The sequence below is a fragment of the Triplophysa rosa genome, linkage group LG12 (genome assembly GCF_024868665.1).
Source record: "Triplophysa rosa linkage group LG12, Trosa_1v2, whole genome shotgun sequence".
NCBI classification, from domain to species: Eukaryota; Metazoa; Chordata; class Actinopteri; order Cypriniformes; family Nemacheilidae; genus Triplophysa; species Triplophysa rosa.
The window spans coordinates 15,851,697-16,132,343 of record NC_079901.1 but is presented as its reverse complement, the minus strand read 5'-3'; the positions used below and the strand labels follow the sequence as shown (position 1 = coordinate 16,132,343).

Sequence of the window (280,647 nt, the reverse complement as noted above, 5' to 3'; positions counted from 1 at the left end):
CTCTCTCTCTCTCTCTCTCTCTCTCTCTCTCTCTCGCTTTCTCTCTCTCTCGCTCTCGCTCGCTCTCTCTCTCTCTTTCTCTCTCTCTCGCTCTCTCTCTGTCTCTCGCTTTCTCGCTCTCTCGCTCTATCTCTCTATATAAAAGTAATTCTGTGGTGCTAATTATTGTAGTGATATTCATTTTCATGTAGCATCAATGTTTTAGTGTAAATCATTAATAACGATACATCGGTACACTGCAAAAAGTGATGTGTTAAAAATGATTAACACGATTGATTAATGATTAAGGTGGCTACATCTGGAACTTGGTTCGTGAGGACAGTATTGGTCATGAAAAACAAAAACGATCAAATGTAGACTTTGGATGACTCATTTTAAGTAACTGTTGTGTTAAACTATTGTTTTTAGCTCAGTGTTATGCCATTACCTTGTCATTTCTGCATACGAGTAATAAAACCGAAATGTATGTGTAAAAATATTTATTATGATTTTCGTATTCGGCATGTTAAACTTCACAAAGAAACAGTAAATACTCAAGCGAAACTGGCGCAGTCAGTTTTTTCCAACTAGTTTTACAGCATATGAATAGATTTTTATATAAGGATATTTAAATGAGCAACTTTCCGTTTGCTTTTAAAGAGGAATGCTCCTTCAAAAAGGTTGACCCCTGGGAGTAGATGGAATTAGGCAATATTGTTTTATAGCACAGGAGGAAACAACAAAAACACAGGCATTGTTATATCTGCAACAAAAAATATCTGGATAAAATAGCTAGTGAAGTAAAAGCAAAAGCTAGTGAAGTAAAAAATATAGAAAATGAAAGTGAGGACCTGATAAGTGAGGATTTTGAATTTGTGAAGCAAAAACAATGAATTTTCTCTCTGTACCCCTCAGGTTTTGAGAGCAATATGGTTACTTTAATTCTCTCCTTTGGTCGCAGTCAATCTATTCGACATCTGTCAATCGGACGCAACTTTGCCATGAAGTCAAGGTGAAACATTAATTCTGTACAATGTTTAGCTTTCATTTATATTCCTGTGGCGTGTTTTAAACTCATCCTCTTTCTCTCAGAGCTCTTACCGATGTATTACACCGCCTCGTACAGCTAATTCAGGAGGAGGATTGTGTGAGTACATCATTTGTAATAAACAGACACACTACACACACCCCCCCCCAACACACACACACTTCGCATTAATCCATTAGATCTCCCAAATGGTGTCCGTATTATTGCAAAACAGCATCTTCCCCTGTCCACCAATGATCTCAATATCAACCTACAGAGCACAGATCTCATTTAAAACTATGACTAGGAAGAGCTGCTGTTTAAGTCCTACAGTATAACACTTATAGGTTGTGAGTTTAGTGTGTGTGCTTCTGAGTGTTTGCCTGAGTGTGTGTCTGTAATACTAGAACCAATAAAGAGAGGAAGTCCACAGAGACGGCCCCCCCCGTTCAGTCCCTCCAGCAAGTCTGGAGTTTTAATTACCCAGAATCCCTCTCCATCAAGACACACCCGGGCTCAGTAATTACACAAGCAGCTCACAGACAGCACTCATTACAATCCACTCTCAACTTTATGTAACTTCATCCACATGACAGTGAGTATTTACGCTCGCCGATGCATCGGTGTCAGCCTCCTGCGACCCAACCTGATATTCAGTACAAACTTTTTCTAATGAGAATCCGAGTTTGATAGTGAGTGATTTCACACAACTGCATGAAATGAAAGTGACTCTAAACGAAAAATCAATGCAAACTGAACACACATAATTTGGTGTAAAATGTTGTAAAATTTTATGAATATTGTCTCATATCCGGTGTGGTCGGTGCATATGTAACAGCAATTCTCCCTTTCTCTCTCTAGCCATTGGAGTCTCTTTCTGTATGTGACTCCAAGTTAAAAACTGGCACCACCATCCTCATAAATAGCCTGGCGAGCAACCTCAACCTGTCCAAGATTGACATCAGTGGAAACAGTATAGGTGACATGGGCGCAAAGATGCTGTCAAAGGCCCTTATGATCAACACCAATCTAAAGTAATTGTTATAAACATGATGACCGCTGTTTGGATATTTGCCTGACATTTGTGACCCCGTCTGTAAAATCCAGACAAAAGTCTTACCATTTTTATTTTGAGATTAGAAGCATCAAAGTTTGATTTCAGTTGAATGATTTCAGTTTTTGACATGGCCTTACTCGGTCAATATTAAATATATCGAAGCTATTTCACAGAATGTTCTTTACATTATGCAGAATGATTTTATGTAGAAAACAGTGAATCACACAAAAAAAGACTTTAGTTAGGCTTTCACAAGCAGGGTCACATATTGCCTTCCGATATTCCAGAAAGTGATGTGTATCACAAATTCCCAACATCAACAGTGTTGTTTGTTTCTTACCGTCTGTTGACATTTTGCTTTACTGTCTGACACAGAACACTGGTTTGGGACAGAAACAATGTGACTGCAGGAGGGTTTATGGATGTGGCCAACGCCATAGAAAAGTATGACCGCCTTTTGAGCATCTCTTACTTTCTAGGAACAAAGAAATGTGTATGGCCTGTTTATGTGTGTTCGTATGTTGCAACAGGAACACAACACTACAGAACATGTCGATCCCAACGAGTGACGTTTTACAAGCCTATCGAAACAACCCTGAGAAAACAGAAGAGGCTCTGCAGAAGGTTAGTGCAAAATGTAAATAGCACTGGTCCAGAAGCACTTTCTGCTTCCATTTTTTTTTATTTCATATACATAATTAAATCTTAATACTGTTCATTTGTGTTCATTTCTAAATTGTGTTTTTGTTCTAGCATTTGTGTAGTGTTAAGAAGTGTTATAGATAACATAAACAACAGGAGATGATATGTAACAGACTTTGTCTTTGTGTGTGTAGATTCAGGCTTGTTTAAGCAGGAACAATCAGAGACGTTGCAACACGGGTGAGGAAATGTGTCATCTGCAACATGAACTCAAGACCACACGTTCTGAACAGGTTTGACTTTGGAATAAACTGGCAATATACACCACTATGATATTACTGTGTATAGAACAATATGAAAGATACAATTCTAGGCTGTATGCTAAGGGTTTAGAGTTCCTTATATAGCTTTTTCAAGTCATGCAAGTACAGCTTCTGTCTACTTATAGTTAATTGAAAAACGCTCCAAACTCCTGTCAGAATTATATTTAAAATAACACTTAAGGAGTATAGTCTGACATTAGTGGTAAAGAAATTTTGCTGCTTTAGGTGAAATGAAGCAAATAATTGGTATTTTTCAGACTGGTCTACCTGAGGCACATGTGTGTCATGAACTAACCAAACAGGCTTTTTATCCGCCATGTTAAAAATCACAATATCCATATCAGATATTTAGTTTCAGATCATAATAAGAATGTGTCTTTCTCTATGTGTTTAGTTGGTGCAGGATCTCTGTAAAAAACTACAGGACAGTGTACATCCTCTAACCTGCTACAATATACAAGAGGTGCAGTCAGACATACTGTTTGCAGAGGAAACGCTCCAGCATGCAAAGACAGCCGTTAGTGTACGAGCTTACACATCTACTTGATCAACACGATCTCCAGATTCTCAATGTGATCATTTTATATATATGTATTTTTTTTTTTGCCACGTTTTTATTGCAATATGAGGATTATCTAACAGCGTGGGTGTTCAGGGGATTTTGACATTGTACTTGTCCCTCAGTCTTTTGCAGGGCTTTATGAACTAGGAAGGGAGCCCTCTAGTGGTGACATGCTGAAACATATTCTCATTGACACCGCTAAAGCCCTCAGGAGTGAGATCACGGAGGAAGTCCAGGTAAAGTTTAATCATGTCCAACCCCAAAAATAAAAATTCTGTCATCATTTGTTCACCCTCATGTAGTTTAAAACCTGACTCTTGCTTCTGTGGAACACAAAAGAAGATATTTTGAGAAATGTCTCAGAGGTTTTGTGTCCATACGGTGGCAGTCAATGGGGGCCAGTGTTGTTTGGTTACGAGCGTTCTTGAAAATATCTTCTTTTGTGTTCTGCAAAGAAAGTCATACTTAGGTTGATTAAATTATGAAATATTTCTTTTTTTAAATGAATTGAAGTTCATTGGCATTAGGAATCACATTTTCTTGTGGTTGTGCAGGAATTGGCAACAGGAGTGCTGCAGTCTGCGCAGTCGACCTGCCCCAGAGTCGTCCAGAGGTCAAGTGTCAGCGAGCAGCTGGCAGATTGTGTGGGCAAGAAGATACGCCAGGCAGCAAACTTTATTCAACACACAATGCAGGAGGCAGAGAACAGCATCAGAAACAAACTCAGGTGGAACATTCGTTCCTATAAACATACATGTTTTTTGTGTTTGTCCATTCAAGGTGCACTTTTTTTCACAATTACTCAATTTTTTTCCTATTTCTTCCTAATTCTGCTATATGTTTAAAATCATGTAGACTTGCATAAGAAAAAGAATGAAGTTGCCTCAAACGTTGCATCTATGGTGGGGTTCCTGGAGGCAGCCATGTTGAGATCACATGACCAACCAAATACTACTTCCTTCTTCTCTTGAACATGCCTCTTTTTAGACACTTCCACTTACCAAATAATAAATTCTAGTTAACAAATATACCAGGAAATACGTAAAGGGACAGTTCCCCCCAAAATAAAATTCTGTTATCATTTACTCTCCCTCGACAATAATGAAAATGACAATGGTTGTCAAAAGTGCCCCAGAACTGTTTGCTTTCCTACATTCTTCAAACTATCTTCTTTTGTGTGCAACAGAACAAAGAAATGTATAAAAGCAAAATTTTCTACCATGGTAGTCAATGGTGGCCAAGAACTTTTTGATTACAAGCATTCTTCCAAATATCTTTCCATGTTTTCATCAGAATAAAGAAATTTATACAGATTTGTATATACAGAACTTGAGGGTGAGTAAAGGAAGACAGAATTTTAATTTCTATTACAAAAGTGTTTGCTTTTGTATAATGTGATGTACATTGTACAGTATATGTCAGTATAGGTCAAGTTCATTGTCTTATCAACCAAATCATCTTTAACATACATCTTTAAAAAGCTATGAATTTACATTTACATTTATGCATTTGGCAGACGCTTTTATCCAAAGCGACTTACATTGCATTATACTATACATTTGTTTCTGAGTATGTTCAATCCCTGAGATCGAACCCATGACCTTGCTGTCTAACAACTGAGCTACAGGAATGCTACAGGAAATCTGAAATAATGATTCCTTAAATCCTGAGTAATAGTTTTTCTCTTTGCATCTCTCGCTCAGTGAACTGAAACTGTCTGTCAGCATCTCTCTGGTGGAAAGTATAATTGATGAAGTTCTTCAGGATTTGTCAGTGGCTCAGGAAAAGCTAGTGAGTGTTTTCATTTATGAATGTATATATTGAGCAAACGAGAACTGTGTGATGTGTAACATATATCTCGCTTGCTTTCAGGACAAGCACATGAGGGAGTTTTCTCAGTCCACCAATATGAAGACCAATGTTCCTCAGCTCAGAGTGATGGAGCATGAATTCCCTACTGATGATGTGAGGCCAAAGCCCCACTGCTTAGTTTAACACATACGCCGAGTTTTTTTCATTAACTCACAGTTTACACGTAACAATCCGTAAATTATATATATAAATTATATATTAAAGCAATAAGCCATGAACGGCATTTGTTGCAGTGAATTTTAAAAATCAATTTAACACATGGCCTTGTGCGCCTCATTTCTTTTTTACATTTACATTATTCGTTGTAACTATTAGTTACACTGTTTTTCAACTTACAAATGAAAGAGAATTTTACATTTTGGCCAGCAATAAGCCTTTTTTAAAAGGCAACAACAGCACATATGATCCCAATATTTATTTCTTAATAATGATAAAAATCAGAATAGAATTCTGCAAGATAAATACTCTATATTATTTTGCAGATAAGAAATGTATTTGATTTATTTGTGGTTGCCATGCTAACTTTCAAAAGCACTTAGTAAAAATGCTTTTATTCCACTTTTTTCTGAAATGTTTCTCGAAACATTTTCGTTTTGGTCACAGATTTTAACATTTTAATACAGAATTATTCCATATGTGTAATTTTGCACATTTAAAACCCAGTTGTATGGTCATGAAAAGAAAAATACATTTAATTGACATGTATTTTTTCCTGTTAATATAATGTAGGCTATAGCTTCTTTTCATGTTTCAGCAAATCTGTCCTGTTTTAGTGGTTAATGACCGTTTGATTTCAGTCATATGTACAGCTGTGCGTTAAGATGATTTTTTCTCTCCACGTCCCCAGTACGTCCCAGTCATCTGCAGGACCAGCTTCCACTCCCGCAGCATCCGTCCATCACCTTCCATCAAAAGTAAGTCCCCTGTTGACGGTAAGAAGAGCTTCTCGCCTTTTTCCGTCTGTCAACTGCTGCATCTCTGCGTTTGCCCTCCTATATCCAATCTGATTGGATGTAACTTACACGGTTGATGTGGCCGCTTGTTTTTGGAAAGACGATTGGTTGTAACAAACCCCTGGAGCAGACACAACAGCTGTTGAGGTCAGAGGTCATGTTCAGGTGTGATTAATTATGCAGTCATCTATGATGTCAGAACTGCTGGGTTAGAGGTTTGGCAACGCTCTTATCTGAGCAACAACCGCAATGTTTAAACATTAATCCAAGTGTAAATCATTGTCGGTGTGTCTGATTTGATGTCATATTTACATTCATTCATTTCCACCTACATTTGACCTACATTCTTTCCCCATCGACTTTCCATTTCACTCAACTTCCTAACGGAAGTAAAATGGGTTGCGAACATTGTTTTGTGCTGACTTAAACATCTAAAAAATGAATGTCACATCTTGCGAGATTGTGTGATGAAGTATACAGTATACATCAGTGCTAGTGTGTACTTCAGAACGTGCCTTGTTGTCTGAGCTCGGGATCCCCTCTCTTGGGATTTCCCCTCCCTGTCTAATTGCTAGTGTCTCTGTGCAGTGTCTAAGGGGGTGGGGGGGATTTTGGGAGGTTTAACTCTTTCTGTAGACTGAATATAATCAGCTGTATGTCACCCTGCTGGCAGCAGCTAACTGGAGCATAGCCACGTTACTCTCACACCAATGAGTCCTTCGGACACAGGGAGGGGTCCCACCCGCTTACAACCATGACAGAGCCCCATCCCCTGCCCTCCTCTTCCTCTGCTCTTTTGTGTATACCAGTCCTCCTATCGCTGATCTCTTTTCATTCCTTCATCTTTATTGTTAGTTTGTAAATTTGTAAATGAAGTGTGCTGGATGAATCTCATAAAACAGGTCTGAGTCATATTTAAATCCACAATCTAGTAAGATAAGTAAATCTAAAAAGTAACTGGTTGACACTCCAACATACTAGGTGGCAGTTTTGCACCCATTTAACATTTGGTCTTAATATTTGGAAGAATGCTTACAGACCTGGCCACCATTGACTACCATAGTAGGAAAAAAAAAGTAAATTCCTTTGTTTAGTTGAACACACAAGATATTATTTTGAATATGTATCTCATATTTGAAAAATATTTTGAAGAACGTAGGTGAGCAAACGGTTCTGGGTCACTTTTGACTACCATTGTCATTTTTCATACTAAATTCAATACATTACAGAAATGCATGTTGTCCTTAATGGCTAGTTCACCCAAAAATGCCGTCATTTATTCACCCTCATGTCATTTTAAACCTGTATGACTCATTTTTCTGCAGGACACAAAAGAAGATATTCTGAAGGATGTTGGTAACTAAGCAACATTGGCCCTCATTGACTTCAATTGTATGAACACAAAACCAATTCTTCAAAATGTGTTCCTTAGTTTTCGACAAAAGAAAAGTTTTGAACAACAAGAGGGTGAATGAATGATGACCGTTTTCGTTTTTTGGGGGGTTTTGAACTATCCCTTTAATGTTCATCAAAATAATATGATAACAAAAGATACAATGCCCCTAAAATGGTGAAATATGACCCGGACATGTTTTCGTGAGAGTCACCCCAAGACCACGTCATGTGCATATATTGAACCTGCAGTGATCATCATTCCAGGATTTATCCTCCTCTTTCCTCTTTCCCGTTTCCTAATTCTCTTTTTTGCCTCCAACCATTCATTTCTTCATCTCTCTTATCATCTGCTGCATATAAGCACATCCATCCCTCTATCTCTCTGACCGCCTCTGTATATTTCCTCCTCTCTCTATTCCAATTGTACATATATGTATAAATATACAGGATTCATCCCACCCTCTCTCACCATCTCCCTCGTTTGTCCCTTATTTCCTCTCTCTCCCTCTGCAGGTCTGTTAGATTTGGAAGGGGAACAGCAGGCGCGTGCGGCCGCGCATCCCCAGCAGGAGGTAGAGGAGAGAGCGGGAGGGGGAGGGCTTCAGGTCTCCGTGGTAGGAGCGGAGGAGAGGAGGCGGGCCCTGTCTTTGTCGTTGGCGACGGGGCCGTCGATCACAGCAGCAGGCCATCTGAAGCCAGTAAGCCCCGCCTACTCGGGGAGAGAGGCGGATGCTGTTGCCGCTGCTGCTGCTGCCGCTCTTAGCAACAGAAAGCTCCGGCGCTCGGAGCCTGCACTTCCTCAGCCCCCTATGGACCTGCCCATCGAAGGCCACACATTGAGGCACTACACGCGCTCCAGGCCCCGACCCAACCGCCAGAACAAACAGCCTCCCAGCAAGCCGCAGGTAAGACGGGCGACAGGAATCCAAATCTGAGAACCAGGAATAAAGGAGTGGGCAAGAAGGGATGCGGCTGAGAGCGGGCTGAGAAGGGGAGAAAGAGAAACGGGGATGGGGCTGCTGATGGGGAAATCTGGGGAGGGAGGGATGGATGGATGGAGGTTGCCGTCTGATGGCGGAGCTCAGGTTGGTTCATCCGCAGCAACTCGAGCTGTGTCAGTAGCTCTCAGCACCTCCAGGGTCTCTCCTCATTTTTCTCAGCCTCTGCATCCTTATGTTTTGATGCTTTATCTTGCTTTCGATGATCTGCTATGTAGTGAGAGATGTTCAGAATGATGGTGCTGTTGGGGTGGGTTGAGAATTTTTTGGGTGTGTATCCTTCATTGCCTTTTTCGAAGGCTGTGTGTGTTTGTGGTGCTCAGCTGGGCGGTGTGTGTGTGTGTGTGTGTGTGTACTGTCAAAACGGGGCACAGTTTCTGTCCACTGGTTATGGATGGTTTTACTTGGTGTGACTGCTGTAGCATTTTAATTATTAATGCTTTTAGATCAAGAAGGGTCTCTCTCTTTTTCTCTCCTTGTCTCCCCTGCGCTCCCTCTCTTTCTTTCATCAGGAACGGAGGATCCCTCTATTGGTAGCATTCCAGTGTGTAGTGCGAGTGTGTGGGATCGAAATCTATTTATTCACCAGCTGTAAATGTGTGTGTGCGCGTATGTACACCTTCATTCTTGTCAACGACCTGCCATCTCTGTATATTCCTTAAAAAACAGACTGACCGTGTGTGTTGCCTTTGGAACATAAAAACAAGCCATCTCTATGTTACATCCGAGTCGTTTTAACACTGTGTGAATGAGATGTTCAGGTTGGTGTGTGACAGTCTGTGTTTTTCTGCTGCTGATGCTGCAATGGCTGCTTGCGGTTGCGCTGGCACAGGCACATCTCCTGCGTTTCCTGACGTGCCTGTGGAGTCGCTGTCTGTGTTCCTGCTATGAAATATTGCATCCTCGCTGCGATTTCTTCATTACGTGTGTTGGACAGTAGGAATTATCTCATATCTGTGTGTAGCGGTAACACTTGCACATGCCGTGAATGGTCACTTGGTAAATGGTTGCCATAGTGACGGGTTCAAAATTGTAGCTGCTCACACGAATGCCTTTACACTATCGTGTGTCTAGTGGTGTGGTTATTGATGACTCTATTGTGAGGTTGTGTGTTTGTCTATATGCCTGTGTTTGATAGGGATGCCATTGTGGCTTCTCAATTGGAATTCATTGCGTTTCATTGTGATTTTGGTCATTTTACGTGGTTGTCTGGTGTTGTTTTTTCATTGGTATGTTGATAAATAGCTTGACAAGTCATTTTACCATATGATTGATGTTATGCAATAGTAATGCCATGGTACTTTGATAATATATGACCTGTATGATGTCATTTACAAGAGCTTTACAAGCATTATCATCATGATATTGTCTGGAAAAACGCTCATAATGCCATCATTCTTGTGTTATACATCTGCTTTGGTTTACTTGCATAAACATAAATCTTGTGTATGATTACTTTAGCCATTAGTCATTTGTGGTTTGTAAATAATAGGATTTCCTGCGTGTTTGAGGTCATTTAGTAGACGTCTATGTGACTGTCCTGTTATGTGAAGACTGTTTCCGTGTTGTCATGACAACTAGCGTGCACAAGTGTAGTGCTGAATGTTGTCATGACTACCTGTTGGCAGGTACCAGTCACTGTTGACAGCTATTAAAGTTTCTATCCTCACACAATCAATGACACAGGTTATCATATACTGATACATTCACTGATAACATCTTCACATACAGCGTAACCATGGTAACAGGTGTGTATGTGTGTGTTGTGTGTGAATGTCTATCTTGAGGGACCGTGGAGGGGTTTGTCATTATAGCGTTGTTAAACGGATAGTTCACCCGAAAAAAAAAATTCTGTCATCATTTACCTGTGTGACTTTCTTTCTTCTGCAGAAACACAAAAGAAGACATTTTGAAAAACGTTAACTTCCATTGTATGGACACAAAGCCACTGTGGAATACAAAAGATATTTTGAGAAATGTCTCAGAGGAAAGAGTCATATACAGGTTTCGACTGATTTTCTTAACAAAAGTAAATTACAAAAGAATTTATAGCAAAATGTACATGCTACTATTTGCAATAAAAGTGAATTTTGACTACAACTGCCAAGATTTTTAGTAAATAAGAACTTTATTAGTACATTCTTTATTTGAATAAGAACATTCTGTTTACACATTAAACAATGTTTCTTAAACATTTAAAGAAATATGAAACGCATAAATGTCAAAATGCCTCTTTTTGTATTCCTAGAAACAATATCATATTTTTTTAGAATGGCTTGAGTGTGTGTAGCTGTAGGCTGGTGTTGTACTTGTTATCGTGTGTATTCGTGTATGTGCTTCTGAGGTTATTGTGCAGTCAGGCAGGGCAGCTTCTTCAGAACAGACTCTCTGGAGAGTTTGGCGCCACTGTTATCACAGAGATGGGATGAAAATACTATTGTCATTTCCTCAGATCACCTGAATGTATGCGTGTACTTTGTGTTGTATGTTCATTCATTGTATGTTCATGATTTGTTGGCAATGGTGTGTGTCCATATTGTGAGATGGTGATACTCCTTGGCTGGTGAAAATCCAATGACAGGTGGTGCGCCTCTAGGAGAAACTCGTGCGACTGGAAATGAGACGATGACATGAGTGTGTGTGTGTGTGTGTGTGTGTGTGTGTGTATATTTCTATGTACCTTTTTCTATATGTAAGGTCCTCTATGGTATAGCCCAGTGTTTTACAATCTTTTTAGTTTAATGTACCCACACAGACCCATCAGTAAACCTCCAGTGTGCCTTTATTAAGACTGAATGTTTTTAAACTTTATTTTTGATGTAGGTTAATTGGCTATTATTGTGATGATTCACTTTTAAACTAAAACAGTTTTGTGAGTAAAGACATATGAGCTAATTTAACTTTTACAGGTATTAACATTTCTGGGGAGAATCACAGAAAATTTCCACTGAGAAAGACCTAATATCAATTATGCTTATGAATTAAATCTAGATTTGATGGTTAAAAGATTAAACCCCAAACTGTATTTTTTTCATCATTTACACACCCTCATGTCATTTGAAACCTGTTTCATTTTCTTTCATCCGCAGAACACAAAAGAAGATACTTTTAAGAATGTTGGTAACCAAAAAAACACTAAGTGACTTTCATTGTATGGACACAAAACCACTGAGACATTTCTCAAATATCTTCTTTTGTGTTTCACCGAAGAAAAAGTCTCATTCAACATTATGGTGAATAAATGTTGAATAAATCCCTTTAACCTGGCGGTAGCTCTAAAACATTTCCTAGTATATGTATTTCCAGAAGTACTGTATTACAAACACATCCAGTTAAGAAGCACTTTTTGGCCCATGGAAAAAGGGCCCATCCACTGGGTTCTGCGATTTTGTGATGACCCTTATTCCCTGATCTCCTTCTTTATTTATCGTCTCCCACAATTCAGTAACAGGAAAGCAATTGCCTGCTCCTTACTTTCCAGTGTGAAAAGGATAATCCAGAATTGGACTTCATGTTATATGACCACACACCCATCAAGTCCCTTAGTTTATCTTCTGAATTAGAATCGCTGTACATTTGTGGAAAATTTTGAGACTGTTTTCAATCCATAGCTCAGTGCTTATTCCAGCTACAATAAAATTCTTCTGTCGGTGTTTCAGGAGAAGAAAACTTCATTATATCAGATTGAGTCACTCTTAGATGCAGTACTGACCACCTTTGAGCTTGTAGTTTCTCAGTTAAAAGAGAAGAAGCTTGGTCCATGTTTACAGGTCTACTAGTATAAACAAGCTCATCTCCCTTACAATCTGACAAGCACCCAAATCTATAAATCACACTTAACCCTCTAAATCAGCAAACCATCTCAGCTAATACCAATAAACTAGCTTAGTCTTTTTTTAAGATGTGTTTTACAGGGTTTACAGCCAGGCCAATATATAGACAGAGGCCTGCATGTGAAACTCTTGGATTGCTGCCTCAAAATGACACCTTAAGACAGGCGTGTTCCAGCTCATATCATAACACTGGTCTCAGTTCAGAGTTTAACCCATACGTAAGCCGTCCTGACACTGGAGCTGGTGTGAGAAAGAACACTGTGTTCACTCTCTAGCTCTGTATCTCTCCTTTATCCACTGAATTTAAAGGGGAACCGTCAATGAAAATCCACCACAGTGTACCCAAAGCCACGAGTCATGACATGTGAGTCGGACATCTTTTTATCGGTGTGTCAGCTTCCTTCTCTAGCACTTGATCCCTGAACAGCCTCCTAGTCTCATATCAGCATAACACAATTTATTGGCCTATGCCTGTTTATGGCTTCATGTGGAGCAGTATACACCCTGGACATTTTTGTAGATTAAACAAACCCAGCAGGCCGAGTGAACACAAAAGCTTTCTTTTTTTCTCATTGGTATGTAATTATGTGGGTGAATATGATTGTGTGTTGTTGAGATGTGCGGGAAACACCGCACGACGTGGCGCCTTCCCTGCTTCTCTTTTTGAAGATGGAGTGATGAGTGCTTTGCCTTCTCATTGGCCGAGAGGTGCTAAATCATTTATAATCCGTTCCTCATGCGGTGTGCAGCGGCTCATTTGCATATGGTTGCTATAGCTCTGCAGTGGTCTCTCTCTCTTTCTCTCCTTTTCATCTTGCAGTACCCAAACTGCCCGAAGGCCGCACAGTCTGTGTAGCAGCAGGAAACAGGCAAAACACACAGACCGGGCACCCTGTGTTTGTGTGTGTGTACAGTGTGCGTTGATAACCGTGAGATACTAATCTGGCACTGTCGTACAGATGACGTCAAATCAAAGTGTAGTCTTACTTTCTTATAACTTGTTTATGGGCTTGTTGTGGAATTAATGGATTTGAATTAGATTGTATTCATTTGCTTCACCTCTGAAATGACTTGCTTGTGACCAAACAGTTCTTGGCCACTTTTATCACAATGTGATGTAATTTCATTAAAACTCAAATGATTTTGCAAATGATTTCGGCGAAGGACTGGCAAAATCTGGCAATAGATGACCTCCACATCTGCTGTTGTGGAGCTATTACTGTAGCTACATGACAGATACACAACTGATGAGCAATCATACTCTCATTCTGTGTGTGTGCGCATGCGCGCGATGACATCGTATCGAAGGGGCATAATTGTATTAGGTGATGGGGGAACAGACAGAGAAATTGAGTTTTTGGCTCTCTAGTGGCACAGCATAGGCAGATGTGCTTGAAGACAAATCCATGGCAAACAGGTCTGCCTTGACAACCTTGAGTCCCTGAAATGTGTATTTTCTAGGGATCAGCCTTATGTTGTACTTATGCAAATTGCATTAAACAACAGTACAGCTCAACTATTTATTCCTTTAGGACACAATAAAGCTTAAGAGTCACATGAAGGTTTAATTGAGCGAATGACCTTGTGTTTGTTTGTATGTGTGTGCAGGAGCAGCCGGCTGAGAGCAAGAATGAGGCCAATGAGAACATGGGGAGGGTTGACGAAGGTGTAGAAGAGTTCTTCACCAAAAAGATCATCCCTGATGACCCCCTGTGAGTACACAACAACACAAACAAATATACAGTGAATGCCTGAAAATATTTTTTTGTTATCACTATATTAATGTGTTTTCTTCTTTTTCTTTAGCAGTTTCTGTTTTTTATATTGCTTTCAGCTTTAAAAAAAATTGTTTTGAAACGCATGTAATAAGTCAAAACTAATACAATTGCTGATTTTAATTTAATTGGTGAAATATAAAAAATATACGTTCAGAGCTGTATGGTGATTTTTAATAAATGTTTAACATCAGCTTGTTAAGGTCTCAAATGCTAATAATATACTGTGTATCAAAAACTAAAACAATAACATTTTTGTATTATGAGGTCATGAAACATGTATTTTAGTTTAGTTTTTTTACATACATTAGCTTTTTAGTTAATGGAAATGTTTTCATTTACCTAGAACTCAATTCTTGTAACCACAGAAAATATCATTTTCTTAACTCGTGATGTTGCTAACAATGAAATGTCCTTGCTGGTTGTCAAAAGACATTTCCCATCATGCCTCTCCTCTCCCCGTGTTCAGAAAGCACCAGAGGGAGGAGCCCCTCATTAAAGCACAACCTGCAGAGCCCACGTGTGTCACCACAACCGCCCCTCCCACCACCTCCACTACAACCCCCATCCCCACCACAGCCCCCTCCAAAAACATTAAGAAGAAATTCGGTGACTTTTTCGCCTTTAAGAAAGTCCGTGCTGGCCGAGGGGCCAAGGGCGAGGGCGGCCCCGAGGGCAAGGTCAAAAAGACTTCCATAGCTGATCTCATCCGACCTCTGCGGGAGGCGGCGCGTGCGGAGAAAGAGCGGGAAAAGGAGAGGGAAAGAGAAAAAGAGAGGGAACGGGAGAGAGAGAAAGAGAAAGAGAAGGAGAGAGAGAAAGAGAAATTGGAAGAGGAGTACGTTGTCAAGGCAGTCACCGCCACCCCTGCCGTTCTCACCATCACGGTTTCTACACCAGCTGCACCGGTTAATGAGGACAAAATGTCACCCAGGGCTCCTTCACCTGTTCCCACACCTGCTCTGACCCCACCTGCATCCACTCCGACACCTCCCGCCTCCTCCCCAGGCCAAACCGAAGAGGTCCCAGCACTGCCTCCTGCTGCACCCTCCATCCCCACCAAAACCCCCAGCCCAGTCCCAGTTGTGTCACCCTCAGAACGAGAGAAAAGCAGGAGCCTGGAGAAGAGCCGCACCCCAGATGGAGAGAGGAGGCCCAAACCCATCCGGCGATCGCTTAGAGAAGGAAAATCACAGTCTCTCATTCTGCTCTCAGATGTCTTGCCAGAGCAGGACGGCACAGCCACGCACGCCAAGGTAAGTAAGCACCGGTGCTGGGTTAAGATTGATTTACATGATGTTAAGTAAATGAACATCACATTTAGACCGATAGATGTGGATTGAAGAGTCATTTTGATATTGATCGGCATTATGTTGGCCGTGTGCCATGATCTCAAGATGGTGATATTAGCAATGGCTATATAGTGTTTGAGATTGGTATAAAGATGTTTTAGTTATAATAGATACGAGAAAATACTGCGGCAGTGCCATGGAATAGTCATGGTACTACTGTGGTACATTGCTATATACAGCCACAGAAAAAAACATTAAGAGACCATTCCAAATTTTCATTTAATCAATATTTCTAGATGTATTGTGGCCATTTCAGTCCAGTGTCTGTTGAAGTTCAACAAAATCAAACCTCAGGAGTGACAAAAATTCATCCAACAATAATGTGAAAGCCTGAGAGAATGCAAAGACTCATAAAGTTGTGAAAAAAATTAGGCTTATTCCATCATATATTTATTTTTGAACTGATCATAAAATACATGTAAAAACATTAGTATTGTATTGTTGTTTAAACATGAATTTGATGAACTTGATTTCTTTGTGGTATTCAAGATATGAAATGATTACATCGTTTTTGTTATTTTAACGTTATTTTTAATAAAAGCAAAATAAAAACATTATTTTTGTAATAATAACATTATATAGTTGTAATTTGGGAGAAATGTTGTCACTCCCTCCCAGAATGAAACAAAAGCAATCATTTTACCTACATAAGTTTATTTAAATATGATTAGTAAATATGAAAAAATATATATATTTGAAATATTAAAATAATTTTGAAGTGGTCTTTTAATTTTTTCTGCAGCTGTATATATCACGGTTAGGGCTGTCAAACGATTAATCGAGATGTCTGTGTACTGTGCATATTCATTTTATATTTATTAAAACATAAAAATGAATAAACATTTATATATGATTTAAATTATTGATAAATGTAAATAAATACATGTAAATATTTCCTAAATATGTATACATGTGTGTGTGCATTTATAAATACAAAATTAATATGCACACTACACAGACATATTATGTGAACATAAACTTTTATTCTCGATGCGATTAATTGGGATTAATCGTTTGACAGCACTAATCTTGGTACTAAATGTATAGCATATTCAAAGAATACTATGGAAATAATTGTGCTTTTGGTTACTGCTTTAGCATGTGTCAAATCTCTTGTGATTTCCATTTCTTTTACAGCATTGTTTTTCTTGCAACTGAGGTGTTTTTGCTCTGTAGATTCTGTAAGGAAGGTGTCAGGAACATCGAAGTGCAATTATGGGCAACATGAATTTCAGCGCTTGCTGAAAATAATATTTGTGATTTACTAGAAGCACATGCAGTATAAAACTCTTGGAACAATATGCTGGTATTGTTCTTTTTGCGGCATGTTTCGTAGTGTGATTTCTAAAGCCTAATGCTAAAGATGCAGAGGCAGTATTAGAGTAAATTGTTTGCTATTATATTTCATATTTCAAAAACCCTTCTCTTGGCCCAAAAGTTCTCTAAGAGGGTTATTTTTATAGGTTTATATTGACTGTTTCCTGTTTGTCTGAGATGACTTCCTAAAAAGTGTTCTACATGTTCCAAGAATAAAGACTGATTTGGAAGGGTTTTCTTGTGCTATAAAACTGTCCTGAGAGGCTCTTGTTGCTCTGATGACTCTTTAGAAACACACATCAGAGAGCTCGTCCAGCTTTGAACAGCGACTCCATGTCATGCTTCACCGCATGGGAGTCACCAAAACATCTCCTACTGACTCCAAACAGAACCAGGTCAGTGCGTGGCTATTTTCTTGTGTAAAAGATACTGATTTTGACACTTGGCTTTGTTTTAACTGTTCTCCAGTTTTTTATTGTGAATAATCTTTGAACAAAAGCTATCACAGAGCCTATAGCCTTAAAGACCTTTTAAACTTAATTAATGGCTGTAAATAATTCACCATCATCGGATTTGATGCTCCGTAAGTAGCTCATATGAAGCGAAAGCACCTTTCCATTGTAATATTTGTCCACATATTTTGTTTAAAACCTAAAGCTTAAATTTGCAACATCAGAATTATCGCTGATGCTTTACATGAGAAAGGTGCATGTGTATTAGGGATCATAAACTTTCTTGAGAAGGCATCTGAATTAAAGCTGTGTTATCCTCTTACAGAGTAAGGATGAGGAGCTGAGGAAAGCCAACTCTGAGGGTAAGACACATTTCTCAGCTGTCTCTGTGCTGGGATCTGCATTAGTAATATTGTGTCAGCAGATGGTTGTGTTGACAGTGGTGATCTCATGGGTTTTTGCTATAGAGTTTCAGGTGTGATGGACTGTGAGCGGTACTTTTGTTGGGCATACGTTTTTGGTTTTGGGATTCAAAGCCAAGTTTGGTTTGCAAAGACTGCAGAACTTTATTCATTACATTTACATTTTACACATTTGGTAGACGCTTTAACCAAATTGACTTTCATCAGTATTGCATAAACCCCAAAACCTGTGCTCTTTACCAATTTAGCTACTTGAACATTAAAATGGTAAAATAACATGTATGTATGTATGTATTAGGTATTCAAGTTATTTTGGGGCTGCTTCATATTATATGGGGTTTGAATTATGGCTGAATTGTTTTGCAATACCCTTTGTCAAAACTCAGTACTAATGGAGACGCGGTTGCTATAGTTACGCTATAGAACATAACTTCCATTGACTTCAATAGACCACAAATTTAACATTAAAGCTACTAAAATGAGTATTTCAGTATCTGAAAATGTGCGTCATTACTTCCTCCTCTTTATTTAACACACGTTTGAGACTTCATAGAGCTTGGTCTTCTTAATATTTTAAAAGTAAAATATTCACTAAAGACTTTATGGCAACACATAACAGAACAGTTTAGCAATTAGGGGTAAATACTTATTGACAAACTGTTTTTTTCTTGTAACCCGTGTTTTATTAAAGGACCCTGTAACTAAACTTCATGGTTTTCATGCATCCCAGCACAGACCTCTGATTCTAATAATGACAGTACTGTGTGCACCTTTCATTCGTATGTCGGTTTGAATAAAACCATCAGCTGAATAAATAAATGTAAGTTACAGTCGCATGCTAGTGCATTAGAGCTCAAATCTACAATTCATTCTGTATGTGTTTATGGTAATGAAAGTTATGGGAAAATGTTATTTCTTTTTTAAATCAGTCTCCACTTCCTGCCAAGATTAAAACAAACCAACAGCAAGAATACCTCTGAGCACTTTGTTAATAATTTAAATGCAATTTCATTGCCTTCTGCAGGTTCTGCCATAAGAGCCATTTCCTTAAGCTAGTTACAATGTATTTGTTCGTATGCATAAGCAAAGCTCAGCATGTATTTAATGTTGATGTGCAGTATTTTTTGCGTGAGTCTATTGATTTATTTCCTTGACTGTGCAGTAAACTTTGCTTACTTTTTAGGGGCGATACTTGACAAACCCGTGCCACCGGCCACATTTATGAAACCCCGCACAATGTCCACCTCATCAGGTAATAAAGGAATCACCCAAACTCAGCAATTCTCATTGTACTAAATTCTTAAATTCTTTCAGAATGAATTCCCAATGCGTTTCAACATTTTCTCCAGACACCAGGCGACCAACCCGTGTAAGCCAGAGTGCTCAGGAGTTTCACCGTCCAGAAAGACCAGTCCCCCCAGAGCGTCCTATAGGCCCGCTGCCTCCTAAACCGCTCCTAAAGCCCCCCCTACTTCCTGCCAGTGAGACAGCCCGGACAGCCACACCCACTTCCAAGCTGCCCAGCCCCTCTCAGGATGAGGAACTAGAGACCATTTCACTCTCCCATCCCCAGGAAAATGAAGCCCCGAGCCCATCTCCCCGCAAAGAGATGCCACCGGCACCCTCGCCACGGAGGATTCGCAGCACGGACATCCGAGAGCGTGCAGAGAGAGCACAATCTGTCTCTGAAGGTTTGATTTACTGTTAGACATTCTGGCCTCGGATAGCCAGTTTTTACTTAATACATGATTTAATTGAATGGCAGCTTAACTCTTGGGCTTGTTTCTTTCTCTCTCTGTTTTATTTTCCAGCTCTTTGTCTCGAGCACACAGACACGCTCAGCCTTCATGATACGCATCACTGTCTAAACTAATTTGTAATACTACAGTAGGGCCACATAATGACTCAACCAGTGTATGTGTTCATTCAGCACTTCCCTCGATGGCCAGTTTTCATGCTCCCAGAATCAGTGTCCTCTTATAGGGCTCTGCCAATGGCAATTCGATTACCGACGTCCCATCAGTGATGTAATTCAATGCTTGCGAGTCCGATGCAGCAAAGGGGCTCTGATGAAACAGTATTCATTTGTTGAGTGTTTGCCCAAATACTCTTTGCATCTCTGCCACTTTGTATCTCCAAATGTAATCTTAGTGCAATAACCACAACACTGAGAATGAGAATATTGCGATAATGTGATAAGCTGAACATTCCTTGGGGGTGTCAAGTGTTGCTTATGCGCATCAGTGTTTTCTGTGGAGAGGTCCAGCTTTATTTGCTTGGTACCTACATTCCTATTTTCTGTGTCTATATTCACTGTCCTATCTAGGGAAAGGAATAAAACAGCTCATAATGTAAAATTTAAAGGGACAGTTCACCCAAAAATAAAAATTCTGTCATTTTTTACTCGCCCTCGAGTTGTTCCAAATCTGTATAAATTTCTTTGTTCTGATGAACACAGAGAAAGATATTTGGAAGAATGATTGTAACCAAACAGTTCTTGGCCACCATTGACTACCATAGTAGGAAAAATGACAATGGTAGTCAAAAGTGCCCCAGAACAGTTTGCTCTCCTACATTCTTTAAAATGTCGTCTTTTGTGTTCAACAGAACAAAGAAATTTAAAAAATAATTTTCCTACTTTCCAAAATTTTCATTTTGAACTTTTCCTTTAAAATGCCACTGTGATGTATTCTGGTTCATTGTTTTGCGTGTTGCTATCTTTCTTAAAAATGAACACAACCTTTTCTCATCTCACAGAGACCCTCCCTATGCCACGGCCTCGGATGAAGCCCTCTCCTCAGCGCCGCGCCGTGTCTGTTCATGAAGATTCTCTCCTCCAGCACGCGGCCATGCTTGACCCTGAGGGTGAGCCTCACGCACCTCTGACATCACCAAGCTTTTCATCTGAATATCGCTGCTGTTCTTCTGAAACCTTGTATCTCCATATTTCATGATTTTATTTTTTTGCCATAAATCGTCATTATTAGTCACCTTTTATGTTTGTCACTGGGTTCCGCAAATATCTAACCAATAAAAATTATTACAAAGTGCTTGTCAATTTTATCATTTAAAAAGTACATTGTTTTTTCCATTTGAAAAACAGCAAATTAGGAAGGACAGCGACGATATGGAAAGCTTTCCACTCAAAATTGTTATGCCAGTTATTTTACACGAGTAAATTTTTAAGCCCTGATGTAATTTAGTTTTCAATAATGGATGTTTGTATCGTGGCTTCTCTCAGAGCTAAAGGCAGCATTGCCAAGACGACAGAGGTCACCAGGGCAGAAACTTTTGAACCTGGGGGAACTGACGCCTTGCTCAGAGGATTTACCAGAGGGTGAGGAAGGTGAGTGGAGGAAAAGATTAGTGCAATGAGCAATAAGAATAAGTCTGGAAATGTGTGTGTGTGTGCCTGTGTAAAGAGACCGACTGACAGAAAGATCTGTTATTAAAAAGTCGAAAGTTAATTAAAGTCTTGCATAACATAAAACACTTACAATATCTGTTGTAAGAGTAAAATTACTTATTCATATTCAAAACACTTACAATATCTGTTGTAAGAGTAAAACTACTTATTCATATTCATATTCAAATCAAATAAGACCTTTTGTAGATTGCATTAGCTGTTCCTGAGAATAACATTTCTATCAATAATACTTTTTACTGCATTATAGTCTTATAAAGGCATTATCCTAACCCTCCGTGACTCCTAACCAACACTGAATATACAATCACCCTATATAACATTCAAAGTCAACAAATGTCCCATGTAACATTACACATTTCTGACTCCAAATGATTGTAATTTCCACTCTTTCATAAGACATCTTGCTTATGTGCCCATCATGCATTTCTGTCACAGTCAAATCAGAGGACAGAGAAGAGAGCACTGGACAGACAGATGAGACGGACAGCACAACTGTCACAGACAGCCAATCAGAGCAAAGCCCATCCGGGCCCAGGGAGCAAGTGACCAACCAGGAGAGGGGGGAGACGGTCTCCGAGCAGCACACAACGCAGGGAGAAACATCAGACCAAAGAACTGAATCCCCCTCACCTGTGACACACGCGGACTGACCCTGCGCAAATCTATTTTCTATCATGTGTACCTTTGCCTTGCACGCCAGATTATGTACAAAAGAATGGATTATGAAGAAATGCGTTTTAAAAGAAGAGTAAATCGATACATATACTTGTTAATAATTATTAAAAAGTGAATTCTGTTGTGTCAATATGAGTCCTGCCTGTTTTCTGTTGTCTCACACAACTTTGGCAATGAGAATCTGACAGTTGAGATATCTACATTAAAACCGTAAAAGAAAATTCTGAGGGAATGAATACTGGGCTTCTAGCTACTCCCAAATTTTTTATAAAATCTTATAATTTTTAATAAGTGGCTTAAATGCACAAATATTTTGGAGACCCCTGTATTTTGTCAAACAGGCACAATAGCACCCCTACCTGGCTAAACTATTATTTACCCAGCACCCATTAGATTTCTGCATGTTTTGACTGCACATTTATCTACATTTCTCATTACACAACACACTGTATATAAGCACTATAACTATTTAACATCTTTGAATTATGTTTGCACAGCAATAATATTAAACCCAGTTTTAGTTAACGCTAATACTGTATATGTTTAAAATGCATTGGGTTCAGTCCTATTCCAATGTTATTCATTTTAATACCAATGCCGGGTCTCTGCTTGCATAAAAGCCCACATGATTTGAGTCATAACTCTGCGTGTGTGTTTCTACGCCCTGCTAACACATCATTATTCCTTACACTACACAGCAAGTGGCGGTTGTGCAGATTTGGCTGGTGAATGTTAATAGAACGCAGGAGAGCCATCTGTGGGTGTATATGTGCTGGAGAAGCAGAACTAAACCAGCCCTGAATGTGTCACGAGTAAAACACTCGATATGTGTAAACCCGAACAGCTTTCACTTTAATGCTCAGCTTCCCAGTCACTGTATTCCATCAAAACTGCTATGAAAACGTCCTTAAGCCAAAACAAACATTCATGCTAGAGAAAGTATAACAAGGGGGTGTTATAATCTAAACCAATTTATTTCATGAAAATACTAGTTAGCAATTGGCACTTTTTGCACAGTAAGAAAATTAAACCTGCCCTGCAAAAATGTATTGTAAAGAATTGTTTGTAGAAGACCATACAATCAAAGACAAACCACAAAAACAATGAGCAGTCACTTTACCCCAAATGACTGAACTTTAGAAAAATAAATCCATCTGTGCAATTGAGAGACCATAGGCTCTGGGGAATAAAGCATGGCATTTACTGGGTCCCAACAGCATCGCCAATAAAGTAGCTCCAGAAGACTTCATTCATAAAAGTTTCTGATCCTCATTAACCCACACCATACAAGCTTTGACCAAAACGTCCACAATTCAAGAACTTCCTGAGGCCTTATGAGGGAGAACACGTCTACATATGCCTAAACTGAAGAAATTCAACTATAATTTGTGAAAAGCCTGATAATTAACCTCTTATAATTATAAAGACTTCACTGTGCTTTAGGTTCAAAATATGAATATTCATGTCAGCTGTATCTATTAAGCCTTGAATCTAGCATTTTTAAACAAGAACCATTCACATAAGTGAGAATGATTTCTTACTAAGAATCTTATTTGATATATTTCTGCACATAAACTTTGTTTCTGACTCCGATATTCATTATAATATTGTTCAGTCTGCCCTTTAATGATTTCATAGTTTAATTTATGTCCCTATTCAATTTCTCTAAAGGACTTTTGAAAATTAGTAAATTACTGCAGTCAAACTTAAAAAAGCTTTGTTTACATTTCTTTGGTGAAGGTGTGATTTTGTTACTGTTTAGCTGAAATCTCATTTACATTCATATATCAGGCAAGAGGTGAGACTGCCATACCTTTAGGAACATTAACCATGGTTTTATTATAGGATAGTAAAAGTGTGGTAACCATGTTTTTGGCAGATTGATTATAATTTATATTACCATTTACAACAAATATCACGGTGGTTGGTTATCACAGAAACTATGGTTCCTATAGTAAGAAAATAGTACATTTGTGGTTACTATGGTTTTACTTACATATCAATATGATACTATAGTTATTGAAGTAAAGCCATGGTTAATTTTCATAAGGGCATTTAGAAAGTTAAGTGTCAAAGCAATATTACATCACTCTAATATATATACAGAAAAAAACTATATGAAGGCCAAAGCCCATTTAAAAACAACTTGGATCACAAAAACGCAACACAAGCCACTTAACTTTAGCAAGGAATTCTTATGCTGTGAAGAAATTACATTATCAAACTCCACATACATGTACCCCCATGTGCTTTTTACTGTAATCTAAAACGTGTGTGAAAAAACAATGTGACAAAAAAAACAAATGTTAAGCCTTTGGCCTAAAAGATTAATATAATCAGTGCAAAGAGAATGCAGGTTTTGTTTTGTTTCCCCTCTAGTGGAATTTAAGGGAAAGTTGGAATGGACTTATGTACAGAGTAAAACTATTAAAATCACACCGAAATCTGCCAGTCAACACTGAATCATCCAAACATGTATAAAGACATACAATTTAGTGTTATGAAAGATTTAAAGAGTCTGGACAATTGTCGGTTAAATAAATAAAAAATGTGCAAGGTGACAAGGCTAACTCTGAAAGTAACTCTTTTTTTTTTTTCAAATAAAAAGTCAAATTTTACTCATCACAGCACACTCATAAATCCATTTGAAACAAATAACTTTGTTCTGTATAAAAGGAAACAAGCAGTTGGGAGTGTAGGGACAGTAAGGCCTCCATGTTTTGCATATAATACCCAGGTTATTCCTAAAGATGGCAGCCTGGTGTGCCAGTGTCTTAGTGCTACAGTGTAGCCAGAATTCTGAGGAAAGAAATTATAAAAATACACAAAGACTGTCCCACTCCATACACCAAGGCCTCCAAAGAGAACATGCTTTTTCCAGCCGCCTTATAGACTCCTGCTATGGCTGCACCTGTAAGAAAACATATGGAGCGTTTGGAGTTTGTTCTCACCGCTGACTGTCTGCACTGCCATTCTGCATTGACATTAAGTATAAAGTTGATAAACTCGTAAAATAAAAACAAACATACTTGTAAGAACCCCTTCAAACAGTGGACCTATGATGCCCATGAGCAGGATGGCGATGGGGAAAAATCGTGCCATCTTATGTCTCCGGAGTGTTGCAAGAGCCAAGAGGGCAGCGGGCAGGTGGAACACCAATGAGGACACAACAGCCCACAGGAACACACCATACCACATCTCTGCCTAAAAAAAGAGAGTTAAGATTAGCTGTCCATCAAACTTTCCCACCTGTCACATTTCGTATAACAAAACGTATCTAATGAGTGGATGAAATAAGATCGATTTGCTTTTGGGGTAACGTAGACTAACTTATAAGTAAAACATGAAAGGGTGTGTGTTATTTACTTTAACAGACCCATCCTTCGTAAATGAAGCTCAAATGGTCACACTCCACCTTTATCTCTACCTCTACTGTACCTGATCACAATATAATTTTGGCAAACACACGCATTCAAACACTGGTAAACATAGCTAACGTTAGGCATGCTAACACATTAGCGTTAGTTGCTAACACATCAACAGCCCAAAAGCTTGTCGTCCATTCGTTGCACGGCAAAACATACAGTACGACAATGTTGCATTATAACAATAGATTAGTTTGTGATGGTATGTGATCTTTGTCGTTGCATGTAACGTAATCTCTCACCGGAGAAATCGCACAGAGACGTGTCGTTCTTCCCGCAGTTGGTGGCATTTTTCCTAGGCACCAAATTTAAACTAAGAATCTGTTTTACGAATCCGATCTCCACGTTATAGGCGTCCTGCATTTCTCATCGGATCAATACTGCGATCGAGCGTGGAAACAAAGTGTCACTCACATCTGATAAACGGCATAAGAAACGACACGCGAGGGTTTCTTTTTAGCACTGATGCTCATCTAATTTTTCCGCACGAGCGTCCACTTTAACCGCGATGAATGCGCCTGTTAATTCTTATTGAACTAAAACCTATAACCTGTGTTATATATCACAGTTAAATAAAACCAACGAAACCATAATAATTTAAACGACAAGAACTGTGCAATTTCAGATTAACATTGTGTCGCTTGCGATTTGCGACAGGCTTGTGGGCGTGGCATGTGACGTTTGTCCCTTTGCGATTTCCGTATGGTTGATTTGTAGCACACATGGATAGAAATTATGCGTTGTGAAGGCCGAGCAGGTCGTTTATATATCATATAAAACCATGTTGGAAAGCTCCTAAAGCATTTGCACGCTAGCTATCCGGAGAACCGCCGTTTCTGCTTGTTTTCGGCGTCAGATTTAACTGCTGTTTCAACACAACACTCATATAAATATGAATTATTCAGATTACGACTCGGAGGATTATGCCTCAAATGAGGATGACGATTATGTGCCATCCGGTGAGAGCTTTTAGCAATACAATTTAGCATTGGCTGTGCATCATAATATACAATGTGCAAAGATGCTAAGAGGTTGCTAATTATGGCTACACTATAGTCAAAGTAATTTGTTTATTTATTTATACATCGCAATGTGTAAACACCCAAACTAACGGTGTATTTTTCTTTTGGTTCACATTTCAGAATGATTTGGAAATTATTTTTACAGTGCCAAAAACGTACATGTATAGAACAAAGGCTGTAAAATCAATGTTTTGCTATTAGTTCATAACGAGTAACGTTATTAATAACCTGCTGCTTCGTTAAACAAATATTTAAATATAAGACTGGGAGTGACAACAAGGATGCAACAATAGTGATGTAACTAACCACCAGACACCTACTTATGACCCGGTCCTGCTCTTTTGATATTAGAAGGACAACAGGTTTAATTAAGAATTCGATTTCGGGGCCCTTCTTGTGCTAACATTATCTCATTGTTATAAAAAAGTAAATTTTTTATTTCATGTCAGATGATAATCTGAGTGAGGATGACATAAATGAATGTGAGAAAGAAGATGGTCTGGAGCTTGAAGAACATGATGGGCAGCAGTCAGAACATGTGAAGAAGAAAAAGAAGAATAGCAAAGGTGGAATTCCTATGAGGTAAGATATTTATGGCGTTTAACTAAACAGCTTAATTCAAATGCAAAATTCTAATAAAAATGAGAATTCTCACTTGCTGTTTTTTAAACAAAGAAAAAGAAAGAAAGGAGGTCTCAAAATTGAAGACAGTGAGGGAAGTGCAGTAGACCAGCAGGGAAATGAAGATGAGACAAAAGAAGAATCTGCAGTCAGATCAACACAGAAGAATGAAGAACAGCAGAAGAAGAAATCAGATGATCTTTGGGCAAGCTTTCTGAGTGATGTTGGACCTCGACCTAAAACAGCAGTGTCTCCAAGCACAGACTCTCAACAGGTAAAGAAAATGCTCAAAATATGTTTACATTTGATCAAGTTTTCATATCTGACCAATTCAGTGCTAATAATTTGAATTCTGTAGCTGCATTTTTATTTATCGTATCGACAAACTGTTCAGTTCAGTGTTCATTTTGAACTAGGGCTGTCAAAGTTATTTAGGGCTGTCTAAAGATTTTTACTACTTTGATTATTGTGGACAAAAGACTTCACAATAACAATAGTATTGCAATATCTTGATGGTAAAAATGGTAAAAGTCGTCAAATTCATCTTTATTTAAGGCCTTTTTGTGTCTTCTCTCTTTTATTTTTTTAGTTATTTAAAAATATTATCATTTGTGTAGAATTAACACGATGTTGATTTTAGTATCACTGTTATGGTCGGTACCGTTATGTTGTGACACCACCCCTGTTTTGAACAATGTCAAAATGTTTCAATTTTACAATTCTGTTCACCACTCATACACACTTAAAAATTCAGATCAGAGAGTTTTGTGTTCGTGTTATGTGGTTTATACCTGAAAGTCTTTCTTTGGGCTAATGTTATCATGGTGTTTGGTTTGTGGTTCAGTGTTTATACATTTCCAAGCCTCTCAATCTTTCCTTTCTTCGTTAAACTACCAGCCTTTTTGATTGTCAGTTAGATTAATGTGCACACACTGCTTGTATTTCTCATAGTCCACATCCACAGCCAAAACAGATCAGCCCAGTGAACCCTCCACAGGGTCTGAGCAGCAGGGGGATAAACCCAAAGAATCCACAAAGATCACCATTACCAAGGTGTTTGATTTTGCTGGGGAAGAAGTGCGGTGAGTTAAACTGGCTTTTGTCATTTTTTTCACATGGCCACCAGATGTCAGCAAACATTTACTTTTACACCGTGGATCGGGATTTTCTAAGAAAGCAGCAGTGATTCTTCTAAATACACAATTAAAAAAAATCTGTAAAGCTATACATTGTATTGCATTATAATATTTATATTGTCATGTTCATAATAAAATCAAATTTTGCCTTTTACGATGTAGTCAGTCATTTAACAAATCTATGAAAGATTATCTGACTCAAGCAATCAGTCATGCAATTGATTTCAAGTATGCAGAATGTGATCTATATAAAGATCCGTTTTGTATTTCAGTACATGTTATATGTTTATATATACCATCTCAATGTACCACAGAGTCTCTAAAGAAGTGGATATAAATTCACGGGAGGCCAAGAGCTTTTTGAAGACAGAGGAGACATCACAGGAGAACAGTGAAAAGCAGGGGATATCCTCTGAACCAATGGCCTCTTTTGGATCCAGGTACCACCCCACACCCTCTATCCTGCGTTTCTCTGTTCAGTCTTTTGCAGTGTATGTGAAGGATCATTTACAGCCATTGCGCCAGTTAATTAATGAAACAAAGTGTTTTCTAATGGTTTGGTTTAATGTTTCACTGATACAGATGTGTGTAAGTTATCAAAGCCCGACTGTAATTAATTCTTTGTTATTGATGTTGTTATATTACAGTAATTAGGTGTCATCTCCATAGTTGTCATTGGTGCTGGTAAATAGATAAAGACGTCTGTGTCGCTGTGTTCAGAGCTAGAGGTGATGTGAGACATGTCATTGATCTTTGACAGCTATGATAGCGATAGCGAGCCTTTGATAATTGAATTCCATCTGTGCCTTTAGGGAAAACTAGCGATCGCACAAATATCCTTCAACCTCAGTGCGCACAGATGTGTGTATGTGTGTGTCATTTCCCCCCCAGAGTGCTGAAGAAATAAAAAATTGCATGTATGGGTCTCTTAGGGTCTCTTTAGAGTTCATGTTTGTGTCTGTAACGGAGAGGTTATCATTGTTTTGATCTGCCTTTGGCTTCTTCCTCATATCCATGGCTTTAATTTCAGACCGTCTTCTCTGTCCACTGAGATTGTGAATGTTTGCTGAACAGGAAGTCATAATTTTCCCGTACAGGATACACAGTAAGGGTGTTGGCTTGAACGGCAGGAAAGAAGTTTGAACCCCACCCCTCTCATCCCTTTATTATCCAAACGACACTTTTTTTATATCATACCTTAAAATATGCTACTCACACTTTGCTGCTGCTAACCTATGCCTGTCTGGTTTTGATTCCAGTGGCTTTGACAGCGCACGTGTTTGTCGCTTTAAAGTCTCTGTGACTTTAAACCAGGCCTCTTTATATTCCAGTGGGTGTTACACTTGAGCACAGCAGGGCTCTCGCTTAAACTTTGCACGAGAAAAAATGAGAGCATAAAACATACCTGTCTTCATATTCTCTCCTTACTTTTCCCCTTTAGGCCATTTTTGTGTGATTTGAGGTTGGAGGGCTTGAGTCAGCACTCTGGGTCATATGAAGCCCTCTTTCTCTCTCACACACTTATAGTTTCTCTCTGTTTCTTCACTTAACAGTGTCATACTGTGCCTCAATGCAGAACTGCTGACGATAGTTAAACACGCTCTTTTACCTTCTACGGTTTTGTTCCGTTTCCATACACATGTACATCTGACTGTGTTACTTCTTTGGAAGAAAGATCGGCATCATTACAAACATACTGTGATGATACAGAGTTTTAAATAATCTGTTAGTGTGTATAAGATTTGTTTTACAAACGTGTTTGTGTTCAGCTTGTGTAATGAATAATGTGTACAATAAACTCTCAAATGCATTAGTGTAATAGCACATACATACTCGACTATTAAAGTGATAGTTCGACCAAAAATGATGTCATCATTTACTCATGTCAGACCTGTTTGACTTCTGCAAAACACAAGAGAATATATTTTGAAGAACTTTGGGAATCGAATAACGGCGGCCGGTACCCATTCACTTCTATTGTGTAGACACAAAAACAATGCAAGTCCATGGGTATCGCCTTTGTTCGGTTACCAACAGTTTTGAAATATCTTCTTTTGTGTCCTGCAGAAAAATGAAAGTCATACATGTTAAAAGGGGAGTAAATGATTTTTGGGTGAACTATCCCTTTAACATTTTAGTTGTCAACTGCATTTATTATCACATTTGATTGGTTTTATTGCTGGTTGCAGTCAGCAAAAAGCTCTTTTGTTTCTCTGCCATCCTGAGCACACACACACTTCACCTGGCGTGTCCATCTGTTGATTTTACCCAACAGCCCATTTATGCATGAGCAGGGTCCAGAATTAACACTCGCCATGTGCCAAATATGAGTCGAAATTGGCATGGGCAACTAAATAAAATGTAGTTACTTGCCAGTTGGAGAGTATCTTCATTAGGAATGGGAAAATTACATGGTTTAAATCAAATTGTAAAAATGATACAGGGTTGAATTAAATAATATAGTTGGCATATCGATAATAATATATCATTTAATAAAAACAATGCAAAATATTTAATGCCTATAAGAAATATTTATAGTCGCAGGCAGAAAGTAAATTTTTTTAACCTGTGTGTGAGTTTGCATGCATGTGTAAAGGATAACCGATGACATCATTTGTGCGGACATCACAGACAGATGCAACCTGCACAGAGTAGAGCAGTGTTGTGTAATTTTGTGTCGTCTAAGTGGTATCGATCTATGAAGCGGCTAGATTGACTGTTGCTTGATCTTAGCTGCACCGATGGCCTGATTGATCGTCTGGTGTCTCTGTGGTCTTATCACACAACTTGACTGACACTGAGCTCCATCTTAAGATACACACGCATCTGTTCACACACCTCACGCGTGGTAGTGGCCTCATCAGAGCCTCTTTCTCTTAAAGAAGAGAAGTCTGTCCTCTGTTTTCTTGTTTCTGTTCCGCTTGGCTTTGGTTCAGCTTGCTGTAAGCGAGTAAGTAGCAGTGGTTCTGGGAAACCTGTGTGTATGTGTGTTTAAACTAATGATTTCCACATGTACCAGTCACAGCTCTGCTTTTCTAATTATAGAGCCTCGTCTCCAGGGCCCTAAAAATAGGGCCTCGCTCCCTCCGTTAAAACAGAGCAGTCACACACACCTCACGCTGTGTCTGAGGCTCAGGTCAGGCCGTTTTGTGTGTGTGTGTGTGTGTATGTGCATTCTGTAGTTCAGAAAGGGCAAAAGAGATGCTATTTGTTTGAGAGTTCACTTACACTATAGATTTTTGCTGTTCTTTTATTGTTCGTAAATGAAGTCATTTTTGTTTTAGTTGAAAAAACATGGATTTTAATGGGTAGAGTTGGCATGTAGGAATTATTATTAGCTTCATATAAAAGAAAGTGACAAAGTTAAAGGTGCAATGTGGAGATTTTAGTGGTGATGTTGCGAATTGCAACCAACTGCTCACTCCCCCTCCCCTTCGAAGCACTACGGCAGCTGACAGAGGACAAACATGTCGTCACGTCCTTCTTTGCCGAAGGAGGTAACGTATTTATGAAACGCCCTCTGTAGAGCAGTTTGTCCGTTTAGGGCTAATGTAGAAACAACATGGCTATATATAGATAGAAATAGTTCATTCAAAGGTAATAAAAACATAACGCTTTATTATCTGAAGACATAGTTATGTGTATTATATTGCATTTCCGTCAATAGATAGTCCTAAATATTACATAGAGCACCTTTAAGACAAAAAAAAGAATGTTATTCATGACGTGACTTGGTCACATGAATGTTTCAAAACACAGTACCTAAAGGGAAGCGTTTGAGTTCAAAAGCGAGAACTTTTAACCTCGTCCAGCTGTTTATTCTTTCCTGCAATCTGGGTCTTGATGTTACCCACAGGTCTGCATTGTGTAGTTTGAGTATTAGAGAGTAATAGACCGCAACAGTCTGCCTGGAAGCAAACATCCCATTTGTTTCTTCCATAGGGAATTGTTTTTTAAGAAATAACATTGAACTTTTAAAGACGGCTTTGAGGTTGTTAATTGATGGAATTTGCCTCTGTTGAAGTCTGAGCTATAATGCAACTGTGCTTTACAAATGTGTTAACAGCACAGTTACTGTTTGAGAACTACATTATTCATAGTGCTGCAAAAGAATGGCCCAACCAATCAAAACACACCAAAGACCTCTGAAGAGACTGCCCACTTTTTTTAAGCATTGCGAATAGATTGATTGGTTTGGTTCTCGTCTCAGACCTCTTGAGTCATACATTTTTTAAATCCCTATAAAACAATGAATGTGAAAATACTTCTAAACCAATGCATGTTAAAATACATCAATCTTTTGTGTGTTTTGAGTTTTTTCTTTCCAGCTCTTTAACCTCTGTAATGACGTCACTATGAGCATAGTGAACTTCTGCTGGTTGTGAATGATGTTCACCTCAGGATATTTCTTTAGCACACCTGAAATATCATGTTGCTTGTCTCCTCACAGCTGGATACAGTGTTAGTCAGTCTTCAGTCTAATGAATTCATGTTAACTGAAGTGATGGTTCAATATAAAGACTCCTACTACTGGACACTGCACAGATTTGTGCGCTCTATCTCCCAGTTTATGTTTCTGACAAAACCAGGCCACTCCTCGCTCCCTTCTGGCATATAAAATTGTGCCGTGGCCTGAAAGAGAGCAGGGCGCACGGTTTCCTCTGTATGCCAGTCTAAGTGTGTGCTTCTGCCAAAACAAATGCAAATTGTCCCACGAGGCTTTTATGTTGAATGTGTGATAGCAGACAGACATCTTATGAGGACTTTATCAACACACTGACTGCCTGCACAGACATCCAGTTGGTGTACATTTAAAACTTTTTAGTTGAAGAATTCACCCAAATTTGAACATTTTGTCATCGCTTATGTTCTTCCAGTTTTGGTTCTCACAAAAAGCTATCGTATGGTTTCAGAAAACTTGGTAATGGAGTCATATATTACTTTCATAGTTATTTGTTTTTCAATCCAGATGTGTTCCGTGAAAAAGTGAAATATTGACAGACTTTTTATGTTTGAGTGAACAATTTCTTCAAAATCTCCTTGAAGTTTTTGAGCAGCAGACGTGACCTACAATCAAACTTCAGCTGTGAATGCAGAATGACGCATGAAATATTAAAAGTGTTTACATCAATATTCGAAGCAGTGCTGAAAGATCTCGTTTTTGGGAATTCACCACAGACACTTTTAAAACGTCAAATCAGCCCTGGCTGTTTAGACACTTCACCACCCCTGTATCTCCAAGTCTCCTCAGAGCTCCATCAGCCTCTATTCAGCCTGTCAAAGAGACACAACTAGACCACTTCAGTCCTCGTCTTCAAACACCAGGGTTTGCGAAGACTCCTCTGCTTGTAACAGGAAGCGCATTACCGTCCTCACGGACGTGCAGCTGTGGAGGCGGTGAATAGTCTGCATGTTGAAGAGGAAAGTGGGGTGATGTTCTTCGGTCGGATATTGTAAGAACAGATGGGAAAAGTCAAGCCTCTTATGTTTGGGGCCACTCCAGACCTTTCCAAAGAGTCTCTCTGTACCATGCCCTGCCAGTTTCTCTTGATATACAAAGAGAAAACCCTTTCAGGAAGGAAATTAGCCCTGTTAGACTCGAAATGGCTGGAAGTGATTATGGTAACTCGCTCTTATCGGTTATGCAGATATAATGCGACCGTAGTTAGCTAAGGGAAGCTTTACGGATTTGTGTATCAACTTCCATACCGGCCCTTCTCACAAAGTATGCCGATATAAAGTTGTTAAATGAATTGAATGAGGACTGAAGCAATATGGGCTGAGGAAAGATGAAAAAGGAGAGCAGGGAGCATGTAATGGCTCTCAGGATGGGAAATTTGCTGACAGTTGGGAACTGGGACGCTTGAAAGGTGAACAAAGTGTGACAGGCCAGTGCTCTTCAAGCGGAGACAGACGAGTGACATCTACGCACACACATATTACTGACTTAATCAGAAATCGTTGTTGTGTCATAACTGTATTTGTAGATTTGATTAGTGGTGCTTGGTTAGAAACACAGTATTAGCCTAGAACAGCACACCCATAGACCTCCAAGTTTCCATCTGATGACCGTCGTATAGCACACAACTGAAAGGTCCTTAAAGGTCCAGTGTATGAAATTTAGCAGCATCTAGTGGTGAGGTTGCGAATTGCAACCAACGGCTTACTCCACCCCTCCCTTTCGGAGCACTACTGTGGGTGACACAGGGCTTTGATGTCGTCACGTTTTGCTTCTTTGCCGAAGGAGATAACGTATTTACGAAACGCACTAGAGCAGTTTGTCCGTTTAGTGCTACTGTAGGAACAACATTGTGAAGTCCATGCATGGGGACCCGCAGTGCATGTAGATAAAAATAGTTCATTCTAAGGTAATTAAAATATAACGTTTCATTATGTAAGTTCCTTATACACCTCTGAACACATAGTTCTGTATATCCAAAAAATGACACACAGCACCTTTAATTGAAGTTTTACTCTTTGCACTGTTTTCTATTGCTTTTGTCCATTTTTATCGGTTTGCTTTTTTCTTTCTGAAAACATGTAAGCACTTTTGTTACGTTCTAGGTTTTATTAGAAAACATCATTACTGTAGGAGCATGCAGACTGATAATTTTGCCTAAGAAGTGTGTGAGGCTGCTGCTTAAGTAAATGGCTGTCGTCTTCAGAATCCTCAGATCAGTGTGTTTTGTTTAAACCGTGGCCCTGCATTTCCTGCTTTCCAGTTTTATGGTGTCTGTTCCACGTCTTGTCTGAGACACGAGTACATATACTGTATACACATGACAAGACACACAGAGTAGAAAGACCTATTTCCCAAAGGCCTGAGGCACAATAGTGGTCATGTGTGCATAAACTCTCTGAAACCTACAAATTTCCACACATGTTTTTCAGACAGTTACCTCAGCAATTTAAAAACATGCAAATACAAAACTTTTGTGTGTGTTGGGGATATAAGGTTTTATCTCCTCACATGTCATCTTTTCCCTGTAGAGCTCTGTTGAATTGTTTGGGTTTAAACACTTTGTCCATCTGTGCTGAAAATATCTGAATTCTTGTGTTAGAGGACGAGTGGAGGACAGGAGTGGGTTCGTAATGAGGACATACTGTACAGTACGTAGTATTTGTTACCACAGAGAATTGTAATCCTAGTTTGCATGTTTTACACCATTAATACTTGGCATTATTGGTCAATTATCGAGCGTTCTGTAAACTGTTTGTAAACTCTGGCGAAACATTTCTTAGTAGCGTAATTGTATAGTTAATAGCATTGATTGGGTAAACACATGGACCTGTTTAATATCTTCATGTGTGTTTGTGTCAGTGACAGACACAAATCACAGATTAGGGACTTTTTTAATGTGTCCAGGTGGCTGATCACAGGGTCCAGGAGCCCCGAGTGTTAAAGGTCTTTGAACTCTAGGTTTTAACGCTGAAGGTGTGTTTATGTATGTTCGTTAGTCATCCATGAGCAGATGGCTACGTATTGTTCTCAGGATGTAAATCTGTCATTTATCCTATTAGGGGTGGTGACGCTCAAAGCTTCATATTCCAAATTGAACAGGTCTTTTGAAGATCAAACAAAAGGAAAGTATAGGATTTGAAATGAAGGGGGGTGGATAGGTCAGGTAGGATATCATATTTAAGATGAAAACACAGTTAACCAGAAGGTGGGAACCTGAGGTGACCGGCAACAATTTATTTGTGTGTGACCTTGCAAATGATAGTGTGCAGTTTACATTAAAGTTGCATGTGTTGCATGTTGGTTCTTTTTACAAATTAGTAAATGTATTGGCTTAAATCGTGCATAGAATCATTTCTAATATTTCTTGCACTGGAGCATAACATTTATGAGTTATATTATTTGTCTTTGTGTTATTTATTGAGCAGGAATTGCCAAATAAATGAAACTCAGTGCTTGTTGGATGTTAAGCTTCTAAAAAGATTAGCTGACAAATACATGCTTAAGTAACTATACTTTTAGTCTTCAAACAAATACAATAATGGGAAAACTGCTGACAGCAGGCCATTTGAAGTCTGGAAGTAACTGTCTGGAAATGTATTGTTAAATGCTTTGAATTTGTTACAAATGTGCTGCTTTGATCACTGTTGTAGCGCTGCTTTTAACTGAATCAATCAAGACGCGAAACGCCTCTGAAAGGAATTTTGCGATCTTACAGTCACAAACAGTTATAGCCACACATTAAAACACTTTAAATAAATCTTTAAAGCACCACTGGTAAAATAAATAAAGCTTTAAATAGCTCTGAAAAAGTAAATCATTTGTGGTCAAGATTGTCTAGTTGTCTTTTGGAATTGAGCTGTTTTTCTATTTTTACATCAAATTTGCTTTCTTTGCAAATTTGCAAGAAACTTGTTATTGATCTAACGTCAAGCGTTTTTGTTTGATTTACATCAGTTAGATAGTGTGTTAGTTAATAAATAAATTCAAAAAGTTCATGTTATTAAATCGGTGGGATATCTTTCCGATCCCAACGTCTGGTCATTTGGTTTTACTTTCTCCTAAAATTATTTTTAAATTCTCATTTGGCACTTGGCGAGTGGTGTTATTTAACCCCTTGTGTCATAGTTAGTAGTATTTTGTTTTTGTGTAAACTGTATATGCTTAAAACATTAGTACACTGCAAAAATGTGTTGTTGTCTTACATTTTTAGGTATAATCAAATCAGCTTTACAAGCCTTTTTAACATTGTTTCACACCTTGATTAGTGATGAATTGTTGTCACTCATAAAAAGTATAAATGCATAATAAATGCATATTAAAATGGTTTTAAGTTCAAGTAATGTTAAACCAATGATGCCATGACTAATTAAACACATTTTTTACGCTGTATGCAACTTCCCTTGTCTGTCTAAATGTGTGTACACCGCCACAGCTCCATCAGCATTTTAGGGGTGTTATGTAAGCCGGCCACCCATCCTCTGGATGTTTCTCCAGCTTCGGCTTGTCGTTCAGAATGTGGGTCATGAGCCTGTTCTGTCCTGAGATTGGGGTCTCATAGTGGATGTGCTGCTGGTTTATAGCTCCACTGCACAGGTCTTCCTCTGCACTCACTCGTAAATAACTGCAAATAACTAGGCCAGCGTCCGCCTCTCAGGCAAGAACAGACCATCAAATGAGTCTGAGCAGCCAGGCTACTGAGATAATATAGATCAAACATCCAGGGTCAGCTGGTGTCCATCTCCCATGATGCCCTGTTATGTCCTCTCTTATGATGTCACAAAGGCTGTAATTACAAAGAGTGGATATAAGGCGACTTGTCAGCTAAATATGAGACGATTCTGAGTTTACGAGCCTCTTGGTGAACTTAGATGACATAAACAGATATAATAAGGTGCAGGAATTCACTTCCTGCCTTGGATAGAGCGAGAATAAGATGTTTCAGGGGTTTTCCTCCCCCTTCACAGAACGCCTGGACATAGTGGCCCTGTGTGTGCCTTTAGCTGAGACACTAACAAGATTTTGGTCATGGGACAAGTCTGACTGCTGATAAACACAACTGAGGTTGCGGATATTATGGCTTATTATTCTGCTCTCTGGATTGTGTCATGCAACCCCACATTACGGTTACCTACAGTGTGAATTATTATTATGAACACAAATTAGGGCACTAGCAAAGGCTCCACTAAATATTAGGACACGTAATTTGCTATATGATTATAGGTTTGTGCATTAAAAAAACATAATAATTTACAGTGTTGCTGTGTAATACACTATATTGCAAGTAACTATCTTATAGCTTTTAAAAAGTTCATAGTTTGTTCATAATCATACTGCTATTCAGACAATGGAAAAATGTAATAAAGCACAACATTTGTATTCAGTAAAGAAGGGCACAAAATGCTTACAGTATAAATGGTAATGCTTTACATTTGCAGAACAAAAAATCAGATATTGCGGGAGTCTTTTAACATCTTTCTTCCTCTGTAGCTACTCTAATACTTAGTTTGTAGGATTTTTATCTGTTGGGCACAGCAGGGATTAAAGATAATTGCAAACAAAATCTCTTTTACAGATAGGCAAAATAATAGATTTACACGACACTTATCTTCTGATGACATTGCTTTCAAGTAAATATAGTAAGCAGGTGATGCTCGCTAGTCTTTATAGTGCATGTGAGTAATGTTTAGGGAGTTAAGATTTTTTAGTGTACTCTATCGATTTTGACAGTGAGACTGCTCTAAAAATGGCTTGCTTACTGAACCGTGTACTTTTTACTGATCTAAGAAGCTGATTCTGTTTAATGTTTGTTTAAGTGGTTCAGCACAAAACAGGTGTCTATATTGCAATGTACCTCATTTAATTTGCTTGTGAAGTGCGTATCTGTTACATCATTAGCATCCTCTCTCTTTGAAAACTGTGGGTGAGGCCGATACCTCTGGCTGGATACAGTCACCTTGGCTCTGTGTTGAACATTCTGCCCCATCTTTTGGCACAGGAGTTGGCTCCAGGCCTAGTGTTCCCAGAGGTGGGTAGTAACGCGCTACATTTACTTCGTTACATTTACTTGAGTAACATTTTGGAAAATATGTACTTTTTAAGTAAAATTCAAAGTGTGTACTTTTACTCTTACTTGAGTATATTTCTAATAGAAAATCTGTACTTTTACTTAGTTACATTGCGTGACGTTCCTTCGTTCCTTCATTTTAAATGTTGCGTTGTTTATTTCAAGGTTGTCGTCTCTTTTTACGGGCATTCCCGAGTGATCGATTCTTTTGAGTCGATTCTTTTGAAAGCATTAATTGAACAATGGGCAAAACCATTTGAATAGGCTAATGAATCAGTTCAAATGATTTGTTCAGTTCGCAGCACGATCTGAATCATCTGAAGCAGGATTACTCACTCCTCGTAGCGCGAAATTTAAGAACACGCAGAACACAAAGAGCGTTGGATGAAGTGGATATTAATCTATATCTATACAATCAAAACTGCAAATGTGTCATATTGTTTGCCAGCAATGATAAATGCCCGCCATATGCGCGCACCCGCGCGACCTGTTCGTCAGACACAGCAACATGCGCGTTACCTGTCAGACACAGAGACGTGGGCTTGCAGAAATATACATTTGAAGAACAGAAGGAAGAAAACTTGTTGATGGGCGTGTGGTTCACTGTTTACTGTTTGTTTACAAGTAAGAGCGTTTCACAACACACACGTGACACAACACGAGAAAACATGAGCTTTGTTCAAAAATGTGTATTTCATTTAAGAGAGCACTGCAGATGTTCTAGATCATCTTAGGAAATGCTCTGAGTTTAGTTCATGCTTTAGTTTGACATGGTCTATTATTCTAAATAAGTTGTGTAAACTACATTGACATCAGGACTAGATGAAATTTACAGAAATGCTTGTCTCTTCTGTGTTTGTCTATTCTTTAGTCTCTCTAGTATATTGCAAAGATATCTGCTTATGATAATTAAAAATATTGATTAAAATGTAATATTAAAATATTGGCGTTAATATTAATTTTATGTAGTAGGCCTATATAATCAGATACAAAGTAACTAAGTAACTAGCTACTTGAGTAGTTTTTTCATTGCATACTTTTTTACTTTTACTCAAGTAATTTTTAAACTAGTGACTTTTACTTGAGTAACAATTTCTCTAGTTACTTGTACTTTTACTTGAGTAAAGATTTTGGCTACTCTACCCACCTCTGAGTGTTCCTCAGTCATATCGATACTGTCGCATGGCACACGGGATTGACTATAAGTTAAACCCTGATTGTATATTGATTCCCTGTCAGGATAGGTTTAAACCGTCTTCCTGTTTATATGTGTGTATATACTGTATACTGCTTCTGTTGACTAAGCTGTAGGTAACACGTTCCTGTGTCCTTTGTTGATTTTTTAATCGGTCCACAGACCACATTGAGTCAGTGTAATGCAGGCACTGCCTGAGGATTCTGTAGTGTGGCAACTTTTATTAAAGCAAAGGCGTTTTGGATGTTATAAGTCAAAATATGGACAGATCTTAAAGTCGTACTGGTGTGAGCCATCAATACGGTAATCATATTCGCTCAGATATGATGGTATATTTTTGCTAGCTTGCGTAGTATGTACTATCAAATATGTTTGTGAATGCAGTTATAACAGTGAGAATAGGATTAAAATATTGGCCTTTGCTATTATAGATTTTTATGTTATGCTGTATTTTGTACCTCAGTATTATTGGTGTTTGTGTGGGGAGGAGTTGTCTGGCCAGATAGTGGTCTGCTCCCGTGAAACAGCTGGCACAAAGCTGTTTGTAATCATGGGCTACATGTGACATGTTGCCCTGTACAGATGTGTCTGTGTACATACACATCTGTGTAAAACTGACTGCTTTCAAAGTCCTTCCTACTTTTTAAATACACACATAGTATTTTCTGGTGGCATTTGTATTCCCACGAGTTTAAGGGATAGTTCACTCAAAAATGTATATTCTTTTGCTCGTTATTCAGCCTTACATCTTTGACTTTTTTTCTGCAGAACACAAAAGAAGATATTTTAAGGAATGTTGGTGTCACAACAATGTGGGTCCCTATTGACTTCCATTCTATGAACACAAGACCACAAAGACCATTCTCAAAATATTGTCTTTTGTTTCAAACAGAGAACCTGCATATTTAAAATCCATCTTCCATTCTGCTTTTCTTTTTTTCTCCTCTCCATCAATCATTCTTTCCCATCTCCTTTTTCAATGATGTTGACAGCATTAGCACAGATGGCAGATGCATTTTCAAAGACCTTTGGACATTAGCCTTGTGTGTCTGTTTGTAGGTTGCCTCTTTTTATTTGTATGTACGCTTGTATAAGTCATGCTAAATCGACTTTATTACTGTGAGGTAATTGTAACTTGCAGTTCATTAAGAAATTAATGAAGTCTTTTTACCCTGCAGTGAAGTAATACAGTTTCACAGCGTTCATTTTACTTTCAGTTGAAGCGAGACGAGGCATTAAAATCAAAATTTATTTGAAGAATTTTTAATGACGTGATGCTCGGTTTGGGTTGTTTTCTGTATTTAAATTTTGTATGACAATGACATCCGCTTCTGCTCTCTGCCATTTTCCATTCCTCAAACATTAATTTCTTTGTCCTGAAAACGATTGTTCTTTTCACCTGTACACAACAATTTTCCTTCTCGTTCCTCATGGCAGACTTTCTCCTAAAACTCGCCTGAGCATGAAACCATCTGTCCTTGGGCATCCCATAATGCACTACTGTCCTACTGCCGCCCCGTCTATTCCCCCTGCAGACCCTCACTCCACTCGGCACCCATGTATGAGGGAGAACCCCTGGTCTGGAGTCTTGCCTCCTCCATTCCACAGATCGTTTAACATTTCATTACAGCAGCCAAGCGCAACCTCTGTGTTAAGATGACTTTGGTATCGGTCAAACTGTGCATCTTTTTTTTTACAGCAGCACATTGCAGGAGATGCAGATGTACCAGTTGCAATACTGTCAGCATCAGCCTCCACTTACATTCTTCGTTCCACATTTCTCAGTTATTATTTGTAGCTAACTAATATGTCATACAATTTATTTTTAAACTGTATAAAGCTTGTGGTTATGGCAGATTTAGAATTTTTTTAAACACTTTTTTAAATGGCAGAAATGTTATAATGTTGTCAGTGTGTCCTGTTGTTTTATATTTCGTTATTTGTAAGCTTTCGTGAATTGTTTTTATGCAGACAAACAAATACACAAAGCATAACATTGTAATCATAAACTAAAACATTTATAGTTAACAAATAGAAAAACAAATAGTTAACAAATTGTGGTGAATAAAATGTTTTACGGTTACTCAGCTGCTACTAAAATTCAGTGGAAACAAATTTGTTTGCTGGATTATTTCTCTTTTGGTTCTTCATCCTGCGTTTTTCTTTCCAAATATTCTCATCCATATTATCGGTTTCCAAAAAGACTAAATTCCACCTAAAATGTTACTGGAGCCTTTTGTCTCTTAAAAAACAAACGTGAATCCCCTCTTGGTTAAATCATTTATTTATAATATGTGACAGTCCTGACCCAAGATGAGTTTTATGATGTTGATGTTTTTCCCTCTAGTGTGAAGAGGCCAGCAGGCATGGGCAGCATCCTAAATCGCATTGGGTCCAAAAAGCAGAAGATGAGCACTTTGGAGAAGTCTAAGATGGACTGGGATGCCTTTAAATCAGAAGAGGGCATTGCAGACGAGCTGGCCATCCATAATCGAGGCAAAGAAGGGTATGTTTCAGCCTCATTAGTGACCCAGAAAAACCCATCATATCATATTATCTCCCATTAGTGTCTCGCACTAGCTTTAGAGGTTTTCATCTGAGCTGAATAAACATCATTAAGTGTACCAAGTGCCTAAAGCAGCAGCCTGCTGAAAAATTGTATTTTAGCACAATTTTGATTATACGTTAGAAATGGATCATTAAGTTCACCGAACAGTGAAATGAATGTGTATGTAGTAAAATCATATGCTTTACGAACATTTGATAAACGTAAGGCTTATGGTTTGACCAGAAATTTGTAGATTTTCATCAGAAAGCTACAAATTTCCATAGATTTAAAACGTGTAAGTCAACTTATTTTACACGTCCCTTATGTGTTTCTTTGTCTAGAGCAGTCTATGCTGTACTGTACAGGCTGTATATAGGCAGATTTTTTTCCGGTCAATTTTGATCAGAAATTTTGAGACTCTCCCTTACTAGACCTATTTAGAATGTCTGAAAGACTCGCTGATTGTATCCCTCTTTACAAAGGGCAGACATTTAAATGAAGAGGTCTCTAAGACCTGACCGAGAAGAACCCCTCCAGACTGATTTGGGTTCAGTCTGTTGCTCACTGTGCAGATAAATGCAGTGGGAGCTAAGCCAATGGCCACTTCATTTAAAGCGCTTATCTTGGCCTTGATGGCTATCTTGCAGCAGGAGGTCAGGAAGAGAAAAACAACTTCAGCTTCACTCAGAAGGTGATACTGCAAACCTGAACTGAACAGAAACCATGGTCATTAACAGTTTCATCTGGTGTTTACAGGAAAAAGTATTCTTTATGAAACAATGGACATTCAGTATGCAATGTTGACTTCCCACTTTTATTGAAACAAATTGATCTTGGTTCAAGCTTACCACTATTTTTTTAATCCGATTATAAATGCTAAATAATATGTGGTGTAGGATAAGTTAAAAATAACACGTTTAGTGAAGGGCTTACCAATGGAGCTGTGGGGTTTGGAAGAACCGTTTTCGAGAACCGAACATTACCATGCTGCCTATAGATGTTTTTGTGATAACATCTAGTATGTTTAAGAGGCTTTTGAACTACTGTTGTAAGCACACTAAACCTGCTGTTCTAAGCACTTCACAGATTCGCTTTTATATGTATCTTCATAGTTTGTGTGCCCCTCATCGACCAATCAGAAGCGTGTGGGCAGACACCTGCAGTGTAAGGCCATATACTCAACACCCACATCTCTCCTACACACTCGCACGCATGCAGAACTTCAACACGCCATTGCGAACAAAACATCGAATAAAGCCCCAAGTACCTGTTCGACAGAAAAACAGCCCTTTACCTAGCCACCTGCCTCATCTCTTCTCCATTTTGAGTTCCTTCATAATATTAATAGGAAAGAAACTCATTTTATAAATGCAAATTAGAGATGGCATTCTAATCCTCGCTTCCCTAGGATTAAGTAATGTGGCTTTCGAGAGAAGTTTTGCGTTTAATTATAAACTGATTTAAGGAAGATCCCCCTGTATTGATCTCCGCTCTCAAATGAATGTTTAATACCTTACTCTGACAACCTAAAAGATTTGCTTCTAGAGTTTAAGTACTTCTTGAGATGAATGGGAGTGCATTGTGAGGGACTATACACTTTATAGAGGCTTTCTGTACATAGGGAGCTAATTTCTCGCTCGGTAGGATGCACAAAACCAGCATGTCCTTAGGGTTGCCGCCACAACCCGAAATAGAGGGTTTTATCTGGCAAATTACAACATTATGTTACAAATTATTATGTTTAAGGGATTGAAAATAAAGTCTATAGATTAAGTATACTTACCCTGTCAGGACTGACCTTAGTACCAGTAATCTACAGATCAGTTTTTAGACTTCAAGAGCAAAAGAATTAAACAAGACCATAATTAAGAGCTGCGCACACATAGTTTACATGTCTGCTCTAAATACACAATTACATTTTGTTCATAGTAGTGAGTTTTGGTGGAAGTTAAATATTTTGGCAGGGAATCGGTCGTTTCTCTTCTGGCTTTTTGTGAACGTGTGCTGATTGGTTGGTTTCTAAAGGTGAATAAAAGGGGGTCACTTGGGTTGCGTGCCACAGCTGCTGTGACTGTGGTTTATCTGGGTAGTACATGGGGTTTGTTGTTTACTTGCTCTCCTTTGGCTTCCAAATCCCCTGTCGCCTTAGTTACCCAGACTACATAGGGGCTCCGAGCTGACATTCCTCTGGGGAAAAGCAATGCCACAATTTTGCGACGTTACCCCAGTCCCAAGATGCATTTGAGACGGGAGATGAGGGAGGAGCACAAACCTTGCGTGTTGTCCCGAGTGGATGGTAATGTAGAATGACATCATCTCTGCATCTTATGTCCATCCTGTTTAACTCCCTCTCTAGACATTGCTGAGACAAATCCAACTGCATGTTCAGCACAGAGCAAAGCTTCATCGCCATGTGGATGAAGAGAGCCGTGTTTGTTCTCCAGCAGACGGTTGTAGAGAGTGGAAATGTTACTAAATTAAAATCCTGACCTGGGGGTTTAAAAAAAGCTCCTGCGACAGACAAAATTATGGTTTGCCAATGTTTCCATATTTCGGTATCGTTGAGAGGCATGTGGTTTAGGAGAAGAGCTGCTGAAGGGTGTGGAGGACGTGTAGACCAGACATGCTAGCTGGAGTAGTAGACTGGTGTGCCATATACTATAGGCTCACAGGACTCTCAGGGCTGTTTTCAGTGTGATGATGATACTTGAGTTTTTTTTTTTTTGTGGAATGATGTAAATGCAGACAGATCTGTCAGAGCTCTCCTCCAGTCCCAGGAGGTAAACGGTTGATTGGATATCGAAGCTTCCAGTGCATCCTGGGATTGAGAAACTGGGGAAAGTGCCTCCCTGCTGGGATTTAGGGTGAGCCGTGAGACAGATTGTGCTCTTCAAACACTTGGTTAGTAGAGTAGGAAGCATGAAGTTTCTGTCAGTGTCTATTGAATTAAATTAGTGAACCCAAAGACTGAACAATGGGCCGCAATGTGAGAATCTTTTTTAAATGTGCGAAAAATGTATGCAACTCTGGACAGGACATAAATGTTGTGATATTGCAGAATCTTATCGAAACGATGCCACAGCCAATGCGTGCCGTAATCAAAAATGAGAGTGTGTAACTTTTTTTTGGATGGGCAGTGCATCTTCTTTTTTGTTCTGCAAAAGAAAGAAAGTCATACAGGTTTGAAATGACAAGAGGGTGAGTAAATGATGACCGAATTTTCATTTTTGGGTGAACTGCTCTTTTAAAGTCACCGTACGATGATGCCATAGACTATCCATTTGTGGTTTGCCAAAGGAACCATTTATTCAAAGGTTATTAAAGGAATCATTTCTTTCTTACCTTTTTATAATCTAAATAACCTTTTTTTGTGAATCAGGTTTTTATGGAACCATACAGCCAAAATATTGTTTAGCACCTTAAGACTGCACAGCTACAAATAAAAACACAAGACAGGGAGGATAAACAATGTTCAACATAAATTAAATTATTGTTTTTGGTTAGGGCTGCTCAATTATGAACAAAAATCATAATCACAATTATTTTGGCCAATATTGAGATCACAAATATTTAACATTGTTTACTCACTGACCTGAAACAACATAAAAAATAAATTAAAAACTTGCCTTTTTAATTGAATTTTATTGAATAACAAATCGAAATATGTACGTATATCTCTGCAAAATGGAATGCAGCACAATAATCGTTTCACCTTGATCATCGTTTAAATTTGATGATTACGATTAATTACGATTAACTGCACAGCCCTACTTTTGGTGTAATTCTTAAAATGACCTAAAAATGACCCATTTATACTCACTGTGTTTGCATCAGATTGTGTTTGTATGTGTGTGCTTGTTTGAAGTCCTAATGGGATCTCTCTGTGAGGAAACAAGACACAGGCAATCAGTTTTTGCTCTCTGTCTGTCTTTTCATCATTGACCGGCGTAATTTGATATCTAATAAAATCTTCAGTCTCTGTTCTGTAGCCTCGGATGGCAGCTGCTTTTCTGGTTTTGTTCGTGTGCACATTGCTCTCCACAACAATTCATTTAGACTTCAGGCTTTCTGTACGAGATGCCCTTCTGCTGGTCATCAGCCAGCTTCCCTTACCTGAACCCAGATTGTAGCTATTACGATAAAAACCACAGACATCAGATGATGTCAACCTGAAAGGGTTATTACATTTCCACCTTTAGCTTGTGTACCAGCAAGTCTTTATAATGACAATAAACAGCAAGACTGAATACATGGACCTCTGAAGCTCATGCTAAATCGTACGGATCTTCTTTACGCAGGTTCGGAATCGCAGTGGAAAATAAATGCAGAATGTCTGAAGAGACAAGAATGTGTGTGAAGTCACTTGAGAACCTTGAAAGTGGTGACATTAGCTAACACCCCGCTGTCCTGCTTGCTGTTGTCATGCTGTTTTCAAGACACAGAGGAAAAATTGCATTAGTAGCACTGGAGAAAGCTTTGGAATAGGGAAACGGGAGACGTGGCGTGCTGTAACACCGACTGCATGCATAGAATATCATTCTTATGCTATTGAACTCACTCTGACACTACAAAAATGAGTAAGACTCAGTGTTTGTGTCAATGCCATTCTTTCCCTGGGATTGTTTGTTTGTGCTCATACAATGGTGCTTTCTTGAAGACGCCACGGAATGTTTTGTGTTCCTTTATAAGTGCACATTACCCAGCATCCTCTCTGTCCCTGCTGTGTGCCGTGGTTGTTCTAGTTTTGAAAACGTCACTAGTTTTCGTTTTGTTTTTCCCTTTTGCAGTGTAGTTCTTATTTGTCAGATTCATCACATGACTCCCACTTATATTCTTGTTTACAAAATGAGGTCACTTGCTAGTTTTCCTTATTATAACACAAGCTTGCTCTACGATGTGTTTCTGCAGATACGTGGAGAGAAAGAACTTCCTGGAGCGAGTTGACCACAGGCAGTTTGAGCGGGAGAAGAATGTGCGTCTGAGCAACATGAAGCAATGACAACAGGAGAGAGAAGATACACAGATCCATTTCAACACGGACTGTCTCACCTTAACACACGTTCTGCATACATGCTCGGTTTCTTTATTCATATAAACTGAATTCCTCCTGGCATAATGAGACAAAATGCTGCTCTGCCATAACAATCTCTTGGACATTTTGATCAAACAACATTTGTATCTTCTCTTTTTTACTTTCTGTGGACCTGAGAAACCCTCATCATCTGTCATTGATAATGACGTGAGTTCACCTGTGTAAATTTGGCTTTCTTCCTTTGTCCTCATCTATGTGGTTTTCATTAGGTCTTTTTCGATATAAAAATATGTTTATGTTTTCCTTTCTTCTGTCCCACCTGGACATCGACAGAGAATAACATTAATGTGCATGGGTGTGTTGAAAGCATCATGGAGGCTTAAAAGAGAGAGTTCACCCAAAAATGAAAATTCTGCCATTGTTTTCTCACCCTCTTGTCATTTCAAACCTGTATGACTTTCTTTCTTCTGCAGAACACGAAAGACGATATTTAAACAAGAATGTTTGCAACCGAACAGTGGTGGTACCCATTTACTTTTTTTGTATGGGCAAAAAAACAATGCAAGTCAATGGGTATTGCAGGTTACCAACATTCTTCAAAATATCTTCTTTTGTGTGTCATACAGGTTTGAAATGAGAAGAGGGTGAATAAACAATAACAAAATTTTCCTTTTTGGGTGAACCATCCCTTTAAAACTAAATTCATAAATCACATTATTATTCTGACATTTTGCGGCTCCAGCGCTCACTTGATTCAAAAAACGTCAGGGATTTGTCGTTTGCTGTCTAAACGGAAGCATTCTTGGATATTGTTCATTTGATTGTAACATTGAAGGGTGACTTTGTTTTATTTTATCGTGTATACGTACTACTGTACGTCTGGGACAGTTTATTTTGGCAAGACTTGTTGTATGATAATTACCCCTCTGTTATTTTAAACAATGTGTTTCAATGTTTGACAGAAATAAATCAACTAATTTGGTTTGAATACTTTCTTTTTAAATGAGCTGTGTCTGGCTGTTAATTACTTTGACGGGCTAATTAATGGCTCCACCTCGTCCCTAATGGTTGACTCCCGTACCCTCATCCCTTTATTCCAGCTTGTGCCCCTTAATGCCTTTCCCACCACTAAGCTTTTACCACACACCACTGCTTGACTTCGAATACCATGTGAAGCAGGGTTTTAAAGCTCTTCCTGACGATTTGTTCAGAAGTGGTTTGAAAACCGCTGAGTTTTAACACTTTCAAAATATTAATGTACAAGATGTTTTACAATGTTTAATATTAATTCATATTTAAAAAGTTGTTTATATGTTAAGTATGTTTATACAGCCGCAGAAAAAATTAAGAGTCCGTTTCAAAATTGTTTTCAGTTTTTCTGAAATTGCTATTTATAGATATGCGTTTAGGTGAAATTGTCATTTGTTTAATTCTGTAAACGACTAACAATATTTTCCCCAAATTTTAAATTAAGATATTGTTTGTATTCGCATTTATTTGCAGAAAATGAAAACTGGAGAAACAGGTCAAAGGATGCTCGTTTTTTCCAGACTTCAAATACTGCAAAGAAAACAAGTTCATATTCATTTTTAAGCAATGCAACAGTAATATTGTACATGTGTTTAGAAAAAGTTCAAAAAGTATTTTTTTATGTGATGACCTCGATTTTTTTTTATCACAGTTTTCATGTGTGTTGTCATGCTGTCAGTCTTTCACATTGCTGTTGGATGACTTTGTCACTCCTGAGGTTTGATTTTGTTGAAATTCAACAGACACTGAACTGGAATGGCCACAATACATCTAGAAATCCTGATTAAAGGAAATTTGGAATGGTCTCTTAATTTTTTACATGGCTGTGCGTTTAATATTGAAATGCTTGATTTAAATATTATTTGTACACTTCTAATTAGCTTGCACATTTATCATTTATGGCCGTATCAAAAACTGCAAGTTATACGCCGAAGTTTGTTACATTTCTAGTCCTAGTATGAGCAACGATACTTGCAAATATATTGACACGGAACACTAATGCTGTCAACAACGTTTGCTGTATAATTTGATGTATATCTGAAATTAATTTGCAGCGCTGGGTTGTGTAAATCTGTGCTTTGTGTTTTGATAGCAGGGGCGATTGTGGGAACATGTTCATTCTTTCACTTGAAGATAATAGTCGTGTTTACAGTATTCAATCTTCCCTCTATCTGTGTATGAGCCTCTACAGACACGAACTTAGTTTACTGTCATTTCCTGTTGCCCACCAACAATTTAGAAGGAAGTTTTGTGCATTCCTCACATCTCTGCACATTTTTTTAATGACTGGCCTTCACAGAAGTCCCCTGCCGCTTTGCAGCAAACCTGCATGCTTCAAATGGAGATGGGTAGGTGTGCTGTGCTCCAGTGTTTGCCTGCATCGGTGCTTTGTGGGCATCAGGCTCTGCAGGTGGGAATTTGAATAGCACTGGAATAATTCCCTCACTTAATCGATGTTCTCAATTCTGTGTTTTGTGGTTTCCTGACCGCTGAGCAGAACGGGTCTCGCACCATTGCACCAAGCTGCCTTTCTAGAAACAAACAAATAGATGCGCCAGCACATGAGTGTATACTGTACATAGCAACAGTTACTGTATATCACAGTGTAGATATTACTATATAGACTGAACATTTATATCTAGATATGTAACCTTTTAAGTACATTAAGTTTAAGTATTGTTACTGTATGCACAATGTAAAGCATCTTGCATTTCACCCTTTTAGAGTGGAGGTGGACACAAGGATTATACAGATCTGCTCTTCTTCATTCATGTCCTCTCCCTTCCACTCAAAGTCAATGGTATGTGTGTGATATTGAGTCGAGAGAAGCCTGTCGTCCTCATCTTTATTCAAATGCACCTGTCCTCTCCTGATTTTGCTTTCTCTCTTGGGTCTGAGCACTGCTGTTATCTCCCTAAATAATGTCCTCATCCCTCTCCCCCCCTTTCATCTTGCATTACACTTATACATGTTGATGACACGACTGTGATTTTCTATCCACTCTCTTTTCTGCAACTGTCTCCTTGCTATTATCATTAACTTTGACTTCTACTTCAAAGACATTTTCGTTTTGTTCTTGCATTTTGCCATCTTTCCTTTTCTGTCAATGATTGGATCTGTTTCTTGGATGGTTTCGGTGTGATATCAAAAATTTGATTAGAGGTTTTATTATTTAGACATGCGGCACTTCATATGAGGAATGCAGTGTGTATAATGCAGTGGTTCTCATCAGGGGGGCCATAGTGGGCTCCAGCTGACTTCCAAGGGGGCCTCAAGATGACTTATATTTTAAAATGAAATAACTTTTTTTTTAAACTGAAAAAACAAGATATATCTTACTATTTGGCCATTTATTTTAAATGAATAAACATTTGTCAAGCACTAAAATATTTCAGTGTTTAGAAATGTTTTTGTGAGTCGCAAGCGGGCCTTTGAATGTTGTTGAATACAATGAGGGGGTCCTTGGAGTCAAAAAGGTTGAGAACCCCTGGTATAAAATACTGTCATTGCATTCAAAAAGCAAAAAAAAATACTGCTGTCAGAACCCACTTATCCAAACCTGTGATAGAGATGTAGACGTTTAGCCTTGCGCGATGTAAAAAGATCTTTATAGAGCGACAGGCCTTAGGTGTCCGCTCAGAATTCCTGTAGTATATATAGCGCAAACTTCACCTCCAGGCATGTGTATCTGTCTGTCACTAAGTGCGTGACTTCAAACAGGGGCAGAAACATTAAAAATAGATGGTGCTGTCGAGAGGACAATTATAAACAATCACTTTGATGAGAACCTAAAATAACAGATGGCTAAAATGTTCTAGATGCCTCTACCTCCATGTCGCCATAGTTAAGAGACACTTTAGAACTCTGATGGGCATTTACAACCCCCTGCGTTAGCTGCTTTAAAATGCCTTCCTTCTACATTTGCAATGGAAAGCGCACTGTATATGGCCTACAAGGTTGGCAAGACATGCTGTTGATGTATTAAAACACTATTTTATGGCAAATTTAAAATAGCCCTTGTATGCTTATTTTTAAGTCAGCGTTTATGGCTTTATTTCAATCGAGCAAATTCAGATCTTTAATGGCAGACTAGTTTAGCCAGGCCTTCTATCCTAATTTTATCCTACTCAGCATTGATGTTGGCAGATGAAGGGAAATAGTGCCATGGCACCAATTTCACACGTATCTGAAGATAAGAAAAAGACCTTTGACTTTCCTTACGCAGCTGCCCCGTATAATTAATAGCCGTTCACAGTTCTCATGCCAGAGCTGACTGCAGGAGCATTGGGAATGATGCCGCTTGTAAACTAACTGTTCTGGTCATCACACATTTCTGGCTGCCAAATACTGCACGGTTCTTTTTGTAGATAAGAATCTGAGGTAGTGAGAAATGCTATTGTTTTTGTTGTTAAATGCAATTTATCACTACACAATCAATGATCGGTCTGTTTGTGAAGGCATATGCTAAATCTTCATTAAGAATTCACTCCTACAGTATAACAACATCCCGTGTCGGATTTAAAAGGCCAAAGATTTTTGTTTCAGCATCTTTTGGTAGAAACACCATTGGTAATGCAGATTGGCCAAAGTCGACTGATACAGTGTTTGCAACCAGTGTAAGCAGTTTCATCATGCTAATTGGGAATTGCTACATTTTATGTGTGATGTGGTCAGTAAAAGATATTTCCATTTCTTCAAGCTTTTTACAATCTTAAGTATAGCAAGTGCTACAGGATGCCAAAAACTAGATATCAGTATCTTGTAGAACAATAGTTTTAGGTAAAAACTTTGAATAACCTTTATAATCTAAGGCAGTAATTTCCAGTCAGAGGGTATTTGGAAAGATTTACTAAAATCAATAAAAAAAACGAAACAATAGGGTAGCATATTCAGATTTAACCCATGACAGTAGTGTGGGTTTTAAAAATAGATTTAATACATTTGTGTGAGCAGTTTGGCAGCTTCCAGAGTAGTTATGCTATATGTTTAAAGTAAAGGAACTTTAAACGGTTATGGATTTTTTAAACTTAATTTATGTATTCTGTTTATTTAGTTACCACCATTGGCAGGGACTATACTTAAGTGGTCATGTACGTTTGCTAATTTCTGTATATTGTTCCCTTACGAAAATTAACCATGTTTTTTTTGTGGTACAAGTATAGTACAAAAAAAATGTTTTTTTGGTGGATTGATTACTTTGGGCAAAACCATGGTTTTACTACAGTAACCATCATTTACTATGGTTTTTACAAAAACATGGTTTTCAAAACCATGGTTATTTTGTGATAACCATTGTTTTACTACAATGACCATGTTTTTTTGGGGGTTTTTTAACTGTAGTAAAACCATGGTTTTTCAGTATAACCATGGTCAATTTTCGTAAGGGTTTATTGTCGTTTAAGAGAAATGAAAAATAGTTATACAGTTGCAGGATTGGAAACAACACTTGAAGAAATAGAACAATGGGGAAGTAGCACGCAACAGGCAATAAAGGCTACTGTTAATAGCTTATGAGTGCATGGTGAATAATACTAGACGTGCCCTGTTTTTCCACACACAGCTAACAGGAGACTATCCCTTTAAATGGAACTGACGATTCCATCAGAGAGAGAGTGAGAGAGAGAGAGAGAGAGAGAGAGAGAGAGAGAGAGAGACGCGAGCGCGAGCGAGCGTTGTTTCGCTGTGCTATGAAGTGTCAGTGTTCACCACCGCAATACAGACATACAGAAGACAGGTCGTTCTCCTCCACGGGAAAAAGCGCGTGAAGAAGTGCTTTAAAACGAGCCCAGCAGTTTAATGAAGGCTAACGTCAGATCCCCAGCAAAGGCGGACTGAAACTGGGCTCTTTAAACCCATTGCGCAGCGTTTCTTGACCGTACGCATCAGAAACATTTGCATCAAACTTCTCACCAGACCGAGACCTCACTATATAGACATCATGGAATAGAGGGACGTCGAGAGAAGACAGACAACAGAAATTGATGTTTTCTGCTGAAAAACGATAGAGCGAAAGAAACGGGTCCGCATAAAATCAGCATCAAGCTCTGTAGTGGATTTGAAAGCAGGAGCTGAACATGTCTGTACCGGTAAGTTAGCACTACTGATTTGATAAACCGCGATGTAAAAAAGTTAACTGTTTGGCATAAATGCAATGTATTTGGTGAACAAATGTTAGACATTAACTAATCTTAGTCGTGTGTGTTATTTGCGATTACAAATATCTTAGTCGTGTGTGTTATTTGCGTTTACAAATAACATTTTAAGCATAACGTTACCCGTGGTGGTTTTATAGTAAACGTGTATCATGTTTTGGCGGATTGATTAGTATTTGTAATGCTAGTTTTACTACAAATGTCGTGGTTAAACTGCATGGTGTTGCTAAAATGAGATTGTGGTAAATTTGTGGTTACCATGGTTTTACTAATTACCCTGTAGTTTCTCAAACGGAATTACGCAACTTCATATTGGTGTAGAGACGCAAGCGATGTCATTTGTTATAAAGTAACCTTAAAGCTACTCAAGACTTTAGTGAAACTGAATTTTGTATACTTTAATGCCAACTCGGACATCACATTAGCTGTGTCTCAAAACCTGTAATTACCTGTCAGCAGCATTTGGGCATCGTATGGGGCGTTCCCGTGGTGCCCGAAATTCTGCACGCGACACCAGTGCCCAAAATGCTGTCTGCGTGTAAGTCTCACTTGTTTTTTGAAACGGTCCTGAACTCCAGTCCATGAACTCAAGTTGAAGGTTGTGTGCTGTTTAGCGTCAGAAATAAAGGCACAAATAGGCTTCAGAAGTAAATGCAGAATTTGATCATTTATCCAGCTAAAGAGGTGCAGTTTAAAGTAAGGGTGAAAGAATAATGTGCTAACACTCTTAAATAAGTTAGAGGATGGTGTTGTGTTATTTGGATTCTTATGCTTTTTGGATTCTTATCTTAATGGCATCACGAGGCAAGATTTTTTTTTACAATGTACCTGTTTCTTCCAAAAGCAGCCCAACTCAGAGCTGAGTCTCAATCTGTGAGACCTGCTGCGTCTGGTCTCATTTCAACACTCTGTAACCAGATTTAACGTTTTGTTCTTGCTGGCTGAAATTAGGTGGAAAAAATCTGTGGATTTCAAAACAGAGCTGTGGAGGTAGATGACGCTCACAGACAACATAGCAGATCCTTGTGGGAGGAATGAGGTTAATTTGCATGTCTTGGCAGTTTGCCCATAGAATTCCCTAGTGCAGTTTTAGAGGTGCCATCTTAATGAAGTAGTAGTAGAAATTATATTTGCATTTGGTCTTTAATTTTTAGTAAGAAAAAGTATTTTGGAAGTCGATTTCTGTGATGTCCATTTTGAACTCTTTGGCTACGGTAACACTCAGGCAATGACAAAGAATTGCATTAGTTCAGACTCCACGTCACATCAGCATTTACGTCTCACACCATTTTCAACAAACAGAAACCAGATTGCTGTGTTCTTGCCTGGGGCGATCAAGCTTGTTCACAACAGCTGTTTTGCCACGCAGATGAGAATCTGGTTCGCTCCTCTCGTTCATCTCCATGCAACTGGTATGATTCAGTTTACCTGAGACCAACAGATGTCACCTAGAAAGCAAAAGCTAACAAGTCCAATAGTAAACTAGTCTATTGTCCCATCTGCAGCCTGTTTCCATCATGCACACTTAGTAGGTAAACTGCATGGACACCAGAATTGGGTCCCACTTTGCTTTATTTATCTTTCCATTCTATTATTGACTTAAAGTGGATATGAAATCAAAACTGACCCCATTAATTTTCTTAATGTATGTCTCGTTCTTATTGAACAACGTTTACCAGTGCCAGTTATTAATGCTTTTCTTCAGAATCTTTAATGTAATAAATTAAATAATCTGTAAAAATTGTCAAGCTTTATAATTTTTTCTCCCTCATTGATGACATTTTAAGATTTCCGGTATGTCTCCATTCATCCTGATATCAAAGCCAATGTTTTTTTTTATTTTAGACAAAGTCCCTCTGTTTGTTTTTCTCTATTAATTATCCTACATTTTTCTCCAAAAATAGTGTTTTGTGATGTGTTTTTTTTTTGCAAACAAACCATTGCCAGGAACAGAATACTGTCATATCAAAGCATCATTGATACCCACTTTGGAAGCGTTCACCACCTGCCAGTCACCTGAAATGCATTTAAACAGCTTTTAAACAAATCTTTGTAGATTTCAGCCACTGATCCTTTTTCTGTGTGGATGTGCCGGGATGGATCTCCATTTATATGCACATGAATTCTGTTTGCCGGTATGGATGCATGCATACATCCTTCAATACATAAATTCATAAGTTCTACACATGCTCAGCTTCATACATATTGATGACTTGTAATGTTTAGCTGTTAACGTCATTTGTCCCGGCTTTAGATCTTTATCGCGTCCCCTGGATGGCTCCCAGAGAGCGTGCAATGCTTTGGCAGCGAGCATGCACTTATTCCCCACCGCTGTCCTTCTGTCTCTGCACCGTTCCACCGCAAGAGGTTAAACCAGACCCCGGTGGGGAACGAGTTCGCTGGTCGTTGCTAGATAACTCTCAGACGCCTGACATTTGGTGCTTGTCATAGATGATACTTTACATACATATTTATACTGTTGGCTGAGGTGAGCCTGTGCATTTCAATCATCCGATACAGACTTTTTGCTATTTGTGTGGGTTGCCCTGGCAACTAGAGGCCACCAGACTGCCACGTATCCCACTTGACGAGTTTCATTGGCAGAGGAACTCGTAGGAAACAGACAGAGATCGCTGATGATATCGTGTAATGCTTCACATACCTTGCATCGGCAAACACGGGCTCGAAAAACGAATTGCTGTTCTCACTGAACATTTGCTGGCGTAGTTAATTAACACTTATTACTATACGCAGCTACACCTTAATGTTCTTGACTTGGTCATTTCTAGCATTTTTAGTTATTAGGGATGACTGTTACTTGCTTACGAACACTCACTGGAGGCATCTTAATCCAGCAACCAGCTGACATGCTCATTTGTTTATCGCTGAGAGTTTACATATTTATGCATAAACAGCTGCAGGTGTGTGTATCATGAATGGCAATGTAAATAATAATGTCACTATCCCCTCAGGAGTTTTTTGACAAGTAACTTTTCATTTTTACATTTTTATATAAATACTGTAAACGTTGCAATGCAATGTATGTATAAAGTAATATAAGTAATAAGTAATATAAATATTCTGCGCTCATCTTAAAGGGAGAGTTCACCCAAAATAAAAATTCTGTCATCATTTATAAACAGCCTGTATAGGACTCTGTTCTGTGGAACACTAATGCATTTATTTTGAGAAATGTCTTTTGTATCCATACAGTGGAAGTCAATGGGAGCCATTGTTGTGTGCTTACCAGTGTTCTTCAAAATATCTTTTGTGTTCTGCAAAAGAAAGTCATACAGGTTTGGAATGACATGAGGTTGTGTAAATGACACATTTGCACACATTTTTGCTGTCACTTTATTTGTCATTTCCATAGGGCATTGAGAGGTTTGTGACAAGGATCAGATCCTTGAAACATGAGAGAGTGCAGACTAACACGTGGGTTCTCTGGGGACCTTGGTGTTGCTCATGTAGTGTTTTACTAGTTGAGCTGCAGAACCTGAAGGAATCCAAGTGTAAATTAGGAGAAATATTTACACTGGTGAAAAATGAAACGCAGTGTGAGTTTGGACACAGCTCACATTCTTGTACTGATCTATATCAATCACCAGATGCCACTGTGTTTGTAAGTGTGTATGTGCACGTATAGTCGTGTGAAGGCCTGAGAGAGGCAGGGGGAGTGAAGGAAAATCTCTTGCTGATGTAGTGTGGGAAAAGTATGCACCGTGTGGAATTTGCGGTTTTGTGCGCTGTGAATATGTGCAAGTCTGTGGGCAAGCAAACAAGCAGATCTCTTAGATAAAATGCTCATTTTCTCTGAATATAGCTTGAAACACTGCCAGCTTCTTTGTTCTTCCGAGTTTCATCTCTTGATCGGTTGCACACGGTTCTTCAGTGCTTGTTACTGTGAAGGTTCACGTGCTTCCTTAAGTTTTCTCTTTATTTCCACTGCAGTGCAAGTCATGTGCAGTCAGACGGACGTTTTTGGCCCGTTTTCGATCTGTCTTGCATCCTGCCAAAGCGTTGCGTTTTTATGCCAGCATTCCATCTATTGGGTTCTGTCTAACTGCAACAGGGTTGCCAGATCTGCGTAACAAAGTCAGCCCAAAGACCAATCAAAATGAGGCCAACGACCCCAGCCTAAATACCAAAACTCAAACTATGCCATCCTAATTTATATTTTCACTGTAACCCATTTTACATCATTTCATAATCACTGTATAGTAGTATTCATAAACACATTCTGTTTTCATAAATACAATTATTTTACTTTAAAAATGACCGTTGATGAACAAAATCCTTCCACCTTTAACCTGAGCTATAAGAAACAACACTCAGCAACAGTTTAAAATTAGAGGACTTGGCAACCCTGATCTGCAATAATGCGTATGCAAACACAAGAAAAAAAGGCTCTGGTCAGGTCAGGGTCAAGATAACCCTTTTAAAATGAGTTATTTAGTGCATTTCTTCTTATGCGTATCTTTTGTAGCGAAGCGCTTTAGTGTTATTCTTGCAGCAGTAGGGGACATACTCCTAGTGAAATTTAAGTAGGCCCCATCTGATTTTAAAAACTAGTGTCGTTTTACTCACCCTGTCGTTGTCTGCATTGAGGACGACTGCTCTCATCCCCCCATCCCCACCTCATCCTCATGGGACCTGTGAGAGTCAGGTAAACACATCCCCTGTAAACAAGTTACAACACCCCCCAATTGACCCCAGTGTGTTACGCATTTAATCTGTAACATTTTGTGACAGATGAGTATAGCAGGTCTGTCCCGTGTGCCCCTAACTAGTGTTCCCTAATGTTGCTGTTTAACTCACGGATCTATGTGGTTCGCGTACACTGTTGTTAATGAAACGAAGGCTTTTTCACCATATGATGATGTGAACTCTGCATAACCTGCTCTTTTGTTTCATAGCTCTGTAAATCTCCGCCATCAGCATTGGAAGGGGGAGGGAGGAATACGTGCACATGTCTGCGGATGGAGATTATGTGGATGTGTAAAACGTTGCATATCTTATTTTCATATTTTGCAAGTGATTGTGTTTGGAGACGGAGAGAAATGGTTTTTTGTGCATATGCGATGGCCGCTGAAATCGGATGTGGATCCACATTATAATGCAGCTGTGAGAGTGAAAGTTAGATAAAGAGAGAGAGTGAGTTAGTTCAATGTGTGCAATGCATCTGTGGTTTTGCCATTGCTGGTGCCAAATCGTCCCATCACCATCGTTGTAAATCAGTTGTCTGATGTGTGACGTGGATGTATTAATGGCGCTTCATCAATGACACATGGTCGTCTCATGATTGGGCAGGGTGGGGTGAAGGGAAGGCAACTGTACTTATCAGTGAGTGAACCTGACAGAGACAGTTAACCATCAACCTAAACCCAGTCTTATCTAAGGCCATACAGTCCAGATCAGCCAAACCCTGCCCAGCCCTAGTGTAGTCTCGGTCAACTCGGATAAAACCCAACTAATTTAGTTAGTCCAGTCCCGTCCAGTCTCGCTCAGTTAAGTTAATCCCATGCAGTCTGCATGCAGTGAATTGATCGCCATCTGAAATGCAGAGCTTGGCAGTGATGAGTGATGAAATGAAAGGGTCAGACGAACAGGAGGAGCCTGGAGAGAGGGGGATGGTGGAGAAAAAGAGACATCGGACTAGATTTACAAGATTCAAGCATGAAGAGCTCTATAGAAGCACAAAATCATATAAAAGAGGAGAGCGGTGAAAGCGGTAAGGAGAAAGGCAGAATGTCAATGAGGAGGGAGGGAGTTAAGGACACAGAAATGGAGAAGAAACCACAAGTGGTCCAAGAAAAGATAACAGCAAGCACAGGGGGAGAGAAATGGAAATTTGTGGTAGAGGAAAAAGAAAGTGATATAAACAATCGGGAAGGAAGATAGAGATGGGGCCAGTGGTCAACAGACAAAGAGAAGATTACAGAAGATGCTGCAGGGTGCATTCAGGCTGAGAAGAGCCTTCTTCTGTATTTGTTCAAAGCAACTTATGACATTCACTTTATACATTTATCAAACCGAACCAACAGTTACCTGAGCTGTATCTTCTCAGACAGTCTCTTTCATTGAGACACATTGACCAAACCTCCTCCAGCCGTGTGTGTGTGTGTTGCGATGAATTAGTTGTTTGTCCTGTCCTCTAGATCCTCTTCGCAGCGCATGAGCATGACATCATCACCGTTCGCCCGCGTTTTAATGAACCTCCTCGTCTGGATGCTCATTAAGGACGTGTTAAAGTGAAGCACCTTAATCAGCCAGCCACAGCCGTGTGTGTGTCAGTGTGCGAGTGTGCACATGAAATATGATATGATATTTTGCACATGGGAACTCTCAATGCTAATGAGCATGCCTGAGTGAGTGTGTGGCATTGACGTGTGTGTGTGTGTCTTATTTGATGTGCATAAGCCGCAGTGCAGCAATATGAAGAGGCTGTAATCTTTGGTGGAAGCCCTGCTAATCCATGTGAAGGTTACCGCTGCTCTCTGCGTTACATTTGCTAAATTAAAGTGGCGGTTTTTATAATGTACGCTTTGGAATTGCAGAACTCCATTTCATAAGTGATGGATCAGACAGATTAATCAACTTTTTACTGTAATAACTAAATTGCAGGTTTCCGGGCACAATCCCGGGTCATCGGTGGCATGCAAATGGGTGTGCGGTGTTTGCTACCACACGGGGCTTGATGGTATTATAATCAGCTTCCCTCTGATAAACAGCAATGCATAATTAATGTAATTTATTTTACTCAGGGTTGAAATAGATTGGGGGTGGGGGTTACCGTGCCCTTTTTGATTTTGCCTGACCTCCATCATCACCTCCGCACCCATGTGCTCACATCGTAGCCTGGTCTTCGTCAAGGAAGTATCTCATTGAAAGTCATTGCAGATGTGTTGCTGCTCCTCCTGTTGACCTTTCCAATGATGGGAAGTTGTGAGGTGTGATTGGGGATTTAGGGAGAGAGAGAGTGAGTGATGGGAAATGAGGGATAGCGAGTCATAAAGAGAGATGTTTTGAAGTGGGCGACCGCATTTCACACAGCTGCTATGATGTGACCTTTCAACAGACCATTGTCCCTCTCCTTTATCAATTCAGCGGGCTGGAGTGAAGCCGCATCAGCGACAGTGTGACTCTAACCCAGTGTTGCATCTCCCATTTTCCGCTAGAGCTGCGACCTTTACGCAGCTAGTTTGCTTTTTAATGCCAGTTCCAGAAACGAACGGCGCTCGCTAAAAATAATGAAAGTTTGCTGCAACTCTAAAAAGTGCTAAAAAGTCATTTATGGATAACAAAGAAGCTTGATGTGAAAGAAAATTGATTTTGAAGATTGGCTTTCGATCTCACCAGATTTTGTAGCTAAAAAAAGTTAAAAAAAGTCGCCAGCAGTTCATTCACAAAGACACACATAAAAAACATCATGGTCTTATTTTAGATCATTCGCTTCCTCCCCAATCTGTTATCCTTTTCATTTGGGGTGTCTGGTATTGACAATAATCTTGAAATCACTGCTGTGCTTCTGAAACATTGAATCTCAATTTTTCTTGATTTTAGTTTTTTGCCATAAGTCATTATTATTAGTCACCCTTTATGTTTGTCACTGTGTTTTGCAAATATCTAACCAATAAAAAGTATTAAAAAGTGCTTGTCACGATATTTAATCATTTTAAAAGTACAGTGTTTTTTCCATTTCCTGAAAAACAGCGAGTTTGGACTTCCCAAGGTTTGGGAAGTACAGCGGCATTATTAAAAAACACAATTATTGATATCAGGGTATTGCTACAAATATTGTAATAATTATACATACATACATTTATATAAATTATTTATTATTTAAAATATTGCCTTTAGAGCAACAATGGTAACAAACTCCCTCTGCTTTCCTACACTTGAATTTTGTTTGTGACACATTGTCCAAAAAAGAGAAAACAAAATAAATAAAATGAATGTTTTTTTGTAAATTGTTTGGGCCTCAATAACCGTGTAGTCTTGATTATTTTTATACACATACATTTTTATACACATACGTATATGCTGATCTTGTTCTTTAAAAGGATCCCTGGGTATAGAGCGATGTATGGCTTAATATATGAACAATGGCATTTACTTTATAATTGTGAAATAAAAAAACAGTGTAACTGTCACAGTATTCATAAACTTTGAAAAAATATTTTTACATGGAGGCTGCCATTTTTTTGCGTCAGAATCCGTGATGTCAAATGGTTGTGACCTAAGCCTGTTCTCTTTCGCAACAGCGAAGCACACACGTTTTCCATATATAACAGTAAAATATGACACGTAAAACATAAGATCAGATATACAAACACTCAGGGACAGTAGGTGGCGGTATGTCCTCTTGACACAAGCCAGCCGGCCAGCCATAAAAGAAGAACGCGTTCAGTATTAGACGTCTGTTCAAGGTGAGCCTGTATTAAATGATAGCTTTAAACTACCGCCTTTGAGACATTTAAGACTATTTAAGACATCAGCATCCACCATAATCGTATACTTTATACATTATGAGAATATACTGATATACTGACACAATAATAATGCTTGCGGTTTGGTTATTATTGGTTATTTCTGTATTAGAGCACACGTGAAGATTAGCCCCCGTCAGCTAATGACCGAGGGAGACAATAACGTTAGGCTACTGATGTTGATAAATCAACATCAAAAAGTCAAAATCTGGATAAAATGCATTGTATAATGGCTAAAACATCGTGTATATGATCAATTCGAAATGATTTTGGTTATTAATATGCATGCTTGTGTTGTTTCTGACAAACAATATTAAAATGTAGGAAAATACACCAAATAGCGTCTTTCTTTCTTCTTTTAGCATGATATAAAAGGAGGAGCGACAACAGTAAAGGACGAGAGAGAACCAGGCCTGGACTTTACCTTATGTTTTATTATGTGTGACTGCAGTCGACCGTGAGGGAGCTGCCGGCATTTTACTTTCGTTTTGTTGTTTGTTTATTTTATTAAAGTTTTGTTGTTCAACGTTCGCCGGTTCCCTCCTCCTTCTTCCTTGCTGTGAACATTGTTACACACACATATATATATATATATATATATATATTATCCTACAGAACCTTATATTTACTGAAGAACTGATTAGTGTGTCGGTGTTTAGTTTGGCTGCCTAGCTGTGCGTGCAACCAGTTTACGTCATCGAAAAAGAACATGGCGGCCTCCTTAGGTTAAAATGAGTATTACATTTAGGGTTTTTTTAAGAACTGAAAATATTTTATGTGTTTCTAACGACAAATGTTAGTAGTGTAAGGCTATTACAACGCATTAAGCCATACATCTCTCTATACACCGGGTTCCCTTTAACATGGTCTTGTGTGTCTGTCTGTGTGTGTGTAAAAGCCATTGCACATTGAGTCTGAAATTTGCGTCCGAAATTTCCACAAGTTAAAAAATAAATATGACCTCACGTTGTGTCAATCACATTTACACACTGCCTCCGATATTTTCGTCCGTCATAAACAGAATCGGACTGGGTTCGATTTTCTGCGTTTTTCGCATCCGTAGCAAGCATTTTGAGAGGCGTTTTAATGCAATCCAGAGACTCCGTACAAACGAGCGCCAAATATGAAACGCATACGAAAATTTCGGACTGTATGTGCAAAGATCTTAAGTCTCAGTAGGGAGTAGCTATTAGCCTGTTTATGTGCTATAAGAATATGTACCTCCTGTAGTCCACTCAGAATGCTGTATAACAATCTCAGCATGATCTCCGGAATGCTTCCAGACAGCCACGGCAAACTCATCAGTAAACATTACAGTGCCACAGCTGGCTTTCTATGTAGCTGTAGATGCTGGACATTCATATTAATATTTACATATTATTTCCTGATCGAAAACCTTGCTGGGCTTTCGTTTGCATGTTATTAACAGCTTTTTCTTCTAACAGGTATGTGTTTGGTGCAAACTTTAAAATCCTGGTATTTTATGCTTCAATATGTAAGATTAGTCTCTTTGAGTTGGTTACTTAGGTGATGGGTAGTGTGGTCATGCTCTGTTGATCAAAGCGAGCTTCGGCACAGGTGGACGGTGGGTCTTGCTATGCACTGAAGCAGGGAAATGATGGGTTTCAGGTGGAGGCAGCATTTATCAAGGTCTTTAATTTACGTAGCAGGTGGAGGACCCGTGTTCATCCATGTGGTTCGTGGGTCAGTGCTGGTTTTGGCAACAAATGAAAGTAACCAACCTTGCGGCCTTGTTCTGTACTGACAAAAATTTGCCATCTGGGCTTCCTACCTGTGTTCTTCCTGGTGTTGGAATTTATCGATGGATGGTGACTCCTAGGGTTTCAGAGGCTGGAGATCTGATGTGGCTAAAACCGGAATATCTGGATTAACAATGTCTTTTTACCTTTTAAAAGATCAGTTTTTGCTGTATTCCTTCTCATTCACTGTAAAATGGGGCAAAAAGCAGATTACTTCAGGAGCTAACCATTAATAAATTCTTCTGATGTCGTCTTTTGTTACCATATCACAATTTTAAGATTACCTGACAAAACATTTTTATAATGTACAATTGAAAGCTCTTTACTTTTTTGTGTGTATAAACAACTTTTGCCTGCTCGATAGGTCTAATGCATAGTGTTTATTTCCTTAGAATTGTTTCTGCAATGTTAGTTTAATGTTGTGTTTTGGTTTTGACCTTGAAAGTGTTGTAAAATTAAGGATTCCTAGCAGGACTTTAGGATTTCCTTCTTTTCCTGGACCAGGAAATCATATTTATTTTTATTTTTTTATAAAAATAATATAAAAATGCTACCAGGTTTTTAACCTGGTAGCATTATTAAAGCATAAGAACCTTATTTGAAACTGTCGGTCATGGACTCGGTCTAGTCAGGTGGTTTGAAACTGTTGTGCACAATGTGCATTAGAGAGAGAATATGCAAGAGAGAATATGAATGTGCGTATGTTGGACTGTTGATGGACAGGCGGATGGTGTTCATTGAGTCCGGGAGAAAGCTCCCGATCGTGCCCTGCGCCCCGTGCCCTGTTGACTGGGCAGGTAATCTGCTCAACTGCCATGTGAATTAGGTTTGAACTGAGAGGGCAAGCAATTTACTGCTCATTCACAGACCGTTCCTCAGTTTATGAGAAAAAAGAGGGGGAAGGGTCTGAGGGCGATAAAGAGGAAAAGAATGGATTACATAGAAATAGAGTAAAAGAGAGAGAATGAGATGAGAATGGAGTTAAGAGAGAGAATGGGTTTGAGAAAGAAAGGATTTATGGAAGGGATATTACCAAGCAGTATACTCTATGTGACAGAAAGCTTTGGGATCTGTATGTGTGAGATAGGGATTGTCAAAATGTGAATGATACACTAAATAAATGCCTTAAAACGACCTAAGATGGTTACTGGTCTTTGCTGGTTTAAACTGGTCTAGTTGGCATTCGGGTGGTTAGTTATGGTCTCTCAATGAACAACACCAGTGTGACCAGGCTGGAAAACCTGCAAACCAGATTAGGCCTGTTTAAGCTGTTTTTCCCCAACAGGAACAACGCTTTGTTGATTAGATGGTTGTACCACCTATTAGGGTTTCAAGATTCCCAATGTTATTCCATTTCATACAGTAAACTGCTCTTTGCCCCTTTGAGTGGAAAAACAACCTTTTAGTCATCAGCTGTTTATTATTTTGTATAATTTCCTTGACATTTCCTCACAAACATACTCGCTGTGTATTGAACATCGTTTTTGCAAAGTAAGGATAAATAATATAGTGAGACGGGTAGAGCTGTTTTGCAGACTTTTGCACCGCCATGCTGGAATGTGGGCTTCCTTTCTTCTCTTTCAGTTTCTCTCTCTCCCTCCATTCCTTTTCAGATCAGGTCCAGGAGCTCTGGGCCTCATCCGTGCCTGGAAACTCCCAGCAGCCAAAATAAGTCTGAGCTGGACTGGTGTCATGTCAACATCTACTGTGCTGCTAATATACACAGGCACCCCCACACTCCATCTTTTCATTATTTCAAGAGCCCGTAATGCCACACTCTTCAGAGCTCAGGAGAGCTATTGTGTCATGGAACAGTTTCTCTTTTACATGTCAGCTTTCCAGCTTGGTTCCACTGATTTTTTGTTACTTTTTTGAGGAAAAGCTCTGTGAGATTTGAGCTGCACAGAACATATTATTATGATTTTATCTTTCCAGATATTACATAAATTGTACGACTGTCATGGTTGGAAATGATAATGTGAATGTCGCAGTGGCTACCATTACTGGCAACACATTTAAAGAGGATAATCTGGAAAATAGAGAAGGAATACCTGGAGGAATATGTTTACATTATTTGGGCTGAGGGCATTTTTGAAAAAGTCTTATCAGGGAGTAAAAACAAGATCAGTTAGCAAGGCTTGTCTCGACTATAACCTTGATAGATGTCCAGATACGTACACAGTTTTTATGGAGCATACACACAGATTGTGTTCTTGTGTTTAAAACACGTTCCATATAAATATCACCTTTGCCTCTCAGAGACATTACTGAAATAAATACCCCTTTTGTCCTTGAGGAATGGTAGAAGAGATATTTTTACTCTGTGCATGTGGCAGAGTTACCTGAGCCTGGCATGTGTACACTTTCATAGTTAAACACGGTCATGTGCCAGCCTGCGTTTGTTTTTTTGTTATCGTTTACCATAGATGGCCACATGTCTCTGCCAACCGTTCCAGAGTTTGGCTCGTGCCGCGGTGCTGTCATAAAGCTTTATAATTCACTGCATAATAAACTGCATCTCTGTATCTGTAATGTGCTGGATATGGATGCTGTGTACTCGGATATTTGTTTCAATATAATCACACCGCAGAAAATATTGCTGTCAGATTGATTAGATACAGCGTCCTGCACGCTTACTGTATATCTGAGAGAGTTGTTCTAGTGTTTGAAATAATCTTCCTCAAGGAGGAAAGAGGAATTGAAAGCTTCAAACCAAATGTAATTACACAACAGATTAAGCATTCATTACCTTCACCTGATTTAATGGCAGGACTGGAAGATTTTCACGCTCTTGTCTCGACTAAATTTGATGTTTAATCATCTTTTTAGGTATCACCCGGAGATACATTTTTAAAGGAATAGTTCACCTTCAAAATGAAAATTCTGTCATTGTTTACACGCCCTCTTGTCATTTCAAACCTGAATGACTTTCTTTCTTCTGCAGAACACAAAAGAAGATATTTTGAAAAATGTTGATAACCGAACAATGACGGTACCCATTGATTTGCATTGGTTTTGTCTCCATTCAATAGATGACAACGGGGACCAACGGTTTTTGGTTACCAACATTTTTCAAAATATCTTCGCACAGGTTTAAAAATGACAACAGGGTGAGTAAATGACAGATTTTTCTTTTGAAGGTGAACTATTCCTTAACACTATTAAAAAAAGTTCCAATCTATTACGAGCTCTTATTATCTGCCTTTTCTTCATTATTCAGTCCAAGTCATCCATTTCAAAAACATTTTTATTAAATAACATTTTAGCTTTCTAATAAAAGAAACTAATATGTACAACTAATATGTAATAAAATACTGCATGGTTGAACAGAAGGGATGTTTGCCAGAAGTATTGAGAACTAAACCTGAATTTTTCACTAGCTTAGAGGTCAGTACTGTGAAGTGGCACTCTTATCTTTTTCATCCTTGTGGGAAGTCTCAGTTAGGGATGCACCGAATGTTCGGCCACCGAAAATGTTGTGAAATGTGTGAAAATGTGTGAAATGGCCGAATAAATTTTACCGAACATGACTCGTGATACGATCAAGCAGCAACCAGCGCAGAGAGAGAGAGAGAGAGAGAGAGAGAGAGAGAGAGAGAGAGAGACGCGTGCGCTTTATTGGCAGTGCGTGTGTGTGTGTGTGTGTGTGTGTGTGTGTGTGTGTGTGTGGAGCATTTTAAAGTGTCAGAGAAAGACACAGCACGGAACTTGCCGCACGGAAGTAAATTTCCGAATGAAAGCGTCTTTACCAGTCGGTAACTTTACTTCAGACGGAAGCGGGCTGTCTGACAGTATCCCCGCCGCTCGCGACATCCTTTGACATCATACAGTGGTCGCGTGCACACAGTTCCCTGTACTAAACAACTTGTCAAAGTATGCTCTGTGCATCCCGGCCACGAGGACACCTTCTGAGAGAACAGTCAGCTTTTGTGGGCGGAGTTTGGAGGAGAGACGTGAACTGAAATGGTTGTCAGTCAGCATCAGTCAGAATTGCTTGCATTGGATGTTTTTATTTCTCAAATCATTTTGCAATGTAGCCTATAATAATCCAACAGTTTTCGTTTATTCATATTTTTTTGCTTATAGGTTTAATGTGGAATGACAGTTTTTAATGAAGTGTTTTGTTGTAGGGGTACAGAGTAACTTACATTACATTCTTTTAGCAGGCACTTATAGGCCTAATTAATATAGGCTATTCATGAAGGGAGAGGGCTCAATTTTTTGTTTGAATTTACTTTGTTTTGCTCAATTTTATATTAAGTTGTATTGTATTTTATTGAAAAGCAAGACAAATTATAAAAAGCACATTTTGACTATTCAGTTTGTGCAATAGTGAAAAAAATAGCTTAATAAATAGAATAATTGGAAAAAACCATGTTCGGTGTTCGGTATTATTCGGCCTTCGGCCAAGTGTTTCACATCATGTTCGGCTTCGGCCAAGAATTTTCGTTTCGGTGCATCCCTAGTCACTAGTACTATTGGCCAGTTTTTCTCCTGTATTTGGCAAGCGGCCCATCCCACCAGTTGAACATGGCCTTTGAACTGTGTTTGCCGACTGATTGGTGTGTGTTCTAATGTCTGTTTGATGGCAGATTGATGTTGTGCTTTACGCGTGACTGATGTGTTTGTCAGTAAAGGTGCTAGGGCTTACGCACACACACTCTTGCCGTTGACACACTGATGGATCTGAGGGTGGCATCAGCTGGGAAGAGGAGGTATTGTTCTGGTGTGTCCTGCGTGTTTCCTTTTCCATGTCGCTGAGCTGGCCATTTTACACCCTGTCGTTTGTGTGTGTGTGTGATAAAATAAATGGATTGTAAATATTTATTGGGGATGGATGCAGCAGAAGGCTCAGGATCGCTGTATGTGTTGCAAACCTGTCATCACTCTTGATAGTCTCTCAATGCTACAGAGACCCTCAAAGAAGCTTTGAAAATCACTAATGTTAGTGAGGAATTAGCTGTTTTGGTATAGTATATCTATATATATCTGTAAGTATTTTACATATTTGTTTATTTTTGAGTGAACTATATCTGTAAGTGTTACGTAATGTAATGTTGTTTTATGTGATGGCTGTCGTTTGGTCATTATCTTTTGTTTTGCGCCCATCAAATTTGGTCTAAAAAGATGAAATAATCAAATAATATTTAAATTTAGTTGACTGGATGTATAACGTGTACTTAACACTTTAATTGAATTGCTAGCAAAAGTAATTCTATTGTGATGTACCGTAGGTCATACTGCCTTCTCATGACATCATTACTGATCATGATTATTGTCTTTCATCCAACCTCAATCGTAAGATGAACCTCGCATCTGAGCTTTTCTGCTGGCTTGCAGAACATCTGCCCATCTACTGACTCCCTGTCCTGATGAAGGATTTTATCTCATTCTCAAGAAAGGAATCAGACAGACCTGAGACAGTTGCGCAGAACTTCGATTTTCTGGGACAAGGCCCGCAGGGAAATCTTCCTCTGCTGGATTACTGCACAGAGGTCGTCCATCGCTCATCTGTTGACAAAGCAGAAAACAGCAGTGCAGAACAAACACAAACACTGGCATGATGACCTACCCTGAGATACCCTGAGAAGTGATGCATTCTCTTTGTAGTTTGGGGAAATGGCACTTCATCTTAGCTGGATTGGATTAGCCATCTAAAACCAAATTTCAAAAAAAATATGTGGCAGAAATTTCACCAGATTCCTTCTGGGTCAGCTTGTAGTTCTATGGTGGTTAGAGTGCTCCCTTAGAAGGTAGGTGCCTATGTAGGGATAGGTGACACAGCTGACACGTAAGAAAGATCACAAGTGAAAGTGTCACGGTCCCACCGTCTTGTTTACAAAATTCTAGTCGTGTGGTGGGATCGGGGCAGAGTCCTTGGGTTTTATGTGGGAAGGCCATGAGATGTTTATGTTTTTACCTCTCATGTGTTTTTCCAGTGTCTCGTCTCTGTTCCCGCCATCTCGTTTCCTCGTTATCCTTCCCTAAGTGTTTGATTACCCACACCTGCCCCATGTCGTTATCCCTCGTTTGTCTTCCCTTTAAATACCCTCTTGTTTCTTTGTCTTGTGCTTGTGGATTGTACTGTGTTCCGTGTATGTGCGTGTACTGCATTGTGTTTGTGTTGATGCTCGTGCCCGTGTTGTCACCCGTGTTCCTGTTCCTTGGCCTGTTCGTGGTTTGTGAGTTTTTGCCTTGTATTATTTAAGACGTTTGGTCGTGTCTTTGAGTTAGTTTATTTGTCTTGTTTTCATTTTTGCCCCCTCGTGGGAAGTCTCTTGTTTTATATATATATATATATATATATATATCTCAGTTTCGTTTTCCCCATTGTGGGTGTTTTTGTTTGTGTTTTGTAAAATAAAAGTATCTGTTAACCCCTTCACTGCCTGCCTGCGCTTGGGTTCTCTTCCACCACGCCGTTTCGTGACAGAAAGGTGTAAACTGATTGCTAAATCTTTTTGTTGCAAAACAATGGCTTTCAACCTTGACGGGTCGTAGTACGAGAGATGTACTTGATACAAAGGAAGGTTGGTTCAGGTTTCTCCTATAGCAAAGATTTTTACTTGATGATGGGAGTTCCCTTGTCATCATCTCGGCATCTCTCAGAAGTCCTGCTAGGATTCAGCAGCAGGGCACTGGGCATGCTCACTCAACTCTGTGCTTTAGATCAGGAAATGCATCATTATTTTGTATAGGCTTGCTGCTCTTTTTTTACAATGAATGGCTAGCGGACAAATAAGGCCTTGTCAATAAGGCTTTAAAGTTGGATTTTACCCAGAATATTCCTTTTACACTAACACACCCAACAACAGTGCATTGAATATTTAGCTCTAAAGTTTCTGATTTAGATCTCTAAGTTATGCCTGTTTAAATAATCAGACTTATGTCAATATTTTTGGTTTGAAAGTATGCACATTCACTTAGCAATAGCATTAAAGGATTCAGTGCTCTGCACTCATAAATTACAAGAACTGTTTTGTATTTTTAAAGTTGTGATGAACGGTAGTTTCTGAGCGTTGGCTCTCTACACCGCTCCCTGAGCCTTGAATTTCCATCACATCGGGTAGGGATGCTGTGGTATTGCCCCAGTAGAAATACATTAGGACGGAAGTCTGCTTTCCTAATGGTAAAACGTCAGGAGAGGGATTTCTGCAAATGGGGAAATTATGCGCTTGTGTTTACGAACGTCTCTGTGCACGTGTTTATGTGTGCCCTTACTCAACCCTATAAATCCATTATACAATTGTAGGTCATTTTGGTGAGAAGTTGTCCTGTGTGCCATGACATGTTTTTCATGCTCCGCCCACGTTCCCCCTCAGAGCCAAATAAAAAATAACATGTTAACACATACACACGCATCAAATGAAAGAGGCGGCTTTGAACGGGGTGAGCTGTAGTTTTGACAGTTCTTTTTTTCATCTATTTCATGATTGCCCATCATGGAAAGCAATGAGACTGAGATAGCAGCCTGTGTGGATGAGCTTTGATTGGGTTTCTTATGATTGTGGTCATACCATCCAGACAGTTTTTCTACCTGAGTGGATTTGGGATAAAACGGAGCTATTGGGTCTTAACTGCCATTTTGCTCAGTGTAGCATGTCTGCATATAGATTTGAGATTATAGGGTGAAATTTACCTGGATGTGTGAGATCACTTTGTGGCCCCAGAAAAGTTATTAGTTCTTAAAAAGCAGGTGCTGTGTGTAATTGTTTGTAGGCTCTATTGACAGAAATGCAATATTAAATACATAACTATGTGTTCAGAGGTGTATAAAGACCTAGACCGTCACATAATGAAGCGTTATGTTTTTATTACCTTAGAATGAGCTATTTCTATCTACATACACTGTATAGAATTTGCCATGTTGTTTCTACAGTAGCCCTAAACGGACAAACTGCTCTACGAGTGTGTTTCATAAATAAGTCATCTTCTTCTGCAAAGAAGCGAAAACATGCTAGATGCGGCAAAGTCTACACATTTCTCCATTAAGACTGTGAATAACCTCTAAATCACCTTGGGCCAGTTTGTGAAAAAATTACGAAAAATGTCTAGGAAATGTGAATTTTTGTTTGTTTGCAGTCAAATGAAGTTGATACATTTGAAGTACCCAGATAGAGTGCTTTTCGCCATTTATCTCCAGTGGTCAAACCGGTCTCTTTCTCTCTCCGCCCCCTTTATTTTTTTCTCTTGTCCACTCAAGTGTCCTCATCCGTCCATCACATCAGCAAAATCAAGTTGTTGTTTATAGGATGCGTGGTCTGCCCGTAGGTCTGTTATTCACACCAGTGCACAAAAACCCACACATTTCTTGTCTATGTTATGTTGTTTTATTGTCCTTGACTACAAATCTACTCAAGGGAACACTAATGGCAATTTTTTGTTAGGATTATTTCTCCCCCTGAATGCAGAAGAACAAGTATGTCACTGAAATCTGTTATAAAGTTTTCTACAAAACAAACAACCTGACACTGACTACAAATTGTGCATTATATAGCGATACATAACTTGTGCTGAGCAACAAAGAGTGACACTCGACAGGTCAGAACAAGCAAACTGTCAAAGAAACTTGGCCGTAGGCAGTACATTCCTGGAATTTATCTTTATTCTTGTTTTGTAGTGCCTGGTTTGAGCTGTATTTTCTAGTTTGATTCTCAGTATGGTAGGCGGTCATCGGGTATGAATGGAAGTGTGTTTATGTATGTGTGAGATTGACAGGAACATTGAGTCCATTGAGGAAGCCCAGTTCAGGAAATCCTGCCATGGAAACGTCTGCGCTTACAGCACCCAGTGACGTCTGACGGCTGCGTTCACAATAGCAGATAAAATCTCTTCATAACTAGAACTTAAATTTGACTAGTTGATCGAAAGAAAGCTCATAATAATTAATCAATAATTTGTTCTTAAACTGGAGGTTAGGTTTGGTGAACATCTCGCTTGCCTGAGTGAGTATCTTGCAAGCTATGTTTTCAAAATTGCTATGCCCCACTGCTGGTTGTGTGTAAGGGATGACTGTAATCGCTCAAGGGGGATGGAGTGCAGCCTTTCAGCGTGACATGACTGGCCGATAGAAGTCTGGACGGGGTGAATAGAATCCTAATGAAATTCTGTCCCTTGAGTCTCAGTGTTTGCTCCACACTCGCTGATTCGTAAGTTGTACAACCAGGGATTTTTCCTGTTATGCGCTTTACATCCAAGCAGCGTTTGTGTGTGGGGGGAAGGATTTGAGCTTGCGCTAAGCCACAGCTTGCACGTGATGGGAGCCGACCATTTGGTCTGCATCCATGTGCTGATTGAAACACGAAGGGAATACAAGCTTTATGTGTCATAATGCCATGCGTAAAGGAAATGAACTGCTGGGTGTGTGTTTGGGTTCATGGGAAGGGTTTTAGTGCTTTAGTTTGAGTGCATCCAGCTCTCTCTCACTCTCGCTCTCTCTCGTCCGTCAGTGGAGTGTCCACAGCCATTTGAAGTGATGGATGGAGGGTTGGTCTCTCTTAAAGCTGACTGGAGGTGACCTTCAAATTGTCACTGGACAAACCCTCAGGAATAACCCACCCCCTTTTTACTCTCTCTCCTACACAAACACACACACACACACGCACACACACACACACACACACACCCTAGCAGCTGTGTACAAGAGGTGATCGACATGGAGTCTAAATCAGTGTTACCCCAATTCTGTAAGTGATGCCATTATTCTTAAAAAGATTTAAACTTGATTTTTTTATATTTGGGTGTTGTGCTGGTACTATCAGAAACTGTGTTGTTTCTCTGGTGCTTTGAATGTTTTAGCATGTTAAAGGAACAATTCACCCAAAAATGAAAATTCTTCATTCACTCATCCTTAAGTTGTTCCAAATCTGTATTTATGTCTTTGTTCTGATGAACACAGAGAAAGATATTTGAAAGAATGCTTGTAACCAAACAGTTATTGGCCGTCTTTGACTACCATAGTAAAAAAATGGCTTTATATATTTCTTTGTTCTGTTGAACACAAAAGAAGATATTTAGAAGAATGTAGGAAAGCAAACAGTTCTGGGGCACCATTGACTACCAATGTAGTTTTTTCCAATTTTGGTAGTCAGTGGTGGCTAAGAACTGTTTGGTTCCAAACATTCTTCCAAATATCTTTCTCTGTGTTCATCAGTACAAAGAAATGTATACAGATTTGGAACAACTTAAGTGTGAGTAAATGATGACAGAATTTGCCCCTTTAAAATGGGTTTGCTAGCTGCTTTATCAATGACCCAATGTTTATACAATGATCGATGTTCCCTTTCCCATTGTGAATATTGTCAAATCGCTTAGAAAGTCATATCACACCTCTACTCAACAAGTTGCATGATTTGAGATCGTTCACATATATTGCGCAAAACCCTAAACGTAAATGTTAGCAATGATAAATGGTATTGCAAGCTCCATTAGTCGTCACAAATATCTATCCTTACTGATCACCTGCGATCAAAATGTTGGTATGAGGCACTTTATATTACACTTAGGAGAGGTTTGAATACAGATATCACACATTCTGGCTCTTTCTGTGAATGATGTAACATAGCTGTTATTAGTACGATTTAAGTAGGCCTGCTTTGCTAATTAGCCTACTCCACTTCTGAGTGTATAAAAAGCTCTTCTTCCCTCTGAGGAAACACTGTTCCTGTTTTTTTTCGCCGTTCCCAGCATGCAAAGTGACGCTCATTCCAGCTGACGTGTGCGAGATTGTGGGTTTCGGTCAAAATGACGGTCTGTATATTTGTGTATTTTTAAAATTGTTGTGTGTTTTTGTGTGTTGTTGTTGTATGAGCTGCTTGTGCCAGTTGGGAGAGCTTTTCTCCGAGTGAGTAGAACAAATAGCCAAACGGTCTCTAAGCTGTCAGCTTTCATGTCCTGGAGTAGTGACTCTCTCTCAATCTGTGTGTGTTTGTTTGGACGTTTGTGCGTAGGCTGACAACACACAGACACAATGGCCCATGGCACCATCTCTTCAATATTCCCCCAACCCACTGAGAAGAACTCATTGCCCTGTAGCTGAGGAAGTGCCACAGTCAGAGCGGAGAAGACAGATTTCTGACCTCAGTGTTATTGAGAAGACATCAGGGTTTTATAATAAAGCAGTAATTGGATCAACTGTGTAGAACATAAACCTCCCTAGAATGGCTTCTCGGTGTGGCTTTAAATAGCTGAAAAATATTGGTGTTTTTTAGATTTTTGATCATTTTACTCATATGTGACCCTGTCTGTGAAATTCAGGTTTAAGTCTCATAATCTAATAATGAGATGAGGAGCATCAAAGTAGTCATTTCCAAAAAGTGACAAAATAGGTCAAATGTGTTTAGCACAGTAAATTATAGAATTTGATATAGAGTACTCAAATTTGTATTTATAATACTAAAATAATCATTTTGCCAGCTGAATTGACATTGATTTTAATTTTCTAACTCAGTCAATATAAACATTTCATAATGTTCTTAACATTATGCAGAATGACTTTATGTAGAAAACCTCAAGTTACGAAACTGTTTTCACAGACAGGGTCACATATACTGTATGGGCTAAATTTATATTCTGAAATGAGTTTTTTAGCTTAGTACACTGAAAAAGGAGATAAAAAGTACAGTATAAATTTATTTGAAAATAATCCAGGCAAATTTTAGGTGGTCATTTTGGTCACACATTAGAATAGGGACCAACTCTCACTATTTACTAACTATTAACTACTAATTTTCCTCAATAAACTCCTAACTCTTAGGGCAGTTGTGGCCTAATGGTTAGAGAGTCGGACTCATGACCAGAAGGTTGCCGGTTCGATTCCCAGGGCCGGCGGGTAACAACTGAGGTGCCCTTGAGCAAGGCACCTTACCCCTACTTGCTCCCCGGGCGCTGCAGTGATAGCTGCCCACTGCTCCGGGGGTACGTGTGTTCACTACTCTCTGGATGGGTTAAATGCAGAGGTCACATTTCGTTGCCTTGTACATGTGCAATGACAATAAAAATTGAAAAAAAAATTTTTTGAATCTAATTACTGCTTTTAAGGTAGTTTTTAGGTTTAGTTATTTGGTAGGATTAAGGGATGTAGAATAAGGCATTAATATGTGCTTTATACATACTAATATACAACCAAAATGCCTGGTAATAAGCAACTAGTTAATTATGAATTTGTGTACCTTAATATAAAGTGTAACCGTTATTTTTTGTGTTATGCAGCAATATAATTATAAAATAGCGTGAGAATAGCACTGTATCGTGAGGAAAAAGATTACAGTACGCTGAAATAGGCTTTCCATCTTCTCGCCCTGTTTTACACCTTTCTTCCTCTGGATGTTAATTGGAATGGGCTGAAATGTATAGCATGCCATCAGAGGAGGGGGTGGCCATGCGGTGCTGAGTAGGCATGTTTACCGGCCTGTTTTTGCCAGCTTGAACATCCATTTATTACACCAGGAAGTATAGCTCTTCTCTCCGGTGGCCTTTTCTATCAGCTCTCTGCAGCCTATGAAGTACTTTAAAACATTATCATCTGAAAATGAAAAGCATTGCTATGAATCGCCAGAGTAAGGGTGTTGGAAGGGAGGAAGAATTTCAGATCTGCCTGTGTGTGTGGCATAGATAAACGTTGGGTTAGTGTGAGTGATGAGCGGGTCAGAGGTCTGGACAGTTGCAGGATCAGCGCTGTGTGTCACTTGTGACCCGAGCTGATGGATGGCGGCTGGAGAATGTGGAGCGCACCGCTTTGAGTCTCTTATCGGAGCGACCGGACAAACCCGATCCATCTCCTTTGCCTTTTGTGTTGCTCTCCTCCACGCTGTCCTTTTGGGCTGGTAACCATGGAAACATGACCCTAAGGACAGTGCCAATGTGAGGGAGTGTGTGTGTAGGAACATGGCAGAAAGAGTGCTAACAGTAATGGAGCATTCCATTCAAATCCGGATGTGGGCTATTCATATTTAAAAGGACAGTTCACCCAAAATAAAATTTCTATCGTTTTTTTCAGCCTCATTTTGCTCCAAACCCATCATGGAATCAGCAGTGAGCTGTTGACTGGAAGGAGACTGAAAATTCCAACACGTCTGCATTTGTTATCCTCCATGAGTCAAAAGACAATCCTGCGTGATCTTGCTTCCATTAGAAGTTGGAAACAATGTCTCTGGTGTTCTTTAAAGTACATGTACCGTATGACAGATTATAAAACATCAGAATAATTTGTCTTGAAGCCATTATCTGTCTGCCTCTCCTGAGCTCACAATCTCATCTTGCTTTTAGCTGTGTTTTTTCTCTTCCTGTTCATCCTTCCCACAGTCTTGTCGTCTTCCTCCCGTGTTCTCTGGTGACAGGTTGGATGAAGCGTGGCACATGCTGATGATGCTTGAGCTTGGCCTTAGGCTGGTGACATCATCAGTGGGACAGGATAGTGTTGGTGTGCATTTGATGTTGGACGTCAGAGACATGCTTGGACTCTTTGAGCGTTTAGGCCTCTGGCAGTGTGGGGGAGAAGGAAATATACAATGTTCTGGATGCAATAAGAGCAGATCACTGGTCCTTTTCTGTAGTTGCCATCATCTTGGTCTTTATGGTTTTGGTCCTCAGGGCAAGCTTATAAAAGCACCTGATACTCTTAGGTTCACTTAACAAACCTGAAGCCACATAAATACAAGAGAAAATATGTTTAAACTCTGACACCAGTCTAGTGCTTAGACACACGGTTCTTTATTGAGATTCACATCTTTATTGTTATTACTAGTATTGTCTATGTTTTAGAATAGTGAAACATTTTTAGATCGTTTTTATATTCATCAAAACAAAAGGAGGTGACACTTTACAAACTGCAACTTTACAAAGGTTGTATGAGAACTTTTACACTTTACAAAGGTTGTATGAGTTAGTAGTTAGTAAATGTATTAACTAACATGAATTAACAATGAGCAATATAGTTTTTCAGCATTTATTCATCTTTGTGGTTACACTTTATTTTACAGTGCCCGTGTTACAGTGTAATATACATTTAAGTACTGATTAATAAAAATGAACTACATATACTTATATGGTTAGTGTTAGGATTAGGGTTTGGTTTAGGGTTATTTACATGTAATTATGCATAATGTATAGTAAATACTATAGTAAATACATGTGCACCGTAAAATACAGAGTTACCCTTTAATGTTAGTTAATGTCAGTACAATTATTCATGTTAGTTCATGGTGCGTTAACAAATGTTAAAGTGACAGTTCACCCCCCCAAAAAAATTCTGTCATTATTTACTCACACTCTAGTCATTTCAAAACCTGAATGGCTTTCTTTCTTCCACAGAAGACAAAATATATTTTGAAGAATGTTGGTAACTGAACAGCACTGGCACCCATTCACTTCTATTGTATGGACACAAAACATTTTTCAAAATATATTCTTTTGTGTTCTGCGGAAGAAAGAAAATCACGCAGGTTTGAAATGACAAGAGGGTGAGAAAATGGTGACATCATTTTCATTTTTGGGTGAACTATCACTTTAACAGATACAACGCTTAATTTTAAAATCTATTTGTAAATGCTAAAATTAACATGAACTAAGATTAATAAATACTGTAGAAGTATTGTTCATTGTTAGTTCATGTTAGCTAATGCAATAACTAGTTGTTACCAAATACAACCATATTATAAAGTGTCATAGACCACCAAAATTAAACAGCTTATCTTTTCTCTCTAATTTAAATAAATAAATACAAGTTTAGTTCATATGCACCATTAATATTTGCCTTATTTCAAGCTTTTAAAATTCTAAGTGAGACATTTAAGTCATGGCTGGAATACACTACAAGACTTAAAATCTGAACAGATTTTTTTTAACTAGACATCATACACTTGGAGACTTTTAGAAAGTTTCAGATAGAAACACACTAACGGATCAAATCTGCACACTGAAACAGACTTTCTGCAATTAGTCCAGACTGAAAATCTGGGCAAAATCTGAGCAAACGTCTTGTAGTGTATTTTAGCCTTAAGGAGCATAAATTCATGAGAAACAAATTTAGTGAAGTGTGTCTAAACATTTGACATGTACTGTCAAACCTTCAGTGTTGACTGCCATCACATGGGACATCCACTGAGCCTGGGAGTTTCTGACAGCTAGCTGTTATCATACAGAGATGAGTTAATTTAGCATGCTTCTATTATGAACATGTTATCTGTCATCTGTCTGGTCACATTGTTTTGGGTCTGTGTTGAACAGAGAGAGAGAGGGGGAGAAAGAACGTGCAGCTGTGTCAACAACGGGTTGGTTCAAAGCCACGACGCGTGTTTTACCTGTGCGGGCAGGAGCAGGTTTGGACCATCGCCCTGTTTCCACGGTGACACCAATCAGAAAAGAGAGGCTAGTGGAGGCACGAAAACATGGAAAGCTCTCAGGCACCTTGAGAAGCATACTTATTTCTATAAGTGCTTATGACTACAGGGTGTATATACTGTAGGGCTTTCCAGTACAGTAGATTAAAAAACATACTATGAACCGATAAAATATATACCTTGAATTGTACTGTAAGTCGCTTTGGACAGAAGCATTTGCCTAAATGTAAAATGACACGCAGACCTGTATTTTCCAAGTACAAGAACCAGAGCAGGAAAGAAACATTTGAATGTGGAATGTGCCGCATTTAGTCATGGAAACACGTAGCAGATATTAGACTGAGTGAAGCTGGTTTCCAGCGAGCCGGTAAACAGGATCCAACAGGTCAGGAATGAGCCACGGAGGCGGGGAAGCCTCGCACACGCACATGGACACACGCTGAATATATTTACATATGAATGCAGTTTTACAAGAGCGGCCTCATGATTGCCTGGCAGTAGATGATTTGATTCAAAACAACCTTTAAAGCGTTGCATGTCACATTCAGCAAGTTTTGTAGAATTATTCTAGCATGTAAATACACCTTCATTTGATAACCATATTTCCTTAAACATGAATTGTTTTATTTCTGGATGCTGATTGGCCGATATAGTAAAACCTGTGATTCAGCACACCTTTTCAGTTTGCTTACATGTGTAACAGTTTACATTACACATAGAATAAAACGTTTACATGGTAAGAACTGTATCTTCTAGTGGAGGGATTGTAATAAAGATTTTCTTCAAACAGAAATAATAAAAATACATTTATATCCTTAATATTATGTGTAAACCTTTTATGAAAGCAATAGGTTGCTTGGGGTTATGCTATATTGTGATTGTGAATATAATGTGTATTGTACAGTAACTTCAGCCACAACTATAAAGAAAAAATAAGAGACCATTTCAACTTTTCATTTATTCAGCATTTCCCGATGTATTATGTATGTCATTCCAGTCTAGTGTCTGTTGAATTTCAACCAAATCAAACCTCAGGAGGGACATAAAGTCATCCAACAGCAATGTGAAAGGCTTACACATGAAAGACACATGAAACTGTGATAAAAATAAAGGGTTATCACATAATTAAAAAAATGTTTTTGAAATGCATGTACAAATATTACTGTTGTACTGCTTAAACGTGAACTTGTTTTCTTTGTTTTCTTTAATTTTCTGCAAATAAATGCAAATAGAAACAATTTTTTTGTTTGAAAGTTGGGAGAAATATTGTTTATATTTCACAGAATAAAATACAATTTTTACCTAAACCCATAGTAAACTCAGAAAAACTAAAAAGGGTCTTTGAAATGGTCTCTTAAACCTGTATATTACATAATAGTACTAGATCTTGAATCTTTATTTCATACTAGAAGACACCTGTCTTGAGCCTATGACAAAGTATGTTGTTGTGTGTTGTTGGTGTGCTCTCTGAAGCACACAGCGTGTCAGATCAGACTTGATGTGTTGTTAAGCCGTGTGGCTGTCTCATCTCCTCCCCTCCCCTTTCAGGTGTTCTGTAAAATGTTTGACTGCCTGCAGGGAGCTTCTGCTGAGGTAGGTACAGCAACAACAGCATGCCCCAGCATGGAGTAGAGGAGGATGGATTGAAAGATAAAGAGCGGTGGTTTCTGATTGCACGGCTGATTGTGAAAATATCTAACAGCTTGGTTGTACTTGGCTGGTGGGAATCAGTTTAGTTTGTTTGCAGTGTTCTCGTGTTCAATTTTTGTGTGGTACCTTGAAGGTTAAGATAAAAGGATAACTAAAAGTGTCATCATTTACACTTCCTTGGCCTGTTTAGATGCACTGTCCCTTTAAGCACAAGTGATGTGTTCTGATCAATCAACCCTTCCAAATAATTTCTCTGCCTCTTCTTTCTTCATCTTGCCCTCTGATTTCTCCTAACTTTCCATTTCTGTCTCTTGCTTTCTTTCTCTCCCTGTTTATGCCCCGTTACCCCTCTAATCGAAGCCCCGACTGTGAGGAAACGCCCTCTCTAAATGAAACCGAAATTAGAAGCCCATCAGTAAGGGCATTCTTCATTCCTTAAACAGATCTTTATTCTCCATAAAGCTGTAATGTGCTTTCACACTGTCAGCAGCTGGGAGTGTGTGTGTGTGTGGAGTTGGCAAGATTAAATCTGAATTATATAAAACAGCAGGTGATGAGATGCATGAATATGAATTGCCTGTGTGTGTAAGTGTGTGCCAAAAGGACGTTCACCCGAAAATCCATGTTTTTCAGATCAGTACAGTTCATCATAATCTCTCTCTTGCTAATCTTTGATAGATAGCATCTAGAAGACTGAACCGCTCATCTACAAAACCTGCAAGTCTTCTGGAGCATCACCTGCTTCCTCCAGAGCCGCCGGTAAGGACTAATGTTGGGGCAGCTGTGGCGCCCACTACTGGCTGGTGAATGCGGTATATTGGCGTCACACTCACTTAATAACACGCCCACCGATCGTGTCTACATGATCAGTGCACATCCCAGCATGAGCTCATGTCAAAACAGGGTGTGAAGACAGTGTGAAACATGTTTCTTTGGTCTCTTTTATTTTTACACCGAAGCTTCGGTGCCTCTCAAGGTCGTAAGGAGGCATAACTGTAATAAATTGGAGACTGGAGTGTGTGTGTGTGTGTTGGTGTGTGTTTGTGTGCGTGTGTGTGTGTGTGTGTGGCATGCTTTGGCACCAAGCAGAAAGACATGTTTGTTTTTCTCTCTACACTTATCTAACCACCAGCTCAGTGGGTCAGTAATGAGTTATTAGCTGCCGGTCAGGCCTTTATTTCTAGTGCTCCAGGCGACATTAGAGCAAGAAGCTTTGGGCCTGAGATGATCTCTGAGTACCCATAAGGCGTTAATGGCACGCAAAGCATCGCTGAACTGCAAAGATGCTGATCTGCTCATTAGAGACCATTATATCTACACCCTGACACACATACCCCCCACACACTTCAGAGCAGAGATTTCCAACCAGGGGTTTGTGTACCCCAAGGGGCACTTAGAGAGATTTCAATTTTGCTTTGTTAAACCTATTAAACAGACATTATGGCATTAGGGCTGTCAATGGATTAAAATGAATTATAAAAGGAACTAATTGTGATTCATTTGAGGCTTTGTTTTTTCATTTCCTGTTTGAAAGAAAAAATTTAATTATGGATTAATGATGATATCGGTAATATTCATGATGGGTAAATGATGTTTACAATACGTTTGGCAGACTCGTATCAAAAGAGGCTTAGAGTGCATTCATTGCATACTGTAGTTCGTTGGTTTAGGGCTGCATGATTAATCGTTTTAAACGCAAGGGCGATTTCTGCCTCCCAAGATTAAGCATAAGTGTGGCGAACAAAACAATTAAAAAATCAGATAAAATCAGATTGTTCGTTCTTGGGGCAGAGTGTACGGAATATAGCGCGCTTTGAAATATGGTGTGGTAATTGGCTGCAAAGTGTCATAATATGTCAAATAAAAATACAAAAAATCTAAATTGACAGTACAAACGGTTACAAATGGTTATTAATCGAGATTAAAATTTTGAGCTAAATAATCGTGATTATTGTTTTACCCACACTGTAATATTGAGCCAATTTAACAATTTAGATGCAACAAGTCAATAAAAAATTTCAGTTTGAGAGGACTATAGTGTCAATAACGCCACACCTGAGCTTTACTCACAGGGCTGTTTGGAAACACTGACACAAATACACACTTCACAATGATGGGAACCAGCTCCATGTGACCTCTCACCCCTGCCCAATGATGTCATCAACAGTGAACAAGAGAGGACCCTGTCATCCAACAATTCTATTTTTCTCTTGCAAAATTGCTTGCTTGCTTGTTATAATGCCTGGTATTTGGATGGCATTTTACTTTTTTACCCATTTGCCCCTTTACTCACCCTCCCCCAGTTACATTCCAGACCCCTTGATAAATGGGTGTTGTATTTCACCAGTATGCACGGGGGTCAATGACCCCATGCTGCACTGTACTTGAGCTAGGGTAAAATATGTGCCCCCAGGGGGTGGCTGGGAAAAGGGGTCACCGACAATACCACAATCTTTGAGACCCAGACATCAAGATGTTCAAAAAACATTCGTCTTTGCGAGTGTTCACCCTCTTCTCATATGGGCTGAAGGAGGTATGTTAGATTATATAATTGGATGGAGAGAAATCCACATGGCCTTGGCAATCCTCATTGTTCAGTCTCTCACTCAGATCAATATGATGTTTATCTGTGGGTCAGTGAAGCTAATCATTTCTTCTGACCCTACTGAACTCTATAAGCATTGCTGTATAGCGAGACTGATGGCTGTTCATGTAGTACATGATTGTGCTGATGGGTTTAGAAGTATGAAATCTGTATTTCTGTTAATCTAAATCTTCAAAGACATTTGTGACCCTGGACAACAAAACCAGTCTTATGGGTCAATTTTTCGAAATTGAGATTTTTACATAATCTGAAAGATGAATAAATAAACTTTCTATAGATATATGAGTTGTTAGAATAGGACAATATCTGGCTGAGATACAACCGTTTAAAACTCTGGAATCTGAGAGCGCAAAAAAATCAAAATATTGAGAAAATTGCCTTTGAAGTTGTTAATCAGGGGCACTGTGGCAGACCATCCACTCACAAAAATAAAGTTTTTAAATATTTAAGGTAGGAAATTTACAAAATATCTTCATGGAACATGATCTTTACTTAATATCCTAATGATTTTTGGCATAAAAGAAAAATCGATCATTTTGACCCACACAATGTATTTTTGTCTTTTGCTAAAATTGTTCCCATGCTACTTAAGACTGGTTTTGTGATCCAGGGTCACTTTTTCATTACTTTGAGCCTTGATTCACATCCTTTGAATTGCAATCCAGGAATAATATATAAATCTATCTCATTCCAGCCTCAACTGGTTGTGCTATCTGTGTGTTGTGTGGTGGTGTAGTGTTTAAAACCAAAAGATGTGGATTCAAATCCTGCTTGTCCCCCTGACTGCATATTTTAGGGGTACTGTCTTTTTAAAAAGTCCGCTGTAAAATGGCTTTGGATAATAGCATGAGTTGAATGACTAGCAATTACCCTATATGGGTTTTTCAATGGACAATGTAATAACTAGAGAGTCAATAGCTGTAGTAATGATCATATGTAGTGGCCCCAAAGTACTTGGACATTTTAGCTACACTTTAATATTTAAAATTCTGGGCTGTAAATCGGAGATTTGAGAGAACGCTGTAGTAAAGTGTAATGGTAGGGAAAGCAATACTGTCAGTTAAAGGAGCAATGTGGAGATTTTTGCGACATCTAGCAGTGAGGTTGCGAATTGCAACCAACGGCTCACTCCACCTCTCATGCCTCCCTTTCTAAGCACTGCGGTTGCTGACACAAAACTTAGATGTTGTCACGTTTCACTTCTTTGCCCAAAGAGATAACATATTTACGAAACACGCTCTGTAGAGCAGTTTGTCCGTTTAGGGCTACTGTAGAAACAACATGGCGAATTCCATTCAAGGGGACCCGCGCTGTATGTAGATAGAAATAGCTCATTCTAAGGTAAGAAAAACATAATGCTTTATTGTGTAAGGTCTTTATACACCTCTGAAGACATATAGTTATGTATATTGTATTGCAATTCTGTCAATAGATCCTCCAAAAATTACACATTGGACCTTTAAGAAACCTGAGACCTCATAACTGAACTTTGACCTTTGCCCCTTCATCTCAAGCTATTTTCATTATTAGTTTGCTATTATTATTTGTTGCCCTGGTTTCTGGTGTCTGCCTGCCAAACAATTTTTCCTCTGAAAATACAAAGCAAAACAAGAAATAAAAAAATATATGCACACAAGAGTGATAGCTTTTGCCAAACATTATGTCACCCCGGTGCACCTCGATATATCTTGCAAATCTATATTTGACAGTAAATAGTGGCATGAGGGCTAATCAGATCAAATTAGGCAGGAGTCAGACTATGGAGAGACTGGTAATGAGATTACATTAGATGGCGGTTACTGATGGCCTGTCAGGTCTGCCTGTGGTGGGTTTATCTCAACATTTCTCCAAGACCACCGGTTATTACTTTATCCACACACCTGGGACCCAGAACATGGGACTTTGTTTCTCACTTTCCCAGCTTCTTTCTAAGGCCACAGTGTGAGTTTTCAGCACTATTTGGAATAGATTATCCTGAGAAGGTTTTGATGATTTATGTTTTACAATGTGTAAATTACAGTAAAAATTAGCTACTGTTTTTTTTTATCTCGGAGTCTAAATCTTCCATGTCTTTTTCGACCTTCATTGAATACTGTGAGCAAAGCTAAATTTGTCATTGTGCTGCCTAGTGCACTTTTATTGTGGACCTTTTTGCCTCTGAGTAAAATAACAGTTTAAGAAATGTTTAATTTTAAACTTTAATTTTAGTTTTATTTTGTCTATTTATTTCAGTGAGTTTAATGATGCATGCATCCAGAGCACCTGGCCTTCAGTAACATACTGTACACATCCAAACAAAACACACTCGCATCCGACCCATCGTAACCGTAACTACAGAGATTGCCGAGATCCTTTGTTAAGAATTACATCTGATCAGCGCTGCCTTCCACACAGCCACACACACACACACACACACACACACACACAGATTTGAATGCAATAAACTAGAAATAAAGAAATAAAGCTCTCTATCAGACAATTTAGTGGATATCAAAGGCTTTTCATTCCCCACAGATAGTTTCAAACAGCTGCCGCTTTCTGATAACTGTGTTTTATTATTGTGTAAAGCACATTTATTGAAGCTGGGAATGGCAGCAGTTTATAATTAACCTTTCAAATGGTGAATCTGTGTCTGTAAGAGAGCGTAATAGCACAGTTAACGACTGGAAAGAGTATTACTTCACTATTCTCCAGACAGATCGCGTTGGACGTAACAGCATAATTAGAGGCGTTGTTGTGGAAACTCTCGTTCAGTTCAGTTGTATGGATGAGGTGGAGCTCAAACAGAATGGGCTGTTTGGACAAACCTTAGCCCATGGGAAACGGTCGCCTTCCTGGAAGCGATGGTTGGAGAGAGTGGCGTTCTGCTAGGGTTAGCAACGCATTCCTGCATTCCTCTGAAAGGGGGAGGGGAGACTATACCGGCTATTGCTAGATTTGTGTCCGTCTAAAGGAGACTTGTAGAAATTTGGTCTCTATGTTTATTGTTTTCATAAAGGTTGGTCACTGTTGCCACAGTAGATGGTGAGCATGTTGCTGCTGAAATTCTTATTGGATCACTTATGTGTGGGATTTATCACCTATATGCATAAGGTACAGAATGTAGATCTGACAAATCTATTTTGGGACATCCTCAAATGTAAAAAATATTGATAAAAAGGTTTTTTTAATAAAAAATTATGATCATGTTTGTTTTTGTAGCCATTATTTACATTTATGCATTTGGCAGACACTTTGGAAAGCAGCATACATTGCAATAATAATAATAATTTAATATACATTTGTTTCTGAGTATGTGCAATCCCTGGGATTGAACCCTTGACTTTGCCGTTGCTAGCACCATGCTCCAACCACTGAGCTACAGGAAGCTATTTAATTACCTTTAAATACAAACAATGGATGTTAATGGCCTTTATTTAGACTAGCTGATGTTACTCATGGTAATCAAGAAAACAACTAAATAAGGTCTTAATGAAAATGTAGAAATGTTTTTGTATGTGTTTGGTAATAGAAAAAAGTGAATGGAAAGTGATAGAAGAAAACCTGTGTGTATGTGTATAAGTGTACTTCATAATGGGATCTAGAAGCCAAAGCGCATCAAAATAAAACAGGTGGAAATGAAGAATCAGATCAGCACTAATTAACCAGCGATGCAAATTTTAATGTATTTCTCTCCTTCGTCTCCCCCACATTTAGCGTGTGTGTGTTGGGGTGCTGATTGAAAGGCTTTTTGCATTATTGGGACTGCCTCACTATGAGAAGTACACACACACCGATGCTGAGGAATACTAATATCCCCAGTGTTGCCTGATTATGCTCAACTCTACATAATGCCATTTACTTCCTGACACATTAATGCTAATCTTTTTATTGCAGTGAGACTGAGAAAAGTGAGTTAGTCGGCTGATGGCGATGTTCCTCTGCGTGTGTGTGTGAACGTCTGCTTGTTTTGCTTGCATTGCACACGCCATAAATCTCATTCTCAGAACTTTAGATTAAAAGAGAGAGCAAGAGTGATTCACTTCGTGGTTTTTAATCATCTTAACGTATTAGCATTACTGATAAGAAGACAAATAATGATGCAAACTGCAAATAAACAAATATATTTATGTATGGAAATTAAATTTCGCTTTCGGTCTGATCAGACCTGTTACTCGTGTTGTGTGTTAAGCCTGGAAACAGGGCTTGTGATTAAAATTGTCAGTGGTTCCGTAAGGGGAAGATCTTGTTTTTTCCTGTTCTGTACAGATACAGGCCGATTATCCTCTGTTTGTGGGATAAGGAAAGACCGCATACACTCCAGAGGGGGTTTTGGAAAGCTGCTTTTCAGCCGGTCACTGTGTCTGATGGAAGATGGTAGCTGTACGTTTGCATTCTCACGTTTGTTTGTACCTTTAAGCAAGTTTACTTGCGTGTGTGTGTGTGTGTGTGTGGTTGAGGATTTCATACTCGAGAAGTTAAAAGGCCTTAGTGACAGACTACGCAGCGGGTCTGACAGTCCCAATAACAAAGAAAGGAACTCTTTATTCTTTTGTCCTTCAAAGCTGCATGAATATTGCTGTTGGCTGGGGGGCAGGATGTCTCAATACAAGGATGTGCATTGTTTTTTTTCTCTGACGTGAGACTGGAGCAGTGCATCATGGGCAGGATGCTGCTGCTGCTGCTGTTGTTCTCAGGAGCTGCATTAGTAATTGGTGATGATGTGGCAAGAAAGAATTAAGCTGCTATCACAGGCCCTCATTCAGAGTCAGGAAATGCCTGGAGTGTTTCTTTAAACTTGGACATTGATCTTGAGCCTTTTTTAGTACGAAATTTGAAATCATTCATAAAAACAAACTTATCAAGTTGATCTTAGATGAACTTAGATGAACACTAGGTCAGCCCAGCCAAGTTTAAATGTCATTACCGTCATTACAGTTTTAATGCCATTACAGTTTTAATGCCATTACAGTTTTAATGGAATCTGAATGCAAATTAAGACGTTGTTTGGAAAATTGTAACTATATTTTAAACCCAGAGTCTAGATTTCTCATCCTGACATTTTTAGGGATCTCGTTCATCTTTCCACCTGAAGTCTTAAGCAGATTACTTTGGAATTTAGAGATCTGACGACGAAAAACCCTGATGGAGATGTTTTACGGTCTGAAACGGTCCATAGAAGCAAGTTAAAACGAAAAAATAGACCCCAGAGGAAAATGGGATTTCCATATTCACATTCTCTGACCCACATCTGCTTTTCTGAATGCTCGGTCTGTTCTGGGGTGGCCCAATCTGATTTGGCTTGCCAGAATCATGCCTTCTGGCTCATGCTGAATCTCACGACACATGCGGCATGCGGGGGGTTATAGATGCCACGGCCCAGCGGCTGAGACTCTAGGCCCGAAACATTGCCAGCTGAACAATATTGTGCGTAGGTGTGACAGCCTGACAGAACCAAGACCAGACTGTTCGGCCACAATAGACCCACTGTTCCTCTCAGAGTGCCATGAATGGTCTCAAACAGTAGCTGTGGTACAGTAGACGTCAATTCACAACATGCATACATATTCCAATGAATATTTTATACAGAACCGTTTCAATCTCGTCTTTCTGGTTCAATGTTCTGCTCATTTTACCTCTCCGCCGTTCCGTGACAGGCTTTTAGACCTCTACACCAGGAACACCCCGCCACCCGCCGCTGTCCAATATATAACAGGATTGTGATTAGCTGGCGCTGATGGAGGGGGCTTATTGGCTGAGCAGCGAGGGGGTGGGACGCTAATTGAAATGATGTCTGATGTGATAGCCTAATCTCTATGGTGACAAAATCCACACGCACTTGCTAATTTAAATGACAGCTCTGATGTCACTTAGGCTTGGCCGATGGAAATAACAAAAAGATCCCAGAAAACATTAGTTAAAGATAGAGAACGTCGTTTCAGCTATCAAAATCCTTCTTGTATAGAAGCCGCCCTGTAGAGATAGATGAAGTGGCGCTCAATTGTCATGGAGACGAGACATAGCACCTTGTGACCTGAAGAGACACGCAGCGTGAATATAAGGGCTTTAAATTCCTACGGCACTTTCAATTAGAAGGAGTCGTCTGCTCTTGTGCTGTATAATTCATGACTCTTCAGGTGATTTTAACAATTTAATCCACGACTGTTGAGTTCTCAGTCTTATTCCAAAACTAGCTTTGGGTTCAAATGAGTCAAATTCTCTGGAATGCTTCGGTGAAACGCTCGAGCCTGACTGTCTGCTACCTCCGTGCCCTTTCCCCTGACCCCAGACCCCAGCACTAGTCCATGAGATGATGTTTGAGGGTCGCATGCTTCTATTCGTCACCTCTCTCACATTCCAGCCTTTGGTAAGGAATGCAAAGTAACTTTGGTATGCCCTGTTCTTTTGTCTCTCTTTTAAGGACAGGATATTCTGACTATTATATGTAAATCGAAGGAGACAGTCCATTAGGGTACATTGCTTTTGCCTGGTCACCTCATTGATTTAAATGTAGATCCCAATTTGACCCCTTGACCTGGTCACTCCCTCATGGGAGAATTGGGGTATGATGTCATACTTTTAAATGTGACTTCCCTAATTTGTAAATCTACAGACAGGCAGCAGAGATTAGTTTACGGTAAATAACAGTTACACTGCGTATTCAGAATAAATAATATCGTTGCTGTTGGGCGGAAACCAAGAACAGTTATACATTTCAGAAACTTTAAATTAAAATAACACTTTAAAGGGATAGTTTACTTAAAAATGAAAATTCTGTCGTCATTTACTCACCCTCTTGTCATTTCAAACTTGTATGACTTTCTTTATTCTGCTGAACACAAAAGAAGATATTTTGAAGAATGTTGGTAACCGAACAACAGCGGTACCCATTCATTTGCATTGGTTTTGTGTCCGTACACTTAAGTGAATGGGTACCGCCATTGTTCGGTTACCAAAATTCTTTAAAATATCTTCTTTTGTGTTCTGCAGAAGAAACGAAGCCATACAGGTTTAAAATGACAAGTGGATTAGTAAACGATGGCATAATTTTCATTTTTGGGTGAACTATCACTTTAACAATGCTCTTCAGCAAAGCTCTTTTTAACACTTTTGATTGGTTACATATTTGCGAAACCCACAAACAAACATGATTGGTGACCAATAATAATAATTTATGATAGAACATTAATAAAAATCTTGAAAAATGGCGATACGAGATTACTGCCTTAAAGTGATTATATATGCATATTTACATGATACTTATGGTTCAGGATTATGTTCAATTGAATATAATAACTCACATAGCACTACATTTATACTTGATTTTTGCTAGAAGAATGTTATCAAGATTGTGCTACATAAGTCTAGTCTATCTTTTTTGTAATTGAAGAATTGAAAAAAATATTTTTTACAGTATAAACGACAGATCTCTATCAGTTTAATCCTTAATTTCCCTAATATCAGCTCAAATACATGCTGAAAACGTCAAAAAGAGGTTAAACAATTCACAACAGAGAAAGTCAAATTGAGGTTAGCACTCCATTTGCTATTGAAATGTAGTAGGGATTTACTTATTATAAAAATATTTTTCAGCCTCAAGGGAAAGAGTCTAGACAAAGCTGTGGTGGCAGGCGCTGCGTTTCTATGTGAGCTATACAGAAGATGGTAAAAAAATGACGTCCGTCCTTCTCAGGTCTACCGAGAGGCTCAGTAAACATTCCTCACAGGCAGGGGGAGGAGGAGAGTAAGGCTCATTAACATAAGAAGAGAGTTCTCAGCCAATCAGGTGCAGGGAGAGAGAATGTCAGGATTCAGAAGCAACTAGGAGGGTGTCACGTTACTCCATGCATTCTTCCCTCCTTCTTCTGCCCGAGAGGGAGAGAGAGAGCGGGACAGACACACACGGAGAGAGATCGAGAGAGTTAAAGAGAGAGAACTATATGGGATTGTGTCATTCTTGCCCTCTGAGATCATTGAATTGGAGTATGTGTAAGGAGCTGCCCTGACGGTCAGCCCGACAGAGAGGTTTTTACACAGGAGCTGACGGTCCGAGCGGCGTTTTCGTCGGGGGTCAAATCTCAGGCAGTTAAGTGCTGTCTGGAGTCCCAGCGACTCACACAGCAGGACTTAAAATGAATTATCTGGTGAGTGTGTGTGTGTGTGTGTGTGTTTGCTGTTCTCATTGTTGTGTGAACGCCAAAGTTGGTTATGTTAAATGACTGTGGGTAGATCAAGGAGTTGGTTCTGTAGAAAACAAAAGTAAGACACACATTTGACATGTACTTTTTTACAAACACTACGTTTTTGTGGTTTGGTCAGTTCATCGTTTTAATAAGGTGTGCATGACTGAAACATATCAGAGGCAGTAAGCCAGAAGCTGTGAAATGCTTCTTAAAAGAGGCGGTTATGAAAATGCCTTTCACAGAGACTTTAATAACACTTCACACAGAAAGATACAACTGCAAGGTTTTTAAAAATGGCTTTTTCTTGAGAAGCGGCGAGTTTGGAAAGCTTAGGAGAAAGTGTGAGAAACCAGGCATAGCGGGGAAAGAATGGAAGGAAAGGAACCCTGCCGCTGTGAGCTTGTCTGCTGACTCAGGAGAAAGCTGAAAGATTAAGGTTTTATGGAAAGCAGCAAGGGGAGAGAAGGAATGAAGGAGAGAGAAGCGACTGGGTCGGGGTTTTGGCAGAATGCGCCGGCTCTATGCTATTGTTCGAAAGCGTTGGCCCTCGTTCAGCTTGTAAGGGTTGGGATGACACAGGCTTTTGGTATTTGGACGTGAGAGTCGGGCCGTGCTGTATTTCCGTCTGTGAGGAATCTGGACGCTGGGGTTCACCCCCTGCAGAGGCTGGGATATTCCCTGAGCTGTCTTGAAATACACAGACTTGTTGTGGTTGTCAGTTAATATGTTAGTTAATAATAATAACTAGTTCACTGAATATTAGATTTGTGTGTTAAAAATTGGCGTTGGACTTTGTTTTGTAAGAAATTTAAAGTGTGTGATGAGTTTGTGTCTCAACTTGTTGACAGATGTGCTTGTGTACCGTGAAGCGTGTATAGGATTTTATAGTCATTTTTACTTCTTATACAGTGACAACTGTAGTTTTATATTCATTAAGTCATAAACAGCCAGGTAGTTTGAAACCACATTTGAGGAAAATCTTTGTATGTGGGTTAGGTTTAGTGATAGGATATACCATTTTACATTAGCTTTATATAAAAGCAACAAATGTCAATGGAAAGTCCCTAACGTGATAGAATAACAAATATGTCGGTGTTGTTTTGAGCTGGCCATATTAAAGGAGGTGGGCTTACACTTGTGAGTGTACTCTCAATTTGAGGCAACCTGACTGAATCACTGGATAAGTGAAGTATATTGACTCACATTGGGTTTACTGTGAGGGTCTAAATAGGGAAACTTGAAATAAAAGAGACTTTTTTTACAGAAGACAGCTGAGCAACCTGAGCCCCCCAGTACTATCAGTACTGTGACTCAGACCTGACTCACCCCCAGCCTCTTCAATCCAGGAGGGTGGAATTTCCCCCCCATCCATTCCTGGGAGGTCTGACAGACAGGACCTGCTTCTCATCCTTATCATCCTCATGATCATCCACACATTGTGGATGTCAATATAAATATTCTATCTGAGACCCGTTTGGTTGATTTGAAAAGCGTATTTGCTGTAGCTCGACTGCTAAACATGATGCTACCAACTGCAAGGTCATGGGTTCGACTCCCAGGGAATAGGTGTGCTGATGACTTGAATGACTTGAGTAATTTAATATATGTATGTGTAAAGGCCTTAGGTCATACCATCATTACATGACACACGACACGTTTGAGACCTACATTGTGCGAGTCCAAAGGAATTCAGATGCTTTGAGAAAACACTTACAGAGATTTGCTCAGGGTGGGATCAGAGAAAAAAGGTCAGCTAGTGTGGCCTTTGGTCATACTTTTGAGTTGTGTAAATTTCAGATGAATCCCCTGTAGGAGTCCCAATGTTGCTTTTAAACTGTGTGCGCTGATTTCTTTCAAATGTGTTTTGTTTCTGTTTGCTTGACATGTGGTTTTATCCATTTGACCTTGACGTATCCTGACGTGGCTACTATTGCGTTAACAACCAAATATTAGGATAGGAGATGCTTATGTTAGTTTATACTTTCCATTTACATTTTTAAGCTCTCTGGTTTGGCTCTCTTGGGGCCAGTTTCCTGGACACAGATTGAGTCGTCTTTAAAACAAAAAGGAATGACAGCAGTTCAGATGATGGGTATGATGAGTCGTACATATCTGCATAACAGCAATTGGATCTCCCCAGAGGAAAATTGTATTACTTAGAAGTTGCTCTTTCATAGCTCTGGGACATTTAATGGTGTTCTCAGTGCTTTAAGAATTTAAGTACAGATGAATAAGGACATTGAGGACAAACAGCAACAATGTGGCAAACATACATTTAATAATGAGATTATCAGTTTCTAAACAGACTTTGTATTTGTGTCTTGAGTTTCTGACCTCAGCGCTGTTATTGTACTTGTGGGTTGAGCAGTTGAGGTCGCACTCGCTGAAAAAAAATCACCTTGTTCATATCTAGATTGGTTGTTTGGCATAGGAATTCTAGACATGTTTGTGTAGCGACGAAGGTCCTTCGTTCAGGGTGAAAGAGTGAAATCTTCATGGCACACGCTGCTGTTCATACAAAAATGTACCATGTCCTTGTTATGTTCACATTCATCTGTTTCTGACCGACCCAGCGCTGTAATCTCGGCAGTAAGATCACACATCAACTGTAGTGTTGGTGTGTGAAAAAAACTGGCAGTAAACCAATACTTAGTTGTAGCCTGTAGCTACAAGAATCAGAGCTGCATTTTTTCGAAAAGAGTGTTGCAACCCCACCCTGCCTGGAAAGGAGGGGCGAAGGAGGTTTCTTTGTTTTTTTCTAGTCAACACGAGTGAGACGGTTGATGAATGATTGGATTTAAGTGCACGTATGAGCGTAGTTTTGTTTCTAGGATGACCCGAGTGTTTAAATAAAAGGGTTTAGCTGACCTAACTGCGAAGTGATTGCGGGATTTCTTTTTGGCAGTGAATCACAGAATATGCCTGCAGTAATATACAATAATGCAACATTCAAAAGTGGTGTCTGTTTTTATGAGCGAGTTTATATGAGAATGTGGACTGTACTTAGATTGTGCCGAGTATATTAAATGCTAAAATGTGTGTGTCATGGAAGTGTGATGGTGTGTGTAGTGGTTTGTACGTAATTTCTGAGTTTTGGCAGAAGCTGTGGAATGTTTTAAGAATGTAAGGATGGGCCTAGACTTGCACTATGAATGTTATAAACACTCTGACCTAGCTGTCCAAAAGGGTCGTACCATATTTTTTAAACAACAAACTACACCAAACCTTAATACTATCTCTAAACACGATTTACTTTTGCATTAAAAAACCTATTCATTGTACACTGTAAATTTTTTTATTTATAAACTTTACTTTAAAAGCTGCCCTTAATGTTTAAGTTCAATCAATTTGCATTACAACAAGTCACTTTAAATTGAAATTATAATAGACTGACTTTTTAAATTTTGTTGCACTTTAAAACATATAAATATTAATTTGAAGTTGAAATTGAAATTGGTTAAATTATTTTGTTGAGTTCAAGTAATAAAATATGTGTTTAACATGACTTACGAAGCACGCAATTTTTACAGTGTATTTTTTTTTTTTTTTACTTTTGAATATGCATTCTCCATATTATTTCTTATGTTTGCTTAGGTACTCACACAGACACACAAGCTAACAATTACTTACGTGCCTGCCACGCTTTGCTCTTATTCTCTGGAGGCCTGTTGTTAGTGCTCAAGTCTGGTCTTGTCTGTAGTAAATTCACCCTCTATAGTGAAAATAGAGCAAGCCACTGGCCCTCTGTTTGTCTTTCTGCTATTGTGTTCTTTTCTGTCGAGATTTTCGGGTCTATTCTTGCTAATAGAGCAGGTTTATGCCCCACTTGCAGTGTGTGCTTCCAACATCCTTTAATCTTCTAAAGACATTAAATAAACTCTATGTACTTGATCTTAAAGAAACAGTTCACCCAAAAATGAAAAGTCTGTCATCATTTACTCAACCTATGTTGTTCTACACCTGCATGACTTTTCTTTCAGGGAACACAAATTGAGATGTTTTGATGGTGCTTCATGTTGCTATTTTCTATAAAAGCTGGGGCTGTCAAACACCAAAATGAACAAAAACCCACCATAAGTGCCCCAAATGTTTAGTATTTCAAGCTTGACAGCTACTGGTCTCTTTTAACCGTATAAAATAGTCAGCAAAATATCATCTTTTGAGGTCCACGGAGTAAAGCCAATCATGTTATAAACAACATGAGGATGAGTAAATGATGAATTTGTATTTTAGGTTGAGCTGTTCCTTTAATGCACCAGCAGAAATCTCTTAATTGAATCTTTGTGTGAGCTTTTTTCCAGGTGAGCGTGTGTCACGCAACTGAGTGACACGACCGATAAACGCAAACACTCGAGCACGCGCCTGGCGTCTGAGTCACATCTCTCTCCCCGTTCAGCCTGATGACTATCGCTGCTGTCTGATACAGCGTCTGATCCTTGTGTACACGTCTGAAAATGTGTCTACAACAGCTTGCTGTACTAAACTCCATCCGCCTTATAATTACAACAGCTAACCTGCTACTTAGGAAACTAGCAAGTCCCTGAGAATAACAATTCAACCACAGAAAAACAACACGACCATTACATGGATGTCTTAGAAACGACGTTTATTCGATGTTTTATCACTACAACGTGGATAAAACACACTGTCTTGCATTTGTTCTTTATTGGTTGGGCTCAGGTGTCTTATGTGGAGGACAAAACAAAGACAGTCTGTTTTGTCTGCATCGCCCATCTGTTTTTAAACCAATAAAAAGTTTTGACGAGAAAGGGAACGTTTGTTTCTAGGGCTCAGGAGGTGTGAATGTGATGAGAATATACCTCAGTCAGATTGTACAGTGTCTTTCGTTTGACGTGAACAAAAAATGAGGCTTTGTGGTACAAATGTCTGTTAAATATGTCAAATTTTGTTCATTCATTTGTTCAATCATTAACCTGTAACAAACATGACCTGTTGCCTGCTATACATTTTCAGTGAGATGGATTTTCAGTGTTTCATTGATTTTGTTGATCGACACCTAGACCACAGTTTTACACATTGAACAGACTGTACATCTATCCGTTGGTTTTATCTGTGCTGTCACATTGAGTATAGAATCTAAAGTCTTACCACGAGATGTTTTATGATCGTGAGAAGAACTATAACTGTTGTGTCTTTTTGAGTTATGACATATTATACAAGAAAGCACAACCTGCCCCCACCTTGCTAACTTTACTAGTGTTTGTCCCATGGGGTCATGTAGAGGCACCAGACAAAAGCTGTTTGGCTCCACCCCACCATACAAGAATACACACACATATACACACTCTTTGACCTGTCTGTACAGAGCGCGCTCCTGCATCTGCCGCATTACCTCCTGTTCAGTGGCTCTGTGTGAATGAACAGCAAAGTACCTTCCTTCCTTCCCTCTCGGCACAGCTCCACATCCTTCTTTCATTTCCCTCCATCCTGTGGCGTTATTTCTCATTCAATTGTAATATTTTCGCCACCTCTCTATCTCTTTTAAAGTGGCAGCTCCACAAATGTAAATTTGGTTATTATTTATATGATATATATTTTCAAACCTGTGTGACTTACTTGCACGGGCATTTAAGTTGTCTAGCATGTCCAAGCTAGTACCTTACAAACAGTGAAATGAAATTGTGGCCATCCACATTGGATGTAAACAAAGTCCATTTACTGAAGTCGTGGCACTCGGCGGCCATGTTTGCAATGCCTCTGGGCAGCTATTTACGTCATAGCACATAGTCCACAGTCCTATCTACTTGAATGGAGGATGGCAGAAATGTCTAAAATCACTGTCAAATATCACAATTAAACAATAATTAAACATGACATGAACTGTAGCATAACTTTGGTTTGCCAACCTTAAATTGCGCAAAAAATCACATTTTTCGATGTCGCCTCATCTACTGAGGCTGGCAAGTACCTCACGAGAGCCCCGCCCCAGGGAATGTCATTTTTTATTGATTGAGATTGGCTCGTTTTACTGGAAGGCTGGACTTCCTTCTCTAGAGCGGCCATATTGAGCGTTGCATTCCTCGCCATTCATTGTAGCGGCAATATTAATATCTTTGATGTAAAACAGCATCTTTGTTAGTTTCCTCAAAGGGATAGTTCACCCAAAAATGATTTGATCATATCTTCACCCTCATGTCAACTTTCTTTCTTATACAGAACACAAATAAAAGGTATTTTGAAGAACCTTGGTAACCAAACAACATTAGCCCCCATTGACTTCCATTGTATGGACACAAAACCACCGAGACATTTCTTAAAATATCTTCTTTTGTGTTCCGCGTATGAAAGAGTCATAAACAGGTTTTAAACCACATGAAGTTAAATAAATGACTATTCCTTTAACTCTTATCTTCTCATACTGTATGTTTAATGAAGTCAGTCATGTAGTTTGTTGAAGGATGTGAGGGCAAGGAAATGACAGAACTTTCATTTTGAGCGAGTTTTGGTGTGTTTTTTTTTTCCGTTTTATGTGTGACCTTAAAACCACTCTCGTTCTCATGGCCCTTTCAAATGCTAATAGATGAACATTTCGTCCTTCAGATGATGAGTTTCCTTTTCTTCTCTATTTTCAAGATCTCTTTCATCCATTCTGTTTATCTCTTTGTCTTTATGTCATCCTGGGATAATAAAAGTTTAGCATTAGTCTCTGTCCACTTCACATACAGGGAAAGGTTTTGACCTGGATGTTTCCATTGTGATGATCACCATGGTGAAATGAAGCTAATCGCTCTTGCCAACCACTCATAAAACCTTTTTGTTTTTACAACTTTCCCGAACAATAGATTTGAAACACATTTGGGGGCTGGTAACTAACTAGTGATGATGCTAACGTAACTGGTACTAATACATTAGCTCAGCTAATTTTTAAAACAGCTTAGCTTTTCCAGTAACTACCAAGAAGTACAAATGAAGTAGTTTTGTTTTGGAAACTGTTTTAGAGAATTGGTTAGATTTATGTTAATAAAATAGTTTGAAAACCATTTTACATCATCAAACAGATGAGCTAACTACTTTTTCAATATGGTAGCGTGACTATAGTTTAACTATGTTTAATAATGAGCCGCTTTAAAGTAGTTGCTTCCCCAGCACTGGTTGATAAATGCAGATATACTCCAAAAATGCCCCTGAGGGACCAACTCATTTTCTGTCGTGGTTTAATGCGCAGCGCTTTACCTTTTTATTTTATGAGTGTTGGAAATGGAAGATGCAATTTATCTTTGGCTGTTCAAGACGATAACAGATCCATTGATCAACAGCCAAATATTCCCAGCTCTGTTATTTCCCTTCATTTATTCTCTTGCCGTTGTTTTACCGTTCTTCGCCTTATATTCTCTTGTATGCGTTCCTAACAATTAAAAAAAACATTCACTCTCACAGAACAATCGTCTCGCCTTCACATAAAAACCCCTGTGAATCACTGCTTAAATACAACCCGTCCGTATCCCGATCAACAGAGAGAGAAGTGTGGGAGCGAGTGAGAGATAGTCAGAGAAGTTTGGCATACTTTCTATAATGGAGGCAAAGTTCAACTGCTTGTGATGTCATCAGTCCCCCAGAGTCTTTTACTTGGCAGCATACAAGACTCTTTTTCTGCTGCAGTTTTTGTTGCTGCTTTTCAGAAGGAGACAAGGCGAGTAAGATAAGACAAAAGAAGAATAAAGTTACAGGAAAGAGATTTTTAATCCAATTTCTGCAACAATGACATCAATCACCTAATTAACTTATTCATTATTGTCTGTCTGTGGCCGCTTAGAAAGGATGGAACTGCTGTCTGTCTGTCAAAGAGGAGTAATCTGTTAGTCAGGGCATTTTCACACAGGCTAGTTAGATCCTTGGGTGGGTTCTGAGTATTCTAGTCATTCCACCCAATTTCATTCTTCTACAAAGACGCCCAATGAATGGCTTAAACTGGCTGTATGGAAAAATTAGCTGCCTGTGAAGTTAATGGGCTCTCTCAGTTGGTCTGAGATAGTCTCATTATTTGCCATTGTGTTTGTATGTGTGTGTGTGTGTGTGTGAATGGATAGTGGGGGCTGCGGACGTATGCGTGCCTGTATGCCTTAGTGCGTGTAGGATCACACATTCCTGTGCGTCTGTGTGTACACCCATGTATTAATATGTGTGGTGCATCAGTGCTCTGTGTGGGGTTTGCGTGCATGCATGTGCCAAGCACTACATGGTGACATCTCAGCCAGCTGCTAGCAGGCAGTAAAGCCTCTCGGGCGCTATTGTGTCCAGTCTATCTCTCCTCTGGCTTTAAAGGCAGACACTGTGGGGACTGTCCCTCGCCCGGGCAGCACAGTCAAGGAATTCATCTGTCTGATATGCCCTCTGTGAGCCTCTACTCGCTCTCCTTCGGCCAAGAGCACAGAGACATCATTCATCAGATCACTGCCACTCTCCACACGGACCTTAAAAACACACAGTGAATCAGAAGCCTCTCGCTCAGCACAACTATGGAGATGGTGTTCACGCACACTGCTGTGGGCACTGAGTCTAGGTGGGCATAATTAGCCTCATAGCAGAGAAATGAGGAATGTAGCTGCGGGCTGTGTGTTGCATGCCAATACTATTCATAATATATTGTATGTGCAATTACTTTAGATTATTGTATTTTTTAAAATAGAACAAAGCTGTTCGCTTACTATCCATACTAACGCGTATGTTAGATTGTTATTAGATTTTTTATTATAAAAAAGCGATTTGCTTACTATGCATATATATTGAATGTGAGATTTAGCAATTACTTAGATAACAGCATCACAAATATAAGTTGAAAATAGCATGTCACAGGAGGATTTGGATGGTATTTCCTTTCTGGTATATTATCTGGTGCAGTACTTCTGTCCTTTTTGGAGCCCAAACGTTTTATGGGAAATGATAGAAAATCACCTTATTTTGCATTTAGTGTTAAGCATGGAAATACTGTATGTTAATGATTTTTAACCAATTGTCATGTATTTGCGAGGCTAAAAATGGTCAAATTAAACATTCCAACTTTGTATTTAAACTAAGTTAACCTTCGATGGCATAACGTTTCATCACATTTTCAAAAGTATGTAGTTCACTTGTGATTTTTAACGCACAATAGACGTATACACGTTAGGATTCAGTCTGTGTTAATTGTGATGGAGGACAGAAAGACTTTGGTGTGTTGTGTGAGACGATATCGTCAGGTTCTCCTGGAAGTTCTTGAAGAGTCTTAATAAACATTCAATGGTTTCAATAAACACTTGTTGTTTTCTAAAGTGTAAATTCTATATTATAACCACTATCACTTTGTTTCCTCCATCTCTGAGAGTCAAGATTCAAAGAAAGTCTCCCACTGCTAATCACAACATTATGATTTGCTCATGCCCATAAATACTAGGATTCCAGCGTGACATGAAGGCAGCGTGTGTCCTGACAGGGGAGGTCTGTTAGTAATCAAACACCTGCTGACTATCTGCTGTGGAGCATCAATCATCTGACTTTTCATTCCCTGTTAGATGGGGTTTGAAACTCTCACAAACCACAGTGAACTCACAGTAGGAGAGATGTAAACGGGGGTATGAGGGAGACGTGGAGCGCTCTGGATTGGAAGTTGGCCATTTTCTCCCTTTCTCCTACACAAAGCACAACTGCTGAATAGACGGTCAGTCAGTAAAGAGTGGGGAGGGTTATGGCAGAAGGTTTTGTCTTGATTCAAGTTGAACTGCTCTCTCTCTTTCGCTCTTTCTCCCATTTGCTAACTGTAGAGGGTTGCCACTGCAGACTGTGGAGGACTAAGGGCTAAATGTGAAAGCTATGACCTCTCACAATTAGCCAATGAAATGGTGTGAATTTGTTTAGATGACGGGGATAATGTCATTGGCTTCATTAAGAGGGCATGGAGTGGGGCGATACACGTGTCATTTGGCACTGTGCCAGGCTCTATCGTTCTCGTGCCAAGGAGGGAGGGTGTACTGGTTCAGGGGCTGAATTGCAAATATTTGTTTAAGTGTCAAAGACCAGACCCACTTGTGGGTGGCTTTGTAAACGAATGGACAGATGGAGTCCATGCTGGGTAAATGTGTCTGCGATGTAAAAACCAATGGAGCAAATTAAGCAAAGTGAATTCTATAGTGAATATTGACTAGTTTTTGTAATATTGACAAAATTTGGCCAGCGTTTATTAGCTTCTGCAACAGATGGCTCACATGCTCTACATGCACAAACAGAAAATTTCCCCATGTTGATATACTATTTAACAGCTCTCTTGCGCCCATATTAGAAGAATGTAAATTTCAGCTATAAAGTGACAAAATGTGATTGTAAAAACTAATATTTTGGTCTCTTTTTTTTGTAGAATGTCTTGGCGAAGGCCCTGTATGACAATGTGGCGGAGTCTCCAGATGAGTTGTCCTTTCGGAAAGGGGACATCATGACCGTTCTGGAGAGGGACACGCAGGGTTTGGATGGCTGGTGGCTGTGTTCGCTGCACGGCCGTCAAGGAATCGTCCCTGGCAACCGGCTGAAAATCCTCGTGGGCATGTATGATAAGCAGCAACAGCAGCAGTTACAGCAGGCGTCGGCTCAGTCCAGCCCAACCCAGAGCCATCTCAACCTGCCTCAGAGTGCCTACAGCAAGCCCACCCCTGCCTCCCAGTACACAGCCATGCACCCTGCCTTCCCCTCCTCCAGCTCTGCCAACTCATCCATGCCTGACAACGTCTACATGCTCCCTCCAAACCACGGCCTGCCGGCCCCTTCCAGCCTCTACCAGGTGCCCACTGGCCCCCAAACTCCACAAACCCAACCCAAAGCCCCCGCTTTGGCACAGAAGCAAGGCCAGGGACAGTACCCCCCCACTCCGCAGGATGTCTACCAGGTGCCTCCCTCCATTAATGTTCCGGGACAGGACATCTACCAGGTGCCACCCACAGTAGGAGGCCTGTGTCCTGGACAGGACGTGTACCAGGTGCCGCCCTCTGTGAACCAGACGCAAGACATTTACCAGATTCCTCCATCAATAGAGAGGAACTGGGACTCTCCCAAACCCATTGGGAAGGTAAGGAAAGACACAAACGAATGTCAGAATGAATATATATATTTTTCTCACTGAATATGTTGTTTTACTCTAAAATACATCACATTGCAGATGAAAAATTGGTTGCGAATGCTCCTTCATGTTGAGTGTTGACACTCAGATTTCCTTGGCAAATGGTTCCTTGGTTATGGCAAACACATGAAGTGGTGGTGAGATGAATAATAAGCAACATGAAATCATAGAGAGAGAACAGAGAGATGTCGACACAGCAGAGGAGGTTGTATTAGAGAGTCATAAATAATGCAAAGGTTTATAACGGCAGTGACCGTGCACAGCGGAGAGTGAGTAAGCATTATTTTTCCAGCGGTAACTGCAGGTTGATGCTACGGGCAGGGCTGTTCCCCTGAGGGTGACTTGCAGGACAGTCTTAGGGCACTACGCCATATGCTGGGGCTGCCACAGCGGCTGAAGCAATGAAGTGGAAAGATGGCAGGATGAAGAGAGATGAAGCTGCGGGTTTGTTGACTGTTAGCCATCTACACCTGTCAAATGCACTCTGACCTACCAGGCATAAAGATCTAAAAATGATTCATAGTGTCATCATGACATGGATGTTTAAAACATCACATTATGGCATATGCTGCGTTATTAGTGTGGCTGAATTATTCATATTTAAATTATTGTTTGTAAATGCCACGATTTGATATTTTGCTGTCTTTTAGGGAGAACAGAACTGAGAAAATCCTCCAAGCCTTGGAGGCTTTGGGTCCAAAATGAAATACCTCAGCAAGATGTGAATTCTTAGGACATTTTAGAGATCTTTAACTCAATTGTAATGTTTTAATTTGAGGTCAAAAGACATTTTGAATTTTTGTCCAGGTTTAAAATTCAAAATCAAAAAAATATTTTTTCCTGTCTTCATAATGGATAGAAAGTTTTCAGCTGTATTACATAGAAAGTTTTGTGAGGTTAAACGCAGTTGTGAGTAATTTGGAAGACCTGTGTTATAAACCCAGCAGTTAAAAGATCAATACTAATGGCAGTGTACCAGAAACTTACAAAACTAAACACTGCAGTAGAAAAGAAATCGAGAATCACTTTGAATCGGAACAGTTCTTACATTCCTATTGGTTTGGTGTTGTGTTGATGCTAAAGATAAGGCAATCAAATGCTTGCTTTCAGAATGCTTTTGCCACTCTTAAACCTTGGTCACCGTTGCTAAAATAGAACTAAGAAAAAAAAAGTTGCTAATACAGATTAGTGTTACATTTATTTTTGCAGTGCCTGAATTGAGGTTTTCTTCTGGTTTAACACTGGTCCAACTCTGTTCCATATGAACTTCCTGTCTTAGTTTTTTAACACTACACAAACATTTAAACAAAATACAACCAACAGAACATTTATAACATATGTAAGGTAAAAAATAAATAATAATATTATTAAATAAATAAAAACTGAAGCTGGAAGTGCTTCTGGACCAGTGTTTACATCATGCAAAGTGGTCTATAGGAGGAGATTTTGGTATTTTACTATGGTTTCTCTTAATGTGCTCTATTATGGTCACTTGTCCTTGTGGCCACATTTCTTCCACCACTGGTGGCTTTTCATTATGAGATAAGAGTCCTGAAAATGCACTCATGCCCTTGCTCTGCTTAATAAAGTAATGTGAAAGAATGTATTTCAGAGCAAAAATACTCTAGTTGGCTTATTCTCTCAAGATGAACACATGACTAAGCTTTTGTTGTTTGTCACAGGCTGCAGTTGTTTGTTTGTGTGTGCGTTTTCCTGGGGTCTAGGTTCTGTCGGTTTTTTTTATTCCCTTTATTTACTCCATAGGTATTTAAAAATGCTTTATTTGGAAGCTCTAAGCCTTGAACCAAAGTTAAAATCGCTTGTGAGTTCAACAGAATCATATACCATTGACGACCTCAGAGTCCATGGCAGAGCTCTGTCTAAAAAGTTTTATAGGTTGTCGTTAAAAATCAATATCTCTGTGGAGAAAATGAATGGGATTTTTACCTGTGTAATCCTACTGTGGGACTCTATAAAGCCTTTTCAGGCACTGAAGTACCGTTTGTTTGAAGAGAAGCAGGAACAGGCAGAATCGGGGATTGGGAAGGTGGGTGTGGTTCCTCTTAGCCGTGAACAGACAGACACGCTCGGGCAGTGTTGGGGCAGCATTACGAATATGGTTCGGGTGGATGGGGTCAGGGTTACAAGTGAGAGGTTATAATAAAACAGCAGGTACAATTGAGATTAATGTCACATTGAATATGTGGGCATACATGGCGTCAACACACGACCCACAAAGCCCCAGCACGCTCCTCCAACAAGCATGAATTCTCTGTTTAATTCCTTCTTTGCCTAGATTAGTCATCATGTACTTCACTTCTGAAATCGGTGACTCAAATCAATAAAACCTCCACTGACAGATAACAACCAACGCTAAACATTATTGAACTAGGACGTTGACAGGTTTCAATCAAACCGAAAGCTATTTGCTTGTATTTGACTTGTGAAATACGACAGGATGTGACCTTCCCTTAGTTCCTCGCACTTTGCAGGAATGTCATTTCTGCATACTTGTGACGCACCGCTACCAAGACTCACCTGCCGTCCTGCTTACACATTAACCAAAGCAAGCTTATGCTATCAACTCAAGTTGCACATTGACCATTAGAGTAAATAAAACTAAAGGATGAGGAAAGGTTCGAGCGTAAGCTTGTTTTTCCAGTCAAGGGTCACGTGAGCGTGTTATGTCGAGGGTTTGTGGGTAAGGTATTGTGTGAGGTTAAGCCCTATTATTGATGCAATAGAATGAAAGTATAAAGGAATTGCGTAGGTGTGCCTCCAGGTGCTGGAAAGAGTCTTGCCTTATCACTTTAATGGCCCCTGCTATAGCCTTTCAGTATGCTGTTCAGAGAGCCGGGGGTTTATTAAGGCAGTGTGTGCTGGGTAGCGGAGAGGGATTGATTGCCAACGGTAGATTGAGATTCTACTGTAGCTTTGCCTCGCTGCCTGTACTGAAAGTAAATGCGTAATCTTTGGAGACTTGGTTGAGGCCGGTACTACTCACCTGATGGGATGGGGGAGCGGAGGTTGGGGGTTGGAGGTGCATGGTTGGCTTATCTACAGGACCAGGCAGGCAGCGTTTGGGTGAGAGAGGGTGGAGAGAACATGTGAGGAGACTGAATAAAGGGAGACCAGAGGGATTGTGGATCTATACTCCACCTACACATCTACAGAGCTACAGCAGTATGAAGAAACACAGCAGTTGGAAATTTGCTGGCGTATTGTTATCAGTGTTAAATGTTATCAAGCATTGAATAATTTTTATGGCCTTATAGTGAAGATGACGCTCAGTTTTGTGTAACACTTAACCAAAAACCTATGATAATTTACACAAGACCAAAACCTCCAGTTGCCCATTTTTAAAATATATTAATTAGTGCTGTCAAACTGATTAATCGCTATTAATCGGATCCAAAAATTTTTTGTGTGTTTATATGATATAAATGCACACACAAACGTGTATATATAATAAATATTTACATAATTATTGTTTGTGTATATGCATGTATATGAATATGTATATGTGTGTGTGTGTGTGTGTGTGTGTGTGCGTGTGTGTGTGTGTGTGTGTATGTACGTATATAAGTATATTTTAATAATAAAAAAACTATAATTTACATCATATATAAATATTACTTCTACTTCTACATGTGTATGTTTGTGTATTTATATATACACATAAACATACACGGCACACAATACACAACATATATTATATAAACATAAACCTTTATTTTGAAATCAATTTACATCACTTTTTTATTTATTCATTTGCTCTATTTTTCACGATTGTGTCAGTGTAAAATGTGTAAAATGGTTAAACATTGGACATAAAGTAACTGAACATCTCCTGTGTTGTGTCGCAGACTTATAGGGAATGCAGCTGTGTATCCTGTGGGAATTTCCCTCACTGACTGCAAGTCTGTAATCTGCTGCTTCTCTCTCCCCTCACATTCCTAAATTCCAGAGTAACTCTCCTCTTTCCCTAGACTGCCTCTAAATCATTCCTCTCCCACTTTTTTGTTTTTGTTGTGAATCTTGCTCATTTGAGCAGGTTAGTTTGGTTTCAGTCAACCGGTTGCTGAAATGAAACTGATATTTTGTTTTAAAATATTGTCTAATTGGATGAGTGCAATCACCTCAATGGCTTAGAGATTTATTAAACGCTGCCGTTCGTCTGCTGTTTTCTATGAAGTTGCATAGGATGTGTCAAATATTATTTTATGATTTATAGTTTTACTCCCAAACAAAGGTTTCACAGTTGAGCGAATCACAAACACTTCGTATTCGGTTGAATTGGTTCAACCGAATCGTTAAAAAATAACAGATTCGAAAGAACGAGATGTGTTTGGGAATTGGACATCCTTGCCAAATGCTCGCTTAGTTCTCTCCTGCTTCTTCTCTTCTCCCTGAACGGCTCTGAATAATGAATAGAGAGCTCTTAATGGTTGTTTAAACAGTTTTGGTTTCCCCCAGGTGCTTTCGTGAGACTTTAAGTTTGTATCTCCGGGCCCAGCTGCGGTGCATTTGCGAGCTTTCAAAGCGAGTCTGTCTTGATGGCCTCACATGCCAGCGCATCTCAGTGAACCATCGGCTGCTGCAGGGCCGCTGCGTCTCAGTGAAGCCTCATTACTTTCCCCTCTGAATCAGCACATATCCACCAGCAGTCTCCTGTACACACAACGTGCGGCGAGAGGGTCAGGAGGCAACATGGCATCCATTACAAACGGCGTGTCTGGGCTCGGCACGGCGGCTGCAGACTTCCTGTGATGTGGCTCTGGCGGATGAGAGAAAAAAAAGAGGACTGAAGGAGAAAACAAGTGCTGACGCTGTGTTTTCCTCACAACTGTCGCAGATACAGGAAGTGGCGGATTCGATCGCACTGTGCATCTGGTCCACCGATGTGCTTTAAGTGTTAGTGTTTAACTAAACTTTATTTATATTTATTAATGTATGTATGTTCACAGCGAGGAGGACTTTGAGCATGCTGGACTGTCGGTTAACTCTTAGAGTGCATCAGAGAAAATGAAGAGAACAGTGAGTGTGTGTGTGTTGGAAAAAAAGACAAAAAGAGAGTCTTTCCTGGCCTGATGTCCTCCATTACCTGCTGCGGTCTCATTGACAGCAAGCGGACAGGAGATTGACAGCAGAAGGGAACAGAGAAAAACGTGAGAGAAACAGAGCGGCGTGACAAAATTAGAGAGGACGTGGCACCCCGAGCCGTAGCGGCGGGTGGGGCTGCTGGAGGAGGTTTTGGGTTCTCATGCAGAGCCGTAGACTGTGTCCTGTCATTAACGTCCCCACATAGCCAGCAGCAGATCGAGGGAAAGGAGGGGAGATGGGGCCCTCAGCGTAAACTGCAGATCACGGTGTACCTTTATTTGTGCTCCAGTGGCCTTCATCAAAGGGCCGGAATATCACAGGGGGCCACAGGGTTCACTTTGTACACCGGGGAGTTGAAAGGACTGAAACAACACAGATCACAGGGAGGAACAAGGGCCTAATGGAGCCGCAAACTCATTTACAGCGTCTTTATACACACTCACAGTGTATCTTCGGTGGAGGTGAACACAAGACCTGTAGCTCTGTTTCAAAAAACGATTTTTTTTCTCATTTGCTCACCCTCATGTCATTCCAAACCTGTATGACTTTCTTTCATTTCTGCAGAACACAAAAGAGTATATTTTGGTAACCAAACAACATTGGACCCCATTGACTTCCACCGAGACATTTCTCAAAATATCTTCTTTTGTGTTCCACAAAAGAAAGAGTCAAATACCGTTGTGTACAACACGAGGGAAATTTTATATTTGAGTGTACTATGCCTTTTTTTTTAACTGAGCTGTGCAGTGCATTCTGGGATTTCCTCTTCAGTGAAGGATACATTAGGCTACCTTTAAGCTTCACAATTAAATTGGACACATTTTGGAACAGCCTTTATATCAGGAGCATGTCTATGATGTTATAAAAAGCTAGCTAGGCTTAGGAACAGAGCGTTCGCTGGGTTCATTATGCTGTTCATATTCACGCAGATGCTTGTGAGCTGGTTTAAAGGAACCCCAGTGTCAGATTTTAATTGGATCATGAAAAGCTCTCTCCAACACCACAGGCTAAACTCAGTGGTCACCATTTAAACCATCTCTGTGAAGTTTTACTGTTGTTCCCTCAAGGTCAGAGATTAAAGCGGGAACTGGAAATCACCGCTACTTACTGTTCTGAAATGAACACCAAATGTTGCCTTATGCTAATGTATAACATTTCTGATGTTTATTCATAATTATAGTTTGGACTAAAATGCACTTTCATGGCTAAATATGCTGAATGATTTCTCTTTACATTGTCTTTCACTCCCTCAAACTCACACACACACACACACACGCACGCACACACACAATAGTCTCAGGCACTGACTAACCTTTGATCACCGGTCACAGGGACGATGTGGTCTCCAAGGAGACATACTCATCTCAGTCTTATTAATAGGTGCTGTGGACAGGTCTGAGTGTTGTGTTGCCAGGGGAGAGGAAGTGTGTGTGTGTGCGTGCGTGCGTGCGTGCGTGTGTGTGTGTGTGTGTATGGAGGCTTGCGCACAAGCTGTTTCAGATACACACTCTTGCAACTTGCATCAGAAATAAACAATAGAATTGAAGAAAAGCACCGAGATGAAACTAAAAATGGGAATGCAAAACCAGAAAGACAGCAAGACAGTAGTCTTAGCTATTTTAAATAAATATCATTCAAGCATAATGCAGGTAAATTGTTTGAACAAAAAGATTGAGATGGAAGATTTAGCTCTGAAACAAACAAACAAACAAAAGAAGGAGACAGAATGATGAGAGTGGTCTTCACTGAAATAAATATCAATGAATATGGATCAATGTGTTCAGTCACTTGAACCAGAGAAAACATGGTGTACTTTTTGATTGATGATGTTGGAGCTAAATTGGGTTTAGTGTTTTAGACACGGTCTGTGGTGCTTACACATGAGACATGGGTTCGAATCTCATAGTCTTCAATATCTCAATTATTTCTCCTAGACTTAATGTGATTACATAGAGAGCGAATGGAAACTTTGAATTCTCATGTGTCTCAGATATTTCTCCTGAAGAATAAATCTCACAAATGTCTCTATTAGAGTTTCAACAGTCTCAACAAGGTCACAAGCTTATCTCAGATTTGCCAAACCTGCAATCAAAAGTCAATATTATGAACATTTCAATATGAACTCAAATATTTCTCTTCAGATTTACTGAAGAGAAATTATTATTTTACCTATTATAATCTATATTCATGTTACACCTCCATAGTCTTAATGTGAATCTCAACAATTGTCTCTTTAGTTTCTTTTTTTATTTCTTTTATTTTAAAAATAAAAGTGTTATTTAAGAGAAACATCGACTACGTTGATACTTAAATATAACAACTCTATCCAAGAGCTATGAAAGAGCAACCTCTGAGCATTTTGGTCAGCGTATAGATGGTTTCAAAGCAAAAACATAAACAATCGTTACTGCACATGTATTGTTTATTGTTAATTTAATACAATTATTACACAATAAAATATTTATATAAATTAATCTAAATATAAATTAAATTAAATATACATAGTTATATTATTAGCCAAACTGACCGGAAGTTAACTTCGGTCCAGGTGCGTGCATCCAATGACAGTGTCTACACTGTGAGAAAATGTGTATTGTGCTTATTTACAAATTTGCCATCATAATGCCAGGTACAGGTAGTTCTAGATTGCAAGTAGGTGCTTGCTTATTGGCTGAATTAAATCCAATCAGTATGAGTCACAATTTGATTATTTTACTTAGAACAGTAGTGAAAGTGATGCTTTCTTTAGCAAGAACCATTTACAAGTTGAAACAGAATGTGATTTCTAAAGGTAGGAAGTAGGACAGATCACACCCAGCTCATTCATGACAGTAATGTGAGGCATGTGTCAGAGGCTGCGTGGGACTTTTACTGAGGCTCTGTGTGGATTAGTACCAGGGGCCTCTCTGTCTCCAGCCATCCCAACACACACCCTCACACATGGCACATGCCACATGGTGCTGGACCCCAGCAAAACTCATATTTACAGTCATGGAGCTCATTAGCCACCGATTGACTCCACAGTTGAGGATTGGTGTATGGGCTATAAATCCTCACCCCCTACCCTCACACTTCTAGTCTGACTCATTGTACTTTTGCTAATATTTTGGAGATAAATCTTCAGATCTGGGTCACCACCAAAAACCCTTGAAGTTTAGAATTTTGACTGGCTTAATCTGAGAGATGAAATAAAAAAGTACTACGCACTGAATTCTGGTTTTGCATAATTGCATGGCTCCCATAATTGTTCATATTCATACTGAAATAAACAATGCTGTTTTCGTAACTGTCGTAACTGTAAATTCTAACTTTGATTTTTTCCCATTTCCCAGTGCTGCTGATTAAAGTACTCTGGGATTCAAAACACTCCCCACATGAAACAGTCCACTTCTTAACAACCAATGTCAAACATCACACACGTTTACATAAAACTCGAAAGGATTTGGGCAAAAATGCATGCAGCACATCTGTGGATGTGCCCAGGGGAGGCTGTTCTCTGTGGGAGTGTGTATATGTGTGACCGTGGTCCAGATGAACCCCCACTGGCATCACATCAAGTCACACAGCCCAGCTGAGCTCTCCACAACCTATCCTCACAAGCTCACAGCCTGTAGATGCTCTATCTTAGTGATGGACATGTTTCACCAGGGCATGTGTGGGATGCAATCAAATATGACAGAACCCTGTATTTAAGGCAATAATTCAGACCCACCCTTTAATAAATTGCTAGGAGTGAGAACCCGAAAACATGGACCTTGACGCAGAGGGGAAATTACAGGCCTGGACAGGTATATACAGTATAAAGCAAAGGTCCTTAAAATAAATGGTAAAATATATTAAATTAAAAATCAAATTAATATATGTTTACTGTGGTACTATATACTGTATAATACACTCATAAAAACCTATTAAAAATTCACACATGCAGAGATCTCTGACCTGTACCGCCTCTCCACATGCAGAGAGGACATTTTGCTTCAGATGGCCAACCCGAGAGCAGTGGTAGGGGGCTGTGGGGGGTAATTCTCATGCACGACCACTTATATAAATAAAGAGTTATGTGAAGTTATGTGGAAACCGCTTTATGCTTCAGGCCTCTGGACTGAGTTATTCATGACACAGACTGCATTGAATCAAAGACAAGCTTGGGGTCAACATTACCAAGTCTAGCTTTCCTAAACATAAACGACCTTGAATGAAAATTATTTTTGAGATCATTTGGATTCTGTTACTAATGGAAAATATTGGAAAGCTCTTTTGAAGAGGGAAAAATGAATGGTGAAATGAATGACCTGTGTGGAATGGAAGAGTGGATGGAATTGTTTATCAGATAACTTTTTTCCTATCGCTTTGCATTTCTGGTTTGCGTTACGTGAAAATAATTATGCATGTCGCTGGAGTTGGAGTAATGCATTGCAATCTCTGACCCGCAACATTTGCAAGGCCAAAAGAAAAACAAGAGAGTATGAAGAAAGATTTACAAGGGAATTTTAAAGAGCCCAGTCAGAGCTGACTGGAATGTCTTCAGCAGACTTCGGTCGTGCTCTTTAGTGTTTTGGCATGTGTCATTGTGTCAGCTGGGGTAAAGAGGTCATGGCTCGTCGTTGCAGCAGGGGGTACATGGGCTTTTGTGAAGCCGTCTTTACAATCTGTCCCTCTCTTCAGGGTTGAACCTAATGGCCGTGTAGCTGCTGTGATTGTGACTTTCGGCCAGCTGTCACGGTGCGGGGCAACGCAGTCAGGCAGTCACCGCACCCCATTGTTTCCAGTGTTTTTCTCTTTGTGACATCATCATTACAGGTTTTTAGCCCCCCCCCCCAAAGAGTGTTGTGACAGCTGTAGACTCAGACACACCCTCCTTCTATGACCAAAGCCTTTCAGCTGTATTGATGATGGCGGTCCACCATATGTTCCCATCCCTGTTCCCGAGGGCAGCGCTCATTGATAATTCACGTTATTGATCGATGTTAGTTTACGACCGGCCCTTCAGAGCCTCTCAGTGCGATGAAGTGACTATTACTTAAGGCTAAGCGCAAGTCTGAGACCACATTTACAAAAGAATAATGTAAGATGTGGATAGTGTTGATGTCAATATGATACATGAGCTGTAAACAGTAGCAGTTACTATATAATGGAATGTTGTTTAGTATTTTGAAGCAGTATTTTGTGTTCCTGAAGCGTTGTGCGCTAGCAACGCAAAGGTCACGGGTTTGATTCTCAGGAGACAGATATACTGATGAAAAATAAATACATTGAATACACCATAAGTCGCTTTAGAAAAAATGTGTGCCGGATTCATAAATGTAAATAGAACAGAATGGAATGGAAAAAGAGATTTTATTGGTTAGCAAGTTGCAAGTTGAGTATGTATTCATCAAAAACTTTGTTGCATGCCATACTACGATAAACAATTCAATAATAAAACCATTTAAGTGTTTACTAATACTTTTTTATGTGGTAACACTTAAAATGTAAGAAAGTTAAGTGCAGCGCTGAGGTTAAAGAATATGCAAATATTGATTTAAATCTAGAAGATTCAGGAAGAGGTTATGTGTGTGTGGATGTGTCAAATGAAACACCTGCAGAGTAGTCTTAATGTGTGTGAAAGTGTACGGCAGCGTGGAGAATGTACCCATTTACCACAGTCGTGTCTGTGAGAAAGGTTGTGGGAATGTTCTGGGAAAAGATTCGCAGGTGTCGTCGTGTTACAGGGTTTTCCAATATCACACTACTATCACACTTACACCTCGCAGACAAAAATTGTGAAATAATTTATCATCGTTTTTGCCCTGTCGTTTGTGAAAAAGGGGCAAGAATTAGTCAGAGGGTGAAGGTTAGCGAGAGAGAGAGAGCGAGGAGACAATGATGAGAATTAACAGTGACAGATTGCCAGCTTTCTTTAATGAGAACGCTTTAATTGGATGTTAGCGGGATGTGACATCTAAAGTGACATGCTGTGTGAGCAGGAAAGTAAATATTAATACAGTATCTCTACGGTTTTTATTAGCGTAGCATTTCATTTCTTTCCCTGTTTTAGCATCTTTTATACAGGGCAGGGCGTAAAATGTTGGCCAGACAGTGTAGTTTCTTTTTATGTGAGATTTCCATTGTGCTCGTCTTGTCGCGTCTCGTGCCTGGTTACCATAGTCACTAGATTTAATCTAACAAGCATCAACGCTTCACAAAGAAAAGCACAATTGGAGGCTGTGTGGTTAATCAGACTGCTTTGCCCTCACACAATAAGTGAAGACTTGTGCTGATTTGTTGCGGAAGAGACTGAATCCGAACCCTCTTATGAAACAGAGCTGTAAATCTGTGGTGGACGGCACACCTCTCAGTTTCTAGGTGGTAGAGAGTGGACTCTGACCTCATCTACTGCTGCTAAATCACATGATCATAGACGTCACTTTACAGTCGCCTGAAATCTCTCAAAAATATGTCCAAGCCGCATTTCAGCCCAATAAATAAAAAAATAGTTTCCATTTTTAATGTTTAAGTGTATTTATTTTTCATTGGTTAGCATTAGCTTTTTTTTACAATTTATTGACAATTAAGCACATTCCTATAATTCTCAATGGAGATTCTTATTGCAAGATTATATATTTTTATTTTATTGAAATGATCATAAATGAAAAATGTTACAACAAATACAACCAAGCATCTTTTTTCGTTTAAATCTTTTTGAGTATTACCTTTTTATTGTCATTAAAATAATAATAAATGTTCGTTTTTTATTTCTGATTTGGGGTGAAACATTACCTAGAAATCTTATGTACCACTACTAGGTTTATTGACTGTGTGTGTGTTCATGATTTATGTGAGTCTCTGTTGTTTAGTATACGAGAAGCGACACCCATATGAAGGCTGGCACGCTGCGTTCCTATAGACACTGACTGGTCTGAACTGATAGAGAGAGAATGGGAATGAGAATAAAATCCCAAAATAATCTCATTAGTTTAGTGTTATGAGCGAGACCACAAATCATCTGTTACTGGCGTCATGCAGGGAATAATAAAAGCTATGTGAACGTCCACAAGATGTTCAAGAAGAGCATCTTGCGTGCTTTAGTAGAAGCGAGAAAATCTGACCTTTGTGTCATTCATTTGCTTATTTGATGAATGAAGTAATTCAGTTTTGCATAATCAATTTTCTTTCATTGACATTTTTCAAAGTCCTAAATTTATTTTAAAAATCCTATATTTTCATTTCAAAATCCTATATTTATTTCTAACAGCTTTTAGATTTTAGATCTCGGTCCATAGTGCATAGAACGACATCCAACAAACCAATATTCTAAAAGCATTCACAAACCTCAAGTAAAAACAAATCTAAGGGATTCCGCTGTCTGAAATTCCACATCCCTGAATAGCTCTTCTCAATGTGTTGAATCTGAGTGTTGTGATTGGTATTATGTCTGAGACTTTGTACAAATATGGGGGCCGTTACTTGTTTTCATTTCCCATGCTCACGAGGTTGACACAATCCTTGAAGCGCAAGACAGAAGGTAAACAGGCGGACAAAAGGACAGCCCCTGTTCCCACGGTGACCTTTCGGGACCCCAGATTTGTTGTAGTAGTGTCTGCTGTGTTAACCCGGTGTAAAGGCACCGTATTGAGCCTCCACAGTCTCTGTGAGCTAACTCATCTCACAATATGCCCAGAGCAAATCTAAAATGGGTCATTAACAAACAGACCCATGCAATTATCTTACCCTCGCTCTCTTTTTCTCTCTCTTAGGTGGTTGTTCCCACACGGGTTGGCCAAGTATATGTGTACGACACAGGGAAAAATGAACAGGATGAGTATGACGTCCCCAGACACCTTCCACCCACCCAAGACATCTATGATGTGCCACCTATCCGCACCCAATACAACCAGCAGGTAAAGAGTTAACCTTAGCTATTTCTTTCTTTCTTTCAAACTCTTGTTGGCTCTATGGTTGCTTGCCTATTTTTAGATGAGGTCATGCATTACTTGCAGTAGAAGTAGATATTTTAATGTCTGGAGGCATTTCAAAAAGAAGGTCAGCACTGCGTGCGTGTGAAGCAGAATTTTCCAAGACCGCTGTGTGCGCACGCATGTTTGTGCATTGTGTGTATATGAGAGAGAATGTACTGTCAGCGAGATCAGTCGTTCAATGCAGCACACTGCAGTACACGCACACGCACACACACACACCCGAGGCAGCGAGAGACAAAGCCTGCCTTACAGCAAAGGCCACGCATACCCAGACCTCACAATTCCAATGCACACATGCAGCCTGCAGCGCAGCCGTACTAAGCAAAAACGCGATAAAATGAGAGAAACACGGATGACAGCACAGATCTCGACAAGTTCATAAAAGAGTGAGGAAACACAGCTTTAAAAGACTGAAATAGACAGAACAGTAGGGATGAGCGGAGGCACAGCATTAATCTTACACTAGCTGGAGCACAACAGTGTGTCCAACAGAACTAATGCAGCATGGGACTAAAGTGAAACTCTACACACAAACACACACATTTTTCACTGCTGTCACCTCAAAATCACTCCAAATATTCATAGTAACAAATCCCCTCTTCGCGAAAGGAAAGACACGTTCCAGTTTAATCAAACAGAGCTGAAACACAGCCTAGTGGATGTTCAATGGACGGTTTTGGTATTCATGGCTTCTTCTGCTTTTCTCGCAGACTGCGGGCTCTCCTGAGGGCATACACAACAGATTGAGAGCCATTGTTTGGGCAGCATTATAAATGCTAATGGCTGTTTGTGTTAGGATGTGTGTTTGTGCTTCGTGCAGTGATGATGGAAGTGTGGAATCGCAGACAGGCTGAGATGAAGAGCAAGATGTCTACAAATGTAGACATGCTTCTTTAGTATTTCTTTACTTATATTCACTTTGTGCATCGGAGAACGAGCACATTTCTGTTAGAAATGACAATGTTTATTGCTGGAAGCCGGTGTTTATGTCATCAGGAGCTCTTTGTGGTAAGAAAGGACTCTTAAATCATTGGTTTTTGCTAACTGACTCGCACTTGTAGGCTACTGTTATCTGTATTCATGTATTTCCTGTCAGATGTGCGGGTTAGATACATTGATGCTTGCAGGGGTTTCGCTTGCACTTCTTCAATAGGGTTTTTTGTCAGTTAAACCCTGTCTTGTATCACATACGAGCACAGCCTAGTTTAGAAACCACTGGGTTAAAGGGACAGTTCACCAAAAAAATGAAATGTGTCATCATTTATTCACCCGCTTGTCATTTCAAACCCGTATGACTTTCTTTCTTCTGCAAAACACAAAAGGAGATATTTTGAAGAATGTCGCCCATTTACTTGCATTTTTTGTGTGTCCGTAAAATAGAAGTGAATAGGTACCTTCGTTGTTCGGTTACCAACGTTCTTCAAAATGTCTTCTTTGTTCTGCGGATGAAAGAAAGTCATACAGGTTTGAAAAGACAAGAAGGTAAGTAAATGATGACAGAAGTTTCGTTTTTAGGTGAACTTTCCCTTTAAACTATAAATGTGAAAGAGCTGTTACTACACACAAACTGTCATTTTAAATGTACCCATCCTTATGTTGAAAAGACCAGCATGTGCTGGTTAGGTAGGTTTTGAAGCATGGTAGCTGGTTTGTGGAGGACCAGCTTAAACCAGCACATGACCAGCTAAGGACCAGCTTAAACCAGCACAAGACAGCTACCATGCTTCATCTAACCAGCATAATATGCTGTTTTTTTCAACAGGGTAAACATATGTGACAGCTAGTTTTTCTCAGATACTGTAGGTTTAGACTTGTTGGTTTGATTCGCATTTTCACATCCTGCAGTAGTGGAAAAAGTACCAGTTTTACAGCTAGCGTTGTAAAACATTTATACGGTTTTAATCCTTTGCTAATATCCAAGCTTACAGAGCTGTGGCTCTTTGTGTGTGTGGCATGTATGTGTGTGTGATATTCGTGTAAGTTGTCACAGGTTTATTAGAGCACTGGGACAAGAGTTACATAGATATACTGTACATTACACTCTGGATAAAATTATAGTCAGAAATTAGCTAAATCTTACAAATGCAAAAAAATACCTACATTTAGGGCTTTCCACAGAAAACCTCCTTTACAATGACCTGTATTTAGCACCTAAACACAGAGCCATTGGACAGGTAGCAGAGAGAAGAAATGAAGAAATGAGAGGTTAAGGTAGAGGTCAACATCTCGGCAGCCCTGCTGATCTTCTCCAGCTGTTCCTGTCTTGGGTCATGCACCTGTAATCTCTCCAGATCATGCCTCGGTGTGTGTGTGTGTGTACGTGTGGTTATTTAGTTCTCGCTTGTACCAGTTTAGCTGCAGGCCTTTTGGATATTTATATCAGTTGTCAGAGGTTTATCAGAGCAGCGAGACGGAAGTCACACTTCATTTCTGGCACATTCTGAAACTGAAGTGATGCATGCATAGCTCTGTGCGTTCGTGTTTGTACGTCCGTGCGTGTTTGTGTGCGACAGGATGTGAGGGTCTGAGTGGGCGTTGCAGTTTGTCCCCTAGCATGAGTAGCAGTGTTCCCTCTGAACCCCATTCATCCAACACTCCAACAGCCTCAATAATGGCTCTGTTCTGCTTCAACATGCTCATACACAAGGGGTGGAGCAGGAGGGAAAAAGAGAAAAATATGTAGAAGGTAGAGAAGAATGAAAGGCCCTCGGGTGCAAAATAAATGAAAGTGAGGAACAGATGCCCAAAATTGACACCTTGTTAAATTGCATTTAACAAACATTTCAATCCAGGTTTTATTAGCTCCATTAGTGCCAAGAATTTCTGATGTCTATTTGTTTTCCCAGTACAGTTTAGTTGTGTATTTCGGTCATTTATCTAACTTTGTAATCCAGTCAAATACATTCTGTCAAATGTTTCTGTTATTGATCTGACCCTACTTTCTATCTCTGGGCCACAGGTGTACGATACTCCCCCCATGGCTATGAAAGGCCCACCCAGCAGAGATGGACAGGAGATCTATGATACACCACCTAGTGTGGACAAGATTCAGCTGCACTACCAACAAACGGTAACAATTCGCCTCAATACAAGACTGTGACACAAATCAATTACAATGCAGTTAGAGAAATCTGTACCAAAACATTACAAAGACAAAGATAATTTCTGATCGGCTGTAAGAGGAGAGCTGCTCTCTTGACGGGGAAATTTTATGAATGATATTGAAAAAAATGATCTACAAGATGTAATGAAAGTAGTAAGTTATGAATGTGCGTGGCTCATTTTTAGTAAATTCATTGTTCCTCTTTCCAGGTATATGACATTCCCCCATCTGTCAGCAAAGATGTTCCAGATGGTCCAATGAGAGAGGAAACATACGATGTTCCTCCTCACTTCGCTAAGATGAATCAGAACCAGGCTTATCTGTCTCAGATCCCCGGAGGTCCTGAGCCTCCTATACCAGAAGACGTTTATGATGTCCCTCCTCCTCAGCTAACAGGAAAACGTCAGCCGCAAGGTCAGGAGATCTATGACATCCCCGCCAGTCTTCGCAAGGGCAGCCCACAGGACCACCACCCCGCAGATGTGTACGATTTCCCCCGTGAACGCCCAATGGGTGAAGAATCGAATGACTATGTGTACGATGTGCCTCCACAGGTGGTGCGTGATGCCGCAGCCACTGAGGAGCTTACGGTGAGCTTCAAGCGTCTCTCTGCGTCCAGCACGGGAAGCACTCGCAGTAACCTTTCGACATCTTCTCTGGACATGGTGCCAGTTCGGGACTCTTCTGGGCCTGGCCGCCTGCTGCTTCTCGATCTGGACCAGGCCATGGAGCGGTTGTCCCGTCTACAACAGGGTGTGGAGAGCTCTGTGTCTGTCCTCATGGCCTTCTTCAGCGGGAACTGGCGTAGCCCTACTCAGATGGAGTCCAACCTCCCCACCATCAGACAGGCTGTGGACCGCATTCGAGTGGCCGTCAGGGACCTCCTGGAGTTCGCCAGGGGTGCCGTGGCCAATGCCACCCAGGCCACCGACCGCACGCTACAGACCAAGCTAGGGAAGCAGCTGCAGAAGATGGAGGAGACCTTCCAAGGGCTGGTGAAGTACACACAGGCTCTGGACTCCCTAGGGTGGTCCCCCGCAGCCCTCACGGCACCCCCTGCAGGCTCAGGTGGGGATGATTTAGACCGGCTGGTGATGTGCGCCCGTGGCGTGCCAGATGACACCAAGCAGTTGGCATCATTTCTCCATGGCAACGCTTCTTTGCTCTTCAAACGGACAAATAAGCAGCAGCAGCTGCCGTTGCCGCCTGTACCGCACACGGGTGACATGATGGGTCAGCTGACCAACAACAATAACATCTCAGCTTATCAGTCAGGCACACCCGAACGGGCTAACATCCAGTCGCGACCGCTACCCTCCCCTCCGAAATTCACGGCTGAGGAAGGGACTCCAGACAGGCCGTATGAGACGACAGAGGAGGGATGGATGGAGGACTATGACTATGTGCATTTACAGGTACAGGACACGTTTTTATAATTTGTTATTGTAAATGAAAATAAAGTCATTTAGAGTAACTTATATTTGTAATTATGTAAATAATTGAATTACGTTACTTTGAATATTATTTATAATATTATTATAATATTTCATTCAATTTAAATTGTAATTTTTTATTAAAAAGTAAAAGTAATATATGAATGTTCATATAAATTATTTGAGAAGAAATATATATTTTGTTTTATTTGCAAATGTTACATAAATATCAGTTTAAAGCCAGTTTCAACCATTTATGCACTTTTGCATTCTATTTATTTTACTTTTTTTTGCATTTAAAAATCAATGCAATGCATTTATTACCTGCAATATTTTCGTGATGGATTTAGTAAGAACGTTTATTTCATTAGGCAGGCAACGCCACACCGTGAAAACAAAAAAATCTATATTTAAGACGTTTTACCAACTCCACTAGTTTTTGCCGATTTATTTTGCTCATTTACTTATGCACCTCCATGATTAACACAGGATTAAACCACATGTTAAATCATTACAAAATGCTCATTTGTTGAGCATTTACAACACTCACAAACCCCCTGTGTGTATACACCTGTTCTGTAATCTGTTTCCATTTTCGAAGGTGACAACAAGAACCAGGTGTTTCTTCTCAAACATCAGTGTGATCAATGGTCTCTATGCTCTCCCTATTAGGATTCTGTCTGTAATCCCTACTGCGTCGAGCCGTAGGCTTTTTCATCAGTCACTCAGATTGCATGTGCAGACCTGCTTTCCTTTAAAGCCCACATACATCTTATTTTGACACCAGCTGTTGCACATCTATACTATGTGGTACTGTCAAAACTTCCACTTAAAGAAGTCAGCTCAGATAAATTCGGCTCAGTCCCTCAGATATTTCTTAATCTTCTCCACATCTGAAAATGAGTTTTTCTCTGTGATATTATACTGCACCCTAGTGGACTGATTGGGAACATGCACAATATGCAGTATACTAGGGGGTTAGGGGAACGTTAAGCCTGAAAAAGGATATTACAAATTGATGATGTATATCAATAATATGTACAAATACTACACACATACATGTAGCAGCAACACAATATGACCCTTCATATAAATATGGATATGAATAAACATTGTAAATTATTTATACATTAAAGACTGCTTTGTACTTTGTATTTTAGGGTAAAGAAGAGTTTGAAAAGAACCAGAGACATCTGTTGGAAAAGGGGAGCATCAAGCAAAACAAAATAGTGCTGGAACAGCAACAGGTATATTACATTGTACAATAGTAATGTACTTTCTAAGTGAGACAAATAGGATTTTAAAGTTGTGCTGCAACCACATTTATGAGAAAAAAAAACGTATCTTTTGGTCATCACAATCACATGGGAGGTCCAATTATAGACAATTTGTTTTTTATTAAAGCAAATTTTTTAAAGGTGCATTAAACATTTTGTATTCATGTTGCATTGGTGTGTTTGGAGTATACACTTTGAGAAGCTTTGAGAATTTGAAGCAGCTTGACATGAAACTACACACAGCACAAAGTTTATAAAGACACAGCCCAGGATAATGATTACAAAACAAAAAGTTCATTTGTAATTTTGAGGGGTAATTTTGTGCAAATTTGCCATCCATACATTACTTTTGGCTCCTACTGTACAGTGTATGATTATAGATATACACTTTATTTGACTTTTAGTAAATGCAATTTCTTAAATATCGTTCTCCTGTCCTACAACAGTTAAAGCAGTTTGAAAGACTAGAGCAGGAGGTCTCCCGACCAATCAACAATGACATCTCGGGCTGGACCCCGCCCTCTCAATACCCACAGACACCGCGCAGTAAGCTGTGTATGGGCGACCGGCAGCTTTTGCTCTTTTACATGGAGCAGTGCGAGGCAAACATCACCACGCTCACCAACGCCATCGACGCTTTCTACTCCTCCGTCAACAACAACCAGCCCCCCAAGATCTTCGTCGCCCACAGCAAGTTCGTCATCCTCAGCGCTCACAAGCTCGTTTTCATAGGAGATACGCTCTCCAGGCAAGCCAAGTCCCCTGACGTGCGCACCAGGGTGGCCCAGCACAGCAACACGCTCTGTGACAAGCTCAAAGACATTGTGGTCAACACCAAAACCGCAGCCCTGCAGTATCCCTCGCCAGGTGCTGCCAGAGACATGACAGAGAGGGTGCGGGAGCTCGCAGGATGCACCCAACAGTTTCGCATGGCACTTAGTCAGCTACTGGCTATGTGAGTTCAGGGGTGAATGGACTCGGGGACAGTATATGTACAGAGCCTCTTTAAGACTCTTTGGAGAAACATACCCTGCATTTTATTTGACAAAAATGATGAATGGACAGAGCCATCGGTTGTAAATGAATCATTGTAAATATTTAAGTTTCTATGTCGGGGATACTGTAATGCAGATGGTGGAGGAATTTTTTTGAACAGATGAGGAGAATGAGAAGGAAAATATCTAAAATAGTAGTTTTAAGACATTATGCTTTATTATAGCGATACTGTAATTATTGCTCTGATTGTTATAATTGTCATCACTATTATGAGATGTTGACTAAAGGTGTTTAAACATTTTCAGGTGGATGTAGAAGTACAACCATTTACCAACAAGGCTTTTTTATGAATTATGCCTGCTGGAAGAAAAAAAGGCGCTGATGTTTATCCTCTTGCTGTTGCTGTTTGTATAGAGACTGGGATAGTGTCAACGCCGAGCATGCTGGGAGTGAGCTGACTGGCAGACAGAAAAGACATTCTTCATATTTCATTTGAGATTTGAACCCAAACTTGTCAATGCAAAGTCGTTGACATCTATGGAGAACAAATAATTCAAATCCATTTTTTTAAAATCGGTTTGTTTTAAAAAGCTCATGATAAAGTGTCAGTTCCCTTTATTTTTATAAGGTCTGTCAGTGGGTGGATAGTTACTATTCCTCCCACTTTCCCTTTGGCATGACCTACACTATTTCATTGTTTTATAATCAGTCATGGGCGGTCCTTCAACTTTAAGCCGATAGCGCCACTACCTGCTGGACAGGTGCATTGTGGCAACAGGGTCCTTTATTTCACTGATATCCTGACAATTTATTGTACAGTTTCTCGTCAGTGTGTTCGAGAAGAATTTGTTTTCCTCCTTTAGAAACTCTTACTTTCCTTATTCATACAGACTGAGGCTTTCAGTGCACACATTTGAAATAAACCTAAAACCAGCTTGTCTTAACTCCTCCTCCATTGCACTACATTGACCCAGTGACTATGTGGTACAGTCACTCATCTGTTTAAAGAGCAGTTGCCCTCTACAAGCCTGAACCATCTGTTTCAAACTATCTCATCCTGTCTTTTAGCTCCCTGTTGGTCGTATTTTAAAATTAAGAATATGTGAGACAAAGTAGTTTAATGATACTTATTAAACTTTTTAAGTACTACAACATGTTGTTGTGCGTATAGTCAAAATCCTTATCCAGTTTAAGAAAAAAGGAAGAAAAAAGCATTTATGCCAAACAGTGACCTGATATATGTTGTACTGTTATTCTGTTCTCAAATCTGTGTTTAAGGATTTGAATGATATCTGGAAATATATGTTTAATATATTTTCATTAAAAAAAAATTAAGTCCAACTTGCTATTAATCAAGTTTGTCCTTCCAGAGCATCTTCATATATCAGTAACACAGCAATGTTAAGTTTCCTCCCATAAAAACGCATTTATGCATTTGGCATTTTTATCCGAAGTGACTTTTTTAATCGGATGTTTGTTCCCTGGACATCAAACCCACAATCTTTCTGATGTTAATGCAATGCTTTGCCATTTGAGCTGCAAGAACACTAACCACACCTTGTGGTTTCAACACAAGATATGCAGTTGCTGAGCCAGTTGAAGGCCTTTATCTAATCTGCAAAATATTCTGGTAAATATTTTTAATGTAAATTTAAGTTTACTTCAACAAGTAAATACATATCTCAACTATCATCCATGACTTTCTATCTTAAAATTTTGTCAACAGTAGCCTACTAGTTATGATAAATCCCCTACATACTTTACTTTCACCGATAGTTTTAACAAAACTGCAAAAACATTAGTGCCAAACACCATACACTAATATGCTATGAATTAATAAACAGAGACAACACACATATCTCACAGATAACTATTTATTATAAAAAAACATGGTCAAATATACACGGATTAAAAAACAAAGTCACTGCAACATTTTTTCTAAAGACCAACTAATCTAATCCACTAACTAATCAAACATAAAACACGTAGTTACTAAATGAAAACGTCTAATAAAGCACAGACTTGCCATATATCTACCCAGATGAAAAAAAATTATGCACACATTTCAATGTGATTTAGAGCAATGACTGAAAACAGGACAGGGAAGTGGGAGACTGGACCTCCACATCACTTCATCCATCACCCATCTGATTCTCATCAGGCTGCGCTCACAGAGACAGCCCATGGTCATGATGACATAACCTCATGCCTCTCAATTGTAGATGAAGTTAAATCTATGTGGAGAAAATAGTAGATTAGCCACAAAATGCATGCAACTTTATTTGCATGCAAATTTTATTTATTTGCAGTGACAAAACAGATTAAATATTATGACAACACCTAAGATCTCCTACATGGTTTTCAGGTGATTTCTGCCAAAGCAACACCAATTGCAGAGATTACTAGTGTGCTTTCATCCACAGGAATGTGTTTTTGAATTTTGTTAAATACATAGTTAAAACTTAAAATGGTTCATTGTTGTTTCATTGGACAGCATATTGAAGTCAAGCAACAAAGTTTATTTACTGCAATACAAAATTTCAAAATACGCTTTCATATTTGCCAAATATTCTGAACTTAAAACATTCAGTAAGATAAAGTAATATCCCACCTGCTCAGTAATTGTGGAAGACTGGATATAATAGGACCATAACCAGGAGCATTGTCATAAAGCTCAAACAATGGAGCGGCCACCAGCTTGTAGTTCTTTGGCACAGCAAACAAGGCTAAAAACATACAACACAAAAGTTAAGCTGTATAATTACTTTTTACTAAAATACATTAGGGAAACAAACCACATTTCATCATACCTTTCTCCTGCAGCTGTACTAAAAAAAGCTTCTTATGTTCCTTAGGCTTAGTAATGTGTGCTGGAATGTAGGGATACTGTGGAAGGAAATGAAAACAAATTTTTTTTGTCTTTACTAAAAATCTTTATTTTCATTCCAGTCATTCAACTGCAATAATTGGATTAAATAAATAAAAAAAGTTAGCTTTATATGGTATTAATTAAAAGTGACAAAGTCAATAACACAATACAGTGCTGCTATGAAAAGATTATACGTGCCTGCGGTGGTTCGAAGTTTGGTCTCCACCAGTTACCAATACAGTCATCAATGACCCAGTCCTGTTTTACTCCATCTTGTCGACCCAAAATCTGACAACAAATATAGAATTATTCTGTAATTTTACGTTCCTATGCTGGGTTTTATTTTAACACACACACAATACACACAAAAAATAAGCAATTTCCTTAAACTGTCCTCTGAAACCCACTGCTTTGAAATACATTAATAATGAAAATACCTCTGTCATAAGCCGCTTTAACCCTTCCACCTCATCTTCTCCAGGGTTCAACTCACCACCAGGACTGTAAACACAATACATATAAACTGTGAATCCACTTGCAAATGCCATAACACAAAATCCGCGGGGGGGGGGGGAATAAGCGCTGTTCACATACAGTTTGAAGAAGGTAGTTCCAAGTTGCAGAAGCAGCACGTGAGGGAGTCTGTGCTCGTGCACGATCAGAACTCCTTCCACAGTCCGCCGCATCCCGATCTTCTCAAACTCCTCCCGCATCCGCTGAAAGCGTGCGGATACCGAGCTGTCCTTCTCATACAGCGGCTCCTTAGTGCCGAACGTGTAGTTCGTTAAAGGATATCTGTAAAATTACACGATGTTACAAAGAAGTTTATTCACCCACGTGGAACTCGAGTTATTGGAGAGTTGTCAAATATACAAAGGCTCATAGAATACAGAGCTAATAATAATCGGTATCTGGCTATTGAGAATCAGTGGTGTGGCAACGATATAAAAAGTGTGTGTATTGCCGAGAGGGCCAATATTGCATGGGCTTTTAAAATAGAAACCGTAAGAGCTTCATGCGTTTAAACTGTAAAATAAATCTATTTGATCAATGCTTCAAACATGTTTCAGTAACGTTACATTTGGCTTATTTGCTATCAGGTAGGAAAGCAGCGTACTTGGCTAACTAACGTTAGTTAATATTAACGTCGCATCAGGACGCAGCTTTAATGCACGAGCACGACTAATAAGCGTTATTTATTAGATAAGTTACATTCAAGAAAACACGAAAGCAATTCCTGTGAATCTTTATATTTCAAATTCTACTCACAAGTTGATGGTTCTCTCCAGGGTGAGCGGTTTAGCCGGCTGGCTAATGTATTTGTTTCCGAACTGATTTACACCGCGGGGCCAACCGGTAGATGACCGATTAGGAGGTACAACTGACATCGTATGACGGATAATGTAGGCGTTTGTAATATCGGTTTAATCAATGCACTAATCACTCTATCACACCGATTACAATAGTAGTCGTTTTGAATGGCACGGCTTAGCAATCGATTTAACCATAACACGGCGCTCTATTGCGAAAGTACATCCGGGACATCAGGGATACTTCCGGTTTACGGCCTTTCGTGTTGCTTTACGGCGTACCCACTTTTTACATCGTCATTAAACCGAAGCCGTGAATGTGAAAAATCTATAAAACCGTCGGGTTGTTCAGAAAACTCCAACACAACGTACGAACACAGTGCGCATGATTATAGAATATAGAAAAGAATTGAGTTTTTATCTTTTCCAGTGGACTGGTCACTAGAATTGTTAAGATTTACCACAGTAAAGTTTTATAAAGGTGGTATAACCTTTTCGAAACATGTCATGTATGTCTAGAATATGACATATTTCTGCATATGTTATCATTCGATAATGATGTGTGCATCTACCTTCAGTATAATGTTGTGTGTAAAAATAAAAATGAGATTTTTGCATGCTTTGAAAATACCTTTAATTTTTTAACATTCACTGCTACTGCTGAGAGTCGGTAACAGACTACATCCAGAATTAAATTCCAGTATTCTTTCTTACAATAGGCTTGTATACTAATGAGTTAATGTACATTTATTTATCACCAGTGCAAGTAATCATTTAATGGAAAAAACTATACAACTCTTTTGTCAATGTGAAAACGCACCCTTCTCACAATAAACCATTTAATTATTGCTCCATGTTGGGGAATAGTGAAAAAGGAGAACATAAACTAACACAGAATAAAGCCCATTTCTAATACAGTTATCACCCTTAGTGCAATGTATTCCATCTTAATCATAATTCTCAGTCGTCATTCATACAAATCAATGCCAAAATTGCTTTCTTGGGAATCATACAAATGCAACAATATTGCACTTTAAATGTAAAACATGTGTAAGAGATCTAGGGTATTTTGCTTTGCTACATGGCTGCCCTGTATTAACAAAGTGCATTCTGTCCTTTTGAAATTTTTGTATGTTGTGTGTTAATTTGCCCTCATTACATATATGAGGTTTGGCAGGAACAATAAGCGTAAATGTTTATGCTGTTATTGCTATATATTCATCTTTTGTTGATAGTGTGGGTTTAAAAACTGTCAACTGAAATGTCAAATTTGAATACAATAAATAAAAATATTGAAAAATATAAATATCACATAACGATAGTGCTCAGCTCAAAGGCATTCAGTGTCTCCTTTATCAGCTAACCAACCAGTACTACATCTGTATCAAATGTGGGCAAATATCACACAATTTACGATTTAGTGTATCAAAGACAACTGTAAATTCAGTAAGGCTATAGCTGATCAACTAAATAATAGATAAGAAACAAAGATGCTTAATGCAAATAAAGACACTAAAGTGTGCAAAAAGTATCATTTTCATTTTCTAACCCCTATACCTCTCACATTAATACATGCATAATATGGTTGAACCAGTACTTTTTTTTAAAACTATTTTTAAGTCTATATTAAAATACAAGGATTGTTATAATAGTAATTTGAACTAAATGTCTTAATATTAACAATTAAATATGAGGGGGAAATGAAATCACAGCTCCACAAAGCAGAAACTCCAACACACAGACTAAAGTGCATTTAAACCTGGGCCTATAACTGTATACAGTTCACCTGCATTTAGGTGGAGGAAAATGCTTTATATTCCTTGGTTTTCAAAACAATCATGATGTAGGCCACACTTCTTGTATGTGGTATGGTAAATATCCCATTTGCCATGGAATATATTGCTCCAGATGCACCTTACTTTTGGCCCATTATGCAAGTAATGATCTTTAAAAGGGCTGGTGTCACCTCCCCGTCTACTATCCAGAATACAGAGTCTTCTCTTCATATATTTTGAATTCATTTGCAAACCAAGTGCAATGCTTTCATTTGGCTCCCCCTTAAAGAGACACAATAAATGAAGGTAATCAAAAATGTGAAGTAGACTTGAAAACTATAGATTGATCAATATTTGGATAAAAGATACTTGTTTACTCCAGCTGATATGTCATTGGGTACCTGATTATTTCTCAGAAGGGATCTTTGCTGGCTGTGGTATCAGAGACTCACTGTTCTTCATTGCCAGCAGTCGTGTAGGCCTCTGCTTCTTGCCCCTGAAACATGTACTGGGACACAGCGGCAGGGATAAGGGCATTAGCCAGCTCCTGTACATTCACAAATACACAGTTTATAAAAGTGTCCATACAATGATCATGCTAGAATTGCTATGTTTTTTTTTTCTTCTTTTATTAATTGCCTGTAAAATCATGCATTTATCTACTATAGCTACAGTAATGTACAGTAATTGTAGTAATGTATTGTAAGAAAACTCACAAATTTCAGGTTTGGATCCAGTTCTGTAAAATTCCACTCATTTAAAGGCAGAGCAAATGTGAAGGGCTATAAAATGTCATTGGTTAATCGGAGTCATTCAAATGAATAATTAAATGAAGTTCTATGTTTGCATCCTCCCATTTACTTAAACATATTTTCTCTCTCATACTTACATCCATTTGTGCGACATTGGGATCCATGCTCTGCTGGTGACTCCTCAGAAGCAGCTGTAAATCCTCCAGATTCACGTCGACATTATCCACACCATCAGGCATTTCTGGTCTTTAACATACAGTAGGTGTACAGTATAATGTGAAAATTGAATCACATTGAATTAAGCCCACACCCATATGTACGTATATGATATACTTGTTCCTAGATATGTCCTAGACCCCTTTAAGTCTATGTCTGGTCAGTTCTTAAAGGAGCCAGTCTTTTGCTGTTTTTGAGGCTTTGATTATATTTTTTGGGTGTTTAACAATGGATGTTCATGTTTCTAATTTTAAAAAACGCTTTATATTTCACATATTTCAAGTTTATTGTTCACTGCTGTCCCTCTTCTAACAAAACGACTGGATTTCTTCCGGTATACATAAAGTCCCTCCGTCCGAAACGCTCTGATTGGTAAAGCTGACCAGGTCTGTCGTGATTGGTTCCACGCTTAGAGCGTATGTGTGAAGATGTCCCACCCATACCATATCAGCGAGCTTCCGCTTCTCAGGCTGTTGTGATTGGTCGGTGCCCCTCTCAGTGCACGTGTATTTATAAGCTTTGGCTTTTAGCAATAAACAGTAACAATGGCGTCGACTTCACTTCATCAGTTAAAAATATGCGGATCGATCGAAGTGTAACAGAGGTCTGCTAGAGCATGTGCAAACGTCAATCTTTTTTAGAGATCGCACATTTTATTCCTACTATGGCGAGGGAAATGACACCGGACCGATTGGCGTCAGACCGGTTATATTAATTAACACTAATACCAGAATTATATTGGATCTAAGTTGGGTAATAAAACGAGCAGATTGACTAGGAGACATTTGCAAGCAGGACTTCAGAGGACATTTCATAGAAGTGTTTTACAGGTATGCGCACACACACACACACACACACACACACACACACACACACACACACACACACACAATATCAGTGTATTACACAGAACAGCCTTCAAAGCCGATGTTAAAGTCATGGAAGCTGTTACTTGACCGTTGGTTATCTTAGAATGTGTGTAGCTGAATTCTTATTGCCAGCTGTAGGACTGCGATGAAAGTGAAAGTAGTTTAGCGCGTAGCTCAGTCAAATGTTTACAATTTCTGATAACCAAACACTACTCCCCAGCGGCTCTTCCTCTTCTCTAAGGAAGGCCTCGACCCCCTTTTTGGCATATTCCTTTGGGCGGAGGTTATTAAAAGCACTTGGAATAGTGACATCATGTACCCGAGAAGTAAAGGGCTGTAGTCCGATTCCAGCCATTCTCTGTAGTCCTTGAAATGCAAATTCTGTTGAAGACAATATCTCGCTTGGCATTGAACTTCGAGCTTTATCATTTTGCAGATATTGTTTATGCTCTAACAGCAACATTACACACTAACTAAAGGTTGAAAAATGGGATCGCGGGGAATGGGACCTTTAAACTTAATTTAAGTATTCAGGCATTATTATAGAACTATATTTCAGTTATAATTGTAAATAATTTATGCTGTAAAGCAAAACAGAAAAGTATCTTCAAGTATGTTTACCATCAACTTTATTTTACTCATAAATTAAAAACTCATTTAAAGGTAAAGTGTATAAAATTTAGGAGCATCTAGCGGCGATGTTTTGAACTGCAACCAATGGCTCACTCCACCCCTCCCTTTCATAGCACTTTGGCGGCTGACACAGCACTAAGATGTCGTCACGTTTTCGCTTCTTTGCCGAAGGAGATAACGTATTCAAATAACACGCTCTGTAGAGCAGTTTAGATGATCAAACCAATTCGATATTTCTGAGAGAATGGGAATTAGCCCTCAGGGTTGACTCATAATTATGACTCTAGAATCTTAGCAGTCCTACCAAAACAGATTATATCTGCTTAGTAGATATTTGTTAGATAGATAGTTGTTAAAAAAAATCCTGTTGCATTATACCTTTCCAGCATGGGTCTTTTGGCCCTTCTTTCTCCCAAGCTAGATCCTCTGCCATCTAGGACGGACTGTACCATGGCAACAGGGAGGACTGGAGGCTCAGCACACACCTCACAGGGGCCAAGTGGTACACCATCCCCTCGCCCCTGCACCCCAGGACTCACTGGCTCTTCCTTTATCAGCATCAGACACTTTTCCCTAAACAAACAAATAACATTAATCCAGACATATGTATGATATAAGATACAGTATAGTGCACAAAGTGATGGACCACATCATTTTTTTGTTTATGCTGCTTTTGCTATGTTCTAGCTATTTCTCCTTTTGCCTTCCAAAACGGGTAAGGTCACATGTTTGAACAACATGAAAATAAATAAGAGTAAATTTGTTTTTATTTAAGAGTGAACTTTTCCTTTAAAAAATAAGAGTCGCATCGGAGCCGATAGCCTCATGGGCAGTGCTCCGACACGTGGCACAGTTGCGCATCGGGCGACCTGGGTTCGATTCCCGTCTCGTGGTCCTTTCCCGAACCCACCCCCTTCTCTCTTTCTCCCACTTCGCTTCCTGTCCTCTCTATCACTAAGCTGTACAATTAAAGGCAAAACACCAAAAATAAATCTTAAAGAAAGAAAAAAAACTAAGCAGGCAATTTGTACATTAATTTAAAAAAAAAAAAGAGTCGCTTACCTTGATTCCTCTGCCTGCATTTGCAAAGCCATGGCATTGGACTGTGACATTTCCGTGACATCTGAGATTATTGGCCCTCCTGTCATTGCGCTGCTAGTGGAACAAGATGCAGTTTCTGTGGATGGCTGGGTAAAAGTAAAAAAGAGAGATTCTGTCTTTGTCATATTTTGTTTTAAACTCAACTTTAAGACCAACATCCATTCACTAATTTATTGCTTGATCTTTCACATTAGAAGCGTTCTCACCGACTGAATATAGAACTATTCTTGCAAGGACCCCATGGAGTGACTATGGCTGAATTTGGAGGCCAGAGGGGTAGAGCAGCCATCATTCAGCATCAGAGGACTGAGGAGCAGGAAATAAGCAGCAGATAATAGAAAGAAGCCACATCATCCCTTATTAAGTATGTAACATACAAAGACCTTTTGACAAGTGTGGTGATCGATAAACCTATACACCCCTGGTGATAAGATGTGGATTTTTCGATCAATGCATGTTTCGTCATGGTATGAGCACTGACTCTTACTCGGTTTGTTCTTATGCGTCACACTAGCTGACGACGTATCTTTTAATAGAGGGGTCATGCGCCACAGTGTGTGTGCGCGTGTTTGTAGGTGTATGCGTGAGGACAAGAGCGCGTTGTCTGACTCAGCATTCAGTTCCATTCATCCGCGCAGCTAAGGCCCGTGAATTGTGTCAGCTGACTGTTTCCAGCTGAGCTGGCCTTTCCTCTGCTGTGTTTGTGTTCATCAGGCTGTTGATTGCTATTTTCTGTTTGCTCTTTTTTGTTTGTGAATGCGTGCATCAATACAAAATCAGATGCTTCAGATTAGTATTTGTATTGAAGTGTGTGTTACGGCTTACAGCTTTCTCTTCATGCCGACTGTGCTGGGAGTATTGGACTGCATCTGGCTAAACAGGAACTGAATCAGCTATTAATAGAACAGAGAACCAGAGCGTGATTGAGCATTACTCCGCTGTATCCAACACCAACCTATCACTGCATCTTCCAATATCACTCTTCTGTATGTAAAAAATTAAGAGACTGTTTCACAATTAAAATTTGATTTACTATTTATAGGTATGTGTTTCGTTAAAATGATCATTTTTGTTTCATTCTGTGAATGATTAATATTTCAAATAAAAATATTGTTTCCATTTGCATTTATGTGCAGAAAATGAAAACTGAAGACACAGCATTATTTGTATACGTATTTAGGAAAAGTTCAAAAAAATAATTTTATGTGATAACCTCAATTTATATCACAGTTTTGATGTGTCTTGTCATGCTGTCAGTCTTTCACATTGCTGTTCACTTTATGTCAGTCCTGAGGTTTGATTTTGACTTGATTGGCAACAATACATCTGCAAATGCTGATTATTTGGAAATTTTGAATGGTCTCTTAATTTTTTCTATGGCTGTATTTCTTACCTTGTTCATGACTTTCTGCTGCTGCGTGTGGTTCTGCCTCAGGGACACCACCTCTCTCCAGAGAACATCATTCTGCCTAAAGTAGGTAGGTAGGTAGGTAGGTAGGTGTATTAATGATAAAATGGTTTTGTGTATTGATGGTTAAATTATGTTTTTATCACACAAATCTGCAGGATTCAGCTCCAAGAAACAAATATTGAGCATAGCAACTAACAGTGTGTGTTTGGTTATGCCACCAGACCCCATCTGTCATGTTGAATGCTACTGAATGTTCTGTTAAGGCAGCTTTAACAAAACACCTATCCATTGAGAGTCACAATGAAGTAGGTGAAACGTTATAGAGATAATATAGGTGAAAGGTCAAGTTGTTTGAGGTTCAGTTTTGTTGTGAGCTCCCAAACGATGGCATGTTTAGAATAGCTTACTGTTTCATATCCTGCATCTGCATCTCCATGTTCTCTTGTTGACTGCGAAGCACCTGAACTTCATAGAGCAGTTTACTCAAGTCCTCCTGTCGCACTTTAGTCTCCTCGCTCTTCACTATCGACACCTGAGAACAAATGCGCACAATCATCTTGCCCGAACAGAAATAAATGTGATGGGAGAACATAAATAAACCTTCAGCTCTCTTGTGTGTTTGTGTGGCCGAGGCAGAGAATGTAAGAGAATACAGAGAGACAATCACTTAAAGATGAGACGTTTCACCTTGCGCTTAATGTGTTCAAGTAGATGCTCGTGTCCCTGGAGGAAATAGAGGTGCTGAAACTCAGTATCATCTCGCTCTGGCTTTACCAGCCCGCTCTGCTCGATATTCACCACCTTCCTGAAGCCGTCTGAGAAGGGAGAGAGAAGTTAACATACACTCTTTCAATATGGAGTGTCTGTGAAAGCTGTGAGATGCTTGTGAGGGCATACAGATGCTTACACATATTGAGCTGCCGTACAAAGCTTGCCATGTTATTGTGCTTGAAGTATTTGGGCAGAACCTCCTTGGCAAATCTGCCCTGGTCAAAAACATGGAAGCTGGTGCCAGGCTAGAAGGGGAAAAACATGGCAACAGGGAAATATTGTTGCAAAAAAACCCAACAAAATCTATGCAAACAATGTAGAAACATTTAAAATCGGTAGTTTTGAGGAACCAAACAGATTGCATGCGTGTATGACATGGGGTTTAGTTTATTTTCATGCCAAGAATCAACTAAGGTAAATGTTCAACATCATTTTTTTTGGGGGGGGTTGAAGGAGATTAGAGTGTCTGTGAGTAGGGTTAATATATTATTAGGTCAACGCAAACTAACCAAGATTCACACTCAGAATGAAAAAAGAATATGCAAAACATCAACATCCAATCATGAATGAAATTAAATAATTACAGGGCTGCAATTTATTACTTTTAAATTACTAAACGTAAAAAAGTAATAAAATTGACTAACACTGTATCACTAGTTTTGAAGATTCCCACCAGTAATTCTTGCTGGCTTTTTGTAAGACATTGTTTAAATGTTAAACTGAGACAAAATAGAGGCAAATCATAGAAAAGTGTCTCCTTAAATGGACAAGAGGCCTACAATGTTTTTTTCACATTGGATTCTCATACTCCTACTATTATTTAATTGCTTTTACATACAAGTACATTGGTAATTCAATGTTAATTTTGTGTAAATTTAATTAATAGGTAGAAATGAACAAATACACATTTTCATTAGAAGATTATGCATTCACTTTTTAAATCAAGCATTTATCGTCAAAGAGTTCGTCACGAATTTGTGGTTCCAAGTTATCAATATTTTTATTGGCCTGTATTGTGAAGTTAATTTTTAAAAGTTACTTTTTAAATAACTGCACCACATACAGTATATCCTAAAAACAAAATTGAAATAAAAAATATACTTTTCACAAGCCTGTAGCAGAATTTCAGAGTAATTCCCTTACAGATTGTTCAGATTGCTTTCCTATTAACAGATCAACATACTGTATATAAAGTGTTTCCCATGTTCATACCAGCTTTACTTTGGAAATTTACAGATTTACATTTTAATTTGTTTTTTGCCCATTTACTTAAAGGGATACTCAACCCCAAAATTAAAATTCTGTCACAACTTACTTAACCTCAAGTAGTTCCAAACCTGTATAAATGTCTTTGTTCTGCAACACAAAGAAAAATATTTAGAAGAAGGTTAGCAACTGAGATTCCTGGGATAGTCAAGGTGCCCCAGAAGTGTTTGTTTTTCTAAATTCTTCAAAATATCTATAATAGTTTTTTCTACTATGGTAGTCATTGGTGCCCCAGAAATCTCAGTTGCTAACATTTTTCCAAATATATTTCTTTGTGTACAACCAAACTAAGAAATGTATACAGGTTTGGAAAAACTTGAGGACGAGTAATTCATGACAGAATTTTCATTTTTGGGTGGACTATCCCTTTAATGGTCTATATCATATTTATGAACAAAAATAAGCCCAAGAATGCTATCAAGATGAACTCACAGTGCTCCAGCAGATAAGATGATTGGTCTCTGGGTCCTCCACTAAATTCCACAGTTTAGTGAGGAAAGCAGGTACATTGCTGGCGTATCCTCCATCCACACCTATAGACCCTGGATTCTCCTGCATGGCTAAACTTGGATTGATGTTTCTTTAATTCAAAAGTAATTTAGTCCATTTCCAAATCAATGTTCTCTTGGGGCCTGCGCTTCTGATGCTGTTCCTCTCACTGCTCCTCCTTCTCTCTATCTGTGGCCTAGTCATAGAACCATATCGGTCCCTTCAATTCCCACAGGTCAGAGTCAGCATAAAGCAATGCCCTGTAGCATGACCACTCTACCTCTATTCAACAAAGGATACCACAGGAGAACAATACATGACCACACAAAGCCTAGAATAATGCCACAGTGTCACGCCAAACAACACAATGTCCAAACACAACCTGCGCACGAGAGTGTGTTGGGCAGATGTGTGGGTTTGAATTGTCATTCATCTATTTCAGGTTGTTGTTAAAAAACTGTTTGTCTTCAAGAGATGGAATATTTAAATACTGCATGTACAAACAGCAAAAATGTGTCTTCCTATATGAAATCGTGCTAAATTTAAAAAAAGGTTTGACTTATGTAACACACATTATATGTAACACTGTGTTTTGTTAGAATTTAAAATTTACCCAGATAAAACAGCTTTATTCTGTCATTGAATATAAATTTAAGGTGTGGTTACATGTTACATACATTCTTGAGAATGTTATTTCATTACTAAACATTATTAAATAATGTTTTTTGCAGTAAATCAAATTATTAATAAAACAAACTGAAATGCTTATTCAGCTACCCCTGTCAGCCTTTCTAATTATTTTTAGACCAAATGCATGCTGTTATTAACATCTTAAACATAAAGGGATGCTTCACCCAAAAATTCTCTCATCATTTGCTCACCTTCGAGTTGTTCCAAATCTGTATACATTTCTTTGTTCTGATGAACACAGAGAAAGATATTTGGAAGAATGCTTTTAACCAAACAGATCTTGCCCCCATTGACTCCCATAGTAGGAAAAATTGCTTTATAATGTTTTTGTTCTGTTGAACACAAAAGAAGACATTCTGAAGAATGTAGGACAGCAAACAGTTCTTGGGCACTTTTGACTACCATTGTATTTTTTCCTACTATGGTAGTCAATGGGGGGCAAAATCTGTCTGGTTATAAGCATTCTTCTCTGTGTTCATCAGAAGAAAGAAATTTATATAGATTTGGAACAACTCGAAGGTGAGTAAATGATGACAAAATTTTCATTTTTGGGTGAAGTATCCCTTTAAGAGCTAAATCTTTTCAGAACTAAAGCGAATAAATTATATTTCATTCTGCTGTATATAGCACATACCTTGTACTACAATAGTCTATTCTTATTTTTTACTTGTACATATTTACATACACGCATAGCTTTACTCTCTATATCTTGATCTTATGTTTATTGTATTGTATTTCTTAATTTTTTATACCCATAGGCCCTTATTTAAATCATCTGTGTACTGTATTCTATTGTGTTATGGTCTCTGTGTACTGTTGTTGCTGTTTCTGTGTACTGGATGCTCCTGTCACCAAAACAAATTCCTTGTATGTGCAAACATACTTGGCAATAAATCTCTTTCTGATTCTGAAATGCTCTTTCTTTTTTTAACACCAGGGGGACCCAAACTCTTGAGCTGACGTCTCTCATTGCCCAGGCAACACTCTCAACAGATTTTTTTATTATCAAAAACAGTGTACGCATTTTTAAGGCCACTCTTCTCAATGCTTGATATTTAGTTTAGAAACGAAATAAACAAAAGCTTTTACACAAGAAAACATGAATGATATGTGTATGTAGGCCTAACTATGTATGCAAGCTTAGTAGGCTGTGTCTGCAAACCATAAAATACCTAGTTCATAAAGAGGGGTGGTGTGGTGTGGTGGAAAACATATTAGTTGTTATTTCAGTATGACAAAATATGGCCTTATTTTATTTATATTTAAATATTACAGCATAAACAAGTATTTATTCACATGAAAGACAGCAGGGCTGCGTTCAGCCCGACAAAACGTTGCAAAACGTTTTTTAAATGGAAACGGTGGTGTGGTTGAACACCCTGTTGTGATGACGCAAGAGTTGAACTATGGCAGCTGAGAAGGCCATTCTTTGTGTTCTTTTTGAAGAATTTTCGGAGCCTGATGAAATCGGTATAAATACGTGTTGAATACTGCAAAATACATCTCTTCTAATATCTTCAATTGTTACGTATACCGAGATGCAACGGACACATTTAAACGACTTTAGTTGGACCCATTGTGCGAGCTGTCTCTTTAATACCGTGTGGGTTATATACAGTACATGTTGCTGCTGATTGGGCTGACATTCTTGACACACCCACCAAACAAGAGAAAACGTATCTCAAACCCTGTTGCACACTGTTGCAAACCGTTTCCAGGAAACGTGTCGTTCAACCCAGAAACCGTAGCAAAACGTTGCGCACCGGTTTGAGCTTGAACATGCCCAGTTCTCTCTGTAAGCACAGTTCCCTTTCTGTCGGTCTCTCGATGTTGTGTTGAATCGACAGATGGGGTTTGAGAACCTATCATCTTCTGAATAGCTTTGAAAATGCCAATGAAATTGGCAAATGAAATTTGCATGCCGGACTCTGCCCCGGATATCCGGGTATAAAAGGGAGACGGCGTGCTGCATTCATTCACCTTTTGTTCTTCGGAGCCTTCGATCTTATGATCAAAAAATCGGATCTACTGATCTTCAAAGACTGCTGGAATTTTATGACGTGGTGCAGCGGACTGTCCCTTCCTGCAGCGACTTCCCCTGGGCGTCTCGGCAGTTCCAGAGGTGTTTTCTTTATCTAAAAGTCAAATTTCTAGATCTGCATACCCTGAACAGGCACCTACACAAGCTGCTGTTCAGGATGCTCACGCAGAAGCGCATCCTGACGTCTATCAGATGTCAGGATTGGTTCATGGCAATTGACCTGAAGGATGCGTACTTTCATGTCTCGATTCTCCCTCGTCATCGACCGTTCCTGCGGTTCGCTTTCGAGGGGCAGGCATATCAGTACAGGGTCCTCCCCTTCGGTCTGTCCCTGTCCCCACGAGTCTTCACGAAGGTCGTGGAAGCCGCCCTCGTTCCCCTCAGGGAGAAAGGCATGCGCGTACTCAACTATCTCGACGACTGGCTTATCTTGGCACACTCGCTAGATCTGTTGTGTACACACAGGGACCTGGTGCTCCGGCACCTAGATCGTTTGGGACTACAGGTCAACCGGTAAAAGAGCAAGCTCTGCCCCGTGCAGAGCATCTTTTTTCTCGGCATGGAACTCGACTCTCCCTCCATGACAGCGCGGCTGACTACCGAGCGTGCGCGGCTGACTACCGAGCGTGCACAGTCAGTGCTGAACTGCTTGAACCTTTTCAAGCAGTCAACGGTCCCCCTGAAACTATTTCAGAGGCGGCACATGGCATCCTCGGTGGGGGTGATCCCCCTTGGGTTGATGCACATGAGACCGCTCCAGCACTGGCTACAGAGTCGGGTTCCCTGGAGATCGTGGCACACCGGCAGCAGGCGTATGGTCATCATGCCTCTCTGCTGACGCACCCCAACCCCCTGGTCTTCAATTACCTTTCTGACCGTGGTGACAACAAACGCCTCCCTGCAGGGTTGGGGTGCGGTGTGCAACGGGCACGCAGTGTCGGGGCGATGGACAGGCCCCCGCCTGCGTTGGTATATCAACTGCCTAGAGTTGTTGGCTGTGCTACTTGCACTGAAGAGGCTGCAACCTCTCGTGCAGGACAAGCACGTGCTGGTCCAGTCGGACAGCACAACTGCCGTGGCGTATATCAACCATCAGGGTGGCATTCGCTCATGACAGTTAACACAACTTGCCCGACGCTTCCTCCTGTGGAGTCAATAGGTGACGAGGTCCCTGCGAGCCACACACATCCCGGGCGACCTGAACCAGACAGCCGACGCGCTCTCTCGTCAGTCGACGCCTCGTGGAGAGTGGCAACTCCACCCCTGCGCAGTCCAGCTCATTTGGGTGCAGTTCGGGCAGGCACAGGTAGACCTGTTCGCCTCCCCGGACACCACCCATTGCCCGCAATGGTACTCCCTGTCCGAGGCCCCCCTCGGCACGGATGCCCTAGCGCACAGCTGGCCACGGGAGAAGCGGAAGTACGCCTTCCCCCCAGTGAGCCTCATTGCACAGGTCCTGTGCAAGGTCAGGGAAGAGGAGCATCAAGTGCTACTAGTTGCGCCGTACTGGCCCAACCGGACTTGGTTCTCAGAGCTAATGCTCCTGACGACAACTCCCCCTGGCCGATTCCCCTGACGAATGACTTTCTTTCGCAGGGGAAGGGCACGTTGTGGCATCCGAGACCAGACCTCTGGAACCTCCACGTCTGGCTCCTGGACAGGACGAGGAGATCCTGAATGGCCTACCCCCAGCGGTGGTTGAGAAGGAAGGCCTCCGCCTGTGACGGCTGGTGGCAAGGGCTTCCCACCTTTTTCAAAAGCTTTGCGACCCCCTACCTCTCCACTGGATGGTTACAATTTCGCGCTAGCGCTCACGTCTGACACGCCCAGGCCAGTCAGCTTCGCTTCGCTAGAGATTGTGACTCGGCACAGCACCGTGGCATTTTCGATAGGAACCCCATCTGTCGGTTCGACACAACGTCGAGAGACCGACAGAAAGGGAACGTTTTGGTTATGGATGTAACCTCTGTTCCCTGATGGAGGGAACGAGACGTTGTGTCCTTCATGCCACAACGCTTGCCGCCCGCTGCAGCAGTCGAGAAATGCTCTCAGGCTCCTCAGCCCAAAAGGTGAATGAATGCAGCACGCCGTCTCCCTTTTATATCCGGGGCGGAGTTCGGCATGCAAATTTCATTCGCCAATTTCATTGGCCTTTTCAAAGCTAGTCAGAAGATGATAGGTTCTCAAGTCAAACCCCATCTGTCGGTTTGACATAACGTCTCGTTCCCTCCATCAGGGAACAGAGGTTACATCCGTAACCAAGACGTTTCTAAGGTCACATGGCCGTTAAAAATGCTTTAATAGTCATTCGGGTCAAAGCCAGATTCAATTAAACATGATTAGTAGCTGATGCATGCAAAATTAAAATCACCACTCATCATCTTTATGTACTAGACAGGTAGGTTTGCATAACTACTGTCTTGTCTTACATTCACAACCTTAACATCATCTCATGGCAAGTAAGCATACTGTAAAAAAAGCAATTCCTTTTATTTCCTGAAAAAAAAATACAATTTAGACATTAAACACATTCTAGAAGCTAGATTTAAATTAAATTAATACTACACGATGTAGGAAGTGTTTGGTTTGCATAAGAATGCATTTGAAGATGCACACTTCAGAGTTCTATTGTCATGTGACAGGTGTAACGCCACAAGTAGGAAGTAAGGTAAAAAAACGTAAATTATTTGTAAAGCAGGTGAGAAAAATTTGTTGCTAGGCACCAACAAATTATTTTTTTTAAACAATTAATTTGATACAGTTATGAATCAAGCTGCAATTTCCTTCTTAGTAGGCCTATTAATTTTCTATGTAACACTATGTAATACTGTACAAGCAAGCTGACCTGCAGGGTCTACACCTACAATATCTAGGCAACATCTGTAAATCTATCCCTAGTCACGTGACCCAGTTCAAACCTATGCAATTATATAGCTGTCACAACTCTCGATACAACACGATCTGGTCATCGCATAAATTAAATGAATCCGTTTAGGCTAAAATCCTTGATTGTTGGCAACCTGCGAAAATAATGCATTTTTACCTTTTTAAATCTTGACAATGACAATCAAACATGAATATTTTATGCGCTGCTGCTACAAATTGAACTTCAAATGACACGCATGGCATCATTTGTGTTTAGGTTTCTACAGAGAATGTAGTTTGTTGAGCTGACGCTCGTCACGTCATAAACTGACATAAATTGTTCTTGTGTTCAGGTAAGCTTCCTTACAGTTCTTCATTAAGTTGTACTGTCTGGGTTCACAATTGCATTTTTTATTAAAAAAAAATAGAAAACCTTTCCGCCATGATTATTTAGTTGACACGGACTAACTCGGACCCGCTGTTTTCCCTCGGGGGAGTTCATGTGCATTGCTCAGTCTAGTCTCGTAAAATACGATGCTGCGTACATTGAACACATGTCAGTCAAGTAAAGCACTGCAGGTCGGTGAGGTCAAGGGCAGGGGAAATGCTGCGTTCAAGACACCTCGGAATTAGTATATTTCCCACCACATACGCGGAAGTAACGTCTGAAGTTAGTAGCATTAAATGTATTTAGTAATAGATAAACATGTTACTAATCTTACTAATGATTTAGTAGCAGTAAAACATTACAAGTATCTGTTAACATTAAAAGAGCACCGTTCCATAAATTATTTCCTGGTTGAAGTGGGAACTATCCAATTTACGAGAGCACGTAAAGGCAACAATTGACTTGCATGTCCTGCAGGTCCGAGGTCAGTCATGATCTTCTTTAAAAAAAATATCGCCAGGATTAAACTCGCGAACTGTTGGCCCAGCTATGAACTGTTTGTGCAGCATAATGCTAATAACGTGTTAATGCTATATAGTTAGACCAAACACATTAGTGATTAAACAGTCAGAGGGATTTCCATTTTATATAGTTTTAACAGTTTAATGTTAGACACAGAGGAGAATGATTAACAGTGATTAAACAGAAATAATATAATGAATTACATACATGTGAGATGCAGTGATCACCCTGGGTTTGTAAAAATAGATTATAGAGGACATCAATGAGAATGATGAGAGATAAGTGACAGTAGGAAGCTTCCAGTCCAGTCACAAAGACTTTAATTTGACCAGTGTGTTTGGACTGTCACATTTACATTTAAACTTCAGGTGGAACTTGGGCCATAGTGAGATCAAAGCCACACACTCTGAGAAAGAGAAATCCTATTGTCCACATCATAGTGTAAAAGGTAGTGTGAAAATTGTTGGATTAAAAAAGAAAAACAGAATGATCTTGATGATGGTTCTTATTATGATTATTTGCACATTGTATTGATTTTATAATATAATGCAGTAGTTCAAAACGAAAATTCTGTCATCATTTACTCACCCTCTTGTCATTTCAAACCTGTGTGATGTTCTTTCTTCCGCAGAACACAAAAGAAGATATTTTGAAGAATGTTGTTAACAGCCCCCCATTCGCTTGAATTGGTTACAATAGAAGTGAATAGGGGCTGTGCTGTTCTGTTACCAGCATTTTCAAAATATCTTCTTTTGTGTTCTGCGGAAGAGAGAAAGTCATACAGGTTTGAAATGAAGGGGCGTGTAAATGATGACACACTTTTCTGTCACGGACTGGCGGGTGAGGTGAGAAGAACCCAAGTGCAGGCAGCAGTTCAAGGGTTAACAAAAAGGATATTTATTTAAACACAAAAAAACGAAACAAAAACCCACGATGGGGAAAAACGAATACGATAAAACAAATTAAAACAAAACACTTCTCACAGGGGAGCAAAAAATAACCAAACAAACTAGCGACACAACATCTAAATGAAAAGCGATGCGAGACAAGACAAGGGTATCCACAAACAGGTAATCCACAGTGTAACGTAGCACACAAGGTCAAAGGCACACGACACGGTAAATCAACAAACCCAACGTAATCCACGAGCAACCAGACAATGAAACAAGAGGGCATTATAAAGGGTAGACAAATGAAGGATAATTAACGAAGGCAGGTGGAGAACATTAGACATGGGAGGAGAGCAATACATGAGACGAGAGGGGCGGGGCCAATGACAGGACACGAGAAAACACATGAGAAGTAAAAACAAACAACTCATGGTTTTCTCACATAAAACCTAAGGGCTCTGCCCCGATCCCGCCACACGACTAGAATTCCATAAACAAGACGGTGGGACTGTGACACTTTTCATTGTGAAAGTGAACTTCTCCTTTAAGTTTAGTCATGCATCACTTGTAGTCTCAGACATACATTATAGGAAAGTACCAGCGAGTTTTCCTCACGCAAGTACCCCTCTCATTTACCTCTGAAAATGAGAAGATCTTTTTATGCCATATGACACAACATATTCTTGAGAGAACTGAAGATTGAAAAGAGAGGGAAAATGAGAAATAGTCCGTCAGCTCGCTTAGCAGATGGTGAAGATTCTTTGTTGCCCNGACTGGGACGCCGGCTGGATCACCGGACTGGGACGCCGGCTGGATCACCGGACTGGGACGCCGGCTGGATCACCGGACTGGGACGCCGGCTGGATCACCGGACTGGGACGCCGGCTGGATCACCGGACTGGGACGCCGGCTGGATCACCGGACTGGATGCCTGCTGGATCACCGGACTGGATGCCGGCTGGATCACCGGACTGGAAGCCGGCTGCACCGGACTGGACGCCGGCTGGACCACCGGACTGGAAGTCGGCTGGACCACCGGACTGGACGCCGGCTGCACCGGACTGGATTCCGACTGCACCGGACTGGACACCGGCTGGACCACCGGACTGGATGCCGGCTGCACCGGACTGGACGTCGGCTGTACCGGACTGGACGCCAGCTGGACCACCGAATTGGATTCCGACTGCACCGGACTGTACACCGGCTGCACCGGACTGGATACCGGCTGCACCGGACTGGATACCGGCTGCACCGGACTGGACACAGGACTGGACACAAGACTGGACATCGGGCTGGACACCGGACTGGACGCCGGCCGCACCGGACTGGACGCCGGCTGCACCGGACTGGACGCCGGCTGCACCGGACTGGACGCCGGCTGCACCAGCCGGGTTGGAGTCCACGCTGCCCGCCGCTGCCTCTTCTTCTTCCGCCGAGCCACCCGGCTGGTGGTCGGGTGATGGAAGGAGGTAAAAGGCACGGCTGGCTCTGGCTGGGACTCCTCGGAGGTGGATCCCCAAGACGCTCGCCTCCCCCGCTTGCCAACAAGGCTGGTGGAGGGTGGAGAAGCTGCCGAGGATGAGGAGAGCGGTGTGGTGATACCCACAACCCCGATCTGCAGGGGACCTTCCTAGGGGATAGCCGCCAGCCCCGTGAGAGGCTCCACCATGGACACTCCCCTGGGCTCCTCACGATTCATCGTGAGTTCGACCTGGTCCGCGAAGCCCAGGTGTCTCAACCGGCGCATCTCAGCTGGCTCAAAGGGTTCATCGAGGCAGCTGTTGAAGATTACCTTCAACTCTGCCTCGGTGAACCCAGAGTAGCGCGCGGTGGACAGGAAGTCCATGGCGAAGTCCTTCACAGGGGTCCCCCTCTGGCGGAAGCCAAACAGGACGTGAGCCTGGCGGCTCCTGTACGCCTCGTACGACTCCATGCCGCCCGCTGGGTTCTTAGTTTGGCTCGTGGATTCTGTCAAGGACTGGCGGGTGAGGTGAGAAGAACCCAAGTGCAGGCAGCAGTTTAAGGGTTAACAAAAAGGATATTTATTTAAACAAAAAAACAAAACAAAAACCCACGATGGGGAAAAACGAATACGATAACAAAACATAAATTAAATCAAAACACTTCTCACAGGGGAGCAAAAAATAACCAAACAAACTAGCGACACAACATCTAAATGAAAAGCGATGCGAGACAAGACAAGGGTATCCACAAACAGGTAATCCACAGTGTAACGTAGCACACAAGGTCAAAGGCACACGACACGGTAAATCAACAAACTCAACGTAATCCACGAGCAACCAGACAATGAAACAAGAGGGCATTATAAAGGGTAGACAAATGAAGGATAATTAACGAAGGCAGGTGGAGAACATTAGACATGGGAGGAGAGCAATACATGAGACGAGAGGGGCGGGGCCAATGACAGGACACGAGAAAACACATGAGAAGTAAAAACAAACAACTCATTGTTTTCTCATATAAAACCTAAGGGCTCTGCCCCGATCCCGCCACACGACTAGAATTTCATAAACAAGATGGTGGGACTGTGACACTTTTCATTGTGAAAGTGAACTTCTCCTTTAAGTTTAGTCATGCATCACTTGTAGTCTCAGACATACATTATAGGAAAGTACCAGCGAGTTTTCCTCACGCAAGTACCCCTCTCATTTACCTCTGAAAATGAGAAGATCTTTTTATGCCATATGACACAACATATTCTTGAGAGAACTGAAGATTGAAAAGAGAGGGAAAATGAGAAATAGTCCGTCAGCTCGCTTAGCAGATGGTGAAGATTCTTTGTTGCCCTGGAACAAACTAACAGCTAGACCCAGTTTGACGATCTGTGAAGGTGATGTTTACAAGCCCTTTTCACATTCTCTGCGGTCTCAGAATGCCATATGAGTTCAGAGAGTTCAACAGTAATGTTACCTTCCCTCATGATTTTAGTCAGTTCATAAACGTGTTGCAAACAAAAACAATGCAATGCAATGCATCCATTTAAGGTCAAAGGGACGTTTTGGATTTTTGTTTGTAGTAAAGTCTTATGTGTTTTTATAAAATAAATTTCAAATGGGAAGTGACAATAGGTGGAATTATAACATCAACAAAATGCATTTGGCACCGACACAGACTACCAAACATCTTTTAAGTTTGTTACTGAAATATGGATGAAGTTGTCTCTTGATTCTACTTGGGGATTTACCATTATTCACCTAAACATCTGTGGATTAACTCACACACAGTGTCAATATAATTCTGGTTTAAATGTCAAAGCATAAAATTAGATCTATTTATCATAATAGGCGTTCATAATGTGTCTTTATCAAGTGTGCTCAGTCTTATTAACCTGAATTAATGTTTAATTTCTACAACACTGAATTAAATTGCAAAAACAATTTCTTGAACAGTTATTCCACCTGCCATTGTTTGGATAAACAGAACATCTCTCCCTAATGTCACGCTGTTGGTTGAGCCAATGTGGTACCAAAGACACTCCACTGTGTCTACATGTTCTTAATGGGATTGTCTCGTCGCACCACAACTCATCCAGTGTGGACAAAATGTAAAATGATAACAGGTTCTAATGCGTTCTATTGTTTTTTGTCGCATCACACTGCATCCAGTGTAGACACGGTGACAGTGTTTACAGTAAACTAGTCCTCTACAAATAGTTTAGTTTTAGCTCTCTCCGCGCAATAATCTTAGATATGGAGAGGTATTTTAATGTTGGAAAATCACACATCACCTTTCAAGGACAACAACTAATAGATCTCTTCTGTGTATGTTGCATTCTTAAGTGTTAAGAGTCGAATGCTAATAGATGAATTTACAGAAATATGGTTAATATTTCTTTAAATGTAAATTTCGTCACCATATAAATTTGTAGTATTATGTAAACTGCTGGTTCAAAGTGCACATGTTGTACATTTTATTTTTGTATATTTAGAAATGTCTGCTCTCTCTCTCCTTTCTCAGTCTTCATTTGCCTGTTAACTGAAGTGGTTCTGGCTGTTTTATTCAAGAGGAAGCCAAATGACAGAGGCACTTCTGGGCCTAAACCTCCCATCTTCCTCCTCTCTGGGCATGTGCATTATTCCGAGACAGTGTTGTTAAGAGCCAAGTCCCCAAAGTAACATTCCTTCTGCTCTACACAGCTCCTGAACCTCAGCTGGCTCTCCGACACCCACAAACACCAGGGTAAAAACATCTCAACTGTTTATGTTCTTAATGATGTACAAATTTGAACAACACATGTCAGCACTGAACTGGTGAACATGAGAGTTCTGGACATGTTTTGAATGTGCTGTCAAGGAATATTATTATTTTAACATTTTTAGGAATGCTTTATGGAGTAAAGATAATGTTGTAAAATAATGACCAGCATAGGTTTTATATATATTTCCTTGGTTTAAAATTGTGTCATTATTCGGCAACTAATTGGGTTATACATCATTTCTGTATGAGTTGTTGGTGCTGGTGCTTTGTGAAGCAAAACGTCCTGCTAGGATTCCAGGGTTGAGTCAAAAGCATCCACCATAGTATTCTGGTGCCAAGATATGATTGGAACATTTTGCTATGCTTTTGCTACAGTAGAATGTGGTTGTTAGGGTGTTGCTAGGCAGTTTTTAAAATGGCATTATTAATGGTTGCTTACCACCTTGGGTAAGAAAAGCTGTCCAAATTAAGGTTTTGTAACATCCTGATCCCTAAGTATGTGGGCACAATTTTCAAGATTTTTGCGTATTTTGTTGAAATCTTAATTGGCATCTCTAATAAAGCATCTCTGTCATGGCATTTATATGTATAATTAAATTGTTCTTGTCTTCATGTCTTGGTGGACACAGCAATAACAAAATGGGAACATTTTCCTGGTAGCAAAGAGTACTGAGATAAGCTGTTCTATGAAAGTACCAGAATCCATGACAACATCTCTATCAACACCTTTGTCTCCTGACCCAGCCAGATCAATGACCTTTGATGTGCTCTCTGGAAAGAGAAATGCAATTTACTTTCAGTTTTGTCTATTAAACTGTCTTGAATTTTAAAACCCTGAAATCATCTCTTGCAAAGTGCTTCCATTCACTTGGCAGGGCTAGATGCTATACATTTGTTTCCTGAAAAATGTACTATTCATTTAAAGCTTCTGGGAATACAGGGCATTGCTTTTGCAGATCTATGTGGGTGGCTTTGAAAATGTAAAATCCGCCATTATGAGAAGCGATAATTGTGTTAAAAATTAATAAATGTTTTTAATGGAACGCCAGTACATTGTATGCAGGCATGTCTTTAGTGTGTGTAGTTCAGGATAAACTTGGGATCATGTGTTCATACTGTATGTACCATTATGTGAATTCACTGTTTCAAGGGTTTTGGGACTATTCTGCATGTAATTTCTAAACGGTTTAAGAGATTATCAAATAGGTATTTTTGTGCTATACAGTATATCTACACACACAGATGCTGACATTTTTTCATTAACCAATAAAAATTTTTTGTGTTTGGGAGAGTGTTTTTATATTTGGATGAACTCTTCTTGGAAATATTTCATTTCCATCCAATATCTATCTGTCTAAGATATATTATTCATTTGCGTCAGTTGAGTCTAGATAGAGGAGGAATAGAGACTGAATGTGAAAAAAATGAAACACTGCTTCAAAGAACAGAAAGTCTCAGAAAGTCTTCGTGAAATATTTGTTGGCCATTTAAATGTACTGACATAATTTGCCAAGACATTTCAATTCTAAACAACAGTTTACTTTCAGATACAGGTCTTGATTGCACAGTGAATGAGAATGATGGTTGCTTTGTGGCTGAGCCTGGATGCCTGGTCTGCTTCTCTAAATACATTTTTTTACAAGGATAAACACTGAAATGATGCTCTGGGGGTTTCCATAACTACCCTGTTCTTCAATATGTCTTGCTTTCGCTAAGTGTCTTCCTTCATGATGAAACGAAATAATGTTTAGCGGTGACAAAGTCTTTTAATATGGCTTGTGAACCCTTGTGTGACTGTGTCTGGGTAGTGTGAATTAAATTCTTTCACATCTTACAATGTGTTGCTATATAGTATATACCGTTTTTGCTTTCTCTCTCTTTATATTTCATATGCTGTCTTTGTACCATAAGCTTCTTTTCCACCCCCACCTTTGTCTGTGCGGGAAAGAAATTGTACGTTCAGATGTAAAAGCTGAACCTTTCAGTTTTGCTGATCTAAGAACACAGGCTGCGCTTTGGTTTTGTGGTACAGAAGGATGTAATGTTCATTGACGAAATCACACTTAAGGAAGTGAAAGTGAACTGTTTGAGAGGAAGTCGTGAATCTTTGTGTCAACATGAAAATAACTCATTTCTTTGGACACAGTCTAACGTAAAAGAAATGTAACAATACTTCTTAGAGACTAACCATAACAATAACAACGCTGATGGTCTTAATCTTGTAGATTATGGTTGTAGATATCAGCACCTTAGATCCTTTCAGTTGTTTGACTGAAACTGAAACAGATTTACTTAAGGTCAAGACCTACAAAAATGCCTTAAAATGAATTAACCGACTGAGAATTTTCAATCTGATGCTGGATTTGGTGGTTCTATGAGGCAATCATCAAGTCTATCACATCCTGAAAGCATGCAAATATGCATCTATCACATCCTGTAACAGCAAATGTGCAGTTAAAGTTGCAGTATTTGCTGTTATTCAGATTTAACATCCAAAAAGGACATTCCTGAGCAATATTCAGTATTTTCCACATTAGGTACCGCTACATTGTACATTTATTTGATTACTGAATATCAGCTGTTACTTTTGGGAGAAATATAGCAAGTAAAAAGTGGAGATTTTATTAATGAACTCATCACCATGTTAAGCTTCATTAGTTTGTATCCAGAGAGTTTCTTCCATTCTTTAACCACCACAGTCATATTTGTTTGTTCATATTTTATAGGTCACATCCTGACAGTGCTTATAATGATCAGATTTCATTACAGTTCATCATTAAAAACTTTCATTGTTCCTATGATGACAGACACAAAGATTGCATATTTGTAATCGCATGCTTTCAGGGGTCTTTTGGCAGCTGATTGTGATGAACGGGAATGCTAATGGCCAACCTTCAACATCTCTTTTAAGATTGAAAGAGAGGTAAATTACTTTTTTGAGCATTGGGAGTGTTGTCACGTTGAATGGATGAACTTAAATTTCTTTTACACTAATAATAATGGCAAGATGTTCTATTAAAAATAGGTTGTAACTAAATTACAGTAGTGTTACTGTGCGATAACAAAATCATCTTCATTGTTTTAACTATTCTGACAGTAAATGTTGCAGATGCTGATGCACGGCTTCCCTGATGCTCCTGCATCATATCTGCTGCATCTTTTGGCTAAGGGCCATGGAGACAGTTTAGGATCAAAACATTCTGAGATGTTCAGGCATGTCTTGTATCGTCTCTTCCAGACAATTGCATTGATTCATCAACAGAATACGTTTTCAAAGCTGAAACAGTTGAATTGCATTAGGGTCGTGACCCTGTTACCCCTGACCCTTTTGATCACACCACCTCTTCTGTTGGCAGAATTAAATTATCCTTTTTGATGAAACAACCATTCACGGATCAATGAAATCATTTTGATGCACTATAAGCACCCAAAAGGGTTGACGTAATCCGTTACACTAAATTTTCTGTTCATTAAGAAAATATTACATTATAATATATTACATTATATTTGGTGAAAAAATAATTAAGATTGTTTAAATATAGACCGTTAAAACATATATGATTGTGTAAATAGTCATCTTGTTTTGAACACATTTGAGAAATATTCTTGACTTTGAATAAACTGTTAATTAAGATGTTAAAACATGAAGCTCATTTTTATGTTAAGTGGAAAAATCATTTTATGCAATTGACAGCAATAAAACACACAATCTATGCAGACTATTTTCACAGGGTAATAGAGTAATTCATGAAGCGTGAAATGTACCTAAATAGGTATTTTCTCCCATTCAGACAGCGAAGTTTGCATTTTAAAACATGATGATGCCCTTACACTCACTTTCATTATCATTACTGTGTAAATCTCCCATAAATCTGTGATGTAGGGCATTTCCATTTTAATCTAAACATAGAGTTCACTTTTAGGGAAGGTTTACAGGAAATGAAAAAAAAACTGGTCTTGGTCTGTTTCTCACTTCCATCTCTCATGTTTGTCTCAGGCTTCCTATATGACTCAGGTGAACATTAGAGGTTTTGTGAGGACGTGGTTATGATAGCAGGACAGCCTGTCACATTAACAATAATTTCCATCTCAACCTAAAAAAAGCAGAGAAATCGTTCAAATTCAGTGTATGCTTTTCGCCTTTCCCCCTGGATATTCATAAAAAAAATCAAATAAGAAGAAGACCTTTGAAACACACTGTGTGACAGAGTGATATTATGAATGTTTATAACTGTGTTTGATTCACACAACAACATGCATGTGTAGTGAAAGTGAGCACACAAATGGTTACATGCTTTCTTATCGAGGAAAAAACAAGTCGAGGTGAACTGCTTTGTAATGGTGCGTGGGTGGGTATTCACTGCCTCACAGATTCAATCACTCCTATACCAGTCTTTCTCTCTCACATATTCTCCATATCATTCTCTGTCTCTCTCCCTCTTTCCTTTTCTTTTCAAATCAAGTCAAAGCCACAGTGGCAGATTTTTAAGACCATTATTTTTAAATATTTGTTTCTATATTTTATAATCATTGGGGATGACAATGTTATTTTTATGTCACTGTAATGACTTAAGAGACTCTGCTACCCTCTCTAATTATTTGATATTTATAAAATTCTCCAGTTTGCGTTTATCTACTTATGCATATTAAAATAGGCTGTTAAATTTAAATATGCTCGCAATAAAATTGGATTAATTTTATTGTCATGTTACCATCAGCATGTTCAGTGTGTTCATGTTCAGCTCCAGCCAGTAGCTACAGAATACTATTAGACATAATGTACACATAATACACAAAAGATGCAAATATAGACTGTATTATATACATGAAATATGTACAATAGGACATTTAACAGGTAATAGTGTGTTTAATAAATTACATTTTTGTAATACTGCGTGGTTTTCTTGACCACACAACTCAAAAATGTATACTTTTTAGACAAAAATGCAACAAATGTATACTATGAAAAGTGAAAAATAATTTGTGGCTTGATCAAATGTGTCTATTTAAAATTCTTTACTTTCTTGAAATAAATGAATTACATCAAACTTATAACTTAAACCCCCTTTTAATTGGAAATTTAAATATTTTGTCAACAATTTTGTGTGAATGTAAATATTTGTATTCCCTCATTAGTTTCCAGTCTGTTGGTGTTGCTGTTACAGGTTGTCAACACTAGGCTAATGGCCACACCTTTCTGTCGTTCTTCCTGTGTACAACAGCTTAAAATCCTCCGTACTTGTACCTTAAGCCCCATTCTTGTCGCTTAACAAACACAGCACATGCCACACGTACCACCACGCTTTTAAAGCGTATGTGTTGCGCAAAATTAAAAGAGAATCCAATTTATTTTTCTTCCAGATAACGGCGTAAATCTAGTTGTACTTAACGGTGCTCGGCTCCAGTGCGTGCTCGCGCGCGTGCTCTCTCTCTGCTTCTGACGTCAGAGAGATTGTCTGAGAGCTTCGAGCCCTGCGCGCTCAATCTTCATACTGACCCTCCATTGTGAGCACGCCAACGATGCCAGCGCTCGCAGCAGCCGCCGCCGCCCAGTAGAGACCCCCAGTCCGAGGACCGAGCACCGTGACCCCGCTAAAGGGACAGAGAGAGCGCGCAAGAGACGGAGACAGTCTTGTGTTCCAGCCCAACGTTGGCTTTTGCGGGATTTAATGCTCTAGCTAGTCGCCGACAGGGAGAGAGAGTGTGTGTGTGAGAGAGAGAGGGACAGGGACAGCCTTAGAGAGGGATAAGGAAGAAATACCCGGGAAAAGGATTGCTCGCTATTTCTCACCCTGACCGTTTTGGAGATAAAGAAGAGCCGACGTCCATCTAGCCATGGGATGTACACTGAGCGCAGAGGAAAGAGCGGCTCTAGACAGGAGCAAAGCCATCGAGAAAAACCTCAAAGAAGATGGAATGACTGCTGCTAAAGATGTGAAATTGCTTCTGCTAGGTAATGCGGAGTGTAGCGGATCAAATCCGTCCGTATCCTGCACATTTCGGATACTATCAGTGTCGCAGTCCGTTGAATGCACGTATTTTATGAGAATCATTGGATCTCTCCATTACTGGATCTCTTCTTATTCCCTTGTGTCTCTCTCTTCTCCACAGGGGCTGGGGAATCTGGCAAAAGTACCATCGTGAAACAAATGAAGTAAGTGTCATGTTTTAAATGACATCCATCAGTCACTATGCACTGTGTGAGCTTGGACACACGCACCAACCCACACACATATACACACACCTACCCTCTATTGCTTGATGGCGAATTCTTACGTCCGCCATATTTTCAAGGAGTTCTCTCTCTTGACGTTAAGATACGAGCGTGTTGCGTTGTTGCACGATCGTGCATTTGAGCACATCTGCGATAGATTCGCAGGGTTGGGAGACGATGGCAGTGTCGATGTGCTGTTCAGGAAAATGGTGCTGAAAACGAAGTGGGGGACCGTGTTTCATACTTTAATACTTCATTGGTGTCCACTGACAGCCCGTGGCTGTGTAGCCTGCATCACCCTTACACCCGGCTGGGTAACATCGCCACACTGCGAATACCTTATATCTTTCTGCGCTTGTGTCGCTATGAATACCTTCGAGGTATTATGCTTTAGGCTGCTGTGCCAGTCTAACAGCATTGAATGGGCTGTGCCTCAGATTTCAGCTCACGCGACTGAAAAATGTAGCATTTTACCGCATGTTTCCCGCCTGCATTTAGTCTTGAATCAAATGGATTTAATACGACGTGTAATAGCCTTCTGTTCGCTTTTGAATGGTAAAGGCAAGCTTCATGGAAAACGGTGCCTATAATTCATTCAGCTGTGTGTCCATCGCGTTGGTGCAACATGAGCAGGCCTTCATGCGTTTAGTCTGTGTTAGGTTGATGCTTATGTAGAAGGACTGACACCCAACTAGCTCAACTTCCTCACGGCCATTTTTATTCACAAGATGCAACTGACAGGCTCTGTATGCTTCACTGAAAGCGATCTCTTCACCTGCCTTGTGCTTTACTGGTTATTTCGTTATTTTGCCTTGATTTTCAAGAAAATATCAGCCGATGTACTGACACCGTCTCTTTAATTAACGGAGATATAATATGATACGAAATGATAATACTAATACTAGTTAAAATGTTTGTGAAATTATTACGTTTTGAGCTTTAAGAAGCTCAATGGAAAGCATTCGGTTCAGAAACGCCGCCCATTCCTGTTCTCACGAGCCCTGCCTTTGTCGAATCGAAATCTGTAGCCTGTAAAAAATATTTTTATTTCTGTCGTGAATATGTTATTCCACAATAGCGCTCTGTAATGTTATCCTTATACACTGCACTGGAAAATAAGCATGTAATTTAGCATGGATGTGTTTTGAAATAGCGGAGGGGCAAATTTCAGGCGGTTTCAGTGGTGGACAGCGCCCAGAAGAGCCCTTTTCTGTGATCGGCCTTCTTCGGCCATTTTCGGATTTCTCCGTCGTAAAGAGCCTCGAGCCTGCGGCCAGAGCGAAAACAGGGAATGGATTTCTGCGTCTTTTGTGTTTCCCACTTATGTTCAGCGAGAGATGCTGTCTTTCTCCTCCTTAATATAATAACAGCTACTTTAATTAAAATTAATAATCAGCAGTTAAAATATTACATAAATACGTATTATATACATTTTTTTTGTCAAACAAACAAATGACAATATTCATCCCAGTGCTTTCAAGTAAGTCATGTTGCTAATGCCTCAGGCATATTTCTAAGGCATGCAAAGAGTGATGACTCTTTCCTCTCTGAGGATTCACTGTTGCTCTGATGTGCTTAATTGGGTAATAAGAGTGTCTCATGATGGTGCTGTTTAAACTGTTTGGGTCCTAAAGGAGTGGAGTATGTATCTCTGGGCTTCTTACTGTAATGTGCCATGAATGAGTTGGCTTTACAGGGCCTTTGTGGAGCTTAACTAGACAGTTAAATTTTCTGCCACACTCGGTGTCTTGAAATGCATTTTTTAGGATAAAAAATAGGATTTTTTAGGATATTGCAGCGTCTTTGTAATGCATTGCATTGAATGAAGTTATGATAATTATGTTGTGCTGTGAAATTGTTACAGTAAACATTTTTACAACCTGTTAGGGAATGTTATTAAAACCGGAAAATTTTAAAGCACTATGGAAGGCTGATTGTTGGCAGAACTGACTGATTTAGTTTCATACTTTTGCCTGTATGCAAGGCCTTTGCTGTTTTAAGTCTATAAATTCAATCCATGCATTTATTCCTAACCATCCTGTGGTTTAAAAATATATTTTTTCACTTAGCTAGGTTTTTATTCTTTTGTTTAACTGTGTTGTTCCTGAAAAGAAATGTGGAGATGAAACAAGCTGGTGTGCATTTACCGTGTCATAGTTAACCAGGGAGCTGGGAAATTTGTGAAAGATGGAGAGAAAGACGACACAGCAGAAGAGATGTTGGTAAACCCTGTGATTATGGTGTAGTCTTCTAGGAAGGCAACAGCGCTTCCATCTGCTTCATTAGTTCAGCGTGAGAGGGTTGTTTAAACACACAGGCTGCAATCAGTCGCTGATCACATCACATCACCCATACACATCTCCTTTTCTACGTTCCAACACACTTTTTCCTGACACCTAGTCCTGTGGGAATGAAATCTGAGCGATTGAAGATGTATTTTGTGTGTGTGAAAGAAAAGATTCTTGTACCCTGGAGATGGAGCCATGTGTGTTCATTCTGCATGTCATTTCCTCACCCACGCATGTCATGCATGGATGATCAAAAGCAGCCATTGGAAAACAGATGTATATATACAAATGTATATATGAAAAGTTATACGGTACGAGTCGTGTACAGACCACCCTTTGCATGCCTGTTCTGTATCTGTGGGCATATTAAAGCCATGCGTTACCAGTTTGTAGATTTGAGTCATTTGTATAGTTTATTTGTATATATTTGGGCAGTAGGATTATGACAAAATCACAATCGAGCATTGCTTTGATATTGTAATCATGATTATTATTAATTATTATTATTTCATGAAATATTGCAGCGTTTATTGTAAATAGTTTATCAATGTGGGTCATTCTCTTTTTAAAGTTTGTGTGCCCTCATAATCTTCAGTTAAAATCTGAAAATGCACTTCCGTCCTGTAATGACTATCCATCTTAGATGACGTGTGTTAGACGGCTTGGCCGGAGCATCCGTTAACTCCTCTCCTTCAACTGTCAGTCTGCTGCCAGTTCCATTTCAAAATGCAACGGCGGTTTCATACATCCAATCACATCGCAGAGAAAGACAAAAGCCACGCCCACTATTTTTGTCATTCAAAATTTCATTTCACTCGGAAATGCGCCAAAATACGGACTTCCGGTTCAAGGGGGTTGATGCAATTATATTAATGCCTTCCACAAACCGTGATTGGTTACAAAGCTCACCTGCTGCAAAAATAATGTTAATGTAGCGTTGATGCTACTTTTATTCTCAAGGTCAGTTACGAGTCATTTAAATAGGACATTTTTTTGGACAACTAGTCATGTAAGACCTAATTTAGACTCTCTCATTTAATCACATTGACCCATTGTCTAATCTGCAAACTGTAATCCAAGGCCGCTAGTCATTTTATCCTTTAAAAGCAGACTTCTGCTGCTGGATAGCCTGATAGGATTAAAAATGTTTGTTTTTAGTGATCTCTGCAGTATGCAATATGCTGGGCTGTCCTGTAGCTGGCTAATTGAAGGGTTGGAGAGGAGGACCCAGCTGTTCAGTTGCACTCCATCTGTACAGCCGTGGAGCTACACTGTGGCCATACACTTGAGTAGCAGAGCATGAAAGATTATGTCTCCAGTGTCTAGAGAAAAGTATTCGTATTGAGGAATTAGCATTTTTTTCACATAAAGATTTTGAGAAGAAACCCATAGAAATTTAAGTCACTTTTATTTGTGTAGTGCTTTTCACAATGTATAATTCATTAATCATAAATAAGATTTTAGGCAGCTTTACAGAAAGTGTTAAAAAATGTCTAAAAGTGTGTTTGCACTCTAAAAATGCTTATTTTCAACCCAGGGTTGGGTCAAAAAAGTTCATTTAACCAATAAAATGTTTACATTTGACCCAACAGCATTTTAAGTTGAAGCAACCCAATTTAGGTTAATTTACAACCCAGCAGTTGGGTTCGACCCTTTTTGACCCAACACTGGGTTCAAAATAAAATAATAATCAAAGGTGCCATATTCATAAACACATACAACTTTATAACAGACACAGAGCAACCATAACTCGCTTTTCTAAAGATGCAAATACCTCTTGAGCAGATTTAAAATATCAGCTATAAGAATTACAAAGTCTTTCACTTCTTCTGGAAGTGAGACTGCAGCTATACAACTGTCTGGATTAAAATTGGTAACATTCTGGATTTAAAATGTTTTGTTGCAATATATATTGAACTAATGGCCTCCATTACATTTATGAATATTTCTGTAATGTGGTGCAAAATCTTTCATTGCATTTTAATTCCCCTATAGTTTGTTAAGCAAAGAACATGTACTCCCTATTCGACCCTATTATGCGCAACTACAACCTTTACAGAACCCTGCTTGAGTCATCGCCCGGGTTTAATTGGACCCCCTGAACGTTTCCAGCTGTATGATTCAAAGGTTCTTAGCAGATGTATGTTGGAGAGGTTTGAGGTAGGTGAAACCTATTTTAATGCAAAGACAGCGAAGAAAGGGAATTAGCATTAACACAATGCACGCTTGCATGATACTGCAGTACCGCCGGCTCTGTTATTGGCATTGGTTCTAGGGTGCAATGTGCACACTATACTGGACAATTTAGTTTACAGGCTTATGTCTGCATGCATACTGCTGATTTTAGAGAGAATGAGTTATTGTTTCTCTTGGAAATCTTCTTATATGTTTCAGTGAATGCATTATACATGTGTGTGCTTTGTTGTAATAATGGCAACAGTCTGTGTAAGAGTTTGGAGGCACAAGGTAAGTGTGCTTTATTCGAATGCAAGTGCAGTAGGGTTGGGCTGTGACCACACACCCATCCTGACCATAATGACTGTGTATGTGTGTGTGCGTTTGGGGAATCTCTGAGTCACTATAGAAAGGCAAAAATAAGGAGGTCTGATGAAATATTCAAGCTGGTGAAATGAACCTAACAAATGATGGTTTCCCTGTCCATTTTTACTTCCCTTCTCTCTGTGCTCTTCTGACTCTATGTCAGTCTCACTCTCTCTGTAACAGAGCCTGGTTTATGGTCAGTGTAGGAGATGTGATTGGAGTTGACTGAGCACAGGGAAAACAGGTTCTCATGTGTTGAGTTCCCAGGGCTCTGACTGTAATACTCTCCCGTCTCCCCTGATCTCCTCTTTCTCGGCTCTCAGACACAGTGTGACTTTCAGCACCACATGTTCTTTGGGTTGATTTTTGTGCTTCTCTGCAGGGCTCTTTAAGAAGGGTTTGGACGTGTGTGTATATTTGCTTTTATACCTGGGCCGCAGCGGCGTGCACTTTGCATCTGATTTGCAACCTCTGCCGTTTTCCAGGGTATGCAAAGCTATCAAAACAGTTAAACATGCGTAATATTCAGAGCATACCATAACACATAGGCAGAATTTATTAGGCCTGTAAGATTTAAGAAAAGAGATTTGCCTAATGGAAGAATTTTTGTTTTTTACCTAAAACATTATACAGTATTAACACTTTCACTTCTTTTCAATTAAAAACCACAAGCACAGAGGAAGTGTTTAGCTCAGTCACTCTGTCTTTCTCTCTCTCTCTGTCACACACCAAGAGTTACACATTTTTCAGTTTGCATATTCAGATCGTGGATTGAACCCTTGATCTTCTGTTATGTTTGACATGAGGACATTTTTGTCTATTGCTACACATTGAGTATGCCACAATAAACTCTTTGATCAGGTCACCGAGACAAGTGATTCAGATTATATTGAAACAGATTCCACTAGGGCTAGGCCAACTAATGAAAACACAAAACACCTAGAACCACAGTCATTTTTTTGGCCTATATGCAAAAAAATGACTTTCACAATGGACTTATGTAATACTTGTATGCTTCTGTAATTGTTTCTCTATTATTGTTGATGAAATGTATGATCAAGAGCAGAGGTCGCATTAACCGAAAATTCTCCGTCATTGACAGATCGTTTTACCAATGATGGAAAAATCTGAAGGCCGTCCGTCATTTTGACGGATTACAATAAAAGGGCACTTTGTAATTCCCCGTTTTATAATTTCCTTTCATCAGAACGTTATTGTGAGGTACGATTAAGCTTAATGCAAAAGAGGAGAGTGGGAAACAGGGGCACTGGACTGTCAAGTGCTTCCCCGAACCCCTCAATGACCCTTGTTCTCCCACCGGTGCCCCTTTTCCCCCTCTCCATCTCTTTTTCTGTCTCTGTGGTGGGTCCATATGTATTTGGAGAGTTCTGGCTGACCCATGTACTGGTGCAAAGACAAAAGGCTTTTGTCTTTTTGAGGTGTCGTTTGTTAGGCTATAAAGCAGGTCCTAGGCCAGCCCCTTCAACGCCATCACAAAGAAGCTTTATTGCAGAGGCTGTCTGGGTGGGTCCGCTCATCTGATCTGGGGTCAGCTGATTACAGCGTGGCATTGCTATGGGAACTCTCCTTATGGCGTGATTATATAATGTTTTTCTGGATGTGAATGTGAAACGGTACATAACCCACAACATTGTCAGCAAAAATTACGTCAAAAACATACAGCGGCGGAAAAAATTCAGAGACCAATTCAAAATTATTTTTATTTTTTCTGAATTTACTATTTATAGTTATGTGTTACAATGAACACTTTTGTTTCATTCTGTGAACTACTAACAATATTTCTACCACATGTCACATAAAAATATTGTTTCTATTTGAATTTATTGCAGAAAAGGAAAACTGGAGAAACAGGTCAAAATAACAAAAAAGATGCTCTTGTATTTTTTCAGACCTCAAATACTGCAAAGAAAACAAGTTCATAATCATGTTTAAACAATACAACTGTAATACACGTATTTAGTAAAAGTTCAAAAATTATGTTTTCAAAAATGAAACCTACATTTGATCACAGTTTTTATGTGTCTTGTCATGCTGTCAGTCTTTCACATTGCTGTTGGATGACTTTGTCACTCCTGAGGTTTGATTTTGTTTAAATTTAACAGACACTGGACTGGAATGGCAACAATACATCTAGAAATGCTTTTTAAATGAAAATTTGGAATGGTCTCTTAATTTTTCTGTGGCTGTACTTGCTTTCACAAAACGCAAGAGCATCACACTCATATATATCTTGCATCCAGCACAGTATGAATACTTTGTTTATCTGTGGGTGGTAGTGACAGCGATTTAGTGGGGTGATGAGATGGGTGTTAATTGTATCCCACTGTGACTGTGTTTTGACTGTAAAGTATCATTGTAACCTTTACCTGGTGACTGTATGTACGTATAAATTGGTTCGTCTGTCAGTAGTTTCCAGCAGCCTTTGGCCCTGGGGTGCAGACACACACACATACACAAATGGAACTTAGGTATTACACAAGCGACTCTTAATGAAGGTATAATTGGGGATGCAGTTTGGTGCTCTGCCTGTGGCCTTTTGTTGTGCTCACACAGATGCAAAGTGGAGCAGTTCTGCTTTCACAGTCTTCACTTCCTATTTCGGTGGCTGAAAAGTTCAGATGTTGCCCCATCGCTAACAGTAACATCATTTTTCAGGGACAGCTGATAGTTTAACCCCAAACGTGGGTTAACGCTTGGATTTTGCTGTAAGAATCAGTCAGCAGCTGCATGCACGTTCCTCTGGTAAATGCTGTGGATGTGCAGCCTTGTTTCATTTATCCTTTATGCATTCCCCCCTCTTCTGGACTCTGTTGCCATGGTGATGACAATGGCTGCCATAATTAGAGGATGACAAATGACCCGTGCTGCGTCCCAATTCGCCTACTTACTATGCACTAAAAGTATGCACTGTTTTTGTTATGGAAAAGTATATACATTTTAGTGTGTAGCAAAATAATATGCACACACTTGGAAATACTAACAGGAAACAGAAGTGGCCCTTGTTGCCCAGACAACAACAGAAATATTTATTCATTTATTGTTTCATATGTAATGTTAACTCTGTAGTTATATTTATTAATCTAGTGACGCAGCAGTTATTTAATTTTATTAATGCAATGGAGTGTCACTAAACTCCGCCTACTCGCAGTGAGTTGTGGGTAATATTAGCCGTTAGAGTGTGCATCATTCTGCACTATGAATTTCTACCGGAAGTAGTAGACCATCCTGGATTCTTTGGAATACTCTTTTCAACATACTACGATTTGGGACATACTTATTCTATTTTTGAATACTATTTAGGACGGATAGTGTGCGAATTGGGACAGAGCACCAGTGTGGGTAAAGGGGGGAGGGGTGGTTACTGGGAACCGTGAATCACAACAGAAGTAGGAGTGAATCAGGAGGTAGGCCAGGGGCAGAGCCATTGAGAGAGAATTGCGTCAACTCTGTTGACTCCAAATGGAACAGTTTTTTCACAGCAATGGCGATTCATAGAGCCTCTCAATAGTTCCCGGAAGTTACTAGTAACGCATGGAGCTGCAGCAGCAAAACCAGGGCTCTGGACTGCAACCAAAATGCTCGCAAATGCGATAGTTTTTTTTATAATGTGCGAGGTAAAATTTCACAGGGTCGCATTGGTGTGGGTGCGTAAAACGAATTTTGCCCTGCCAAAGTTTTATTTTAACATTTAATGTGATTTATGAGTGGTGAATGACGCGCTTGTGATAATTGCAGGAAAGAACGAGTAGAGAGCTCGCGCACTCCCTCTGTCTGACTTCATTCGGTGTTGCGCAGACCTAACGGCATAAAAGCACTACGGGACAGACTGCTCCCTATGCTTTTAAAACACTCTCAGGGAACATTGATGTCATATTCCGATCGTTCTGCGCAGCGCTTATTGAAGTCGAACACATCGGTTTCTGAACCGTCTCTCTCCCTCACACTTTAATCAAAAGCAAGGTCGGAAGACTGAATACTGTATATGTTTCACATGGCGCATTCGGAGAATATTTTTACCTAAATTACAGCTGGGTGTGAATGTGCTCAAATTAAAACATGTTGCCTTTTCTTCCCTGACAAGTGTTCCGCACATGCAGCTGACATAAAGGAAAAATCCTATCCAGTGAAGTGTTTTCTGTGTTAACTTCTATCTTTTGCGATGTCCTAACAGCTGTGAACAACAAACTGCGCGTCAATGTCCGATTCGCGACGTAATGACTCATTTGAACCGATTCATTTTGTTGAAACAGCTTATTATGTCAAACACTGAACTCACGAGACTCACTGTCTGAACCCATCAAATCAGTCACTCAAAACACCTCTGAACACAAGCGGGCTTAGGCCATTTAACAAGAGCGCTTAGTAAGATTTTGTATTTAAAGTTTATTTATGACAATGTGTAGTAAAGTACATATATACTAATTTAGTTCTGAGTTACTTTTGAGTTTTGAGCTTGCTAATTAAATTTTATGTGATAAAAATAAAGAAGGCCAGTGGCAAAATTACATCTTTTTGGGGGCAATAAAGGAGGATTGTGAAGAGTGACAGGTTATATTTGTATCAGATCATTTCATAGCCAATATATAACTTGAATATAAAACTAAATAATAATAACTGCAAAATAACAAATACAAAGTTTCTTTGCATTTATTTTGGATTTATTGGGCTAGCAAGTGTTAAAGCGCAAAAATGAAGCGGTCTATAGCTGACTATTTTCAAAGACGGAGTGACAAATTAACAGAACGAATCATCAACTGAGGTCATTATGCAAGGTCATTATGATTACAATAAAAAAGGGTGCTACTAAATTGTAAGTTGGTCCGACCAACTTGAAAAATGAGTCTAGAGCCCTGAAAACAGACCGATTGTGGCGAACTTTTAACCCATTTAAAGACGTAAGTGATTTAATGAATACAAAATTAAAGAAATAAAGCATTTAAAGAGAAAACATATCTTCCTGGAACTATCTGAAGGCTCCATGAATCACGTGAGTGCGAAAATTTTTAACTTCCGTTGACGCGACTCTTTCTCAATGGCTCTGGCCAGGGGGAGTGTACAAGGACACTGGCCTCATATGACTGGCTGTGCAATATTTTGTATTCATAACCAGTCCAAACCACCAGTCTGACATGAGTATGCCAAAAATCAGCCCAAATCATTTTCACAATTCTGTTAATCGTCAATGTTAGCCTATAAATAAATATTCAGCCTATCAAGTTTTTTTTAAATCATATTTCTTGTAGAAATCTGACTATACAAGTAGATTATTGTTATTTTTGTGGATTGAATGAAAGAAATCTATATTGTTTGGCAATCTCGGTATGTAATAAGAATGTGGTTTCATGTGTAAAATGGATTGAAATGACCACAAGCCAAATGCAGTTCATTGATGAATTTTACAATGAACATGACGTACAACAGCTTTCCAAAAAACACTCCCGACGTGCTACTGATATTATAAAACCTCAATTTTGACATCAGTTCAATTCAAGTATATTTATATAGCACTTACAGGAAAAAAATAAATCACAGAAAAGTATAGAATATATACAGAATATATGCAGAGAAAAATACAATACAATACATGCACAGAGAGAGAGATAGAGAGAATGAAAGGATAACGAAATACAGCCCTCACAATCAGCGTGTTGTATTTTCTTTCAGTTTTATGTACGTGAATTGATCCAGTTGAATGTGACTCAGATACATCTGCACACAGCAGAGGGGAACAGACAGTGGACATGTTGGGCAGATGCTCGTCTGATGAGAGTGGGGGGTTGACCTGCGAACTCTCGGGTAGAAGCGAAGCCATGATTATTATCGTTATAAATAGATGTCCCTCCCGGCATTCGGTGGGATAAGTGGCCACGTCCGGAGGGTGATGACAGGAACAGTTCTCAAAAGCACCATCAGGACAAAGGATTCCCTTACAAATGACATGAGCCAGTTCTAGGTGATAGGAGAAAGAGGTAGTGTGGGTCGTTGAGTGTTCGTGTGTAAGTGTATTTCTGTTTTGGCTGCCTAGTGTGCGCACTTGTGATACTTCACACTAACATTCCACCCCACAGCTTCAGAACTTTTGCTGACAATGAACATGAATTTTCCTATCCATTGCCATCCCCAAGCTGGGCAGAGTCAAGATATTATTCAATATAATTTTGATTGTGATCCAGGTGTACTCAACCCAGGTTACAGGTCACATGGCACAGTTGGGATAATTGTCATAACCTCAGTTTACGAGTTCAAGCTGGCCAGATCCTGTAGCTCTCGAGACACATACAAATGCTCACCTTACAGACAGCCCCCCTGAGCTGTGGGAAATTACAGTCTTCATGCATGACTGACATAAGTTTTCTAATGCGACACGATCCTTTTTCTCTGTTCTCGCTTTTTCTTTAAAGGGCTCATTAAATGAGCACTTTCAACAATTTGATATGATTTATTAGGGTCTTCATGAAATGTCTGGAACATATTTTGCTTAAAAACACTCAATGGCTGTGTAAACAAAACCCTTTTTGCCTCGTCAAAAACAGCTATGCTCACAGCAACCCTTTTTGGTGCATGTCTCTTTAAATGATAATGAGTTACAGCGCACCCCATCCCCCTTCCGTCCGGCGTGTAAACACAACACATGTGTAGTACTGCCATTGCAATGGTTTAGCTAAATTACGTTTCCTGAACTCCTCTGCGGTTAGTTTCGTTTTAAACGTCTCAAATCATTCGTCCAGAGACCTAAAAATCCGTCACAGCAAACAGCGCTATGCGCTCACGTTGTTCGTGTATGCTTGCCTAAAATCCATGGAATGCACACCTGCAGATCTTAGCAGAATTACGTGGATTTTAGCGCTTGTCTTTGACAAGTTATAACGTTACACACACAACGTAAGAGCATAACTAGTATGCTGTGACAGATTTTTCAGCCTAAAGCCCATTGCACATTGAGTCCGAAATTTGCGTCCGAAATTTGCGCACGTTAAAAAATAAATACGACCTCACGTTGTGTCAATCACATTTACACACTGCCTCCGATATTTTCGTCCGTCATAAAACAATTCGGACCGGGTTCAATTTTCTGCGGTTTTCGCATCCGTCAAGCATTTTGAGTGGCCTTTTTTAACAATTCAGAGACACTGTACAAACAAGAGCCAAATACGAAAAACGCATACGACAGTTTCGGACTGTATGTGCAAAGACCTTAAGGACGAATGATTTGAGACGTTTAAAACGAAACTAACCCCAGTGTTCGCCCCTGTTCATTAGCAAAACAAACAGCTTGCTGCAGCTGAACATATTAACGCACATAATGTATTAACATACATACAGCTAAACTCCAAGTGCCCATTTGCCAAATAACATATAAATATAGAGTAAGTTTAACACTGGCTTTGAATGTTCCATTTAGCCCGTGACTGACTTCGCTACCTTCGCTATCATATGCTAACGTTATTCTCATATATATATACGGTACATGTACGTCAATTCAGACTGTTGATAAATATTACTTACATTGGCAGCTTTGTATTGTTCAGTTGGTCTCGATCCCTCTTGAGGAACAACTTTGAAGCTAATCCTTTGAAGCTAAAGCTAAAACCTAAAAGGTTTTTACTTATGGTTTCTGATGGATTTCCACTAAAAATAAAATAAATCCACTCCTGTTTCTTCCGAGGGTAGGACTCTGTGCAGCGACTACATTGCATGTTGTCCACGAACTTTAGCCATGGTGTCACGTACACCACTGTCGCTTGTGAAAACAACAATGGCGGCAGCGCCGAGGGTGGAATTGTGTAGATTAAGGGGCGGTAATATTATAATAAGAGCCTGCGTCTATGTCACAACAGGAGTGAAATCTGAACGGCTTGATTTCTCACATGCTTGCAGAGAAAAGCTTACCAAAACAAAGTTACTGGGATCTTGTTTTTCACGTTTTCTGGGTTGCTAGATGCACCGGGGACTTGATTATAGCACTTAAACACAGAAAAAATTTGACTTTCATCCAATGGGTCCTTTAATGAGCTGTTCTATAATAAGTTCTTCTGCAGGAAAGGTTGCTGTAATGATGTCTTTCCTCCACCCCCATGCTGGCTTCACAAGACCAAGCCTATCAGATCAAAGATGAGAATGAGTGTTAAAGGGATGCTTCACCCAAAAATTCTGTCATCATTTACTCACCCTTAGATTGTTCCAAACCTGTATAAATTTCTTTGTTTTGCTGAACACACAGGAAGAAATTTGGAAGAATGTCAGATCTCACCCACCATTTACTGCCATAGTAGGGAAAATAAATACTATGTGAGTCATTGGGGGGTGAGATTTCACAATCTTCCAGATATCTTGCTTGTGTTCAGCAAAACAAAGAAATGTATACAGGTTTGGAACAATCGAAGGGTGACGACTTAGTTATGTGTATTATATTGCATTTCTGTCAATAGATCCTCCAATAAATTACACACTGGACCTTGAAGTATAACTCCAGTATCTCACTCAAATTTAGACATTTTTAGGAAGACACCATATGCAGATTTATGTACTCATATTTTAATCCGGAAATGCACATTGTTCTGTTTACATACACATTCAGTGTATGTTTATAAATTCATACATACTGCAGGCCTGAGCAAAGTCATAAGAACAATCTGGAGCTTGCACAAATATTGACTTGTCAAAGTCACTGACTTGTGCAGCATCAGCAGCCTTCTCTGATTTTTGGCAAGACCTAAGATGCATTGATTGAAAAGCACATACGCACAGCTGAGCAGCACATATCCATTGCTTGATTCATAGTGCTTGCATTGTACCCTTACACATTTGGCAGACACTTATCTAAAGCAGCTTACGGTGCGTTTAAGTTACATATTTTATCATTATCTGTCTTCCCTGGAAATCGAACCTGTAATTTTGGCTTTGCAAGCACCATATGCTACCAGTTACAGAAAGTGTTTAATAAATGGTGCAAAGCATGTCACATCCATCTTGCTGATAGTTTCTGTCTGCCTTTGGGAGGCACCTAATTAGTTTTACGGTGGTTCGAAGGAATTTTGGCTTGTATGTAAATGCTTAAAATAAACAGTGCAGTTCACTGCAGGATTTTAATTTCCCATAATTTCGCATCATTTTGAATATTTTAAAGTTACTGTACAAAGCTAATTACACCGAATGCAGTTTGTAAACAGCTTTTTTTCTCCTGTTGTCAATGTGTATAAAACAAACCGAGGTCATGTTATCCATGGTCAGTCGATACAGATGCGTCTAGTGGTGGCAGATCTAATTGACTGGTTGGTGCAACCCCAACATGCTCTCATTCTAGTCTACAGGCACACATACCTGTGTGGGAACCTATTTGGCCTCAGGACAAAATCCTGATGTCAGAGCACACATTAGTGACTAAGTGTGTGTGTGGCCCTTGGTCTTTCTTTGCCAGGTCGACTAGAACAGGAGCCCTATCAGTGAGAGTCTACTTTCAGTGTCTCACATTTAACAGATCAATGTTTCCATCCTCCCCCGGGAATCAAAAACCGGTGTCTTTATTTATAAGAAAAGACCCTAAACATTTGTTATTTTTATCACCTGAATTATTTATTGGTCTTCTGAGAGAAGTGAATGAGAGAGAACATTCTCAGAATGGATGTACAATCTTACCTCATAATCATACTTTTTTCAAGGACCAGTTGTTATTGTAAGTAGACAGTCGTCACCTCACTTGAGTTTGTGTGTATGTGTGTGTGCACACAAAGCAGTCAGAAATATCAAACCCCAAATACATGTCCCATCACACCTCTCCCTGGCACCAGTCTAATAAACCAGTGTGATGTCTGGTCTGCATAATGCCAGGCTATGCAAGACTGTCTGGCTTTTCTCATGCCACACTAACACTGTTTACTGAAACCAGTAAAACCTAGTGGGGTGCAGAACGCTGACACAATCATTCACAGGCTTTAGCTGTCAGATCAGGCAAAGCCATTGTGCATTAACAAAAACATTTGCACACTAAAAGGGTCAAAGCCTAATTCAGACATGATACGTCTAAAAATCGCACAGGCCAAATTTCAGTATCACAGAAGGGACAGATGTCCAAACCTAATTTCAACTAAATCAATTGAATTAGGGAAGGACCAAGTGCAAGTCGGGCCCCCCTTTATGATTTGGCTGCAGCACAGTCATGTCCATTTCTTTGTGGAAAACACACCCTTTTATGTTGCAAATGCTCTACTTTTCTGAGATGTACGTTCATGCTGTTTATTGTATTTACTACTGCATTTTGTAAGAATGCTGAACATTTAAGCAATGGAAAAGACTAAATGATAGACAGAAATGCACAGACAATTTAAATCATAATAAGCTTGGCTATGTAGACAGGACAGGATTCAATCCAACACCATTCTGAACAATAGATACACAACTCTGTACGGCTTGTCCTAATAAATATTAATAAAAAATGCAGCAAATCTGTATTTCCTTCCTACAATGTATCCATACAAAATGAAAATTAACTACACCTTAGAGAGATGAGAATTATTTGACCTTAGTGACAACAGCAATTTGCAATTTTGCAGCTTTTGTTATTGCATAAATATAATCTGTGTAAGTCTTTTATCATTTCTTCTCTTTATCTTGTGCTTTAATTCCATTGCACTGCAATGTACATTGTATCCGTGATATTAATTATATTCCCAAAAGTCCCATACAGATTAGGGTTGGAAATCAAGAATCGGTTTTATCTCAGTAAGTACTCAACCCCCTGATACACATTACTTAGATATTCTTCTGACATTGTTACCTGCAGCAGTACTGAACATGGCACTTCGAAAGAAATGCTGTGAGCTTGCATGTGATGCGAAACACTGGGCACTGTGAAATAATACAACATACTAAGAAACAGATTAGATGCACATTAAGAATCTTAAATTCATTTAAAAACACATTTAGCTTATAATATATTGGCACTATTAAAATATTACACGTTCATGCGCAAATCAGTCTTTCTGACTGACTGTCAATTGAATTCACTTAAACCTACATGGGAAGAAGGTAATATAGGCTAATATATGTGGCCTTCTTGGCCTCTGAAGTGGAGTAACTCTGATGTGAATTGTGAATCATGTTAAATATAATTATCACTCTGTGGCTTTGGCAATTAAGTATATTAACCCTAATGGCAATAAAGCAAACTAATTAAATTTATGAAGACTGAGGAACAGAGACCAGGGCAACGCATCAGGATGGAGCCCTGGGGTCCTGTTAAAGCCAAGAGCCCCACCAAGGTGTTTGTATCATATCACTAACTGTATATTCTTGAACATGAGTGTTTTTATCCACGTCTCAAATTGACCTTGATTGAAGAATGGCTCTTGCATCCCTGTGTGTTCAAAATCATCTTTTCTGGGTTTGTTAATGTAAATATAAAGCGTATTGTTATAATTGAAATAATATTCAAAATCTTTCTAACGAATGCGCCTCAGGCACGTGAGGTAAATATATTTTGCATAATTTATGCTAACCAATGGTACTTGTTATGGACGGGATGACTGGTGTAGCCCCACCCCGTTCTGCAGGCTTCAGCCATATGCAGCACTGTGTAGAACGAATCTCGTACGACCGAGTAGCCGTAGACAGTCAAATTGGTATTTTAATGTCATACGCTGATCATCCGTGCTGAATCCCATAAAGTTGGACACACCTGATTACATACGCATACATTCATTTTGGAAATTATATTAGCATCTTAGTGTTTCAATCCATTTTTTTTTATTATACACAATTTACTTGCAACGGTGGGATGCAACGGTGTTTCATGCATTCTGACTTATTTACAATGTTAAGCATGCAGGCTTCTCATGCTTAACATGGTCAACTTGTCAAAAAACAAGTTGGACATATGACGTAGTATTTCTGTGCTTCATACACTCCCCCAGCACTCCAACTTGTTTCGGAAAGTTTTTTATAAGTCTAGATCCCTGTTTCGTAACAGGGATCCTATTCCTTTTATTGGGCAATTCTCCCGGAAAAGCACGGCAAGGCGAAAGAAAGAGCCCGCCCACGCGCCAACCGACGAGCGAGACTCGAAACGAAGTCATATGTCTGTGTTTGTTTGGCAATCGGCACGTACGTGCATAATCTAAACAACACGAACTTATAGTGAATCAATAGTTATGTAATGATGTAGTTATGTTATATGATGATAATGCAATGATGTAGGGCAGGCTATTGTGTGCTTGTGATTTAGTTCCCCCCCCCGCACACCCCCAGGACATCGTGTTTTTCCGGAAATAATCGTACAGTTGTATCTATCTTTTATAAATGTGATCAAACCAAATACTCTTCGAAGATACAAAGTATGCAATACTACTCTATAGGTACTCAAGATTAATATAAGATTTGCAGAAACTTTGTGTGTTATGGCAGCTTTAAAACCATGATATGACATCTTTCTATCAATACTTTAATAGCATACTTTAATACTGTAACTGCCTGAGTCTCATTTACAAAGCGCACTATTTGCCTGTTAAGGAAAAACACACACAGGCGCACACATGTCACAGCTTCACTCTCTAACATACTTTCTTTGTGTGTGCAGGATTATCCATGAGGATGGTTTCTCTGGTGATGACGTGAAGCAGTACAAGCCAGTGGTCTACAGCAACACCATCCAGTCTCTGGCTGCTATCGTGCGTGCCATGGACACACTGGGGCTGGAGTATGGAGACAAGGAACGTAAAGTGAGTACAACACAAACTCTGATAAGCTGTAACGCTTGCTAAGAATGAAATTCCCATAGAAGGAATTGCAATGTGATTATTATGAATAATAAATCTAACACGATCAGGTGTAATGTTACTTTATAGCATACTGTTCTTTTAGCATAAATTAGCACAGGAAGGACTGACAGTCCTTTAAAAAAATATTTCACATCAATTGTACATGCATGAAAACCCCTTGACAATGTATGTTGCTGCATTTATGTGATACCTAAAGCTTCAATTGTTCAAACACCAAGAAAGTTCCTCATTATAGAAATTGATGTGTGGCTTAGGGGCCATTTAATATTGTTTGTTATTATTTGTACTAAATCAACACATTAAAGTAACAGCCCTAAGCACAAGGCTTCACATTTTTCATAATGATAGGATTTGTTTTTAAAATTTTGACCTGTATGTCTGTCTGTGTATAATAATGTGGGAATGCGTAGGATGAAATAATATTAAAGATGTGTTAAATCATGTATGTGATGATAATGGCATTTTTAATTTGTTTGACTATTGCACTCTGCTTTATAGCCGAGTGAAACTGTGAAGACACAATTATGATAGATAAATCTAGAAAAAGTACTGTAATGTATACCTTTGGGTGTAAGATAATTCAGGAGAGTCAGGTCGGTCACTGACAACAGAAAATAGCCTTCACTTCAGTGCGAACCAGCGCATTTTTTTTTAGATGCGGCCATGATCTGTTGCTAAGCACCCTGTGAAATGGTTTATGTGATTTCTTAGTATTAAAGACAAAAGCTACAAAGCATCAATGTAGCATCAAAGCTACATTGGCCAAGATAAAAGTTCTTACTGGGTTTACATCATGGAAAGATCAAGATTTTAATCAAATCTCAAATGCGGATAGAAACCATTACAGAAAATGAATAAACTACGATTCAGACACATTTTCCAAATGAATTCATAGAGAGCCTCAGCAAATTCGGATCATATTGAAGATGATGTTTAAGCATTGAGCATTGATAGACTTAAGTCAGAAACCATTACCTAAAGCAAAAGTAAAATGATCACGGCTGGGAGGGAAAACTGAAGGTGAAATAACTTTCGCTCTAAAGATTCTCTGCTACTACCTTTCGTCTGTGAGAATATAAGGAGTCACAATCCTGCGGTGCCCATTACCAAGAGCTCTTTCTGTATAATGTCTTTGAAGTCATTTGGCTAAGCAGGAAGCAATATTTTATTTTAATCAAACCAAAGCCGTTAATACGGAGGGAACAGTCATCTGAAATATCTAGCAGTCATCGATTAAGATATTTTTTCGCTTGAGAAATTGAGAACCTCTTTGTTTTCAGGTTGAGTTACATATCAGGAAGCTGAGCTTGAAGGACACGGTATCTATGTACCCAGAAAGAGAGGTTATAGATAGCAGTATGGCATTGCGTGCATTTGAAAGTGACTGTTACTAAGTTGAGTAGGTTATAAGTCTATGTTCGACAGACTGAAAAACATGTTTCAAACGCTAGTGAGTGGTCTTACCCTGCGTTTATTCACTTAGCTGGTTGCACTGAATTCTGAGATTGTCTTCAAACAGTGTGTATACGCTTACGATGAGAACAGATCACTCGCACGCATCCACACAAACTCTTTGGCCCTCTGTTCCTTCAGGCTGTGGAGGCCAGCTGGCTCACACCTTTTTAATCTGAGGTGTGAAGCTTTTATTGGAACTGCTCGCTCAACAGCCCAGCCTTAGTACATCTCTATGCCCTTTCTCTCTCTTTCTCTGTGCTCTCTGTATGTCTCTCGCCCACTTCTTTTTACCACATCATTCTACCTTCCCTCTCTCTCCTATCTGTCGGCTTTTGTATGCAATCTCACATCCCCCTCTCATCTCTATCACCCTCCTGTATCTTCTCTTCTCTTCCACCGATCTGACCCTGTTGCCATGGCTACATCTTGTTTCGCCTTTCCACAAGTCTGTGTCCGTGGGCAATGTCACTCACATGCATTCTGCCCAGCATCAATGAGGCAAGCATCTCATGTGACCATCCATGCAGCGTGTGTGACCAGTGAGCTACGCCTTTTTAAAACAAACAGTGTAGCGGTTTCCCACATCCTGCCATGTGATGTTCTCGTGTGCTCTCTGTGGTAGTCTGTTATGTGAGCCTGTTGTTCTCTGCCTTTCTTTAAATGTGGAGCATGTTTACTTGACACATCTCTATCCACGTGGCTGTCCTGTTAAAGCCAAGTTGTGTAATGGTGGATCATGCTACAGCCTGTGGAAGAAAGTCCGTTCACCCTATTGTGATTCCCTGCTGTTCAACACGTCATGTCATGCTGCGGGTGAATTACATTGTACCAAAATGGCTGCCATTTTGAGCCGAATAGCCTCCATAAGGCACATTGTGTCGGTGTGACCTCACCAGAGTTTCACACGTCCTGAATCCTGAATGGCACAAATGACTGAAAATATAAATCGTTGGTCTGTGGTAGGCAAGGGCCGTCTGCCCAGTGCCTGGCATCCAGATGGACACAGATGGGCTTTTGCCATTTCAGCCCTCTGGTTCTGCTTCGCTGTCGTGACAAAGGGCCTAAACTCCCGAAAAACGCAGCTTCGGTATCACCAGACTGCGTGCTAATCTATATTCAAAAACCTCCCAAAATGGAACTGAGAAATAGGATTGCAGTCAGAATTAGGAGTATTTGCTTATTTGCTTATGGAGGGAGTTAGTGAGAGAGCAGCTCAAAAGGCTTTAAATTTGAAGTGATGTATCCTGCATTGGTGCCGACATGATGTCATGAATTCTGTTCTCTAGCCATTGGAATTAGGCTACTTATTGACTTACAAAGATAAATATGTGCATGCAACGTCCATTTAATGGATATTAAGTCTTGAATTGTTGTATATTTTCTAGGTTTGAAAAGAATTTGTTATTTTAGGCGGTCATTTATATGTGCTATGAATTGCTGTTTTATGCCCATGGAAATAAATATGCAAATCATAGCTTTTTAAACACTGAGACAAACTGTGGATGTGGCAAAAATGTGGTCGATATCACATTCTACAGGATGTCTGGAAATACTGACGTTTCATTTGCTTTAGTATAGGACTGTCAAACGATTAATCGCATAAACAATAAATCGCATCCAGAATAAAAGTTTGTGTTTACGTAATCTATCTCTGTGTGCTGCGCATATTCATTTTGTATTTATAAACACACACATACATGTATACACATTTAGGAAATACTTACATGTATTTATTTATATATTTACCAATAATTTAAATGATATATAAATGTTTATTAATTTATATATAAATGTTTATTAATTTATATATTTCACATTTTTCTTAAATATATGCATGTATGTGTATGTTTTTATAAATACAAAATTAATATGCACAATACACAGACATATATTATGTCAGTGTTTCCCAACCCTGGTCCTCGGGGCACACCTTCCAGAATGTTTTAGTTCTCTCCCTATATGAAACACCTGATTGATTAGTTGATTCAGGTGTTTTATATAGGGAGAGATCTAAAACATTCTGGAAGGTGTGCCCCGAGGACCAGGGTTGGGAAACACTGCATTATGTAAACACAAACGTTTTTTCTGGATGCGATTAATCGCGATTAATCGTTTGACAGTCCAAGAAAAAGGTGTAGCTCTTTACCCAAATCATCACTGGTATACGCTGTTGTTTATTGTGTTGGTACGAGTCTGTGGGTTTCTGTGTATCGAAAAGAGCTTTGAAATAAGAAAGAAACTTCTAGCATCAGAATATTCCCAACAGTCTCGCCAGTGCCCCAGTGGTGCTCCCACGCCCACTCATTTCCTAAGAGAACCCATCAAAACAGCCTCATCATCTGCTAATACTCTTTATATAAGGCTGACCTGGAAAAAACCTGCGTGATCTACCTCTATTCAAATGAGAAAAGTACCTGGTTATGTGGAATGTTGTGACGTACGTCTTATAAATAGAACAAAAGTGAGGTTAGTCCTTTGCATGCTTGAAGTGATAAATAGTCAAACACAACGCGGTCTGTTAAATGTGCTACATAAACCATTTTCCTTCTATTTTTATGTGGCGCATGCATGAGCGTGTTTTGGGAACGATTCATTATCATTAAAGCTTTATTTTTACCTGTCCCACTTCTGTGTACAATGCACATCTGGTGTAAGTGTGCGCACAAATGTGTGTGTCAGAAGATGTTCATAAAACTAAGCTTCTGAAGGCATGCACGAGGGACTGTGCTTTTGCATATATTCGGATTAAAATTTAAATTAAAAAGCATTTTGAGGGGAAAACTGTGAGCATTTCAGGTTAACTGGAACAATACTGCTTTTGATATCTACATCCTTGCCTCCATTTGTTTCTCTACAACATTTTTCCCTTGGGTCTATAGCTACTGTTGTGAATCAGGCCTATGAATGACCAATCAATATCTCCACATCCCAAGTAAAGTGGTTTATTAGTTGAAAAATGATCTCTTAGAATCACTTACAAGTCTCTTGTGAAAATTCGCTCTTAAATAAATGCCTTCCTGTCCATATACAGTGCTTTTAATTTAGTAGCTTCAGGTAAAAATGTTAGTATATGTTCTATCAACAAAGACAATCCATGTAGGGTGTGTTTTATATTCATACTCAGTTTAGCCTGGGTTCCTGCATCTGACTACTACTGTTTATTCATAAATTGGCAATTCAACATCTTGATCATGTCCAGTTCACCCCATTATTGCATTTTAGATCATTCTTTGTGAAGTTGGTTGAATTGCAGTACCACCGTTAAAAATAAGAGGGTACGGTTAGTCATACGGTATTTATAGGATGTGTAAATTAATTTAGTGTGTGGCAGAAGGAGAGCCCTTCAGAAGTATTAACAGATCCGTCCCAACAGATTACACTGCAGCCTCCATTTTAATTGAGACTCTTTTGTGTCAAGTCTCTGGTGTTTGGAATCATGAAAGTAATGTCTTGGTATCTTCTTCTAACAGTCTTATAGCTCATCTTCACAGATCCCAAATATAATCATTTCAGCTGCATCTTAATTACATATTAGGTTAATCAATTTACCTCAATGAATCTCTACACTGGTGAACCTTTCCATGAATACGGTGCACTTTTGTTCCAAAGTACCCTTACTAAAGGGACCAATTCCATGATTGGTTTTAGAAATTAAAGCAATGACTAAACAAACTTCTCTTTCTTTTATGGGAAATTTAAGTTTACCAATGATCACTTTCAAACCTACATTTGGGCCCAAACGCAAGCTCTCCTCTCGGAGATTTAGCCTGAATTTGCAACCTTTGTCATTTCAATTTTTAAATACTAATGGTTATTGCTAAAAAAGAGAGTGCTTTTGTTTTGCATTTAGACATATCCCATTGAAAATGAATAGACAATAAAATGGCTTACAGTATATATTTTGTTTGACCTTGAGATTTCTGATGATTAAATGCATTTGTTAAAAATAAAAAAAGAAGAACAAAGAGTTGAGTTTATGTACAATAATTATAGAAAGTGTTTTCCAGTCTGTTGCTTTTTTAAGTATGATTTTACATAAGCTGAATATTGAGTCCATGTTTATGCTTTAGCAAGATTATTAATGGATTCAGCTCAGCATTAGTGGTCTGAATATAACCTTCTCCAGCAAAATGTGTGTTGACAAAGTTATGAAAGCTAGTCAGTGAAGTAGGGTGTAATGAATGTGTCTGGCGCTCTTCCCTTGTGTCTGCCCTTGCCTAAACTGTGCTGCTGTCACTTTATGAGACCTGTGCTGTTCATTCTTAATTGGAGTGCCAAAAAAGCAATCAGGAACGAATAGCACCTCAGCCAGATGGTCACAGTCAGTGGGCTAGCGAGCTGTCCTCGTCTTCTTCATATGCCCAGGCCCCAGATTTTATTACCACGGGTTCATCACTCTGTGCATGCTTGTGTGTTTAAGCATGAAAGTGCACATATGTGATTTTAGTGGGTGGAAATTTGCCCACGAGGAGATAGCTGTTTCAGATTATGAAAAGAGAAATAAAAAATAGAGCAAAGGGAGCTTTTTGTCCTTTCTTGTAGAAAATGTAATCTGCATCTCTCCAGATGTTTGCTTTATGGACCACTGGTACGGTATATTTCCTTTGGTCATCATTATAGTGACTTGCATCACTGCTGGTTTAACTAGACCGAGTCTAGACGGTGTGTTCTGAGGGTTAATGTAGAATGGGAAAATGGTTCTTAGCAGCTGAAATGGTCACATTTAATAATAATAATTTAGATTTAAAATGTGATTTATTTATTTATTTGTGTGTTATGATACTTTATCAATTGTCACAATTAAATGGCATGAGTTTGGGGTGGGACTTTGTGTCAGGAGAACCAGTGACAGATGGAGGGATTTTTGTTTGTTCTTGTTTCAGTGGTTTTGCTTGTTGATACAAGTAGTAGAGAAATTACACACTTCAGCTTAAAGGGATAGTTCTCCCCATTTTTTTTATCATAATCTATTGTCATTTCAAAACTGTGTGACTTTCTTTCTGCTGCAGAACACAAAATAAGTCACTTCAAAGAATGTTGGTAACCGAACAACAGTGGTACCCATCGACTTGCATTAGTGTCTATACCAGTGGTTCTCAAACTGGGAGCCGTGGCCCCATGGGGGTCCCCAAGATGGATCCAGGTGGGCCACAGATTTTGTGGCATTTTATGAGATATAGAAATTTATCATAGATTTTATGCAATCAAACATCCGAAAAATGACACCACCAACCAAAAGAATTGAGGTTCCAGCATTGTATAACTGAATGTTTTTGGTTTAATTAAAATTCTAAGTTTAAGATTATACGTCTTTATATGGGGGGCCACAAAGCGACGCACTTAACACAAAGGGGGCCTTACAACGCAAAAGTTTGAGAACGACTGGTCTATACAATATAAGTGAATGGGTGCCGCCATTGTTTGGTTACCAACATTCTTCAAAATATCTTCTTTTGAAGAAAGAAATGCCATACAGGTTTGAAATGACAAGAGGGTGAGTAAATTATTTCATTTTTTCCCATTTAAACTATCCCTTTTAATAGCAATGTGTATAATGTTGAGGTTAAGGGGATGAGTGGAGTCTCACAGCACCTTTAATCTTGGCATTAGTCTTTATTTTTAAATCTTGGCATAAGATATAGAGTGATGTGTTGCTGCATCAGCCTTAATGCAAAGTGATATTATTTCCTATAATTTCCATAATGCTGATGATGTTACTGTGCAAGAGTGCGTTCTTACATTTCTTCTTGTGGCCTTAGGGTAAAATGAAAAGGGAATAATAGGTTTGTTGATAGTATGGCCAACAAATGAATATTTACATGCTCATAAAGACACCTTTTATACGGCTCTGCAATACAGCCCCAACAATCACTGTTTGTTTGTGTTGGCATACGAGAGATGGAGAGCCTTTTTTTTAATGTGATTTTTTGTTACTGGTCAAGTCGATACTGCAAGTATCTCACGGTGAGAGCAATGCTGTTATAGGGGAGAGGACCTTAGAAAGTGCTCTTCAAAACCAACACAAGAAATGAGGGTGTAAAATTGTAATATAAAACCGATAGTGTCCATGAACTCAACCCACAAAGGTCTCTGAAGATAACAGGAAATAACAGGAATGTGTTTTATTTTGTTTGATGGAGGTACAGTACACTAGTTTGAGGGGGTCTTGTGCGGCAGGTGATGAATTGGCAAAGAAAGAAAGAATGGTGTTTCAATTTATTTGTTGCACTGTTAGCACATTACTGTTTTAACCATGAGAGTCCCAAGCATTAAAGGTTTATTTTTTCTTATAGGAAGCTGCCAGTTATAAACATGTTTTTGCATATATTTTAACTTTCTTGGCTGCAAGTTTCACTTTAACTTAATTTAGAAGAAATGCTTTAAACCTCTTAATGATCAATTAGTGGTCATACATTTTATCCGCTTGTTAAGCCTCACGCACCACCATAAATGGAAGGTCATATACCATTTCCGGGTCCAACTGCTCTATCAGATGCCATAGGAAAATAATAAAAAATGATGTAAAACTGCCGAAAACCCCCGATCCCATCCTTTATCTCCACAATGAAATCACAAACGGCCACACTGCAAATCATTTTTTATAAATTATTAAAATATTGATGTCGGAGAATCTGTGAGGCTGGAGACTGTATAGTGTACACTGAGTTTATAAACGTTTCGCTTAAATGTGTGAAATGAATAAACAGTGCTCATGACTGGCTGTTTTAATAATATCCTCCATTGAAATGAGTAGCGGCTTGGACCCTGAAACAGTATTCCTTACGTCACGACTTAACAAGTGTATAGAAGTCAATGTACAATTTCAAATCTTTCCACTTACAGTATTCAGAAGGTTGTAACAGTATTCAGAAGTTTGAAATATTTTCATTTTAGAGCATTTTAAATAGTTTTATTAGAAAAGTAATTTGAAGTAGCTTATCGATGATTTACTTAGACTGTTGTGTAAATAAAGTAAAAATTTTTGGGAGCTATTTATTTTACTTAGAAAATTGCAAAATGGAATCCACAACAGCCAGCAAACGGTATTTGTTGGCAGTTACCAAGTTGTATGAACCTGCCAAGCTGGAGGATTCAAAATGAAAATATTTCCATGCCAAAGATGTTGCTAACAGTCTTCGTCTGTCATATTTACTTTGAACAATATGTAGTTTTCACTAAATATGGATTAAATTACTTTACACAGATTTTGATACAATTTTGATTGTGAAGGTTAAACAAACGTAAACAATTTAAAATGTAAAAAAAAGGAGAATGTAATTTGTTCTGCTGAAGTTTGATCTAGTTGTTCCAAGAGCAGTTGCTGTTTGGTTTACAGGTGCACATTTGGCAAATGATTGACACCCTGAGAATGTCATTACATCAATAGCCAACCCGTGTCTTTGGGTTTTGTTCTTCATCACTGGACGAAATGATAAAACAATGCTTTCTTATATATAGTTATTAAAGGGACAGTTCACCCAAAAATGAAAATTCTGTCATCATTTCCTCAACTTCGAGTTGCTCCAAATCTGTATAAATTTCTTTTTTCTGATGAACACAGAGAAAGATATTTGGAAGAATGCTTATAACCAGACAGATTTTTCCCCCCATTGACTACCATAGTAGGAAAAAATACAATGGTAGTCAAAAGTGTTTCCGGCATACCCCACGGTGCAACACGATCTCACCATCCAGCTTGGCAATACCACAATCACTCCTTCCAAAACAGCCAGGAACCTTGGAGTCATATTTGATGAACAGCTGCAAAGACAACGTGGTCATGCCGATAGGCCTTATTCAACATTAGAAAGGTTAGACCCTATCTCACTGAGCATGCGGCACAACTCCTTGTCCAGGCACTGGTAATCTCAAGGTTGGACTACTGCAATGCTCTCCTTGCTGGTCTTCCTGCAAAGGCTATCAAACCGCTCCAGCTGGTTCAGAACGCAGCAGCACGCCTCCTCTTCCAACAGCCCAAAAGGGCTCATGTGACACCCCTTTTCATCTCTCTCCACTGGCTACCGGTTGAAGCCCGTATCAGATTCAAGTCATTAATGCCTGCCTACAGGACTATCACTGGATCTGCACCGGCATACTTTCACACCCTCCTACACTCCTACACCCCATCAAGAACCCTGCGTTCAGCAAACCAGCGGCGTCTTGTATTGCCTTCTCATAAGGGCAGTAAATCGCTTTCCCGCTCATTCTCCTTCGCAACTCCTTCCTGGTGGAACATTCTTCCTAACTCAGTCCGGTCAACCACATCTCTCACAACATTCAAAAAACGACTTAAAGCCCATTTCTTCTGTGAATACTTGACAGACAAATGAAGAAAAGAAAAAACACCAACCCTCTCTCTTTCTCTCAACAGGTATTGGTCTAGCTTTTGAAACTAGTAACTTTGTATTAGCACCTATTTTATTATTGCTCCTGTATGACATATCGCTTATTGCTCCCTGAACTCTTTGTAAGTCGCTTTGGATAATAGCGTCTGATAAATGACTAAATGTAAATGTAAGTGCCCCAGAACTGTTTGCTGTCCTACATTCTTCAAAATGGCTTCTTTTGTGTTCGACAGAGAAAAAGAATGATAAAGTAATTTTTCCTACTATGGGAGTCAATGGGGGTCAAAATCTGTCCGGTTATAAGCATTCTTCCGAATATCTTTCTCTGTGTTCATCAGAACAAAGAAATGTAAACAGATTTGGAACAACTCGAAGGTGAGTAAATGATGACACAATTTTCATTTTTGGGTGAAGTATCCCTTTAAGGCCACAAAAATGGCCTTTGAATGAAAAATGGCTTTTATATAGTTTAACCAGGTTCATTTCTGCAGGGGTTGTAGATGTACAATATGCCAGATACGTTTATACTCTCAGACCCCTCTACATTCTGTCTTCCCCTGCATGTGACTTATTGACAGGGCTGTATTTTTCAGTTTGGGTATCTTTGAGAAAAGCCTCTGCACTCGTCCAAAAACAGCCAAGGCTTCGGGGCCCTTGGGTTTGATCTGTATACGCTTTGACTTGTTTTTCAGAATTTCTCCTTGCAGCACACTCACAGACATCTTTGTCTGTGTTGCCAAGAATGACTCTTTCACATCATATGATCCGTCCCATGAACGGCCCATCCAAAGTGGACATTCGAGCTAAAAGCAGGTTCATAACCCCTTCCTCCACTCCCTCCTTGTTTGTCAAAGCCTTCTCAAATCAAGCCAGATTAAAGAAGTACAGTTCTGAAGCTGGTAAGCAGTGAGGTACCGTCTGGATTTAGCTATAATTGGTGAATGGTAGAACTAGAAACATAGAAATTTGAGGCAGTGGGGATTGTAGCAGAAACATGCACCCCTGGCAATGCTGTTTAAAACAGATTTAAGCCTGTGATTTACAAATGATTCCTTGAGCTTAGCCTCAAAAACTCACAGGGTTTGCCAGATCTTGATAGCTCTCAGGGTGAGATTACTGTAGATGTGACAATGGACCCAGGGGAAGATTGGAGGATAAATAACACATTATATTTCAGCGAGACCACCTTGATTGGCTGGTTTGCCGTGATCACAGTGTGGAACGCACATAATTTACACCTAAGCTCACTAGGGCTGGGCGATGTGTTTAAAAAAAAAGATCGATAATCGACTTTAAAATCATCGCGATATCCGATAATATTGGGTGTGTTTGACTTTATGCAACTTTGCGCAGACGATCAATCTGTGGATACGGACCGGACCCACCAAGTGCCAAACAAACACGCACGCGTGCACACACACACAGGCGCGCCATGCGCACAAACCAGTGTTGCAGTGACTTCTTTCATCATGTAAAGCGCGTAGATAAACCATAGCTTTTATGCAGTAGAAAAATGTTGCAGGTGTCCTGAAATTTCATCCTACCCATCAGATTATCCTACCATGCATGCACACATCAATGTTACGTAATTTTTTTGCGCTATAAAATCATCCTACCTGTTTATTTTATACTGCTACGGGAATATGATAGTGTATTTTCGTTGTTAAATCATTCTACATATTATTTAATATCTATAGTACAATTTGATTTGGTGTTGCGCTGTAAATGAATCCTACATGTTTCTTTTATATTGGTCAGATAATCTGACAGGGTATTTACGCTGTAAATTGATTTTATGTGTTTATTTTAAGATGGTAGGACAGACTATCTGACAGGGTATTTTGCATTGTAAAATCATCCTACCTGTTTATTTTGTCGATGTGGTTTAGATTATATTAAATTTTGCCCTGCAGTAGGAAAATCTGACAGGGTAGGACAATTCAAACACCGGTACAGCCCCGCGAGCGTGAGGTTTTGCTTTGCCGACGCAGCTCGTCTTTCTCTTGCTCTATCTGTGCAGCGACCGGCAGAAAACAGCTCATTCAACTGACCGAACAAAACAGCGTTTCCAAAATTCTGTCACTGTTACTGAATGCCTGTGCATGTGAACATTAACGTTCACGCTAAAGCCTAGATCGCATGATAATGTTATAACGCGTATTTTCCATTATTATCAATTATCGTCTGGTATCTGTCTGTTGTAATCGACATCGGGATATTTGCGAGACATCGGCAATATACGATAACATCGTCACATCGCCCAGCCCTAAAGCTCACCTTGTTTGATTCCACGTTTTTAATGCCTTAACATTCATGATCTCCCCCCCCTCAAAAAAAGGGAAGCATTTCACACTATATAAATGTATCACAGAATAAATGTAGAAAATGTGTTAAAGGTGCTGTGTGCAGTTTTTTGGAGTATATATTGACAGAAATGCAATTTAATATACATAACTATGTCTTTAGAGGTGTATAAAGACCTTACATAATGAAACGTTATGTTTTTATTACCTTAGAATGAGCTATTTCTATCTATATACACCGCGGGTCCCCTTGAATGGAGTTTGCCATGTTGTTTCTACAGTAGCCCTAAACGAACAAACTGCTCTACAGAGTAGGGTTGCACGGCGTACCGGTGCTACGGTAGCATCGCGATGCAAAAGCTTCAAAATACCCGCGATGCCTCTCTATTTTTGAAACGGTAGTATCGTAGTACCATAGGTAATGTTGCATATGCGCATTAATATTAATTTTAACACTTACATCTGCCTTTTTGCGGTGTTAATCTCCTTAATGAATGTGTGTTTTGTATGACTCAGAGGAGATAATGATTCAAATTAGCATTTGAACGAGTTGGTTAAATGATTCACTAACTCAGTGGAAAATTGACGCCACCTACTGGCCGTCTTAGTTCTGCATTTAAAGTAAGCCTAATATTTCCCTTTATAAAGGCTGCTGTATCAATGAAATTTGTCCCACATTTGAATTAGTTCCCACGTGAAAAATGATCTAGTGTACTTCAGTATTTACTACAGTAAACTACTAAAACTCATAGACACTAGTGTTTTTGAGTCTTACCATAGTAAATATTTAAGTATACTACAGTATTTGCTACAATTTTTCCAATTACTAAAGTTAATACAACAAAATATTCTAGTGCAAAGTAAAATACAGTTTACTATAGTAAATACAAAATGTTTCATCTAAATCTGTGTTTTTTGTATAGATTTGAATTATATGGCACAGCATCGTGATACTACTTGGTATCGAGATACTTCAGCTGGCATAGTATCGTAAAACATGTTTATGGTACCGTGACAACCCTACTACAGAGCATTTCATAAATACTTATCTCATTTAGCAAAGAGACAAAAACGTGACAACCTTATAGCGGGTTCACACCAAACGCGAATTAAGCATTTTGCACGAGTAAATTAAATACAAAGTCAATGCAAAAATGCGTATTGACACGAACTCGTAGCAGGTGGTGTGAATGACACGAATCGGGCATCGCGATTGACGCGAATCGGGGATCGCGATTGCCGCGAACGCGCGTCAATCTCGTCTTCCGCGAAGGTTGAAAATGTTTGTCTGATCGCGTGACTCACGCGAAAATAACAAACTTTTCCCGCGAGTAATAAAGAGCGTGGAATGCGATTGTTCGCGTTTGGTGTGAACCCAGCATAAGTCCTGTGTCAGCCACCATAGTGCAACAAAAGGGAGGGGGGAGGGGACGGAGTGAGCCGTTGGTTTCAGTGATATGGCAAAACGTATATCTTCCTTATGCTGTTTTAAATTAATTATAAAAAATAATATATTATTAACATATCTACATTTTTGCTGTCACACCATGACACATGGTACGGTTATTTTGTCCACTACCCATATACAGTATAACTATATAATGTTATATTGTCATTATGTCATATACTGTAATTATTTGTTGGTCATGCTTTACCTGTAATGTTGTCCTTTCTTCAGTAAAACCTGGTTTGTGCTTTATGTATTTGTACAAGTGCAAAAGTGTAAAATGATGTGATCACTCAGTACAGCAATAACGTGAGGCCCTATGGTGTTTGTGTAGTTTAGTTAAGCATACCTCAGATATCATTATGCTCCATACCATCACCTGACATTTTGAAGAGCAATGCAGCAAAGAGTAGCATTGTGTGTGAAGCATCAAGGTCTTAAGTGGACAACTCATCTTACCGTTTTTACAGATGGTGACTGGCCCTAATGTTCTGCCTGTTTATGTAATAGAGTGTGTATAAGTACGTCTTTCTGAAAAATGATTGTAGTTAAAGGGTTTTCCTTTTAAAGGGGAGCTGTATCAGCTGGCTGCACCTCAAACACATTGAGAGTGAAAGTATTTTGTGAGTGTCTGTGTGTTTAACAGGAAGCAATACTCTGTGTATCACTCTTCAAGTCGTCCATAATCCCACAATGGGATAATATTCAAATAATAACTTGTAAGGGATAATGGGACAATTAAACGACGGTTCTTTACATGCATCTTAAATTGCCTGTTTTCAAATTCTGTGTAAAGACGCATGACTCAATTATGCCTTTTATCCCAACAGTCAGCTAGTATCAAAGGCAGTTTTGCCACCTCTGAGCAGCATTAAGCAGTCTGTGTAAATACACCTAAATGTCACTTCACATGCAGCCCCTGTGCCGCCTTTGCAGTGAAACGATGGCTCTTGTCTATGTTTGATGTTTAATATACAGCAGGAGGGGGTTTCAGTCCAGTGAGTTTGTCATGTCGTGACTGGTTACAGAAAGTCGGATAACAGAATGCTTATTTTCATGTCTTGTAAATCTAAATCTCATGTCCTTTGATCACTATTATGATTGGAAAGAATTAAAGAAATTCTATATGTGCAGTTTAAATAGGAATAATATGGGAACTAAGAGGAGGACAGTAAAATGAGAGAGAAACTCATTACTGTCGTTGTGGCTCGCAGTCAAAGTGTATTTTAGAAACAAGCTCTCGAATGTTAAGCATTGCAGAGTGGTATAGCTCTGCTGCTGTCATAGGGTTCATGCTAGTCTTCTAGTGTGGCTTGAGTGTTCTCATTTTCCTTTTGTTTACTGGAGCATTTAATGGAGCAGTCTCAGTGGCATAAGAAGCTAAAGGTGAAAAGAAACTGAGGAAACTGGTTTACACTCTCAGGGGTTTAAACCAGTTTAAATATTTACCAAACAGTTGCACCACTTCTGCGTAAAGTTCTTCAGTGCTTTAAAGTGTCTTGTTCGCCAGCCATCTGCAATCCAGTTTAACAGTCTTGTTGCTGCAGTCGTGTTGTGCTGTATATTCACGGATCATGTTGCCAGCACCACCCGGTCCTGTAGCTTCATCCTCTACAACATTAGGAAAATTAGACCTTTCCTGTCCGAGCATGCTACGCAAGTCCTAGTCCAGGCTATTTTCCTGTCCAGACTGGATTATTGCAATGCGCTACTGGCTGGACTCCCAGCTTGCACAACCAAACCGATGATCCAGAATGCAGCGGCAAGAGTGGTCTTCAATGAACCAAAGGGAGCACACGTCACTCCTCTCTTCATTAAGTTACATTGGCTCCCTCGAATCAAATTCAAAGCTCTGCTCTTGGCCTACAAGACCACCACTGGTTCGGCACCCCCATATCTTCGCTCACTAATACAGATTTATGTACCCGCCAGATCCCTACGCTCCGCAAACGAACGACGTCTTGTAGTGCCATCCCAAAAAAGGAAAAAATCACTCTCACGTACCTCCTCTGGATCTGTTCCACATTTGTGGAATGATCTGCCCGCTGCTACAAGATCAGCTGTAGCCATATTTAAGAATCGGCTGAAAACACATCTCTTCCGTCAGCACCCTGACCGATTAGTATTTCTTTTCTACTCTTTCTAACCTTAAACAAAAACCTTGGCTTTGTATACTGTAGTGGGCTATATGAGACCAGCACTTATGCTTTTTGTTGTCCTTATGTTGTTCCAATTGCTTCTATTGTTTACCTCATTTGTAAGTCGCTTTGGATAAAAGCGTCTGCTTAAATGTAAATGTAAATGTATTTCTTTTTCTTCTAAGTGAGAGCAACTGCTTTCAGTGCAAATTTGGATAGTTCCAGAATGTGCAAAGAATTCGTAAAACGTAATATATTATGATGATGATTTTTATTATTAGTAATATTTGCCTGGTGCCTTTACCACACACAGAAAGTAGCATAAGCAATGAACTTGTTTTATTTTAAATGCACTTTTAACAATACATCTTAGGTCAGTTTTCATTGGCTCTTCAGGTTCCCTTTAGTCACATGAACTTTTCAACTGGCAATGATGTCATAAAACCATTGCCCTCAACTGCTTCCAGGTGCTGAAACATTTTAGAAAATAGAAAGTATAATAAAAGTCCTCTAATGTAAGTCCAGTTCTAATTCGGTACTAACATTGCTTGATCAGGTGTATTTGTTTAGGGTTGGAACTAAACTCTGCAGGACACCAGGAGCCAAGTTGACTTGACCCTGCTCTAATATCTCTCATAATGGTCAAAACAAGCACTTTCTAGCCCTCTTTCTCCTCAAGGCACAAACAGTTGTGTACATATTGTATGTGTATTATTGTTGTCTGCATGCGTTTCTCTGTGCATTGTGTGAATTGAACAAATTCTTACAAACCGTGAGAATCACAGGGGCCGCAGGAGTCACAGACACACTGAGATGGCCCCTGGGCCATCTCAGTGTGACTCGCTGCGTTCTGTTAACATCTCTCAGTAATGTTCACGCCAGAAATGCACCTCGACCTGCATGTCTCTCTGGGGTTGGGGCATTTTGCGTGCCTGAGAAAACAGCGAAGCCCCACCCCCATCTCATCCTTGTGCCAGGGATGGCAAGTCAATGGGAAACAGCGCTGTGTGCTGAACTGGACTAATCCCCCCCAGAAAACAGCTGAGCCTCTACCAGTTTGGCTCTTAACCGGAGCTGACAGGACAAGGGGCCACAGTGCTCTTTCAATGAAGCTGCTTGCTTCACAGACACACACACACATACACGGATAGCAAGAGCCTGGCAGGGCTTCATACAGACTAACGACAGGCTGAAGAGATGTAAGGGGTGGGAAGGGGGGCGGGATAGAGGGTAAGAATCTGTAGGGGTATGTACAGATGGTGTGAAGGCTCTAAAAATACTGTACAGGTTTATGTGTCTCGAATGTGAAGTGTGAAATTTCTTCATTGAAAGCAGCAGTAAACAGAATTGCAAAATAAATTTGGATTTTAAACATTTCGTAATAGTAGTTTCTGGATACAAAGATGAGATAGGACAAAGTAATTTAACATGATGTCTTTATTGTCTATGTAAGTTTATTGGCGTTTTTTTCAGGCGTATTAAGTGCACTCCATCTTTTCCAGCTCTGCAAAGTTTGCATCAAATCAACTAGATGAAGTAGTGTTTGTGTGTTTTACAATATGCACTGGTGCACTGGTATACAATATGCAGCAGACTGTCGCTGGCTTGTGTGCTCTAAATATAAAACCAGTGCGTCACTAATGAGCATATAGCCACGCCTTATCAAAGAACCCTGAAGATAACTTTGAAATATATTCTGTGCGCGTGTATGTTTGGCTCTTTGTGTGTGCTCAAAGGAGAAATGTTTGTATTAAAAGCTGGAGACAGATAATAGATGAAGACGAGCTGTTTTTTTCTGCAGGTAGGAACAGAGAGACAATGGAGTTAGGAAGAAAAAGGATAGATAGCTAGTACGAGTCACAATTGGTCGACTAGATGTCCAAAAAAACAGCAATTTGGTTATTGAGGCTGACTAATGTGTCTAGATGTTTCTTGTTATAGTTTTGTTCAGATTTTATATTTTTAGGATTCCTGGTCATGTGCCTTGTGTTTTTGAGAAGGCACATCCAGGTAAAGATAATTAAAGGTCTTATGCTGAAAACAAAAATGTATCCTGAGGTGGATCCTGAAGTTGAGCTATGATGGGACCAGAAGCATTTGGGGCATCTCTCGGCACAGGTGCTTTTTGCTCATGCTCTCTAGCTTGTCCCAGTTTTTGCTTTGTGACGTGTATGCACTTCATCCCCCACTTCCTTTTTTCCTCAGCGCATGTCCCGCCACAGTTCCCCGAGAATGATGATTTTGCTGGTCGCTCTGAATAATACAAAATGTTTGCATTTATAATTGATGATTCAGGCAGGAATAGGACTTGACCGAAGCACACTGTGTGGCTTTATGAGGGAATGAGGTGTACTGGGCAGGTTCTGTAAGTTTTAGGGCTTCTGAACCAGCTGTACAGATTGAGGAAGTCTGGTGAAAGGTTCAGTTTATTGTAGTGGGTTGGTGCCTTTTTACCAAAGCAGATTATGAGGTGCATATATTGTGTAGGTGTCAGTCATGTGAGCGGGTAGTTAATGATACATTTCTTTGGCTGAAAGTGCAGCAATAAAAGCAAAGCACAAAATCAAGCTCGCGATTGGAAATATTTGTGTATAGATTTTGTTCCTGTATAAAATACGTGTCAGCAAGAATGCTAACGTTGTGAATGTAAAACCAGTGCAGAATACAGTATACACTCTCTTTTATTTCTATGTCTGATTGAGTCATTTAAATATTCTTTCTCTAGAGTGTGACTCAGCTCAGATTTTTTGTCTCTGGAGTCTCTGTGGAGAATGGCCCTGCCTCCCTTTCATAGAGGTTCAAATACCTCCTCACTGGGGTTTTCTAGAAAAAATAGAGTTATTAAATGTGTGCTTTCTAATAAAAAACAGACCAGGCAACTCACATTTTTTGAGAATGATCTTACCTGAGAGGATGTGATCCCTACCGTTAAATAAAACACTTTTTTAAGTAGGAGTTATCCGCCTCTAGTCATATTAGTTCCAGCACTATTTTCTTTGGTTTGACAGATATTCTCAAATATTTTCACATTAAATTGATGCATCAGAATCACAGTACATGTGTGTGCACTCACAAGAGCAGGTTGAACTTCCAGAGTAATTTCAGTTTGCGCGTGTGTGTGTAATGTGTTCGGCCATTTTAAATGTCAAGCGTGTACTTTCTGTGCCACTTGTGTCAAGAAACCACATTGTAATTTGTTTGATTGCCCTTACTGGGCCCCACGCAACAGCATTGTCTCAACCAATGGCATGAGGGGAAAGAATTCCTGTTTAACCAAACAATGGCGGACTGAGGATGTGTTGACAATGTCTTTGTACTTAATTCTGTTTGGTGCCTCTAGTTATACACAAAAATTTACAGTGAAAAGTGTTTCTATGTTAAAATTCTCCTTTCCCTCTAAACTGGTTAGTGGCACAGAAATTGCACACTTTCCCTTTAAAATGTTTTGCTGTGTTAGGTTGATTCAGCAAAGTTTAATGGTCCTTTGGATGGCCTTTTGCTATTGCAAGAAATGAAAAAACTGACTCAGTTCTTTGTCCAGACCTCTCCCTTCTATCTTTCTCTCTCTTTGGCTGTCTTAGTTTCTTTATTGCTCCGGTAAACAGTGAGATACTACCAAGAGCAACCCCTAAATCTCCTGTTGTAGTTTACAGGCGGCTCAGATTTACACAGGCTCATGTGAAGTATAGCATAGCATAGCTAAAATGGAAGTAGCCACACCTTTTTGTAAAATCCATTACCGTCCTCACTGTGTTAATAACACATACTTGCGATGCACACTGTGTGCCTTTTCCCATGTATCTTTGCATGCATTTTGTGTCATACATGAATTTCATCCATTTATAAATCTGTAGCTCTATTTCTTGATGTCTAAATTTTTTTTGGTCAGTAGAGATCACAACCTTTGTCATTGTGTCTATGTGCATTTGTGTGTCTGTGGGACAGGTGTGTGTAGGTGTATCCCCCCGCTGTGTGTGCGTGTCCTCCATGCTGTAATTAGCAGGGCAGCTCTTCAATAATGCAGAGACTGAGGAAGAGTCAGTGTGTCGTGTGTGAGTGTGTTTGTGTACCGGTGTGTGTCGCACTGGCATTTAGCGCTTAATCAATGCCTTGCGCTGCCTGTGGCCCCTAATTGAAGGTTAAGAGATGAGAGGCTTGTGTGCCTGAGATGGCGCTGATGCAGAAGAAAAGATCCATTCCTCTCTCCCTTTACAAACCCACTTTCAATACGTGCCTGCATCTACTTCAACATACAGGGATTTACTATACGTTTGCCCATTATGGCACGGTATACAGGCTTTAGACTGTGTAAAGAAAAAGCGAATTGATTTAAATTATCATTTTAGGGCAGCTTTGATTAGCCTAGCAGCACGTTTGCTTGTCTGGATATGGACCCAAACGAAAGGTTAAAGGTGCTGTGTGTAATTTTTTGGAGGATCTATTGACAGAAATGCAATATAATATACATAATTATGTCTTCAGAGGTGTATAAAGAGCTTACAAGGTTAAGTTTTTGTTACCTTAGAAATTAGCACAGCGGGTCCTCTTGCATGGAATTCCCCATGTTGTTTCTACACAAGCCCTAAACGGACAAACTGCTCTATAGAGCAGGTCTCCTTCAGCAAAGGAGGAAAAACGTGACAACATCTTTGTCCTTTGAGCCGCCGTAGTGCTTTGAAAGGGGGGGTGGACTGAGCCGTTGGCTGCAAATCGCAACCTCACCACTAGATGCCGCTAAAATCTCCACATTGCTCCTTTAAGAGAAAAAAACGTATATATACACTGTCTGATGATTCACAGGTTTTTTCTGAATTTTTTTTAATTAAAAATCATGAAATTCTTGAATTCTGTTCTAATTGTAATTTGTTTAAGATGTTGAGCTGATGGAGAAGAATTAGCTGCTGTTACAAGGTCAGACAAAGATTAAAACTGCCAAATATATATTTTTTCATTTCTTTGCAGTTTGTTTTCTTAAACGTTAAATTAAGGCTGAGCTATTCTTTCATTCTCTTTTCAAAGCTAACTGCAAAGTCACCTTATACAGCAGCCATCTTGGTTCTTTTCTATGAAGTACAGATCTACTTAAATGGGAAAATGCTAAAACTGTTTGTCAAGGTCACTTCAAATCAAATTATCAACACTGCAAAAACACGTTTTGCATTTTTAGGTCAAATCATCACACCTAAAAACACATTTCAGGTTAGAGTACAAATGCATGATGATGCCTTTTAACTGGTGGGTGTGACCTCCATTCCTATATCCGCCACACTGAAAAAAATAACTTGTAATAACTCGTAACAATTTGCATGAATATTTTTTAAGTAAAATGTAAAAAAGTAAAACTAAGTAAAAAATAAGGCCTACAACTTATAAACCAGAATAAAGTAAATTTTACTCATTAAATACATTTAGTATTTGTTAAAATATTAAGTCAATATTACTTAAAGTAAACAAAAAAAGATTACGTTGAACAAAAACGTGTCTAACTCAAACTTTTCACGGTTCACTTACTTTCATATTGAAATATACTATTTTTTTACAACATAGATGGTCAAGTGAGAAGAGACTGGTGGTCTCTGTACTGGCATTAGCACAGTATATAACACACTCATGACTAATATTGTGCCTCCCTCAGCCTTGGCAAAAGCACCGCTCTTCTGAACAATGGTAACCACTTAAAAAACCCAAACTTTAAAATAATACCAAAACACTCCTAAATCTCAAAGATAAATCAACACAAAACACGAACAAGTCTTTCTTTTTACTGAACAACACCTAAAATGACAGTTAATCTGGAAAATTAATCTCCTAAAGCAGTAATATGCAAAGCATGCCGGGAACTACATATCAACTGCCAAGGTAGTTATATCTACAAAAATTATTTATGTAGTCTCATCACAAAATAAAAAAGTAAACTGCATTTTATCAATTTAAATGGGTTTAACATAATAAAATTGAGTTGGATCTACTAAATAATTTGTTCAATTAAAATTACTCAACAATATAATTAAAATCTTAACAACCAAAATGAGTAGATTTTAAGATTTTTACGTTATTTTAACTCTATTTTTTTGGTTTAAAACAGGAACATAATTCTATTAAGTATATTTTAATAATTTCTTTTCATAAAATCTGCTAAGGCACATAATCTTTTTTCAGTGCATATTAAATATTATGATTTCTTCCTTTTTCTTCCACTGGTCCATCTCCTCTCTATACCATCTCTAGTTAGCTGAAAAGGTATGCCATGCATAATGGTGTATGTATTTGCCCCCAATCCCCTCTCTGAATAAAATGCTGCTTCATGTCCAGTTCCAGCAAAGCAATTAGCTTGTGTAACTATGACCAGACTTGTTGTGATTGAATGGAATATATTTGTTTTTATACAGAATCTGATTCTGTATTCGCCTGTAGTCAATTTATTCAGCCTTGCAAGCAGGATAGGTAGTGCAGCATTGCATCATGGGAATAATAGTGTTTAATCTGTTCTGCTCTATGATTGAACAGGAGAACGTATTTAAACCTGCATGTATATTTGAATTCATGGTGACATAAATGTATGCATGTTTATTAGCATGTGCGTGTGTCCTAGGCAATGCATGCTTGTGCATTTGGGTCTTGCAGCAGACAGCCTGCAGCATTGCCATTTGCATAAACTCAGCATGAATAGGTCAAAGTCTGTTTGGGGGGATGTTGTGCGTGGAGCTCACGCATTCTTCCCGCAAACAGTCACTGAATCTTTTCAGGTGTAGAATATAGACATATACTCTCGCATGTCAGACAGACCCGACAATCATGGTGTTGCTGCAGGGTGGGGCTTCTGTTTCTGGCTTTTAGAGCAGCGCAAGACAAAGAAGCACTGGGTTCTATCCAGCGTTTTGCAGTCTTTTACTGGAAATGTGGTTGGAGAACCCAGCCTCTGCTCTCAAATGCAAAAACTACATATTGAATTATTCACTCTAAATAAAAAGCTGCATCTGTCCGTGGATGAATTATTTACGCCTTAAATGGGTCTCCCTGTGTAATGGGCATGGGGTGTTTGAGGGTGAGGTGTGGATTAGCCTCACGTACAGTAAACAGAGCGGATGGTGTATTCGGTTTACTTACAGTTGCTTTTGTACCTACCAAATCAGAGCCTCTGTTCCCAACCCTATACCAAACTTGTTTAACATTAACAATATGTTTAAAAGCTAACATTAATGACTTATAACAAACAGTTTACATATATGTCCCATTAGCACCTCCTATTCATTTCAAGTGACTGTCAACAACCATCACATAAATTCTGCTACACACTCATAAGAGTCTTTAAAATACTTTTACGTCTGTCTTACTCTTTGGTTCTTGAGAGCAGTATGCAAATCCTGAAGGTATGTGTTGCTATGATGCCAGCATCCTAATACAGGCTCCATCTTTTTGTGCCCAGCTAGAAGTGCTCATCTATTGATTAGATGAGACAGAAAACATGAGAGAGAGAGAGAGAGAGAGAGAGAGAGAGAGAGAGAGAGAGGGAGAGAGGGAGAGGGAGAGAGAGAGAGAGAGAGAGAGAGGTGGGATATACTGTGAGATGATACAAGGCCCCAAAGTGTCTAGGCTCTTAATGGAAAAATCCAGTGCACTCAAGCCTTCTCTTCTCCCTTTCACTGTTTCCACTTCTCACTATTATTTGGTTCATATTGTGAAGTGACCGTCTCTAGGCCGCAATCTGTTTACATCCCTGTAATCCCTACATCCCTGTTTCTATATCTCTGCCTATACCCACATCTCTGTCTGTGTGTGCCCTCCGTATCAGTTGTGTTGATGTATTCACATATGCTGAATTATTTACAAAGAGGCGAAGTATCACAGTAGAAGATGCTTCCTCAAGCCATGGAGTGCAGGTGGATTGACTTGAGCCAAATGAAAATAGTAGAAGGATGCAGTTCTAGGGAAGCAGAAAGGATGTGGTACTAAAGGGGCAGTTCACCCAAAAATACAAATTCTGTCATCATTTACTCACCTTCGAGTTGTATAAATTTCCTTTTTCTTTTTTCTTCTGATGAACACAGAGAAAGAAGAATGCTAACCAAACCGTTCTTGGCCACCATTGACTACCATAGGAGGAAAAATGACAATGGTAGTCAAAAGTGTCCCAGAATGCTTTCCTACATTCTTCAAAATATATTTTTTTGTGTTCAACAGAACAAAAAAAGTGTAAAACAATTTTTCCTAATAAATATTCTTCCAAATATCTATATCTGTGTTCATCAAAACGAAGACATTTATAGAGATTTGGGGCAACTTGAGGTTGAGTTAATGAAGACAGAATTTTCATTTTTGGGTGAACCGTTCCGTTAAGGTGTCAGTCTGCTTTTTGCGTATCAGTCTGCTTTAAATTGCTCGGTTGGTGTGTATCGTTTTGAGCCATAAAACAGCACAATAGTTGCAGATAAATGACTTGCATACGGTGCGGTTTAAAACCTTTGACTAGAAACAATCCTGTCAAATCAAAATATAGTTTGATACAATCAAAATATAGTTTGACATCTACCAATGCTAACTGGACCATGCTAATAAGCTAAACCTTGAGTCTTTGGTAGGTCAGATCTTATACATCTTTATACATCTCATTTGAGAATAGTCATATATCCCCTGCAGGCATTGACTTGAAAATTAAGACCAAATGCATGCCATTTCATTGCAGTTGGAAATGTACGTAGCAGAGCTCGCCTGACTGCACCCACAACATTATTGCTGGAACGCTTCTGTTAGAATTTGCTTTTGAACCCAGAGATCCAATGTGGATTGAATGCAAGTGTGTGTGTGTGTGTGTGTGTGTGTGTGTGTGTGTGTGTCGGTTTTCTTACAGACGGACTTGTATGTGTTCTCTCATGCACACACTAATCTGCCTCTCTGCATGTGTTCAGGATTTGTGTGTGTGTGTTCATGTCAGATTCTCATCATTGTCCATTTGAAGTGTGAAGAATTCATAACCATTCATGGATCAGTTTTGTGTGTGTGTGTCAGAGACCAACCAAGGAAAACAGCATTATAACAAACTTGTCTTAATAACAATCTATGAATTCAAAAAGCTATGTGAGGGTTAAATTTAGGGGAAAGGCTTATAAAATATAATTAGCTTAGTTGAAAAACATTGAAAGTAAATGGAAAATTCCCACTATGACAAAAAACAGTGTGTACTCTAGCAGGGGCGGACTTACCCATTACGCAAAGGTAGGCAATCGCCTTCCAAATGGAAGGGGTGGACTTAACCAATAAGCCATGTCAGCAGCCACGTAGAGCCCCAAGTAATCATCAAAATAGTCGGTATATCCCTGTTAACGATTTACGTTATTACATCTGTACGAAGGCACTCCCCCCATTGTAGATTAGAGTGGACCATTCCATTAGCACCGTATATGCGCGAGACGAGTTCGACACCAGCTAGAGAAAGTTAACGCAGCGGCTGAATTAGTAGAACTGCCCACAGCGAGAGTGTCATTGTGTGGTACATTAGCTGCTAAACGAAGTTAAAGTCGCAGGGAAATAAAACAACAAAGAAACACAGCTACACCAGCGGAGAGGAAAAAAGATGAGTTGCAAAAGATTGTTTCCAAAGTCCCTTCTTTTCCCCTTCACAAACTCCACCGCTGCTCCTACAGCAGTAGCGCATCTTTCTCTCGCCATACACAGCACTCTCCCGTCCACGAGCATTGATAATGTGCCGGTGAGTATTTCTCCATGAACACCGACAACACAGTTATAATGACTGACGACCAAAACATCTGTCAAAGTTCTGGCCAGTTCAAAGGTAGAAAGGTTGTTTGAATCTGCTGCGCAGACCGATGAGCACATAAAGACATAATATAATAATGTCTGTATAGTGCTAACGATTCGTACTGTACGCACTAGTACAGAAATTTGGTCACATTTAAATGCATGAAAGGTCGTAAACCACAAAAAACACGGAGAGAGGGCACACTTTGTATATAGTAATCCCAGATCAGGGTTTTTCCTACATAAAGAAATTGGAGGCGGCCGCCTCAATCAAATTTTGTGCCGCCTTAGACTTTCGTCAAAAATTAGTCGAGTGTCTTCACAAAAAACACTGCGTGCATTAAACAGATTGTCATTAGTAACTGCAGTTACACCACAATGGAGGCGCTGTTTCGTTACCAGCACAGTGAGAAGCTGAAGAATTCAGTAAAAGAGCTATATTAGGAGCTGTATTAGCTGTGTTTCACGGCTGTTCAGGTGTTTTACGTTCAATTTCTTGAAAAGTTTCCTAAATTAACTTGCTGTACATCATTGTAATATTTTTAGCTGTGAAGTTGGCTCATGAATCAGCGTTATTCTGTACACAGCGAGTTCGCCTGTATGAACGCACATTGTGATCAGAACGACTTGCAAACAAATGACTCATTTGAACCAATTCGTTTACACAGAATGTAAGACTAATGTAATGACTGGTTATCTTTCCTGTAGCTTTCCTGTAGCTCAGTGGTAAGAGCATTGCGTTAACAACACAAGTGTGTGGGTTCGATCCCAGGGATTGCACAGTTTAAATAGGATAAAGCAATGTAAGTCGCTTTGGATAAAAGTGTCTGCCAAATGCGTAAATGTAAATGGTTACTTATGGGCTAAAAAGTCTTATAAAATTGGCTTATATTAAAACTTTCAACTTTTCTGTTTGATTGTATACATTTAATGCTTTATATAACTTGTTAGTTGTCATTTCATCAAATTGTTTTAGAACGTTAATGTAAGTGTTTTGTTAAGACACTTTAAGGGACGGTAGGCCTAGACTAGCGTTGCACCACCTCCGCCTCATTTTGAGCCGGGAAAAACCCTGCAGATTTATTTTTTCCCATTTTTTTCATTTGGGAATGTCACTTTGACTGGGGGTGAAAAGTTGAGTGCTTGTTGAGAGCACTCAACAAAAAAAAGTTGAGAGGAGGAAGAAAAATAAGGATTGCAGTAAAGTAAAATGGCGCATAGTTGGGGCCCCCATACATGGATTTGCCTAGGGCCCCAAATCACTAAATCCGCCCCTGCTGTACTGTATATGTGTGTTTCTGTATTTACCTCATGTATTGTAAGGCTGGTTTACACGGTCCCAAACAAATGGCATAATTTCAAAGCAAAGTGTTGGATTTTGAATGGTGTGTCCCAAGAAGCACCTCACCCCACAACCACTTAAACCACTTTGTTTCTTGGGCTATGAATACATGAGCAGCCCTGAACAAACATTTGTTGTCTGATTTCTTCAGTTTGTGACTGCATTGTATTGCATAATGTATCGCTTTATAATGTCTCATCCTTCATGTGTGTGTTTTGTGTTTGTGTGTTGGGCTCTTTGAGTTAATGTACTTCTCCCTTGTTCCTGTGGCCTGTGGCAGTGTGAGAGAGGGATACAGTTCTCAATACAGCCGCAATGAATGCCAGTAATGGCTGGAGGGGGGGCGAAGAAAAAAATGTGGAGAAAAACAGAAGGATGGAAGATAAAGGGGGAGATGAGGATTGAAAGTGCCCAGTCAGTGAGGCGGGTCTCTGCAGAGCTGCTGCTATACAGCCATTTAGCTCACAGAGAGCAGAAGCGAGCCAAGCTGAGACTACAGCCTTTCTTCCAGGAGTGCAGCACTCGCTCTCTTTCTCCAAACTGCAGGAATTTTCTCTCTCTGTTGATCTGTCTTCCTTTCAGTCTTTCTTTCTTTACTGCACCATTTAATCTATTTCTAGTGTAGTTCAGTACAGCTTTCTGGACACAGGAGTAGTTATGAAATAAGATTTTCATATTTATTTTCTTTTAAATGCATTTTTTATACATTTGTCAGAACTATTTAAAAAAAATTATGTGCATTAATAAAACAATTCAAAACAAATATCTAAAATTCTCTGTACTAAAAGAAAAGAACTAAAGAATTAGAGAAAATAATAAAAATGTTGTTTCATAATTAGCACATCATAATTCATAATCCTAAATATAAATGTTAAGGAAATCAACTAGGTGAGAATAATCCATAATGCAGTCAGGAAAACGTAAAAACAGATGAATCAATAATGGTAACACTGAACAAGCAAAAAACAAAATAATCCACAAATATTGAATATAGTTGCCATGCAGATTTAATGGAATTCACAAAACCACAGATAATTTGAGTTGGCAGTAATTTTGTTTAATGATTTACAGATTAGCCAATGGCTGTCGAAAATAAAGTGCTCAGCCGCTTCTGGGGGACAGTATATCTGTACAGCATGTGTACCGGTATGCGGCATAAGGTTCAATGCACAGACCGAGCAAGGAACCACAAGATGAGCAATAACATGAGTTGGTCAATGCCTGATCATTTATAACAGAATAGACGCTGGTACACAGTCATACACTGTAAATGACATGTGTAATTGTGTATGTTTGCATTTTAGTTTCTGTGTCTAACACACTCATCGGGAGAGTGTTTTGCGGAGTGCTGCACTTTACCTGGTTATTTATAGCTAGCTGTGTTAGCATCCTTACAGTAGCACCACAGTGTGCGTTTTTGCAACAGACTACAACAGTACAATAATCTAATTCAACAGCCCTTATCTTAACGAGTCTTATCATTATCAAACTAATACAATCAGTTAGGCTGCAGTTATATTTAGACCTCCCGTGAAACAAGGTTCTCTTCTTCGACCGATGATAGCAGAGGTTTATGTAGGTGTCTGTTTGAGGACACTCGTGTGGGTGTGAATGCAATTTTGCTTTGATTTATTTTGGACTTATTTTTTCTGTCCGTCCTTTTGTTTGTCACTTTCAAAGGGAAAAGAAAATATCGTATTTCTGTTATCTTTTTTTGTTGGGGACTTAGTATCTCAGGGGGTAGCTTTTCATTCATTTTTCCATAAGCAGTGTTGCGCTGCTAGGAAACCGCTTGTTGCCGTAGAGACGTAGCTCATCAGCCACTTGGAGTGGAACACTGGGTTTGCATCCATGCCATTTCAGCCTTGCTTTATGGGCCTCATTTAAGCCATTAATTTTCTTTTTGTCTCTGCCTGTGTCTCTCTGTTCTGCCTTTCCTTTCTATTTATCTTGTATTCATACATACACGCTGACAGCGCTGATGTAGAAATTTAGGAAAAACTATAAAAATCAATGAAAGGGGGTAGTTTTGTAAGACAAAAAAGCAGGAAAACTGTTTTGTATAACCACACCGACACTACTAAAGAGCTGATGTAGAGCTGATGTAGAATCGGTGTAAATTGCCATTCTCAAAGCATTTTACTTTTGTAATGTAGCCGGATATTCAATGAGAACCCATTGAGAATTGATTAGACCGGGAACAGTGGTCGTTACATACCAGAATGAATCCAGATTTGAATTTGCTAAAACACTGCCTATAAAGCTAATGGACTGTTGGTTAACATATAACATTTTAATATCCAATAGGCCATTTTACTTAAAAGCTTGAATGTCATTTGATAAACAAGCAAGTTATTGTTTAGGTTTAGTTAGCATTACACCTCCAAACCTTGAAAACACACCCAAGTGTGTCTCCAACTAGAGATTCCACCCACCATTAGACAAATCCACAGTGATGACCCAATGAGGCCATAGCTAATGAGGCATTGGCAATGCTCCCTTGCCTCAGTCAACCTCCACGGATTCTTTAGGGTTGTGATATGCTTTGTGCATTTGTCGACCTAACTTGGGCTTTAGTCAGTTTCTTATGTACGCTTTTTTAGAGTTGTAAAAACCTGAAGACCAACCTACATAATTAGTCGATACCTCACTCGACTCCAGTCTGGGCCAGTGGGCCAGGGCCCACCTTACGCCTTGTTCTGTTGTTATCCACATACACTGTTCAATTTGATTTCAGCCTCTTGTTGGCTGCTATACAAGTTGGCAAAGCAATACCGAGACGTATTAAGAGATACAACCACACTGGCTTTAAATCAAATTCTGTGAAATGAGACCCTGTGACCAGACCTAAACCAACTACCAGTCTTGTTTTATCATTTCAATACAGATAACAAAAATCCAGATTGTCTTATTTCTTATGGAGGTACAGTAAAGTGGGATTTTAACAGTCCAATGTGAAGTTTAATTTAATTATGATGGATTGTTTGAATGACAAGATCATCTGTTATTAAAGAGGTTTCTATTAAAAATAAATATATATTTTCATTGTAAACAATGTCTAGCAACATATTTCAGAAGTCTGAAGACGTCAACAGTTTAAACTGTTAAGACTGTAACAGTTTACTCTAAGGTGTGGATATCAAGTTGATGTGGTTGCTATGTGTATATATACACAAAACGGTGCTCATAAGTATATGTATATTTTGAAAACCAGTCAATGAGCAGGCTAAATGACCATACGGGTTGATATCTAAATGCTCATTGTGCATGTTCAGATCATTGTGCATAGTGAAATTTCTTTTTGTTAGCTGTGAAAACCATTTATTAACATACAGTAATCTCAATGGCAGTGGGGGATGACAGTGTGTTAATGAGGTTACTGATGGGGAGGACAGTGTGTTAAGCAGTGAGCTGGTGGGGATGACGGTGTGTTGATCAGGACACTGATGTGAATGATTTTGTGTTAAAAAAAATCTGTTGACCTTTTGAAAGATGTTTGGGTGGGACATATTGAATGGCTGACCAATTTGTAAAATAAAATGATAGGCTTTAGGTATATTACAGCCGTGAACCTATATTCTGTGCTAGCTGTTTGTTGTTGGCAAGTATTGAAAAAAGATTGCATTTGGTTTCAAAGGACTATAATTCTTGTAGGTACAGTTCATTCTAATATGAAAATTCTGTCTTCATTTACTCAACTCCAAGTTGTTCCAAACCTTTTCATGATTTTCTGAAGAACACAGAGAAAAATATTTGAATGAATGCTTGTAAACAAACAGTTCTTGGCCACCATAGTAGGAAAAATATTTTTACAAATGTCTTTGTTCTGTTGAACACAAAATAAGATATTTTGAAGAATGTAGGAAAGCAAGCAGTTCTGGGGCACTTTTCATGACTACCATTGTATTTTTTCCTACTATGGTAGTCAATGGTGGCCAAGAACTGTTTGGTTACAAACATTCTTCCAAATGTCTTTCTCTGTGTTCATCAGGACAAAGAAATGTATACAGATTTGGAACAACTCCAGGTTGAGTAACTGATGACAGAATTTTTATTTTTGGGTGAACTGTTCCTTTAAGAGAAGATATGATAAAAATCTGTGTAGTGCAACATGTCAACATAGTCAACATTTTCCTCTGTTTTCTTATAAGAGAGAAACTGTCATTTTTCAAATGCATATATCTGCTGAAAGTAAATCTCAACTTTTAAGAGTAAACTAGCAGTTGGCCTCCAAGCTAGCACGCAAGAACTTTTCAATTTTTATTTCATGGCGTCTTTAAAGTATTTGATGGGATGACAGCTATTTTAGGCTTCTGCTAAAAATAAATATACCTGAAAGAGAACTGCTGTGGTGGCAGATCAGGTATGCAGTGTAAAGAAAGAACAGCGCACTTTAATAAATGCCAGGCCTCAGAAGGCACCACATGAACCTTTAGGCCTGTGAGGAGAGAGAGAGAGATGGAAGCAGAAAGCGTCAGATTCATCCCATGTCAGTATCTCAGTAGAAACGAGAGAGTGTGAAAATCAGCCGAACAACATGGAAACATAAGCATGTTAACTTGATAGTCTCCGCCTTTATAACTAACCCATTTTTGACATTAATCAAGTAAGTGCTTCTGACGGGGGGTGGGGGCAGGGCTGAGAATGTAATTATTAATGTGAATGTAATTATTCCTCCATAAATCCCATAAGAGCATTCTCCTACTGTGGCATGAGACTGTCTGTGTGTTCCCCTTCAGAAAGAGTGCAATAGTAAGAGTACAGGTCATACAGCTGAGACAGGGGCGGTCTGACCCGTTTTTGTGTCTCTTAATAAATGAAGATTGTTGATGACGCAATTGGGAAAGCTATAGGAAAAATGACATTATGATGTTAATGGTGCGGCAAGGAAACAGCACACCTTTAAAAGCTTTTCAGCTCAATTTCATTCTGTAATTATGGTCCGTTCAGGCTGACATGGAGACATCGATTAGTCGATACCAATACTAGTGAAATTTCATGGTTCTTACTACCAGTTTCAATACCACAGCAACATGCTATTGAATTAACTCCTTTGTGTAAAAATGAAATTATAATTAAAAATTTAAGATTTATTTGATCTACAAACATTGCTTTAAGTAATTTTTTAAGATACTCAGACTATGACTAAACTCGGGTAGCGATCAGTCTACCCGAGTCAATACTCGCCACTACCAATATTATTTAAAAAATTTTTGTGTCAAATTCATACCTATGTACAGTACTTTCGACATCCCTGCATCTTTTTGTAGACTCCAGCATCCTCTCATTTTCCAACAAACGTGTATTAGACCGTCACAGAGATGGATGAGGGGTTTGTGGAAGCCACTTAATGAAAGAAAAGAGGAAATTGATCCTAAAATGGCCTTATTGCTCAAGCAGCATTGATTTCCGTGTACGGTAACCACGAGCCATGCCATGGGAATGACTGATATGAAATGATGTTTGAGGAGGTTGAATTTAAAGAGAAAGCTTATGGTTGGTTCGTAGTGCTGGGTGGGTGTGGCCTTCCTGTTGAGGTGTGGTCTCTGCTCTGGGCTTTGAGGACCTCCTGCGATTAAGCCACAACTGGAGCTTTCAGCGGGAGAGCAGGATAACAGCTAAATATTTCATCAAATCAATAATTCAGCAGCTACCATGGGAGGCAAAGAGAGAGAGAATGGAGATGAGAGTGAGAAAGTGGGAGGGGAGGGTGAGATACAGCAAAAGAGAGAGAACACCGAATCTGCAATCACATTCCCCAAGAAGGGCCCGGTAACCATAGTAACTGGAGATGACTGTCACATGATGCGGAGGAGTGGAGCGAGGGAGGGGACCTATGAAGAAAAAGAAAGAGAGAGATGATAATCGCACGAAAGTGACTAAAGGGCTGAGTCAAGATCAGATCGAGTCGAGGTTTGCTTCACCTCTATTCTATTCCACGACAACAGAAGCTGAAGGCCTCCCCATTAGCCAGACTGCTTATTTCTGAGTGTGACATAGTAACCATCTCCCTAAGGAGAAGAAATAGAGAGATGTGATGAGAATACTAAAGAGTTTTTTTTTTAAAGGAACTGTTCACCTAAAAAGGAAAATTCTATCATAATTTACACACGTCAATGTCATTTCAAACCTTTTTTCTGTGTGAAACAATATTCTTCCTACTCTTTTCCACATAATAAAAGTGAGTTCTGAGGCTGTTAAGCGACAAAATGACAAAAAAGCACAATAAAAGTGTCATTAAATGGGTTCAAATGAGTCATGCATTATACTATAAATCGTCTAATGTGCTTTTTGTAAGGAACAGACTGAGTCGCTATAGTTATCCAATTCAGTGAGCTGTTAACCGCTCATAGTTCATTTGCATTTCTGTATATACTGCTACTCATTTACAATGACTGGTCTGTCATCTGCATCTCTTAAAATTTGCATTGTACTGTAATGTACTGTATGTGTTTGCATGTGTATATACAGACACAGAAAAAATTAAGACATTATTTTCTGAATTTATTATTTGAGTTTAGGTACAATTGTCATTTTTGTTTCATTCTGTGATTTATTTGCGGAAAATGCAAACTAGAGAAACAAGTCAAAATAACAGAAAAGATGCTCTGTATTTTTTCAGACCTTAAGTACTGCAAAAAAAAACAAGTTTATATTCACTTTTAAAGCAACACTTTGTAGTTTTGCATCTTTAAAATAATGTCTATAAAATTATTTCATTGGTAGAACAACTCTTCTACTGTCACTGCTACCTGAGCAGCCTCATAGCAGCTACAACCACATTCTGTAAATTCTGTGTTCGGGTCGGTACACACTGCCCCGCCCATCCCCTGCCTGCTGAAGAGTGCGACATGGTTTCCAAACGTTTCTGCATCCGCCGGTTCCATCAACTTAGTAAACAAATTCACACGTATTGTGCTGCCCTCAGGGAAGCTTATACAGCGACATTATTTACAACACTGGAAACAGACAATTGCGCTTATTAACCAAATGGGAACTGTGGGAACTGTGAGCAAAAGCTTTATAGTGTCGGTTTAAGCAGTCCACAGTAATATTTGTACATTTATTTAGGAAAAGTTTAAACTTATTTTTATGCGATAACCTCGATTTTTATCACAGCTTGTCAATGGTGTCATTCTTTTACATTGCTGTTGGATGACCTCGTCACTTCCGAGGTTTGATTTTGTTCAAATTCAACAGACACAGGACCGGAATTGTCACAATACATCTAGAAATGCCGATTAAATGAAATTTTGGAATGGTCTCTTATTTTTTTCAGCGGCTGTATGTGCACTTCTGGTGAGATGTTACATTGGCTATCTTAAACTAAATATGTGATCTTTGTTTCGTTCTGTCTCTGTTAAGATTTTGTGCTGACCTTGCTCTGCACAAATCAATGCTCACTATTGTATTTAGCTTAATGTAACAACTTCCATATTTGCACAGTGAGAGCTGTGAAATTGTAATGTATGCAGTGAGCATCAAAATGAGTCCATTTATGTAGTAGGTCATTTTTTTCTTTGGTTGTGGCAGCACAACACAGTAAGGGGAAAATGTCTTCTCTGCCACACTTCATTAGCAAGATTTCAATGTGTTTTAACCAACTTCCCACACACATCATGTTCAGGTTGAGCATATTACATAATGCATACTATATAATTTGATATAATATATAAAATTAACTGTAGATAATATCTGTGTTCCGAAGCCTCCTACTTTTAACATAGATAGCTGTCAGATAGATGACAGTTGTAGATCTGCATTAGGGTGTTTGTTAGTAACAGTCTGCCTGGTGTATATCAGATCAAATCATCTAATCTTGTTGAGTCATTTGTGTGTCATTCTTATGGTGTTGCGTAAAGTTGTGACAGATCAGCTTCTCCATTCAATCTCCTAGAGGACTGTAATATTAGTCATTGCAGGCCTCAACATGACCTGACCCATATGACAAACGCAGCTCTGCCCCTATGTTTACAACAGTCTCTTCTAATGTGTCTCTTTGAGTCTTTGTCATCTTAAGACTGTGAGAAGCCATATTATTATAAATTGTTCTAATAAATAAAATGTGCAACACTGCATTGGTCTATTGTGCTAGTATTATGGGGCATATAATATGTTTGAATCATCTTGTTTCTTGCAATGAACTTTCTATCCGCATATTGTAGCTCATCAGCTTGGAGTGAAATAGTGGAACTGCCTCATTGTAGCCTTCCTGTATTATCTTGTATTTCCTTTTATTGTCTTTACGATAATTCCACTTCCTATTCTAATATTCCCACCTGACTCTTGTATATAATGACAGCTAAATAATTGACCAGTGTTCCTGTTAACTAATGTCTAAATCTCATGTCACACTCTCCTCTCATATTAAAGCAATTTGCACCTATATCAATATTTAATATCCATTTGTTTTGTACGTAGCAGTGTATTCATCAGGACAGCCGTACTGGTCATCTGGGGTCTCATTTATAAGCGTTGCGTACGCACAAAACGGGGCTGGAAACGTGCGTGCGCCACTTTCCACTTTCCACGCAAAGGTTGTTGTCTATTAAAAGCGAACTTGATGGGAGAATGTGCACACCTGTAAGCAAACTCTGACCCTTGCGTACGCACATTCTGGAGACAAGGGGCGACACAAGTGAGTTTGAACTCAAGTTAGATTGTAGAAAGTAGGTGTGATAAAAATGATTATAAGCATTAATGCCTCATACATTTAATTTCACCTCATATCCGTTAAATATCCACATGATCATGAAGATTAAATCTGTTATTTGCGCTTGTATTGAGATATAATTGTTTGCACCTTCTTGTAAAAGCCAACTCAAATCTTAAATAAAAATTCAATCTAAATATTTAATCAGCGCTGTCTCACCATCACACTATGAGCTCATGAGGAGGAGATGGCCCGACTGCATGGAATAGGAGAGCATCAAATACGATAACTGCAGAACACAGTGCAAATAAATTCTTTCCGATTCGCTTAATAGGACTAGTTGTTATAATCCCACACTATGTGATTTATATATTATACTTAAAGGTACAATGCGGGATGTTTTGTATGATCTATTAACAGAAATGCGATATAACATACAAAACTGTGTCTTTAGATGTGTATAAAAACCTTACGTAATGAAAAGTTATGTTTTTATTACCTTAGAATAAACCAGTTGTATCTACATAGGGAGCGGGCCTATCTACATGGAATTTGTTATGTTGCGCAGCCACACAGTAAGCTGTACAGTTGTACAGTAAGCTCTAACGGACAAACAGCTCTACAGAGCGCGTTTCGTATATGTTGGTCTTCGTGTGTGTTTTTAGACGCAGCTTGCTTCATCACTGAGTTGAAGACGCACAAAGTAGTAAGTCGTAGTACGGAGAGGAGGAGGAGTAGTCGTCGTCTAGCTGAAGCAATTGATTGTTCTGTCTTAGAAGTTTTGATAAAATGGAGGACCATGCGTATTGTGCACAAGCGCCGACAGAGCGTGAATCTCCGTCGTCAAAGAAGCGCAAACGTGATGCTGCCAGACGAATTAGAGACAAACGGCGGCAGAAATGCAGGATACACATCGGTGTATCTATTACCAGATGGAAGGCACTGTTGAAAGACAAATGTTTTCAAGGCGATGCCGAAGTTGCCTGTTTTCTGCTAGACTGGTAAGATAATTCAACATTTTCAATGTTTCCACTTTTTCAATGTTTACCAAACAACTGTTTTGTTGAAACGGTAACGTTAGCATTTTATACAAATGGCCATATAACCTCCGAATAATAATGTTTTTCCGTCCCTGCGGTACGTACTCCGGTTGTTCCTGACTTTACAAATGGGGAGACAAACGTCTACTAACTTACACCTAACTGCCTATGTCGCTGTCAGATCAAACGCTTTGAACAGCTTTGCTATTTATGATTAGCTAACTTTAGTTATTTCACTACTCTCAGCGTGTACTAGATAGCACGCAAGAAATATATCTAATTATAGAATTGTAACAGTAACTTTCGCAATTGAATACATGTTAAATGATTAATTACGTTAATATATTGCCTTACCTGCTTGTATCACTGCTATCCGCTGTCTCGGTAGACGACATCTTTTTTTACTGTTGCGGCCTCTGTCGTAATTCGAAAGGGAGGGGTGGGCAAATGACTCAGAGATTCGTTGCAAAACTATAATACAAAGCTAGTGGCCGCTGATTTTTAAGAACTGTGCCTTTAAGTACTGATCATCAAATGTCAAAGTCTGGAAATTAAGCTCTCGCACAATCGTTTCTCTTTATGTCCTTTTTATCAGTCCTAGCTATAATGGTGTTCATAACAAAACAGGAATGAAGAAACATTCGTCTTTTACAATTATGTCTTCAAATTTTATCTCTGTAATTAATGATGTGATTTTAATGCTGTGTTAATGATCAGTCTAAATGCTGTAAACATATAAATGCTACAGAGACCTTCTGCTTTAATATAATTATAATAATTATTATTAATAATAATTATAACAATTATTCATTTGTAAATCGCAGTGAATCTCATGTGTGGCCATTTGTGATTTTGTTACGGAGATAAAGGATGGGATTGGGGGGTTTTGTCAGCTTTACATCATTTTTGTGTTATTTTCCTATGGCATCTGATAGCGGTTGGACCCGGAAACGGTATATGTTCATTATGGTGCGTGATGTCAGGCTTAACAAGCGGATTGGATGCCAGGCTTATTAATATACGAATCAGCATTCATGAGGTGCTTTGCATTGACTGGGTAAAAATGAGCCTGTACAGGGCGTGATATGAGGCTGATTCACGTACATGCAGGTCATCTGTGATTTCTAAGCGAATATTGCTTACAGGTATGCGTACGCACGGTTTTATAAGTCTGAATATTTTGTGCCGTACGCTATATTTGGGCTATTTTGGGTGCACGTACACTCTTAGTAAGGATCCTACGCACAGTTTTATAAATGAGACTCATTATGCTTTGTGTTTTTGCCTGGTTACCTATACGGATGCTTTGGAGAAATGCTAGGCTGCAATGTTTCGGTACATCATTCCTCGACATACACTAAACACTCCTCATCCAACTGATGACAGTCAGGGGATTCCATCTGCACATAGCACAGCATGCGGTAATGACCCTGGGTAGCTCCAGCTAATGTGACATGGATGTGCTGCTCTTTACGCCATGCAGTACCCCCAGAGATCCTCTAAGGCGGCGCTGTACTGTGTATCCAAGATTGCACTGCACTGTCTGCAGTCTAGAAAATAACAACTATTGTTGTTTGAATAGCTGTGTGGTGTAAGGCAGAAATTAAGTTAAAGCTGTAAGCAATTTCTTTATTGTGAAGGCAGCAGAAAATAAAGTTACCTGACGGATATCTCTGAATTAAATGTTTTGAAATATTACAACTGTCTGTGACGGCCCTAGGCTCTAAGCAAATAAAAATAAGACTGTTGGCCATGATAAGATTCTTTGCTTAGCCAATCAGAAGTTGTTTGTTGCTGTGCTAGAATGCAATTTTGCTACCAATGGTTTAGCAACGACAAAGCTAAATGCACCTTTATTTATTTATATATTTGTTGGTTTGTACCTTAAGTGGATGTATCAATGGATGGTACGAACATACAGTGTCTCGTGCTATTTGTGAATATTTCAGCATCAAGTGATGAATTTAAGACATCATCGCTGTGTAGCTTCCCATCCTGTTTACTAAGGAAAACACATCTATATCAGCGCTAAATGTGTACGTGTTTGACTGAAGCAACTTTGCTTGCATGCAAATGTCCAGCGCTTGACTTCCACTTCACTCCACTCTCTGGCTTTCACACTTCTGTGCTATTAACATCAGTAACGCTTATTAAATAAAGTGAAGCTAATAGGGTTTTCCTTTTACGAGACTTCTCAGAAAGTCATTGAGACGAAGTCGTCCTTCATTTGAGAATTGTTGTGTGGGCTTATACAGTGTTAGCGTTCACATCCACATCATAACAAGGATTAGTGTTGTAACCAGCGGTGTTTTCTCAGAGGGAAAAATAATTGAAAGTACAGTAATACAGCAAAACAATTATTATGAAATGTGAGATACAGTATAATCCACAGCTTTTTCGCAAGTGTTCAACACAACACCAGCATATTACACCTAGAAAGACAGCAGCGTGCTACCACTTGGTGTAAATGTAAATAAGGGCAGAAAGTCATGTTACAGTGAACATTGTTTTATGTCTCTGATAAAACAAACAAAACATTACCGTAATGGTGTCTTGTTGATAATTCAGCATGATTACCCTTACACAAATGTAAGCTGTATGTGAGTGCATTTCATTTGTATGTCATTTATTGTGTGTATGTGTATGTGTGTGTGTTTGCTTTTCCTTGGAAATGTTTTAACCAAAGCACACATAGAAACATCCCCACAAAAGGGTTTCATCATAGGTATTATGTTGCTTGATTTTCAGCGATCGGGAGGTGTGTTTTGTGTGTATTTACTGTATGTGGGATGTCCTTTTAAATTGTCCCTGTTTACTTTTGATTAAGACTGAATCATGACAAATGTGTCGCAGTGTCTATCACATTGTGAGGTAATTTGCAATACCCCACCCACCTTTAGAGGATGTAACGTGTATTATTATGTATTGTATTATGTATTGTACCACTCATTTCAGAGCGATACACTGAAATACACTAAACTACCATTAACTGCTCAATGACGTTTATGCTTGTGAATCAGTCATGATGGCTTTGCGGTGCTCACCTCACGCTTACAGTGGTTTTGCTCATAGCAGGTGCAGAGTCAGGGTGTGTACAAGGATACTGTCTGTCACACCGGGCTACTGACTGATCTGCGATTCAAATCAGCAGCGCGTTGAGGTCTCTCCTCGCGCTGTTTCCTCTAATAAATGAATGCTGATGAAGATTATTCCATTCTCTGTAGTCTGTGCATGGGCTGTAATGAATAGCTATTATGTGTCACTGTGAGCCTGATCTAAATTCAATAGGCAATCATTTAAAAATCACATGCTCTTTTAGTGCTGTATCAAAAAATGTATTGAACCGAAGTAGAAGAGTGAGAGGCGTGAGCAATGTCGTGACATTACAGACGGCCCCACCTGCCTGGAAGTGCACGGAGAGACAGGAAGCAGGTGCAAGACTGCCAAATGTCTACTTTCATGCTTGTGTTTTAATTAAAGAAAAATGCATGGCAAAAATGTGCCCATCTCAATAAATCCAGGATGCTTAAGGGGATATTGTTTTGGCTACTTTGAAGGCTCAAAAGTCCTCCGTCTTTCCAGACCCCAGTTTGATGTCCCATAATACTTGAATTAATCCTCCTGGGTCATGTTGTGAAGCTCAATCCATCACACTCTAAAATATAACATTTCATGTAATCGTTAATCTTGGACGTTCTTCGTCTAATATTTATTATTTTTAATAGGTGAAAATCCGATTGTTTGGTCTATTAGGTTAGAATAGCGTTTAGAAAAGTGTGTGTGTCATGACTCCAGAAGGTACAAGCATGCTGAGTTCAGAGGACTTGCTCTCAAAGGTCACACTCACCAGGGGAGGAGGAAAGGGAGGCTCCGTCAACCAATCATACGGCCTCCCGCTGCTGATGCTGCCACCGTTGCATCACCATGGAGATGGCAGCAATATCTGTCCCGATTGACAAGTCATACGGAAGATGCATCTGTTTCTTTCACTCGTCTGGAATATATCTGATTGCGTCTTCACAGCAGAAAACTTCACAAGTGGCATTTGTATTAATCGTGGATTAATTAGCGCAAAGCATTCTTTTTATTTTCCCCGTTTTCATTCCCAGCCCCCCACATTTCTCCGCTTGGTGTGTGAATGCTTTACTCTTTCTCACAGCAGATAATGGAGAGGGTGCAAGACCAGCCTTTTTTCAAGTGACCCCCATCTTCTCTTCCACTCTCCCACCATCCTTTTTTTCACATCACTCCTCGAGTTTATTTCTCACGCTCTTCTCTTTTGGCTTCACACGTTGCATCTCTGTTTTGAATTCGCGGGGCAGCGGAACTCGGCCCCTCTGTGTCGTAAGCTGTTGTGATGCCTTTAAAAGGTGCTAAACGCGCTTTCATGCTTTTAAACGTGTTTGTAAAAGAGAGTGATGCCATAATGAGCGAGCAGGATAGAGGAAGTAGGAGGGAGGGGAGAACAAGAAACAGGAAGTGAAGTCAGAATAGGATGTTTGTATGTGATATATTGTATAATAGACAATGGAAATAAAGTGGACCAAGACCCCCTTCTTACACCCTTAGATTGACTGGGCATGGCTTTAGCGCGTTTTTTTTGTATTATAACTGATATAACAGATCCTAGATCAGCTGAATATGATAGCTATTGTAATATCAAAGCTGTAGCCATCAAATGAACCATCATAACTTAAAAACTTAATGATAATTAGAATCAAACACATTCTTCTCCTAAGTGCCTCTTTAAAATTCTTCTCTTTGAAATGGAACAGTGCACTTAACACTTTATGCAAATGAGAAGCAACCAAAGCAGAATAAATAATGACAAAAATATCTCTCATTCAGTCTCTGTTTCGCTTATCCTTCTCTGTTCTGTGTATGAGAAACAATTAAGAAATAATTTTTTGACCTAATGTTATTTGACCTAATGTGTTCATAAGTGTCCTCATCAAACTAATGGATGTACGCTTGTTTGTTCTGTTAACAGGCTGACGCTAAGATGGTTTGCGATGTTGTGAGCCGTATGGAGGATACCGAGCCCTACTCCCCAGAGCTGCTGTCCGCCATGATGCGTCTGTGGTCTGACTCTGGCATCCAGGAGTGCTTCAGCCGTGCCCGCGAGTACCAGCTCAACGACTCCGCCCAATAGTAAGTACACCCCTCTTCTGGGAAGCGCCATTACGTTTCATTAAGAGAACATTGTGTCTATACAGATCTTGATTTATTGTATAATTTTACTATTGAGAGGCTTATTGTTTATTCCGAAGTGTCAGTGGGGTATAGATTTTATGGACTGCGAATTGAACTTGGCCACATTTAGGTAGTGTCAAAAGTACATAATCTCTATTGCCAATGCTTGTTTGAGCAGGTGGCTTTATAATATATAGTATTACATGGGCTCAGCATAATAACACACTCCACAGAGAGACATAAATTCACAGATGCAATTACGTTCTCCGCTGATGAAAGGTCCTGCGATGGTGGGTGTGTGTTTGTGGTACACGTGTGCATGCGGTGTGTAACAGCATGGAAAGATTGTAGTCAGCATTATATTTGACGTTATGATTTACGGTAATAGTCTGGGAAAGCCTGTACTTTGAAAAGTAGTGTTTAGACGAAGACAAATTACTCATTCACAGATCAGGGGGTGCAGATTATGTTGCTATGAAGAAAAACATGTTTAGAGTGCCAAAAACAGACTTCAATGAATTCCTGGGAATGATGTTTTTGGCTACACTATTTTGCATACAAACACAACCAAGTTTTGTGTCCTCACTTCAGTTCAGTGTATCACATAAACAACCACTAACCTCTAGATTAGACAAACAAAACAAACAAAAAAACAGTGGTGTTTTCCCATTAGGGTTGTAAGTTATTACTGAGCAGGTGAATGACAAGACAAAATGATAATAATGAGTTTAATAATTAGAACACTATTAAATATATATATGTGACAAGCAGAGCGGGACGAGGGCCGTGAGGGAACGGTGCGAGGCCGGCTGCGCGTTGCACCGGTCTCGCATCTCTCACGGAGGAGCTCGGAAGCATAAAAGGAGGAGCGACAGTAGAGATGCGAGACCGGTGAAACGCGCCGTTCCCTCACGGCCCTCGTCCCGCTGTGCTTGTCACAATATATATATTTTTAGTAGTTATGTATTTATTGCTTTTATCTGGCTTATAGACTGTTTCATCGGACGCGCGTGTGCCAAACCCCCCAGTTAACTTCCGGTTTGTGTTTGGCTAGTGTCTCATAATATACCTATTTATATTTTATTTAATTTATGTTCATATTAATTTATATGATTATTTTAATTTTATAATAATTGTATTAAATAAATGATTTGTTTAATTTTGTTGTGTGTTCATTTTATGAAATCCTGCAGTCCTGCAGTTTGGTCTCATTTAAACAAACCGTATGGTACATTGAGCTTGGTATCACAGTCTAAATTCAAAATATTGGAGAGACGAGTTTAGCCAAGTATCGGTTCTTCTCGGTTTCTTTTGTGTGTTATCAGAAATAATCTACAGGCACTCTATTGTTTGTGAATGTGTACCGGAAGTTAAGGTGCGGTCAGAAAAGTGCACCTGTGCAGTAACGTTTGTTTATGTTGTTAAGATGAAACCGGCTATAGTCAGATTTCAATAGAAAGACATTTTGTCTTTTTTTTTACCTTATCACATTCAGCTCACAATTTGAGTTAAATATAATTTATTTTGCCACTTTAGTTTCAAAGGTAGTGCTGAAACCACTTGTGCACACCTGTGTTTATGTCTTCTATCGTGCATGTGTGTTTATGTACACTGAACACATGGCCAGCTTGACAGGTGCAGCTATCATTCTTCACATCAGTGACCACAAGAAAAAGAAGTTCTCCTCATTCAAGAGAGATGTGACATAATTTCCTCCGGGGTGTTTTTCCACACCTAAGGTTCACAGTGTACAGTACACTTGCTTCCACATGTCTTTAGGCAATGGGCTTGTCTTTCTCCTCCCTAAGGTCCTGTGAACTTCTGAATACAGATCAGATTCCTTAGATCGAATTTTGAAACAAGACTAGATCTGCCCAGCATCATATCATCATCAGATCTATGGAAACCCTTTCCGTCTGACCTCCGTTTCTCCCTCTCACGTGCTCACCGCCTTCTACTATGTTGTTCAGATATTGCCCTCATAGAGTTTATCCACCCGTTTCACCTTAAATGGCTGTCATTTTTTAGAGCCCCTCCCCTTTTCTCTTACCCACAGTAATGTCCCCTCCTCCCAAACCACGCAACTCTTAGTTTTGTACCTGCTCAGTTTTATTTTCTTTTTTGCTTCTTCTTTTCAATGGTATGCCCTCTAATTTCACTTCTTCGGTGTTTGTTTCCCATAATAGAGTTAAAGAGGTCTGTTCCACTTCTGGCTTTAAAAGACACTTCTGAATTCTGAGGCATTGGGATGTAATTTATAATCGTTTAGGGTAGTGCTGACCATAATTGTTTTAATCTGTGTTCACATTACAATTTAAAGGGATACTTCACCCAAAAATGAAAATTCTGTCATCATTTACACACCTTCGAGTTGTTCCAAATCTGTATCAATTGCTTTGTTTTGATGAACACAGAGAAATATATTTGGAACAATGCTTATAACCAGACAGATCCCCCCATTGACTACCATCAGAACAAAGAAATTATTACAGATTTGGAACAACTCGAAGGTGGGTAAATGATGACAGAATGTTTTCTTTTTTGGATGAAGTATCCCTTTAAAACTCTTTGAGATTTGGTACATTTCAATGCACCGCAGATTGCGTTGAGACCTTCATTTGTGAAATTTACAGATCATATATTATATTGTGATGTTCTTGGATATTAAGATGACATACTGGGACATTATTAAAATTCTGTGTAATATTCTTTGAGAATAGCCTCAAAGATCACTTTTTTCAGATTTCACATTGGAAAATGTTCCCACTTCTTTGTGGTTGCGATATACTACATCTTTACTGAATTACTGTCATTACTAAATTACTTGTTTCCTGGCAACTAGGTCATTTCTCATTGTCAAAAAACTTCCCCAAAAATGAGAGCTGGAAGTTTTCTTACAATTTAAGGCTTGTTTCAAACACTTGGTTTGATTGCTTGGTCCGAACCCAATCACCACCCTCCCTGTGTCCCTGAAGATATTTTTAACACTTTGGTTTTAAATCAGTTTATTTGCGTCATCAAAGTGTTAGTGACATCTCATTTCCAGCTGTAGATAGTAACTATGCTTTTTTGTGTCTTACACATTTGGTTGTCACTTTTATCCTAAGCGATTTACAGTGCATTTGAGATGCACATTTTATGTGTCTATGCTTTCTTTGGGAAATGAACCCATTGCATATCTTGTGACACGCAATTCCAGAACATACCGTTTGCAAAGGAGAAAGGAGGCATACTATTACAAGCAGATTTTCTGTATAGTTTTCAAACCGTAATACAATGCAATCTTTTGTTTCATCTGGATATAATGTTGCACAATTTAAAAAAAATTTACTTTGGATTTTGGTCAAAAAGAATTAGTGTGCACACTAAGTGAAAAGTCTAAATCTTACTATCCCCACAAATATTCATATAGAAATGTAACTAAAACTAGCTGTTTTTGATTTGACAGTATCAATACCTTATTATGGTCAAATGTTGCAGTACTTTAGCACCCTTCCTCTTTAAAAGAAAACAATTCTTTAAATATCACAAATATTACATGACACAAGTCCCAGTGAAATTAAACACTACAATACCTATTTTTTCATGAAATTTTGCAGCGTTTATTGTAAATCTAATAATATTCAGTTAAAATCTGAAAATGCACTTCCGCCCTCTAGTGACTATCCTTCTCACATGACGCAAGTTAGACGCTTGGGCGGAGTGTCTGTTAACTCCTCCCCTTCAACTGTCAGTCTGCTGCCAGTTCCATTTCAGAATGCAACGGCTGTATTTATACATCCAATCAGTTTGCCACAGCCACTATTTTTCTCATTCGAAATTCCGTTTAACTCTGAAATGTGTCAAAGTACGGAAGTAAAAACTATCACAACTTCCAGTTCACAGGGACTTTAAGTCCAGATAATATTTTCCTTATTTGTATCACCTTAACTGCATTCCGATTTAAAATTTTCTCAAGAAGTAGCAGCGAATCATTCTGGCATCCCTGTAGAGTCCAGATGTTTCAGACCTTTCTGTCAATATATTAAATATGCTGTCTCGATGGTTCATCCTGCACATCTCTCTCTCCTTCTCTCTGTGTGTGTGATGGGGAGCAGACAGCAGGCAGGCTGCTGAGAGGTGTTGCCAGGCAGAGCACTCAAGCAGCATCAGGAAACAGAAAGGGTGGAGAGAGACCAGAGAGAAAGGAGCGATGCTGTATGAGAGAGAGAGAGAGAGAGAGAGAGAGAGAGAGAGAGAGAGAGAGAGCAGGGGGAAGGGCAGAGCTGGCAAGCAGCCTGAGTGGTAGAGAGATACGAGTTTCTCATACTAAAAGCAGAGTGAAAAAACCCTAGAGGACAACAAGCAGCCCTCCCTCCCCACCCGCACATCCATTAGGCCAAAAACGACAGAGTGAAGTCCACACAGATTGTCGTCACTTTTATAAAAGATTTACAATAAAACATGAAGCTCCTTCACAGAACAGCATGAGGGCATTGAGTGCACAAGAGCTATACACGTTAGCAATGCAGCAAATCTCTGCTCACTTGTGTTGGTGCCAGTGCTAACGGTCGCACTTCTGTATAGGGGGCAATTCTCGCTATTAACAAACCATTAACTACGACTTTTTCCCCAATAAAGTCTTAATTGGTTGCTTAGTTACTAAGGTTTAGGTATTGGGTAGGATTAGGGATGTAGTGTATGGCCATGCAGAATATGTGCTTTATAAGTCCTAATAAACAGCCAATATGCCAATAATGCTAATAACAACTAGTTAATAGTGAGAATTGCCCCCATACTGAAGTGTTACCGTGCTAACGAACACTACTAACCATTCTTAATAGTGTGACAGCTGTTTTAAAATAGCGTAACTTAACTGTTAACAAGCTGCTATTGCCAACGATTAGCGGTCTAACATCTAAATGCTACATCTGTCATTTTGGAAGTCTGATTCATTTTAGCGAATTGTTTATTCTGTTGTTCACTTGACAAAAATAATAAGCATAACATACTAATTTAACTCCTTCTGTTCAAAATAATTGCTGTTTGGCCAAATATTTTCATTTTGTATGACGTTCCGAAACCTCTGATGTCCAAATTCGCTATTTTTCAGGAAATTGAAAAAAACCCACATAACTTTTAAATGATTAAATACAGTTCAATGCTTTTTATTGGTTTGATATTTGCAAAACCCAGTGACAAACATAAAGGTTGACTAATAATAATGATTTATGACAAAAAATAGAAATCACGAAATATGGAGATACAAGGTTTCAGAAGGACAGCAGCAATATAATATATAATTTATTTGTATTCGTTTGTATTTGATTGTTGTTGTAATTATAGTAAAATTAAGAATAGTTCACTCAAATATGAAAATTGTAAAAAAATATGTATTAAATATATTTTTTATATTTTTATATTAAAATGCTGCCATGTTACCTTCTTACATGGTGTCAAGATGGCAAAGCTTAAAAAAGCACATCTTATCTATTCAGGAGCAAAACGAACGTTTGTAAGAGAAAATAATATTTTGAGCTTACTTTCAGATTAATATGTTGCGTATCCATGGTAACATACAGATCAGCATGGTAATATCACAGCACATCAATGACGTCAAATCTCATTGGTTATTGTGTGTCTTGTGACAAAACGCATATCTAGTCACAAGATACGCTATATACAGTAGAAGACCAATTCCTTTTAGTTTGATACTGTTTTATGGCTTTTTGAAGTTGTAATTTAGATTTAATACCATCAGATCTACATTTGGTCAGGAAATTGTAACTATTTATAATTATATTTGTAACTATTTAAAAATTATAACTGCTTTTTTAATTGGGTTACTTCAGCATGAGTACATTATAGCTCGGCGAGCTACAGTTTCAAAGCTGTCCCAACACTGATACTCTCTCAGACAAACACATGTAACACACATTGCTCCTCCCCATTTTGTTTGTTCTTGTGCATTTGAAATTTCCTTTTAGTCAAATGTTCTGACATTTATGGTGCTGCCAGTCACTGTCTAAAAAAACCTTATGGAAATCCTCAGTAAACATTAGCTGGCCCAAATCTGTTATTTGTTAATAGACAGAATATACTGAAAGAGTTGTGCACAGCAAAGACATACAGGTCATAGTGGAAGATACCCCAGAGAGAGAGCGAGAGAGAGAGAGAGAGAGAGAGAGAGAGAGAGGCCAACATTATGGTATAGACAGAAAGCTAGACTCATGTTATAATGCAAGTTAACTTATGCCCCATATGAGACCATATGAGTCCTCGAGAACAGTTAATACTTAAGAATGTTCTGTGTTAGGTAGATTTTAAAGAACCTGGAGAAGTTAATAGCTTTAAAGTGATCTTGCAAACCAAAAGCGGCAGAATTAAACATTAACATAATGTATGTCAGTTAGTCACTCACAGTCACAGCAAGAGCACCTCCTAGAGCCAGTAAGCAGCACCACAGCGAGAGAAATATGGAGAAAGATAAATTGAGATCCTCTTTCAAAAGATCCTTCTATTGTTTCCAAACAGGACTACAATTTCCAGGAAACTTAAATAGATCCTGGACACACTTTTTTTCTTCCTTTATGTTCTCTCTCTACTTTCCTTTTGTGTCACCATAAGCATGTGTCTATAGCAGCTGCAATTTCTTATATGACAGCATATAATCTATAGCCATTTTGTCAACATGTGAGCATATAGATTTTTAAAGGGATAATGGTTTAGATGGCGAAGGAAGTAACAGTAAGGCAATGCAACCTGCAATTCCAACTGACTGAGAGGCAGAGAAATCACAAGATGCCACAGATGGACAGGAAAGCAAGGAGAGAGAAAGAGGAAAGGAGAAGGAGGCAAATAAAATAAGAGGGGAGAACATACTGTACATGAGCCATTTACACAAGACAGAAAATTGAAAACCGAGCTGTACGGAAATGAGAGTTGTTTAAGAACCAATGATGCTATCAGCATGAATACTTGCAATATTTTGTTTCTAATTGTGTCAAAACATTTTTGAAATTGCATTTTGATGTAATCAGGCATTAGTGTCTGCTGCCTACCAATATCACCAGCACAGAGGCTTTGATGGATGTTTCAGCATCTTCCGCAACTCAGCCTTCAATCCTGCTGGCATCCTATTTGGATGCACAGATATTTCACAGTTTCTTTCATGTGGAAGATAAATGACACCCACAGCCTTAGAGAATATACATCATGCCTTGTTGAAAAGCAGACTCGGTCCTCGGTGTCAGGTTGCATCATTGTTGCCTTTTGAAGAAGATAGCATGTGTATATACTGTATATGTGTGTGTGTATCAGATCTAAGTGGAGAAGGATGTTTCATGTTTTTTTTACTTAAATAATTACGTAATGTAAACACTCATCGTCCAGTGCTTTTGAGCAGATTTAATGCTAAAATTAAGATAATATGTTAATAATTATTGCAATGGGTTATTGACTTCGACCTAAAGTCTCTTGAATTATTTACACTACATTGCATTTATTTTGGTCAAACTAATAATTTTAGTAAATCATTTTTATTTCTAAGAACAAATTTCGAATTTTCAATAAGGCTACATACTGTACAGCCATGCATTCATAACAAAATCTCTCTTGTCTTTTTCTTTCTCTTCTTATTCCTCCAGTTACTTAGACAGTTTAGATCGTATCGGTGCTCCAGATTACCAGCCCACAGAGCAAGACATTCTGCGAACTCGAGTGAAGACCACCGGGATTGTAGAAACCCACTTCACCTTCAAGAACCTTCACTTCAGGTGAGACTGAATGGCATGTTATTTATGCATCGAAAAGCAAAACGTGTCATTTTAAGCCTTGTGCTGAAACTGCAGGCTGACTGTTAGAGTACTTCAGTATTGATCACTTCCAGTCATTCATGGTTCATATGCAGAAGAATTCTTATGTAATACACAGCAAGCTCTTTTTCAAAATAAACTTTCACCGCTAATGTTGGTAATAATTGCGATTCACCCACAAACGAATATCTCCGTGTACCATGATTATTCTCTCACTCCACCTCTCACATCATATCAGAGTTGTTTCCTTTCTGCGCTGATAGCATGCGAAAACTGAAGACTAAAATAAAGGTGTTGATGGGGGTTAGACAGACATAGAGATGCCAAATCTGAAGACACATTTAGCATCATAGCAAACTGGTATGGCAGAAAAAAAAGGGATCAGTAGACTGCTAAATTACTCGTTTTGCTCTTACCAGTGTTACCCTTAAAAATAAATATAAAATCTATTTAAAGGTTGTAGGTTGCAATGATTTGCATACTGTATTTATTGTGTGTTATGACATATGTTGCATCTGTGAAGTATGGTGAGCTCATGAGTTTGCGATTTGTCCTCACAGGCTGTTTGATGTGGGAGGTCAGCGGTCGGAGAGGAAGAAATGGATCCACTGCTTTGAGGACGTGACCGCCATTATCTTCTGCGTGGCTTTGAGTGGATACGACCAGGTGCTCCACGAAGACGAGACCACGGTGAGCAAGAAATGCACATACAGTACAGTACAGTACATGCGCACCAAAATACACACATGTGTGCTTCTGCTCTGATGCATGCATACTCTTTTTCACACACATTCAAGTACGCTTACACATTAACACTTGCAACGCTATCACAAACTATACAGTGGAGCTTTAAAAGAGTTGTTTACCGTGATCTCACATCTGATGTTTATCATTAAAATCAGATGTGCTGTGTTTTGTATCAGGACCGGGGCTACGGTGATGGCGATGATGAAGTCCATCATCATTCACTTTTGATCAGAACACTATAATTGCAATCATGTTAGCATTCATAAAACACGATCATGGGTGCTGGGTGATCATACACAGATTTCTGATTAAAAAAAGGCCAAGCAACATTTTTTGTTGAAGGTCAATGGTATCAGTAAATCAGCTTTCACTGTGTGCTCTTGCAATAATCAGCACTTTAAATAATCTTTTATTCACTTTAATAAATAATGCTAATAAATAAGCAGTGATGTGTGGATAACTGACTGCCTTTGTTACTCTGTCATGTCGGCATCTGTGTGTTGAGTCTCACGTGTTCATGTGATGTCAGTATTTTTACACAATGCATTTTGCTCTGCATGTTTAATTGTATACTTGAAAACCAAATAATTCGTTGCATCTTCTTAAAATTACTTAATCTAACAATTGTTGGCAAGTTATTAGTCTTGCAAGCATAACATTTTAGGTTTAATAAGTGCATTTATTTACAAAAAATAGTTTGGTGTAGTTTTATTCAAGTTGAACTTTTAGCTTCTATGAACGCCAGTGTATTACAGTGCACTTTTAAAGAACCAAAGAAAGACGCATTGATTGTCTGTGACGCTGTCAGGTGAATCGTGGCAGCTGTGATGAGTCATGTTTGGATGCCTTGCAATCCAGCTAGTGTGCATCACAGACCTCAGATCTGCCCAGACACACATTCTCATGACAAACACAGATAAGAGATTTTTTACAACTCTGCCCGCTAAAGCCAGGATTTATGATGACATGTTTTGAACATGGGTGGCTTTTTACGAGCAGGAACCAGAATGACCGTAAATATTGCAAATCTTGCATTTGATGTATAGAAGCAATAAAACAAGATGAACACAAGAAGAGTGATAAACACACTCACAGATTTAAGCCCATTGCACATTGAGTCCGAAATTTGCGTCCGAAATTTCCGCACGTTAAAAAATAAATACGACCTCACGTTGTGTCAATCACATTTACACACTGCCTCCGATATTTTCGTCCGTCATAAAAAAAATTCTGACCTGGTTCGATTTTCTGCATTTTTCACATCCGTTAAGCATTTTGAGTGGCCTTTTTTAACAATTCAGAGACTCCGTACAAACAAGAGCCAAATACGAAAAACGCATACGAAAATTTCGGACTGTATGTGCAAAGACCTTTACACTCACCATATGTTTCTCCTGTTAATGCTGAGTCATTGTTAACACTTTGACAGTCTGTTATTCTGCCCTTATGAATCTTGTGTGCACTTTGTGGCCTTTTTTCCTCCATTTCACACACAGTTTAAGACTAGGGTGACCAGACGGGTTCTGGTTTTCTCCAGGTTTGTCTGAGTGTCCCGCCAATTTATTGTAAATGTAAACAAATGTATTTTATTACAAATAAATGTAAATGTGAAGGTTTTAGTTTTTAGGTACAGTAGTGTCCTAAAAGCCTTAATAATAGGATTACATGGCAGAGGTGGAAAGTCGTTTCTTTCCCATTTAAAGTTGATTTGCTGATGCTTTTATTCTAGAAAATTTCAGCAAATCAGCTTTCAGGGTATTTGGTTGCCATGGCAATAACTTCACGCCTCAGCTGCTGTTCTCCATCATCCTCTCAGCACAGGCAGAGGTGGAAATGGGCAAATGTGAATTAAAGTGACGTGAAAATGAAGGTTAAAAACTGACATTGGAGATCACGTTTGGACAACAAGAACATCACAAGAACATCTAGCAATGTTATAGATGGAATTAAACTTTAATGGTCTTATGTTTCAATGTAGTCATTTTTTTAGTAATTTTGAAATTTCATGAAATAGCAGTAAACACATAAATCAATACATATAAAAAATCTGGTCACCCTACTGTACTTCCAACGCTGTCAGTTTAAGTGTGGCCTATGTACATAAACATAGCTGACTATTCTATTCGGAGCTGTTCTTTATTATGCATGGACTATTTCTGCATTGCTTTGACCGTGTGTGTGGGTGAGAATTGTGTCTCTGTGACCGAACTTATATCTGGGGGTGGGGAGTGTGAGTGATGTGTCAGGTTCTGGTGCATGTCACGTTCCACTCGGTTGCTCCGATGGCCTCCAGCGGCCACCTCTGCGCCTGTGTCTCTCCTTCAAAACATCTCAGCTGCTGTCCTGTCATCTCTCGCCATCGGCTTCCTCTTCTCTAACCAATCGCTAAACAATCCAGCTCTACAGATGGCCTTTCCACCAAACCCTCCCACAGGTATGAAATTATCATCATCAGCTCCAGCTGAAGTACAGAGTTGGAAGCAGTACTGTTCTGTCTTGTGCCCTAACCCTGTTGTAATGGTAACACTTTACAGTAACACTTTACAATAACGGTAACACTTTACAATAAGGTTGTATTTGCTTTTATTAATCCCTGTTACTGTAAATTAATGTCAATACAGTTATTCATGTTAGTTCATGGTGCAATTACTAATGCTAACAGACTAAACTAAGGTTTAATTTAAAATGTTGTACAATATTGTTAATTGTTAGTTAATGCATTACCTAAATGATAACAAATAGATCCTTATTGTAAAATGTTACCATTGTAATTTAACATGTTTCAGTCATAAAACACATGTGTTGCTGATTCTTTAAAAAACTAAACATTTGATTGGCTAACGCTGCAGTGTATTATGCAAAACCTATACAGATTGACTGACCCATCTCTGTCTGTCACCATTGCTTACACACATTAAAGGAAGTGCTTTCAACTCTGAATTCATTACTATTGAGATGATAAACAAATAATGAGCAAAATAATAATAATAATGTATTATTAAATATAATAACAATAACAATAATTATTAGTATAGTCATTGAAAATAACTAATTGTATTTTAATTTTGAAATTATAATAACTAGAAATAAAGTGAAAATATTTCTTTACAAATCTCCCAATTATTATTAACAGCAGATTAACCGAATGCATACACTATATTTTATTTCTGTCTCTGACTGTTTTCCCCTTCCATTTCAGTTCTTGTTTCACCTCGTATTCTTTTTATTCACTGAAAGCGTGATCGCACCTGAACATGTGCATGTGTGTGTGGCTGAGAGTGTGTCTGTACATTATAATGGGCTAACATCTTGTTTTTTATTCCTGCAGAATCGCATGTATGAATCTTTGAAGCTGTTTGACAGTATCTGCAACAACAAATGGTTCACAAAAACCTCCATCATTCTCTTTCTCAACAAGAAGGACATATTTGAGGAGAAAATTAAAAAATCTCCCCTTAGTATCTGCTTTCCAGAGTACACAGGTAAACTCATTACACTGGCGTTAAGCTGTGCGAGAAAACTAGGCTCACAGGGAAGAAAAGACTGATTTGATGAAAAGCAAAAATAATTGATGAAGAGAGGAGAGTAGAAGACCTTTCCAAAAACGAATTAACATAATAAATCTTCAACCCATCCTGTCATTTTAGTCCTTTTGGATGGATTCTCATCTATAACCTGGCATGCCTTCATGTCTTCATGCTCCAGCCTAGAAGGAAAAACAGCCAGAACAGTCACTCCTTAATTCTTTTCTCAGTTTTCAGTTTGTAGGAGCTGAGGTCTTATAGTTTCTTCTAGCATAGCTGTTCTTAACTCTATTGTGTGTTGTCGCCTCTGGGTAACAATCCCGTTTACTTCACTTTGCAAGCATATAATGCATCTGAGATGAGATAAATGAAGGGATGGTTAAAATGAAGGGTTGGTCACAGTCACACTACATGCTGGCAGTCATTTTAAAAATCAAGTCTGGCAGACTGCACCATGTGGAGGATGCACATTTCTGTTTTGGAGGGATGCCTGTAGACATTTTTTTTCTTTTAACATCCAGAATTATGTCTTACATTTGTTAGTGAGCTAAACTTCACAAATTATTGGCATGTTTAGAAAAAATGCTTACAGTAAATGAGTTTTTTTGCATATTATTTTCATAAAAGTAACATTCTCCTCTATACAATTGTCACACAGGCAGCCATTATTAAAGTATTTTAGCATTCACTTGTTACATTTATCATTTATTCACTCACTGTTGTGTTTGCCTTTTTTGCTTCCTTTCCCAATATTTTTTCAACATCCTGGCCTGTTTTTTTTGTCTATCTCATGTTTTATTTACTCTTTTTCTACCCTCCTGCTCCTTTTCCATCCTTGCCTGATTCATTCTGCTCTGCAGGTTCAGACATGTTTAAAGAAGCGGTGGACTACATTCAGTCCCATTTTGAGAGTAAGAACAAGTCAAATGACAAGGAGATCTACTCGCACACCACCTGCGCTACAGACACCAACAACATTCAGTTTGTCTTTGACGCTATTACCGATGTCATCATCGCCAACAACTTGCGCTTCTGTGGACTGTACTAATTCGCAAGATATGTGACTACTGTCCATGTACAGTTCTCAGAGGTGTTCTTTCTTTTATTTATAAGGCCGTGGATGCTAAATTTAAAACAAAGGTCTGGGCCTTGCTATTGATTTTGGTACGTTGTTACAAACGTAGGAATGGGCTTGAAATGACCTTCCTCAGCGATATGTTTGAGTGATGTCAAAAGATTTTGGTGCCAAACGGTCTCCACTACCTACTTTTTTCCTAACTGATATTGTAATGTCAGATCTGTCTTTATATCTTTATTACACAGTATTTAGATGAATAAATAAAACCAAATTTCATGAGTTATATGGCAATATATTGCATTCCAATAACTGTATATGGCCCCATTAATGTTCTGTGCACATATGATTACAAACTAATGCATTGTGAGATATGAATACCAAGAATTTTCACAAGCTGGCTCATATTACATGTGTTCTGAGTTGACAGCAATCCTAGAGTGTTGATGAAACACTAGGCTTGACATTTACTTGGCATTTGGAAGCGAGTGTAAATGTCCATTGCCCTGAGCCAAACCACAAAAATGTTTGCCTCTTAGCATCCTAAAAAACAACAGGACTCTTTAAAATGGGTTTTGGACATTTGAACCCATACACACAGGATACACCAATAATACACAATCATTTTCAAGTCATTTTGGTTAATTTTTGCATCGTGTTAAAAAAAGTTGTTTTGCTAATACTAAGAAGTGTAACATTATTACGGTATATGTACTGTACATACTGTATGGTATGATTGTATTGTATGGTCTGAATCCCCTACCTGTGTTTTTTAAGCAGTAATTTTAACTTTTGTGGTCTTAGAGAGACATAATATTTCAACAATTGAGTTAAAATACACATCACCAGCCCGCCGAACATTTGTTTTAGCTTCTGTCTGTATTTATATAGCTTGCTCCTAGTGACAATATAGCCGGTCATAAGCACTTTGTTTTTCATATTTGTTAAAGGCAGTTACAACAAAAGCTGCTTATTTTTTCATTGCTTTATATAGTGGCCAGTGAAGAATCGGTAGGAACATTCTGTAATAGACAGGAAGTTGAATAAACGCTCAGACACTCGCATTGTGCATCTTACAGTACGTCCTTTGCTTTGACAGCTAGGCCTTTATATGTCTGTACTATAAAGTAAATAATTCACAGTGCTACATGTGCTGTGAATGTTTGCCACAGGTTTGGATGGGTGTATAGCGTTTTTTAGTCTTAGTCGCTCTTTGTGAACATTTTAGTAAACTGTCACCTTGTCATCTTAGCTTCAGTCAGTTGCTACTGTAGCTACATTAAATCTGTGATAATTGTGATTTAATTTAATGTTTTGCTTCATACTGCCAAAGGACATAACAGAAAAACCAAGATGGTGACATTCATTTTATGAGTATGATGTAATGGTGTCCTGTTAAAACATAGTGACTTGTGCCAGTTGAGTTGTTATTTGTATTGTCGAGGCCAGTTCAATACCGAGTGCCAGTAAACTGATTCATTGGGTGGCTTATGTACTCTGAGTATTGTAAATAGTTTTACAGGAGAGAGCAAGCGTGTGCTATACGTTGCAAAGGACATCAGGGGCAGCAATAGTGTTTTATGTACTGTAAAGTTTGGCTTTAATCCCAAATTGATTGTTCATATTGAGATTGTAGTTTTAAAGAACAATTAGACGTGGCTGTGCATGGGTAATTGAGTCCGTCTGTTTCTGAGGGACAAAGGCCTGTTTGTTTGCTGGGTTGTTGCTGTACTGCAAAAATCTCTTGGCACTCACATCAGATTGACTGACTGATTTCTAAAGTAGTATGAGCATTACTATTTGCTATTGTAGTATGATTTACTTCAAATATACTTGAATTTATCTGTGTTTAATTCAGTGTACATCCTCATATAAATATGCAGCATGCACACCCTACAAAAAAGCTTTGAAAATGTTTGTTTTCCAGATATCTAAACATCCGGAGTCAACAGAGAATGCATTGATTTAATTTGATTTTCCCCTACAGATGAATACTATTGTAATTTATTTTAAATAGCGATGTTTGTTCTTAAAATAGTAGAATTCTTGGCCATGCGTATTTTTGCTTCCTAAGTACATTTTTCTCTTTTTTATGATATTATAACATGCGAATAAAAACAAGCACTAATTCAAAATATATTTTTTATTGCAATGCAGCATCACTCAGATAAAAGAATTCATTTTTATTGCTGAGGTGTAATCCCCTTGCCTTGGGGTTTCGTTTGTTTGTTTTTGTCAAACTGCTGTAATTGTTGTTTCTGTGTATCTCTCTTCAGTGATTATTTATTGAACAATGGATGTCTATTTATGTGACAAAATAAAGCGCTTATGAAATTCGGTGTGTGACATTAACTTATTCTGTGTGTTTTCCTCTCTCACACACATAAAAAGAGGCTGTGAATGTTGCTGATTAAATGTATTTTTTTGCATAATTACAATGTTAGTACTGATGATTGCTATTCTGTATCCTTACACTCTTAAAAATAAAGATTGTTCAAAGTTATGCCAAAGAACCATTCAGTCAAAGGTTCTTCAGAGAACTATCTCTTTCTTAATTTTTATAATATAAAGAATTTTTTTTTCGCACAAAGAGCCTTTTGTGAAACAGAAAGGTTCTTCCGATGTTTAAGGTTCTTTATGGAACCATTTAGAGAAGAAAGGCTTTTCTATGGCATCATGAAGCACCTTTATTTTTAAGAGTGTACATGGATTCAGCTTATGTTCATATCTGTCTTTCCTGCCAACTTTTCACCTAATTGTTACCAAGACTTGTTTTCATATCTAATTTTTTAATCGAATCAAAGTTAATATATGATTAGATGCTGTCAATGCAAAGTTAAAACAATTTCCAGTTCTCCTGGCCCATACTGTAGGTATAGGATCCTGTGGACATGTGCATGTCCAAATCAAACTTCAAAAATCAATGTTGTTCCTGCAAAGTCATATGAGAGAACATATTGAGAACAATTTTCAGATACATTTTTTTGGGGGCTTTTAACTAGTTGCTTATCTTGGCTCAACCACTTTTGCTGTTTGTATTTCTCCACTAACTTTCTGGTTTCTTTTTCTCTGTTTGCCTCTTGTTTTCCATTTCTCTCTCTCTGTCTATCCCTTTACTCTGATTTCTTCTCTTGCAGAATCGCATGCATGAGTCTCTTATGCTGTTTGATTCCATCTGTAACAACAAATTCTTCATTGACACTTCCATCATTCTCTTCCTCAACAAGAAAGATCTGTTTGCTGAAAAGATCAAGAAATCTCCCCTGAGCATCTGTTTCCCTGAATACACAGGTAAGAACACTCTCATTTATTTATTTAGCAGACCCTTCTATCCAAAGCAATTTAAAAATGAGACAGAATTTAATATTTTGTCAAAGAATAAACAAAATACTTTACCAAGTCGTTAATGTAGACTGAAAACATCTTGCATCTCGAAAGAACATTGAAACAAGGGTGGAGCCGTAAAAGGTTGGATGTCTGCAGGTCTGATAAAACACAGTTCACTGCCTCTGTTAGACCCATTCATGCCCTTCAACACCCTCCATGTCACTTTAAAATTATCGCTCGATTTCAACATGTATACAGCAGCTTTTTACACTGAGAATCTGTTTCATAAGGAGTCAAAGCCAGGAAGAGAAGAGACATTTCTGAATGTCAAAAGTCACCAGGGTCATTTTAAATCCTGGAACTAATGAGCATCTAGAATGGCAAGCGCGCGGCCAGTGTGAAGCTCAGAGTGCTTCTTTTATGCAGTTTTGTTGATTTTGGGATAATGTCAGGACATCTTTCTATGTCTAAACCTCTCTCTTTCTTATCTGCACATCCTTATGTGTAGGTCCAAACACCTATGACGATGCAGCTGCTTACATCCAAGCACAATTCGAAAGCAAGAACCGCTCGCCTAATAAGGAGATCTACTGTCACCTGACCTGTGCCACGGATACAGGAAACATCCAGGTGGTGTTCGATGCCGTCACCGACATCATCATCGCCAATAACCTGCGAGGTTGCGGCTTGTACTGAGGCCTGCCCCTTTCCTCTGGAGCCACTTCTTTGGAAATGATTATTATTGAAAATGCAAGTTGGTAAATAATGATAACGTTAATTTTAAAATAGGCACATACAAATATATAAATATATTATATATATGAAATGTTTTTAGTTTGTCTTTCAAGGAGCTGCCAACAGAACTGATTTCTTATAGAAACCCAGCCTTTATGGTTTTAGAACAAAGTTGGGACCTTTTCGTGTTTTCATTTGGTCGTCGTTTTGTTTTTGTTTTTCTTTGCTGTTGTATGTTTTGTTCTCCCCTGTACTCCACTGTGTCTTTATTGTTTTGACTAAACAACCCTCATTTGTTTTGCGAAATCTCTTTTCGTTACTGTTTTTTATCGTGTTAATGTCATTGTATGTATATTTATTACACAAATATCATTCAGGGGGATGACCTGTACATGTTTGCCTGAGAATACTTTGATGATAATGTGATGATACAAATCAGTGATAGTTAAACCCATGGCTTAAACAGTTATGCTAGTCTCGAGCACTACAGTTCAAGTCAGTTGAGCCAATTTGCATACGTAGCGTGTCCCTCTTCTGGTTTGTTCATCAGATTTGGTTTTCACTGCGATTTCCCATAGTGCTGTTCGATATTGTAGAGAACGGAAACATGAGATTGCACCCGCCAGTCTTTTCTTACGTTTCTATACCCATCCCCGTCACTTCCGCAGGTCAGCTCTCCTGGCCGTGTCGATCTCTGGGGAAGGGCCCGCTCAGCGCCCCTCAAACCACCAAATCCAACGATTGCGAGTGTCATATCAGTGCCAACCTTCTGAGAATGACTTGTCTGGGAATAGGACTAGGAACACTAGGTCACTGTTACGAGAGTTTATTAACATTGTCTTGTATGGAACTTTTACTTTTTTATTGTTGTTGATTAATTTATTAATGTATTTATTGATCATCTGTCCCACACACTTCCTTTGTACTTACTACACCTTCTCCATTCTTCTACATCTTGTCCTTGGTTACCCTGACTTCTTCATTCCTTCACTTCCCTAGATTTCCTGTTTTAGTTGGCTGGGTAATGGAGTCCCATGTCTCTGATAGCATGACCCCTCAGCCTTTGTATAAAGAAACAGCTAACTGCTTCACATAGCTAATGGTGCGAAAATGAAGAAAATTTTTAAAAAGAAAAAAAAAGAGGAAACGGGAAAAAAGACAGCTGCAACAGAAAGAGAGGGTTATAGTGTGGGTGGGGTTGTATGGGAGGGGGGGTAGATGTAGGGCTCAGGGTCACGATATCCTGACCAATGATGTGGAGGCTTGCAGACTAAGGTCCTTGGGCTGTCAGTCTTTGTAGAAAGCTGTAGATCCTTCAGTTCTAGAATCTTTACAAGTAGAAATAATTGAAAAAAGAAGAAATGTCAAAAAAGGATGATTATGACAATAATAACAAATGATGATGACGATGAAACCAATATCAATGATTATTCTGTAATATTATTAAAGGTATATTTCTTGTGCTTTGTAGCTACAGAACTTTTTTTCTCTCCCCCCTTTTTTAAAAAAAGAATTTTGCAAGGGTTCCTGTGATCCACTCTTGAACCGTTCTTACCGACTTAACCCATGTTGATGTTGATGAACTGTACCAATAATTTTTGCCTGTTCGCCCTGCATTGCGATGTCTTTACTTAGCCTGAATTACAGTATATGTATTGATTTTTTATTTGTTTTTGGAAGAAACCACTTTTTGGTGGCATGGCCCTGCTCCTTGTGCTGGAGAGGCGGGGCTGCGTACGGCTGTACAGATTCATGCGCTTTCTCTTGGTTTTTTGAGAATTGTACTCAAACACCTTCCAGGTCTGCATAGAAAAGCACAGCTCTCACCTATCACACACGTAGATTTGGAAAGATGTATCTCTCCCCCCTCTGCCTTCTCAGTTGAAATTCAAAGAAAAGAAAAAACTGTACAATTACCTACACCACTTTTGATTTCTCCTTCCCTTCTTTTTTTTAATTCCTTTCTTTTTCTCTCCAAGTGAATGCTTTTGTGCTGCTTTTCTCCCTCTTCTTTAGTGAATGGTTGTTCTTTCATGTGGGATGTTCGTGCTGGAAAACCAATCGAATGTAGTGTTTACATTAAAAGCCACAGTTTTCATGACTACAACCTTGAGCTTTTCGGTTTTGATTGTTCGTCATCACCTAAAAGTGTTGTCTACCTGTTTTGTCATTTACTGTATATATTACACTGTAAACATAAGAGTGCTACCAAGAATTCAATTCATTCATTTAAATGCACAAGGGCTTTAAGTTTATGTATTATTATCGGAGGATAAACAGAGGCACTGTCAAGTAGAGTTTTCAGGTAAGAGTGAAAAATGCTTTTTCTCAACTCAAAGATGGCTTCAATTAAACCACTGATCTTGTGTCCCAATCCCATTTTTTGGGGGGCATTCCAGTCTGTAGCTCTACGTACCACTTCTTAAAATACAGCAAGTGTTATTTACTAAAAATCTTTGTTATTGAAGCCGCTCCTACCCAACATAACAGAACACTGAGATGAATGGGGAAATGAAGGAAGTGCGTTTGAATCTCAGGGGACATAATTATGTTTCTGTGCCTCTTAAGTGTGTCTTTAACCAGACAGCATTTGATGGAGTAGAGGAGATGGTCAGTCACTCTATACATCATCAAAGGAGGAAGGGCCACTTTGTGCCAGTCTGACCGGATGATAATTGGAGTTTCACATGTGGAATGAGAGACAGAAAATGAGTTTGAGTGTGTGTATGAGTTACCTTAAGAGGATGAAATGCAGAATATGATGGCATTCTGAGAGTAATTGCTATCGACTCTTTTCCATCTCAACCCAGGTTTTATAGTTGTTGTTGAGAGCTAAAGGCTCCACCAAATAGCATATTCTTGTATTTTGTATCTGTATAAATATAGTATAAAATTATAGTGTAGTACTAAAGTTTTGCAGACTACTTGGCCTGTGACTGGAGCAAAATATTGAAGACAACGTTGCATTGAATAGTGAGCCTATTCCCCATTTAGGTCATTCTTCTCCCTCTTCTGGCGGTGATGTGTAATAGCAGAAGATAACGCACCCATATATTGTGCTGTGCTCATTCGATCAAGTGGACACCAATAGGCCTACTGGAGAACCTTAAGATAGATCCAACAGAATTAAGTTTCACACAAAGAATTCACACATTTGCATGTTTAAATAAATGTGGCAAATAGAATTTGTTTCTACTAATAGCCTATTCAACCGAAACAACCAGTCATGTGTAAGGTAATGCTGTAGATGCCAACATTACAAGGTATAATAACAATATTCTGTTTCATTTGACTCGTATCTCCTAATTACAGTATGAAAAGCTGAACATAGGCTACATTATCTAAACAGGATGTGGGCCATTGTGCTCTGTGATGTTGAAGTAAATCAACCTTGTAATCACACAATGATGAGTCAAGTGTAGTGTCTTGGTATGCCCTAAAATTCAATCCCAGGACCCTGTCAGCTATTTCTCCACAAACACACACATAAATGCACACACACACTTAAGTTATTTATAGTGCAGCACCACTGTCTGCCTGTTGCTAGGATACGGCCTGGTGCAGATAAGGTGCAATACCCAATGCTTTCATCATTGGTATTTTGATGTACTTTGTCACAAATTTTTATGTTACTCCACACTGAATAAAACAACATGATTTACTGCCCAGGCACAAAACGGAAATTCTAAATATTTTTCTAGTTTTTATAAAACACTATATCAAATTGCACACCTTCTGGATAAATAAAGACAACAAATAGGATTTTAAAAAGTTTTTATTTTAATAGATTTTGGGAATAGGTGTGTGTGTGTGTGTACTGTACTGTGCAGTAGGCCAAGAGAAAATGCTGATCAAGTGTAGATCATAAAGGTCAAGACCTCAAAGCTGCCGTTTCCATGGAAACTGCATCAATTACTCTTTTGTCCCATCACTGCTGGAATGATGTCAGCTGCATCATCAGTGCAGTTTACCTTTTCCTCTCCCAATTATACCTGAACCCCCCGAACTCTCTGCAATCAGTATGCAAATATTGTGATCCCTGGTGAGAAACAGAAGAACAGTTTTTCACAAAACACCCTGCAAAGTGGCAAATATTTCAGTACCTGCTATAATAGAGGAGTGATGAAGGGGTTTATTAATGAAAGCTGTAATAAAAGAAAAGGGTTAAATCATCTAAACGTTTCCTAAGCCTACCTCTCTGCAGTGGTATGTAAAAAAATCTTAAAATTAGGTTTTGTGGGTAAGAGGCTCTGCAGTGTAGAAGCTACACTTTATTTAAAACAATTCTAAACAGTTTTTACACTTAATAAGGATTAAGAAACATAAAATAAGAATACGTTTTTGCTTTTAAAATCCCCATATAGACAGATTAATTTAGTTAGTAGTTTTAATTCAGTAAGGGGTTTTATTATTTATTTAAAATATTGTTTATTATAATATGATATTTTAAATATTCATTATATTATATTATATCATATTATATTTATATATCTTTTTATTTACAGTTCCTTTTATATTTTTTAATGTAATTATTAATTAGGTTAAAAAGATATATAAATGTTTTGAATAGTGTGCTTTTTAGATTAATCAACTGTGGGGATATTATTTTGCATGATCAGCCGACATAACAGTACAATTGTACACTACAGTATTTACAAAAAGTGCAAAACAATAAATAAAGATATGACAATGTACAAATGTCAAAAATATACATATAATGCACAAGATATAAACAGAATATTTAAAAAACCCAGGATGTATATAATGATACCAAAACAATCTACACAGGGTACAAAAATGCAAAGGATATACAGTACACTGTATAGTTGAGGTAAAAAGGAAGGCTGAACCTACAAAAAGTGTATGTGTGACATTTAAGTTTTTATTCACAGGTGTAATGTGAATGAGGTGTGGCCCACTAGTCCACCAGAAGGTCCATGGTGCCTCTGGTTTTAAGGGATGTGTTAAACAGCTTTATTGCTGAAGGCACAAAAGACCTTCGATAGCGTTCACTGTTGCACCGGGGTGGAATACTTCTGCAGCTGAAATTACTCCTCAATTCAGCAAGCGTGTTATGAAGAGGGTGAGAGGTGTTGGCCATGATGATCGAAAGTTTGGATATCATTCTTGTTTCAGCAACCACCTCCAGCGGAACCAGATCCTCTCCAATGACAGATCTTGCCTTGATCAGTTTGTCCAGTCTGTTGACATCACCCACTTTCACACCAGTGCCCCAACACACCACAGCATAAAAGAGGGAACTGGCTACCACTGACTGGTAAAACATGTGGAGCATTTTATTGCCCAAATTGAAGGACTTCGGTCTCCGCAAAAAGTAGAGTCGACTTTGGCCTTACAAAAACTTTTAAAGTGGACTTTTTCTCCACAACAGATGTAAAACTGACTTTTGAGGACATAAAAACGAACACGACATGAGCGACAGCAGAAAAACCTTAATCAAGCCCTCCCTCTGGTGGACATAACCGGAAGTGACGCAGCCCTTTGCTTCGAGTCTCACTGTGTCACGTTTCTCAGACATTTTTGGACTTCACTTCCAAATATACGCTGTTATAAAAAGAAGACCTGCACGCGGACTGCACAAGTCGTAAGTCACTATAAAAAAGCACGTCAAAATGCTTATTGGTGGGGTCACTTTGCTGTAAATGTGTGATGACATGATACTTACTTGGCCTGTTCAGACAGCCAACGTGATGTGAAAACATTTTATGTGCACTCAGAAATAAACCGACCCTCACATAACATCTCTTGCAAAATAACAACCGTGAGCAGACGCTCGGATTTCTTTCCCGCCTGAAATCTGAGAGTCGGTTATTTTGCTTTGTGAGTCGCCTCGGCCGGCAGACTGACTGACGGACACCGATGCCAAACCCGGTGGGTCTCGCCGTCTGACCTTGCAACACCCCCTTTAGGTTTCCTCGCGGCACGGGTCCAGCAGCGACAACTGCCACTCGCATCTTGTGCCATTGACGCGCACTGCGCGTGAGAACCGGGAGACCCGAGGAAATTCTGTAACACCGTTAATCATCACAGGCGCTGATACTGCGGCTGATTCTCAGTCACTGACGTCTTCTTCTGAGCGCAGCTTAATAACCATGTGTGTAAATACAGCAGAAACGTGACAAATATGAATTCCTGCATGAGTTTAAACTGAACAGACAGACAGGCAGACACACAGATGACACAATGAATTTGCACTGTACTGTACACAGACACAACAAACTCATTTGCAAGTTGCTTTGTTTAAAAGCGTCTGCTAAATGTGTAAATGTAAGTACACAGTCCTGCATGATTTTTAGAGCCAAGACAAGGCAAACAACCTGAGCTTTTTTCACAGTGTCAATGTCATCAGCATCTCTGACCTCTTACATGATTCTGTACTCTTGTATAAGGTCATGTTTTTGTTTACTGTCTTTGTTTCTACTAAGAGGCGTAGTGTGCGCTCAGACTTCCAGAGCTATGTTTAGCTTCTTTAAATCACATCATTATCTCGACAGCACCTGAGCTTTGTTTAGCATGCAGACACACACCAACAAAGCCAAACTTGTATAGTCAGCAGAGCTATTATGTGTCTGACTTGTTTGCCTGATGCAATTTAATATTTAATATTATCCGTGAACAAAAGATTACCCTACTTATATTTTCAAATCTCTTGAAATCCTGCATGGTTGAAGAGGTGTAAAACACTGGGGATTTCTTGATCTGTTGTTTATGTGTTGTTTAAGTGCAGCTTTCTGTGGCAAGCTATTTAGAAATACTTGACGGAAAACTGCTGAGAACTACACGCAAGAAACTTTTCTCCTTGTTGTAGACATTGCAAAATAAAAATCTCCACCAAAGTTTTCAAGTGACCCCTGAGTGCAGTCTTTAGTGGTAAAGTCTTATTTGTCCATTCAGCTGAAACCTATTGGAAAAGACACCTAGCCTCTAGACTGCGAGCACTCTTGTCAAAATGGGTCTCCGAACGGTAACCACAGAATATTTCATTAATTAATGAGTGTTATGTGGTGCTATTAAAGCACTCACACGCCCCATTTGGCCCAAAGCACAGCCTTTTAACACATTAACTCACCACAGATCTCAATCTAATGCATGAGAAAGAGAGAAAAACAGAGACAAGCTAAACTCATCATACGCAGTCTGCGAGGAGTCATATCTGTCATATCTGCAGAACTGGCACACAAACCCAACTCATAAGAGATGTTTGTTGTCAAAATTTTTAGAGTGAGATCATACAATAATGATTTGATTCTAATGGACTGCCACTCCTTTGATTGATTCTAACGGCCTGCCACACCTAATGCAGACCTACAATACAAAATGAATGAATGTACATTTGCGAAGCAGGGTAGCCCTGGCAGTTTCTGCTAATGGGTACTAAACTAATAATGTCCTGCATGGGCAAGTAAACCTTAAAGGAGCAGTTCACCAAAAAATAAAAATTATGTCGTCATTTACTCACCCTCGAGTTGTTCCAAATCTGTATAAATTTCTTTAATCTGATGAACACAGAGAAAGATATTTGGAAGAACGCTTGTAACCAAACAGTTCTTGGCCACCATTGACTTGGGTGAATTGTCCCTTTAACACAAACACACGTCTAAATGACTTCCATCGTCTTTATGTAGAGCTAATTTTCAGTTATTATAGACTAGCTCCAATGGGAAACCTTTTAGAATTTTAAAATGTATTACTTTAAATTACATTGACATTGACAAGGCATTCCAAATGTCTTCAATGGCCAGTTAGTGAGGACACCTCATGGACTTAAATTCCTTTCATACCAAGCTGATGATATTTATTTGACACCTAACACTTACAGTACGTAAACTTGTTGATGTTTGTACTTTATACTAGTGGACTAAAACATATTTGTATCAAACTTCAGCTCTGCTCTTTCTTGTTATTCTGTACATTAATCTGACATTTGAAGTGCTCGAAACTTATTTAAAAGACAATAAGTGCCAGTGATGAAATCTGTCTGCTAGATCTGACAGGGTTTGTATTTTTTCAGCGTTCATCATTCTCTCTTCATTCTTGCGTCCTGAGAGAAGCATGAGAACTGGCATAGAAAGGATAATTATGTTTGTTTCAACACCAAATGTTTGACCACATGTGTTGTAATGCACTGAACTTGCAGAGACCACATCAAAATCATTATAGAAGCTACTATTGTTTAAATCGTTTCGTCTATATACTGTATTTATTCATCGGCATGTCTGTCTGTCTTGGTATTTTGGTTCAAAGAGCATTCTCTGCCCTTTTGTTTATCTTGGGTGAATTACAAACATATGTGGATGCCCCAGAAGTTACTTAATATCAAAAGTAACTTGTTTAAAAGTTTTTATGCAACGCATCTTTTTACCTGTGTACCTCAGCTATCACGTGACAGTAACTACACACGGGTAACTTCGACCGAGCATCTCGTTAAGATCTCACAGAAAGAAACCGAGCCCCCAGAAGTTGTGGTGTATTTAACGCCTGCGCACACACGGTCGATAGTGAAGAGAATTGTGAATGGGGGGAGTATTTTGGGTGTACAGTCATAAGTCGGACTCCGAGGAGCCAGGAAGTAACTGTGAGCCATGCAGCTCATGCGACGGATAAAGTAGAGCGAGCAAGCGTCTGTTGTCAGCAGTCGGAGATCACACGCGCGAGAGTGAGGAACAACAGCCCACAGCAAATTAGTGCCAAATTTATTGCAGCAGTGCTCAGCGACCCCACAGGAGGCGAAAGTCGAGGGACATTTCATATTTACAAGAAAGCAAATTTAACACTAACTCATTGCAACACACTTCATCATAAGAAGAAAAAAGACGGAAGGAAATAAGTGCGGGACTGGGGAGTTTCAAGTCAACTCTTCTCTCTTTGCAAGTTTAGACTAGTAAAATAACAAAATTGATCACATCGCATTCAAGATGCCTCGGGTGGTCCCGGATCAGAGGAGCAAGTTCGAGAATGAGGAGTTCTTCAGGAAACTCAGCCGCGAGTGCGAGGTGAGCGGTGAGCGCGATTCATTCGGTCAAGTGGCGGAAACAAAGTTGAACCTCTCGTCTGACATGAAAACAAGCGTGTCATCGCCTTTCTTTATCAGCCTCTGTGGTGGCTGCTAATGCAAACACCTGGAAAAGTTATTTACCGACTCTTTCCAGGCAGGGAAATGAATTAATTGATTTTTTAACATCTCAAGCATCTATCCATTTTCAAAAGAAAGATCTACATTAAAGACGCGCTGGATGGTTTCCAGCGCAGGGCATCACCTTTTAACTCTTGCCTAATATTGAAAGTTTATTAGCTTTTTATATACAACGAAAAACATCAGTCAATTTCCGTATCAAATGTGTACTTCATCAAGGCGTTTTGTTTCTCAGCGTTATTTCCTCTAGCTTGCAAATATGCTCATCATTTGAGTAGGCTACGAATTAGTTCACCTCGGGTCATGTGTCTTTTAAAAGGCGATTCTTGGCTAAAGAAGCCCTTTGATGATGGGACTTGTTTTGTGATTCTTCATCCCCGTTTACAGATAAAGTACACGGGTTTCCGAGACCGGCCGCACGAGGAGAGACAAGCTCGCTTTCAGAACGCGTGCCGGGACGGCCGTTCAGAGATAGTGAGTACACTCACCTCACAGGACCATTTACATTCATTTCACTAACCCGCCGGCAGTGTTGCTTAGCCTAATTTTTGTTTAAATTGATTAAACAGACATCCGGAACTATGCTGTCAGCAACCAAAACTATGTTCCGAATACTTCCTCTTATGTATTGAGCGCAAAAACATCGCTGAAGTCATTTTATGTAAATGTATAATAAGCCATAGGCTATATTAACACGTTGCATTGAATTCATTCAGTTATTGATAGGACACTGCAGAGAATTAAGAAATGCTTGGATGTAGTGTGACTTTCGGCTGGTTTTAATTGACTTATAACAACACGTCTCAAGGGTGGAGATACACTGTATCAGCATCTTCAAAAATACACGGCATAGCCTAATATGTTTGAGTCGACCTCTATTCATGCCACGTATTTTATTTTGTTTGTTTAATTTGAATAGTTATTTTCAAAATTCTTTAAATTCACTTTAGATTACATATCATTTTGATAATTTGGAGAGACATATCGTTTGTATCTTATGTTTTGAAGCCATTTTAAGATGGCTTTATACTGTTAATATTCCTAATAGTAAATTACCTCAACTACAGTATAAATGTATATTTCTGCTTTTATTAAAGACAGCACATGATATATTGCTGTATTATAAAGCTGAAATGCACCATGGCATTTCTTTTTTTATTGGTTAATTAGACTTTTTTTGCAGGGAAAATTTCCTACTGATTTGGATGTGTTCTAGAAATGTTAATTAATCACTGCAGAAAAAACAATCATATTTCATTGACCAGTGACACAACGTATAAAGCATTTGCAATATTTACTTCAATAAAATAAATAAATACAACTAACAATGCCAAACCTTAACAAGTAAAATGTTGAGATTCTCAGACAAACACTTACTGCAGTGTAAAAATATGGAAAATAGCTTTACAGATCTCTTCCTCTCTATGAAGAATACGCTGTATGTTTAGTTGTTGTTTAATAGGATTTACAAGGTCACAATGTTTTTCATGGATATGTTAGTACAAGTGCAATTGATTGAGAAATAATCAGATGAAAATAAATGGCAGAATCATGTTAAACCAATTATTTCACTTAAATTGATTTTAATATATTTTTGTAAATATACATAAACTAATTGCAATACACAATTATAAACAATACAGCACGGTTCTGCAACAGAGTTTAGCATAAAATCCTGTATTTTTATCGTGCACGCTCCTTGAAAACATTATTGAATTATTGTACCATAATTCAAAACCTTTACAGCTCTCCTGTTGCTATTAATGCAAGTGAGGGGCTGCATTTAAAACAAGTTATTGATTTTGTACCCTCTCCGTTTTTGTTCTGTCTCTGTCAGTCATGCACCCGTGCTTTCTGTCTATACTCAAACTCAGTTGGATGCAGACCAGTTTGCCAGCACCAAGCATTGGTAAAATAGAATCAGATGTGTGTAACTCAATACCTCAAATAGAAAAAAAGATGACTTAGGTTTTCTCTTTGCGTTTGCCCCACCACCCCCTCCTCCCATCTTTTCCTGATGTTTTGAGCCCTGGCCTTGGCTCCAGGCATTCTCCTATCCTCTCTGATGTGAAAACAGAAATGACGGGCTGCATAATTTATGCTCGGGCCTGGCTTTCTTATCCTGTTTGTATTGATTTCCCTCTAAAAGGCTTTTGTGGCGACCGGCACCAACCTCTCGCTGCAGTTCTTCCCAGCCAACCTTCATGGCGATCAACGGCAGGCGCCCACCCGAGAATATGTGGATTTCGAGCGGGAGACAGGAAAGGTACTCCTGACACATTTTTATTCACAATTCATTCCTGTCCACTTTTAAACTCACCTCCATCTTAATCTCTCCCAACATCTCCCTTTTCAAAAAAGTTTTTATTAAATGGCTAGTTCTATAAACGCACACATGTGACCGCATACACTATATTAATATGTGAAGTTGCTTTGTTGCTTGTCAATAATAGCTGTGTCAAGTGCACATCCTCTCTTGGCTTATTGTTTTAACACACGCTCCCATACAAATGTATTGTATTAGAAAGGGACAAAAGTGTTGTGATAATATCCCAGAGTAACATGCAAAACTGTTATGAAAACCTTTTGTCAGTTTCAGTTTGCTACATACATGATTTATGAAATCTGAGGAATGATTGGAGAAGTCATTTCTTTTTCTCTTTCATCTCTTTTCCCTCCATTTCGCATAGCAGAGGAAGTGTGTCACTTTTTTGAACCAGACGTATGCATGGTTCAGATGGGCAGAACCCTTGATTTTCCATAATGATACGTTTCTCTCAAACACATCGTAAGGAAAAACGAGCGCTTGAAATATTACGCTGCAGGCAGCAAGAAAAACACTCCCTCCTGAATGAAACATGGAACGGTTTTCCATTTTTTCTTGAAGCTTTTGAGTTTTATTTCTGTTGCAGTATTATTTCAGACACGCTCATTGGTTTTTAATTTTTGAATGGGTCTTTCAGCAACTCCCTCTTGTTTTTCTGGATTTAGGGAATGTTTACACAGCCTCCCTAAAGCCATAAGAATGTAAAATAAAACCATACTGTCTATGCTCCATTTTTAACCACGTATTAAACTATGCATTCATTTCTGTTATTCTAGTCAGAGCTGTCTGTGTCCGTTAAAGATCTATAACAAAGAACTCTCTACACGTTAGGTCTGTAATGTCACTTTTTTAAAGCGTGTTGTGGCTGACACTGTGAACAACACAGTTGAAACAGACACTCGGCTCCCCTGCATTCTCCCATTATTGCATCGGCATGAGATCATTAAGAGATCAAGGTCAAATGTGACACATTCATTTCCCATCTTGTTTATCACAAATTCTCATGTTGTTATTTCTCCCGCTGTGTGTCTGTTCTGTGATACAGTACTCTCTGCTGAGAGGGACATAAGTAATTGATACTGCACGGCATTCGGTCAGGCGTTTGTTATCTGCACACGCAACTAACGCATCTGTGCTGTCACACTTCCTAAATATGATACGAATTTAATTCAAGTCTTCTAAAGCTAAAGCATCTTGCAAAGATGGGTTTACAGTCCATAAACACATCCTAAAGTCTGATTAGGAAATACGCTGCCGGCACAACAGCTTTATGGATGGTTGCACAAGACCAATTAATGCAAACGCTCGAGCCGTATTAAATAGCGTATTGCCTCCGGTTCTTTTCGGGTCACCCTGGAGGCCTTTCCCTTCAAGTCTTTACGCAGAAGAGTGTTTCTGTGAGGCACTTATTGGCTTTATTTGTGTGTTTACCACAAGCCGTCTCAAAGCTGCCGTTGGATCTCGTGCCGTTGCGGATCTCTTCACGGACGCTGCCTCACTGAGATGTGCTCATTAAAAATGCATCCGTGAGAAATCAATGGACCTTTTGGCCCCGTGGCTGACGGACTAATCTTTGGCTGTTAATTATTTAAAAGGGTGTGAAGGGTGTGCACGTCGAGCCCCGTGCTGACGGGCCGTCGAGCATGCGTGCTTCTGAGCCACGGCTCACTGGTAATCCTATCCACCTGCCTGTCACCTCTGCCAGAACTCAGATCCATGCAGCTTTAATGAGCCTCACACGTCTGCCTTCAAAATACAGCCCACGCGACGCATACCCTCATTCTCTCCGCTTCCTGCCCGACACACATGCCCGTTTCATCACCTGAGGTTTAGTAGACTTATTATGCTTTGTTGCAACTACCTGTTTGGTACTATTGTTGAATCAAATCAGTTAAATACAAGCTTAAACAATGGGTGAATAAATTTTTTTGTCAGAATTAGGTTACCAAAAAGATGTTTTGAAGAAAGTTGGTAACCGAACAGCATCGGCACCCATGCAATTCTGTGTGGACACAAAACCAATGCAAGTGAATAGGTGCAGGTTACCAACATTTTTCGAAATATCTTCATTTGTGTTCTGCGGAAGAAAGAAAGTCACACAGGTTTGAAATTACAAGAGGGTGAGTAAATGATGACAGAATTTTCATTTCTGGGTGAACTATCACTTTCAGGTCACAACGTGGTCACAACTTTTTCACTTTTACACTCGCTAGTTTTCCATCCCAATCATTTTTTAAAGAGCACATTGTCACCTGTTTTAAAAGCTGTTTTAAAAAAAAAGGAAATACAATTTCCCGAGCGAGCGCTCTTGACAGATTTTTATCCGTGTAACACGTTTGGAGTTAGAGTTTCCTTTCTCTTTTGTTTGTAAGGAAATCCTGAATGGACAAACTCTGCTGATAAGGTCTGTCCTCCCTTCCTCTCTCGCTCTATACTCACTCACATTCATTCCCCCAGTTTTCATTTCATCTTTTAATTCTTCCTCTCTTCTTCTCTTCTGCACACATAAGCTCACACAGTATAAGTCTGACACGGTGAATTCCCTGTAGAGCGGTTAGTGTCAGGCCGGGAGAGAGCATGCGTGCGCCCCAGCCTCTGCTCCTAATTAAACTGATTGTTAACCTTTTCCACAAACAGATCCTTTGTAAAAGTTAAGGTTCTAATTGACTACAACTAAAATATTGCCCTAACCGGAAAGTGCTCAGAGGGTGATCCAGACATTGAGAACCATCCTGTCATCAGGAATGTGCGATCGCCGTCTGCCCATTGGCCCATCTTGTTCTTACAAGACTGTCAAAACCTTACAAGGTTTATTTCTCACGCCGTAAATCAGTCATCGCCATCGCATTCGTTACTCACAATGCGCCGTGCTGTGACTGCCTAACTGTAAAAAGCAGCTTAGAGGTTAAAGCAAAGTTGTAAAATATGTGACGCGAAGTTAGTCAGTAGCTAATTAATGAAGGCATATTTTATAGCTTGTCTGATCAAATGACTGATAACAACTAGAAAACATGTGCCACGAGATATTATGATGACATGTGAAAGAGTCATTCAAGTTTTTGAAGTCAATGGTTTGGATTAGGACTGAGCAATATATTGAATATTCAGGATTGTATTTGTGATAGTTTATTTAACTTATTATTTTAAGTAGTTTAACATGCTTTTTATTTGCTCATTAAATTATCTCATTTGACTGGTTTCACAATCCTTCTTTGGGTGCTATTTTCACGATCTAAGTGCATGGCTTAAAGCGCACGGCGTAGGCGCATTCAGGGCGTGTCCGAATCCACTTTTGCTAATTTAACGACTGGAAAACGGTCGACGCACCCGGGCGCAAGGTCTAAACGGGTTGTCCCGATTCTATAATGAGTAATGGGTGTTTTTTGGGCGTAACGTGCAGTAAACTAATCAGAGTCTCATCTCTCATTCCCTTTAAGAGCCAGTTGCGCACGCACCATGGCGGATTCGCTACTTACACCCTATTCAGACAGCCAGAGACTTTGTTGCTATGTGTCGCTTGTCTCGTGCTATGAGATCGTTTGAAGGCGTTCCTATAGCTCTGTTTGTCCTAGTAAAGTTTGAACAAACCCTCCAGCAACTGACAAGAGATGGATGACGTGAGCTCCACTGCTTTACTCCTATTGGTAGTCGCTCACGAAAGTCGCTCATCATTTGCATAAAGTTGAAATTTTCTCAACTTTTGTCGCTTCACTCCCGTTGCTGGACATGCCCACTTTCTGTCGCCAACGGTCACTAGCTACGTTTACATGGACCATCAATTATTGTTTGCCTGCAGACACTCTGGTGGGTCTTGGTAGGTTTGTCATGGTAAAACCGTTTCGGGTGTGCTCGTGCTTCATTGGCACGAGACATTACTCTGCCTTTATAAACTGTAAATTTGCCGTTTTCTTAATAAAATATACACAACATGTGCTTTAAAACACTGTTTTAGTGGGTATTTAGGTGAACACTTATGCAGTGTGCGGATTTGAAGCTTGTCATGTAAACACGCACATCAATCAGATCACTTTATTTACCTTTCATGTAAACACTACATTCAGATTGCACAATTCAATCCGATTTGTCCATGTAAACGCAGCTACTGTCACTCGTGTCGCCGGTGTTGTGCCGAAAACACACTCCCCTCCAGATTATGCACCCCCTTCAATAACACGCTGTCCGATTGGCTAATTCTAACCCCTCCCCACACCCAATCCTAATCCTAACCCCTCCCCTAACACCTAATCCTCACCCTAACCATTGTGGGGAGGGGAGGGTGCATAATCTGGCAGGGAGTGTGTTTTCGGCACGACACCGGAAGTCACCAGCTCTCCATTGAAATGAATGAGATCGCGTCGCTCTGCCGCTGCTAGTTTCTGGATGTCTGAATTTACACGGCGGAATTTGCAAGAGCAAAGACTGGATGCTTCTCTAGAGAGGAAGCGCATCTGCTCGTGCGTGAGGTTAAAGCGCGCGTGCAGATCATCTACATGACAAGCCGGATTTTTATTTTTATGTACACAATAATAATCTTTTACATTGTAATCCATTTATTTTTTATATTTGGCATGTTTGTGTGCTGCTGCGCTTCCCTCTGTTTAATAAGGGATGTGAAAGCGCGTTGTATGTGGGACCCGCCCAGAGGCGCATTTTCTACTAATGCGCTCTTTTTTTTAAACAAAAAAAATATTGCGCCATTGACTTTAGACTCTAGACTAGGTTTGAGTTGGTCTATGGCGTGGTCTATTTTCAGTTCCTCAAAATAGCAACGCGCCAACAATGCGCCTGAGCACACCTCTTTTTTAGACCAACACGCCCATGGGCGCACAAATGAGCGCAAATGCATTTGCTATTTAAACAATGTGCCGCAGGACGGGAAAATGAGAACTGCGTCGGGCTGAAACTAGCAAAAAGTTTCCGGCCTTGGCCTTGCGCCGGGCGTACAATAGGGCCCTTTGACTCACAGCATGCATTAAGACAAATTCAAATACAAAAGCTATATACATAGTATAATGCAATGTAAGTAGCTAGCTTTAAAGCGCCTGCCAAATGCGTAAATGTAAGACACATGTTTATTTGAGCATTTCTGAGTAAAAATTCAGTAGGAAAAGCGGCATTGAAGTTGGTTGGAGTATTTTTGTGAGTCAGTTCGATTTTTTGCATAATAATTAAATTATTAAAAGTTTGTATATAAAATTGTTCATATTAGCATTAAAGGCAGGGTGTCCGATTTCTCTTAGCCTTTGTTGATGTTCAAATCACCAAAACAGACACACCCCTACCCCCATCTTTCGCTTTCATCAGCGCTCGGCTCGACTAATGTCCGTCCTGTGCACTACACCTTACTGCTGATTGGCTGCAAGGTTGTTTTGGTACTCGGCCCGACTTTGTCTAAACAAGCGTAATTCGGAAATCGGACACCCCGCCTTTAAATTCATGTTTTAATATTGCAGTTTATTCATATATTGGTGCATGTAAATTATAATTATTATACATTTAATAAAAAAGTATTATTTTAAAGGAGCATATGTTTTTTCACTGCTCCAGAGCTCCTCGTGGCTCTTTTTCTCCTCTGATGAACTCAAATGTGATGACAGACTCAGTTTGCAGGAAAATTTTCAACTCTTCCCCCTCCTACTTTCTTTGTTGCCATCACCAGAGACGGCCGTAATGTTCTTCCTCCGTAACCCTCACCTCCTTACCGCCACGTTTTCCTCACCTTCTTTTCTCCTGGTTTGAAAACTCAGCCGTTGCCAGCAGAAGCCGTGCCGGGCAGTTTAAATTTGGCCTGTGGCGGGGAACAGTAGTATTATCTGAGTGGGCCAGAGCCCCGGCAGCAGAGCTGAAGCACAGGCTCCTAGTGTCACTGCAGGCTAATGGGAACCAGCTGTGGGGGAGGTTTAAATTTAGCAGTAGCTAGCACAGCCTTAGGGAGGAGACTTTAACCCTGTCCCAACCAGAGATCTGCGGAAGCAACTTGAAGTGCAAATTCCCCTATGTACAGTAAGTTTACTCTGTGTCAACTTATACGAGAGCACAGGCCTGCGGTGGTGTCATGAAGATTCACGTGTCTTTGTTTGTTTTGAGCTAAAGAAACCATGTAGATGGGTATGACACCTGTTATGATTCGCTCACTGTTTTCACCTATCCTGAGTGTGCATCCCTCAAAATAAACATTCTAAAATTCTCCAGTGTCTTACGATATTTATTTACGTATCACAAAGGATGCTAAAGAGAAGCTGGAAAGTACAGGGAATTCCAATGTGTCTGGCTCAATCATTAACCACTTTTCAATGAAAAACACTCTGTTAAGCTTTTTGAAGTTAACTTTTGATGCTTACACAACTCGTATGAAAAACACTCCACGCTGAGTTTAGTTGAGTAGCTTTGGGCAACATTCTGTACCGCATGTCTCCACCACGACAGACGGCTAGAGAAAGACTCTCTCTCTTTCATACAGCTTCTGTCTCCACCATTTAAACTCAATCTTGTTGAAATGCGATCTTCTCTGAGATGGAAGCTTCAGCTGTAAGGCTTTAAGGAGATCTGATGCTTGGCGCTCTTTCCTTCTTTCCTCTGTTCGTTCGTAGAGCCCGCGTGTGGTTTGTACTTTTTTATGCAATGCAGAAATTGGGTCCGTCTGCTCAGGCCATGCCAAGAGCCTTGAGTTTGTCATTCCACTTCGGAAGGGAGAGCAGTAAGAGAGTTATAAACTGATTGGCTGAGAGCTCCTAACGGCAGCCAACTTCTGCCTGAGACCCTCCACAGTGCGCTGGGTGGTGGGCTATCGGTACTCAAGCCTGCGAAGGCAGTAGGCAGTTCATTGGCGTAATGAAAGAAATGTTCACATTATGAGAACTCTGGTAGAGAATAAATGTGTTCATTGTTGTGTTTCACACAATGCCTTTATGTATAATGCATTATAAGGGATTATTAAAGGGTGTAATGCATTATAATTGTTCATAATGTGTGTTGTAATACATTAAATGTTGTTTTAAAGAATTAAAACCAAATTAAAAATGCAAAGTGTTATAATGTATCAACTGTAGTTACAATTATCAATGAGACATTACAACGCATTAAAAGGTGCATTACAAGGCATAATTCATACATTAAAACGACTTTTATAATGCATCATACATATATGCTTTAAGTAAAGTGCTACCGACTTTTATTTGGATTATAAGTTTATTGCATGCAATAAAATTGAATAAACATTGCAAACAAGTGATGTTTATGTAGATGTAGTCGTGAAGGTAAACCTTCATTTTATAATTTTTAATGTACGTATACATATAAGTTACTTTGAAAGGAATTAAACTTGTGACAAAAATGTTCAAGAATTGAATTAGATATGTAGAATTAACTAAATTAAAAAGCAGATTTTTTTGAGAGGGACAAGGAAACTGGTTTGTCAGTATTATGTATTTATGTAAATGATGAAAAATGCATGCATGTGTGTGTGCATCTGATTCAGGGCCAACGCTCGGGCCCCTGTGTTGGAGCCACGTCGGGGCGTGGTGTTTTTCTCTCTCAGACTCTATAAATCTTCGCCATGCTTGTGTGTGTAAGAATGTTCGCTCGGGGGCAGATAGCACGGGGAAGAATCGGACTAAATGACTCCATTATGAAAAGGCTCCAGTCTGAAGCCTCGCCACAGGAATTGGTGTTTTAATAGTTTTGCGTTTCCAGAACTATTAAGCAGTTTCCAAATCTGATGTGTATGTGTATAAAGATGCCGACTGACTCAGTGTGTGTGCTTTTGATTGTACACCCTGTTTGTTTCCGTACGCATTTGTTTACATGAGTCCATTTATTCATATATGCATGTGTCTGTGTCTTATAGGTTTTCTTGTGTTTGTGTATGAATGCATGTGTGTGCATGCTTTGCTTAGCACATATCTATATTCATGAGTAGTCATGAGCCACGGATCATGCCGCGGCGCTGCATGGCGCCAGTTTGACAGTTAACTCCAAGACAGGACACGTGGGGGTGGAACGCTGATGCTCGCAGCAGAAAATCAAACGAGGAGCAGATGAAGGCTTCTCATCTTCCTCTCTCTTTTTGCCCGTGCAGTCGAGGTGAAACATTCAAGACTATTCTGCCGTTATTAGGTACTTGTTTGTCGAACTTGTTTTTGTTAATGATGCAGTTGAACCGATAATGAAAGTGTTTGTAAATCACTTGACTGTAATGAGGTGGATGACAAGTTAGAACATTAAACAACACAACATGTGACTTAATCGAAAAGCGTTACACAACAGTTTCTTCCAGTCCTCGAATCTGATTGGACGAGTTACGTTCTAGTAATGCTGATATCTTAGTTTTTTGTTTGCACGGCAAAAATATACAAAACAGTGGCCAAATTGAGTCTAATATTTTTTAAAAGCAATATTGCACTCCAAATTGTTCAGTTCTATAATCGAGCACAGTTTTGGAGACTATCAGTACTTTGCCTGTGTTAAAATCTTTACATTTACTTTAATATGAGTACTTAACGCAATTGTAAAGATGTTTGGGAGATTTAAGAGCATTGTAATATTTTTTTACCGAGTCATTAGGATGAACAAACCAAATAAACCTATTTGCTAAAATGACAAACACCATATTTCAGCTATTTGTTATCACATTACAACTGTTTCAGGTTAGATTTCATTAAGCATAATCATGCTGTTCTGAACTCTTATCTGCGTGACAGGTTTGTAAAGTCAGACAGGATGATAAACGCGGTGGGCTGCAGAGGAGGCTCACGTTTCTCACGATCGCAAACGGAAGCAGCCATGCTCACTGATTACTTGTCAATGACATCATCAAAGCAAACACGCTAATTGATTCCTGCTGCTTCCATCTCACTCATTGTACTTCAGACCCCACCCCCACATTCATGTCTCTGATCTGATCCCAATATTTTACGCGAAAATGGCCTCTTTGTGTTTGGCCACGCAGCATTTTTGCTGAATCAGAACTTTACAGAAGGCAGCGGCGTAACTCTGTTAAGATGAGTCTAAACAGAAGAAAAAGTGAGCGAAATGCAGAAAGGGATGTAATCGGAGGGTGAATGCTTTGTCCATCGTATACTTGCCTTGCCCCATAGGGATTCAATTATAGCGCCCAGCTCGGATTTCTCAGGCACGTCTCTCTGCCTTCCAGTCACACCCCTCTGATCAATAAGCTCTGCAGGAACACAACACATCATCATCGCATACTTATTTGTGCCTGTTCCGTATGGCCCCGGTCGTCAGAAATCAGGCATCTTTGGATCACACTGCTTAAAACTTGACTTGATTGTCACTACTGTACATATACCTCTGATTTGCCACTGCACAATGGCCATGTTTGTAAAAAGGTTATAATGCTCAACACATTGCAAACAGAAAGTTAAACACTTCAAACTCTACAATGTAGTATGCACGTTTGTGCATATCTAATCATATAAATAACTGAAAAACGTGAGTAAGTGTTAAACTCCATATGGCATATATCACAGTTTAGTCATTTTTAACGAGGTTAAAGAAGATTTTTGTGGGACCTTTTTAACTGCAAATTTAGATAGTTACTATACTGAATGGCCAAGCAGAACTTGCATACTTTGTTATTCTTATAACAGGGTCCATCTCATTTTCCTCGGAAACATGGAGGTCTGCTCAGGAGAGAAACTCTGCTGTTTGGCTTGGATCATAGTTAGTAAAAGAGAAAGATAATTTTTCCCCATTTCTAGTTTTAATGCTAAACATATTTTTTTCCCGGTGATGATGCAGGGTTTTAAGTAATGTCAGATATTTATTCATTCATTATTCAACTTTTTCAACAAAGATTTTTAAGCTTAAAAAGGAATCGCGATATTATGTTGTTTTATTATAATACAAAATAAGCATGTACTTTTAGGGGAATGCCCATATCAAGTAAATATGTGATCTTTAAAGTCATTTGCTTCACACCAATTTATGACATGCAGCAAAAAGTAAAAAAAAGCAATTGGCAAACCCCAGAAAAAATGGACACAGAAAGATGCAGTATTCTTTTAATATTAGCAGACGTAATGTTAGCAGAGTGCATGGAAATGGCAGGTCCCGGGTGTTGGTGGTATGTTGAGTGTTTGTGAGGGCCCTTTGCTTTTGACTCTGTGTCAGACGTCGCTGTTATCTGGGCCAGATCTTTTTTGGGTTGTTTTCTGATTCTTCACTTGTACAAGGGTCCAGGTGAGAAATACAGCAGCTCTGTGCGGTTTAACATTCCTGTTGCTTGATTCCAGGAAAGAGCCTCTTCTCAAGACACAGGTGGAGCATAGCCACGGTCACTGTCCACTCTCGTGACGTATGTTTGCAGATGTACATACTTCTGCTTGCATCTGTGAGTGTGCATGTCTCACTTGAACAGCTTTGTATGTTGGAAATGTCAAATTATGCAACAGAGGATGGTTTGTCCTCTATTTATTATATCTTTCATAGCGCATAAAGATTCACATACATCATTTAGATAATTTGAATCGATTGTCTGTACAGAAGTTCAAGTGAAATTGAATTTTTCAGTGTAGAATTTAATCTCCGAACTCTTTGTTTTCATGTCTTCTGAGATGTTGGGAAAAAAAGAGCAGAGATGGAGACAGCGTGGCTGGGTTGTGTCGCCAAGCTCTGGCCTTTTCTTTCCAAGATATTTACTTTTACAAGCATCAGTGTCAGCAAAAACCGTGTTGTTTGGAGACCTGACGTAATGAAGCCAGCCACCAAACTCATCCCCAATGCCACTTAAACACAGTTAAAGGGATAGTTCACCCAAAAATGAAAATTCTGTCATCATTTACTCACTCAAACAGATCTCATCCCCCATTTACTCCTATAGTATTTATTTTCCCAGTAAATTGGGGATGAGCTCTGTTTGGTTACTGACATTCTAACGAATATCTTCCTTTGTGTTTAGCTAAACAAAGAAATTTATAGAGGTTTGGAACAATCTGAGGGCGAGTGAATGAGGACACAATTTTCACTTTTGAGTGAACTGTCCCTTTAAAAGAACAATGTCCTTTAAACGTCCATTTTAAAGTCTATAGTCTAAATCTACAAAAAGTTACATTATGTACTTTAATATTAAATTGTATAAAATGACGCACTTCTTTATAATTTGTCAATGAATCAATAGATCCTCACAAATGCTTCATTTATAGAAAAAATGTGAGCCTAAAATACTTTATTTACACATAAACATGAGTCATTTGTATTTGTATGTCATTTCAGGCCAAGGTAGTCGTTTTGGTGTCTGATGCAGAAAGGTGTAGACTAATTGTAGGTTGTAGGAGGTTGTGGGCGGGGAGAGAACGAGGGCAGTATGACCCTAATGGACTGACACTTCTTTGTCTTTATGTTTGTGGCAGGTGGCGTGGGCAGAGAACTTTAGGCCTGCAGGGCTCACGCTTTCCTCTGCGAGCGAGCGCATTAACAAAAGAGGGCTTTTGTCGGTTAATTTGGATATGTGCACGTGGGAGTGTCTGGAGTGCGTGTGCGTGAAACAATACTGCAAACGTTTAGTTTCTGGCTGTCTCTGATTACACAGAGAAGCATGCTCTATCTCTCCGGCTGCTTTGCCTAGGAGTGCTCAACACCTGCACTGGGCCGCACCTGTTTTGTGTGCGTGTGGGTGTGTTAGGTGCTCAACTGCAACTCGACACACACTCTTGGCATATTTGCGTCTGCACGATGTCTCCTGGACGGAGAAAAAACTAAGCTGGACAGTGGGCGGCAGGCAGACATATATACTGTACATGTATCAGTTAATACTGTATATACCGTAGTAGGATGTATAACTAAAAGAGCAAGTAGAGATTGAGAGTGAATGTTGTCAGACAATTCGAATGAAGCAGTTTCTCTCTTTCCAGCATTAACCTTCACACCCTCCCTTCTTGACGGGTTGTAGCTCTGCTGTATATCTTTTTGTGTGTCCTTGGGCCCTGTTAGTATCTCTTTATTGAGAGAACAGCTGCGTTTTGCTCTTACTCATAAACACATACACACTCAGCGATATGACTCAGTGTCTGTGAGGGTGGATGGAGAGTCCTATGTCATGTCTCTAGCTGTGGAGGAGGATCCGGCTTTCAGGGCCATGAGTCAGGCAATGCTATGACACCAGGGATGGACAACAGGGAGGTTCTCACACCAAGGGGTCCTTTGCTCTATAGGAGAAAGATTTATTATAGAGTCGTGGTACATATGCTTATGACATGTTGACACATGGTGCTCTCATGGGGGCACAGGTTTTAAAGTAATATTGTACACCCTAAAACCCTACGTTTATTTTTTAAATCGAGATATTACATAAAAGGTGTCATGATCGGGAATGAGGACCCAGGTGCAGACAGTGGTGAATGGGGAAACAAAGACTTTATTAAACAATAAAACGCAAAACAAAACCCACAAGGGGGCAAAACAACAATAACAGGGGAATGATAACTAAGACACGACAGAACATAGACTACTGAAACTGGACTAAACTAAAACACACTTGACAAGAACTATAACTCTACAATATAATACGACTTCACCAGGTAATCCTTAGAACAAAAAGCGATGCAACGTCCTACATGGAGCATATGCAAACAAGCAAAACGAACCAGCACAAGACAGCAAACATGAGGGCATTAAATAGGAAACCAAATCAAGACCGGTGCGGGGCATGAAATCATTAACAATCAATAATGAGGAAACGAGAGGGGCGGGGCCATAGACGAGACCGGAGAGAGCGCATATTAAGTCCACACAAAACATGAGGCTCTGTCATGATCCTGCCACCAGACCAAGAAAGACCTGACATGATGAGGCAGAATCATGACAAAAAGGCATGTTTCAATGCATTGGAAGCGTAAGTTTGATTTTTAAGAAGTACGATTCGCTAGACTACCTTTGTCATCCATCTACACCAGAAAGAACATTATTTTGGGCAAATTTGATTGTTTTTAGCTATCAATAAAGCTCTTGCTGCGTTTAAACCCCCAAACCAATGCAGAAAATATAAAATACGTTCACTTATTGTCTGGGTCTGAATGTGAGGAGTGGGTCACAGCGTCAGCCTGGCTTTGTTCTAGTGCCATGACTCACACAAATCTCAGTGAATCTACAGATTTGAGTCACAGAGCTGATACAGCACTTACATGTGAAATTAGGTTCTCATGCGCTCTCGCTCTCTCCCTTTCTCAACATAAAGCGGGAAAGTCCAGTAAAGGCCTTTTGAGGTCACTGACTCACATACGTAGAGAAACACACACACATACACAGGCACAGTTTCTCTAGTCACATGTCTTTATGTGTGAATAATCCTGCGATCAGCGACTGCAGCATAATTAGCACTTGTGTGGGATCGCACACAAAAACACGCACACTTGCTCACAAAAAGCTCCACTCATGAGGTGCGGGGACACAATGGCCCTCTGTCAGCGTTTGTGTAAGTGTGTGTGTCCATGCTCACCCCCCGACTCCTGGCTTCAGACGCTTCGGGTTTTCCTTTTCCCTCGCATGCTGCAAATCTGCCGATGATGGTCTGGCACGTGGCTAAACAAAGGGGCAGCTCGCCAGCACGCCGGTCACCCACCACACTGTTGCTACAGCGACAAGCATTGGATCTCCCACTGTCTGGCTATTTAATTCAGTTTTGCTTCAATCGTGTCAGCTCAGTTCATGTTTTTGTCAGTCACCTCAACGTATAGATCTTTTTAAATTGGCTTTATAGTTACAAATAAATGTTTAAATGTGTCCTTTGGTGTGAATGTAGAGAAAAATTAACAATGTAGAATAATCTCTCTTATGCCATTTTATATTTTAAATATACATATTACTAATATAAAATAATTTACTATTAATAGTTTGTTATCCAAATCCAAATGTTTGCTATGTCACGCTATAGGACACACGTTCGGTATATGTGTCAGCTACCAGATTGTTTTTTTTTTTAGAAAAAGACCAAAAAGTGTGCATATTTCACAAAATACCAAAGTGTGTGATCAAAGTCAAAGATTTTAATATAAATTGAAACATTTGACATGTACATTTTCCAAAACCAAATCATCTGCGCTATGCCATCCATTACAATGGAAATTCAATTCAAATTCATTGTTCAAATTGGTCTCCTTTGTTTCTGTTTTTACCATAACCGAGGTTTGGAGAAACAAAGTTGATACTTAAATGGTAACTCCATTAAGTCTCCTAAACTATGAAAGATGTCGGCAATGCAATTTTCTTCTCTTCTTGTGTTGCTTTCTATAGAAACTGGGAAAGTGGAAAACTGATAGCAGAGAGCAGCTAACATGGTTTTGTGTGTATGTTGCCAGATCCCTGCGTGCACCGCTCAAGAAGTTTGTTTTTGTTCTTCTGCAGATGCTGTAGTTGTGGTAAACAATTTCCCAATCAGACTTTCTTCAAAGTCCTTTAAACTCTTCGTTCAATTAGTGCCTTCCAATTAAAGACATTTCTTTAGGCCTACTGGCAATGTGTGTGCTTAAATATATAAATATAGTAGAGCCGATGGAGTGCTGTGTGTGGCCTGTGCGTTCCTAATGAAGGCCTTTCTTCCTCTGCTTCTATCCCTCTCTCTCTCTTTAAAGAGAAGAAGGTACTTGGCTGCCACTATTGGCAGCAGTGCAAGTAACTTTCTGCTGGTTTCATCTCATTTCCTGCGTAGATGTGTGGACAATGATGCTGGCTGAATTGCTTCGTTGTGATTTTGGACATTTACAGTAAATCAAATGTGACGGGTTAGCGGGTTCCTTTAATTGACTTGAGAAAGAGCCAGTTTTCCGGTTACATCTTTAAATTGTTATTCTATATCTGGAAAGTTCATATTTTTTAATATTATTCATTTGTAGGTCTGAAGATGCGTGCAGGGGATGAGTGCGTGTCCTTGCGTCTGCGTTCGTGTGTGTTTAAGTGTCATACGGCAGGGTGTGGGGGGATGTGGGAGCTGACGTTTCGTTTTGAGGAGGAAGTCTGTGGTCGAGCCGTTTTCTACAACCCCCACCCCCCCACACACACACTTCTTTCCTTCGCTGTGTAGCTGCATTTAAAAAAGCCTCACCATCTCTACAGATGTGGAAATCATTTTAGAGTAGTGTGTGTGGGAGGCGGGGCTTTGTTTGTGAAGCGTGGGATTCAGACTGTGTACTGGCCCATCTGAGAGTGCACTGCAGCCTCCCCTCGGCCCAAAGCACCATGGGAAGGCCTTGGGTTTGGCCCGCTCGTAAATGAAACCCCTGTGCTAGTCAGGCTAGAAATAGCCCTGCAAAACTGCACTAACGTGGGACTGCACATGCATCTAACAGAAAAACAAACTCGGCCCAGTCCACATCTGACAACGCCTTTCAGCTCCTGTTTTCATTTTCTAATTTATTCCAGAATATTTGTTTACCGTGACAGAAATACCCCTGACCCTCAAGTCATAAACCAGAAGTTTTTCTTGCTGGAAATATATGTGGAGTGTTGTAAAAGTTGTACACAAGCACTTATGTATGTGTAGCTCACACTACTCTAATTGACACATTGATCAGACATAGCTGTTGACTGCACATCTGCCTCTTATGTGTCCCTTGCCCCCATGCCTTGTTTCTCCTCCTCCTCATGACTCCTGCTCCCTAGAGAGGTGCATGGTGGGAAACAGGATGTCACCCACTAGGTGGCATGTCTAAACACTGCACTTCCTGTTTTTTGGGTCTCTCTCTATCTCTGTTTCTGTCTTATCTCTGACAGTCACATGTTTGTCATTTAACGGCCTGTTTAATGAAGACTCGCATGGGTGAATAAACCTTCAGGTAGTGGTGATAAATTGTCCCTACTGGGTCATTTAGCACAGTTCATTTCATAGGGGATTATATATTTTTATACCAATATTACAAGCGTTTGCTGTCAAGTGCTCAGGTATGATTGATATGAGTCAGCATTCAGATTTTTGGCTTTGAAGTCACAAAGGTAACTCAGGTTACATTTAGATTTGACAGGTTTTAAAGATGCTTGTGCAAGATGAGGTCGTAGACAAGATAAGACCCTCCTGATCGCTGCTAAAACCTATATATATATATATATATATATATATATGAAGATATCATATAGATATAGATATATATATGTGACCCTGGACAACAAAACCAGTCTTATGTCAATTTTTCGAAATTGAGATTTTTACATAATCTGAAAGCTGAATAAATAAGCTTTCTATTGATGTATGAGTTGTTAGAATAGGACAATATCTGGCTGAGATACAACCGTTTACAACTCAGGAATCTGAGAGTGCAAAAAAATCTAAATATTGAGAAAATTGCCTTTGAAGTTGTTAATCAGGGGCACTGTGGCAGGCCATCCACTCACAAAAATAAAGTTTTTACATATTTAAGGTAAGAAATTTACAAAATATCTTCATGGAACATGATCTTTACTTAATATCCTAATGATTTTTGGCATAAAAGAAAAATCGATCATTTTGACCTATACAATGTATTTTTGGCTTTTACTAAAAACGTTCCCGTGCTACTTAAGACTGGTTTTGTGATCCAGGGTCACATATATCAATTTTTAAATTATTTCAAAAATCATGTTTTTATTATGTTATTTTGTTTTTATTGTTTTATTGTGTTAGTTAGCTGTATTTTTTGAGTTATTGTGGCTTAAATTGAAACAAACCAACTGCAGTTTGATTGATATTAATTGGAATGCACAATAAAAAAACATGATTTAAAGAAAATTATCTCATTTTGGAAATAAACTCTTCAAATATATATAAAGCAAAAACACATAGGTAACTAAATAATAAGTATACTACTTGTGTATGATATAACTAAATAATAAGTACTGTATACTACTTGTGTATGATATACAGTATGACATGATATGATATGATATGATATGATACGTTAGATTACTATTAAATGTGCTCCCCAGTTCATGTCCTTTCTTTATATCGGTTGGTTTGGTACCAGTTTCAGCCACTTGCAGAATTACCATAGATGACAGACATTCAAAAAAATTGTGGATTAACATGCAAATCCATGATATTTGAATGCTTGCTTATGCCACACACTCCAGCTGGGAGTGACTGAACAGCTGGTGAATCTTAACAGTCGGTTCAAGCACAAAATAAAACTTTTTGTCCATACAGAAGAATCAAGCCACACAAGACATCAGATACCTTCTAGGAATGAGGAGTGTGTGAGTTTGTTTTAAAATTAATAAACATAATTTGCTGTGCATCTCTTGCTCATGCCTCAACAAAGCAGGACGTGCTGCTCAGCTCTGGGGAACAAGCATGTTCAGACTGCTCTCTCTAACTGCCCTATTGTTTGTGTAAGAAAGAGAAAGACTTTGAAGTTGCTGTGACTCAGTCATGGCACAGGGACACACACAAAACACATGCTTTCATGCTGAAAGGCATAAGAGCTGCGGATTTATTCTACAAATTATTAAAATGCACCGGAGTGCGAGAAAGAAAAATCACAATCAAGTTCTCTGTATCTTAATAGTTTTTCCTAGACAGCAGTTATATTAAATGGAAAACTCTCACTTTTATATCATGTGTCTAGAATTCCAGACAACATTTCAACAATATTTCAAACGGAGCTCAGATTTGATACCAGAGTCAGAAATTTCTATATGAACTAAAGAAAATCTCAATTTCTTCCATAGGATATCATCTGTGTCTTATATTTATTACTTCTAAGGAGTTTTTGGAGAAACTTAAGACAAAGTCAGACATAACCAATTGCTCATTTAGTCTTGTGAGCTATGATTAGAGCACAAGAGACCTACAGTACAGAAGGCAAGAGAGAGAAAGCGAGAGGTGGCTGAACAGATGCATGTAAACCCGTCTGTCTTGTCTAGGGCCTATAGGCTACGCGAAGGGCCCGGGATTGTTTTGGCTGTCTAAATCAAAAGCCTCTCCGGCTGAATTCAATCGCAGTGTTTACTCGTTCTCTCGCACGCCCCTCCCGCCTCTGCTCAGCTCCACAAACACACACAGTGTCTTATCCTTACAGCCGCCCCACCCTCCGCTGCCGTCTACCTCCACAGTCTTTCCCTTTTGCCATCTCGCACACACGTTTGTTTAATGAATATGGCCTGTAGTCTACAGAGGGACCTCATTTTAATCCCACAACCGTTGTTGTGGTGTTTTCTGAACGTTCCTTGAGCTCTGCAATATTTTGTCATGGTTTCTGCATCCTCTTGTCATTTAGAGCTTACAGTATGTTATTGTCAAATGGACAAACAAGCACAATCATACTATACGCGACAGTGCTATAATATCATAAAAGTAGTCAATACTGCTTTTCTGCTAATAATCTAGAGTTGAATGGGGAATTATGACAAAATGTTCATTTTTGGATGAATTAACTGCTTTAGCATGCATGCTTTCTCTGTTTGAGTGATATTCTCTAGCGTCTGGATTTTTCCCGGGGGAACCAAAAAATCGTACAAGTTTTAACTGAGTAAAAACTAAATCCCTAACATTGTAATTTAACAATTTAGACACATTCACAGTAAATGCCTCAACGTGCAATTACGCATCCATTCAGTGTTTTACCTGGTATTGTGATTACTCGTCACCTCCGATATACAATACAAAATGGAAAACAGCAGAGAGAGAGAGTACTGCTTTTCTCATATGTCTACGTTGTTGGCACGGCTCCAATGAAAACTGTGTGTTTAGGCTGATGGAGTTATGAATGTTCTCTCTGGATGAAACCCAGGAAGACTTTTTAAATGTGTTATTAATGGCTAAGGCCTGTATTTGTTGGGAAAAGAAACTGTTTGAGTTGGACAGATGAGAGCGCAAAAGAATCCGATATGATAAAAATGTAGGTTCGGATTCATATTTAGCATTTATTTTTATATGTGTGGCCCATTGTGCCACGTTGCTCAGAAACGGATGATTTGCCTTTCAGTGTATTTCTGCTATGTTTGGAGGAATGCGCTTTTTGGATTCTTCGGCAGTTCGTTGTAAATTTGCTCTACACACTGTTGTTGTACAAGCAATATTGCTTTTTGAGTATTTATGTCTTCTAAGTTCAAATCATACTGTAGTTACAGATATGATCTCAGCAAGACTGTTGACTCGTGGGCTTGGTTTGTGTTTAGTTTAACTGCTACAGAGCTGAGCAGGCTTTATTTTTCTTACCTGTGTTTCACTGCTGAGGGGGACACAGATCACAGCCTACAGAATATCCTGTAGAGAAACATTGTGGAAGAGTTTTCAGGGGGGCAGGTGTGGGGATGGAGGAGGCAGTGAGGCTGAGGTTGTTTCGAAAGGGAACAACCAGTCGTAATGGCAGAAAGCCCTACACTGCTTACAGGAAGCCTACCGTTTCCTCAGGTGTGAAAACACTGACACATTTTCAGTCACGTGATTTGTGTTTTCATATCATTTTTTGTGAGTCAGATGTTTTTACAGAGGTGGGTAGATCTTTGAATGTCTCTTCAGATCATCATTTAAGCAGTAGTTTATGAAGCCATTTGTTGTATTTGCTAACTGCTTTATTTATTAGTCTTGTATAGAGGGATAGAACATTTTTAAGAGAAACATTAAAAGTGATGGGACTCAAACCAGCCTGTTTGTGAGAGCACCACAGCTTCGATAGGATGATTGACAATTAGTTGTGTCGGATGTTGATGTAATGTTGTTTAGACCTACAAAGAGATTGTGGTTTATCTTATGATTTTGGTCAACTTTAGTATAAACCATAATACCAGCGACATGCTGTGAGAGGTTGCATAACAGTAAACATCTTTATGAACTTCACTTTTACATAAACATCTGTGTTGATATCTCTCAAATGTTTGCTAAAAACTATGTTTTTAGTTCTAAAGATTTTGTCATTTCTGTAGCTTGGTTTTACTCTTTACGGTCCTTTAAATAATGCTTTAATATTCATATCTTCTCAGTCACCACAGCAAGCAATAAAACTGGAGAGATAATCATTCATGTAATTCATTTTGGGGCGGGTTCCCAGACAAGGATTATAGCCAGGAGTATGCCTTAGTAAAATTAGGATAAGTCAATTTATATACTTTACAAAAAAACATTACAGGTGTGCATCTTGAGACAACACAATCACACTGATATATTTTAAAATATGTCAGTGTAAGTTGTTTTAGATCAAGACACCTCTAACATTTAAGTGAGTCTGTGGCTAGGCTTAAGCCCTGTCCGGGAAACCGCCCCTTGATTTATTCATTTGATATTATATATATTTTTATGGCAGATATTTCTGCTTTTGTAACTATTCTTCTACAGTAATTAATATAGCGGTGGGTGGTTAGGAAAAAGGTCATATTCTTATGTGAATCCTTTATGTGATTTTTTTCTTAAATCCTTTATTTAAATTTGTTCTTTTCTAGTAACGTCTCATTTTTGATGCAAAAATCATATACGTAACTCAACCACCTACACAACGAGGTGGTGAGTTTAGTGGGTATGAAACCAGGGCAGACACACACACACACAGCTACACGTCGCTTAAAGACTGCAGTAAATCTACTGTAGGCAAAGCCCGTGTTGTGTCTGTTTTGCTGGGGCGTTAGTCTGGCAGGTTTCTCCAGCAGTCACCACTGCCCATTGTGGGACTCTTAGTATCCAACGACACACTGCGGTGTGATCCAGCATTGAGTGTTCCTGCGTTTTTTTCTGCTCTTGAGGAGAGCAGCACCATGAAACTTCACTCATATCTGGTGACTCGGGTGCCTCATTGGTTTTGGCGGGTAACACAGAATACGTGCGTGCGCGCGTGTGTGTACGAGTGTTTATAGCTGGCCTCTTTCACTGCGCTCTCCTGCAGATACAGAAATAAACAGCACCCACAGACCGACAGACTGCACGCTTTTGTCTCAGCCTGGATTCCTCAGTGGCAGAGATGTGATATTCCTGTGGCTGTGAGCCAGACAGACAGTCATATACCCCCGTCTTTCACTCATCCCACTTTCTCACTTACTCTCTTTCTCTTTTTGACTCTCTCCAGTCAAACAGAGTCACATTCTCCACGTCTCTCCAGCTCTTGTATTTTTGTATTTTGTCTGTTTCCTATAGACAACAATAGGATTAAATAGAGATCAAATCCTTAGTTTTTTCTTCCTGGCTTTTCCTTTTTTCATGTATTCCTCCTCTAAAGTTTAAGAAGAGATCTCAATTGCTTTATGACAGACATTCTTGCATTATGACAGATGTCTTATTTTTCTTAAGGGGTTTTAAGTGAAGAAAACGTTGAGAGCTCAATTAAGTCGTCTGACCCCCTCACCCCCTCGTGCTCCCACACACGGATGTAATCATGTGCCCGCCCGTGCTGCCGTGTGCACTCTATGCTCAGTATAAATAAATTCAGACAGGCTTTGCCTGTCTCTGCTAGGCGAGCATCGGTGTACCCTTACTCTACTACGCTGGCCCCTATAAATAAATACCCTCATCACAGGAAGCAAACACTGGAGGCTGGTCTGAGAGCTACGACAGGAAGAGACCGAAAAAAGTGTAATGTGTACATCTGTAAGTCTGTTTCCACAGTCAAGTTATGAAGTTCTGCCACAAAAACACTTTTCCTCCTTGGCAGACACTTTTATCCAAACTTACAGTGCATTCAAGGTACACAGTTTATCAGTTTGTGGGTTCCCTGGGAAGTGAACCCATGAGCTCAGCATCACGAGCGTCATGCGCTACCGTTTGAGCTGCAGGAACATTATGCATTTAGACAATGTTTTACAATTCAAATGACCCATTGCACAACCGGGTGTGACGTTTTCATATGCGGCTATGACTGTAGAGTAGGTGGTTATGCTTTTTCACCTGTTCCAAAGGCTGTCCGTCTGTCGATCCGTCCGTCTGATGTGTCCTTGTTCAAGTGTGCTGTTTTTTCACTGTGGTGTTTAAGACACGATGTTTCATTTTTCCCCTCCAGAAAAAGAAATAACAATAAAAATACTCGAAATGAATATTCGTTTCTATTCTGGTGCTATCCATGTCATAACATCTAAGTATGTGTTTGTGTGCAGGTGTACCTGAAGGCTCCTATGATCCTGAATGGAGTATGTGTGATCTGGAGAGGCTGGATTGATCTTCACCGTCTGGATGGGATGGGCTGTCTGGAGTACGATGATGAGAGGGCACAGGTACAGAGAAGTCACGTAATGCATTCAGCCTCTCGTGCCTTATGAGCATCAGAAATGACTGATCGCCTCTTGTGTTTGTGTGTGTGTGCGTGCAGCAGGAGGACGCTCTTGCCCAGGCAGCCTTTGAGGAAGCGCGCAGAAGGACCCGGGATTTTGAGGACAGGGATCGCTCACACCGCGAGGACTTGGAGGTGGGAGTCGCCGTGAGTGAGGTTGAGAGTGTTTGTGCTGTCTGTGTAGTTTAGATGAATGATCAGTCAGTGCATGCTTAAAATCTAAAGCTCTTTCATTTTAGTCGTAATGGAGATCTGTATTTGTGTGTACATGTTTTTGATTTTTGCATGCACGGTACTACATGTAATCCTCATTTTTCTTCATTGATACCACAGTGTTTAATACTTCAGAGAGCGGTTCACTGTGCAAAGTACAGGACAGTAGTCAGTTGTATTGGCATGTTTAGATGCTCCTGAGCGGAGAAATGATCAAGTGGTGCCAACAGCATCTTCTGACACAAAAAAGATTTTTTTAAAAACATGTTCAGATCATTTATCACTCCGAAATCAAAAGAAAAAAACTATAATCACCTTTTTTATGACATTTTATTTCTACATGTACATTTACTGTATATTATGAATTTCTGTTATTGAATAAATTATGTTGAAAATATATTTTATATATATTTGTTCAAATATAATGTGGCAAAGCATCATAATAATCCTAAAATAAAAATATATTTTTCTTTTGGGGTGAAATAACCTGAAAATGTTTTTGACAGGTTTTGTTAGATTCAGTCGGTAATCATTGCATTAAATCCAAAATGTTTCTAAAATTCTAAAAATTTTTTCAAAATAACTACATTTTTTTTGCATAAAAGCCCACATTTCCAAAAATGTTTTAATTTTGACATTGTCACTTCAAAAACAGTGCTTAGTAATTGGCTTCTGTGTTTTGCAAGACTGTGAGAGTGAGTAAATCTTTCAAAAAAAAGAAAATGGCACCTCACAACTTTCTGTATCTCTCTCCTGATCTCTTAAGAGCTCTTGATGTAGCTAAACAGCTTGTCTGGAGCAACACTGATTTGATCACTTGTCATTTAGCAGATGCCGATGGCACAGCTCAGTCATTTAATAACTCAGGAGGTAAGACATCAGTTTAGGATTTCATCTAGTGAACTGCTTCCTTGATTTTACAAGTGTCTGCGTAGTATAAATCATTTAGAACAAATGCAAAATGAACGAGGGCATGTTGATGTGTGCTTCATAGTATAATGTGTGCATGCATATGTCTACTCAGTGCAGTTAGTGTATGTTTAAGCTATTGAAATGCTTTATTTGTATACTCATGGCTTAGTGCATGAAATATCTTTGCATTGTAAGTCCTCAAATACAATCATTTTACAATCAATCCAAACTGCGCTCCTAAGATGAAAACCAAATTGTGTTTTTTAGGACCCTGTGGCATCAAAAATCTGGGACTGATGGCCTTCAAGGACCAGGGTCTGTCTCCTCTGCTTCTCTCTATGCTTGTGTCATGCGCTAAACTGTGTCTGTGTCTGTAAGTGTGTCTGTGTCAGAATTTCACAAGGGCATGTGCATGAAAGAGCATCTTTATCTCTGTTATCTTCTATGTGTGCGTGTGAGTACATGTGTTTGTGTGTGATCCTTAGAAAGATTGAGAGATTAGCTTCTGTAAGTAGGATTCTAAGGTTTAAAAACACTTTGTTCACCCCATTGGAACAAAAAAGCCGTCTCCCACCGGCTCGCGAGACCCCCAACTCTCTTTACTTCTGTAATGGAGACCAGACTTCCATCCCAGGATTCCTTACTGCCCCGCCCACCCACTCCCATTGCTGCAAAGCCCTCTGGGAGCTCTCATGCACAGCTTGGCAGCACATGACCAGAAACACCCCCCTTATGAACCGCCGCCATTATATTCCTTTCTTCTAATCTATACCCTCTGGCACTCCTTTACACACTCCTCATCCTCTCCTCCAGAATCAATCACGCCAGGGTCTCTTTTTTAAATAGATCTCGCCGCTTATGAAAATCAAATTTCCTACTCATCGCAGTCAGACGATTTGTGACTCACGGGCCAAGTGTTTTTCCCTCAAAGTCACTGTGAGCGGTGGAAAAACGAAACCCTGTAATTATTCTATAATTCATGCCTTCTCATCCCAGCAGCGTGGAGCCTGACCCTAGATCTGAGCTTGTTTTCGTATGTTCTGCTCCTTACGGTTCTATCGGCTTTATTTTGGATACTGAATAATGTTTGGAGCGAACATACGGCGGCCAAATCTCAGGCTCCATCAACTGGAATTCAATAAAAACTAGCACAATATCAGTGTAGAGCACTTGTAATGGAGAACCGCTCACTCCGGCGACAACTACAGAGACAAAAGCTCAGCAGAAAATTGGTGTTTTCCAGGAAAGGGGGCCGGGTTTGTTGTGAAAGGGGGATTTCTAAATTATTTTTGCATTGTCCCGCCTGTTTACATTCACTTAGACATAACACTTTGTTTTTACATTAAAGCGATAGTTCACCCAAAAATGAAAATCATTTACTCACCCTCTCGTCATTTCAGACCCGTTTGACTTTATTTCTTCTACAGAACACAAATGAAGATATTTTGAAGAATGTTGTAAACCGGCATCCATTCACTTGCATTGGTTTTGTGTCCACACGATAGAAGTGAATGGATGCCAGCGCTGTTCGGTGACCAACTTTCATCAAAATACCTTATTTTGTATACCTATATATTTGTGCAGAAGAAAGAAAGTCATACAGGTTTGAAATGACAAGCAGGTGAGTAAAAGATGACAGAATTGTCATTTTTGGGTGAACTATCCCTTTAATGTCTTGTCAGTACTGAATACTACCCAGACACAAGTACCAGTGCTATTGACATCCTCAAAGTGAGGTTAAAGAAAGTGAGTAAGATTAAGTGTGGAACACTCTCTGCTTCTATGAACACACACCGATTTGTCTTTTTAAGTGCGTATTGTGTGACTGTTTGTGTGTGTGTGCAGTGAGGAGCAAATCAAAGCCAAACGAAATCTAAGATTGTAATGGCCTTCTCCATGATAGATGGTAAAGAGATGGATGAAAAATAGATAGGGCATTTTTCATTAAAGCCAGGCCTTTACTGCAGGTGGGATTAGAGCATGAGTGATGTTGGCCACTGAAAGTATTAATATATCATTACTATTGATCTTTTTCATTAGCAGCGCTGGCTGCCCAGCAAAATCTAAGCAATATTGACTTGTGGTACAGGAGAGTGCTGCAGCTGGGCTCCATATGATCGATGCTGCCTCCTCCCATTCACACACACACATGTTTTGTTCTGTTTTGGCCCATCGAAGATGCCTTATAGAGATATAAATTGTAGGTGTGCTTTGATTTTGCTGAATATTTATAGTGTAATGTTCACATGCAACACATGTCTAGTTGCATCTCCGTCTGACCAGACTGCTCTGTGTACAGTATGACAGCTATAACAGCTTCATCTGTTAATGCGTACGCTTAAATGCAGGATTCCCAGGCGTCGGGGTCGAATAAAAACAGGCAAGGTTTAGAGCGCGCTATAAACGCCAGTTACACGGACGATGACCTCACGCTATGTGAGATGCACTACGTCTGCCTCCTGTCTATCTTTCCCCTCAATGTCTGCCTGTCTGTCTGTTCGTCTGCCCTGGTTGTCCTCAGACATCTATGTCAGGGAGAGATTTAGACATAGGCACATAAACATATGTATCTGTGACAAGGCCATCAGTCATATCTTTATTTTTAAGGCTAGTGATTTGAAGACTTGCCCCTGACTAATGACCGTCTGCCACTTCTACCAAAAAAAGTACCTCACATCAGTCTTCACTTGAGCTGATCTCTGCTGGCCCCTGCTGGACTTATAGAGCAATTGCATGTGTACTTTAAGGCAAAAGGCTTTGTGTCTAAAGGCTTTGTGTCAAAAAATCTATTTTTTTTGCTAAGGACCACACGGAATTTTGTGTGGAGTTTTGAAGAATTGGAAAGAGTTTTACATTTACAGGACATAGCAGACGTTTTTATTCAAAAGTGAAGAAAACAAAAAGCGATTTATATCGTACATCCCTGGCCTCTTGCATAGTTGTTTATTGAATGTTTTTTTAGAGCATTCTGTCATGATTTCTTTACCCTCATGTTGCTTTTTCATGATTTCTTTTGTCTTTGGAACCCAAGAGGAAAATTTGTTAAGAAGGTTGAAGCTGTTCTTTGTTCCATACAATGAAAGTGAATGATGGCTGAGTCATTCTGTCCATCTCCTTTTGTGTTTTATTTGTATTGGTTTGGAACAACATTAGGACGAGCAAATGATGACAGAATGTTCATGTTTTGGTAGTCCAGCCCTTAAATATTCTGGCTATTTGATATGCTTTCAACTACAAATGAAGAGTTCATTTGCAAAAACAACATTTAAAAAATAAGAAATCATGTTTTTATTGTAATAAATACTGAGGGTGAGTAAAATTTTTGGGTGAAGTATCACTTTAAAGAGATTAAATTGTTCAAAACTCAGTTATCTGTTTTTGCAAATGAACTAATTCTGAAATTTACTATCAGAAACTCCATTTGACATTTTGAAGCAAGTTAAAATCTATTTTAAGAATTTGGCTTCCCCCCTAATATCAGTGTATTAAAAAGGTCAGGAGATTCCGTCAGGGGCCAGGCTCGCACCCATCATATCTTTGGTTTCAGTAATGTGTTGCTTATTTCAACCAACTGTTATATGCATTGGAAAAACAGTACAATTATTTTAACTGTATTATGTCTCTGTCTTGGTTTGTCTGTTCGCGTGTGTGTATCTTTGATTGTTTTTGTGTGTGATGACCCAGCCCAGGCGACAGCAGGACCCCAGCCCTGGCTCCAACATGGGCAACACTGACGATCACAAGATGCGCTAGCGGCATTCATCAAAGTGGGCAGGGATAGGGTCATAAGACCTCCATCACCACAGCACTCATCTCCAGATGCCTCGCTTATCACAGGACACACCAAAGTCCACACCAGTGGGGATTTTCGGGTGGGATGTTTGGGAGGGGGGGTAACGGTGGTCCCTCTTTTAGCCTGGTGAAGGGGCTGGGTGGGTTGGGCTGGGCTGGTATGATTCATTTGCATTTAATTCAGTCCCTCGTTTCTTCTTGGGAATTTTGCACTATGTGATACATTCAGTTCAAGTCTCCTTTCGGTATGCATGGTTTTCCTACCTACGTTTGCTATTGTTCCCCCTATGCAAGGCATCTTATTTTATTTTTTAGCCCTGTTGTAATTAAATGGCATTTTTATTGTTTTATTTTACATATTGTTTGTGAAAGTCAGGATGTTTACTTTTCATATTTCAATTTGTTCTTTATATAGACTTGTCTGTCTTTGTGCTTTGTAGGAAACTAGTAAATGTTGTTAGCTAGATTTGTGTAGAAAATGTAGTATAGTAAAAAAAATGTATCTAGAAGGAGGGCGCTGATGTTGGGGATAAAGAGGTGTTGTTATTCTACAATCCTCCATGTTCTGTGTCTTCCACACCGTTTCTGTTACAATCAGTTGAAACGTGCTTTGAACATAAACCAAGCAGCAGGAAATGAATATCGAGGTCAGTGTTACTCTGAGCGTGCTCTACACAAAATGAGGTGGAGATTTGTTTTTATCGTCAGTTTTTAAACTGCACTGCTCTGCTTTTTTCCATTTATGTTTAATGGTTCACATTTTTAATGCATTGACAGAAATTCAGACGGACGTTTTAGTTTTTGCTGCATATTTTTATTTGATTTAAAATCAGCTTTCAGTGAATGCAGTGAACCTGAATTAATCTCTTAAAATGGAATTTTTGCAGTACACAATTTTTTTTGATTGATAAAAAGTAAAAAAGTTATAACATAAAATCAGGTTAATGTATGGCTATTAATGCTCTTGTTTTATGTATGTTAAGTGCATATCTCTTTAAGATGGTTTAGGGGATGTAGAAGTCTGTCTTCGGGAGAATTTTTGATAGTGAGGTGATACGGGATGTTATTTGCTAAGGATTACTGATAAGCATAAGGTTTGAGTGGAAAAAGAAAGGATAGTGTATGGGTCAGTGTACATTGTAGCTCAGAAATGGGCTATAACTATGCTGACAAAAGGCTTGCTTTTCTTAAATTAGTCATCACTGATGGTTTTTGTGAGTTTACAAGATTTAGCATATTTGCATAAACAAAATGTTTATTTACCACAGTCAAAAAGAAAATTTAAGGCCTGAGGTTTTTTTTTGATGCTGCATTTAGAAGGTATGGTCTACCTCTAGCTTAACACCAAATATACACAAAAGAGAGTTATTTATAAAGAACAAGTTCACATTGTCTGAGTGGTGAGGAAAAGCCAATCTTGTTTTAGCAGAATGTCAAAGCTTTATATAGTCTGACCAGGCATTTAAGCAGCAATGAATGCTCAAGAGATTGAGTACCAGGTCTGAATATATTTTGTATGCCAGAGACAGAATCTGACCAAACCAGAATCAACAAAACAGTCCTGCTTTCTTTATTCTGTATAGACGCTACCCTCCACTTTCTAGGTGTGTCTTATGCTGTGTATCAAAGAAATACCCTTTGCTGGCCCCCCATTAGATTTTTTTACCCCTTTACTTAATGCAGGCATTAAGGCAAATACACGCCAGGTAGTGAATGGCTTTTTTAAATGAATGAATAAATCAAATGTTTATTTTCTTAATTGTGTTAAGTTATTGATGCAGGTATACCTTTGTTTCATTATCAGGATGCGCTATGATGAAATGTGTATTTCTGTATTGATATTGCTTACATTTCCCTCTGGGCCCCGAAGGAACTGGGAATGCTTTTATATGGTCTTTGATTTTAGCTTTTTTCTCTGTTGTTAATTTTAAGTGAGGTGGACTATTAACTGAAGTGTTATGTTTGACTTGTTTCTTAATAAACTTGTTACATATCGTATTATCACTTGATGTTGTTGTGTGTGACAGATATTTAGATCATTAACATATAACGCATTTTCATAGACTTTTATTTTGAAAACTACATTGCGCAGTATGCTTCGATTACAGCACACTCCAGTACACTAGATGGCGCAAACAGCAGTGGGATGTCAAGTGTGCTCAAGACCAACGGATGACGATACAAAAGGAGAAGCTTAAGTGAGAAAGCGATTTCAAAATAACATCTCTTATCATTTTCAAATCTGTGCTGAGGCAAAAGGTTGTAATCAACGCATACTTTTGATGCCGTCGATTGTATTACACATTTATGATTTGTCGCAAAAAAATGCACTTAAACGACTATCACGCGATGGCTTTATAAAAACACCTAGCTCTTGCACCCCTACACATATTCAACAGTTAAATTGAGTTGGTCATATATTTAAATAAAGGCCCGGATGATCAGACAGAGGATTGAAACTTTAAAGTAACATCACTGGTTAAAGTTTGCTTATTAAAGTCATTGAACACACATACTGATAATGTACATTGATTCCTAGTACAGGCCACGATAAGATACAGAATTTGCTTTCTAGGTCAGGTTGAGCGAGTTTAATCTCGAAGTTTTATCTGTTTATATTTTTTACGGCTAATATTGTAAAGTGTATTACTTATGGTGCTATCGTTTTCTCTTTGAACTGAGGACTGTCTCTCAATCATATTAATAACATCTTTCAACAATCTGTCTTGTTTGGTCGTCTGCCACCTTTGAACTGATGTGATTTGTGCTCTCCAGCTTTTACCAAGTGAATATTGCGAAGAGGAACTAAAGCTTTTGATTCTTTGTTCTTCATCTCATACAAAACATAATTTGTATTATGGTCTGGAGCTCATTTTCAGCCACTTCATGCAGTCATGAGCTTTTATCATGATCACACAGTGGAAGAAATGTCAAAAACATCTTTTGAAATTAATATTTTTAATGAAATTCTGGCATGAATTGCTCACCCCCTAGTTGTTCCAAACCTGTATAAAGTTCTTTGTTCGCTTGAACACAAAGAAAGATATTTGGAAGATTTCTGGGGCATCATTGACTATAGACCAATTTGGAGTCGACGTCACGGTTACGTCACTGCCAGCTGCGCGCGCATACTGGTGGCAGAAAAACTGGAAACAAAGCAGCAATGAATGAAATGTAGAAGACTATTCCTTCAAAAATGTCATTGTGTGTTATTGAATGTCAGAATAGGAATGGCAAAAATTATGGTGTTATTTCCTATGGAATACCGTCGTTGAATATTACATTTTAAACTAAACAAGCCATTAAACGAACAGGCTGGACTGAATAAATCATCCGGAATACTCGTTTCTCTGTGTTTATTTTATTTCAGGTAAGGTTTTCTATACTGTTTATCACACACAAATGCAAAATAAATTATAGAACGATTATTTAGATGCTTTCTGCCACCAGTTCGGCTCCGCCCACAGAATCGCGTCACACTGTTTGCAAACAAAAAATTGGTCTATAGTAGAACAAATTAAAGTGGTAGTCAAAGGTGCCCTAGAACTGTTTTCTTTCCTAAATTTCTCAAAATATCTTCTTTTGCGTTCAACAGACAAAAAAAACTATACAGTATTTTGTAGTTTTTGTTGTTTCCTGTTAGCTAATGTACTTACTAATGTTAACAAACACAGTCTTGCAAAGTATAACTTCAAATTTTTGCTTTGTCTCAGCTTTGAAAACTACCATTTTCCTTGATGAATTCATGCTTTCTTTTTAAATGGCCCTTTACATTTAAAAAACTGAATGAAATCTTTTGAACTAATACTGTCCACTATGCAAATAATACATGTTTGTGCATTACAAACAAAGACCGCTAGATGTCAGCATATCAGTATTAATAAAGACTCCAACCTTTTGTAGCGTCTGTAATTCGTGTGGTGCAATAATATTGAGCCGTTAAGTAAATCCTTTAAGCATGTTTCCTTCACCATGCACTTCACCTGGACCTGCCAAATTTAAAATATGTGTCGTTCAAAATAGTCCGTATAACTATTTAAGTAAAAAGTTTAATTTCAAAGTAAAATTTATATCTAAAAATAAATACATTAGTAATAATTTTCTTCTAGTACATACTGTTAATAATTAAACATGATACAATATTAAACCCATGCAGTATTGTGAGTCATATTGCTCAGTGCCTCACGGATGGCTTAAAATATGATAGATGACAGATTCTGGTCAACAGGTCCTGATCCTGGTCATACCCTAGTATGTGCCGTGTCTTCTCTTGACGCCTCCAGAGGTCTAAAACAGAAGAACGTTTCCTGTGGGGAGTGAGTCTGTGTATGGGAAGTGAAGAGGTATTGATTTGCACTGAAGAGAGCCTCCCACACAGGCAGATAGAGAGAGTGATATGCTGAATTCTTGTATTCAGTTCTGTGGGAACACAAAGGTCAAAGCTTCATTTGTCACCCAAACCTCTGCCTTACATAATCACCCTGTTTTGTGTTCGTTTGACCCAAAAGTAATGAGGTCCACTGACATCGCTTCTGTTAGTTGTTGGTATGTAGGTATTTGCGTGTCTGTGGCAGAGTCCAAACTTGCACTTTCCTATAAAGGATGCATTATTGCTGTCTGTGAATGCCCGTGTACACCATCAGACTCTAGTGTGTTTGCCTTGTAAATATTGTGGGGCCAAAAAGACTAGATTGAGAATTTGAAAATCTTCCACTTAAAGGTGGAAATAAACAGTATTTTGGACATTTTAAAACAAAGGAAAGGTTTATGATGTAAAATAAATTTGCTAACATTAGACTATTGGCATGTTCAATGTCAGATTTTCTTGCTTCCATTCAAGTGCTTTAAAATGCATCAATTGTCGCTGGTAATTCTGCTGCAAAACCTTATATTGTATATCTGAAAAGTGGACAAGAATATATTCACTTATTTTTTTACAAATAAAGTAAAGTAAAATAGCAAGTAAATTAATTTGTCTGTCTGTCTATATAACCTCATTCTTGTGACCGTGAACATTGTTTGTATAAGGGCTGCTTGTGTTAGTTAGTAGACAGTGGAAAAGTTACTTCATCAAAAATATACTTAGTTTGTTTGTTTGTTCTGTTTTTGGGCCTCTGCTTGGCCTCTGTTTCTGCAGGGCTCCTATTTCTGAGAGCTCTAAGTGGCTCTTCATGCTAGTGGCTGGGCTGGCAAGGCCCTCAGCAGCGCAGACCCTCCTTATTCTCCTCTTGGCAGCCACCCATAGTTCTCGCTCACTGGCTTCCTAATTTAGGAACGGCGGGTAAAAATATGCGCTAACGAACAGGGTCTGGTATGTCAGGCTGGCGTCCAAAGGGGGAGAGTGAGAAAGAGAGGGCGAGTGAGGGGGTGGAGAGGAGGGGCTTTGAAAGCAAGCGTTCCAGGAGATGGCAGTACAGCAAAACCTCAGCACAGGAGTGTCGTTGTAGATATATCTGTGATTATGAAATGATTGTAGTCATAACAACACGGTTAAACTGTTAAACTACAATATGTATATGATAAAGAGTGTAGAAACACTGTAAATAATGTTTTTAAGGAAGATGTATGTAGTAACATTTATATTAAAGGGATACTTCGCCCAAAAAAGAAAATTAATTTACCCACCTTCGAGCTGTTCCAAATCTGTATAAATTTCTTTGTTCTGATGAACACAGTGAAAGATATTTGGAAGAATGCTTACAACCAAACAGATCTTGCCCACCATTGACTCCCATAGTAGGAAAAATTACTTTATAATGTTTTTGTTCTGTTGAACACAAAAGAAGACATTTTGAAGAATGTCGGACAGCAAACAGTTCTTGGGCACTTTTGACTACCACTGTATTTTTTCCCACTATGGTAGTCCTTGGGGGGCAAAATCTGTCTGGTTATAAGCATTCTTCCAAATATCTTTCTCTGTGTTCATATAACACAGAGTTGTATAATTGTGTTGTATAACTCCTTTGTACATAATGTTAGATTTTCAAATCATGTTGTTCTGAATCATCTGCAATTTGTTTTTCTAATCATTTTTAATAGAAAAAAGTATTTCTTTATGCAAAATATGTCTCTTTGGACCGCACTGTAGTGCCGTAGCGGTTTCTTTTTATAGTGAACTTTGAGGATACACCACTTTGGAAAATGTAAACAAAGCTGGTCCAACCCTGGTCCAGAAGAACTTCTCGTTTCATTTTTTAACACACTAACCAAAATGTTTGTGCAAAATATAAACAACATTTACATTTATAACCAAATCAAAAAGAATAGATGAAAGAATTAACTATATTTCAAATTAAAAATAACAATAATAAAATGAAACCAAAAGTGCTTCTGGATAAATGTACATCTTGCAAAGTGGTCTAAAAATACATACACTACTGTCACATGTTAGTGGCCTCTCTTTTTCTCTGCCTCTGTCTCAAACCTGTGACCTGTGACAGTCCTTACTAATGAAGACAACATGAGTGCAAAAAAAGCGACCTCAAGGACTGCACAACATGTGCGTGTGGTTCTGTTTATCTTACAAATAGCCTGTTTTGCATAAATGTGTTATTCAGATGAGAGTGAACAGATCTTTCAAAGCGGATCTTTCTTGCAGATGTTTAAACTGTAGATTGATCCACATTTCTTAAGCTCTCGTCTCCTATCATCAGAATTAAGACAGAATTGTATTAGCTTAAAGTGCACAATGTGAAATCTGCATATATAGAGACACCTTTGTGCATTTATGTTTGCAAAAGCAGACCCAGATATCCAGAGAGAGAGAAAAAGGGAGGGGGAGCTGGTGGCCAGAACGTGTGTGTGCATACATGTGCATGCATGTTTGTCGAGCCTTGTTTGCACAAATGTGTCCGTGTGTGTGTGTTCAGGATTTTCACAGCCAGCATGTGTGCGGTTGGTCTGTCTGAGACCTCAGGCTTGGCTGGCTGTGTCTGGGGGCTCTGAGTCATCTGGTCACGTCTGCACAGCCGTGAGAGAACGGAGGAGACCAGCAGCTGACACAGTTCCTCAGGAGCCCCCTCTGAGGCGCAAGACTCTTGACTGGTGTTTAAGAGCTACTGCTTGGGATTCTACACTATTGATCTTAACCTCATATGTTCCCTCTGAAGAACAGGCAGTTAAGCCTTTACGGGTGTGCTTTTGGTGGTTATGTCATCTTGATCTTTGACCCTATATGTGGGCTGTGGAATGAAGTTAGTTCTCTCAGACCAAATGAATGAAGTCACTCTTTTAATTTTTGCAGTTTATATCTCTATGCAAGCGTATTTACTTGATTCATTGACCCTGGTAACTAGTGTAAGTGTGGTGAAGTCATCTTCAGGAGCAAATGATTGTAGTGTGAATTGAATGACAAATGGCATTTTGAACAAAGCAGCAGATGGTTTTTGTTGACATTAAGTGTTCACAATGCTTTGTGATGCTTGAAGGTCCAGTGTATAAAATTTTGCAGCATCTAGCGGTGAGGTTGCGAATCACAACCAATGGCTCACTCCACCCCTGGGGGAACTATCCCTCTCCATATACTTCTTGCAGCTGGTGTATAAATAAAACTATCTAGTAGTTTTTATCAGAAAATAAAAACTCTTGACACGTAATGACTCTTAACTGCAAACGGGGGAATTTTGAAGTCTCTTGCACTGTTCAACTTGCTGCCTCCCTCTGTTGAACACTTCTGCCTACTTTAGTTGATTCAAATTGAAACCTGGTCTTACTTGGTGTGACTTTCATTGAGGCGTAGTGATAAACGTGCGGTTAGACGTACCACACAATAGTCACAGCCTCAAACGAGTGTTTGCAGCAGACCAACCACATGTGAAGGCACTGTGTATCTAACAGAGACAAAGACATCACATACTAAATAATATGGTGGCGATGAGCTATATTATTAGTACTGAAAGATGTTTCATTATTTCAGCTAATATAAAATGTGTGGCTGTGACACAAGGGACCTGACTTGAGTACGCCCTGTGTCAACTGAGGCAGCTCGATAAACATCTCTCTGTGTCTCATCTGTAGGTGTAAAAACATCTGATCACACAGCACAGTTTTACCAGCTAACTCCCCAGATTCCCCTTTCAGCTCATCTGTTGTGCTCCGAAGAGTCACCAGAGTGATCTTAGACTGGCAAAAGGACTAATGGTTTTTGCGTCTAATACGAGCCACTTAGGAATAGTGCTGTAGTACTCGAGTCTGGACTCGAGACGTTTTTTAATGGTCTCGGACTTGTCTTGGACTCGTTGGTATTTGAACTCGGACTCGTCTCGGACTTGGTCATTGGTCTCGCAAATGTTCTAGTCGGTCTCGTCCGAGTCCAGCGATATATGTTTTATTTTCTCCTTCAAAACAAAACATTGATAGAGCAATATTCTTGTGATCCGAAAACTAATGATCCGAAAACTGTTGCCGACTCTAGAACGAGAGCTGCGCGTGCTCATAAGTTCTCTTTTCACACAGCAGTTCAGTTCAGTGTGTGCTGTTGTTGTAATTAAATAACTCCGGTATATTGGTTCAAGTCCGCGGGACTGTCATGCACGCCAGAAAGTGAATAATTGAATTAATTTGTGGATAATATTAAGTGTTTACGGGAGACGCTAAACGGGAACGATTCGGCTGAACTGGTTCGACCGGTTCACTAAAAAGATAGAACCGGTTCGAATGAATGATTCGTCCGCAGCGCGAACCAGCATCAATCATTCATCAAGCACGATGTCAGCGAGCAGCGGCATAATACAGATTGGTTTTACAAACCATAATAAATGTATCGACAGTGCGCTTAAAAGGAAACTTTTTGCACCAAAACTTTCCCCGAAACATGTGGGACAACATCCAATTTTTCGTAAGACACCTGCAAAGGCATCACAAAGAGAGTTAAGTTAATGCCATGTTTCAGAGTTAGCATTGCATTTGAGTATTTTAGAAAGTTTGGAAAGTAGGGCTTAAAGATAAGTTTGATCGTATTTTTATTGTAATTGTGATGAACATGTTATTTAAGGATGGGCACCGACGTGCTTATAAACGAGCCGTGAAGCCTCTGCTCTTTCTAGCGGCTCCTCTATCGAACACGCACGTGCACGGGCAGGCGCGCACACGCACGCACGCACGCACACACGCACAAAAGTGTTCATTGCTGCACAACCTTGCTGTTAGGTAGTAAAATTAAAATGGCCTTATTTTATCTGCTTTTTGATCATTACAAACAATAATGAAAATGATTATCTTAGAATAGAAGATATGCTGTCTCTTGCGTCACATAAATTATCAATAGTTAAGTATGTGGTCTTGTAGTCATGATTTTTTTCTGTCTCTGTCTTGACTGTCTCAATTGGACTCGGTCTTGACTTGGACTCGAACCTCTCTGGACTTGGACTTGACTTGGACTCGAACCTCTTTGGACTCGGACTTGACTCGGTCTCGACTAGTCCTGGTCTTGGACTTGTCTTGGACTCGACAATGGTGGACTTGACTACAGCCCTACTTAGGAAGAGTCATTTGACTGACATACAGAATCATTCAGAGTTTGTTTTTTAGCAGTAATAGCAGACATTTTAATTGTGATAAATCTATGTACTCAGACAATAAGATTAACACTTCCTACATCACATTTCAAGTTAATGTGCAACATCAGACTACTATATTATGGGGCATCTCCCGGACAGGGCTTAAAGGGACAGTTAGCCCCAAAATAATAATTCAATAGGAAAAACTACACCAGAACTGTTTTCTTTCCTACATTCTTCAAAATGTCTTCTTTTGTGTTTAACAGAACAAATAAATGTATAAAGCAATTTTCCCAACTATGGTAGTCAATGGTGGCCAAGAACTGTTTGGTTACAAGCATTCTTCCAAATATCTTTCTCTGTGTTCATCAGAACCAAGAAATTTATGCAGCGTGAGTAACTGATGACAGAATCATATATTATATTATATTTATTATATTATATTATATTATATTATATTTTTATATAGACCACTTCGCAACACTGGTCCAGGAGCACTTCTGGTTTCATTTTTATTTATTTTGATTTTAAATCGTACATATATAATTACGTCTTAAAGACATTTGTTTAATATTTTGATTTAGTTATAAATGTTGTGTTTGTTGTATTCTGTTCAAACATTTGTAAAATGTCTGAAACAGAAAGTTCTTCTGGACCAGCGTTGGATCAGCATTGCTTACGTTTTCCAGAGTCGTCTAATTTCTAAATGAAGAAATGACACACATTATTTGCAGTTTAACTTCCCCTTCTCATTGTGTGTATTTTTCTATAACAGCAACCCGTGAATATAATTGCTTGTCATTCAGTGTCTATTTAGAGGTGCATTTAAACTCCTGAACTTAGAAATTATGAAATTCTCATGGTTAAAGAACTGTAAATGCGAGGTGTGTATTAACTGTTTCCATGTTAATAATAGCATAACTAAAATGACTCCATGTAAATGATCCGTATTGATGTTCTTAAGTAATTGTGCAGATTTTACGTGCTGAAGATTGTTTCATTTTCAAACGTTCATCTTAATGCACCTTTATCACGTAATACATAATCACACATCTGTTCCTAATTTTCACATGAGCACAGACTGATGTAATAAATCTTGGTCGTATTATGTTGAATGTAAAGTCTAGTTTGTGTGGAGCAGACATTTATTTACTAGTTTTGCATTAAGGATGTATCAAAGTATGTATAACTTCTGAAAGTCAAATCTTTTTGCTGCTTCAATATCCACTCGTACAGTACAGTAGATATTTCATATGATATTATTTTAAGTTCTTCGTTATTTAACAATATTTTGTTTAGCCCCCATTAGATTTATTCGTTTTATAACAATACCCGAGTTTAGAGCAGTTAAAGCAAAATCATCTGGACATAAGAGCATTATTTTCTGGCCTAGAGCAAACAAAAATTTCAGTAGGAAACTCCAGCTCTCCGAAACACAGTGACCTCGTATCACTTCACCAATCCCTTTTCCGTGTCTATCTCAATCTTATGATTATTCATAATGAACTGCGACCAAATTTTGGAAAGAGTGCGGTTAGTTGGCTGTAAAATTGCATAAGTGGTTTAACACTTCAACAAAGGTGGCTTATTCTGACTCACAGCACGTATGCTAATGCATTCGCAGCTGCCGCACTTCTGATAAAGACTGTTATTCACCGAGCTAGTATGCAGCGTTTCCCCTATGTTTTAAACAAAGTGTTTGTGCAAGTGATGGGGTAGTTAAGAGGAGCAAAATCAGCCGAACGCTTTAGCCACGGGGCTGTCACCAACCTCGCCAAGCTGCTCCAAGTTCTGGTTTTGATAGCTACAATGAGATGAGCTGTATTTTCATTCCATTCCAGCTTCAAAGCTTTGCAACAGTTCAACATTCAAACTTGAAAAATGCCCAAGTCTTAGATATCTTACGGTGGTGTTTATCTCCTAAACCATATCCAAAATTTTGAAGCGTAAGCGGAGAACAAATACCAGATTGTTTCCAAACCAAAGCTTCTAACTCCATCATTCGGTTCGTGTTAGAATAGAAGATTACGGTGAGCTTTCAAGGTACCATTGTTTTCTTTAATGCCGACAATGGT

At 39.2% G+C, this 280,647-nt stretch overlaps 8 protein-coding genes across 17 annotated transcripts in view; 5 read left to right on the top strand and 3 right to left on the bottom strand.

Moving 5' to 3' along the window:
* The window catches only part of carmil2 (capping protein regulator and myosin 1 linker 2), a 31,626-nt gene extending 9,435 nt beyond the window's left edge, over positions 1-22,191 (top strand). The window contains exons 19-40 of the mRNA XM_057347953.1: positions 895-991; positions 1,072-1,126; positions 1,868-2,040; positions 2,439-2,507; positions 2,594-2,687; positions 2,900-2,998; positions 3,423-3,551; positions 3,713-3,826; positions 4,145-4,317; positions 5,294-5,381; positions 5,463-5,555; positions 6,310-6,376; positions 8,324-8,715; positions 14,250-14,353; positions 14,886-15,672; positions 17,376-17,480; positions 17,863-17,899; positions 19,143-19,211; positions 19,309-19,650; positions 20,717-20,824; positions 21,201-21,305; positions 21,822-22,191. Of these exons, the coding sequence (XP_057203936.1) occupies positions 895-991; positions 1,072-1,126; positions 1,868-2,040; positions 2,439-2,507; positions 2,594-2,687; positions 2,900-2,998; positions 3,423-3,551; positions 3,713-3,826; positions 4,145-4,317; positions 5,294-5,381; positions 5,463-5,555; positions 6,310-6,376; positions 8,324-8,715; positions 14,250-14,353; positions 14,886-15,672; positions 17,376-17,480; positions 17,863-17,899; positions 19,143-19,211; positions 19,309-19,650; positions 20,717-20,824; positions 21,201-21,305; positions 21,822-22,036 (3,515 nt within the window). The 3' untranslated portion in view covers positions 22,037-22,191. The remainder of the gene's footprint in view (positions 1-894; positions 992-1,071; positions 1,127-1,867; positions 2,041-2,438; positions 2,508-2,593; positions 2,688-2,899; positions 2,999-3,422; positions 3,552-3,712; positions 3,827-4,144; positions 4,318-5,293; positions 5,382-5,462; positions 5,556-6,309; positions 6,377-8,323; positions 8,716-14,249; positions 14,354-14,885; positions 15,673-17,375; positions 17,481-17,862; positions 17,900-19,142; positions 19,212-19,308; positions 19,651-20,716; positions 20,825-21,200; positions 21,306-21,821) is intronic.
* An 813-nt stretch (positions 22,192-23,004) lies between these two features.
* Positions 23,005-26,152, bottom strand: tmem170a (transmembrane protein 170A). Its single transcript, XM_057347954.1, has 3 exons — positions 25,729-26,152; positions 25,091-25,261; positions 23,005-24,972 (listed from the first exon to the last, which is right to left on the bottom strand). Exons 1-3 carry the CDS (start codon positions 25,847-25,849, stop codon positions 24,842-24,844), a joined length of 423 nt encoding a protein of 140 aa, XP_057203937.1. The 5' UTR covers positions 25,850-26,152; the 3' UTR covers positions 23,005-24,841.
* A 116-nt stretch (positions 26,153-26,268) lies between these two features.
* On the top strand, positions 26,269-49,394 carry cfdp1 (craniofacial development protein 1). The gene is made up of 7 exons (XM_057348513.1): positions 26,269-26,445; positions 26,958-27,090; positions 27,184-27,403; positions 28,081-28,211; positions 28,580-28,705; positions 42,334-42,492; positions 47,443-49,394. Exons 1-7 carry the CDS (start codon positions 26,379-26,381, stop codon positions 47,531-47,533), a joined length of 927 nt encoding a protein of 308 aa, XP_057204496.1. The 5' UTR covers positions 26,269-26,378; the 3' UTR covers positions 47,534-49,394.
* A 3,845-nt stretch (positions 49,395-53,239) lies between these two features.
* bcar1 (BCAR1 scaffold protein, Cas family member) lies at positions 53,240-123,877 on the top strand. Of its 2 annotated transcripts, none has more exons than XM_057348209.1 (7): positions 53,240-53,682; positions 102,101-102,802; positions 115,693-115,836; positions 118,874-118,984; positions 119,227-120,432; positions 121,611-121,697; positions 122,174-123,877. In XM_057348209.1, exons 1-7 carry the CDS (start codon positions 53,671-53,673, stop codon positions 122,684-122,686), a joined length of 2,775 nt encoding a protein of 924 aa, XP_057204192.1. In that variant the 5' UTR covers positions 53,240-53,670; the 3' UTR covers positions 122,687-123,877. The 2 variants fall into 2 exon arrangements, with proteins under 2 accessions (XP_057204192.1, XP_057204193.1); XM_057348210.1 differs by lacking the exon at positions 53,240-53,682 and adding an exon at positions 91,436-91,713.
* Positions 123,878-124,583: 706 nt separating this feature from the next.
* nudt21 (nudix hydrolase 21) lies at positions 124,584-127,139 on the bottom strand. Its single transcript, XM_057348205.1, has 7 exons — positions 126,862-127,139; positions 126,187-126,387; positions 126,030-126,093; positions 125,791-125,880; positions 125,534-125,609; positions 125,335-125,449; positions 124,584-124,957 (listed from the first exon to the last, which is right to left on the bottom strand). The coding sequence occupies exons 1-7, from the start codon at positions 126,978-126,980 to the stop codon at positions 124,936-124,938; spliced, it is 687 nt and encodes a 228-aa protein (XP_057204188.1). The 5' UTR covers positions 126,981-127,139; the 3' UTR covers positions 124,584-124,935.
* Positions 127,140-127,528: 389 nt separating this feature from the next.
* On the bottom strand, positions 127,529-136,715 carry hsf4 (heat shock transcription factor 4). Its single transcript, XM_057347333.1, is given in 13 exon segments — positions 127,529-128,959; positions 129,079-129,224; positions 129,394-129,459; positions 129,567-129,675; positions 131,526-131,720; positions 132,210-132,334; positions 132,455-132,554; positions 133,074-133,141; positions 133,642-133,717; positions 134,067-134,191; positions 134,347-134,474; positions 134,567-134,675; positions 136,129-136,715. Coding segments are annotated over 12 exon segments (1,326 nt in total). The 5' UTR covers positions 136,255-136,715; the 3' UTR covers positions 127,529-128,959; positions 129,079-129,125.
* Positions 136,716-153,050: 16,335 nt separating this feature from the next.
* On the top strand, positions 153,051-232,640 carry gnao1a (guanine nucleotide binding protein (G protein), alpha activating activity polypeptide O, a). Of its 2 annotated transcripts, none has more exons than XM_057347550.1 (8): positions 153,051-153,752; positions 153,911-153,953; positions 171,435-171,576; positions 213,106-213,266; positions 220,934-221,062; positions 221,662-221,791; positions 225,177-225,330; positions 226,233-228,786. In XM_057347550.1, the coding sequence occupies exons 1-8, from the start codon at positions 153,635-153,637 to the stop codon at positions 226,418-226,420; spliced, it is 1,065 nt and encodes a 354-aa protein (XP_057203533.1). In that variant the 5' UTR covers positions 153,051-153,634; the 3' UTR covers positions 226,421-228,786. The 2 variants fall into 2 exon arrangements, with proteins under 2 accessions (XP_057203533.1, XP_057203532.1); XM_057347549.1 differs by lacking the exons at positions 225,177-225,330; positions 226,233-228,786 and adding exons at positions 229,585-229,738; positions 230,283-232,640 and having other exon boundaries at positions 153,063-153,752.
* A 6,345-nt stretch (positions 232,641-238,985) lies between these two features.
* Positions 238,986-271,073, top strand: cbfb (core-binding factor subunit beta). 8 transcript variants are annotated; one of them, XM_057348553.1, is made up of 8 exons: positions 238,986-239,523; positions 240,051-240,137; positions 241,813-241,929; positions 263,986-264,102; positions 264,198-264,305; positions 265,203-265,241; positions 265,551-265,598; positions 268,973-271,073. In XM_057348553.1, the coding sequence occupies exons 1-7, from the start codon at positions 239,446-239,448 to the stop codon at positions 265,578-265,580; spliced, it is 576 nt and encodes a 191-aa protein (XP_057204536.1). In that variant the 5' UTR covers positions 238,986-239,445; the 3' UTR covers positions 265,581-265,598; positions 268,973-271,073. The 8 variants fall into 8 exon arrangements, with proteins under 8 accessions (XP_057204536.1, XP_057204539.1, XP_057204535.1 ...); XM_057348556.1 differs by having other exon boundaries at positions 238,987-239,523; positions 264,198-264,293; XM_057348552.1 differs by having other exon boundaries at positions 238,987-239,523; positions 268,968-271,073.
* Positions 271,074-280,647: the final 9,574 nt, after the last annotated feature.

Bases quoted from the DNA above. Each gene is read 5' to 3' on its own strand.
- tmem170a (XM_057347954.1), bottom strand. From the start codon at position 25,849: ATGCAGGACGCCTATAACGTGGAGATCGGATTCGTAAAACAGATTCTT. The intron at 25,262-25,728 runs GTGAGAGATTAC...TTTTTTAGGCAG, and splicing joins GTCTCTGTGCGATTTCTCCG to AGATGTGGTATGGTGTGTTC. The intron at 24,973-25,090 runs GTATGTTTGTTT...GTTTTCTTACAG, and splicing joins GTTTGAAGGGGTTCTTACAA to GTGCAGCCATAGCAGGAGTC.
- cfdp1 (XM_057348513.1), top strand. From the start codon at position 26,379: ATGAATTATTCAGATTACGACTCGGAGGATTATGCCTCAAATGAGGAT. The intron at 26,446-26,957 runs GTGAGAGCTTTT...ATTTCATGTCAG, and splicing joins TGACGATTATGTGCCATCCG to ATGATAATCTGAGTGAGGAT. The intron at 42,493-47,442 runs GTATGTTTCAGC...GTGTTTCTGCAG, and splicing joins CATAATCGAGGCAAAGAAGG to ATACGTGGAGAGAAAGAACT.
- bcar1 (XM_057348209.1), top strand. The intron at 120,433-121,610 runs GTACAGGACACG...TTTGTATTTTAG, and splicing joins ATGACTATGTGCATTTACAG to GGTAAAGAAGAGTTTGAAAA. The intron at 121,698-122,173 runs GTATATTACATT...GTCCTACAACAG, and splicing joins TAGTGCTGGAACAGCAACAG to TTAAAGCAGTTTGAAAGACT.
- nudt21 (XM_057348205.1), bottom strand. From the start codon at position 126,980: ATGTCAGTTGTACCTCCTAATCGGTCATCTACCGGTTGGCCCCGCGGT. The intron at 125,610-125,790 runs GCACGTATAATC...TTCCTTCCACAG, and splicing joins CAAACTTCGAACCACCGCAG to TATCCCTACATTCCAGCACA. The intron at 125,450-125,533 runs GTATGATGAAAT...GTATGTTTTTAG, and splicing joins AGTACAGCTGCAGGAGAAAG to CCTTGTTTGCTGTGCCAAAG.
- gnao1a (XM_057347549.1), top strand. From the start codon at position 153,635: ATGGGATGTACACTGAGCGCAGAGGAAAGAGCGGCTCTAGACAGGAGC. The intron at 171,577-213,105 runs GTGAGTACAACA...TTCTGTTAACAG, and splicing joins ATGGAGACAAGGAACGTAAA to GCTGACGCTAAGATGGTTTG. The intron at 221,792-229,584 runs GTGAGCAAGAAA...CTTCTCTTGCAG, and splicing joins TCCACGAAGACGAGACCACG to AATCGCATGCATGAGTCTCT.
- cbfb (XM_057348553.1), top strand. From the start codon at position 239,446: ATGCCTCGGGTGGTCCCGGATCAGAGGAGCAAGTTCGAGAATGAGGAG. The intron at 240,138-241,812 runs GTGAGTACACTC...TCCCTCTAAAAG, and splicing joins GGGACGGCCGTTCAGAGATA to GCTTTTGTGGCGACCGGCAC. The intron at 264,103-264,197 runs GTACAGAGAAGT...GTGTGCGTGCAG, and splicing joins ACGATGATGAGAGGGCACAG to CAGGAGGACGCTCTTGCCCA.